This window comes from Equus caballus, chromosome 22 (genome assembly GCF_041296265.1).
Source record: "Equus caballus isolate H_3958 breed thoroughbred chromosome 22, TB-T2T, whole genome shotgun sequence".
In the NCBI taxonomy this organism is placed as follows: domain Eukaryota; kingdom Metazoa; phylum Chordata; class Mammalia; order Perissodactyla; family Equidae; genus Equus; species Equus caballus.
The window spans coordinates 42,240,391-42,528,748 of NC_091705.1; the positions used below are offsets into that span (position 1 = coordinate 42,240,391).

At 43.9% G+C, this 288,358-nt stretch overlaps 2 protein-coding genes and 3 long non-coding RNA genes across 12 annotated transcripts; 3 read left to right on the forward strand and 2 right to left on the reverse strand.

Annotated features, from left to right (window-relative positions):
- The first annotated feature begins 102,047 nt into the window (after nt 1-102,047).
- On the forward strand, nt 102,048-159,627 carry LOC138920096 (uncharacterized). Of its 2 annotated transcripts, XR_011430771.1 has the most exons (4): nt 102,048-102,329; nt 118,443-118,571; nt 147,039-147,201; nt 156,217-159,627. It is a non-coding gene; the product is annotated as an uncharacterized lncRNA (long non-coding RNA). The 2 variants fall into 2 exon arrangements; XR_011430770.1 differs by lacking the exons at nt 147,039-147,201; nt 156,217-159,627 and adding an exon at nt 142,116-142,308.
- On the reverse strand, nt 104,950-210,677 carry BCAS1 (brain enriched myelin associated protein 1). 6 transcript variants are annotated; one of them, XM_023626772.2, is made up of 14 exons: nt 210,541-210,677; nt 210,014-210,167; nt 200,009-200,085; nt 197,629-197,707; nt 175,237-175,808; nt 152,696-152,851; nt 151,707-151,751; nt 148,963-149,097; nt 142,275-142,451; nt 132,953-132,994; nt 125,184-125,357; nt 117,093-117,158; nt 111,333-111,593; nt 104,950-106,109 (listed from the first exon to the last, which is right to left on the reverse strand). In XM_023626772.2, the coding sequence occupies exons 3-14, from the start codon at nt 200,078-200,080 to the stop codon at nt 106,035-106,037; spliced, it is 1,854 nt and encodes a 617-aa protein (XP_023482540.2). In that variant the 5' UTR covers nt 200,081-200,085; nt 210,014-210,167; nt 210,541-210,677; the 3' UTR covers nt 104,950-106,034. The 6 variants fall into 6 exon arrangements, with proteins under 6 accessions (XP_023482540.2, XP_005604849.3, XP_070103301.1 ...); XM_005604792.4 differs by lacking the exon at nt 148,963-149,097; XM_070247200.1 differs by lacking the exon at nt 148,963-149,097 and having other exon boundaries at nt 210,271-210,577.
- LOC138920097 (uncharacterized) lies at nt 175,567-200,484 on the forward strand. 2 transcript variants are annotated; one of them, XR_011430772.1, is made up of 3 exons: nt 175,567-176,004; nt 184,460-184,660; nt 197,571-200,484. It is a non-coding gene; the product is annotated as an uncharacterized lncRNA (long non-coding RNA). The 2 variants fall into 2 exon arrangements; XR_011430773.1 differs by lacking the exon at nt 197,571-200,484 and having other exon boundaries at nt 175,806-176,004; nt 184,460-185,257.
- A 47,746-nt stretch (nt 210,678-258,423) lies between the features above and the next one.
- On the forward strand, nt 258,424-262,778 carry LOC111770039 (uncharacterized). Its single transcript, XR_002802952.2, has 3 exons — nt 258,424-258,579; nt 259,201-259,236; nt 262,536-262,778. It is a non-coding gene; the product is annotated as an uncharacterized lncRNA (long non-coding RNA).
- A 6,348-nt stretch (nt 262,779-269,126) lies between these two features.
- Nucleotides 269,127-287,071, reverse strand: CYP24A1 (cytochrome P450 family 24 subfamily A member 1). Its single transcript, XM_001488929.6, has 12 exons — nt 286,104-287,071; nt 285,713-285,903; nt 284,462-284,555; nt 282,527-282,623; nt 280,007-280,098; nt 278,964-279,075; nt 277,414-277,559; nt 274,124-274,290; nt 273,236-273,314; nt 272,556-272,753; nt 272,339-272,458; nt 269,127-270,570 (listed from the first exon to the last, which is right to left on the reverse strand). Exons 1-11 carry the CDS (start codon nt 286,359-286,361, stop codon nt 272,348-272,350), a joined length of 1,545 nt encoding a protein of 514 aa, XP_001488979.4. The 5' UTR covers nt 286,362-287,071; the 3' UTR covers nt 269,127-270,570; nt 272,339-272,347.
- Nucleotides 287,072-288,358: the final 1,287 nt, after the last annotated feature.

Sequence of the window (288,358 nt, forward strand, 5' to 3'; positions counted from 1 at the left end):
TGTTCTTCCATTCTAGGCTAGGGGTTCTCAACTGGGGGTGATTTTGACGCTGGGGGACATTTGGCAATGTCTGGAGACATTTTGGGTTGTCACAACTGAGGGAGAGGGGCTCCTGGAATCTGGTGGGTAAAGGCCAGGGATCTTTCAATGCACAGGACAGACCCCCATAGCAAAGAATTCTCTGGCCCCAAATGTCAGTAGTGCTGAGGTTGAGAAAACTTGTTGAATGCATATATTAGCAAATACAAGTGTGCATGCACACACAAACACATGCACACCCCTCCCCCCCTTTTTACATACAGATGGTAGATCCATCACACACTTTACTTCATCTGGTCCCCTTCTTTTTACCATGGAGATTGTTATGTATCTGCACAAATAGACCCTTTCAAGCTGCAGAATATCCTACTGTATACATGGATCATTTATTTACTCAGTCCCCTCCTGAGGGACATTTAGATTGTTCCAGCTTCTACAAACAATATTGCTATGATTATTCCTGTTCACGAATGCCCATAAGCTAGCATGTCTGTCTGAGAATTCCTCTAAGTGGAATAATCAGGTGAAGAGTATGTGGCTTTAAAATGTTCCTCCAAAGACAACTGATTTGCATTCTCACGAGTGACGCAGAGACTGCCTCCAGAGGACACCTTTACCAACAGAATATGACCCTCTGTTTTTCAATTGACTTAGCTTCAAATAATTACACACTTTAAACCAATTGTAATTTCCAACCATTCATTTTTCAACAAATATTTATTCTTTGCGTCAGATCTCGGGGTGGGGTGGGGAGGGGAAGAATAAATCTTAGTGTTTACCCTCAAAGATACTCACAATAGACTAGAGGGGCTGGGACGAGCCAACGCACAGCAGGTGCTACAGGGCAATACATTCTATGAATTAAGCCAAGACAGAAGAACACTTCACCCAGTTTTTGTTTTCTCGTGGGCCCAGGGAGTATCCAATCTTCTAATTTTTCAAGATATGCCTGGAAATTAGGTGTTTATGTGATGGCTCCTCATTTTGAAATACTGGCCAAAAATTCCCTTAATTTAAAAACATTCTGAGAGTCAAGGAAATCAGGTCTGAAGGGGAGATCTGGCCTGTGGACTGCCAGCTGTCAGTCTCTGATGTTCAATGCTGATTGCTTCTTAAGGAGACTAATGGATGCAAACCTCCCTCCACAGGGACCGGGGCTCTGGTCTATGTATTTGCGTGCAGCTGTATTTTTTAAGAATAAATTCTCAGAAGTGGTATTGCTCAATAAAATAAAGGGTTCCAAGCCATTTGATGTATATTGCCAAGCTGGCTCCCAGAAAATTATGCTAATTTCCGTTTCTACCATCAGTATATAAGAGTGCTTTCCTCTATACTCTTCTAACACTGGGTTATTAACAATGAAAACATTATTCTGCCACTTTTACATGTAAAAATATTCCCATTGTTATATTGCTTTCTTATTTATGATATTCTGGACTAAAATTAAAACACTAACCTTACCAAGGGTTGGCAAGAACTGGAACACTCATACACCACCGGTAGGAATGCAAAATGGTACAACCACTTTGGAAAATAATTTGTCAACTTCTTACAATCTTAAATATACACCTAATCTGTGATTCAGCCCTTCTATTTCCAGGTGTTCATCCAAGAGAAAGGGAAATATACGTCCATGTAAAGACTTGTGACGAATGTTTTAGTCACTTTAATTGCAGTAGCTCCAAACTGAAAATAACCCACATGTCCATCAACAGATGAATGGATAAAAAAATTATGGTCTATCCATACAATGGCATACTACTCGACAATAAAAAGGAGCGGACTGTTGATACATTCAATAATATGATAAATCTCAAAATCATTATACCGAGAAGCGCCAGACAAAAAAAAATATATGTTGTTTGGTTCCATTTATATAAGACTCTAGGGGCTGGCCAGGTGGTGTGGCAGTTAAGTGCTCACGTTCCGCTTCTGCAGCCTGGAGTTCGCCGGTTCGGATCCTGGGTGTGGACATGGCGCCACTTGGCAAGCCATGCTGTGGTAGGCGTCCCGCATATAAAGTAGAGGAACATGGGCACAGATGTTAGCTCAGGGCTAACCTTCCACAAAAACAACAACAACAACAGACAAAACTCTAGAAAGTGTCCACTAATCTGTAGTGATAAAAAGCAGGTTTGGTTGCCTGGTGATGGTGGGGGAGCAGAAGGGAGGGATTACGAAGAAATTTAGGAAGAAAGGAAATGCTCACTAAATTGATTGGCGGTGACAGTTTCACAGGTATATACACAGGACAGGACATAGCAAATTGTACTCTTTAAATACGTGCAGTTTATTGTATGCCAATTACAGGTCGACAAAGCTGTTTTTAAAAATCCCCGCAAATATTATAGCATTCTTGTTGCTGTGTCAATTACTATTATTGTCGTTGTTGTTTACTAAGCAGGTACACTGAGTATCATCAACTGCGCAATTCTGGGAGTGCAGTCCAAATAGCCTAGGATGTGAACAGCACCCCTGGAGGCGCAGTGAAGGCAGCAGCCTCGCTAATGAGCTGAGCATTATTGTATTCAGTCATTAGCCTTTTCTACGCCACGTCTTCTGGGTGTTGCTTTTTTAAAAATCATCTATATGCTTTCCTTACGTATTAAGGCTATGAAATGAGAGTCTATCATGTCGGTTACAAAGATGATTTCCAGCTTTGCATTTTGGAGCTGAGATTTTTTTTTTGGTCTTTTTTTTGAAGATTGGCCCCTGAGCTAACAACTATTGCCAATCTTCTTTTTTTTATTCTCCTCCCCAAAGCCCCCCAGTACATAGTCGTAGATTCTAGCTGTGAGTGCCTCTGGTTGTGCTATGTGGGATGCCACCTCAGCATGGCTTGATGAGTGGTGCCACGTCCTTGCCCAGGATCCGAACCAGCGAAACCCTGGGCCGCCGAAGTGGAGCACGTGAACTTAACCACTCGGCCATGGGGCCAGCCCCTGACATTTACTTCTGCTCTGGTAACTTACGTCTTGGCCAAGCACTTCCCAGTGAATTCCTTCCTTGGCACCTAGGAGCACTGCTTCAGCACTTGTTATTCCAGAAAACAGGTTTGTCCAGCAACTTGTGTTTGCAATCCTCCGTGGGATCTGTTTGAGTGAGACTATTGTGTCTTGGGCAGAGGTGCTCTTAGCTTACAGGTCAAATGCGTTAGGGTTTGATGGGCATCCTGAGGTGGTCACCAAAACACTCAACTCTTTATAAAATAACTGTCAAGAGTGAGTCTCCTTTTTTTGTCTCTTTCCCTTATTTTATTTCAATTATAGCAATTGCCATCATTTATCGAGGGCTCACTGTGTCTCACCATATGCCTGTCCCTGGGTTACGGGCTTTACATATATTTCACATCTAATTCTTATAACCCTGTGATCTAGGCACTGTTAGCTCCATTTTTTCATATAAGGGTACTAACTTTTGGAGAAGTAAACAGTCTTATCCAGGCTCAAGTTTTGTTTTTTTTTAATATGCTGAACTCAGTCTTTTTTTTTTTTTTTTTTTTTGGGAGGAAGATTTGCCCCAAGCTAACATCTGTTGCCAACCTTCCTCTTTTTTTTTTCTCCTCAAAGCCCTGCTACATAGTTGTATATCCTAGTTGTAAGTCCTTCTAGTTCTTCTGCGTGGGATGCTGCCTCAGCATAGCTTGATGAGCCGTGTGTAGGTCTGCGCCCAGGATCCGAACCGGCAAACCCAGGGCCACCCAAGCGGAGTGTGCGAACTTAACCACTACACCACCGGGCCTGCCTGGAAGATGAGTTTTGAATTCCTCTTGGTCAAACTCCAAAACTCATACTCCCATTTACCACCCCAGGTTTCGATGAATTGCTTATGAGTTTGTCTTTGTCTTAACAGATGAAGATAGAAACACACTTCATCTTCTAATCCTGATAACAAACCTAAGATTCTGTGCACAACAGGCCTTGAAATCTATTGCATTGAAGAGGAAAAATGGTCTGTGTGGGTGGGGTTAAGAGGTGGGCTGAGGAGGTGGTTCTAAGATGTTTTCACTCAGTCCCACATACAAACATATAATGGATCACAAAGTAGTAAGACAATGGGCTGACCCTGTCACCCACTCCTTCCCCAGTCAGATGGGACATGATGACACCACGAACAGAGCTTCTCAGCTTCAGCACTGTTGACATTTGGGGCCGATCATCCTTTGCGGTGGGGCTGTCCTGTACTCTGTAGGATGTTTAGCAGCATCCCTGGCCTCTACTCACTAGATGCTCTGTTGTGACAACCAAAAATGTCTCCAGACATTGCCAAATGTCCTCTGGGGGGAAGAATCGCCCCTGGTAAAGAACCGTGGATCTATGATGATAAAGGCTTAACAATGACTTTCAGAGCTCCAAAGAAATATCTTTAGATTACAAGGCCAGTAAAAACACAGCAGGATATTTTTTTTCTCTCCCTCTTTTTTTCCCACTAGCAGAACTTCCTAGTGGAAGCTAAATATTTGATTAGCATGCTTAGAAGCCTGAGAAATGTTTACTTAAATCGTTGATTAAAAGAAAACATTTTTATCATCTTCTTCTCATTACGGAGGATACTTACTGAACTCATACTATTTGCCAATCTCAATGCTAAGTACCTCAATGCATGTTATCTGAATACAGCTTTTTAAAATAGGCATAAACATTATCCTCATTTTCCTGAAGAGGAAACAGAGATTTAGAAAGATTAAATAATTTCTTCAAGGTCACTCAGAAAAATTGGAATCTTCACCCACATTTGTTTTATGCTGGGGTTCATTCACCATTCTGATTTCCAAAATTAATATTCATTCACAGGCCATTTAACAATCTAAAAACAGGGGCCGGCCAGATGGTGTAGTCGTTACGTTCATGTGCTCTGCTTTGGTGGCCCCAGATTCGCAGGTTCGGATCCCCGGCATGGACATTCACACCACTCATCAAGCCACACTGTGGTGGCTTCCCACATACAAAATAGAGGAAGACTGGCACAGATATTAGCTCAGGGCCAATCTTCCTTACACGCACGCACAAAACATCTAAAGACCAAAAGAGGAAAATAAAATCATGGCTAATTTCACCATCTAGCAATTACCAGTGTTGACATTTTGTTGTGAATGCATCTAGTCTTTTTTCTCCACATTTAAAAACATATATACTTTAGGAAAGATGGGACGGGTTTAGAGGTCTACTTTTTCTCTTGACATTTGGGATTTCTTTTCTATTATGATGTTCAATATTCTTCAGAAGCATCATTTAAAAGGACTATATCATATCCTAGTGGTGAACATTTAAACAATCTCCTATTGTCAAATGTTCTGCTTGTATTTTTCTCTCCTCCCTCCTTTTCTCCCTCGCTCCCTCGCTTCTTTCCTTCCTTCTTTCTATCCTTCTCTTCCATGTTATTTACTCAGGGTAAATAGTCGAATGCGGGAGTAGTGGTTATCATATTTTCAAGGCTCATGATGCTGCGTGCTGTCAAGTTGCATTCCCCTCAAAGGTTATGCTGATTTACATTTTATTTGCATTATATGGATGGATATATTTATTTCTTCCAAGAAATTCAGGGCTTTTAACTTAAAAAACATACACACACACTGGCAGATATCACAGTGGAAATCATATTTGGTTTTCATTTGCATTTCTTTGACTACTAGTAAGTTTGAAATTTCCTTATGAAACATATGAGAAATTTATGCACTTTAAAAAAAAAGTAGTGGCAGTAGTGGTGAAAGACAGATTCTCTGAAATAGGAGGAATATTCAGATTCATTTCAAAGGGAAAAAACCTCGTCGACTCAAAGTGTTAACATATACATTTAACTATACAACATAAATGCACCGCAACAGAAGGCTTAGTCTCTTTACACTTACAGCTCTTCAAGAACCCTAAGATCAAAGTAAGTTTACAAATGAGTGCAAACAAAACTAGGAAGACTGTTGAACCCAAATTATCAGCAATAATTTAATGTGGTGGATGAAACAATTGCACAGGAGCGAAATCGCCAAATCTCGCAGGCAGCTGGGACGCCTGCCATGGGCGCTTTTGGATGCTGCAGCGACTCAGCCCGCCCACCGCTTTTCTCCTCTGGAACCAGAGAGAAACAAAGTCTTCCTGGGGCACAAACGCATCCTTTACATGCTCCGCCTGCCTCTCTTGTCTTCCCATTCACCCCGCAAATAAAGTAATATGACTCGGGGCCAGTAATTGTAAACCCAAGAGCAGGAGCCAGCGAGATGCTCAGTTAGAAGATGGAAAGATTATTTTTAGATGTTTTGCAAAAGGGAACATAAAATATAAATTATTTTCTTAAAGGCAACTCAAAAACTTCACTTTGCTAAACTTTGAAAGCCTAGAGCAAGGAGGAGACAGACTGTGAGCGAGTCGGAGGCATAATTTTCTCATCTGTAAAATGGAGCAAATAGTAACCACCTCGTGGGATGCCTGGCATGGACCGGGTATGAAGAATGCTGCTCAAAGCATGAAAACTGTTATTAAAACATGTTCTCAGTTCCTCAATGGGTTTCTGAGGGATTTTTAAATGACTTAGACCTACAGGAGAAATGGTGCATTCCAAAACTGGACCAGGAGCTACATTTAAATAAAGGCCCCAAAGCAAAGATCCATGTTCCATGGTGTCCCCTTCCCCCCACTTAGCGCAGGGGTAGCTGGAGCGTCCTGCACCAGGATCTGTGTTCCTTTTCATGGGTACGGTTCAGTTTGAGCGCAGAACTCTTGTTAGTCTTCCTGAGCAAAATAGTTCGATGCATTCTGAGTGATTTTCTAAGCAAGGGAATCATTGGCTTCTGCGCAGCATAAACACCAGGAACCTGATTCACAACTTTCTGCCCGGGGTCTGAGTCCTGCAGAAGGCTCCCCGTGGATCTTTACTGTCCTTCCTGCCACCCGACTCCAGGAAGGGCCTGTAAGCCTCTGCCAGCAAAGTCCTGGGAAAATAAGGCTGGCCTCACTTTAAGGCAAATCCCCCGAACCCCAGCTAGCTGGGATGAATTTACGTGCACATTTTGTTGACATCTCCTGCGTGTCTCTTGAAAATGTCAATGAATTATCCTCCTTTCTGTAGAAGCAGGATCAGGTGAGGACACACTGAATGCTACAGGTTTCCCCACGGCCCTCAAGGCCCCTGTCTCTTGCTTCTCTAATGCTGTGACTCACGAAGCCTCATGCTCACAGAGAAACCCAGCCAGTTCCTCCAGACCTTTCTAAGAAAGCCTTCGGAGGCCTGACTTTATTATCACTATTATTATTAATTGGGGTCCAATTTGCCTGCAATAAATTGCAAAGATTTTAAGTACAGTTTTATGAGTTTTGACAAATGTTTACAACTTTGCAACCACTGCCTTAATTGATCTAGAATCTTCCATTGCCCCAGTTTACTCCCACCTGCCTCTTCCCAGTAATAACCCACCCACCCCCAGAGTTTTAATTTCTACCCCCATAGCTCAGGTATGCCAGTTCTGGAGCTTCATATAAACGGAACCAGACAAAATATACACTTCTGTGTCTGGCTTCTTTCAATATTATAACGTTTCTGAGATTCATTCATGTTGCTGTGTGTATCCTTAAGTTCATCTTAAAATTATCCCTGGGTCATAGTCCGTTGCGTGGGTATAGACTTCATTTATCCGTTCATCTGTTGATAGACATTTATTATTCCTTTTCCAGTTTTTGGCTACTAAGAACAAAGCTGCAATGGACATATCTGTATCACTCTTTTTGAGGACATGTATGTTTATTTCTCTTGGATAAATACTTAGGAATGGAATCGCTGGGTCAGAGGGTGGATGCGTGTTTAATGTATGTATACGAAACTGTCAACTATTCTCCAAAGTGGGGGACTTACTTGGTTTGGAGATTCTTGATTACAGTGTGTGCCTCATTACCTGCCTGTAGTAACAGTAGATTGTTTTCCTCTTTGTCTGCTTCGATTGAGTGCAGAAGAAAGGCTGTATCTCTTTATCCCTCCCTATGTCCATACCCTTTGCAATGCCATTTTTGTAGTGCCTTCCATTAAGAGGGGGCATCTATTTCCCACTCCTTGAATATCAGGTGGATTCATGTCTTTCTTTGACCAGCAAAATGCAGTGCAAATAACTAGCCCATGCCTCACGAGGCCTCAATCATTCCGTGCATACTTTGGAATGCAGCTGTGGCCACAGGCACAAGCGTGGCATAGCCTGCTGGAGGATGAGAGACCACGTGGAGCAGAGCTCTGTTATCTCAGCTGAAGCCGTCCCGGACCACCCTACAGCCAGGCGACCTCCTAAATGTGAGAGAGCCCACTCTACATTGGTAGAACCACCTACTGAACACAGCTGACTACAGAACCATGAGTGAGTTCAACCTTGAAGAGAAGAACCACTTGGCTGATCACAAACAATAAATGCTTATTGTTTTTTAAAAATTGAATCTTAATTTTCCCTTCTTTTTTTCTTCCTTCCTTCCTTCCTTCCTCCCTCCCTCCTTCCCTCCCTTCCTTCCTTCCTTCTTTTCCTCCCTCCCTCTCTCCTTTCCTTCTTTCTTTTTCTTTCTTTCTCTCTCTCTCTCCCTCGTTCCCCCCCTTTCTTTGTTTTTTTGCTAAGGAAGATTAGCTCTGAGCTAATATCTGTGCCAGTCTTCCTCCACTTTATATGCGGGTTGCTGTCACAGTACAGCTGACAAGTGATGTAATTCTGCATCCGGGATCTGACCCATGAACCTGGGCCACCGAAGCAGAGTGTGCTGAACTTAACCACTACACCATGGGGTGAGTTTCGGGGTTGTAGTTTACACAGTGACACCTAGCTGACACTTTTCTATTAGGACAGATCTTCACATTTTCCTCTACTATTTTTTACTGCTTGTATAAACGTGGTCAATTTAATTAACATCTCTGAACCTTAAGATATTTCATCTGTAACATGGGAATAATGCTTACTTTATGAAACTGTTTCGGAGATTAGATGAATAACTGAAATGAAAGAACATAACAGTTCCATAATGTAACAGCTGATAGTAAGTACTCAATAAATTCTTTCTATGGTAATAATAATTATAAGGAATCACCACGTGCTCTTTTTGCCTCAATAGATTTTCTTGTAGCAGAAATTTCTATGATTTTAGTAATAGAAGGGTCTGGACATTCTCAAGGTTTGTCCTTCCAGTTTGGACTATGAGCACGTTTTTTTTTTTTTCACCAGACACTTTGTAGTCACATGATATAGTGAAATTATTCATTTTCATTGATCGAGGAAAATATAATGGCAAATGCTTAATTATAAATTCCCAAGTGCTTTCGTAGTGGATTTGTGTTTTGGGAAATTACAACAGCATTGCCAATACGTTTAAAAGCCAGTGGTACACGAAATACAAGATGCATTTATTTAGTTGACAGACACTATTTTGTGTGTATACCAAATCACAAGATCTTTATGCTAATTTCCTGTCTTTGCAAATCCATCAACTTCTGTCACTGCTGGGGACTATGGCCCAAGGGCTGGGGTCAAGGTCATCAGTGGCCTGTAATACAAGACCCTGCGTGCACGAAGCTTTCCTGGGGCTTGCTTAATTCTGTCCCTTCTTATGCCTCTAAATTCATCTACTACCTCTCTCTCACTTACTCATTTTGCTCCGTCCGTGCTAGCCTTCTAGCTGTTTCCCAACCATGCACAACTAGCTCTTCCCTCTTTTGCTGTTCCCTTGCCTTGAAAACTTGTCTCCCAGCTCTTCACACAGCCAGCTCACCTTTCCAATCAGATCGATGCTCAACCAACACCTCTCTAAAGAGGCCTTCTCTGGCCCTCCGTGGAAATCAAACCTGCTTCCACCCATCCCTCTCTTATTTCCTCTCGTTTTGTTACTTGCACACATTTCTCGATATTGTTTCAATGGCTTATTTCTTTATCTTTGTCTTGACTGGTTCCCCTGCTGCACTGGAAGCCTCATAAAGAAGGGCCAGCTCTGTGCGATGCCCGACACACAGTGCTGCTTAGTAAATTTCAATTTAATGAATGAATCTTATTTTACACATGAGAACCCTGAGGGCCAGAGAGGAAGAGGACAGTCAAAGTCACACAGCCTGTCAGGGATTAAATTTAAGTTTCTAAGTCTCCTGGTAATGCTGCTGTTCATACCATCACCCAGCCTCACGCAACTTGAATTAGTAGAGATTTGGTTTGGGTGCAAGAAAGCCCACAATTTTAATGATTTAAATGTGGTAGAAAACTATTTTTCTTGTGCACAGAAGCTTGAAGGTAAGCAGTTGCTCTGGTTGTCTATGACTGAGTAACGAACTACATGAAAATGTAGTGGCTTAACACAATAATTTATTTCTTTCACGATTCTCAGGGTTGACTGGGTTGGACAGTTTTTCTGCCCCACGTCAGCTCGGCTGGGGTTTGTCATGTAGGGGCTGGACAGGGCTGGGATGTTGGGATATCTCGCACAGGACATGATTTACACACTATAGTTCAGTTGGTTGTTTTTTTTGTTTTGTTTTCATTTTCTTTTCCAAGAGTCTAGCAACTTTCTTCGTAGGAACACACAGGTTCATAGTGAAATTACTCAGTTTGTCACTGAGTTCACTGAGTAATTTCTGCATCTGATCATGAGATTAGAAGGCTTGCACAGCCAGGAAGATGGTAAATGACGGCGGACACCCCTCCCAGTGGCTGGAGCTCGGACTGGGCGCTTACACAGAGTAGATCTTCACATCTGTGGGGGATCTGGTCTGGGGGACTCCCAGCATGTTGCTGAGTCCCTCTGAGCCTCAGTTAGTCATCATCCCACGCCGGCCTGGGCCGGGGGCTGCTGGGCCGGCCACTCCCACCAGTTTTCCCAGCTGCTCAGGCTCCTGCTCCTCGCTGATCCTTAACACAACCTCACACCCCTGCCGTGGGGGCTTGGCCCTCACGGCGTCCTCTGCAGGGTCTTCTTTTCCCAGACACCCATGAAGTTCATTTTCTCACTTTATTCAGTCTTGGCCCAGATGGCATCTCTTCACACGGGAATTTCCTAACCACTCCTTCTGAAAAAGCACCCCCTCCAAAGTCACTCTATCCCCATTTTCCTGCAATATTTCTCCATAGTAATTTTCTCTGTGATGGTCCAGGATGTATTTGTTTTGTTTTGTTTTTAACAGCTTTACCAAGATACAATTCACATACCATATAATTCACCCACTTAAAGTGCACAATTCAATGGTTTCTGGCATATTCATAGAGTTGTGCAACCCTTACCACAGTCAATTTTGGAACATCTTCATCATCTCAAAAAGAAACCCAGTACCCTTTAGATATCACTCCTTATATCCACTTTCCCAGCCCTAAGCAACCACTAATGTACTTTTCGTCTTAGATTTGCCTATTTTGGACACTTCATATAAATAGAATCATATAATATGCGGTCGTTTGTGACTAGTTTCTTACGTCGCATGATATTTTCAAGCTTCATCCGTGTTGTAGCGTGGATCGATATCTCATTCCTTTGCAGGGCCTACCCCACTGCATGGATACACTACATTTTAAAAATTTATTCCTCAGTTGATGGACGTTTGGGTTGTAGCCTCCTTTTGACTGTCATGAGTAACGCTGCTGTGAACATTCATGTACAAGTTTTTGTGTGGACATATGTTTTCATTTTCCCCTGGGTATATATTTAGCAGTGAAATTTCTGGCTCATATGGTAACTCTATGTTTAATGATTTGAGAATCTGCCAGATTGTCTTCCAAAGCGGCTGCACCATTTTACATTCCCAGCAGCGGTGTATGGGGGTCCCGTTCTCCACATCCTCTCCAGCCAGGATACACATGTTTACCTGTCCATTGTCTCCACCTCTGGAACATATGTGGCCTGAGGGAAGGGCCTTTGTTGGAGCTGTTCACCCCTGCACCACCCCTTCCTCCTGGAATGTAGTGGGTAATCATATTGGATGAATGATTCCATTCCTCTTCTTTTCCCGGCACCTCGCACAGCCCTCGGCGTAGAGGATGGGCTTGGAGATTGTTGCGCCTTGAAAAGACTGGTGGCTGCAGAGTCAGTTTGAAATGCATCATATGTGCATTTAATTTTTAGGCTGAATTTCAAGTCCCCAGCCCCCTTCTCTCTCATGACCACATACACAAACACACGTAGTCCATAGGCACGAACAAACCCCACTCTCCCGCTTAGTTAATTCTCACAGCTGCAAACAAATCCACGAACTCGCGTCAAGGTCACAGAGACTTTCTATTACAGCACATGGCGAGAAACCTCACAATAAGCAGGGCCCTTTCTGGCACTCCACCATCCGTCACCTACCGCTGGGACGTGGCAGTTGTCTTCAAGACAGGGAGATGCGAATGCCACACCTAGAGGTACACTGGCACAGATAGGTTCCTTGTGCTCATTTCTGTAGTCCAGCTCAGAGGAGCTTCAGACTTGAACATGCATTCAAAGGATCCCAGAGCCGCCTGTGCCAGGCCACATGTACGCAACAGCATGGAGATTTAGGCTCGAGGAATTTTCAAGCGTAACTTGGCTAATGTGATTTTAGGCTAATCCTGACTTTCAAAATTATCTCCCACCCCACATCCTGCCTTAGAAAAGATGCCTCCCTACTGTCATTCCAGAAATGGACTCCAGCAATAGAACAGGGCTTGAGTGCTTAATTGGGGGTCATCGTTGAGTCTTTCATTTTTAAATGACACAACAGCTGCCAGTCACATTGATAAGCTGAGTTGAGCAGGCGAGCATCACACACGGGTACCAACAGACCTTTCCCAGCATTTTCCCAAAGGCAGCAGGCAAGTCGCCACAAGGATGGAAACAATATCCTGAACTTGGAAGGCCCTGTGGCTGTGTACGATGTATTCATTTCTTCCAAAAAGTACTAACTAGCCTGTGCACTGTGCTGGGCACTGCTCAGGGTACAGGAGACATGGGATTGGTGATTGAAATCAAATATCTGCTTCAGGGCGTTCATAGACTAATGGAGAAGTTGGGCAATAACTATCTTGATATATAAGGTCACGTAATGGCAAATGCTGTGACGGGAGAATGCGGCAGAGGAAAGCAACAGAGCACGAGAGGAGAAGTTCTTTTGGGTGGCAGGACCAGGGAAGGCCCCTCTGAGGAGATGATATGGGTGCACAGGCTGGGCATGATGAGGATGTCTGGGAAGAGCATTGCAGGCAGAGGGAACAGAAAGTGTGAAGGCCGAGAGGAGGAGTAAGCTTGATGTGCAAGGAACAGCGAGAAGGCCAGTGACTACCGCAAGGGAACAAAAGGAGGCGGGAGATACAGAGGAGTGAACTGAAGAGTGCTGGATTGTGTAGGACATCATGAGCCACGAGAAGGATCTTGGGTTTTATTTTAAGTGGGATGGAAGTCATTGGAGGGGTGACTATATATCACTTCCCTTAATCCTTATCCCAGAATATTATCTTACTTAACCCCTATAACAATACTGTGCGGGTAAACATTGTGACCTTAACTGGAACATCAGGAAAGTGAAGCTCAGAGAGAAAAATATAACCTGTCCAGAGTCGCACGAATGATAAAGAGCAGAGTCGGGATTTGATCCAGACAGCGTCACCAACTGCCCTGATTTGCCTGGGACGCGCTCAGTTTTAGCACCAAAAAATCTGCATATTAGGAAACCTCTCAGTCCCAGGCAAACCGGGACGGTTGGTCACTCTAATTCCAGGTTTCTTTGCCTCAAAGCCCGTATGCAATAATGATTCCAGAAGCCTGGAATAAAAGAACCAGAATTCTAGGGGCTGCAAGCTTCCTTTCTGAATTCTATCAAGGAGAACAAAAGCATTGTATTAACTGTGCCCTCAAAAGAATCTAACCAGGGCCTCAGCAGCTAAGGGAGAAGGGCGGTCCTCACCTACAGCGACCATCTACTGCATCATCCGGACTGGGATGCTTTATGAGTAAAAAGGATGCTGTTAATAATCACTCGGGACCACAGGCACTAACCAGGACAGTCCCGGGCAAGCAGGTTTGGAGGACTACGCAGTCTGTTTCTGACTGCAGAATCGGGATTGCATCAGCAAGGCCCTGGCACCTGTGTGCGTTTCCCTTTGGCTGTTAGGCCCTGGGAGCTCTGATCAAAGTGTTTCTCTGATAAGAAACTCGAAGTTCTCTTGGAAGAATTCAGTTGAGGTAAATGAGCCTCCGCTCTGCGTCCGTGCTCCAGTTTTCAAGCTTCCATAGTCTCAGGGACAAGATCTCCAATGACCCAGTCACCAGTGACCCCGTTTGATTCTGTTAAAAGCATTGGAGCTTCTCAGGTCAAAAAGAACTTCCGTTAGTAATGTAGAAACAGTAGTGATTATTTGTGAGCAGCAGTTACATGTCAGGCGTGGTTCTGAGTCATTTAAGCATCAGAACATTCCTTAGAGGCAACTGCTGTTAGGCCCATTTTATAGACGAGGACACTCAGGCTCAGAGTAGTTAAGACACTTGTCCAAGGTCACACAGCTTGTAAGAGGCAGACATAAGAATCTGAATCTGGGAATGTCTGACAGCAAATCCTGATTCTTCATCTGTATAGGCTAGGCTCTTTCTTGAGTGGAGGTCTTTGATCTGTATCCCCTTGAACCCTTGGGCTATTGATCTCTTCACAGGAATCCTTTAACTCAGGGCCTATGGACCCTCTAAGAGATCCTTGGATAGGATTCAGGATAAATAAATACACACCAACTTGAACTTGATCCTTTTTTCTCATTTTGAATGTAGACAAACTGCAGCAGTGTTAGCAGTACTCGAAACTTTGTTACCAATGGAAACCAGATATTTTCATATCACGTCAGAGTTACAGATAATTTGAAATATCATTTCTAGTTATTACTATTTCAAAATTACAGTTATTAGACTTCCCACTGGATCTTGTCACTTAGTATGTTAATAAAAAAGCACATATATTAACATACATTTGTTTAAAAAATTCTTTAATAACTGCGTTTTAATATAAATGTTTTCCTTTGCAAGCTTATGCATTTTTATACATTTACAAACAATTATGAGAGGACATCACAGGCTTCCCAGACCCCAGCAGGGCCCACGGCACAAAAAAGATTGAGCTCCACAAAGCGCTGGGAAGGAGGCCATCTATTTAATAAAGGATTCATTCTTTGAACACAAAATTTTACATAATTTCTCTAGAGTATCACCCAAATTTACACATATAAAAGGTAGAGAAAGCCTTAATGGAGATTTCTCATTCACTCACTCATTCATTCCTTAAACAAGAATAATTGGGCACCTACTGTGTACCAGGCCCTGTGAGTGGCACAGGAAAGAGGACGGACCAGAACTCGGCTTTCACAGAGGGGACATCCTAAAGGGTCAAGAACATTAAAACAACAATTATAGATATACTTGGCTGACACAGGTGTGATGGGGCGGTGGTGGGCCACACCGAGAGTTCCCTGAGCAAATACTGCTTGGCTGAGAGCTGAAGGATGGGTAGGCGCTAACGAGGCAGAGAGGGGGTGGGGAAGGCCAGGCTCAGGCCTGGGGAGCTGGAGCTGGCTCCCCTAGGCTTGCGAGAGCCGACGGTTCAATTCTCAGGAATTTTGTGAGCCAGTTCTTAAACACAGCCATTATTAAAAATTATTTTTAAAAAAGCACAGCCTTAATTAAAAATTAAGTTAAATATACTTACTATTAAATAAATTATATTTTAAAAAAGGAAATAAATACTTCTAGCATTGCTCTAGAAGTCCTAAGAGGTGGGCCTGCTCTGTCCTCACACCACGCAACGTCAGCCGTGCCCACACGATCTTTCTAGCCAACTGTGTCTTCAACGCTGCTCGTTTCACAGGTGAAAATCATTGGTAGCATCCCTTTCCAGCACACCCTCCGGTGTAGAATCCTATAACATCCCAAGGGCTTAATTACTTACTGCTGGTTGGTGGGTTCCCGATTAGGCTACTTCAAATACCAGCTCACCCCGGGATGAAGATTCAAGTTTATACACACTCCTTGCCCCTTCACACTATTTATCCTCAAGTACTTTTATAATAAACAACCAGAGATAAGCTGATAATGTCTAATGTGGCCGGATTATCCCAAATTTTGTAGAACTTCACTATTTCTTCTGTTCAGCGCCAGATGAAGAATGTGGGCTGTATTTGGGGCCATGTCGTCCACATCTTCTGTTCCTCTAACACTAGCATCACACTCAGTGACAGGAGGTATTCCCAGCAGGAGAGCAGGAAGGAATCAGGACTCTGCCGAGAAGACTCCGCCTCACTCCTGGGTTTACTTCACCCACTGACGAGATACCCTGAACCCCAAGCTGCCCGCCTTAGATACCCCTCCTCCTGTCTTTCCCCCGCTGAGCCTGGAGCTCGGGGTCATGTAGTCTGAGCACATTTTGTGCTGAAATTCTAATGCAAACAATTTTCCCATTTGCGTTTTATATGCAAACTGACAGCCACTGAGCCCAGCGCTCTTGGAAGGTGCTGCCTTGGAAAATCACGTCACCTGACTTTGGCATCCTTGAGGCACGGCAGGTGCGCCCTCTGCCCCAGCACAAGCAGCTCCCTCTGCCCCGAATGCCCCTCATCCCGCAGGTCCCAGCTTCGGTGCCCCACCCTCCATGAAGCCATCCAGGGTCATCGTTCCACTGTGGCACTTCTCCTGGAGGTCAAAACACAGATGCCCAAGACAGGCACTATCCACAGAAGGTTAAAAAAATGAACCAAGAGGGCTGGGTGTGAACAACAGGGAACGGTGGGACCCCAGGCAACTGGGGGTCCATGTGGGGTCCCAGGGTGGTGCTCAGGCCTGGCTGGGGACTGCCATGTGGGACTATGGCTCAGTGTAGCCAGAGCTCCTGATTTTTCAAGAGAACTGTAAATCTGGATTTTTGTGACATGTTTTTATCCTTAAATGCTGCAACTGTTCCAGATTGTAAAAACACCCCATGCAGCCCAGATGAGTGAGCACCACAGGCGACCAGATGAAGCCCAAGCTCTGGGTGAAACTCTTCTGAGTCTGAAGATCCAAATCTTCATCCTCAAATTCCCAGCACTCAGCACAGAACCTGGTACAAGGAGGCACTTAGAAAATGTCTGCTGAATGACTAAATGGGCGAATGGCTCAATCAAGATATTAAAATTTTTTCCAATCTATACAGGCCATCTTGACCTATCGGTTCTCTTTGGGGTCGATGAACAACGTCAGGCAATTGCCAAGGGACAAAGAAGTTGGGTATTTGTACCACAATAAGCCCAGCGACAAGGCATGGCCCCTCTCATACTTGTCACTGTATTGCTGGCTTAACTCCTACAACTGCTGGAAGAGGTGAGTCCTATTATCAGTTCCATTTTTCAGAGGAGGACACATCTGTAAAGCTTAGAGAGATCAAGTCACCTGCCCAAGGCCACACAGTTGGCAAGTTTCCCATCTCCCTTAGGGCAGAAGCCAAAGTCTGTAAGATGGCCCTATGAGGTCCCTCTCCCCTCTCCATTGCCCTTCCAACCTCACCTCCTCTCACTCTCCTGCTCACTCACCCTACAGCCACCTCACTGGCTTCCTCAGAGACCACAACTGTGCACTGGCCTCAGGGCCTTTGCACCGATCTCTGCAGGGGATGCTCTCCCCTAAAATCTTCACATGGCTCTCTAGCTGCCTCTCACCTCCTTCAAGTCTTTGTACAAATGTCACCTTTCCATTGAGGACTCTCCTGAACACCCCGCCCGTTTAATTGCAGCTCTCTGTGACGTCCTAGTTCCTTCTCCCGCTTGCTTTTTCTCCATAGTCTCTATCGCCTTCTAACATACTACATAATTTGATTATTCATTTTCTGCCTTCATGCTATAAGGTTAAACTCCATGAGGGCAAGAATTTTTTTCCTGTTTCCTTCCCTGGGAAGTCTCTAGTGCTAGAACTGAGCCTGGCACAGAGGAGGCCTCAGTGAGTGTTTGTTGAATGAATGAATGCTGGGATTCGAACCCAGTTAGGCGTGGACCGATGATCTTAAAGTCTGCTTCTGTCACTGCTCTCCCATGGTGGCTGAAGGAGACGCAGCCCGGCCCGCGCTCCGTGCTGCAGCCCGCGCTGGACTGACCCGCAGGCAGTGAGCGCTCCTCACAGAGCTCAGCTCCTGACGGCAGAGAGGCTCCTGGAGTTGAGACTCTAATCTCTGACTTGAATCTCAACCCTCCGTGGCCAAGAAACTAAAGATACAGATCCAAAACTGCTTTACAGGATTTTGAAGTGAAAAAGAGAAACAGCAGAAATGCAACAAAGTGGCTCCTAACGACCCAGGGTCAACTGCCGTCAGACACTAGGAGAAGGCCCCTCGATCAGAAGCATAGGAGACGGTGTGATCCTGGCGCAGCCTGTCTGGCTTCAAATTCTGCCTGTGCCGTTGGCTTTGCAAACCTCGGTGACCTCAGCCTGCTCGTCTGTCAAACGGGCATAATAACGTCGCATTTCAACCCATCCAAGAAGCCACCGCAGCACAACGTTAGTTTATGAGCCCCTAAGAAAGAAAAAATTGTTACTAATTATATATAGCCCATGGATTGTAAGACTGATATAGATTTTAGAAACGTTACAAGTAGAGTTGCCAGACAAAATACGGATGTCCATTCAAATTAGAATTTCAGATAAAAATGAATAATGTTTGGGGCTGGCCCCGTGGCCGAGTGGTTAAGTTCGCGTGCTCCGCTGCAGGCGGCCCAGTGTTTCGTTGGTTCGAATCCTGGGCACGGACATGGCACTGCTCATCAAACCACGCTGAGGCAGCGTCCCACATGCCACAACTAGAAGGAACCACAACGAAGAATATACAACTATGTACCGCGGGGCTTTGGGGAGAAAAAGGAAAAAATAAAATCTTTAAAAAAAAAAGAATAATGTTTTAGGATAATTTTACCACATTGGGGTCATACTACCTGGGACCTATTGATCCTAAAGAATTATTTATTCTTTACGTAAATTTCAAATTTAATTGGAGTCCCCTATTTTATTTGCTAACTCTGGTAACTCTAGTTGTGAGGCCAAAAATGTAGGTCCTAGACTCAGTGAAATACAGTAGCGTTATGTCTCATTGGGAGGTACGAGTTGAATGAATTAAGTAGGAAAAGCCTTCGATCAGCACCTGGTACATAGTAGGCGCTCAGTAAATGTTAGGTGTGGTTCTAAGACTCATTTCCACCAGCCTGTGGCTCCCAGGGGGCTCACTCTTCCATCCCCACCGCTTGGAGCACAGCTTCTCACACTGGAGGAACCCAATGCTATTTATTCAATGAACAGGGACCCCTCGTTTTACTCAATGACTAGAATACCCCTCTTTAAAAAGTTCAACGCATGGAGAGCCCCATCTGTGTTTCTACCTCTTTTCTGTACCTGGGGTTGCAATCCTTCGAATGCACCGGGGGACCAGTTTGTTCCAAGTCTTCCCTGAAGTCTGGAAAGAGGATACTTTCAGATAAGCCCTGCTGAGCGCCTCTCTCAGTCTGCCTCCACCCTCCGGCAGCCTTCTAGCGTCTACCTTGGAGAGCTCAGGTGTCTGCTGCCAGTTACATTTCCATCCCACTTGTGAAACTGCTGCTTAATTAGCCTAATTGCAGGATTGCTGGCAGCGGCAGCAGGCTGCCCTGGAAGGGGTATTAACCCTGTACTTCCCGCACCCATCACAGGCCCCAGGGGCCGCAGTGGCCATTCTTGCCAAGTTGTTCCCTCGCAGTGGCCAGAACACACTACAGTCAGTCCATTATAAAACAACAATAACAATCATGTAATAATAATAGCAATAGATACTCAAGGCCACAAATTGCAAACAGGACAGAGTGAAAATTGAGACTGAAAAGTTGTCTGAATGCTCATTTCTTGCATTCCAGCTCCCCTCCCCGCAAGCAACAACCACTGACAGTTTCTAACGTACACGGAAATGTTCTACACACAAACAACTGATACACATATTTATAAAGTCTGTAAGCACACGTGCATATTTATAGCCCCAAATTGGAAGATACAGTCTTTGTTCTGTTGATGTTGTTTTTCTAAATAATAATAAATGATGTAAGTTGAATACTAGGTACAGTCATTCTAAGTGCATTGCATGTTTATATAGATATAGTCACCCATAAACATCTGTTCAATTTATTTTGTACAAATGGAATTATGCAATATATACGCGTAGGTGACCTGCTTTCGTCACTGAACGCTACATCCTGACTGTCTGTAATGTCTACATAGTAGAGCCGACTCATTCAGTTTTATAAGGCTGCACGCTATTCGATAGGAAGGACGTATCATAACTTACTTAACGAGTCTCCTCTTGGAAAGTATTTAGGTTGCTTCCAGATTTGTGCCATAAAAAAATAAACAGCAAGGAAGAAGCAAATGAAACATGGAAACATCCTTGAGCTGGTGGGGGTGGGGGTGGGTGTTGTAGCGTCAAAGTAGTTGTTTCTGGCCCAGGCGCCAATCAATCAGAAGGAAACAGGCAGTGGTGGGGTGCGGGGTCCTGGGGAGGTCCCCCGCAGAGCCTCTGTTAACCTTTTAGTTGCTGGATCCCGGGAAGCCAGATGGTTCCAAGGAGACGCCAAGGCGGCCTGGGTGGCCCAGAAACATTGACCAGCTTGGGAAAGCAGCTGTTGACCGACTGGTATGCAAATCTTCCTATATTTTAACCACCAGTGTGGTCCTCCTGGCCATCCTTGTTGGATGTTGTCCCTGTTTGAGTATATCCACAGATTTCTAACCCTGGAACTCCTGGGTCAAGTGGCATGAATTCTTCTCATTTCAATTAGCCTATGATCAAACTTTTCCTTGGAGTCTGTTTTTGTGGGGAATGAAAAATAATAATAGATGACATTTTGAGAGCTGAGCTCCGGCTCAGTGCTTTATGCATCTCATAGCCTGCAGTCCCCCCAAGGACGCTGTGGGGCTGGCACTTTTATCACCCTCGATGCACAGATGGGGAAACCGAGACCCACAGGCTGCCTGCAAGTCAGAGGCAGTGCTGCGATTCAGACCCATTTCCACGGGGCCCTGCGGCTGCTACTGTGCGGACTTTTTAAGTCCTAATGAGACGTGAGGAGAATGGGAGGGACGCCCACCGTCCCCACACACAGGGTCGTGAGTGCACACACGTGCTCATCCAAAAGCACACGCAGACGCAGATGGAGACAAGAAGCTGTGAGGAAGCCTGAGATGATGAAAAGACAACAGAAGGAGCTAAACGTCGGGTCCCTTTCAACAGCAATGTGTGGTGTAACAAAGGGCACTTCTGACAACTGGCTACGTGGACTCGACCTTTCGGAAGCTCAGCTTCCTCATCAGTAAACGGGAGCAATAGTCCAATCTGGCAGAGCCGCTGAGCGGAACTGAGTGAACCCACATGGAGCGCCTGTGGCCTGGCAGGACGACTCGTGGTGCTGTTGGGTCTGTGTGTAATTCCAGGGGGCCCTTTAAACCTTCGAGAACATAACTCTATAAGACCATACCCAAGGGGGAAGATTGTCCTTTACCGGCTATCATTCCCCTCAGCAATGTCCTGTGTCTGCTCTCGATCACACTGAAAACAGTCCCCCAAATTTTCCCGATTCTAGAGATAATTCTTGTTTACCATAAAAAAAATCAGAAAGTATGATTACATTTTTAAAAGACAAAAACAAAAATCCACTGCAATGCAATCTACTGTTAAGATTTGGCATTGGTGTTGACATTTATATGCTTTATATGCTTTAAATTTGTATGTTTTATATGCTTTAAAACAACCCCAAATATTCCATCCTAATACATACACTGTTTGATCTGGTTCTGCCTCTCTTAGTCTGTTCTCCACACGGCAGCCCACGTGGCCTTTCTGGGAAACAATGGAGACCACTTCACGTCTTGGATGAAAGCCTCTCAGGGGTCCTCACTGCCCTCGCTGTCTACACTCCTTCACTGACCTACAAAGTGCACGTGTTCTGGATGGTCTCTTTTCCCACTGTCCTCTCTCTATCCGCTATCTCCCACACTTGATGTCTGCTCGTCAGGTCTTTGAATAGCCTAGCCCACTTCCCTTGTTGAACCTCTGTGATGCGGTGGGAATCCAGTTTCACTTCCTCTGAGAATCCTCCCCAGCTCCCTTCCTGGGGTTCCGTCTCTACTCTCCTACCCTCTATAGTCACTCTGATCACATTGCACTGTTCTGCCTGGTTATCTGTCCCCACCGCGGACTGTGAACCACACGAAGTCAACCAGCCATGTTTTGTGGACAATCCATATCCCCAGCGTCTAGTATGAATGCCTGGCACTGCTGTGTTCAATATGCACTTACTGAAGTCTTACAATATTCCTTACAATATGATTTACTGAAGTCATGAGCAAACCTGTGTGGCTTTCACTTGCTATAGCACCTAAGGGGAGCATACGTGTGTCTTCATACTCCACGAAAAGGGTTGGGGTGGAGGAGTAAAGGATTGAACTGGGAACGTGTTTGTTCATTGGATTCTCTTAGATCGGCGGCTTTATATACTCTCAAAGAGTCACGCAAATGCCCAAATTACCGTTACTTGCTCTCAGCATCATGAGCGCTGGCTCCACCGCTGGAGTTCATGCCAAAAAAGATCTAGGAAAACAGGAATAATTTTACTGATTAACAGTGTGCTTGGCTTCACCATATGGTCCCCAGATCCTACACATGTTCACCCTGTTTCTGGTGCACAGAAACCAAAGTTTCAATCACATTGCTCTGCAGATTTCTTCTGAATTTCTCATCACTACTTTTGTTTTAAAAGGTGTGCAAACAGCTGTCTTGTTTTATTTTTCAAATATTTGATGTGCTGTGTGATACTGAAATTGGTACCAAGGGACTCAGTAGGCAGAGGACAGCAAGAAAGCTTTGTGGAAGCGAAGGGCTCAGGCACGCGTGGGTGAGAGTGTGTGGGCGAGAAGAAGCAAAGACATCTGAAGTGGTTGAGCGGATGTGTGTTCATCCACAAAAGAAGGGACAAAGATCCAAGGACGATCCTGGCTTGGGAGGATCCTCAGCATCTTCCATGGGCGTCGATGGTGTTTCCATCTTTGAGTGTGTGAATGAGCAAATGAGTTTGGTAGTAAAACCTACTCCAGAGAGACTGAAGGGGGTAAAGCAGAAGCAGCCGTGAGAACTGAACTCTGGAAAAAAATTCCTACTGTTCTCACTACTCAGAGATGACTGCTGGTAATAGGGTGGTGCGTTTTCTTTAGAACTATTCTCTCTGTGTGTGAATGGCATTATGTTGTACACACCATTTCCCCCACCTTTTAGTCAAATGCATTTTGAACATATTTTCATGCCATTAAATATACTTCTACTACTTCTGTTCTTAGGGTTATCTATTATTCTATTTTATGATGGGACTATAATGTATTATTCCTCCAACGTGAAATATGTACGTTGTTTTCCATCTGTCACTATTTATTACAGTTCTTTTTGGCATTTAAAAACATCTATTTACCAAACAAAATAGGGTTTGGGAAAACCTTTGTGAAAATTGAAGTTTTTTATTTTTTGACATTTTCATTGTCGTTGTTGGCTCATTGGAGTGTGTCGCTCTCTTGGCCCTGACCCCATGGGAAGCACTTTGAGGACAAAGACAGTTCCTGCTTTCTGCCTTGAGGTCTCCCCCCACAAACAACACTGAGCATATGGTGGACACTCCATGGGAAAGATCAGAGGGGAAGCGGTCAGCGGCGGGTAGCGGCCGATTGCCACAGCTCCGTGAACACATTGATCACACTCTGTAGTCGTTTTAAGAAGTAGATATTGAGATGACTATCTGTTTAACTTTTTATTATGCATAAATACATTTGGAAATACATATATGTCATCAGTGTAGAGCTTAATGGATTTTCACAGACTCAACAAGCCTGGGTAACCAACGATCAGATATAGACGTAGACTATTCTAGCACCTTGGAAACTCCTCTGTATTCCGTTATAGTTCATGTATAAGTTTCTATTTGGTTTTGTTTTATTTTGTGGTCATTGTAGGGGCTGTTTCTTTCTTTCTTTCTTTTTCAGATTCAGCCTTAGCAAATGGAATCTCGCCCACAGCCTTGGGACAGTAAGCCCTGCTAGTTGTGGGTTACTGGTAAAAGGAGCTCTGGGCAGATAAGGAGGGCTGTTGAAGCAGATGCAAGAAGACAAAATTCTAACAACAACAAGAAATTAAAACATTTAGAATTGCTGATGCGATGCAGTTGGAGGCTAAGAACATTTACAAGAACGTCACCCTTCCGACTTCTCTTAGTACAGACCTCCGTGGGAGAAAATTTATACTTGGTATTATCTTGTTCTGTATTTAGTAATCAATCATGCATTCATTTCGTCTTCGTTCTTCGTTCATTCCAGTCAACAAACGTTTTGATCGATTACCTGCTGCAAGTCTTAGACTATAGAGGGTGCTGGTGGGGAGACAGCAGGAATCAAAACCAGTAAAGCCCCTGCTCTCGGGGACGGACAGACAAATGAATGAGAAAAGCATATTGCATGTCAAATGAGTGCGGTGCCACCTAAAGCAAGGAGGTGGGCTGAGGGGACAGGGAATGCCAGTGGGGGGTGTGGGGCAGGGGAGGTCCTATTTTCTACAGGCAGGGGGAGGAGGCTTCTGTACAAGGGAGATCTTCAGAAGACAGCCTGTAGCCACACACGGGAAGAGCAACCTGGGAAGAGGCCCCAGCAAGGGCAAGGGCCCTGGGGCTACAGCCTTCAGGGCGTGTTCAAGGAATGAGAATGAGACCCAAAGGGTTCGAGCCAGAGGACCACGAGGAGGAGCCTGGAGGTGAGGTTGCACAGGTGGCTGTGGGTGTGTGTGGCGGGGTGGGTGGAGAGGCAGCTCACGGAGGGCCTTGTAGCTTGTTGTAGGGATTTTGCATTTACTCTAAGGGAAATAGGGAGCCATGTGAGCGTTGAGAGCACAAGATTTAAGTGACCTGGCTTAGAGTACAAAGATTGCTCTGATTGCTATTGAGACATTTATGGGTGTAAGAACAGAATCAGAGAAACCAGTTTGGAGGCTGGTACAACAGTCCAGGCAAGGGGAGATGCCTTTGTTATTTATTGCTGTTTAACAGCCACCCTAAAACTTGTAGCTTAAAACATCAATGGTTTATCATTTCTCATGGTTCTGGGCGTTGCATGGGCAGTTCCTCTGCTTCACAGGTTTGGACCGGGTCATACTTTCCTCCGTCTTTGCATGCCGTGAGATTTTTTTTTTTTTTTTTTTTTTCCAGACATGCATTTTTCCTCTTTGGATGCAGGATGTTTTTACATTTCTACGAATATTCTCAAGCTTTGTTCTGGGATGCAGTTGAGCTACCCAGAAACAGTTGATCCTTTCAGGTCTTGCTTTTAAGATTTGTTGGGTGGGATCAGAGCAGTATTTAGCATCTAGGGCTAATTATTCCCCACTGCTGAGGAAAGACCTTTCTGTGTGCTCTGCCCAGTGCCCCAGGAATTGTGAGGTTGTCCACCTGGCTGAGTGAGCTCCAATGCTCTTCCCTCTAATCCAGCGACGATTCCTTCTGCAGCCCTGAGAAGTTTCTTCTGGCGTGTGTGCTGATCAGTACTCAGCTGAAGACCTCAAGCGGGCCTTTTGCAGATCTCTGGAGCTTTCTCTCTCTGCAATACTTTCTCTCTGGTACCTTGTTGGCTGAACTCCAGCTGCTTCAGTCTCCTGGCCTTTCAGCTCCATCTCTTCAACTTAAGAGAGTCCATCCTGCTCCTCCTGGGTTCTTCCTCCCCACACATATTGAGTTTGAGATGCCTCTTAACCCTCTCAGTGGAGATTCCTTGAAATGTTGTCTGGAAGGGGTCCCTTATAATACCTCAGACTTCTAATGTTCTAGATGAGTCAAAGACTCAGATGGGTCTCCTGTGAAACGTAATGTTGCCTCTCAAGTGACTGCCTTGACTTTGGGATCTGACATTGGGATCAAGTTGGCATCTGTGACTCCTTAACTTATTTCAAGTACCAGGTCTTTTATTTGCTCCACGAGCCTCAAAACCTTAGCTTTGTCTCTTCCCTGTTCAGCTACCGGAAAACAACAAATTGATGATTCTGGTAATCTTCTCTTTTAAAAATACATGGAAGAGATTTTACTCTGGATGAATGGGCTCCAGGGCTATTTGCTCCTAATAGGAGAGCTAGAGTACTGGCGTTGGTGAATGATATGCTTTTAAAAATAATAGTTAGAAAGAATCTAAGGTATTCTTGTAATAATATCACTCTCACTCTCTAGCTTCTGTATTAGCCAAGACTCTTGCTGGCAAATCATAGAAGTTCAACTCAAACTAGCTTAAGCAAAACTCCTAAAATAAACTCCCCCCACAAAAATGGAATACATAGACTCATTTAGCTCAAAAGCTTAAGCTGTAGGGAGGCAGGGCCTGCTTCAAACAAAGTCTGCAGATCTCTCTCTTCCCCTCTCTTTTTCTCTTTCCCTCTTAGTCTGCTTGCCTCTCCCTGTCTTCAATCTCAGCCTGGCAGGACCAAGTTTTTGTTGGCCTTAAGGTCTTCATCTCAGAGAGAAATAGAAAATATTTTCTCCACTATTTCTGGCAAAAGTCCTGTGGGCAGGATCCCACCTGGCCAGACTTGGGTCCCATGCCCATCCTTGGTGTGGGGTCAGGCCCACAAGGCCATGTGACTTGAGCAGGACTTCTATGGAGCAGGATTTCTCATCTTCCGCAGCACTGATATTCTGGGCTGTATAATTCTTTGTTGTGGGTGCTGTTCTGTGCATTGTAAGATGTCTAGCAGGATCCCTGGCCTCTACCCATTAGATGCTACCCATTGTGACAATCAAAAATATCTCCAGATGGTGCCAAATGTCCCCCGGCAGGCAAAATCACCCTCATTGAAAACCACTTTTATGGAGCAAGAGTAGTATTCTACGGGAGGAGATGCTGGGTGGGCAAATAGGCCTCCCACCCTTTCCAATGTGTTCTCTGAGCAGAACAGAAGGAGGTGGGCCTGCGGCTAGAATGCGTTACTGTACCATGAACCCCACAGTGGTTACAATTCAGGGCAGTGCTTTAATTCTCATAAAGTAATTTTGTGACTGGGTTCATAAAAATTGGGGGATACCTGTGAAAATGTGAGATATACAGGAATGTCATAGCAGAACCAGAAGAGATGAAAACCCTCTGGTGTCGTGATGAGAACTGTAAACCAAGACTGAAAGACCAAGGTCTATTTTGGCTCAACCTTGTACTTGTAGGAGTACAATCTTTCTTAAATTACTTAATCTCGTTAATCTTTGGCTTCCTCTAATACAAAAGGTGATTAATGATATCAGACCAACCAATTAATAATATACGCGAAAGTCCTGAGTCAGCTGTAAATGTCAGATTGGAGGTATCGCTTAAATGTACTCTTCAGTTAATTGAATACGGAAGCTGCTTGGGTGACTTCTGATTTTTAGAATAGTCCTCTCAGATGTTGTCTCTGGGTTATTTATTCTGTAACTGTTGAGCATCATATTATTTTAATTTTTATTCTCTCTCTTCATTCCTCCCTTCTTCCCTCCCTTCCTTTCTTCCTTCTTTCCTTCCCCCTTCCCTCTCTCCTCCCATTTCTCTCTCTTTTTTTTTTTTGATTTGTTGGTTAATGCAGAGATGTCAATGTTATGAGAAAGAAGATAGTTATTTTTAATTTTCTAGTATATTCCTAGAGGCAAAAGAATTACTCACCTGGTTAATTACCAATCTCTTCTGTTCCTGCAGTTAAAAAAAAAAGATCAGAAAGAAAAACATTTCCAGTTCATTGAGCTAACTGGTGGGTGAGAGGCCTAGAAATGACACTATCCTTACGAAGGCAGCTATTATGTCCCAACAACGCACGGTAGGTATGTTCTCAGCTTTCTGGCTCTGTTCCACCTTGGTAATAACCCAACCTGTTAATTCAGTGGGATTTAAGCTTCTGGCCTTTGTCTGAACAAATCAGAAATTGCCAGAAAACGTTTGGACACATTGTGGAGCCCAGTTGTAGTCATATCCCAGAGACAAACAAATGAGCTAATCCCATGTCAGATGCAGGGGCTAAATGATTCATCTCTTAAAAGAGACTTATAGTCAGTGTTTATTTCCCAAGCCAAAGAGAGAAAATTTGCTTCTTGATCTAAACCAGTTGTAGGAAAATTTCAGAGCGTCACCTTTTGGAGCGAACATTGTTTGACTTTTGGATTAGATTCATGATTCATTATGCAAGACCCTCTTTAGAGTTTTTGATTCATAATGCTGTGTTTGTTCCTTTTCTGTTTGTAGAAACAGGCTTTTCCTGGGTGACGTCTCTTGGTGTGATCACTATCAGTGGATCGTTTTTCATATTCGTGTTTCAAGACTAAGAATTACTGAAATGAACACATACATTTCTCAACCAGTAAAATAGCTCCTAAAAGATATTTTCTTCTCAGTGGGAAGCTTTGGACACTTCTGGAAAAATTCGGCATTCTTTAAGTCAGAGACCACACTAATACGCATCACAATTTACATGCGAATAGTACAAACTACAGGAAATCATGGAGAGAGAGGGGAAAATTTTATTATGTGCTTGGCAAGGAGGCTCTGAATGTTTATAGTCTGGGAAGGCATACTGCACTAGTCTTTCTGTTGTTGTTAGGGAGCGCCCACGCTCCCGTCCCACCCCCACACCCCCATCTGCAGCCTTGGCTGTGGAGTCAAAATAGCACTCTTTCTACACTTAACAGGACCAGGGGAAATGCTTTTTCCCTTGGCATATTTCTACAGCTGGAAATTAAGGAAGCAAGGAGCCTGATTAACCACTTTCTAGCTGAGTACATTAATACTCTCCTCTTTGCATCTTCCAGCAGTTTCTGTTTTGTTTTGTCATAAGGATCTATTTCCTTTCTAATGAAATTTTATATGACTTTCTTGTTTGATTGTTTGTTTCTGGGCCCTTGGGGGATTCCTTTGCCGATACTGTTATTTCCACTGGCTTGCTGACCTTCTATCTGCGGACTTGTGCAGACACATGAATCGTGGGTGAGTTAGAGCTGAGGTGGATGGGAGCGTGTTGTCCAGGGGAAGGAAGGAGTCACTTCTTTTCCAAATATGTCCTCAAACACAAATAGCTGTCCACACATGGTGTGTAGAATTGGTTATTCCAACTGCTTCTAAGTTTTGAAGTGCCAACAAACAGAAATAAGAACCCAAATCATTCTTCTTGTTCAAGCATATCTGAGAACTCTGGCCACAACCTCATTTTTAAAAGCATAACATATTAGTGACTAGAACAAAATTCTTTCCCAGGGCCCCCTTGGATAATGCCTCCCTGAATAATGTCTCATACGCATGAGTCAGTCTCAGGGCCTGACCATTAAGCCACTGGCCACACTTCTATTTTTAAGAATCACTAGGAAAAACTGGTAATAATTCTAGAAAATAAAGGAAATACTCTCTGTTCTTTCTTTTCTTCTTCTTCTTTTTTGTTTCTTCCTTTTCTTTTGGGGGTTGGGAAGAGACAGAGTCTTTGATTCATGTACAGCCAAGATCTAGGAATAAAACAAATACAGTAGAGCTCTTTCGTAAGTGGCAGGCACCGTCCTAATTCCCACAGTCTAGGGATCTGGTCTACATCAAGGTTTTAGTGTGTGGAGTTCGGTGTCACGACACAATATGATCTGTGGTATGCCTAGGGTTCCCTAAATGCGAAAGCAGAAACACTGAAGTGATTTATTTTATTGGATTTGAATCCACTAAATACAGCCCTTGGGTCATGTACAAAATCTCATTGTTCTAATATCAGACAAACGTTTCGTCCATTGTCAAGTTTAATTAAAATGCAATGAACCCAGGGCGACTGTCTATGATGGAATCCGTCAACTAATAAACAGCTCTCTGATTGTGCACACCTGACATTTCAAGGGCTTCCTCATGATCAAAGTTCAACCACATTTTAGAGTTTCAACAGTTCTACCACTCCGATTTTTGTTTACTTTCATTTCCCCTGGGCAGAGCTCTCTAATCTGGGCTTCAGTTTTTATACTATACTTTTGAGAAGTGCTCAAATTACCCTATTCCAATAATAGCAATACTCTTAATATGGGAGATTTTTAGAAGTGTCTCTTTAAGGCCACTTTAAACAGAATTTCCACTACTGTGCGTTTACTCTGTAGATACAGGAAACACGATTCTTGTTTGGAATTGACCTAGACCCTTGAGGGACCTGAAGCTCTGGTGGTTTGTTCCCGCCCCCGCCCCCCCCCCCCAACAGACATGGGTTTTGTTTTGTCAGAATTAAACAAAAATGGATGATGCGGTTGCAAATAGCCACAGGGAAGACAACATCTATTTGGAAGATCTTTGTTCCTTGTGCCTAAGTAAGATTGTTCTCTGCTCATTTGCTGACTGTTTATAAGAGAAAATCATTATTCCTGGCTCTGAAGTCTAGAAGTCTATCATAGAAGCAGGCACAAAATATTTCAAGTGATTTTATTCCCGTAGTTTCCCTATGAGAATTCACTCAATATCTTGGCTGCTAATGCAATGAAAGAGCAGGCTCTAAGCAGTTTTTCTGGAAATCAAGATTTATCTACTTCTTTGGATAATCAAATATTACTTCCTCAGAAAACAACTTACGTGAAACACCGCCTGAGCCCCCACTTCCTGTCTCTCTCCATTTTCTTGCCCTGCTTCGTTTTTCTTCAAAGCATTCACCAGTACGAGGTATTACATTGATACACGTACTTATTTACCAGCGTATAACCCTCTAGAACGGCACTACCCAATAGAAATACAAGGCAAGCCACACATGAAATTTAAAATTTTCTAGGAACCACATTAAAAAGGTAAAAAGAAACAGGTGAAATGAATTATAATAGTATGTTTTATTAACCTCAGTATGCCCAGTCGATGCTTGAGCTGCCAAATCAGCCATGGTTGATAGTTTAGAAAAGGTCACACATCCCTTGATATTCTGGCCCACCCTCTTTACTTTCTTTCTTCCCATAAGTCCAGTAAACAAACAATGCATTTGGCACCTTCTTTGTGCCAGATAGCGTTGAAGTAGCTACTCGGGGTACATGTCAGGGCAGCACAGACACTGGCCCTGCCTTTAGAGAACTTTCAGCCCAGTGGGAGAGAAAGACAAGCACATGGTAATTACAATGATGCCACAGGAAAACGTGGTGGCAAAGGCACAGGATCTGGAGACGGACAGAGGGTTCAAATCCCAGGGCTGCCACTTACTAGCTACATGCGCTTGAGCTGGTCACAATACATCTCTGTGCCTTAGTTTTCTCATCTGTAAAATGGGGATAATAACAGTATGTACCACATGGTGTTGTGAGGATTAAATTACATATCTTCACTGCACCTTGACACCCCATGTAAAGGGGTGGCCTTGGAGCATCGCCACCTGTGGTTAAGAGACATATGTATCCAATATATTAGACATATCGGAAGAACGTCTGGCATTGGCATATAGTAAGTTCCATTTAAGTGTTGGCTATTATTATCATTACTATTATTGTTGTGATTATAAGAAGATGGCCCTTTTGGAGAATTCAGGGGGCACACCAGCCCAGACATTGAAGGGTCAGGTGACATTTCCTAGGGGGAGCACCATCTCCAGGAAACCTGTTAATGAGTCTGAGTTGGCCAGATGAAGAATTTAAGAAGCAGGGAGAGGCATGTGTAAAGACCTAGAAGCGAGCGCTTTGAGGAGCTGAAGTAAGTTGAGGCTGGCTAAAGCCCAAGTCCAAAGTCCCCTGGGGACCAGGTAGAACATATTAGAGTGAATTACATGAAATTGTTGATATTTGACTATTTTCAAACTATAACAATGGCAATTACCTAAGTTTAGCCTAATATCATGGCTAAAGTGTGCTGCGTGTAAAAAACAAAAACATAAACCAAAACAGCAGCAAGCTCCTTGATAAGTGACATGGCACAGAAGACCGGGTCTCCCTTGGCCACCTGCTGCCACGGGGCTGGTAGGACTTGTGGAGAAGAGAGGACCCAGGCAAAGGGGTGGCCTGCAGGCATTGGTGGCTGCCATGGCCCCGTGGGATTCCACAGACTCGCTGACGCCCATTTTTAAAGAAAAGTCCCCAGAGTGAACCTTTACACGCAGTCTTTTGGTCTTAAAATGTTAGCTCAATCTTTTGGGAGGGGGCACAGTAAGGACCAAAGCATTTGTGGACCGAATGTGGCTCCTTAACCAGCAGCTGCTAATCTTCAGCGCAGAGTTTAGACGGGGTGGGCAGGAATGAGGCTGGACTTCTGAGTCCAAGATTTCTTTTTAGGAGTGCCTTATTGAATGTTCTTTTCAATTTCTCTTGCCCTGCCTGCTGCCATCATCATTCCAAGTCATTTCCTTCAAAAGCCCTCTGGGGGCTTCCCATCACACTTGGAATCACATTTAAACTCTACAGCACAGTTTCTAAGACTCCACCTGATCCGCCCCAGCCACCTCCCTCCCGCCCCCAGTCTGCCTCTGCCATTGGTTCTCCAACTATACTTCATTTTTGCCTCAGGGCCTTTGCACTGGTGATTCTTGAAATCCTTCTCTCTTAGATCATCACAAGGCTGGCTCCTTCTCATTCAGGTCTCAGCTCAAATGTCATCTCCTCAGAGAGGCTGTGTTGGAGGTCTCCAAAGCTGCTCCAAGATTCAAGGACTTGCTAGGAGCGCTCCCAGGACTCAGCATATGGTTGGGTTCATGGCTATGATTTATTATAGTGAAAGGATACAAGGATACAAGGACAAATCAGCAAAGGAAAAAGTTGCGTGGGGTGAAGTCTAGGAGAGACCAGGCACGAGCTTCCAAGAGTCTTCTCCCAGGGGAGGCACACAGATCATGCCTAATTCCACCAACACACATGTGACAACACGTGTGAAGTGTTATCTACCAAGGAAGCTTATTAGAGACCCAGTGCCCAGGGTTTCTGTGGGAGGCTGGTTAAGTAGGTACCCTCTGCCTACCATGTACCCAAATCCCAAACTCCCGGAAGGAAACCAGGTGGTCAGCACCAGCCCTGTGTAGGCATAGCAAGCCATTCTCATCAGGGAATGGTGGGAATCCTCCTGAAGTCCAAGTTCCCAGACAGCAGCCAAGGGCCAATTTGCACGCAGGCCTTTCTAAGGACAGCAGTCTTGGCTGCCACACGAGCTCTGTTCTGCCCAGAGGTCCGTCCTGTGCATGCCACCCACTTGTTCTCCCCTTGATCATTCCCTGGTTTATAATCATGCTGCATTTTCTCCCCAGTCCTTATGACAATCCGACCTTATCCCATTTCTTTCTTTACTCACTTGTGGACTGTCTCCATGTAAATAAAGACGTGAACTTCTCAAGAGAGGGAGCGATGGCTGACGATTTCTGCTGGAACCCCAGTGTCTACAGCAGTGCCCCAGGCAGTCAGCGGATATTTATTAAATGAATGAATGAACCATTTCACCTGTCCCCTTGCTCAAGGGCAGTGCTTGCTCCCCGATCCTGTTTGTCCTGTGTTCCTCTTTCAGGTTTTTCACTTTGGCCTGTAGGCACAGGCTTCAGGGTTTTGGTCAACACGGTGCCCAGCTGAGAGGCAGCTTTTGTGACTGAGAACAGCTCGATTTTATCCCCTCCCCGGTCAGGCTTCATCATCCCAGACTTAAGTGTTTTCGGTTTATTTCTTAGCAGCATCCTAGCATCCCCCTGCCCCTCAGCCTCCCTTTCCTCCCTCAGCCCTTTGATCAATGGCGTTATCCTGCTGTGGCTGGTCCCCAACTCCATGATGGGGTGTGGCGACCGGAGAGAACGTCCAGGGGCACACTGGTCTCAGCTGTCCAAGTGCAGTGTGATCCTTCCCTCTTCTTACCAACACGACACCCGGCAAGTCAACGACTTCCTGCTAGAGCCCAAAGATGGAGAGCAAGAAACGTTCTTTTCTCTTTTAAAGTCTCCGTCCCTCAGACCCACCCCTACCTATTCTCTGCCCCCCTCCCCCCGCCTCACCAAATCTGGAAGCTTACATCAGTTGACAATAATAATTAAGCAATAATTATATAATGATAGCAACATCACCTGGGAGCTTATTATGCGTGAGAGATTTGTACTAAGGGTTTCACACATGTGATCTTATGAGGTCCTTACATCATAGGTGCTATCTCACCGCCCCCCCCCCACCCCCCATTCTATTGATGGGGAAACTGAGGCTTCCTGAAGGACACAGAGCTGGTAAGCGGGGGACCTGGGATTTGAGTCGAGGTCTGCCTGACTTAAGAGGCTCTACCTTTGACTAGTATGCTGTACTATCTACACACACACACACACACACACACATTTTATAAGCACTGAAGCAGTAAAAAGCAGAACTTTGATCCTTACTCTAGCTTACATTTCATGGCAAACTTTTCCAGAGAGATTCCTCCTAACTTCTAAGCAACTCCTTCCTTCCTCCTTTCCTTTCCATTCTTCTCCTTTCCTCTCACATCTCTCCCTCCCCTCCTCTCCCTTCCCTTCCCCCCAAACCTCCTATTTTTTTCCCCCCCTCCATCCCTCCCTCCCTCCCTTCCTTCCTTTCTTTTTTCCTTTCCTTCATCCTTCATTCACCTTTTTTTTCACTCTTTTGTGAAACTCTCTGAGCCAGGCCTTGTGTCAGGCACAGGGAGACAGGTGTGAACAGACAAACACCTGTGGTTTTCCTCGTCGAAACCTCCCTTTAGGATGCTGCAGGCATAGAAGCCAACAGGTAAGTAAATGGCAAGCCGCAATCATTTTGCAAAAGGTCCCAGAAGGTGGGGGAGCTGCTGAGGTTAGGACTGCGGGGCGCCCCCACTGTGCAACCGAGGGTAAAGCCGGGAGCCAGGGGCAGCCACGCGGGAAGGAGAAATACCTCTTTCTAGCTAAAGGCCTCAGACAGCACAGCTGCCTCCTGGGTCCTGAGCCCAGTTTCTTTCTCATTCTGAGAGGGATGGTGGTTTCCCAGGCTGTGCACTAAGTGGGCTGTGAGGCTGTGTTTCCTACTTCTTTTAGTGGGTGTCCCAGAATTTGCAATATACATTTATATACATATACGTTTACATATGTATATACAGATTTATAATGGATCCAAGTCCACTTTAACATAACACTATACAGCTTCACAGGTAGTGTGAGCATCCTAAAAATAACAAAATAAAATAATCCTAATTCCTCCCTCATATCGCCTGTATCATTGCTGTCGTTCATTTCACTTATACGTAAGCATTTACATATACGTAAGTATACATAATTGAATACATCGTTGCTATTATTATTCTGAACAAACTGTTATCTGTTAGATCAGGTAAGAATAAGAAAAATAAAAATTTTTATTTTATCTTCACTTATTCCTTTTCTGATGTTTTTCCTTTCTTTATGTAGATCAGAGTTTCTGACATATTATTTTCCTTTTCTCTAAAGAATTTCTTTTAAAAACATTTCTTGCAAGGCAAGTCTACTGGCAAGAAATCCCCTCAATTATTGTTTGTCAGAAATTATTTGTCCTTCACTTTTGAAGGATAATTTCTCATGGTACAGAATTCTAGGTTGGTGTTTTTTATTCTCTCAGTACTTTATGTATTTTACTCCACTCTCTTCTTGCTTGCATGGCTTCTAAAAGTCAGATGTCATTCTTATCTTTGCTTCTCCAAAGGTAAGGTGATTTTTCCTCTGACTTCTTTTAGGATTTTTTCTTTATATTTGATTTTCTGCAATTTAAATGTGATACGCCTGATGGCGGGTTTCTTTTGTTTTTGTTTTTGTGTTTTCATTTATCCTGCTTGATGTCTCTGAGCTTCCTGGATCTGTGGTTTAGTGTCTGACATTAATTTGGGGGAAATTATCAGTCATGATTGCTTCAAATATTTCTTCTGTTGCTGTCTCTCTTTCTTCTCCTTCTGGTATTCCCGTAACACGTATGTTATACTTTTTGTAGTTGTCCCGCAGTCCTTGGATATTCTGTTCTGTTTTTTTTCAGTCTTCGTTCTCTCTGGTTTATGAGGATTCTGTTGATATATCCTCTAGCTCGGAGATTCTTTCCTCATCTATAGCCAGTCTACAAGCCAATCAAAGGCATTCTTCATTCCTGTTACAGTGTTTTGTCTCTAGAATTTCTTTGTGGTTCTTTCTTAGAATTTCCATTTCTCTGCTGACATTGCCCTTCTGTTCTTCCATGCTGTCTACTCTACCCATTAGAGCCCTTAGCATATTAATCATAGTTGTTTTAAATCCCAATCTGATAATTCCAACATCCCTGCCACGTCTGACTCTGGTTCTGATGCTTGCTCTGTCTCTTTGAACTGTGTTTTTTGCTTTTTAGTGCGCCTTGTAATTTTTTACCAATAGCCTGACATGATGTACTGGGTGAAAGGCACTGCTGTACACAGGGCTGTAGTAATGTGGTGAGGTGGGAGGGGCAGGGGTGGGCTCCACAGTCCTGTGATTAACTCTCAGGCTCTCAGTGAGCCTGTGCCTTTGGACTGTGACCTTCACAAGTGTTTTTCAGTTCATCTCCCTTGCCCCCTCTGGGGGGACAGGACGGCTAGAGCGGGCTGGAGGTGGGTATTTCCCTCCCTCCGCGTGGAAGGCTAGAGTGGCCCAGAGTTAGGTATTTTCCTTGCCCTGGTAAAACCCCAGCAGCTTAAGTCCTGGTTAAATAGTTTCTCCTGAAGGCAGACCTTGTTAAGAAGACAGACTGCTCTGGCCTATTTCAAAATAGTTCCTTTTCCCTCCCCTGCTGGAAGCACAGGGGATTTTTCTCTGCTATTCACTGTGAGAAGCTGGCCAAGCTCCTGGAGGTAAAACTCACAAAAGTGTGGGGACCCCCCAATGACTGGATATCACAGGACTTTTTGATTCTCACATCTGTCCACGCTCGTTGTTAGGATGAAGTGGCAACTTCCAAGTTCCTTATGGGACGAGAAACCGGAAGTCTCCCTGCCAATTTTAAGAATCAGAAAAGTGATTAACTGGAAATGTCAGGCAGAGGATTTTTTTTTTTTTTTGCATTTGTTGGGTTAGAAGTGGAAATTTTAGGCTTCTGCTGGAAGTTTCAAAAGTGCCTGAAAGAGAAAGTTTTGACTGATACGCTGGCCACAATCTGGGAAATGGTGTTATTGGAAAGCACGTGGGTTGGGGCCAGCAAAGGTGAGCTTGAAGTCCGCTTCCCTCAATACCCAGCTCTGCGTCCCCAGGTCAGTCACTTCATTTCCGTAGGACTGCTTTTCTTATCCAGAAACGGGGTATTGGGACATTTACTGGAAGCCGTGCTGGAGATTAGAGGTAATTTGCATAAAGTGCATAGCAGAAGGCATATTCCCAGTTTTTTTATACATAAGAGAAAAGAAACATTCTAGATAATTATAGAAGTAAAGTTTTTTTCTTTCCTTTACTATAAAATGAAACCGAAAGAATGCTCACTTAATTCTATAAGAACACAGGAAACTATTCAAGGTTAACCCAGTGCAAACCAAGCTGAGGAACATTATTTGGAAAGCCAATTTGGGCCATGTAGAAAAGATAACTCATGATTCAAATCTGTCCAAAGATTTTGGGCACATCTGGCAAAGTATAAGAGGGTGAGCTTTTCTCCTTGGAGCCTTGTCTTCCCTGGGAAGTTTTTCCCTTGAGGGAAGCATTTTATAATATAGTAATTGAGTAGTAAGAGAGAAGTCTCTTGCTAAAGGCAGTAAAGTAAATGGGTGGGTAGCAAATCTTAATCAGTTATCAGAAGCACCACTAAAAATACCTCTATGAACTATTCTGCACCAGGGCATCCTTTTGTGGCTGGAGAATAAACTTATATAAAGAACAAAGACACCCCCTCCCCCTTTGAAAATCTCCAACTTCTGTTTCCTCCCTGCTTTGAGGGAAGTGATACACTGAAATTAAGTGGTGGCTTTTCATCGTGGTTAGCAACATACGCTTGGAGCCAGTCTGTCCTGAATTTGCAGCCTGGGCTGGTCACCACTTATCCTCGTGTGACCTGGGGTGAATTAACTGACGTCTCTGAGCCTCCGTTTTCTCACCTGTAAAATGGCAGCTGTTGCAAAATGAAATATTGATAATCCCTGAAAAGAATCTAGCTCAGTGGTTGGTGACGGTTAGCTATCAATTTCTAGAAAAAGGCTGGTTTAGTATATTTTCAAAGTCCACAAGCTTCTCTGGAAACAGGGAGCGAGACAGACTGTGTCAAAATTAAAGAGACAATTCAGGACAAGTTTAAAAAGACGGGAAAATGTGGAATTTGGGATGATCAGGAATAATCTTGCCACTGGAAAGAGAAACCAACAGCCTCCTGTGGTTTTCCTTTCCTAGAATCACGTATGCATCTAGTTCATAAGTGGCCAAAGATGGAAGGAATTTAAGGAAGACCAAATGGAAGTGGGGAAGTGTCCCATTTTTGAGAAGGGGCCAGTGGAGCTGGGCAGCTTCTCAATTCTGGATAGAACTGGGAAACCAGCATACAAGGAGAGGGCTAGATGAATCAGTGCGTGAGATGCTCTTATGACAACATCAGGCACCGACTAAGCCCCATTCATATGGTGCTGATGCTGCCGTGTCTGCCACTGTCCCGACACCTACGTTCCCAAGGGGCACAGAACTGTCCTGGGGGGGTGGTCAGACTGGTTCATGGGGGAAGGGGGTGAAAACTCTGACTCTTTTTATAGATAAAGCACACATATATGTACAGTACATAAACAGATGTGCAGTGTATCTGTGGTATTAACATTTTATGGGGGACAATTAGAAAAAATATCTAAAAAGCTTCCTTATTGGGGTGCAAATAAAAAACATGTTGCGTTACACTGTCTAACACTGACATAATGGGGTGGGGGTGAGAGAGGGGCAGGTGCCCAACATAAGACCGTAAAAACGGAGGGCCCTCAGAGGGCAGGAACGTGTCGGTGGGTGGTGAGAATAGGGATTCTGTGCGCGCAGTAAATTAGATAAAGTGTGAATTCCCCTTGAGGTGGCAACATAATCTTCTTTGCTTCTTCCTCTTCCCAGTTTGGAAGGCTGTCTTGTGTAGGGAGAAGAGAACAAATACCTTGGGAATTCTGAGGCTGCCATTTATTCGCTGTGTGACCTTGGGGAACCTACTGACCCCTCTGAGCCGCATCTATAACCTGGGGCGATAAAAGGCACACTATTCTTTTGGTCCTATAAAAGGGCAGATGACCCAGTAGTGGTTGAAGTTTTCAGGAAGAGAAATCGGTTCCTTTTGAGGTGAACTCAGACATTGACACTTTATTCCAATTTTAGTCCCTCTCTCTTCTTTCTAGCCCTCTTTTTCAAAGCTCTGGCTCTTAATTTTCTCTTGTCATTCTCCATGATGCATGGTCCTGGGGACGCATTATGCGCCTGGTGTCACACTCACATTATTTTATTTAATTCTCTCCAACAACCTTAAGTAACTACGTAAGTATTGATATTATTGCTCTTTTACTGATGAGAAAACTAAAGCGCTGGAGGGTGAACTGATGGTCCAAGATCACACAGTGGGTAGTGAAGAAGTGAATTCTACCACGCTACTGGCCAAGCCCCATGTTTGTTACCACCATAGTATTCATGAAAACTTGAATGTAAGCCAGGAATTTCTGCCCAGAAAATGACGCATCTGTGCACAATTTTGCATACTGTTGCTGAAGATCAAGTCCATCACAAACCCCTTGTTCTAAGGTCCAAGTTTCAACAAGGATCAGTAACTTCCTTCTAAAAAACATTTTGGGGGCTGGCCCCGTGGCCGAGTGGTTAAGTTCGCGTGCTCCGCTGCAGGCGGCCCAGTGTTTCGTTGGTTCGAATCCTGGGCGCGGACATGGCACTGCTCATCAAACCACGCTGAGGCAGCGTCCCACATGCCACAACCGGAAGGACCCACAACAAAGAGTACACAACTTTGTACCGGGGGGCTTTGGGGAGAAAAAGGAAAAAATTAAAAAATCTTAAAAAAAAAAATACGTTTTGGGGATTTGTGGGGTTGCTTTTGTTTAGCACAACAATGAAAATAGTACTGACCTATTCTGACATCTCCAGCCGGGATAAAGTGTGGGGCATTTTAAAAAGAAGTATTTTTAAATTTACATACAGTAAAACTCACTCTTTTTGGGGTACAGGCAATGAGTTTTGACACATGCATAGAGATAGGTAACTGCCACCACGATTGAAATAAATATAGTTCCATCACCTCAGATCACCCCGAAATGTCCCTTGTGCTCCATATTATACTCAATTCCTACCCCTATCCTTAATCCTTGGAAACCACCGATCTGTACCCATCCCTATAGATCCTTCTTTTCTAGAATGTTACATACATGGAATCATATGGTAGGTGCTTTTCTTATCTGGCTTCTTTCACTTAGCAAATTGCCTTTGACCTTTATACATATTGTTACAGGAATCAGCAGTTCATTACTTTTTGTTCTCGCCACCCATTCTATAGATGGACCGCAGTTTGCTTATCCATTCACTGGTTGATGAGCTTTTGACTGGTTTGCAGATTTTGGCAGTTTTGAATAAGACTGCTGTAAACGTTCGTAGGCAGGTTTGGTGTCAACATAAGTTTTCATTATTCTTGGGTAAATACCTAGGAATGGGACTGTGCTGGCTCATATTGTAGGCATGTGTTCAACTTTATAATAAACTGCCAACTGTTTTCCAAAGTGCTTGAACATTTTGCATTCCCCCCAGCAGCGTGTCAATGTTCCAGTAGCTCCACATCCTTGCTAGCACTTGCTATATCTGTTCTTTAAAATTTTAGCCATTGTAATAGGTTTGTAGTGGCATCTCATGGTGGTGACTAAAGATATTGAACATCTTTTTATTTGCTTATTTGTCATCAGTATGTGTTCTTTATTTGTGTCTATTCAAATCTTTTGCCCATTTAAAAATATTGAGTGGTTTGTTTTCTTATTATTGAATTTTGAAAGTTTTAAAAAACATATTCTGGATACAAATCCTTCATCAGATGCGTGGTTTGCAAATATTTTCTTCTGGTCTGTGGCTTGTCTTCTCATCCTCCTAACGGTGTCTTTCACAGAGCACAAGTTTTAAATTTTGATGACGTCCGATTTGTCCAATTTTTCCTCTGTGGATCGTGGTTTTAGCGGAGCTAATGTTGTTAGACACCATAAGCCAATCGATATGCATCTGTGGGCCACGTTCATCCTGTGGACCCGACATTTGGGGGGGATTTTTAGCTAGAAGGAAATTCAGTGGATGTGGAGGCCATGAACATGTGCCTCTAAGGTCTCCCACAGCAGGGACTGAAATTGACCATGGGCCCCAGACACTGTGCTCTGAAATCCACATTTGTGCCTAGCCTGTGGTTCCTTCAGGTTGCTCCCGACTCATGACTGCATGCAACGGGGATACCACAGCAGGCTCATCCCTGGGAGACATGGGGCTTTGCCAAAGCTTCTGTAGAATGCCGCCACAGTCTCAGACTTTTCCTACCCACCTGTTCTTTCTTCCTTTTCTCCTCTGCAGGGGTTTCACTAGCATTATGGTCTAACTCCTCTCCTGGGTTCCTCCAGCTTCCTGCCCATAGTCCCCTCGTATGAATTTCCCCCAGTAAATGTCTTGTATGTCTTTTCCTAACTTGGCATCTGCTAGTCTTCTCCTCAAAGGAACCAAACCAATGCAAGGAACCGCTTACGTCAGGAATCACCGCCTTACCTGCTGTGCCTGCCAGGTCGTGTGAGAGAATAAAGTGGTTCAGGTGAGGACTGAGGTGAACTGCAACCCATGTCCCATTTCACGAGGACAGCTTCTATCAAGTTCTAACTGATGGTTGCCAAGTTGGAATGTGAGCCCAGGATTGAACATTATTAGATTTTTAAAGAGAAAAGCTACAAAAAATTACAATCCCTAATTCAACCCTCTCATTTGATGGAAGAAGAAATTGAGGCAGGGGAGGGAAGTGCCTTTCCTAAGATCACCTATGTAGCAGGTGGCAGAACGTGGCCAGAATCCAGAGATACCAGCTCCTGATCCAGCTCTTTCTTTTCTTCCTCTCTATTCATTATTTATTGACTATGTGGGTCTGTATTAGTTATCTATTGCTGTGTAATAAACTATTTTTTAAAAATTGGAGCATATAACAAGACATTTATTGTCTCACAGTTTCTGCAGGTCAGAATCTGGACCCTGCCCAGCTGGGTCTCTCACAAGCCTGCATTCAAGGTGTCAGCTTACACTAGAGTCTCATCCGAAGGCTCAGTTGGGGAAGAGTCTGGATCCAAGCTCATGTGGCTATTGGTAGGATTGAGTTCCCCAAGGGCTGTTGGATTGAAGACTTCAAGTCTTTTCTTGCTGTTGGCCAAAGGCCACACTTGGTTCCTTGCCACATGGGGCTTTCCAACACGGTAAGTGGCTTCTGAAAGTGTGTAAGCTGAGAAGGCAATAGAGAGAGGCTGCCAGCAAGATGGAAATCACAATCCGTTGGAACCTAATCACAGAAGTGATATTCTAACACCTTTGCTGTATTCTCTTTGTTAGAAAGTCACTAGGCCAGCCCACACTCAAGGGGACATGAATTCAGGAGGTAGGGATCACTGGAGGCCATTTTAGAATATTACCCACCACAAGGTCTTTCTCGGAAAATGGGAAATCCTCACTTATACTTGACCTTTCTCCTCTAAACCAGGAAACTGCTTTTGAGGGGAGAGGTGAGGGATCTATTTTAACACAAAAACAAGTGCTGGTGTAACTACAGGACAAGATTGAGAAGAGAGAACCAGATCAAGGAGGACAAGAAAGGAAAGAAGTGGCAGGGGACAGGATAAGGGTCGCAAAAGGAAGTTCCAGGCCAGGACAACAAAAACCTCTGTTCTTCCTCCCAGGTGTTCTCTTTATTGTGTACTCTGCTAGGGGCACAGAAAACTGACAGACCGCTTTCAGCAAAATTCAGGACCCTGCTTTTGCAGAGATGATTTGCTTTCTGGATTATCACATATTTCTTCTTCCGCTACTGAGAGTGTACATAATTGTTCAGGAGAAATACCCAGATCAAAACAAAGAAAACAGTCTCCTTTGCATATAGGGAGGGAGTGTGGAACAATAATTAAAATAATAACTGTTCGTATTTTCCAACGTCTGGCTGGACAGCCTGCCTCGAGCCCAGTAGCTTTGCCCCACTGAGTCCTCAGAACAACTCTTGAGTTTGGTATTAGTATTGGCTCCATTTTACAGAGGAAGAAACTGAGGCTCAGAGAGATTGTGAGACTAGCCTAACGTCACAGCTGGATGGGGCTGGAGCAGGAATGGACCCATGTTCATTTCACCCCATATCCATCACCAACTTCCCAAACTTTATTCATTCATATATAAACTGTCATAGTTGTTGTCATATCCAATGTCACTTCTTCTACCATCACATATTCCTACCACAGATGCAGCACATTTTACCACTTCCTCCCCCTAACAGTCAATGGTGCAGGCTCTGGACTAAGGTAGAGCTGAATTCAATCCTGACTCTACCATAAGCTGAGTCACCCTGCACAAGCTACTTAACCTCTCTGAGCTGCAGTTTCCTCATCTCTCAAATGGAGTGCCTGGCTCGACTCGCTGGGTGATGGAGAGACTAAGTGAGATAATGGAAGTAGATTATAAGGCACACTGTAGATGCTCCATAAATATTTTGTTGAAGCGACTCTCAAGGAATGGGATCTTTCTTTATTAACTCTTCTGAAAGATATCCATGCTTAGCATATTTCCAACAACATTATCAATAGTCACAGATCCTTAGTACTTCCCATGACCGCCCAGCAATTTCCAACTAAGTATTTGTTAAATTTGAATGTAGATTTAGTGTCCTATAGTTTGAGGCAATATTAAATAGCCTTGTTACTCCATTTGGATCAAATCAGGGAAACTAGATAAATACATTTGCTGTCATTTTTTTTGCTTACTTGTAGAAACCATAATGACAATATAACATCATGATTAAGAGCATAGATTTTGGGGTCAGTAACACCTGGTTTTAATTTCTGATGGCTCCATTCATCGGCTTTGTGACCTCAGTCATCTAATAGTTCTCTGCTTCAGTTTCATTAAATCTGTTGGGGACGCTTTCAGCTGTAAGTAGCAACTGTAAGAAAAAGCCAGCAGAGACTTAAATGGGCAAAAGATTGGAACAGACACAAATAAAGAATATAGACTGATGATAAATAAGCAAACGAGAAGATGGCCAACATCTTTAGTCACCACAGTGAGATATAAACCTATTAGAATGGCTAAAATTTTAAAAAATGGGTATTATCAAATGCTAGCAGGGATGTGGAACAACTGGCGTGTGTTACCACAGTACCTAAGAGCATTGACTCTGAAACCAGACAGGCTGGGTTTGAATCCCAGCTTGGTCACTTACAAGTTGTGGAAGCTTGGGGAAGTCACTTATCCCCTTGAGTCTTCAATTTTCTCATCTGTAAAATGGGGATAATCATAGGAACTAGAATGTTAAGTTTTGAGGTTAAATAAGTTGATGTAGATAAAGCGCTAACAACAGTGCCTGGCCTATGGTAAGCACTTGATAAGGGTTAGGAATTACTACTCAGTACTGTGTCTTCAAGGTCTAGCCCTAAATAGCTCATGAGTATCTCTTTAAGGAGTGAACAGATTTTTTGGAATGAAGCATTTGTGGAATGAAGGCTTTATCTAGTGCTGAATAAATAAATGAATGCTTCATACTTCTCTTATTCTTTAACCATATGTTGCTTCATTTAAACATTATGGGCCTCGAGTTTCATTTAGTACATGAAAGGCTATAATTGGCCTTGATTTACATAACAAAGTCAAATCAGTAAGGCAAGTGCTTGAAGCATTTTTTTAAATTAAATTTGGTTTTTTTGGTTTTTTTTTTCTCCCTAATTTAGTTTCTGTATTGGTATACTCATGGCCAAATTAAGACCTACAAATATTATGGGGCCTACATCCGTCAGCTATTGCTATAATAATAATGCCATGTAACAAAATCACCCCCAAACTCGGTGCCTTAAAACTAAATATTTAATCTCACAAAAGCATCCGCAGGTTGGCTGGTGTTGAGATGGTCTACGCTGTGCTGGGCTGGGCTTCAAGTTGTGGGTTGCATCCAGGTCTGCTCCAGATATCCTTCATCCTCCTTGGATGAGCAGGCATACGCTTCTCATGGCAATGTTGGATGTGCCAAAGAGCAAGATGCACTGTGCAAACACATGTCAAGTCTTTGCTTGCATCGTGCTTGCTAACAGCCTCTTAGCCAAGCAAGTCACACGGCCAAGTCCAACATCAATGGGGCAGGGAAATATATTCCACCCGGAGCAGGAGTGGAGAGGGGTGTTTTCTGAACAATAATCCACACTATCCCAGGACCTGGACCCAAATAAAAATTAAAATCAAACTAAAATGAAAAATAAAGTTATGTTTTTTCAAAGAGACAAAAATACATGTGTATGTCAAAATTAAAAATAACTTTTCTGAATTTTCCCATTGTCTCCTTCGGCAGGCAAGAAGAGGTTGTGATGGTGGCCCTGCTTTTCTGGTCCTTTAAGTGTGTGTCTAGTCTGCATATTGGACAAGCCAGAGCGATGACTATTCCTTTTTGTAACCTAGTGCCTGGCACACAGTAGGTATTTGATAAAGATTGTTGAGGGCAATTGTTGGATTTTATAAATGCATGGCAATTGCGTCAGTGCACGGTAGCTCTCTTTGCTTTACAGAAACTTAGGAGCATTGTAGGCATCACATGTTTCTGCATCAACGCTTCAAACACAGTTGTGTGGTGCGGAGGTACACACAACTTCTAACACTGACCTTGGAGGCCTCCAAGCAAGTCGCTGCCTCTGAGTTTTCTATTTTCTCTCTGTCTCCTCTGCAATGCAAATGAAATCCCTTTCTCATCTGATGTTGCTCACGGGAAATGCATGCCTGGAAAATAATCAACAGAGAGGAGAATGTAGACAAGTAAATAAACAGTTTAATGCATAGTAGATAAAACATGAATTAAAGTCAACCTTCAGAGCCTCACATTTTCCTTTCATCCACTGTTTATGCAATAATTACACAGTCAATTGCAACTTGCATAAATGATTTTATAAACCTGTTAGTCTATAAATATCTACAGTATATATGTATTTATAGATAAAGAGGGAGGAGACGCTCATGATTGAGCAAACATGTTCTGACGTAGAAGTAACTTTGCAAATACTATAAAGTTCAGATTCTACTAATGCTAGCTTTTCCTGACCCAGGAGAACTCACCTAATGTTATGAATTGTAATAACCATAACTACCTTAATTGAGAAGCTAACAGGTGTCACACCGTGGGGTAAATGAGTGGGGTAACATATCTCTGTTTCTCTATTGTTTCTAACCCATATAACAGTACTAGCATGCTAAAACATATCTCCATTTTCCGGAAGGGAACACTGAGGCTCAGTAAGTAATTAGAGCTTGCATTTGACCTCTAACATGCTTCCCTAGAAAATAGGGCTGTGTTGAAAGTTGACTGCCCACCCATTACAGCGAGGGCCATTGAGGACAACCAGTTAGGTACACTGATATTCACGTGGCTGTCGCATCTTTATTTCTTGCACCAAGATTAACCTAACAGAACATCCAACCTGGGAAGCCACCTTCGGGACACCCTGCAAATATTTGTGATGTATCTCCATTCTGTTTTCCTTCGGTTATTTAGCACAGAGCTTCTTTTATCAGATGATTAGAATAGGCATAGTAAGCATGTCACCTGGGTGATCAGGTGCCTGTAGTTTGAAAGTATTCCCTCTCAGGGCCATCAGTGAAGCTCAGAGATGAGATCTTACAAGCCGGTGATAAAGCTTCAAATAGCTTCCACTATGAGAGGGGATTAATTATGTGTGATTTTTCAAGCCGTACTTGCAGATTAAACAGTTAGATGTCTCCTTTCTGTCTGGTGCCTGCCTTGTACAGGCACCTTTAGTGAAACATGACTGTTAGCTTTCCTTGGCCATGAATTAGGGCACCAGAAGCCTCGATTGATTCAGGTTTAGCCACTGTCCACACAAAGCCCATCGCTGCTCTCCTGGTTGAAATCCAAAGGAAAGAACAGCAATTAGGTAACTGTGATGTCAAGGGAACCAGCTGGTTTGAAAAGTCTCAAAAAACAGCCTTAAAAAAAAAAAAACACTTCTAGGGCGTTTCTGATTTTTTGAAAAAATAAGTTTAGGAGTATCTTTGTCTTTAAAAAAAACCATGAGAGTTTCTGCCTTTCCAGTTAAGAGCAATCTTTAAAAGCCATCCAAAAAAAAAAAGAAATTGGCTCTGCTTTCTGAATTGCTAGTTGGGAGAACAAAAGAAGCAGGGAAAGTTTGACTTGACTTCCTCTGCAATTTGTTTATATCATCGGAGCAGAAAGAATCTCAGGCTCCACTCGCCACTTCCTGAATGAAGAGAGAGAGGAAAATGCCTGTGTCGAATTCATTGAGATGTGCAAAGCGATCAGCAGAGATCCCCACCGACTGGAGGAGCCAGGGGGCAAAAGAAGAAAGTTTCTCAATTCAGCTACAATCTGACAAGAGAACTGCAAAGTCCTGCTGGCCAGAGGCGCCAAATACGCCCCCACCCCCTCCCAGGGGCCACAGAAAGCGTAGCTCTGTGACGGTGCAGCCTCTCCTGGCTTGTTGCTATGGAGCCGGCTTCATCCAAGGCAGTGTGTCAGTCAACCCAATTCCAAGACAGCAGTGGCAGCAATCAAACAGCATTGAAATCACAAATATTTATTTGAAAATAATGTCCAAGGCAGATGTAACTGAAACGATAAAGTTCAGTTTACTTCTCTTGGTAGTAGCCAGCTGCAACAGCCAAACCAGTTAGGCGACTTTTTTTTTTTGGTTAGGTATGTACTGAATCACTGGCAACGAACTTCGGGATTTTAGGAGAGAGGTTTCTGTCTCTCTAGGTTCTCCTGGGCAGAATGCCTGTATCTCCCTCCTCCCCATCCCCCGAAACACACACACGCTTTCTTAAAAAACCAACTCAGGCCCGCTGAGCTCATTCGATTATCGCTGTTAGCTTCCTTCCACTTGTCTTTGTAGGCGGCAGTGAGGCCTGAAGATTTAGATGAAAGCATCAGACTGCTCCCCTCTTCCTCAAGTCTCCCCTGTGTGGTTTTCCAGCTTGTCTTTTCATAACTCGATTCAGTTGAGGTCTGCCATAGCTGGCCTATTAAAGAGAAATTTGAAATCAGTGGGTGAAAGGGCTAAGAAAGAGACAAATACGGTTAAGCAGTGAATATATTTGGCTGAGTACCATTCCTGGAGACTGATTTCATTGGCCTTGGAACCCTGGAGGGGATTGCAAAATGTGCAGATAGAACAGAGAGAGAGAATGGAGATAGACGGGAGAGACAGAAAGGAGATAAAGAGGTTTCCCTTTCCTCTGAAAGGGTGGGTTGTTCTTACTAAACGACATTTCTTGGTGAATTACTTGGTGAGTTACTGAATTAGCTCAGAAGCCAGAGAAAATGCCACATGATAAGGCTGGAGGCTGTTTGAATGATAAATAATATAACATGCAGTGATTTCAAATGTCCCAGTTTCTTACTGGAAGCTTTTCTTCCAGTTCGGAGGGCAGGTTTCAATCAATTCTCTTGTCTAATTCCTGCTTCCTGCCGAGCTGCCACTGTTGGTGTTTTCAGGGAAAATCCTGGCTCATCATTTGAGAACTTTGAAAACTCAGTGTTCAATTAGGCTTCTTTTGAATCCCTTCTGAGGGTCGGTTAAATATGGGTCCAAAGTGCTTTTTGTAAGTGAAACTGATCTTGAGGTGAGGAAACTTAATCCTCTTAGTGTTAAGAAACTGAAAAATAATGTTTTAACAGCACCATTACCAGGAGACTTGGAAATTTCATTCTTCTTGTCTGTTCTGTTCAATTGTATTTTATAGACACACGAACATTTCAAAGTACAAAGGGCTATTATATAAAAAGGACACTTGGATATTCTTTATAAAGGTTCCCTTGTACTTTTATAGAATGTTTACAAGGTTAATAAGTATGCTTTTTCATCACTGTATATTTTAAATGGCTCAACTATTGCTCCCACGTTTATTTGAGAATCATTGAAACTGCTTGAATGGAGCTGGATGTCCTTTGTTTCCCATTGATTTGGAAACAAAAGACTCGGGGGGAAAAAAAGTTTACTTTGCTGCTGAATGCCGTATGCAGATGAACGTATTGTTGATTAAATTAAACCAAGGATCTGAGGACTTTTTCAAGTCTTACAACAGAAAGAATCCTCTCATAGTTATGGCACATGTTTGAATTTGCCCTCCCGTTTTCATTGATCCCGTTATGCTCGGCTCTAACGGGGTTATTTAAGTCACACGCCCAAGTCTTCAGGAATCATAGAGTAATCAATAGAAGAGGAGAGCACCAACCAAGACAAAAGTTGCTGCGTTACTTCTTAGGTGGGAAATCCCACATGGACATCTTAAGCAGACAATGCCCTCCATCATTTTCTCCCTTCTTCATCTTTTCCGATTTCTCTAGACCCACGGTTCTCATCGTCGGCACTCCTGACATTTTGGACTGGATCCTTCGCCTTTGTGGGGGGCTGTCCTGCGCACTGTAGGGTGTTCACCCGCATCCTGGGCCCCCACCCACTAGAGGCCAGCAGCACTCCCTCCACAGTCACGACAAGCAAGTATGTCTCCCCATGCTGCCGAATGTCCCCTGGAAGTGGGGTGGGTGGGTTGGGATTGCCTCTGGTTGAGAACCACTGTTCTAGATCAACCTGCTCACAGCATCCTGTTTGAAGAAAGAAGAGACAATTAATTTAGTGTTCAGCTGGTTATGGGGAAAATGACTGGCTACAAAGCAGTTATTTTCATTAGAATTCGTAGAGTTAGAACGAAAAATATGAGAGAGAAACAGAAAAAGAATGAATCAGAGGACTTAGAGATAATTTACTAGCTGGCTCTTCACTCTACACGTGAGGACCACGGTGGGAACGGCATTCCAAGGTGCACAATTTGATGGGGAGTTCAGGCTTGTTATGATTATTTTTATTTATTTTTTTCTAGTGGCGCATGGTTTCACTTACCTATCATAGTGACCCTCCCACTGGCACACATCGTAGACTAGGCTGACCATAACCTGTCACAGTCCTTTTCCTTATGACCTTGAAGTAATATTTACTAATTTAATTTCCAGTGGACAAAAATGGGCATGTACTGCAATAATAAGGTACACATGTATTTCATGACATACTGTTAGGATAATAGAGAAAAAATATATTTTAAAAACTGTGAGTCAACATGGCTGTAAGAAGTTGAAAAAATGTTTTGGTATATAAAGATATATCTGTCTCTCCAGACACTAGTTTCTCTACTATCTGTTTCTATAGTTCACATTGACTATTTTTGTTACATATCTAAAAAAAAGAGAAGCAGCGTCCAGCACCACACAATCTGAGTCCTATATACACAAAGATCATAAAGCTACCAGTATTTAACTTTTATTTCTTAAAAAATAAGTTTTAAATTATGAAATGTTTTGAACACTATGACAAGGGGGGCAGAATAATATAACAGGCGTGTGCTCGCTGCTAAGCGGTACTGGTTTCCAGCTCTCCCATTCCGGGACCTATCCTGGGCCTTCTGGCTGGAAACATTCTCCCCTCATATATCTGCATGACTCATTCCTTCCTTCGCTCCATCCAGGTTGCTGCGGAAGGGCACCTCCTCCGACAGGCCTCCTGACCATTCTTTATAGTGAATGCCACTGCAAAATATATTCCATATAACAAACAAGGAACGCCGTCACCCTGCCCTGGTCACTCCCTGTCCAGCCCTGCTTTAATGTTTCTTCATAGCACATATCTTATTATATAGTTATATATAATATGTATTATATATTTGGTTTACTTATTTATTGTCTGTCTCCTCCAACAGAATCTAGGCTGTGACTCCCTGAGGGCCTGTGTTTTATCTACCAGTGCCCAGAACAATGCCTGGTCCACAGTAGGCACTCAATAAATGTCTGCTGAATGAAAGTGTTATTGTCTGGGCAAACTTGGTGGGCACGAGCAGGCTGGTAAGAATTTGGTGTGGATTGATGAATTCTTGCACTCTTGTCAATGACCTTTGTCTATTCAAGTGTAACAATATTATATTTAATATTGAATTGCTTTGGCATGACAAATTTAATATTTCAAGCTGTTAATGATTTATTCACTTTAGACAACAGGTTGGGTTTTTTAACAGAGAAAAGTCTAATGAAGAAAATAAAAATGGACTCTCAGCCGTGATATTTCAACAAGCAAATAAATAATAGAAATACTTGCTTATAGTTACAAACCTCAAATTTAAGAAAGTTATAGAATAAAAAGTAGATGACATCCCCCTATCTACTTTTCTGGTTCCTATCACAAGAAGAAAGACCTGTAGCCAATTTCTTGTGGATTGTTCCAGAAAATTCTAATATGTCCATAGGCCTAAATTTACTAGGAAAATATACATTCTCTTAATTTGTTTTAAACACACACACATACACCAGAAGAGTTTCTTCTGCAACTTTTGCACGGTTTGTACTTAGATATTTATTTGTTCAACTGTCTGTTCAACATGCACCTCTCCTTTTCCTGACTCCATCTGCCTGCCACCCAGGCCCAGAGGCTGACGCACGGCGAGCCTCCTCACCTGTTTGCCGAGCGGATGGTCAAACGGTTCATGCCTCTCTTACAGCAGGCGCTGTGCTTTTACAGAATTCTGATTCCGTTAATGAAGCTCCTTAAGGTTCCTATTCAATGAACATTTATAGATTGTTTTAAAAAAATTGATGGTGGTTTGGTGTTTTCACATGAATTATCTCATGCCATCCTCAGGGAAATCTCCTAAGGTGGTTATTTTAATTCCTGTTTTTCAAATGAGGAAACGAGGACTCAGAGAAGTCAAAGCCAGACTACAGATTAAGATTTTAATATTAGGAAAATGTTCTAGGCCGCCGTGCCCTTTGCATATTTCTAAGTATCTTCCTTTTTACCGATCTCAAACGCCAGAATGCTATGAACGTTTAAGCTTAGCTCTCAATACCAAATATTTCTGTCTAGTCTGTCACGCCGCAAAGATACATTTCAAGTCTCTCTAATTAGCCCAGCAGATAAAGCAAAGAGCCTAAGACTCTAAATAAACACTAACAAAACAAACAGAAAACCCCTCGAACACCAAAGAAACTTCTGGACAGTGCAAAAACTAACCAACGTGACTTCTGAGAAGCAGGCCTGAGCAGCTCAGAATCAAAACACAGGAAGTAAGTTGTAAATGGTATAATGAATAAAACAACTATTTTGGGAGGTGAAACAGAATCTGCATTCTGCTGTTTAGATGTCACCTTGCAACGTGAGGACGGAGTATGTGGGCTCAGAATGTTCACCCAGTGGCTCTGTTTTCAAACAGAAACAGCCAAACATAACTCAGGAAATAAACGAATACCATTGAATTACACACTTAAAATGGGTGAAATTTAATGGCATGTACACATATAGATTCTCAATGACTGTTAAAAAAAAAAAAAAGAAGCCAAATTAAAAGTTGTTTTATTTTCTAGCAGTCAGCCGGTGCAGATTCGGGCCGTGTGTGTGTGTGTGTGTGTGTGTGTGTATGTGTGTGTCTTTCAAAAAATGTGGTCTGTGAGTCCAGAGCATACCAGGATGTGGGAGACTGAAAGGTTACTGTTTAATATTATGTAGAAAACATGTGTGCAGAGCTAAAACAGTTCTCCGATAAAAAGGCCACGGGACTGGCGTCTCTTGAGAAGTAAAAATAGATGAAAAAGATGAAGCTTTTGTTCTGTAGGTGTTGCCACATCTTCCTCCTGGGGTGAAGCTGCCAGAGCGTAAAGCTTGCCTCCCACTTGTAGCTTGCCTGTTGATTCTGTTTGCTCGTAATAGCAGCCTTGTTCCATCTGCTGGGATTCAGAGATTCACGGAGGCAGAGTGTGAGGGGAATTATTTCCAAAAGAAATAATCACAGGAATAGGAAGAGGGAGGGAGGGACGGAGTGAGTGAGGGCGAGAGAGAGGAGAGAGTGAGAGAAACAGAAGCAGAGGGAGAGAAAGAGAAAGAGAGAGAGAGGGAGAGGAGAAATTGATTTTCAGAAGAGAGCGAAGTTGGCTGTATTTTCCTTAAAACATTAAAAAGAACACTGCGAGAGCTATAAAGTGACAGCGATGCCTTAAGAAGAGCCATCTGTTGGGGTTGGACGAGTGAAATGAACCTCAAAAGGCAAGGGGAGGGATGGGGAGGAGGATCGCTTACTGTGAGGAGCAGGGTTTTGTGGCTACAGCTCATGTTGCGGTTTGATGCCCCTCTGACTCACAGAGGCAAGAAAAAGGAGTGTGGACGGGAGGCAGCCTGCTAGCGGGGGGTCAGGTGAGGCTTCCCTCACACTCCGCATCAGCACCTCCCTGTGGGAAGAAGGAGACTAAGACAAACAAGCAAACCTCAAAATTACAAACAACAAAAAAAAACAAAACAAAAAAACCTTATTCAGTCTAAAAGAAAAAACAAATGAGGTATTGTTCTGAGAATTATATGAGCCAATGCCCACACGTACCTCTGATTATTCTCTCTTAATCATAGGTTTAAAAATGCCGATAAAACTTATCTATCATGGAAGCCTAGGACAGTGGTTACTTTGGGAAAGGAATAATGACAAGAAGGGGGCCCCGAGGGACTTTTGGGGTGCTGATGACCTGTGGGAAAATTCACCAAGCTGAATACTTTCCATTTTCCCACTACTCTGTGTATGTGTAATATTTTACTAACATTTAAAAAAATGCCAATTTGCATCTCCCTGTTCCTGCTTCTCCGTTCATTGCTAACTTAAGGTGACCAAAGAGAACTTGGACTCTCCTCTGGCCATCTTTCCCCTCCTTAAGTCACAGTAGCCTTACTGGATTCTGACAGCGTCATCCTGGATTCTTCTTTCTCTAATCCCCTCAACCAATCTGCCTCTCCTGGTGTCTCTAGCTCTAAAACAGGTCCCAGATCTCTCTGATCCACTCCATCTCCTCCGACCTTCCAAGTCAATGTCACTTTTGGCCGGACAACCGTAATTGACTCCCAATTGGGTTTTCCCGCTTCCAGGCAACTCTCTTTCACACTAATCCATTCTCCAAAGTTACCTTTTAAAAAATGGAAATCAGGTGACAACATTCTCCCTCCTGGAAACTTCCTGATGGCTTCCCATCACATTTAAAGTGAGACCCAGCTGTTGGGAAGCCTTCTCGAGTCATACAAGGAAAGCCTCACCACCTCTCCCTCGCTCCTGTTTTCCCTCTTGCTCACTCTGTCCCAGCCACTTTGGCCTCCTTTCTGTTCCTTAAACTCGCTAAGCTCATTCCTTCCTCAGGGACTTGGCTTTGTTGTCCCTGTCCTGGGTCTCAGCTCTCATGTCACTTTCTCACAGAGGCTGCCCTGATCACCTGCAACTTAGTTATCACTCCCCATCGCATTACCTTCATAACACCTGTCACGATTGGATGTATTATGTTATCTCTTGGTTTTATTGTTGATTGGATTTCTCCCTCATGAGGATATAGGTGCCCAGGGGAGCAAGGACTGTGTCTGTCTCATCAATATCTCCATTTGGATGCATAAAAATAGCTTCAAGCATCACATGCCCAAACCCCAATTCCTGAACTTCCCACTCCGCACCATCACCCCTCCTCCACAACCTGCTTTCCTCATTGTCTTCCAGTCTCTGCTGCAACTGTATTCATTCAGTAGCTCAGGTCAGAAATCTTGGAGTCGTCCCTGATGCCCTTTCCCCTCACATTCCACACTCAACCCATCAACACCTTCAGCTTTTCCGTCAAAGAGTCTGACAATGCACTGCCACATCCTGCTTCTGCCCTGGTCCAGCCAGCGAAAGGAGCTTCCATAGTGTCCCCGTCCATCCCTCGGGGCCCCCACTTCATCTAGTCTCCAGAGTGGGATCATTTGAAAATAATTTTAAAAGCCTCGTCTTCTAGAGCTCCCCAACGACTCCCCATCTCAGAGTAGACTCTAAAGTCCTTCTGCGACCCACACCCCTCCACTCCTCTCAGGCCGCCTCCTCCATCCCCCCCTGCTTTTCCTTGCTTACTCCACTCTGGCCACATGAGCCAAAGACATACCCCCTCGGACCCTTTGCACCTGCTGCTCTCTCTTTCTGGAATGATCCCCCCAAATGCCCCATGCTGTGTTCCCTCACTTGTTGAGGTCTCTGTCTAATGAAGCCTTCTCCAGCATTTCTATTCAAGTCCCCCCACCCCAGTCCCCCTATTTCTCTCCCTTACTTATTTTTCTGCAAAGCACTTGTGACTCCTTGGACGTATGTCATATTTGTGTATTTGTTGGTAGTCCCCTCCACTACAGTATGAGTTCCACGAGGGTGGGGGTTTTTGTCTCTTTTCGTCATGGCTGTGTCCTCATTGCCCATGTCAGTGCCTGGCAGATAGTAAGCACTCATAGGTTATTAATTAATTAATAATAATTAATTGAATACACTGATAAGATTCATCATTGACTAGCACATGCTAAGGATTTAAGTCCTCATTAAGGGAGTAAATGAATGACCATTAAAAGAAATTTACAAGTCCTTAAATCAACAAAGATATACAGAGTTTCTATCATGGGTCTGGAACTGATCTACAGTAATGAATAGAACAGACGAGATCTCTGGCCACCTGGAGCTCATAGTATACTTGGGAAAAGCCACAGATCCAACAATCACAGAAACATCTCACTACAAACTTGGTACTGCTGGGAAGGAAAAGTAGAGAACGCTCTTGAGCGTGTAGCTCCAACAGAGAGAACTGGGAAGGTGACAGAGGAGGTGACATTTGAGCTGAGATGAGACAGTTGAGCTGAGCAGGGAATAGGGGCAAGGATGGGGGAAGCAGGGAGTTGGGGAGAACGTTTCTGGCAGAAGAAACTTTCAGCTCAAGGGCCCTGAGGCCCTGGGTGTGGATTCATCATTTACATCTTACTGTTTCCAAGATCCTAATGAGCCTCAGTATTTGCTTTTTGATATTTACTATTAATTTCAGTTTTTAGCTGTCAGTGGAATACGGGTTCTCAATAGAATATGGATTTTGATTCTTTCCCCAGTGGACATGGGAAGCACCTTTAAACTCAGGATTCTGATGAAATCTTTGCAACCTCGGAGTTTATGTAGTATGTGGTTGGGTTTTGACGTCATCCTTGTTTGTTTTCTTCTTTTTTCAGTCCTTTGACACTGGCTAGTCATTAAAATTTAGAGCTCACCCTAGGTTAAGTGGTTGATTTCCTGGAAAACAGCTGGTTGAGCTTCCCCCTGTGCACCTCTGAAATAAACATCCCCTTTGGAGAAAGGCCTTCTTTAGTGCCTTCCTGCTCAGCATCTTTTTTGCAATTTACACTCCTGTTTTGCATGACTTGTCAGAAGAAATCTAGAAGAATGATAACTAAAAAAACAGCCAAGGGTTATTAAGCACTTCCCTGTATTACCAGCACTGGGAGTAGATACTATTATTACCCTATTTTCACAAATGAGGACCTGAGGCTTGGGAGGCGAAATAATGTGTCCCACCTCAGTCAGTGACTAACAAATGGCAGAGGTGGGTTTTAGATTCTGGACTGGGTGACTCAAGAGCTTGTGCTCTTAATCATCGAGCCACAGGCCTTCTGGACCCCAGATTTGAAAGTCTCCTCTTACCTGCAGTTTCCCCAGCTGTCAGATGACGGTGTTGAGCCCAAAGTTCTAATTCTCGCAGTCCATGTACAGACAGAGGTGTTCATATTTTATCTTGCAAAGGCAACCAACTCTGGCTAACTTGTGCTGAAATGGACTGATGTTGAGTAACTCACAAATGGGGAACTGAGAACTAAAAAAGAAAGAGAGAAATAGGGAGGGAGGAAGGGAAAGGGAGGAAGAGAGAAGAGAGGAAATGAGGGAGAGAGAGGAAGCGAGAACTGGAGCAGTCTCCTGTGTCTAGGTAGCAAGTAGACTTCACAAGGGTTTTTTCTCGATGGGTGGACTGCAGTGTGTTTTCCACTCTGCGTCAGCCTGGTGAAGATTCGCTGGCCCAGACTCTAGAGTTTGATGATTTATCTTGGCCATGGATTCATCCCTTGGCTAGGGAAGGGCAGGGTACCTTGATTGACAGTCCCACTGGGCTGGCTCACAATGGGGTGGGTCATTCCCTGAAGGACACTTATGGTGCTGTAATGCAAAGATTGGGAAATGGATGCGGGGCCCTCAAAAACAAGTGATAGCCACTCTACCTTCCTCTTGCTCACCCGCTGTATGAAGGTTGGAAGTACAAACTCCATTCAGTCTCAGTTCTGCCTTTTGCTCCCACTGTCAAGGGCTCATCTTTGTCTAAAGGGCACCTAGTGCAGTGCCAGGCACAGAGCAGGTGCTTGCCAAGTAAATGTGGGATAAATAAATGAATAGAAAAGAAGAAACACAGCTCTGATGCTGAACTAGCTCTCCTGCTTGTAGACAGACATCACATCTCACTAAAGCCAGCCTCCCCTGGGTTGGGCTGTTGAGGAATTCCAAAAAATAGCACCCTTCCCTGTCCAAATTCTTAACCAATGAGAAATAAGACAAAAGAATCAGCAGGTTGTCTTAGTCCTTTTGGGCTGCTATACCTAAAATACCATAGACTAGATGGCTTATAAACAACAGAGATTTACTTCTCACGGTTCTGGAGGCTGAAGTCCAGGATCAGGGGCCAGCACGGTTCCATCCTGGGAGAGCTCTCTTCTGGGTGCCAGATGGCTGACTTCCCACTGTGTTGTCACATGGCAGATGAGGTGAGGGAGCGCTCTGCGGCCTCTTCCGTAAGGGCGCTTATCCTATTCACAGGGGCTCCACCCTCCTGACCTGATCTCCTCCCAGAGGCCTCACCTCCTAACTTCATGACACTGGGATTAGGTTTCCACATGTGAATTTGGGGGGGACACAAACATTCAGTTTATAGCACAGATGGGAGCCCAAACATCACCTTTACTGCTGAGAAATCTAGGTATCTGTGGGTCACTGGGCTTCCCAAAGCTGACCCCAGAATGAAATGGTCCCTCCCGTTCCAACACAGGAGCAGAGAACATGAGCTTCAAGGTCAGCTCCCTCCTCCACAAGGACACCAGCAGTGGAGGACAGCTTTATTCTTCCCAAACACATCTACCAGACAGATCACTCCCCTCCCAGTAAGGGTCCGGGAGAGGCCAGGAGTTAGGAGCTGGACTGTCTCCCCACAGAGACCAACACCAGGAGCGGGGAGAAGCCCTCCCTCCTGGCTTCCTGGCCAGGCACCCTGGGGCCTGGGGAAGGAGCATAGGAGTAGTTGACTCCAAACTGATAACGATCTACTCTGCAGTCCTGTTCGTTCTCTTTGTGGCTCTCTGTCTACTCATTACATTTTCATAGATTGTGACTAGAAAAATTTCCATCACCCAAGACGTGACATCATAACACCTAGTTTGGAAAAGTGAAAAATCCTGTCAAAGGACTGTGAAAGTTCTCTTAAAATAGAAACTTGAAAAGCCCCAGAAAGGAGGGTGTAATAATTATCATCATCATCTACTCGAATGACAGCTAAAGGCCAGTCTGTCTGATGCCAGCACTGAATTGACTGACAGGCCAGGAGAACCCTGGCAAAGCTTTGGGGTCCAATACTTCAGAGTTTGACCTTCTGCCTGCTCCTTAGCTGTGTAAACTGAGGCTTATTAATGCTTCTGGACCTCGTTTCGAGCACTACAAAATCAGGATGATAATAGCTTTCATGCCATAGGTTTTTTTTGGGAAGATCTATTGAGATAACACATTTCAAAGGCACAGACCAGTGCTTGGCACATAGTAAACTCTTATAAATGTTAGTTAATGCTGTTATCCTTATGATTCTTATGATCGTTAGGGTCCTTGTGTTACTACGATATATAGATTTATTCACCCACATTATCCTCTGGTCATCTGTTTGCTAATGTGCAGTAGAAAGAGCACTGGGAGAGGAGTCTGGGGGCCCAAGTTCTGGTATTTTCTAGCCACATGATAACTGACCAAATCACTATACCTCTTCAAGCCTCAGTTTTCTCATCAGCTACAGGTGACAGAAAATAATGGGAAAGTTCAATTTGAGCTTGAACGTGGATTTTTCTTTCCTTGGAACATTCTTTCCTTAGCCACTGTGCCATCTATTAACACGTGTTCAGCCAGGGGGCCCGGTTCCAGCACTGCTTCTGCAGGGCAGCCCTCCCCCTCCCCCATCGGATGTGTTCATTTTCTCCACAAATTTTAATGAGCACCTATCCTGCCTGCCACACTGTTCTGAGTCAGGGTGATGAATAAGCTAAACACGGTCTTGGGCTTTCAGAATTGAGAGGAAAAAGGGGACTCTGCTGCCTTATGGTGTCCCTCGGGGTGACCCCCTCTCTCCGTCAGGCCTGCTCTGGGTGGCGGACATAATCCACGTCATCCAGACCTAGAAACTGGATCACATACACACGCACTCACCTTCTCCCTGGCCCAGCGGCCTTGTAAGTCTGCTTTTGGCTTCTAACTGATAATACATTGAATTTCTCCAATACAGTTCGCCTGGCCTTGGGCCTCTTAGCCCCAGAGTGAGGTTATTCAGAGGCATTAACCAGCTTCTTCCTCAGAGCTCCCTGGGGTCCCAGTGGTGTTACGGAAGTACCAATGTTCTGAGTCTACTAAGAGGCGGGGAAGACGGTGGGGCTTCGCATAGGCAGACATGTGCAGAAACCAAACCAAGCCAAACCAACCAGAAGTGCGTAGGTCATGTCCTGTCTCACTGGTCCCGTCTGGGACACCCTTGGTGAGCTCCACTGGGAAGGGGGCTGGAGAGCTGAGCTTGGAGATCATGTGCCTGGCACCCCCAGACTGCCACTTAGTACCAGTGTGGCCTTGGGCCGGCAGTTAACTCTCTGTAGGCCTCCGTTGGCTCCTCTGTAAAATGGGGATGACGGCGTTGACTTCCTAAGATCGGCATGAACGTCAATGGAGATAAAGCATGAGAAGCGTTCAGTCTCAGGCTTGGGCATAATTGCTCAATAAATATCAGCTACTATTCCAATGGGACAGGTGGCATTCTCACACAGGAAAAAGACCAACATGGTTTGATAAATATACCTGACTCGTACAATACACGGCCTGGAATGCTCCCTTTCCCTTCTCCCACTCCCCTCATAGCTGATGCCTGTTTCACCTCTGAGGTCGTGGCTGACATGTCATCTCCTGAGAGAAGCCTGTCCTCAGAAGTGGTTATTCTTAATCTTGGCTGCACATTGGAAGTGCCTGGGGAGCTTTTACGGCTGCTGCTGCCTGGTCCGACCCCTCGGAGGTTCTGATTTAACCAGGCACTGCCTGGACGTGGGGACTTTTGAGTGCTTCCCAGGAAACACTGGTGTTCAGCCAAGGTTGAGAGGCACCGCCTTTAGAGGCAGCGTGTGGTGGTAACCGGAAGTCTAGACCCCAGAGTCAGGCTGCTGGCTTTGAGCCCTGGTTCTGCAACTCATTAGCTGTGTGACTTTGGGCAAGTTATCAAAACCCTTAGTGCCTCAGTTTCCTCATCTATAAAATGGGGATAATAATAATAACAGAGCCCACCTCATAGAATTGTAAAGATTAAATGAACTAATGTGTGATACCCTTAGTACAGAGACTGACAGACACCTAGTAAGACCTCTAGTTATAATTTCTCAATTTTAATTGTTTAATATTTTTTATTGTAAAGTATACACAAAATTTACGATCTTAACCATTAAGTGTGCCATTCAATGGCATTTAGCGTATTTCCAATGTTGTGCAATCATTACCACTATCAATTTCCAAAACTTCTTCATCATCCCAAATAGAAACTCTGTATCCATTAAATACCTCTCCACTGCCCCTCCTCCCAGCCCCTGGAAGCCTCTATTCCACTTCCCTATGAATTTGCCTATCCTATGTACTACATATAAGTGAAATCATACACTATCCTTGTGTCTGACTTATTTCACTTAGCACAATGTTTTCAAGTTTCATCCATGTTGTAGCACATATCAGAATTCATCCTTTTTATGGCCGAATAATATTCCATTATATGTATATACCTGTTTATTCATTCATCTGTTGATGGGCATTTGGGTTGTTTCCACCTTTTGGCAATTGCAAATAGTCTGCCATGAGCATTGGTGTACATATATCTGTTCAGGTCCCTGCTTTCAATTTTTTGGGTATACATACCTAGAAGCCAAATTGCTGAATCATAGGGTAATCCTATGTTTAACTTTTTGCTGTTTTCCACAGTGGCTGCACCATTTTCCATTCTCAGCATCAATGCACAAAGGTTCCAATTTCTCTACATCTTCACCAACACTTGTTATTTTCTGTGTGTTTTTTTTTTCATAATAGCCATCCTAATGGGTGTGAAGTGGTATCTCACTGTGGTTTAGTTATAATTCCTTTTGATCTCATCCAAAGTAGATTATCCACTGCCTATTACTCTCTCACCCACAGAACACCGCTCTTTACTTTCATGCTGTTATCACAGCGTGTCCTTCTGTTTGTTGAATGTTTGCCTTGCTGAGTAGCCCAGGATTTGACAAACTATGGCCTGAGGCTGCAGGTCAAATCCGGCTACTGTTTGTTTTCGTATAGCCCACAAGCTAAAAATGATTTTTACATTTTAACTGGCTAAAAAAAAAAAAAAATCAAAAGAAGAATAATATTTTGTGAAATGCAAAGATTTTCTGAAATTCAAATTTCATTGTCCCAAAGTAGTTTGATTGGAACATGGCCATGCCCTCGTGTTTACACAGACCTGATGGCTCGGTTTGCGCTACAAAGGCCAAGCTGGGAAGTTGGGAAGTTGCAGCGGGGACCACATGGCCTGTAAAGCCAAAAATCTTCGCTAGCTGGCCCTTATAGAAAAGATTTGCCAAATCCTACACTAGATCCTGAACTTAGACACAATCATCCTGCTGTCTCCACTGTCCCGGCCTCGGAATTTGTTGGTGCATTCTCCCATGCTAACGTCAGACACACAAAAAATTCTGAGATGGATCAGAAATCTAAATGTAAAAGCTAGAACTAGAAAATTCTAGAAGAAGACATAGAAGAATACCTTTGTAAACTTGGGTTAGGCAAAGATTACTTGGGACACAAAAAGCACTAGTTGTAAAATAAATAAATTGGACAACATTAAAATTTTAAATTCCTTCTCATCCAAAGATATCAGTAAGAAAATGAATAGACAAGCCACAGATTGGGAGAAACTTTTTGCAATACGCATATGTGATAAAGAACTTGTATCCAGAATATACAAAGAACTCCCACAAATAATAATAAAAAGACAAACACACTCATTTTAAAAATGGGCAAAAGACTCAAGCATAGTCACGAAAGATGTAGGGATGGCCAATGAGCACAGGAAAAGGTGCTTTGCATGGGGGAAATGCAATTTAAAACCAGAACGAGATACAATTTCACACGTATTACAATAGACGGGGAAACAAAGACAGTCAAGGTTGGGAAAGGGAGGAGCAACCTAAACATCTACTGTGGTTCTGTTCTCTAACAGCTGAAGGATGTACAACTGCTTTGCAGAACTGTGTGGCAGTTTCTTAAAAATTCTACTCCTAGGTATTACCCAAGAGAAGTGAAAACACCGTCCATACAACGACTTGCACATGAATGTGCACAGCAGCTTTATTCAGAAGAGCCGCAAACTGGAAACAACTCAAATGGCATTAACAACAAAGAAGATTTTTAAAGACCAGTTACATTCATACAATAGAACACAACTCAGTAATAAAATAGAACGAACTACTGATATACGCGACAATATGGATGAACCCGGAAATTATGCAAAGTGAAAGGAAACAGACACAAAGAAGCACATGCTTGGATGATGCCATTTATATGAAATTCTAGAAAAGACAAACCTAATCTATGGATCGGGACAGAAAGCAGATGAGTAGTTGCCTCTGGGGGCGGGTGGTGGTGGTTGGTATTGCCCATAAAAGGGCACAGCGGAACTTTCTGGGGTAATGAACACATTGCATAATTTGTTTTGGGTGCACATTAATTACAGGGGTGAATATAATTGTCAAAACGCAGCACACTTCAGAACTGGGCATTGTATTGTATGTAAATTATACTGCCGTTTAAATAGTGAAAGTAGATCAGCTGACCTTGAAGGCGGGGACAACACTCTATAGATGGACCAGTCTCTAAGTGTCAGCCTCTCCTTCTGTCCTTGATGAACCCGATCAGATTTGCAAAGGAAAAGGAGAAACCGTGGTGCCTTGATGTCTGCCGGCTGCCAATGGCCCGACAACTCCTTTCCTGTTTTAACCAGCGCTCTCCTGTGAAGGAAATGCAAGCCATCGCTCCTCCTCTGAGCCCTGGAATTTGGAGTCCAGAAGGCCATTTCCTGGCCTTGCAAAACAGCACCCTCCGTTCAGCTGGTAACGGCTTCCACCTGCTCCCTCGTGGAACCTGCTGGTGGGTGGGGCCCACCTGAGGGCCAGCATTCGTCTGTCTCAGACTAGCCAGCAGCCTACTCCCCCGCGGGCTGCATAGACCCCATGAGTGAGCACACAGGCCCCAACGTGCAGGGGAGGTGGAGAAGTAGAAGCAGTGGCTGTCTTTCGTTTTATTTTTAGAGGCGACTGAAACAAAGCTGCCTCCGTGAGGCAAGTTGTCAAGACCTCTGACTTCCTTATACATCCGAAGCCAGAGTCTGAATCTTTCCTTGCTGTATGAGCTTCCTGTGGCTGCTGTAACAAATTACCTCAAACTAAGTGGCCTAAAACAATATAAACTTAGTATCTTACAGTTCTGGAGGTCAGACATCCCACACGAACCTCATTGGGTTAAAATCAGGGTGTTGTCGGGGCTGCCTTCCTTCTGCAGTCTCTGGGGGACAATCCGTTCCCTTGCCTTTTCCAGCTTCAGAGGCTGTCCACATTCCTTGGCTCGTGGCCTCTTCTCCCATCTTCAAAGCCAGCAACATGGAATCGCTCTGTGTTTTTCTTCTATAATCACATTTCCCCTGACTCCTCTCCTGCTTCCTTCTTCTACTTTTAAGGACCCTTGTGGTTACACTGGGTCCACCTGGGGTCAGGATACTGACCCTACTTTATCCAGGATACTCTCCCTCCTTTAAAGTCAGCTGATGGGCAAGCTTAGTTCATTCCACAACCTTCATTCCCCCTCACCCTGCAAGGTAACATATTCACAGGTTCTGGGTTAGGACGTGGGCATCTTCGGGGGACCATTATTCTGCCAACTACGCTCCCTGATGTTCAAGTCCAACTTCAACTCACACCCTCCTCACTCTCTTAAAATGGACCTGGATTGATGGTTTGGTTCTGAGATTTACAAGTTGTGTGGATAATGATAGCAACAATTATAATGACCACATGTTGAACATGTAATACAAAGCAGGTACAGGGGACACATGGTCTCATCTGATCCTTCTAGGACCCCTATCGAGTAGAAATCACCATCCTCATTACAGCTGGGGAAACTGAGGCCTATAAATAACCAGCCCAAGGTTGCTCAGCTTTTAAATGGCAGATCTAAAATTGGAACCCTAGTTTGTTTGACTTTAGAGTCATTGGTCTTAACAGCAAACGTCTTAATAGCAAACCTCTGCTACAACTCCAAATCACCCTTTCTCTGAGCAGAGATTTCATGAGGATAAAGAGAATGTCTGTCCAATGCTTAGCACATGGGAGGCTCCAAGACATGGGACTTTCCTAAGTAGCTCATAGATAGTTTGCTGTCTCTTTATGCCTCTCCTGTTCCTTCCTTCCATCCATCCATCCCTCAAAGGCATCTTTTAAAGTGGATGCAACATGATGTAATAGTTAAGATCTAGGCTCGAAGTGCAGGCTACCCGGGTTCAACTTCTAGTTTTAGCTGCTTCCACTTGGGTCGCCATCACCTCTGTATGCCTCCAATTCGTCTCCATTTGCAAAAGTTGGCAGGTAATTATATTTCCCTTACCAAGCTGTTGGGAGTGTTAAAAACAATCATGCATGCACACAACACATGGTAAACTATCATGATTAAGCCACTCCTGTGTGCCCATGACTGAAGCAGGTAGTGTGAGTAAGGAAAGGAAGTATGACCTCTGTTCACAAGGATCTCTTTCTTTCACACACACACACACACACGCACACATATACCAATTAGTGACGTAAAATGGGAAATTAGGAAGGACTGGAAACTGGAGACCAAGAGAGTTGATAACATGGTTCTAATTTGTGGTTAGGAAATCCATGAAGGACGAGGTCAGTGTGTACTCAGAGAAGGGAAGGATTCACCGATAAAGAATGTAGGGTGAATCACACAGCCCGTCCTCGCCTGCAGCCCTTGAAGAGGCCCCTCGACCATCCTGCTGGGCTATTTTAACCACCAGATGTGGTCTACCACAGACTCTCTCACACACAGCTGTTCACGTATGAACTTTACGATTTTCTCCATATCTGTCACTGCCTTTTCTAGTATTTACTTAATATTTTTCCTTAAATCAATCCACTACTTAACTACACTTACGTGAAGAAGGAAACTTTATGTCACTATAGCAAATGGGAGACTGATTTACTTGCTGCAGGCAGAAAGAAACTGTGAAAATAAATATGTGAGTATTAAAAGTAGTAAATAATTTTGTCCGTATGTAAAAAATTTGGTCCATACATCTCCTAGTGTCATTCTGTATCCCACCCGTGGTCGGCATAACATGCTTTGGGATGTACCATTCTTACGGAAAAAACTGAGGATTCGGCCCCTTTAGATGCTTGATGCCTAACCTTCCTGCTCTGTTTCTCATCACGAGGTTGGGATGTTCATAAAAGTGGCCACCGTTATTCAGAAACGGCTGAGCTGAGCAGTGTACACCCAATAGCTCATTCAGTTCTCACAAAGTCTCCGTAAGGATGTATTGTTATGGAGGTCATATCCATGAAGAAACCAAGGCACAGGGAGGGGAAGTGGCTTTGCCCCTTCACACAGCTCATGACTGGAAGAGCAGGAATGTGAACCTAAGCCCATCTGAATACAAACCCTTGACTATACAATACTGTTTCTCTGTGCTAGCCACTTCATGGTGGCTGAGAGCGACCAAATTAGCTAGTGCTTAAGACGTACTGGGGGAAAAGATGGGAGGATATTTAATGGTGCTTAGCATGGGCCAGACACACTTCTGAGCACTCGGTGTCAACTCATCTCGTCCTCATAGCAGACCTGTGATGGGGGCCTTGTTATGGTTCCCATTTTACGAAGGAGAATGTTCAGGCACAGAACCTTTAATTAACTTGTAACTAGTACGTGGTGAACCTGGCTTGCAACCCAAGGGGTCTGGCACCAGGGTCTACATCTCCACAACTGATAAAGGCACCTTGCAGATGGCATGACTGTTTAGGTCATTGCCCGTGACAGTTTCCTCTCCGCAACGGAACATTTGTCTGTCCGGTCCAGGTCTGATCTAACCCCTGCCAAGCCCCACCTTGCTTTATTTCCTATTTAAGAGAGAATGCAGATGACCTTGGTCTTCTAAGAAATTAACCTCATGCCAGCAAGGTGCTCATCCATTCATTCATCAAACTGACACCATGGCTGCCTACTCCATGCCAGGTGCTGTGCTGCATTACAGGAACAAGAAAGCAGGGGTGTGTGATGGCTCAGAGCCGGGACACTGCAGTCAAACAGACTAGGCCCCCGCCCAGCTCCAGCGTTCTCTGCTGTGGGGCTTTTGGTTTGAAACCCTCCTAGCATCTGTTTTCTTATCTGTAAAATAAGATTACTAAAACTGCCCATCGTTATTTTTTCCATAATTGACTTTTTGGAGAGAATTTTTCGTGTGAATGTTTACTTAATAATGTCTCCTGCATTCATTGTATCTCGTTGAGGAGAGGGTATCAATGATACTTTTCATATGTTTTTGTTTTGCTGTTTTGCTGTTTTGTTATAAAAGTAATACAGACCCACAATCCTCTGTCCCAAAACCTGAGGGCCAGATGCATTTTGTAAGCCAAATTTTTTTCAGATTTTAGATGCATTTTTTTTACACTAAATATCAAATAAGACGTTAATACTTCTTCTGAGAACTGTGTGAATATTCACACTTCCTGAGATCACTCAAGCCCACAGGTAAGCTCAGAGGAGTCCAGATTTGCTGTCAGATGAGACGAGCTTTGCAGATTTTGGAATCATTGGTGAGAGATTATGAATGGGATTTGCACAAGATTATGGCAAATAATTTGAAAAAATACAGAGAAGTATTAAAAAGAAAATAATCGGGACCGGCCCCATGGCCGAGTGGTTAAGATCACGAGCTCCGCTTTGGCTGCCCGGGGTTTCGCTGCTTGGGATCCTGGGCGTGGACATGGCACCGCTCATCAGGCCACGCTGAGGCGGCATCCCACATGCCACAACTAGAAGGATCCACAACTAGAATATACAACTATGTACTGGGGGGATTTGGGGAGAAAAAGCAGAAAAAAAAAAGTAGTGTCATTGGACACTACTGGCATCTAGTGAGGAGAGGCCAGGGATGCTGCTAAACATCCTACAACACACAGGACGGCCCCATGACAAAGAATTGTCCAGCCCCAAATGGCAATAATGCCACGATTGAGAAATCCTGGTCTAGGTTCTGGGCATACAGCAATGAACAAAGCAATAAAAAATTAATCTGTTTAATATGCATTTATAAAATATATGCAATATATATACACACAGACATGTGTTTTACAAATTTGGTTTAACTCAGTATATAGTTTTTCACTTAACATTGCTTCATGAACGTTTTATAATATCATACCTCTTCAAATATATGATTTTTATGCCTATAAAATTTTCCTTCAGAAAGATGTGAAATTAATTTTAGCTATTTTTATATGAAAATTGATTTTTTCCATTTTTCCTATTACTTAAAATAATACCGTGATGGATAACTTTATATCCACATTGTTGGTGACATCTCTGATTATTTCATTAGACTTTAAGTCTTGGGGTTCATGCTAGAAGTGAGGTTTTTGAGTCAAAGGGTAGAAACTTAAAAAAATCCCTGATGTACATGATGAAATTGCTTTGCAGAAAGGTTGTCCCAGGGCTGGCCCCGTGGTTGAGTAGTTAAGTTCACGTGCGGTGCTTTGGCAGCCCAGAGTTTTCATCAGTTGGGATCATGCGCACAGATCTAGCACCACTCATCAAGTCACGCTGAGGCCGCGTCCCACATGCCACAACTAGAAGGACCCACAACTAAAATATACAACTCTATACTGGGGGGCTTTGGGGAGGAGAAGAAAAAAAAGAAGATTGGCAACAGATGTTAGCTCAGGTGCCAATCTTTAAAAAAAAAAAAGGTTGTCCCAAGTTTTACTTAGTGGAGGAGTTTACATTTAAAAATCAGGAGTCTTATGGTATTAATTAAGAAACAGCTAGTTCAAGCTAATAATTACACATCTAGAAAATTCTAGTGACTAGAGAAGCCTTCAGAAAGAGGAGAATGGTATGTTGGGTTCAAACTGAACTTGCCATTTGAACTCGCATGGACTGGGTATGCTTCCTCTCTATCAGTCCCGTGGCACTCGCATTTTAATCATCCCAGAATGCGAACAGATAGGACACAGTTCAAACACTGGGCAACAAAACATAATTAAGAAGCGACTGACTTATGGGAAAAGATGAAAAGAGCTCAAAGTCTGAAAGCTGTGCGCCAGAAAACCCTGGAAGGAAGTGATCACCATTTCCAAGCATTGAAATTCAGTAAATAAAGGTTAGGAGAGGAACTCCTTGGGGGAGAGGGTTCAAAGGTAATGGGATGCACTTGAACAATGAGAATTCCAGGGTGAAATCTCAAGAGGAAACTTCCTCGTGGTTCTCTCTAAGGATAATCTGTTGAGGAAATGATAGAATTCCTTTTAGAGAGTTAGTAGGTGAAACAGCAAGGGGAATGCTGCCAATCAGACAATGTGATTTTGTTCTCCAGCGAGTGTTGCATGAGAACTTACTAGAATGGGTAAGATCCTCCCTTCCTCAGAGGGTGAGCAAGTGTGCCCGGTCTCAGCTATAGACCCAAGTTGGGTGGGGAACCTCGATTTCAAGGGAAGAGAATTTACATTTTCTCTTTATCTGAGGCTAAGACAACGCAAAGCTCATCATGTAGAGTAGGGGTTGGTAAACTCTTTCTAAAAGAGATGGATCATAGATATTTTAGCAGGCCTCCAGGCTCTGTGTCAGCTGCTCGACTCTGCCTTTGCAGGCTGAAAGTAGTCAGAGACAATATGGAAATAACCCCCATAGCTGTGCTTCAATAAAACTTTATTTACAAAAACAGACAGTGCCCAGGGGGCGTGGTTTGCTGGCCCCTGGTCTGGAGAAGTGGGAAAGCAGCTGTGTAAAAGGCTGAGGAGGTTCTGAGAGATCTGGGTTCAAATCTCCTCTTACTGGCCGTGTAACCCCAGGCAAGTTAATTAACCTATGTGAACATCACTTTTCCTGACTTTAAAAAGGGGTTACGCGTTTGTTCTCAGAATCAAATGGAACAATGCCTGAGGAATGTTTAGCAGGGGCCTGGGCATGTCCAAGAACCATAATAAGAGAAGGGTGAAAAAAATGCAGGAGTTGTTAGGTTCTTATCCCATTATGCTTGGGTTTGTGGAACTGTTGCCTCCACTAGCATGAGCTCCTCAAGTTCAAGGACCACACGCTTATTGAACCCGTGTCCCAGTGCCTATGTCTTTGCAGATAGTGGGTGATTGTCTCGCAGGGTCCCAGTGCCCACCACCTTGGCACATAGTGGGTGATTGTCTTGCAGGGTCCCAGTGCCCACCACCTTGGCACATAGTGGGTGATTGTCTTGCAGGATCTCTAAAAGCAAAAGTGGGACAGGGATTTGGATGCATGTGATTTAGGGAGGGCAGGTGGCCAGGAGAAGGTGAGTGAGGGAAGCAGGACGAGGCAGGGGAAGGATCCCAGCAGAGCTTGTTCCTCCCCGGAGGTTGGCTGCAGCCTGATCCCACGGGAGCTCTGGGGCACGTATTGTACCTCAGCGTTAGTCTTACCAGGAGGCAAAGGGGCTGGCCTTTCACATCCTGGGACAATCAGTCACTTGCTGTGGGCAGCCCAGTAAGGGTGAGGGACAATCTCCACAGTGAAGTGGCCCCTGTTGTGCTGAGGGCATCCCCGAGAATGAGCAGCTGGGAGCTGTTAGCCATCAGCAACACAGCAGCCCTGGAAGGTGCTCTGTCCGTAATGGGGAACACCAAAGTGTCTTTCTGCACAGTGCACAATTAATGTTGGTTATGTAAAAGCCTGTGTTCTGGGGTGGGGCTCTAAGCTACCCATGAAACACAACTGGCTTATGGGATGAGGGAGGAGGGCAGAGCCGGGGTGAATAACTCATCACCTGTCACTCCAGAGTTTAATTGTTTAGCTTGGAGGCTGAACCCAGGGATGGCGAGACCTTGATGGTGATCTGTCCTTCTGCAGGGACAGGAAGTGGCTTCTCTCCCAGTGGCCTATGGCATTTCCTTTGCCCGGAGGAGTGAGAGGCAACATCCAGATGATCCAACTGTGCTTGGCACAAGTGACAATGACGTCACAGTTAACGCCTGCCTGGGGTTCTGGCATCTAGTGGGAGTGGGGTTGAAGCCTAGCTTTGCCTCTTTACCCACATAACCCCGAGTCGGTTACCTGGCATTACTAAGCCTTGGTTGCCTCATCTGTGAAATGGGGAAAACAATATTTCCTAATTCACAGGGTTTGTGTGAGGATTAGGGTTAATGCTTATAAAAATACTTAGTACGGGGCCTGGCACCTAACAAAGGTTTAATGCATACTAATTTGTTTTTCTCTTTTACTTTCTTTGTTGTGGTGGTGTTTTTTGTTTTTTTTGAGAAATGGTATTGTCTAGTGCACTGTGTCTCAATTGTCCATTTCATGTTACTTTGGATTGTTGCCGTTGTCTGTTACCACTTGTAATCTTATTTGTTTAACATACGTTAGGGACTCTAAAAAAAACCTTAAACGCTATAAACTCGCAAATAAGACGAGTGCAATAATGGTTTGCATGAACTGGCGCTTGGTAAGTTGGCAACAGATGAGAGGTGTTATCACCATCCACGTTGATACTGAATGGCGGTCACTTTTGTGTTCTGCCTGAGAACTTGCATGGGCCCGTTTCATTCCTTCCTCCAAAATCCTGTCTCTTGCATTCCCACCACTGAAGGAGGTCACATCTTTGCTCCTGCATGAGCTCATTGACGTATTCTTATAGTGGCTTGCTTGGCTAAGGATTTTATGCCTAATAACAGGGGATTTTTTTTTTTTTTTCTGTTAAATAACTTGGGCTGTGACAGATTACAAGGAAGTGGTTACTCAGAGCGGAGTGCTCGCAACTGATGGCAGGGAGGAGTGGAAATTCCCTTTCCTTGTCTAAAATAACTGGAACTGGAACACGACAATATGAGCTTTGTCCAGGCTTGAAACAATATCCTTTCCAAGTGAATTTGGTACAGAAATCCTCACCGATATATGGGGTAGTTCTCCCTGGCAGGCTAGAAAAAGATTAGTCATTCTGTGTCCCATAGCTAAAAGGGCCATTGTTGGTAACGATGAGTCCCACAGGAGTGACATTCAAGTACGTGGACATGGTAATTTTGGATTCACCTCACCTCCCCCTGCTTCGTATCCCATTCGATTTCTTTACTAGCACAAAAATCTAATTCCAGAAATAGACATGCTCTCCATTTATTTGATTACTTTTATTGCAACTCTGTTCGTGACACCCTCCCCCGGACACTCCGGAGCAGATTGTGAGGAAATGAGAGAAGGAAATGCCCCGAGCCCGCTAGTAGAGCAGAGTTCAGAGCGGCTGAGTCAGGACCAATGTCTATGGATTCAAATTCCATCACAGTTTTGAATCCCATGCCTTGAGCTGGGTCAGAAGGTGCATAATTAGAACGAGGGCAGGTGTCCAGTCTGCGTCTGACTCAGGATGAAAATCTGGGATTTCGTTTTGACGAATATCCTAATACTGAAATGTTATTCTGACTACTGTAGACTGAAAAAAAATAAATAAACTGGGCAGGATCTTGAGAAGTACTTCACTCTCCATTTTTAAAAAATATTTATTATCATTTATAAAAATTTATTTAAGGCTAAGAGAAGGCGGATAGGAATACAAGCGGGAAGCCGCAAGAAATTTTTTTTAGGCTCCAGGAAGTTCTGTTACTGCTGGTCACGTTAGCCAGTGTGAAGATTTTCCCATCCAGGCACATGATTTATTAAGATGAAGCACCCATGTCAGGGAAAATTTCCTTCTAAAGGAAGAAGGAGGCAGAGTGTAAAGGTCATTTCCACTCACTTTTCTGGCTGAAGTCTCCATCTGTCAGCACTCTCAACACAACTCAGGGCGGATCTGCCCCCTCCACAGGTTCAGGAGGGAATTGCTTGGGCCCCATCCCCAGAATGAGGCCTGACGATTCTGGCGTTTCACGGAGAGACAGATGAGACCTCAGGGCTCACGCAAGCCTTTTCTCTTTTTCCTCTGACATCCTTCTCAGCAGTGCAGAGGAGTTGTATCATTATGCCCAACTCTGGGATCTCAAGCTTGGCCAGGGGTAGTAATAGGAGAGAGAAAGAAATATTAATGTTCATGATGCTGGCAATGGTGCCTGCCAATTCCTCTTTATGTTTTTTTCCTGAGGACAATTAGCCCTGAGCTAACATCTGTACCAGTTTCCTCCACTTTATATGTGTGTGACCGTCACAGCATGGCTGACGAGTGGTGTAGGTCCGTGCCCGGTATCCAAATCTGCATACCCGGGCTGCTGAAGCAGATCACGCTGAACTTAACCACTACACCACAGGGCCAGCCCTGGTGCCTGCCAATTCTTAAGGGAGATTGAACTGGGAGTTCACACCTGCTTTTCTTTTAGGAAGGGAGAGCCCTCTTGCTCCTTAGTGTGTAAACATAGTTTACAAATTCATTTTTTTCTTAGATCATGGTACCTAATGTAAGTCAACTATTGCATCTGGTTTTAAAAGAAATAGTCACTTCTGTACTTCAGAGTAACCTTATATGAATGTCTAAGGAGACCTGGAAAGGAATCGTCATGGCAGCCTGGTTTGTGACGGTAAATAATTGGATAGGCACAAAATGGCTGACAAAGAGAGAATGTATTCTGTATTGGGTATGTGCCCCAAGTCACATACCCAATAGTCAGTGAGATTCTTAACTGGGACTTTTGTTAGAGCTCTTGAGAAAAAGGTGTGGGTAGGTTTTCTTTGAGCTCTAAGACCTTGAGGATCATCTAGGCCTGAAGCTTCAGATGATTGCTTTGCAGTCACATGGAGAGAATCTCCCTGAAAATAAGGCCAACATAGAGGAAAAGAGAGCCAAGAAATGGGGAATGACATGCTCCTGCTAACTATATTTGACGCCTGGATCCAACTATGCCTGAAATCAGCATTCCGATGCTTTAGTTACATGAGATTTTAAGATGATAGATTCCTTTTTATTCTTCAACTAGATTGAGTTATGTTGCTGTTACTTGCAACTAAAGTCATCGTGGCTATTACGTCCTTCTCCTTCTGATCTGGACTCTAAATGGATAGGTAAATACTTATCTTGGTTAACAACCAAACTTTGCAAGAGAGAAAATCCACTAACGAAAGAACCAAGTGCTTAGGTTCATCTATGCTCAAGGTTGGACTTTCATTTTAAAGAAGTGGCCTGCTTTCATCACAGACAATTTGTCCAAGGGGAAATGGAAAGGTGTTCTAACTGCTACTGGGCAGTCATTTATGGCGTAACTTGGGATCAGTCAATGCTATCTGATGTTGAGATCTGTGATGAGTGTGAAGCATTTCTTTAACTACCAGTGTTTATCACAGAAGTGTGGACTCACCGCCTGAGTCACCGGTTGGCTAATAGTTCCTCTCCCCGCCCCCCTGCTTCGTGATGGCTATTCACCCACAGTTTGAGTTTATGACAAACATACACTCCCAAATATCTGTCCTTAATGAGCCTCTATGTAATGCTCTGGCAAGTGGGATGTCGCTCTGTAATCCTGTGGCTTGGGTATGACCAGGTACCCATTTCCCATGGCTGCCCACTGAGTGAGTGCTGATTTCGCCATCAGGGGCATAAGACTGTGACTTGTTTGTCTTGTAGAGATAACGCTTCATGCCAAGTCATCCACAGAGCAGCATGCAACTAGGGACAGGGCTGAGCTGCCTAGAGATGCAAAAGGAAAATTTTGTAAGCCAGTTGCATAACCATCACCTCCTGTTGGAGCTTGTGCCCGAGACTGCATTCCTCTCTCAGACTTCTAGAGAGCTGAGTGCCCCCAGGGAGCAAGTATGATGGGGATCGATCTTGAAGAATTTGGACACTAAACAGGTACAGGGCCCAGGACCACACCACGGCTGGGAGAGGCCCAGGCTGTGCCAACTTAGTGAGACTTCTGACATCCTAAGAAATAAAAATGAAGAATTGCCCAAACAGGCATTCCCAAAAATTATGAAATATTTTCAGTGTTTACACTGAACAAAATAAGAGCTTGAATACACACAGAAATGACTGTTCGCTGAAATGACACTGTGCTGTATCCAGGATTATATGATTTTTGAGACACAGTGTCATAGAATGAAGTACAGGCAGCATGATCTGTGGGTGGGCCACAAGTGTAAAGTTGTCCTATTACTGCATCCCTGTGAAGGCGGATGATCTTTTTGGAGAAGACGTCAGAAGGTCAATGCGAGCCATAGGCCAAATGTCCCCTAGACACCTCACTGCTAGCCCCACTACATGACATTAAAATTAATTTAAAAAATTAAGATTTAAAAAAATGATTAAGTTGTGTCTTGCCTCTGTCTTCTTAGCCCTGGAAGCTAAGGGCCACATGAAGTAGCAGAACCATCACTTGATGGGGACCCAAAGGAATTCAGTGCTTGCTCTGTGGCTTTGCCCCAACCAGCTGTGCGACCTTGGGGAAGTCACTTAAGCTCTCTGGATTTCCCCATCTATAAAAAGGCAAGTGTCGGATGATGGATTTGCAAGTTCCTTCTAAAACTTTATGATTACGTGAATTCCATGTGAACAGTCTAGGTGCTAGGCATATAGTGGTGGAAAAAAAACCCCACTGCACACAGATCCAGTGTCTGCCTACAGGGAGCTTATATTCTATGTGGGGGTGGGGTGGGGGATGGGGATAGGGAGATGGGAGTGGAGGGGTGTGTGTGTGTATGTTGACAATCAGCAAAAATGATAACTACATAATGTCAGAGAGGGTGAATGCCATGAAGAACAATAGAGCAATGACAGCGGACAGAGAGTGGTCAAGGAAGGCCTCTCCGAAGAGATGACCATTGGCGCTTCCCAACTGATGTGTTACTGTTTTAGCAAGACACTAACAAAGGATGCGCCATAGAGGTGGGTGGAGGACTCGGTGGGCAGAAGGGCTATTGAAGGAGCTAATGGATACAGGAAACGACTTCCTGGTGAGTCAGGAAGAGGAGAGGGGAAAAAAAGAGTAAGGAGAGAGCAGTGATAAACAGAATCAGATTCCTGTAGCGCTTCAGAGCATGCGGTCAGGCTGGTCTGGATTTGAATCCGCACTCTAACCACTAACCTGCTGTGTGACCTTACATCCCCTCACCAGTCTGATCCTTGGCCTCCTCATCTAAAGGAGAGGAATGAGAAGCCCTGCCTTGTGAGTGTGAAGAGGAATAACGTCTCCAAAGTTACGTTAGCACAGGACTGGGCACATTAGTAAATGCCCAGCCTATAATTAGCATAGTCCTTGCTAATGCTTCCTGTGCACCAACCAAATCCTACTTAATCTGTGTTACTTGCCCCCACCAGACAAGCCTATGAGGCAGGCACTGTTATGATCCCATTTTACGGATGAGGACGCCAAGATAGGTGATTGGGTCAAGGCATGAATGTTAGTCATCACTATATTTGTCCTCTGGCAACACCTGAGGAGGTTATGATGACCCGACAGCTTAACAAGACTGTCAGCAAGGACAGGGAACAACTGCTGAGGCTTCTCTGGAAAGTGGCGAAATACCATCATTGGCAGAAATGCATTTTTTCATCCAACGTGCATGTATTTTACTGAGGTGTAATTTACATACAACGCAATTCAACAGTGCTAAATCTTGTTTTGAATTCTGGCAAATATATGCAGCCATGCAACCAGCACTACAATCATGTCAATCTCTGGTTTGCTTTTTGTCTCTATAGTTTTGTCTTTCCTACAATTTCTTATAAATGGAATTGTACACTTCTTTCACTGAACATGTTTTTGAGATTCTTGAGCATATTAGTAATTCCGTCCCTTATATTGTTGCATAGTATTCCATCATGCGGATGTACCACAATTTGTTTATTCATTCACCAGTTGATGGACATTTGGGTTATTTCTAGTTTTTGCATATTATGAAGCAAGTTGCCATGAATGATTGAGGACAAGTTTTTGTGTAGACATACGCTTTTATTTTTCCTGGGGAACGCCTCAGAGTGGGACTGCTGAGTTGTATGCTAAGTGTCTGTCTCACTTTAGGAGAGATACCAAACTCTTTTTTCTTTTAGAGACTGGCACCTGCACTAACATCTGTTGCCAAGCTGTTTTTTTTTTTTTTTTCCAAAGCCCCCCAGTACATAGTTGTATATTCTAGCTGTGAGTGCCTCTGGTTGTGCTATATGGACGCTGCCTCAACATGACCTGAGGAGTGGTGCCATGTCTGCGCCCAGGATCTGAACAGGTGAAACTCTGGGCCGCCGAAGCAGAGTGTGCAAACTTGGCCCCGATACCAAACTCTTTGACAAAGTGGCTGCACCGTTTTGTATTCCCACCAGCATTGTCTGGAGGTTCCAATTGCTCAGCATCCTTGCCAACTGATAGTATCAATCTTTCAAATGTTAGCCATTCTACTGGGTGCATGGTAATATCTCATCGTGGGTTTTTTAAAAGATTTTATTTTATTTTATTTTTTATTTTTCCTTCTTCTCCCCAAAGCCCCCCAGTACATAGTTGTATATTTTAGTTGTGGGTCCTTCTAGTTGTGGCTTTTGGGATGCCACCTCAGCATTGTGCTAGGTCCGTGCCCAGGATCGGAACTGGTGAAACCCTGGGCCGCCAAAGTGGAGCGCACGAACTTAACCACTCGGCCACGGGGCCGGCCCCCTCGTCGTGGTTTTAATACGCATTTCGCAAAGGACTGATGATACTGAGCACGTGTACAAGCGCTTATTTGATATTCTCATCTTTTATGCGGTGTTTGTTTAAATATTTTCCCCATTAGAAAAAGTTGTCTTCTTAATTATTGAGTTGTAAGGAGTTCTTTATATATTCTGCACAGAGGTCTTATATTAAATATATGCTTTGCAAATATTTTCCCCATTTGTGGATTGCTTTTTTGTTTTCTTAATGATGTCTTTTGAAAATCAAAAGTTTTTAACTTTTGTGAGGATGAATTTATCCATTTTTTTAATATGGATGATCTTGTATCCTAAGAAATATTTGCCTAACCCAAGGTCACAAAGGTTTTTTTTAATGTTCTTCTAGGAGTCCTTTTTTTGCTGGGAAAGATTCACCCTGAGCTAACATCTGTTGCCTGTCTTCCTCTGTCTCTTTTTTCCCTCCCCAGAGCCCCAGGGCATGGTCGTATATCCTAGCTGTAAGTCCTTCTAGTTCTTCTGTGTGAGCGGCCGGATGTTAACTACTAGGCAATCAGGGCTGGTTCGCTCCTGAGAGTTTTATAAATTTCTCTCTCACATTTAGGTTTATTAGCTCTATGGTCCTCTTTGAATTAATATTTTGTGTATGCTTTGAGGAAAGGGTCAAGGCTCATTATTTTTGCATATGGGTAGCCAATTGTTCCAGTATCATTTGTGGAAAGACTACCATTTTCCCTTAAATTAACTTGGCACCTTTTTAGAAAATCCACTGATCATATTTGTGTGGGTATATTTCCAGATGTTCATTGATTTGTGGGTCTATCCTTCCAGCAAGAACACACTGCCTTAGTTACAGCAGCTTTATAGTGAGCCTAGAACTCAGCGGTTGAAGTCTTGCAATTTTGTTCTTCTTTTCAACATTCATTCTTGGAGTGCCAACTCTGTGTCCAGACCTGCTCCTTCCTTCACTGATTCATTCAAGAAATATTTCTAGAGCACCTACTATGTGCCAGGCTTGGCTTTAGGTGCTGGGATACAGTGGTGATAAAAATATGTAACTTCTCTGCCTCATGGAATTTATTGTGCGTTGGAGGTGGGGAGTTGGAATGATAATCAGAAATATATATATATATAACATTAGTCAGATATATACTCTGTGTGTGTGTGTGTGTGCGTGTGTGTGTGTCAGATACTAATGAGTGCTATGAAGGAAAGTAAAGCACAGGAAGAGGGATGGGGTGAGGGAGGGCTCGCTGAGGAGCGGAGAGTTGAGCATAACCCCAAAGCAGTGAGGGGTCGAGCCATGCAACTTCTTCCCTCCAGGGCGGATGGGAAAAGAAGTGCCAGAGCCCCAGCAGAGGGAGAATGTCCAGATGAGTTTTTTGCACTATATTGTATGGAGGAAACAATCCAAGTTTTAAAAGAATTCCACTCAGGGTCATTTCTATCAACAAAATAAATAGAGAGAGCTGGAAGACAGTTGAGTGGACGCTTAAATGAAGAAGCAAAGGCAGTTATGTGAAGCACTGGACAAGAGCTTTTCAGGAGAGGGAACAGCAAGTGCAAAGGCCCCAAGGTAAGAAAGGGCTTAGCATGTTCAAGAACCAGAAAGCAGGCTAATATGGGAGAATCTCTGAGATGAAATCTAACAGATAAACAGAGACCAAATGCCCACGGGACTTTGTGAGCCAGGGGAAAAGTTTGGATTTTATTCTAAGGGGCAATGGACACCACTGGGAAGTTTTAAGGAGGGGAGTGACAAGATCAACTTCTGCTTTTAAAAGATTGTGTGCTTCAGTGTAACTTAGTGGCCTGTAGTTCAGAAATTTCTGGAGTCCTGAGAAACCATTGGGGAGTGGCTGTGCCATCTGGAAGCTTCCTGTAAACCCCCTAATCTGGGAGAATTTATGAAAACGTTCAGGGTAGCTGTGTTCACATTTTGCTTGTTGAATTGTCTTGGGTGCAAACCGGAACTCTTCATTTTATTCAGATGAGGAATGAGTTTTGATATATGGGGCGTGTGTGTGTGCCTGTGTGTTTGTAATTCTTAATCTTGGTGAGTCATCAAGTGTATTTCCACATTTCAACTAAACGAACATTCTGTTTATTGTTTATAGTCTTTCTCTGTGCCTAGCTTTTAAAACACTTTTTATTCGAAAATAATTTCCAATTTACCAAAAAGTTGCAATAATGTAAAGAATACGTGTATATCCTTTATCAGATTTACCTGTTAATATTTTACTCATTTGTTTGATCATTTGGGTACTCTCTCTCTTCACACGCACACACAGATACACACGCGCACACACACACACACAGTCTTTCTTGGACCGATTTGTTGTTGTTGTATTCATCATGACCCTTTACTCCTAAATCCTCCAGGTCTGTATTTGTTAAGAATGGGGACAGTCTCTTGGTCAGTAGAGTTAACAACCTTATATTTTTATTCTGGCGCTACTGTTTGATCTAACTTATCACCCATATTCCAATTTCATCAGTTAACCTTAAATGATCCTTTATGACACTCCCCTCTAGGACGGGCTCCAGGCCAGGGGCAGAATTTGCATTTAATTGTCCTGTCTTTTCAGCTTCCTTTAACCTGGAACGCTGCCACAGCTTTTCTCTGTCTTTTGTGATGTTAGCATTTTTGAAGAATCCCTCCCCTGCCCCCGGCCCCATTAGAATAGAATGTTCCTCCTTTCGCGTTGCTCTGATGTTTCCTTGCGATTAGATATAGGTTAGGCTTTCTTGGCTGGAATGTGGGCAGGGAGGATGTTGTATCCTTCTCAGGACATCACCTCTGCAGGCACATGATGTCCACGGTCTGTCATTGGTGATGTTAAATCCCCTCAAACTTTTGTCGAATGTTTGTGGATGACTTGAGGTGGGGGAGGGAGGAAGAAAGTTGAAAAAACAAGGAGGCGCATGACTCAGTGTTTAGTTAAGTTCCTGAGTCATCTGTGTTGCGGAGTTAACCACCCAAAGCAAAGTTTTGTATAATCACAAAGGACAAGCATGCTTACACACACACATACACACGCACAGACCAAAGCTCGGTTCCATTTTACATTTTTTTGTCCACCCCCAAAGTCTTGTTTTCGCACATAGGGCATTAGCAGGAATAATTTGGAAAGATTTTCAAATTCTGCTTTAAGGCTCCACATATGAATATTACTACCTCAAATAATTCCTTAGGTCTTCAAGGCTTTGGTGCTGGAGGTGGGAGGTTGGAGGGCCGCAGCCATGTGTATGCGTGAGCTGAAAGCAGTGACATTCAGTACATGGAATTCTCCTGGGTGCATCTGATACCCGGGGCTGCCCTGGCCCCACCCCAGATCAACTGAATCAGAACCTCTGCAGGCGGGGATGGAAGAGTTTGAAAAGCTCTGCAGGAAATTCTAGTGTCCTGCCAAGGTCAAGAACCACCAGTTGAGAGGTGTGATTCTGGAGCTTCAGTGGTCCCCAAACACTCTTTAACTTTGGGGCGAATGCTCCCTTTAATGCTAAAGTTTACTGAGCACAGTTTGAGTATCACGGACATCTGCAGAATTTGTCTTCACAGCATTCACTTTTTCTTCTCTGGGTAAAAAGCTCCCTGGTTTCCCTTTGGCTAATTACCACCCTCCCTCGCAGCTCATGTGGTTTTCGGGGGCTGACCCTGAATCCTGACTTCAGGGATAGACGTTGATTCTTAGGCTTGGCAAATTGATTGGTTCATGAATGATCTAAGTTGGTCAGATGAGACTTGAGCCAAGCCCTTTGCTGGAATTATTGGCAAAGAGGTATTTTATTTCTGCTGGAGCTTAAAACTGAGAGAATGTAAATGTGAAGTTACCAGGGGCTACTACAGGAAGGGGATCTACCCAAGAGTGAAGCCAACATAGGATAAAACAGAAAAAGTGATGAACTTGGTGGATATGATTTGAACACCAATCCTGGATCCAGCCATGCCTGAAGCTATCAACTCCTAGATCTTTAAGTTATATGAGCAAATAAATTCCTATTTTGCTTAATTCAGTTTGGGTTGAGGTTTAAGAAGCAGTAAGACAAATATCAGCTATAAAGAGCTGATAACTTGACCTAACGTGGAAGGTTATCAGAGGTGGGAAAACCTTATTGAAAAAGGAGAGTCTGAACACTGGTTCTCTGGCCTGTGGCTGTGGGACATCACAGTCATTTAGTCACCCTGGGCTCTAGCTGCCCCTTCGGTGGAGGTAGGGAGTGGGATAGTGGAGATGACCCCACAGTGTTGCCTCAAGATTCAATTGCACAGCCTGGTATGGCCCTTCGCAGTGGGTGGTTGTTGATGCCATTTTTAGGAGCCTGCATAATTCAAGAAGGCATTTGGGAAGGTGGTGGAGCAGGAGATATGGATGTTTCTAAAATGAAAACTGTGCCTCCTTTGGCCACCACTTCCCCCTCTGCATTTGGGGCCTATGGGAATAGGACACAGGCAGGAGGTTTGGGCTGTTCTTTGCAAAGCCACTTTCTGTGCTCTCTTTCTCCTGTCCCCAAGCTTAGGCACGAGCCATGGCTCCATCATCTTTGCCCAGCAGCATGGTGTAAGTTCTCCACTCTAGCCCTCACCCTCCTGGTCTGCTGTGTAGTTGGCACTTTACGTGAAACGTAATCTAACAGCTGACGGCAGCTTGAGCCCTAGCAACTTACAAGGCCGTCTTCACGTACTGATGGGGTTCTCTCCCCAGCCCAAAATGGAGTTCAAAAGGAAAAAGTATTCAACCATAAAATAGAATTGTATTTTTTGAAACGACATACAATTATATGCTGCAATTAAGTTATTTTCTTTTGAGATGTTCTCATTCTTGGGGAGGTGGGCCTCTTCTTTGCTGGTGCCTCACCTGTGCCACTAGTCGCCTGTTGAGAACCCAGCACAGGCCAAAGCACCTGCCATTTAGTCAGCCCAATGGCCCTGGCAGTAGGTTCGATCTGGAGACCCCTGTTTTCCAGATGAAGTGGAGACGCAGACAGGCGAGGCCATTTTCCATGGCCACGTGGCTGCTCAGCGCTGGGGGCAGGTCTGATGTCAGGCCGAGCTCTCTTAATCTCCTGTCTTTCTATCTACTTATCTACCTATTTATCTAATCATCTATCTACCTATCTAGTAATCATTTATCAATTGTCTATCCATTATCTATCTATCCATCCATCATCTAATCTATCAATCATCTATCTATTTCTCTATCTATCCATTTATCTATCATCTATCTATCTATCATCCAGGGCCGGCTCGGGGGCATCGTGGTTAAGCTCTCACACTCTACTTTGGCAGCCCGGGGTTCGTGGGTTCGGATCCTGGGCGTGGACATACACATCAGGCCATGCTATGGCAGGTGTCCCACATACAAAATGAGGAAGATTGGCACAGACGTTACCTCAGGGCCAATCTTCCTCACTAAAAGACAAAAATAACATTATCGTCCATATACCTATCATCAATCTATCTATCATCTGTCTCTGTATCTTTGTCTCTTACCCCTGACTTTGAACTTACCCAGATCTGGTGTTATGTTTTCTGTGGAGTGACCTTATTTATCCTCCAATCAAGGACACTGGGGGATAAAAGTACACAGGTTCACACTGGCGCTGCCCCAGGCGCCCAGGGATGGGGTGGGGAGCGGTGGCCAGGCATTTATTTCTCCTCAGTCCTTAGCTCATCACAAGGCTCCATAAGGAAGGGTTGGTGAGGAAAGCGCGTTTGTGTTATTCAGAGAAAAACTGAATTGCAAAGTGACGATTTACAAAGTCACAGAGAGGAAGTCACAGGCGATGTGGGCCAAACCACTCCAGCAGGATTGCTGGGTTCAGGTATTGCAAAGCTCCCTCCGCCAAGCATCTGTGTGCAGAAGTGAAGCTCCAGGCCTCCTGGAGGGAGCTCGAGGCAAAGAAATCATAAAATAGTAATAGCTGGTGTATGCTGAAACCATCCGTGTCCCTTTGCTGAGCCCTTTACCCGCACTGTCTGATTTATTCCTTAAGGAAGGTGCGATTATTATAGAAAAGGAAAATGAGGGCACAGCAGATAGATCGCCCGCTGCCACACAGCTACCAGAGCCCAAGAGACCAGCCACGTGCTTGTCTTCTCCCCAAAAGACACACGGAGGAATACTGGGTGGTGGCCATTTAGAAGCCACTTCAAAAAGTTTTCTGGCAATCTTAAAAAGAGCAGTGAATATCCACATGGAAAGGAGCTTTTAGTCTCACAAATATGTTGAACGCGCGAAAACAGGCGAACCAAATAACCCGAACTCAGAACTTGCCTCAGCACCTCACCCCTTAGATACATGAAAACAAATAATCACAAACTATGCTCAGCAATGAACACGGAGGAGCCGAGGGCAGGAATCTAATCAGCTGGGACTTCAGCCCCCTCCGCGGGGGGAGGGGAAGACTGCTGCAGAGAATATGGCAATGAGAATGAGGGAGAGAGAGAGAGGGAGAGAGAGGGAGAGGCAGGGAGAGGCCAGGAGGAGAGAGAGAGAGGGAAAGGGAGGGAGAGGGAAGGAAGGGGAGAGAGAGGTAGAGAGAGAGGAGTGGGGAGAGAGAGTGAGAAACAGAGAGAAATGGGGAGAGGGGGAGGTGGGGAGAGAGAGAGACTGAGAGAGAAAGATTGAGGGGGGAGGGGGAAGAGAGAGACTGAGAGAGAGAGATTGGGTGGCGGGCGGAGAAAGAGGTTGAGAGAGAGGGCGAGATGGACGGATAGATGATAGACGGACAGATGTTGAGATGTTGACTGGTGGTGGGTGAGGGCAGCCTGACAAGCTGTGTCACGTCCACCTCGGGTCCCTGCAGCCTCCCTTGCCAGCCTCCACCATTTTGTTGCCTGGCAGGCGTGGCAGGGGCAAGGCTGCCTCCGGAGCACCCGAGGAGCACTGTCCCCATCCCGGGGGCTTCCCGGGAGCAGCCCTCTCTCCCCCCCCAGGCCTGACCGGCTGGGCGGGACGGCCTGTGTCTCTCACAGCTGGCCCCTCATGGCTCCAGAGTTCTGCAAAATGGAGCCCGCCGCTGCGTCCCCATCCCCGTCCCCGTCCCCGCCAGCAGGAGCAGCGGGCTGCCCTCGGAGCTGGCGGCCACCGGAATGGCGCTTGTCGCCCCCTTTGGACGACATGTCCTTAAGGTGACCTATAATTATCTGGCACCTCGGACTGCTGCTCACAGAAAAAGTATCTCTGGAAGAAAAAAAAAATCCCTAACGATTGTGTAAATACTCTTTCGTTAGACTATTGAACTCAGATGCCCTCTGCCGGGCGAGACTGGCAGGGGTCACGGCCAGCGAGGGCAGGCGGCGGGGGCTGGGGGCCAAGCCGAGGCGCCCCGGGAAGGGGAAGAGGGGCTGTGCCGGGGGCTCAGAGGAAAAGCCACAGGGGGACCTGCCGCCCCCGTGCTTGTCCCCCGGGCATCATTCAGGGCAAAGGAGGCAATCTGAGCTCTTTCAGGCAAAGGGAAATAGATAGAAAACTGAAACTGCTTATGAGTAAATCATTGACTTCTGCAGAACTGACAGTTTCTTTACCTGGATTTTTTTTCCTGTTACTAATATGGTTGGATTTGTCAGGTGGGCTAGAATGAGAAGAAAAAAGCAGAAGGATTGCTGACACTGCCAATCTTTTCACCCAGACCAAAGGTTTGGGGTCTCAGGGAAGTCCTGGCAAAGACTGTGGCTCAGGAGGCTGTGCAGAGACGGTGGCCAAGTTCATTGTCATTGTTAAATTGTATTTCCCAACCAGACGTTCTGAGAGTGAAAGAGGATGCTGCTGAGCTTACAACAGGTCAGTGGGTGTAACCCAAGAGTATCCTAGGCAAGTCAGACTGTGTAGTTCATTACTGTCCAAAAAGAACTTTCCACGGTGATAAAAATATTCTAGATCTGTGCCTTCAAAATGGTAACCACTGGCCACAGATGGCCACTGAGCATTTTGAGATGTGGCTAATGCAACCATGGAGCTGAATTGGTACTTCCTTTAATTTTGTTAATCTATATTTAAATTTAAAGAGCTGCATGTGGCGAGTGGCTAGCGTATTAGACTGTACAGCTCTGGTCGTGTTATTCATAGGAGAAGACCAGAATCCTGGATGATAGCAGCTAAGGCCCCAGGCGTAGGACTTGCTGGGAGAGACCCTCAATAAGAATTTGTTGAGCAAATAAAAATTCGATAATCGAAAGTCACTGTGCTCTGTCTCCACAGTGGCAGAAATTCAGACCACTTCTCAGAGACTTCCAGGAACTTGGAGAAACACAGCTTCCCCGAGGGAGAGCCAAGAGCCCAGTGACATTTCCTGTCAAATGTCCAAGGCGAACTCCAGGTCCAGAGTGTCAGCCCTGGCATGTGGCACTGCGATCAGCCGTTGGAAGGATTATCTGCCACTTGTTTCCAGTGCTTTCCCAGTAGCCTTCTGAAAGCCAGCGGGGGTTCCGCCTGGTCAGAAAAGACCTCTTTCATTTGGGGTTTCACCAGCAACTTTTAAAATTTCTCTAGTTGTCTCCTGATGTTATAGATTTGGAAAGAGGCGTTTTTGTTTCTAATTATAAGTTCCTGGGTGATGTCATTCAGTCCCCAAGCTCCCAGTGGGGCTCTACTGGCTAGGGAGGGACAATATTCTAATAAGTTATCTGGAGGTGTCAGAAAGAAATGATGGAAAACAGTACAGTTGGGGGAAATGTTTTCCAGCTTGCTTTCTGGTTTTAGCAACTGCCCTGGAAGAGATAAGATACACATGGCTTTTATAAGGAGGCGGTGGGATCTCCAGGGGACACCAGGCAGGAGAAAGGAATCGGACTGAAAACATCGAGTCATCACATAGTCACTGAGAAACAGATTACAATATAGCCAAGGCAGCTTTTCAAGGAAGGGCTCCTACAGGGACCTCTGGGGCAAAGATGCACTGGGCTCTGGGACAACTTGACTTCAACTCGCTGGTATTTGAATAATCTGCCAGCGAGAAAACAGATATAGCACACGCTGTCACATCTAGCGTTGAAACTCTCAGTCTGACTCTGAGTAATGTTCTGCCATGCCCAGAGGTCAGGCCTACACTCACTCAGAAACAAGTGGGGAATTGAAGCAATTATTCAGATAGCCTCAGACGGAGCTACTGGCCAGTGTTGCATCCCCGATTTAGCCCAGAAACAGTAACACTATTATAAAATGTTTGTGATTTGGGGAGCTATCTTGAATTTATGAAGGAAAAGAGATTACAGAAAAATCCAGAATATCAATGGGAGTGCATTCAGGTTGAGTCATACAGAAAGAGTAAAGTGGGAAATTGAGGGCCTCCCACCCCTGAAAGGAACGTCTTGCTTTCAGCCAAGATGAAAATAAGGATTAGGTTTAAGTTTTTCAGATGCGTCAGGAGTCCACATCACTGTTTATTATATGCACAGTTGATAAATTCCATGTTGGGTTGCATTTGGGCCAAAAGACAGAAAATGGTAAAACAGCACGTTAAGAATTTTGAGATACTATGAATAAAGTAATATTAGTTACAGCTGTCCCTTAATTACGCCCTTCTCTTGACTTTTGGGTGGGCTAGCCAATGTGGGAAATGTGTTTTTATTTCCTCCAGTTGTTCAAAGTAGCTTTGAATAGAATATAGTTTACCTATCTGTAAGAGAAAACCCAAATACCAACAGCTTAAATAAGATTTATTTTTCCCCTTCAGTCACGAAATCTAGAGGCAGGTGTCTGCTGGTGTTGGTGTGGTATAGATTTTAAGGCCAGATTTTTGGCTTTTTTGTCATAGTCATAGTCAGGTGGCAGAAAAGGAGCAGGGGAAAAGTGTCACCTGAGTCTTCACCTCCCACCTCCTCACCTTTAAGGAGCTTTTTGGAAAGTCCACCCAATGACTTCTAACCTCTCATTGACCAGAGCCCTGGTAAATGGCCACATCTAGTTGCAAAGGAGACTGGGAAATGTAGTTTTTAAAGCTGAAGTTTTTAAAAGTCCCTCCTCCCCCACCCTGCCCATTATATGTAGATATGGGGTAGCATCCAGTAGACTTTACCACTTCAAAGAATGTTAAAACAAAACAAATAAATTTAAAAAAATAAAATTTTTATCTGGCTTTGCAAAAATAGTCCTAACTCAGTCTTTGTGAACAACTTTTATTTGTAACTGATTACCGTATAGTAAAACAATGATCGTGCATATTATTAAATTCGTATATCAAGAAAGAAAATGAGCAAGTGAAGGGGTGTGTGCTTGTGCGTGTGTCTGTGTGTGTTCTCCAAGAAGGCGAGCGGCGTTCGTACCGGACCATCTTCGGCACATTTCTCCTGGGCTTGAAATGAATTAGGTATGACTTTGTCCATCAGCCGCTCAGTCTCCCTCTGTTAGAATCTGAGCTGAGTCGGCTACTCCTGAGAACTAAATAAAGAGCTTCAGTAGGAGTTTCTTAAACCTGAACCGCACTGTCTAGAGCAGGTTCAACTTCATTAGTGACTTGAAGAGAGATTTATTGAGCCAAAGGGAAGACATCTCTGAACAGAGTGTGTCTATCTTGATTTAAGTAACGAAAACAGCTGCGGCTTTCGAGTGGTGGTTAGGTTCAGGTCTGAAACAATTTCTTTGCGAGTCAGCCATTATTAGTGGTGGAAAAAAGGCAGAGGGTGAAGAGAAGGGCTGGGAGATGAGGCTGGGGGCGGGGGCAGAGGGGCCGGATCATGCAGGGTCTTATGTGCACATTAGCAGGTGGAATCAAACTCTTTCAGGGCCAGGCAGTAACATGGGTGCATGAGGCTGGCCAGGGGAGGGAAATAAGGAAAGCAGAGTGCCTGGCTCCCCAAGGTGACGGTCACTGCGGGGCTCCAGCCTACTGATTCTGTGTGAGACTGCAAACCCAGTGCTGCCAGCCAGTTAGATCTTTTGGGAAAAGCCCGATATCTGAATGGTTATATGAAATCTGATTTGATGACATTGGATCAAATTTCATGATACTGGGCCAAGTGCTGGTCAAATGTGGCCGCTGTTGGCAACCTTGCTTTCTCAGCAATATGGCGCTAGCAAGGCTGTCTCAGCAGGAGAGGGACATGGATACTTCCCCCTCCTTCTCCTCCTCCCTCTTGGTCAGCCATGGGGAGTATGTTCTAGAATGGAGTGGAGGATAGCTCAGGGGCGGAGGGGGGAGGTATCAACTGATGGCAGGAAAGCGTTTGGGATGCTCTAGGCACAGCCAGGATGCGATTTGGTGAGCATTGGAGTTAAGGCAGTGGCGGTAGGGACAGAAGGCTGGGCTGAATTCTGGAACAGTTTCTCCGGTGCAATCAGAGGATTAGTGGTTGATTGGGTAAGGGACAGGCCGAAGTTAGGAACAAGGGGGTTTGAGGAGGGGAGAGATTTTGTTTGAGGCAGAAGTTACCATCTGGCATCTTGGCAGTCGAATCTGCCTTATAGGTGTGTTTTGCAGAGCACCTGGGATTAAAATTTCTTTTAAATTAATTTTCAACTCTTAAAAGATGTGAGCGTTTACATACAAATCTAGATTTCCAGCTCCTTTTGAAAAAAAATAAAAGTCTGAGTGTGTTAGGCGTGGATTCCAAAAAAGCAACAACAGCGGGAGCTGGGATGGGTTTGGGGCTTGGGTGGTGGGGGACAGGGGCATTGCAAAGGGCATTTAGAAAAGGTCGACTGGGAGAACGAAAAACCAACAGGAAGGAGAAGTGGAATAAGATCTAGCCCACAGAGGAGCCTGATTCTGCTGCTGCATGATGCTGCTGAAGAGCTCATCGTAGGGGGATTGAAACAGGCTGTCCGTGAAAGTTCGTGCTGCCACCTGGGAGAGAGGGATTTGTCAATGCGGGTTAATGTTAAAAGGAAAAAGTGCACCCTCAATGGCTGGAGGTCCGATTCTCTGTATCTGCCCTAGAGAAGGGAAATTCCCACACAGATGCACAGAGAGACAAGGCAAAGACTGCTTTTGTTGCATCCTTATTTGTTATAGTGAAGAACTAGAAAGAACATAATGACCCTCAGGAGAGTTACAATTAAATAAACCGTGGTCCATGATCTGTGCTGTAGTGACCCAAGGGACAGTTAAAAAGATAAGATCTACTGAACAACTTCCAAATAAAACAAAGAAGACATAGTATCTATTCTTTGTCCCTCTCTGTCTTTCTCTTTCTCTGCCTTCTCTCTCTCTATGTGTAGAAATAGGACCTGAAGACTCCCCACCGCTCTTATAACACTAGATATCCTTGTTGAAGGGGAAAGTTTCCAAGATTGGGAGTAAGTGATTAAAAGGGAATCAACTTTTGCTATTTAAGTAGGAAAATGCATTTCTGTCTCACTTGTGTGATTAAAAATTACTTGAAAGCATAGGACGATGCGTCTGGCATTTTGCAAGGACTGCCTCGGCAGAGCAGTGGGAGTGAAAAATGGATTACAGCATCTCGAGGAGTAGATGGGAGGTAAAGAGGCGGAAATGGAAGCGAAGGGAAAGAGGAACAGGAGGCTACGGAATAGCTCCAGTTGGGGGGTTTTTACAAGGGTGACTGAAAAACTCAATCAAAGGCATTTCGGCTTCTTCTTCCAGGGCATTGCCTCTGCAGTAGAGCTTGGTGTTTACTTCTGAGCCGAGATGACACGTGGAATTTGCATTCTGACTTTTCTGATGTAGAAAAGTCTAGAAGGATTTTGATGGGAAATTAAAATGGATTGGTGGGATAGGACCGTAAACCCTGGATAAAGGCGAAACTGTCGTATGGGGGAAAATGTTGCTTGAAATAAGACACAAAGGAATGTCCGATGAAAAAATGATTAAATATGTTATAATAATCGGTGTGGTAGGCTATTAAGTGGTTATTAAAAATCATGTTTTCCAAGTTCTTTTATTTGAAAGCATGAGGGAATACTGGTAATACAATGTTTGATTAAAAAATTCCTGTTAAAAAACTTTTTACGCGGTTGAGTCCAACGGCACTTGCAAAAATGAGTATATAGCACAAGGGAAAAAAGAGAGGGAAAGCACTCTGTTGTTAACAGTGCTTCTCTCTGGGTGATGGGGAAATTGGTGATTTTATTCTTCCTGCATTTCTGTTGACACAACAATTTTCTATCAAAAACATTATTGCTTTTATAATTCCCCAAAGGGTCTGTTTTAAACACTGTAGTTTGAAAATCATTTATGGGGGAAGACAGCCAAGAAAGGATTCCTGCTTGGCAACAAATCAGGCAGGCAGGCCCCAAGCAGCCTTTTAGAGGCTTTTTTCCCCTTTTGCCCAAATGTCAAATGTCAGGCTTGTACACAAAGGACTTAGAACCAGCGACTTCTCCAACACTGGATGACAGATGTCAACTTCTCCCCTCTTCTCCCCCCTCCCAACCCAAGGCCTGTTGAGTGTACTTAAATTTAAAAGAGAAAACAGAACTCAAATAGGCTGGAGACACAAGCTGGCAACTGAGGTTTGGCCCCGTCTCTTTGGGCTGACCCTGAAAGAGTTATGTGATCTGTGGAGAGAAGACCGTTGCTCCTCGACGTGAGGAAGCAACGCGGCCTCATGATTAAGCCTGAAAATTCCAGAATCAAACAAACCCATATGGAATCCTTGCTCTTTACCTGACAGCTCTGTGGCTTCCAGCAAATTGTGTAACTTCTTTGCACTTCAGTTTTCTCATGTGTAAAAAGGGGATGAAGATCTCCACCTCACTGGGTTCTTTTGAAGGTTAAATGGAATAGAACACAACCATTCGATCAGTGGTTTTCCTCTCAGGTTGTCTAATTTTATTTTCTTCTCACTCATAATTCAGGGGATGGAATCAGAAAGGGCAGTTTGGGGAGAAAGACAGTCTTTTTCATCTGCAAATTTTCCTGTGAAAAGTCAAGCATCCCAGTTCCAGGTTGGGATCCGTCTGGAGCCAATGAACCAATCTGTTGAGCATTATTACCTTCCGGGCAGTGTGCTTAAGGCCCGTTTCAGGAACATGACAAGGTTTCACACAGAGTACATGATCCTGTCATGTTTTATTCAAATAAGTCTTGCAAACAGCCGCTTCTTGCCACTCTTCAGCAACCGCACTAATCTAAGCCAACATCTTCTCTCAAGAAGTGACGGCAATAGCTTCTTCTTGGCCTCCTCGCTTTCATGTTTCCCATTTCCAGTGAACTTTGGTTTCAACCAAAATAGGGGAAGAATCAGTTTGGAGAGAGTAGCGGTGTGTGTGGAAGGCCACAGACTTTGGAGGCCCAGAGACCTGGAACTGAGCCCTGCCTTGGTCAGTTACTAACCTCCCTACGGTCACAAGGGTAGCAAGTAGCAAAGCCACTTTTGACGCCCATGGCTGCTGGTTCCAGAGACCCCACTGTGGACCACCAGACTTGCAGTCCCCATCCTTGCTATGAGAAGTGAGCATCCATGTGCGGCTGGCTCTCTCTGCACCACTGGGTAAGTGCCTCTCACTTAGGTAGACTGTGTGACTCCCTCTCCTTCCCTGTTCTCCAAGCACCAGAGGGAGAAGTTAATCCGCTCAACACATCGTAAGATTTGGGGTTGCTGCTTCAGGAAACATAATATGTAGCCGAAAATCTTTCTCCGCAGCTTTTTAAAGCCAATCTTTGAATTAACCAGAGGTCTGCTGAGATCTTTCCTTGCGTGTATCTACTAAGGGTGAATTTGTCATTGTTGTTGTTCACGAATACATCAAAATACTCTTATCTTTTCTTGATCTGTGTTGGAGGTGTTGTGGTTTAATGCAATTTTTTTTTGAAAGAGTGAAAAAAGCAATGTTTCAAAATGAAAATAGCATCCCCACATGCTTTCATCGTGTTGTGCAGTTCATTTTCCTATGACCTGGTCTTATGGAAGGAATCTCATTTTGGTTTAATCTTTTTGGGGTCCCTTCTCAGCTAACTAAAGATTTAGCTTGGAATGTTTAATTTCATATACTACAATTGTCTTAAGAAATTTTACAAAAAAGACAAAACGCTATATGTAAACTGTTCACTGTGGTGGTGTCTAAGGTCACGTAGTCTGTAGTAATTCTACGCACAAGAGGACAGCAAAAGAGCCACGGTTCACACATAGGCACAATGAGATATCCCAAAGCCGTAAAAATTATAATCACGTAACTTATGAAAAAACATAAGGGAAATGAATGTATGTGATATAATTATAATATCACAATATAATATAATCAGAACTTAGTTACACAAATGTTGAAACAAAATAGTTTGCATTGAATTGGACAGTCAGGCAGTCAGTATGCATTTTATTGAGCACCTGCTATATACCAGGCACTTTCATAACTATGAAATGATCAATAGAACAAAATATTTGAAGGGACTATGTAAAAATGGGCTTGAATCGGGGACACGGGACTACAATGGACTGTTTTACCTTTATTCTCCCCTAAGATTTAAAAGAAAATCATGGTTTCATAATAAAAAAAAGGGAAGGAAATGTTTGAAACAGCAAATGATAAAAGTTGCAAATGCTGGTTTTGTGCTAACTTAACCCGGGCACTGCTCTGAGCAGTCTGTGTATGTTACCTGATTTACCTCTATAATGATGGTATTATCAACAACGACACTCCCATTTCACAGTGAAGAGACTGAGACACGACACGATGTTTCCTCTCAAGCCCAATGTCTTAGATCCAGTTCATAGGAGAACTGAGTTCCAGAATGTTCTTAACTACCACTCCAAACATATCACACCAAGGTACATAACACAATTATATGATACAGGTGGGATTTCCTACAGCACCGCGGTGATTTTTGGCCTTTGGAGTGGATGCCTCCAGCTCTACTGGAGTGTTCTCTGCTTTTCTTGTTTACTACTCCCCCAGACCCAGACTCACAGCTGACACTCCATCAGTCGATGAAGAAACCAATCCCACTTTGATAAAAGCGGCCAGGAATTGGGTGGTCCATTTCATTTTTTCATAGTGTCTTTCAACTTCATGAGACTTTCATAGAGTTTTTCTGTGTGCCCACCCTTCCAAATTGAGATAGATGATACCAACCCAGTTCACAAGACAAGCAAAAACTTAAACTGAGAAGATGGTGACAAAAACAGGAAATTATTTCACCCTGGGAGTATTCCAGAAACCAAGTTTGAATAATTGCTTTATGTTCAGTTGGACACAGGTTCACTCCCAGGTTGACTCACATATGTAAACACTCCTGACTACCTTATGACTGCCACACACACACACACACACACAAACACAAACACACACCCCTATCTTTCCAAAATGCTAACTATGCAGCATGAATCAGTCACTCTTGACTTCAGAGCACAGAATTCTTCATCGGCAACCTTGACTCCTCTCTTTCTTTCATACTCACATACCATCCAACAGCAAATCCTGCCCACCCCATCTTTTAAATTTGAGACCTACTTTATAGGCCGGCACATGTCAGTTTGGGTAAATGTTCCATGTACACTTGAAAAAGAATATATATTCTGCAGTTATTGGCTGCTTTGCTCTATAAATGTCAATTAGGTCAAATCTGTAAAATAGCATTGGTCAAAATTTTTCTGTTCTTATTATTTTTGTTGGTTTGTTTATTAGTTATTAATAGAAGAATGTTAAAGCCTACCACAGTGATTGTGGATTTCTTTATTTCTCCTTTTAGATACGGTGATTTCTGCTTTATATATATATATATAGAGAGAGAGAGAGAGAGAGAGAGAGAGAGAGAGAGAGGCTATATTAACAAGTGTTTGTAGATTTAGAATTAGAATTCTGCTATCTTTCTCACGGGACTGACCATTTTTGTTATAATAAAATATCTTTCTTTATCTATTATATTGCTTCTGACCTTAAAGATTTTCTTAAAATCTATTTTATCTGATATTAGAATAATAATCGTCTTTCTTTTGGTTACTATATGCATGCAGTATGTTTTTCCATTCTTTCATTTTCATCCTTTTTGTATACTTATGTTTAAGTTTTGTCTCTTGTAAGCAGAATATAGTTAGGTTTTTGTTTTTCATTTAGCATGACAATCTGTCTTTTAATTGGAGGATTTAGGCCATTTACATTTAATGTGATTACTAATACATTACTAACACAATACCAATATAGCTGTTTTCACTTAGTTCCATTTGTTATGTGTTCCCTTTTCTCTCCTTTGTGACTTTTTAATGAAGTCTTTTCTTTATACCATTATTTTCTCCTCTTTATTAGCTTATTATTTCCATATATTCTCTTTTTAAATTACCTGCAGATTACAAGTATGATCCTTGACTTATTAAAGTCTAATAAAATCAGTGCTTTTACTACTCCCCAGGCAATGCAAGGAACTTAAGACATGTTTGATTCCCTTTTCTTCTTACCTACCTTTTGTGCTATTGCTGCCATAAATTTTAATTCTACATATATTTTAAACCCCACAAAACATTATTATCTTTTAATGCAGTCAGTATTCATTTAAATTTACCAACACATTTCTTCTTATGCTGCTCTTCATTCTTTCCTAAATTTTTATTCTTCCACCTGAGGTTATTCTCTTTTTCCTAAAGGACTTTCTTTAGTCTTTCTTTTCTTTTTTTAAAGATTTTATTTTTCCTTTTTCTCCCCAAAGCCCCCAGGTACATAGTTGTGTATTTTTAGTTGTGTGTCCCTCCACTTTTGGCATGTGGGACACTGCCTCAGCATGGCTCGATGAACAGTGCCCTGTCTGCACCCAGGATTTGAACTGGCGAAACCCCGGGCCACCAAAGCAGAGTGTGCAAACCCAACCACTTGGCCACAGGCCCGGCCCCATAGTCTTTCTTTTTGTTAGAGTCTGCTGGTAATGTATTTGCTCAGTTTTTGTTTTTCTGAAAATATATTTATTTCATCTTAAATTTTGATGGATATTTTTCACTAGGTGTAGAATTACAGGTTGGCAGTTATTTTCTTCTAGCTTTTAATTTTTTTTAAAAGGGTTTTATCTTTTGGCTTCCATCAGTTCTGCTGAAAAGTCACCTGCCAGTCTCATTCTTGCTTTCCACAGAAGTGGAGTATTGTGTCTGTTCTAGGATGACTTGTGACCAATTTTGTGGTCTAACTTTTATAGTTGTTCTCAGTCGCTGAGTTGGTCTGCAACTAGCTATTTGGGCATTTTTCCAGAAAGAAGATTATCCCCAGATGATGTTGGAGGTAGCAACTGGAGGTTGAGAGAGTGGAGGACGATCAGAGAGAGAGAGGTTAAGATGGAAGGAGTAGTTTTACTTAAGAGGAGTAGATGCCAGAAGATTAGCAGCAGGCTGGGGTCAAAGGAAAGATATAGGGGACAGAATGGTACTTTCTTAAAAATAAGTGGCCCCAGAACCTCAGAGACTGCGATATCCAATATTGCATTTTATATTTCTCTTTACTGTGTTATACTTCCCTGAAGTAATGGAGATCCAGAGAAGTTAATCAACTTGCCCAATCTCACACAGCTACTACACTTACTGAGATTCTAACCTATGCCAGTAGACTCCAGAGCACGCACTTTCAATAAACTATACTAAAGACCAGACACTTTTAAGCTTTTCTGATTATAAACCATAGTAAGAAATACATCGTGAATCTATACATTCATACTCATAATCAAAGCTAACCTTTCACTAATCAATATTACCTATATTACCCAGAATACATCATGAGATATTCCATTCCATCCTGTTTTATTCTTCCTATTGCATCCCATCCCATCCCATGCCACTCTATGTGTTGGATCAACATTAATGGGTTGGTCACTAGTTTCAGATAAAAATCACTGCTAAAGACAATGACTTACTTTAAGATGTAATAAAGTGCATAGCCCTGATTTGCCAGGGAAAGCTCACAAATTGAGAAGGAAGGGCAAAAGAAGACATTATTGTCTTTCGGAGATTTAACAGAACAGCTCTGGATCACCTACTTCAGGTTCCCGTAAGTAGGCAGCCTCCAGTAGGTACTTGAACTTTGAGCTGGCATTGAGTGAGTGGGGATGTTACGTTGGCTCTTTGGGAGCGCATCTTAGCCCTGTGCATACAGCACGGGGCAGAGCAGGCACTCGATAGATGTTTGTGCCTGAGTCAAATAAAGGGTCAGAGGGGGCGTCTCAGAGAGTCTTCTCTGCTCTAATATCCTCTATTTAGTCCTTGAATGAAGAAGACTGCAACATTTCCCTCTGGGTCGGAGTTACCAGCAAAAGAATCTCCTAGAACGGTCATTTTTTCCACAGTTTCTATCTTAGGCTGCTGGGGCACTGAGGGATTAAAGAAAAATCACCACCACCCCCCAATCCAGAATTTCCTGTCCTGTCTTGTGGTTGACTTAAAACATTTCAACTCCCGCCTCCCTCTTTCTCACCATCTCTTCTTCATGGTTAAAGACGTTATAAATTTGCAAAGGAAATGATTAAGCAAATCCAGAGATTTTGGCTAGGGAACCTGATTTTTCAAGGCCCTAGTTTTTGAGAACTGAAGAAATCTGTATGATGAAAGGTTTGCACATGAGTTTTTAGCCTTAGTCAGGACTGGTGCATAATTTCCTGTTTTTGTATCCTCGACACTGCTAAGCTACTTGCGAACAACTGGCCGGCAAAGATAGGGAGGGGGTGGGGGCTGCGGGGAGAGGGTTGTGAGCCAAGATGGGAGGAGAAGGCTGTTCCTTCTTCAGTTCTGGCAGAACTTCTGTGAAAGTGGAAAGATTTTTTTTATAGGCAATGAAATAAAGACCAGAGGCAGATTCTAAACATTGAAACGGGGAGGTTGAGTGGTAGAGAGGAGAAGCAACAAGTTTGAGCAGGAATTTTAATGGGCTGCCAGATACTCGAAGAGCAGTTGAATCTCAAAATGTCCTGATAAGCAGGAACGTTATTAGACACTTATTATATGCCAGGCACAGTGCTGACTGCTTGGCGCGGAATATATCCTGAGGTAGATTCTACCTAGATGAGGTAGATTCTGCTGCTGTCTCCATTTTATGGACGTGAAAGTGAAGCCCGAAGAAGTTAAGTGACTTGGAATTCCAACCAAGGCCTTTGGCCCCAGAGCCTGTGTTCTTAACCACGACTCGGTTCTGAAGATAAAGAAGGTGACAGGGTTGTCACTGGGACCATAATATACGTATTCTTTTATTTAGATCTAGGGTGGGGGATGGGGCCCTAACCAAAGCTGCTCTCTGATTTCTTTTCCTCTCACTGCAGGGCCTCAGATTGTGCTTGGCATTTGCCTCTTTGCTTTTAGTTCCTCTTTCCATGTTTCTCTTCAAACTGCATTTCCCAGGTGCCATTGCCAACTGGCTTCTGGTTGGGTTTACCCAGGGGGAGGTGCTGGTGCTGAGGTATTTGTCCAAGGTCCTTCCTCAGCAGAAAGCCAGCTTCGGGATAGCCCCACTCTGGTCCCAGCTACCCTCAGGTGGCCTCCCACTCCCCCATGGCGCTCCATTTCCCACAGGATTCCGGGTTCCTTGCTCTGAATCTTCCTTTTGTCTGTCTGGCCTCTGCGTCTAATCTCTGGCTTCCTTCCATGCCTGTCTTTTTAGCTGTTCCAGCACCTTTAAAACTAGTGCCCATATAATTTCTCTTTTTTGAACTACTTGGCACAAGCGAGGTTTTCCTGACAGGACCCTGAGTGAGACCCAGACGTTTGTGCCTTAGACACAGACCCTGAGAGAAGAACTTAGATGCAAGTAGTTTATTTGGGAAGCGATCCCAGAAAGTATAAGCGAGGCAGAGTGTGTTCATAGGTGTGTTACTACTGTGGGCAACTCGGGTTCAGTCTTGCTGGGGACTGTTGTGGGAAGATTTAGAAGGCACCTCAAAATTCTCCGTCTGAGAGATGGGGAAGCTGAGACATGTATCTGCCATTGTCCATCCCTCAATGGATGAGGGTTGCCCTGGGGGCCATAAAATTTCAGGCATATCCAGAATGCCCTGCACGCAGGCTGAACAAGTCTTCACAGCCTCTGGAGAAAGCCACCAAGAAGAAAAGCAAGTCACGGAGGGATCTTTGAGGTGGGAAGCCACCAGTACTGCAGGTGACCTCAGAGCTAGGCTGAAGAGAAATCAGGCGGGGCATCCACAGTGTGTGCTACCATGGCAACCTGGCTAATTTTATAAGTAGATACAACCAAGGAAACCCAAAGGCACACCAGCATCCCCTTCCCAGAAATTCTGCTTTACTTTAGAATGGGATGGACACCAGGGAAAATCTTTTCTTTCTTTTTCCTCTCTCTTCCCTCCTTTCTATTTTCTTGGATCAGCCAGCCAGCTACCTGGTTACCAGGGTGGAGAGAGTCTGGGACACAGTTTAAGGGTGTCCCAAAGGTTGGATGGTAGAAGACATATTTCTAGCTTGAGCAGATGTCATCTGCATCCTCATCATGATGCTGACCGAGCACTTACTACTTGCTGGGCACTGTACTTGCAAGCTATAAATGCATTGTCTCACTTACTCTTCTCAGCAACTCCCTGAGAGAAGTACCATTATTAGTCCCATTCTACAGAGGAACAAATGAAGGCTCTGCGACGTGAAGCAATTTGCTCAAGGTCTCACAGCCTTGGGTCATAGGTATGGCTCATCTGAGTGGATCGTGAAGCCAAATTCCAAATCCACATACATGACACTTGGCAATAAGCATTTAAGCATCTTGTTAAGGACCTAAGCCATGTAAAGGTTTTATCTATGTGGATATTTCTTATAGTCTTTAAAGATACTTAAAAAGAAAATGATTACACTTTTTAAAAAAAATGTTTCTTTTTGCTTTTTCTCCCCAAATCCCCCCAGTACATAGTTGTATATTTTAGTTGTGGGTCCTTCTAGTTGTGGCATGTGGGATGCCGCCTCAGCGTGGCCTCGTGAGAGGTCCCATGTCCACACCCAGGATCTGAACCAGCGAAACCCTGGGCTGCCGAAGCAGAGCGAGCGAACTTAACCACTCGGCCACGGGGCCGGCCCCTGATTACACTTTTTAACACAGATGGTCCCCCACTTGCGATGGTTTGACTTACAATTTTTTGACTTTATGATTTTGCAAAACTGATACAGATTCAGTAGAAACTGTACTTTGAACTTTGAATTTTGATCTTTCTCTCCGCTGGCGATATACGTCGCTCCCAGCCAGCTATGCGATCACGAAGGGAAACAACCGATACACTTGCGACCATTCTGCACCCAGACAACCATTCTGTTTTTCGCTTCAGTACAGGATTTAATAAATTACATGAGATTTCAACACTTTGTTATAAAATCGGCGTTGTGTTAGATGATTTTGCCCAATGGAGGCTAATGTAGGTGTCCTGAGCACATGGAAGGTAGACTGGCCTAAGCTAGGATGTTCAGCAGCTTAGGCGTATTAAGTGCATTTTTGGCTTATGATATTTTGAACTTACAGCAGGTTTATCAGGATGTAACCCGATCCTAAGTCGAGGAAGATCTGTATCTACTAGATAGCTCAGGTCACTCAATGAATCCAATGAGTTGAATTGAGTTTGTATTAAATCCTACCTGCAATCAAAATACAAATCTGACTATGTCACCCTCCAGCTCACATCTCTTCCATGGCTCTCTATTGCCCTTGGGAAAAGTTTAAACTTCTTACTATGGGCTCCTTACTACATGTCCTTGAAGATCCACTCTGTGCCTCCTCTCCAGCCTCCACTGTCTTACCTATCTTCCTGCAACCTCACTCCAGCTACACTGAACTACTTGCCATTCTCTCTGTAGACTCTGGGCTTTTGCATTTCCTGTTCTGCTGGGAGCCCCTTTGGCCAACTCTTATTCATTCTTTGTGAGTTACTCAACTGTCACCTCCTCAAATGGCCGACTTCTGTCCCCTGTAGTCTTGTGGCAGTGCCTTCCTCTGAGTTCCACACACTGCATTTACTTATCTTATCTTATATCATTATTGTCTTTTTGCCTGTCTGTCTCTTCCACAGACATGAAAACATGCCTTTAAGAGCTTAGGTTGGGTTTCAACCTTGGCTCAGACATGTGTTTCATGGGCAAAGTTGCTTCTCCTATCTGAGCCTTAGTTTCCTCATCTGTAAAATGGGCAGTAACCAAGGTGATTCATGTGACACACAATACTCGGCATATAGTAAGGGCCAATATTAGCTCTTATTATCTTTGCATCTTCAGGGCTGGTCTTTTTACAGGTGGTGCTCAGTGAAGTGAATTTTCTCCGCACAGAACTACCTGGAGGGCTCTCTAAAACAGATTACTGGGCCCCACCCCCAGGGTTTTTGATCCAGTGGGACTGGAGTGGGGCTTGAGAATTTGCATCTCTCATTAGTTCTCAGGTGATGCTGATCGTTATGGGACCAACTTTGAGAACCGCTGGGGTAGGCATCTGGGGAGGGTGGATGTCTGGCTAGAGTGATCGAACACTTGGAGCTAAAATAAACTCAGACTAGAGCAGAAGGCAACTCACTCACCAATGGATATGGCCATAGAACCTTTATCTATCCATGTAGCCATTCAGCCCATATTTATTGAGTATCTACTATGTCCAGGCATAGTGCTCGATACTGATGTCAGAGCAGTGAATGAGACAGACAAGAAGGCCCCTGAGGTTGATGAGCTCACAGTCTAGTGGCCCAGCTTTCCAATTACACAGGTCTCATCAGTCTGAATTGAAGGGGCATGGCTGTTTGGAGAATGGCTAACCTTAAAAATATTAATAATTGCTTTACTGTTTATTGCATCACTATAATTTCCTTTTCAATATTGATTTCGCCAAAATGATAAGTCAAAACTGATTATGGTAAACACATAATCCCCTTGCCTGGAACTGCTGCCATCATTTGGCACCCGTCTTAGGATGAAATCAACTCATGGAACATGGCAGAGCAGAGTCCCAGCGGTTCAGAGCCAGGCTGTGACATAACACCTGTTATATGAAATGATAAATATCCTTATTGTTATTATTATTATTATTAGCCAATTTGAGTAGGAATTTTCCGTTACTTGGTGCTGAAAGTCTGCTGTGATATGATAGCTCTCCTTTGCTAAGTGCTCGTTATACGCCAGCCTCTGCACCAAGAGTCTGGCGTGCTGCATCTCGCTCCATGCTCATGGCAACTCCACGATGTAGGCGCCATTATTATCCCATTGTTTAGGGAGGAACCCGAGAGGTGAAGCCACTTGTCCTCTAGTTGGGTGTGGGGACTTGAGAGGTGAGGCTGCTCCGTGGAGCCTGATGGGCTGGTGAGCTTGACTGAAATGCTTTGCAATGACGCTGACTTAAATGATTTGCAAGCACACCGTCCTTCCTTAAGCTTCGTCCAAGACAGAGCTGATAAGAATGGAAAAACAAACCAACCCACTTTCTCTTTGACTTGGGGGAGGGGAGGCAGGGAATCACAGAAGGCACTTGACGAGCCCAGTTTGGCCCTCTTGTTCTAGTCCTCTTCATTAAACTTGACTGCCTTCTAGAAGTTAATCAACACATTCCTCAGAGCTTCTTTGGCCCAATCTCCTCGTTAGACAGTCAGGGAAAAGGGCCTGGCTAGAGATTGTAGGACCCTAGGTCCTGGAACGCCCCCATGTGGCCGGATTTAAAAGAAAACATCCTCCAGCGAGAGCAAACAGGAAAGTGGCGACTGCCAGAAATGCAGCTGGGGGCCATTTTGTCAAGAAGCGCTTCTTTGGGAAAAAAAAAATCCACACAGGTGCCTGCTAGTCCCCTCAGGATAAGATGTAACAAAGGGGGCAATTAAGTTCAGTTAGGGGCGTAGAGCTTTAGATTAGATAACGTATTCAGAAAGCATTCCATAAACTGTAAAGTGTGATAATGTAAGGCATTATTATTATTATATTTACTTCTGAGAAATTGCATGGGTTGCTAGTCTGCTATGCAAGTTAAAGGGCCAGGGGATAGAGAGGCTGGATGAGCAGCTTTCAGGGAAAGGGAAACAGAGCCGAAAGGGTTAAACTCCCCAGAAAACCAATTTATGCAAAGGGCTGGATCCTGACGGCATTCAGGCCAGCGCTAAAGATCTGAATTACAAATTTACACAATTTGCTGCTCAGTAAGTAATTTCTTTTCTTCCTAATGGAGCCTGTAATTTCCAGTGGGCCTGTGCCACTTTATTTTCCCTGATAGAGTGAGCGAGAGCTAGACCACAGAGGAGCCTGATTCTACTCACCGTGCGAGTTGCCTTTTTAAAAGGCTTAAAAAGGGACCTTGGGAGGATGGTTAAAACCAACCCTTATCATCTGACATTTCTGCAAAGCGCATTTCCTGCGTTTGCAACTTGGGTGAGTTAATCATTGAAATCATTTTCCTTTCCTTCTCTTTCAGGTAGATAGGCCAGCTGATTTTATTTTTCAAACTGTAAGATCAACACGGGAGTATTTGACATGAGAAATGGCATTTGTCAGGTCCAGTGTGTCGAAATCTGCTCCCTTCCAGGCACTCTGAGAAGGAGCCAGCAGGACACAGATTCTAGTCTCTTAGAATCTAATTTAAATCTGGACTGTTTGCAAACAAACAAGGACAATCCCGTGTGTGTGTGTGTGTGTGTGTTTAAATGCCTGATAATTTGTTTAGAGAGCAGGGGGTACAACAAAAACACAAGAACTTCTCTTCCTTTCTCTTTTTCTTCCCTTTTTGGCATTTCTTTGGGTATATATCCCCTGCCTCAAGATGATGAATTCATGAGGGACCTCACAGGCTCCTAAGAACAACTGTGCTTTTGAAGGAATACTTTGATGAATATCAATCAAAAAGTCACCGTCAGCTGGAACTGGAAAGCAGAGGTTTTTTTTTTTCCCCAATGGCGGCCATTTCAGCGCAATAGCTCAATTCTTGGAAAAGACCACTTCTTCTTGACATTGGAGAAGACATACTTCCCTGTGCACCTAAAAATAAATAAGTAAATAAGTAAATGAGTACGTAAATTTTTAAAAAGTCACCTTTGCCCTCCCCCAGGTCTTGATTTCTCTTTCGGTTTCAGGGCGTTTTAATGTTTTCTCTGTGCAAGTTTTGCTGAGTGGCATTTCTGGGCTCCGGATTTTGAGGAACTTCGGTCCCTCTGTGTCCCAGGAGCTTTCTTGAGTTCACTGGAGAGTTTCTGCTTGGTGTTCACACTAGTTTAGCATGAGGCATGGGAATTAGTATTTACTATAGATGCATCAGAAATGAGCTTTCAACTCAAAAAAAACCCCCAGAAAACTCAAAAATGTAGTTTTAAAACTTGCTTCTTAGGCTACAATTGGATTCAGAATCCCCGAAAGAACTCATTTTTTGAGTCCGCTCTGGCTTAAATTTTCTTGCCTTTAAAAAAACAAACAAGCAATTTCATTAAAAGATCACTCTCTTTTTTGGCCGGGCAGATGGGAAACCAGTTACAGAAACTGTTGGCATTCTTTGCAGTGAGATTCTCAGCAAAGAACCTCTTTTTAAAAATTTTTCATTTTTTTCCTGGGGAGGTGGGGGATGGGAGGGCTGCGTCTGAATTAGTGACTCAGTCCCGCCTGGGGGTGTTTCTCATCAGGGCAAAAAGCCCCGAGCCCAGTGAGGTGAAACTTGGAAGTGATACTGTCGCCCTTTCTCAATGGACTAGTGTGGCCTGAGCTCACCAAAGGTCGCACCAGGCAAGCCCCCTGGTGTTTGGAGACAAAGGAAGAACCAGCTGCCTGGTTTCCTCAGTCGTCCCACCTTCTCTGATGGCGTGCGAGGAGGGAAGGTCACCTCCCACCAAGGGCTTCCCCAAAGGGTTTTTTCCTGATCCATGCCAAGTTAAGCATTCGGACATGAAGTGACATGAGGTTGTTCTCAGCTGGGTGAGTCACAGACACTGAGTAATCTCCAGGTTTGGGCAGGAGGTCTGAAGAAGCTGAGCCAGCTGCGAGGAAAAGACCTCCTGTCTTTTTTTGAAACATAGCATTCAGCCAGTCCAAGCTGGGGGCGAGCAGGCCCCAGCGGCAAAGGGCCCCCCAAATCTTCATTCTTAGAGATGCTGGGTTTTTTTCCAAACACATTTTTCCAACACCTTGTTGCCAAAGCCATGGTTTTATTTACCTAAAGTGCAGACGTCAGGAGAGTATATTCAATGTTTATTTCCAACCAGTGTGTGATGGTTTGCATGTGGGATGGATTTGTAGGAGCCAGTGTGTCTGTGTGGCTCTGTGTTAGTTCCATGTATCTTTTGTATGTGTGTGAATATGAATGCGTATATGCATCTATCTATTCCGGTACGTAACATATAAGTATGAATGTGTCCATGCATTTATCTATTCCTGTATGCAGTGTACATTTATATGTAGGAATGCGTGTCTATGTGGTATAAATACATAGTTGAATATACGTGTGTGTATCTGTAGCGGACACTGCCGATGCATTCATGCTCCAGCTGCTGAGGGATCCCACCTTCTCAGCTCAGTGGGAGCAGCTTGCCTGTCCTGCCACCTCCCAGGGTGGCCTACGACTCACCAACAAGGATCCAAAGCCTGGCCCCTTTGCCTGAAGGCAGATCACCTGTGTGGTGCACTTCATGCTCTGGAGTCTCCCAGGGGATCAGGACGAGACTCTAGTCCAGCTGAAACCTATCCTTGCTCAGCTCCTTCCCTGTCCTGTTCTTCTCTTCCTCCCTTTCCCCTGGGAGCCCTCCCTCAGTGCATCACGTGCGTGCATCCAGATCCCTGTCTTGGCTCTGCTCTAGGGAGCCTGGCCTAAGCAGCGCTTCTCTATATGTGCGTGTGTGTATATGCAAATATACGTGCACACACTTTGCAGGTGTGTGCACCTAGGAAATCTAGGAGGATCTAGGGGAGAAGAGAAGCTGGAGGAAGAGCACTGATTTTATACTGTGGGAGATCAAGTCATCTCAGACAGAGTATGAGAGACCTGCTTTAAAAGTTGAAAATTAAAAGATGCTTTAGATGTAAATGTATTTTTTTATTAAATCAGAAAAACAAAGATACAGTATACATGATACCAGTCAATCATATGCTACTTTGAATTACATTTTAACAGACTCATGGACCTATTTACTTCTCTGTACAAGTATTAAAAAAAACTCAGGTATTTGAATAATCGTCTGTAAATTTTTATTAACTGGGGTTACGGGGAGGGTTTTATCAGAGCACATCCTGAGAACATTAGGAAATTACAGACAGACTTGAGATAAGTGTCAGACAGAACAGATGAAGCAAGCCCCTCAGCCATCTGAGAAACATTAATAATGTAAGATTGCAGAGACCAAATCTTTGTTAGGGATACAGGATGCGGGATTAACATGGAGCCCTCGGCGCCCCCTTGTGTTGCAAAGTAAACCTGCAACTTCATTTGTTTCGTTTTGTTTTGTTTTTTGGAAGTTGTAATCCTCACCCTTGTCACTGAGCCTCAGAAAGCAATTGTTTTCCCAAATCATCTCAAGCCCTCTCCAGTCAATCTTTTCCCTCTCATCAGTAACCTTCAAGGACCCTATTTGAAAGACGACTCTTATTCATTCCCTTTCTCATTCCCCACACATTCCATTCCAGGAAATTGGCAAGCTCCCAACACAGAGCCCGTGTTCTCCCGCCTCGAAATGTGAACTTAAACAAACAGATTTTCGTCTCTCCTCTAAAAGCTTAGAGGATGAGCACGTATTTACTACAAAGCTTAATTCCTTCCAACAGGCATTTTTCTTCTGCAACTTACTTGTCACTGCCATTTTTCATAACTTAACCAGAAAGCCTTCCTCCGCCTTCTCCCTCCCCTGCTTGACAACTGACTCTTCTGACCTTACTAGTTAACTTGCTAAACCATCTTTACAGCTATTTCCCAGGAAAGACTGGACCAGAGACGTAAATAATACACCTCAATATACAACAGCTCAGGCTTCATTTGTAGGCAGAATTTCATTTGATGGCCATCAGAAGAAAAACTATATACATGGAGTGGGTTTGGGGAGGAGATGGGGTAGGGAGAAGACATCCTGGTGGCAGGAGGACTTGGTGGGAACTGGAGTGATTTGTTTACTTGGATTTGCCAACGGGTCCGATGGCTACGGGGTCTGTCTGCACTTGAGCGTCCAACATCCGCTTTGGTCCCTGGAGAAAAATATAAAGAAATTGCATCCTAATGAAGATCTGTTATAGCAGCAGCAACAACTGCCATTTATTTAGCGCTTACTCTGTGCCAGGTGCTGTGCTGAATAAATAAACCTTATTCGTGGGTGGTGGATAAGAGAATGGTCTCCAATCAGATGCCCGAGTTCAATGCCCAGTTATATTACTTCCCAGCTTTGTGAAATCGTGGACAAATTATTTAACTCTTTATGTTGCAGTTTCTTCATCTTTAAAATTTATCTCAGGGGGATGTTTCAAGATCAAGTGAGTTCACACCTGTAATGCCCTCAGAACAGTGCTGGGGTGTCGAAGGCCTTTCACAATTACAGCTCACTTTAGTGACCCTCTCCAATCACTTTCTAACCACATTGCCCTGTCTAATTTTCTTATAAAACATATCACCATCTGAAATGATCTTATGATCTATGGTACTTGTCTAACCAGAATGCAATTTCCGTGGGTTCTCTCCGCTATATCCTTGGTGCCGAACAAGTGCCTGGCACAGAGTAGGTACTCCTTCATGTGGACTGAATGCGGTCGAACAAACCCTGACTCAAGTACTATTATGACTATTATTATTTTTTACCTTTTCTGTCAAGTATAATTTATATACAGTAATATTAACCCTTTTAATGTACGGTTCTATGAGCCACACAAATAGTCACGTAATCACCACTGCAGTCAAGATATTCAACCATCTTGAAAATACTGCTTGTGCATCTTTGTAGCCAACCCCGTCCCCCACCCCCAGACCCTGGCAACCACTGACTGGCTCTCCATCCCGGGAGTTTGACCTTTTCCAGGATGTCACATCAATGGAACCATAGAGTACCTAGCCTTTGAGTCCGGCTTCTTTTATGTAGCATGATTGGTCTGACATTCATCCATGTGGCTGCATGTGTCAGGGTACGATTATTGGTGGCCCTGTTTTACAGTATAGTATATAGTGTAGGGCAGCACAGTAGAATATAGGATAGTATATATGGTACAGTATACAGAGAGTATAGATGGTTTATATAGTACAGTACAATACTATATATATGGTATAGAGTAGTATAATATATAGTATAGTAAATTATAGATAGTATAGTATACATAGATAGTGTAATGTAGTATAAGTGTAATATAGAATAGTGTATATTGTATGGTATATATAGTATATATATAGTGAAGTCTAGTGTAGTAAATATAGCACAGTATATTACAGTATGGCATAATACATACAGCATAGTATACATTAGTATATATAGCACACATATACAGGGTGTATAGTACAGTAAATATAGTACAGTATATAGAGTACAATAGTATAGTATAGGGTAGGGTAGTATAATATACTATTGAAAAGTATTTATAGTATAGTACATATATGCATGGTGTCATGTAATATACTGTAGTACAGTAGAGCATACACAGGATAGGATAGGTTAGTATAGTGTATACAGTGTACTATGTATAGTAAGTAGAGTAGTGTAGTGTAGGATATACATTGTATATAAGGTATATACAGTGTATATACAGCACACATGTAGGGTAATATACTACTGCATATAGAGCATGGTAAGATATAGGGTAGTATAGTATGTAGGATATACTATATAGTGTAGTGTAACGTAGTGTAGTTTATCACTGGAATCAGATTGCTGGGGTCTGAATCCCAGATCTGCCACCTCCTGGCTGTGTGACTTTGGTCAAGGGGCTTAGCCCTCTGCACCTTAACGTTACCATTGGTAAAATGGAGATTCACAGGCTGGGTCTGAAGATTAAATGTTAGTATCTGTAAAGTGCTTAGAACAGTATTTGTCACCTACTAAGTGCTAGAAAAGAGTGATTGTTATCATTCTGAGTGGTGGTGGTTGGATTCATTTATTCAGCCATACCTGGGTTGGGAATTCAACCAGCCATAACATATATCGAGCACTACTGTATGTAAGTCATTGCAGTAGTCTTTGGGAACACAGCAATGACCAGGACACCACGGCACATTGAAAGCTTGGGCTCAGGAGTCAGCCATACCTGGGGCCGAGGACTGCTCTGTGCCTCTGATCAGCTCCCTGCCCTGTGAGCCTGTCTCATCCCGTGATCTCACCTGGTCCTCACAGCATCCTGTGGAGTTGACCCCACTATCCTCACCCTACAAAGGAGTAGCCCCGGTGACCGCGAGTCACTGACATCAAGTTCTTCACTAGCAGGTGGTGGATCCGAGTTCTGTCTCCGATTCGCCTGAATCCCGAGCTCGTCTCCTAAGCCCTAGGCGATCCCCAATGGCCCCTTTGCACCGCGTTGTAAACACTTGGTGCTGTGATGACACCACAAGCTCCTTAAGGCTGGCAGTGTCATTCTCATTTCTGCACCTCTACAACAGGGGTAGGGGCTGACCAAAAATCACTCACAAAATGCTTGTTCCTTCCTGACAAATTAAAACGGGCCAGGCGTTGTTCTGACGTCATGTGATCTCATTTCATCTTCCTGCAAACCCTGTCACGTCAGTACTATTAGCCCCATTGACAGGGTACCTGAAACTCAGAAAGGTGACATCCAAGGTCACATAGCCACTCAGTGGTAAAGCTGGGTTCAAATCCAGGAACAAGCTTCTTAGGTTTCTAGGCCTGGACTCGGGCTGGCCCTGGGGAAGTGAGCCTTTCTGAGCCCCCTTCGCCCAGGGTGCCTTCATGCTGTCCGTCCTGGTTTACACAGCCCCTCCCTCCCATTTATCACCTCCGTCAAAGCCGACCCTCCAAGGTCTCATTCCTCTAGGTCCCATAACGGGGGTTCTCGTGGGCTAAGCACATCAAACTTGGGTTGCCAAGCAGCTGCCTTGAGCTGAATTTGGCTTGTAGATGGGCTTTATTTTTTTTAATTTATAAATTAAATGCTGACACTTAAAAGTTAGATACTTTCACATAAACATCTGTACTTCTGTTCTTTTCTCTTGAAAAATGGGGAGATCCTGCCATACTGCATTCATAATTCTGCAAGGCAACAATGGCTGGTGCTGAGTGGGAAAACCTGAGGCTCTGAGGGCTTAAGTGATTAAGCCAAAGTCCCGTAACTAGGAGTGGTAGTTTCCAGACTCTGGAGAAGCTGCCCGACTTCACAGCACAGGCTCTTAGGCACCGCTCTGTTCTCCTTTCACTGTCCTACGTGCTGCCTGGTTGTATCAGGGTTCGCAGTCTCGGTGCCACAGACACTTTGCTCTGGATATCTCTTCATTGAAGGGGACCGTCCTCTGCACTATAAAGCATTGAGCAATATCCCTGGTCTCTACCCACAACGTTCCAATAGCACCTACTCCCAGTGGTGACAATCAAAATGGTCTCTGGACATTGCCAATGTCCCCTGCGTACAAAATCACCACTGGATTAGATCCGTCCCATTAGATCCAGGGATTTCATGGGTAAGGAGATATGCAGAGAATACCCCATGGGCCTCTGACAAAAAAATCCCAAGAACTACCAAGAAAGAGGGGAACTGGGTGTATAAGCTCAGAACTTTCCAGAACACCACCTTCCCCACGCTATATGCCACTCAGTGCACTGCAACTTGGCAGGTAATGGCTCGACCAGAACTTTGGGCAGAAAAAAATGCACAGTCGCTTTGGAAATGCCTGAGAAAAGTGTGGTTCGAGTTCACACTCCTCACTGAGGAGCTGGAGCTGAGCATGGAGACAACTCCTCCAGCAAAACTACTCAAAATGTGATTAGTCTTTACACACTCTCTTTCTGTGGTCAGTCTCCTTTCTTCATCACCTCTTTACAACTGGAGAAAAGCCTTCACCTGAGGCGCTGGGGAAAGTGGCGGGGGCGGGGCTCTGCATCAGGGCTTCACGTTTCCAAACAGCCTCAAGTCGTGACTTTAACACTATCTCAAATGGAAGTTCTACACTCATACTCAAAGACACGGAGACTGGATAGAAATATGATGACGTTTACCATTAAACATTAAGCTCGGGGGCTGAGATTCTGCATTAGGCTCCCCACTGATGCTGGAAACCAAAATTGGGCCAGGGAACCATCTCACTCACCTACTTCTCTCTCTTAGAGGTCACCAATATCCACAGATATTCACGGACTGGAACAATTATGAATGATCAGCTAAGTGTAGAGCAGTGGGCTTCCCATAACTAGCCCATCTTTACTGCAACACGCAGGGGAGCCCCCGGTCACTGCCCCCCGCTGGTGTCAGCATTCCTTGCTTGCCTTGGCCTCCTGGCTCAACCCACATTCCCATGGGTCCCAGACATGACTCCACTCGTTCTTCCTCCTGGTTTATGCTTGATCGCCTTGCTTATCATGTGAGTAATGACCCTTCAGACTCTCCTTGTTTGCCAGGATTTATAGCATCCCAAATGTAATGAAACATCTACTAGTGTCCTATTTCACTCCATCCATCCATTCATTCAACAAAGACTTATTGGGTGTCTACCACGTTCTAGCCACCATGTTGGCGGGACAGCACGTCTGCCCATGGCAGGAGTGCTCACGGCCCTCGCACAGCTAACAGTCTAGGGGAGGAGGCAGAGAACCACAGAGCCACAGAGAAAGACTGCAAGAGGTTAATGAATTATTTAATGTTTGGCCTCCACTCACCCCCGCCTGGGGTTCCCTGGAAGGAAAGGGCTAAGTTGTAGTCGCCTCTGTCTATCCAGCCCCCAGGGGCAGGCTTAGAGCAATTTCCCGGGTTGAAACTCTTCCACGCTCCCTTTGGCCACAGATGAGCAGCGATGCACCTGTTCCTGCCCGCCCTTCCTCCATCCTTGAATTCTTTCTTCCAGCCAGACTACACTTCAGCTGGGTGCTGTCTCTCCCGCACACCTCTGCACCTGGGGTCCCACTGCCGGGAACCACTCTGCCTGCAGACCTCCACAGGCTGACTCCAGATCCCACATTTCCTCTGACAAGCCGTCTGACACTCCTCTCAAACCCAAGGCCAGGCCACGTCCTCACTCTCAGGCTCCCTTCACATGCCCCGCTTCCGCCTCCTGGCTCTTCCCACACTCCACACCCGCCCCCATCAAGCCTGCACTTGCCTGTGGGCTCCAGGAGAGCACAGCCTCCGCTCTCTGTGCCCAGCACAACACCTGGCACACACCAGGTGCTCAACAAATATCTCTTCGACGAATGTCCAGCCAATCGGCGCCCATTGGAGGTGAGAACCACACCCCCGGCCTAAGAGCCCGGAGAGAAGAGGGGCAAATCCACCTACCAGGCCCTTAAAGAAGCCCCCCAGGGACTGCCGCCGCTTCTCAGGTCTCTTTTGGGACTTGTCGCCGTTCTGCAGGTTCCCCTCGCCGGCGGCCGGCTCCACACATGGACCCGGCTCTTTGGCTTCCTGCTTGTTGCTCTTCTGCTTGTTCATTTCGGCGGCCGCCTTCTTGTCCTTGGAGGCGCCTTCTTTGCCCTTCTGGCCTGCTCCTGCCGGTTCCGGCTCTGGTGGCAGGATGGCCTTCTCCGCGGAGTCTGACGTCTACAGCAAGTTAAAACAAAATGCATTTTTAGTGGTTGCAACTCTCAATAGGAAGTGAAAAAGTGTTACAGAGTTGTTCAAATGTTGGATGGTATCTACATTTTCATGAGTCCTGGGTGAAATGAAAAAGAAAGAAAGAAAGAAAGAAAGAAAAACGTGCAAATACTTATTATGGTGTAAGGTTGCAGCAGGGGACATTTATTTATTTATCTAATAATTCGTTAATTAATTTCATGCTTTCCCAGCAAGCATTCTTTCCTCCTTCGTCTGGTACTAGAACCTGGGTTCTCCTTGGGGAACCGCCTCTCTCTCGTCTATGTTTTGTGGTTTGGGCAAACTAATTCCACCCCTGGACAAGGGCATGTGACTCAGACCTGGCCAATCAGAGCATTGCATGTGATTCAGCTGCTGTGATTGGTTGGAGATGCCCAAACGCAGATAAAAGCTGAGCTAATCTCAGAGCTTTGCTAGAACAACTGAGACAGAATCCAGATCCTTTTCTGTTGTATTTGAAGATAAAAGCCTGGAGCTTCCAGAGCCATCACCATTTCCAGGAAAAAATCAAACTGAAAAGGAAGGCAACACAGAGGAAAGCAGAGCTGAGAGATGAGGAGAGAGAGGGAGAAAGAGCCCACATGCTGATGGCATTATGAGTGCCCCTAGATCTAGCTGTTCCTGAAGCTCGTTTGTCCTTATGCAAGCTTTGAGAAGGTTTCTCCCACTTGCAACCACATGTGACTCTTTTCTTGGGGATGCCTATTCTCCATGATTATGTCTATCTTAATTTCTGGTGTGAAACTGTCCTTTCACTTCATAAAATAGTGGCAAAAGAAGATGATTGTTTTATTTTTAATTGTGAACATACATCTTTCATGATAAAATGAAATGTTTGTAATCCTACTTGATTCCTACAATTTGGAAGGATGAAGCTGTAAAATCCAAAATTCCAGAAAATGGTAGGCAAATTACAGATAACAAAAAATCTGTTAGGAAGTTAAAGCTTCTCTTCCCATAATTTACTCAAACTGAAATGCCTATGGGAGGTGGATAGATAAAATAAAATGAAAGAGGCTAGAGCTAAGAATAATCCCAGGGTGACCTTATTTCTCCAGTTGTAAAAGCAACACAGGGCCAAAGAAATATTTCCCTTGTGTAAGAAAAACACCAGTTCAAGCAATGCTGGCTTTGATGTTGGGGAGACAATTTGGAGTAGGGGGGACTGTAGTGAATTGAATGTCACCTCACCTGTCTAAAGGGGCAACAGCTGCTCAGACCCAGTTGCGAGACCCTGTGCAGGATTATAGCCCCAGTGCTGTCGGATCTTTTATTTTTTTCAATAGAAACTTGAAATTGAATTTTTTAAATGCAAAATATGTCCATTTTGGAATGTCGACTTCAAAAGTTTTAAAGCTCTGTTCACAGCAAACAACTACAACACACGGACCCCTGTGGGTGGCCTTTGACCCACTGAATGTATGTTTACAATCTCTGATTCATAAAGTTATGTGTTGTCCCTGAGCCCAGAAATTCTGTGACTAAGTGGCAGTTTTGATCAAGGAAGCGGCAATCAGAACTGTCATTTTACAGCAGTGGATCAAGCACAGCCCTGAGAAATAAGCGAGCAGACGTAGAGGATTCCCCAGGCCGAAGGCCTCCCCAAGTTGCAGCCCTCAGAGGGCAGAAGCCCTTGGAGAAAGAAACATCAGCCATCCAGTGCTGTCCTGCAACCGCACGTCCTGAATGTTTCAGATCCCAGCTACCCAAGTTGTAGAAAATGCTAAGCCACAGATATCCAAGGACAGCAGACAGCCCAGAGCAGAAACTTCCCTTAGAATGAGACAGAAACTGCCACCACGATGCTCTTCAGGAAGGCCAGAACCCAGGGACCCTGGTTCCAACACCTCGTTAACTGGTTTCGTTGTGTAGAAGATTTTAAGATGCAGTGAGTGGCGAAGAGCTCAGTGTCTGGAGTCAGAGGAACGTGGTGTGGTTCCAGTTTCATCACATCCTCGTTGTGTGACCGGAATAAATTGTTTGATCTCTCAACTTCGTCTCTGTATGGGAGTAACAAAAAAACCCCACACCTCATGGTGTTTGAGGATTAAATTAGCTCGTAATGGAAAGCCTGTTTGACATGGTGCCTGGCCCATGTGAAATGCCAAATGTCAAGGGACCAATCGTCTTGGTTTGTCTGCGACTGAGGGGGTTCCAGGACATGGAACTCACAGTTTCCAACCAGGAAAGTCCAGGGCAAACTGGGACAAGTGGTTCATGCTGGCTTAACGTGGCTGGTGCTGAGTCTTTCTGAGAGCTGGGAACAGACGAGGCACTCAGGAAATTCTTGTTGAATGGAGTCCCCTGTGCCTCTCCAGCCACATCTCCTATGCCTTTCCCTTCTGCTCGTTCTGCTCCAGCCGCACGACCTCCTTTCACTCCAGAAACAAGCTTGTTCTCAAAGCAGAGCTTCACATTTGCTGGGACTCTGCTCGGTACATCTCCAGGGCTTCAAATGACTGCTGCTTCCTTCCTATCAGTCTCAGCTCGGATGGCACCTCCTTGGAGACGCTGTCCCAGGTTGGATGGGCGACAAAGCCTGACCCCTCTCCTGTGGAACACTGCTGCATTTTCTTTATATTTGCGGTCATCTTGGGGATTTCTCTGCTCACTTGAAATGTTCTGTCTGTCTCCTTCTGATGGAAGGGGAGCTCCAAAGAAAAAACTCTTCTCTCTTTCTTCCACTGCTTTATCCTCAGCACCTAGTCTGACACACACTAGGTCTCCATCAAAATGGATTGAGTGAATGACCAGCAACTCACCTTCCAAATGTTTCCAAGATATTTCCCTTGGCAAATCTTTGTGGAGTGGGAATTGGGAGGGACACATAGGCCAATAGGTCTCATTGGACGTTGATCTTTTCAAGAGGGGAGATTTCAGTGGATCATGCTCATTTACCACATGGTTATTCCATCTCCATTAGGCTTCAATTTTCTTTTAAATGTCTTAGAAACTAACTTCTGAAGGCAACAGTTGGCTCGTTCCTTATTTTCAGAGTAAGCTAAGAATCTAAACTTTGCGATGATTGCTTTGTCATTAAACGCAGACAATTCAAAACCTTTCTTGGGGTTTGACTCTGTTTCAAAATTTATAATAAAAATTATTCACAGCTGAATCATCTGAGTGCATCCCTTCCTAGAGGCCAGAGATGCTGGCAGGAAATTGGAGGACAAGATCATGGGAACATCCTATTTGGTTCAGACACTAGAAGCCTAGGCCTGGGGTGGCTTGGACTTTTCCTAGAAACGTCAACTAAGACTTTAATAACTTGGAGAGGGCAAATCTAAAAGGAGCAGAGAACGTCTACTCCCAGCTCCTAGTTTAAACTAAGCATTTGTCATCTCTCAATGAGTACACACCAATCTTCTCAAGTCTGGATCCAAGGCCCTGGAAAATAGAATTCTCAAAACACTCCTACATGACTGTAAATAGAATGAGGCTTCCAGCTCATTCAGATTTTCGCTGACTTCATTTAGATTCTAGAGTCACCAAAATTATTGGCATAATTGTTTCACTGTCAGATTCTAAAACGTACAATCATATTTAAGTTTTTCATGCTGAATAAAGTCAGTTTATTATGTTTCCAAGGTAGTAACCTTTGGGATTTTGGGTCCCAAATTGGTCTAGAATATGGGTTTCAGAGGCAGGCATAGTAGTAAGTTAAAAAAAAAAAAAAAAAGAAAAGCATTTGAATGCAGTAAAAAGCAATATATTTCATGTTGAAATATATAGGATAATCCAATTATTGTGGAAACAGAAATATCATAAATGATTTACAGTCATTGCTGCTGATTTTTGTGCATGTGAGGTGAACAGCATTATAGGGTAATAATTTCCAATCAGCAGCGCAATAGGAGTAGAAAGAGACAATAGCAACAGCTATGGCTTCATTGGTTGAAACCCTAAGCCCCAGTGTGAAAGTCTGTGGGTAAGGAGGTAATTGAGGTTAACTGAGGTCATAAGGATGGGGCCCTGATCCAGTAGGATCAGTGTCCTTATGAAGAGACACCAGAGAGCTTGCTTCCTCTCCTTTTTGCCATGTGAAGACACAGCAAAAAGGCAGCCATCTGAAAGCCAGGAAGGGAACCCTTCTCATCAGGAACCATATCCTGCTGCCATCTCGATCTTGGATTTTCCAGCCTCTATAACAGTGAGAACAAATTTCTGTTGTTTAAGCCAGTTGGTCTGTGATATTTTGTTACGGCAGCTGTGCTAACACAGCAACTAACATTTATTGAGCTCTCTGTACCAAGAGTGTTCTGAGTGCCTTACATGTATTGATTCATCTAAGTATGACAATCCTGTGAGGCAGTGTTTTCCACGTTCCATTACATAGATGAGGAAACTGAGGCACAGAGAGATTGGTATTTTGCCTTTAGTCACACAGCTAAAAAAATGGCTGAGCTAGGATTTGAACCCAGGCATTTTGAGTCTGCAACTCACTCTCTGAACCACATCTCTATATTGCCAAAATTAGCAGAAGAATATTTGATGACATTTTTGTGGAGGTAAACTTTTAGTTAAAAAAGTACACGTTCTAAAATAGGGGACTGAGCATGAGATAATCCCATTGGGAAAAAAAGAAGACATATGGTTATAAAAAAGTGTCACAGCTAGGGGCCGGCCTTGTGGCCGAGTGGTTAAGTTCGTGCACTCTGCTGCAGCGGCCCAGGGTTTTGCTGGTTCAGATCCTGGGCGCAGACATGGCACCGCTCATCAGGCTATGCTGAGGCAGCATCCCACATGCCACAACTAGAAGGACCCACAACTAAAAAAAAGAAAAATATATATATATACAACTATGTACTGGGAGGCTTTGGGGAGAAAAAGGAAAAATAAAATAAAATAGAAACCTTAAAAAAAAAAATGTCACAGCTATGTTTCTTTAGAATAGAGAAAATAATGGAAATGAACCTTGTGATTCCAGGTCTTTCACTCATCTGTTCAAGAAATAGCTCCTACTATGTGCCAGGCACCATGCAAGGTGATAGAAAATAGAAGAGGCTCCTTCCTTGCTCACAGATGCTCCAGACAGGGGCTGGAAGGAGTAGGGGAGTCAGATAACTAATAGACAAATGACTTAGTACAATGTGTAGATAAGTGTCGTGAAGAAAAAGGACACGATGCAGAGATGATGGGTGAAATGGAAGATTTCTCTGAGGAGGTGACATTTAGGCCAAGACTTGAAGGACAGGAAAGAATTTTCCATGTGGAGAAGAGGGAAGAGAGTGCGTGAAAGCCTTGCAATAAGAAATAGTAGAGGAACTCTAGCTTGTTTGTGCTTGTATCTGCAGAGCTCAGGATAGTGCCTGGTATACAGTAGGAGCTTAACTTAGAGATGTTAAATGAATTGGCTGTGTTGAGAATTGCATTGGAGATGAGGCTGGAAAGAACTGAGAACATGTCAGCTAACCCACCACCGAACCGAGTTCACCGGTCACTTACTTCGTAGATGGAGTCTTTCCCATTTACTTCTTCTGAGTGGGTGATCCCTCCATCCCCTTTCACTGACTAAAATAACAAACAGACAATGACCTTTCAGCCACCACGAGCACAACAAAATAGGGAACGCGAGGGAAGTTCTGAAATGGATGACCTTAGTCATTCATTATTGAGATTCGGAGTCAAGGCAAATGGACGACCCGCTGGAAACATAATTCTCATGAGATATATGATTTCCATGTGGTCTGTACCCAGAGCCTGATTAAATTCAAAATAACAACAACGACAGAAGTCCTAAACCCTAGGATTATGTAATTCTGAGATAAATAAATGATGATGAAAATACTCATGTTGGAACCTAGAGGTGGTTGAACATATTGAACAAGTAAACGAAGGGACAAGGAAAGCATTGGGAGCCTTCCGTTGCTAACATTTAGGCGGTGGGTATTTTGTTGTATTCTTTCTCCTAGTGGAGGGGTGATGTTGAGCATTCCATTTTCCATCCTTTAGCGCCCCCTGTGGCCACTGGAATCAGTGACAAGGCTAGATGGGGTTGAATTAGCAGCTTGGCCCCTTAAACCCATACTCGAAGCTACTGGTTCAAAGTGTGGTCCTGGGATCAGCCTCTTCGGCATCACTGGGGAACTTGTTAGAGATGTGAATTCTCGAGAGCTACTCCACATCTACTGAATCAGAAACTCAGGGGGTGCGGCCCAGCAATCTGTGTTTTAACAAACCCTCCAAGTGGTTCTGAGGCACACACGAGTTTGAGCATCACTGCTTTAAACTAACTGGCCAGAGACAAATGCAGACCAACACCAGGGTCTATAGTTTCAACTGTGCATTAGTAACGCTCTGTGCCTGATGCTTGATAAAATACCTAAGAAATCCCGTAATGAATTTTTCAGTTCTTATTGACAATTTTGACTCAGGTCTAATCCTCAAATCTTTGGTCATTGCTTATCGTCTCCTGTTCCCTGCTATGGAGGAAGGGAGCAGGAAGTGGAGGTCAAGCAATGTGGGGCAAAGAGGAAGACTTCCAATCTGACTGTTACTATCATGGCTGTTCTGTTAGCAGACAGCAAAATCTACAACACCTGCATGAAGAATAGTTAAAATCATTAAAGGCACTCAAATACTTTTTTGACTGATCAATATTATGTGCCTCTGTAATCTGACATATGGTATTCACATTAGCAGAGAGAAAATTACTATTTATGAGGGCTAACTCTTAGTGAATTGGTTACTAAGTGCCAAGCACTGTGCTAAATGAGATAATAACACATTAGTTCATTTATTTATCATATCAGAACCTCAAGATGGAGGAATAATTTTATTTTCCTCATTTTACAGGCAAGAAAATGGAAGGCCAGGGAAACTAGCACGAGTCATGGAACTAGCAGGTTATGGAGCCAGGATTTGACACAAGGTGATGACTCCGTGTTCCGTCTTTCAACCACCTCCCCATGCTGCCCCTAGAAGGTAGGAGTACCATTCAATGAATAAATATTTATTAAGCATCTACTATGAAGCTATCAAATTAGGGAAAATGATGAGGACTTGGATAAAATAGAGGTTGATAAATCTCAAATAGGGCTGTTTGTGGGACATGCCCATCTTCAGGGGTCAACCATGCTCACCTGTAAATATTGCTTGGTGCTGCTCTCTGATTCAGAAGACCCAACTAGGACTGTCAATGATTTAACACAGTATGGGAATTCCTATGTCCTTTCCTACTCCAAAAGCAACGTTTATAGAGCTTGGTCCAAGGGAGAACCTTGATACACACTTCTCGATTGGTTGGGAATGGAAGAAGTCTTCCTTCAGCCTGAACTCCTGGTGTCTGGAAGTGCCATGTATGTTTCTCAGGGATATCATTGTCGTGGGTTTCACCAAGGAGTTCAACCCAAAGACCAATAAAGATCTGTCTGTCCTCTGCATAAACTTTAGATCCATTTAGATGCAAAGTGATTTTTTCTTCCTCTGGGTCTTCTGGATTGTTCTACAAGGGCCAATCTTGCTTGAGAACATTTAGAAAAAGAAATGGACTCTCTTGGTTATTATTTCTTTCCCTACACCCAGCTCTGTCAGCCTCTCCATCTTACCCAAAGCTTTTGCCACTTTGGGATTCATTTGGCCTCCAAAATTCAGGCTGTGTCATAAGAGCCCTTCCTACTCAAACACGTTCTCCAGTGTGCTTTAGAATATCACATCATATCGTTGGCCTTTGGGGAATGTTAAAAGCAAAACCAAGCAACCAAAGAAACAAAATGGCTTTTTAAGCAAAATGTGAATGGACATTGGGAGTCATGCCGGCCCTTTTGCCCCCTTCGCCCCCTAAGACAGAGACCTTCAACTTCCCTTTAGTTCTTTCCATTTAGTATCCGATGGGCACTCTGCCAATTTAAGGTTCACATTTGCTTTCTTTCTCCTCCCTTTCTTTGCTGGGCCTTGGAGGAGAAGTGGATTACATCAGAAGGCTCTCTTGGCAGCAGTGGATGTCAGTTAGCATCCTGAAAACAGACCCTCAGGCTGTCGGGGAGCTCATTGCAAAGTTCAACCTCTTAAAAAAAAGGAGAAAAACAATCTCAAGCTTTTCTATAATTTTTCCCTGTTGTTCATTTTGAGGCATATACAGCTGTATTTACGCAAAGCTGACTGTATGCTGAGTTTAGATTAAGGGTCTTATTAAGTCCATCTGAAGTCTCTTCAGTAACGCAGTTATTAACATTAATAATTAATGCATTTATTATTAGTAATGCAGTTATTTCCTTCCTTCCTTTTTTCCTTCCTTCCTTTCTCCCTCCCTCCTGCCTTCCTTTGTTTTCTTTCTATCCCTCTTCATTCCTCTTTGCAGAGCCCTCTTTCAGAAAAAAATTAGAATAGTTCATGTTGGGCTTTGCATTCAAAGATCCATAACCACAGCAGCTTATTTTTTCCAGCTGTCAAAAATAGCAGTTACTGTTTAAAGAGGCGAAAATTCTTTTAGAGACTTTTTAATATTTTAAAGAACAATTTGAAGACCATTAAGTCACTTCAGAGATTTCCCAGTGTGATACTGAGCAACTTTCTTCAAGGAGTTTCTTTTTATTCGTGAGAACCAAAGGCGAGGCATCTCAGGGCAGCCAGACTGCAGTGTTGAGACGGGACCTGGTTGTGGCATCCAAGCCTTGCGTATTAATAAAGCCATTTTTTATTTCTTTCATTGTGTCATGCATTCCTATAGCTTGAGACTCTGGAGAACGTTTGAACCATCTCCACTATATATTACTTAGATATTCAAAATTCTAGAGGGAATGTTTGCTGGTCAGTTCACATTTCTTGGAAAGGAATGGAATTGTATTTTGATGATGATCTAAGCCAACTGAAGTTGAGATTTAAAAGAATTGGGACGCCATTTTAATTTAGAGCGTATCAGCAAGGTTGTTGACTACATCAGCCTAATTACAACAAATCCAAAGAACCGGACCTGCTAGAAATTTCCAGGATCAACAAAGGCAATGAGTCCAAGCTTCGTGTTTTACCCGACTTGAAATGGAATTGGACAATTCAGACAAAATTACACAGCTGAGGTAAATCTCATTTTAATGACAAATGTATTCAGAAAATTTATGCCCAAGTTTTGTGTAAGTCATGTCCTAATTCTCCTCTCTTTTGCCTTGTCGTAACTTCAGGTCAATGTAATTTCAGGTAAGCCCAATGCTTGAAAATGATGCTTCTTGGGGCCAGCCCAGTGGTGGAGCGGTTAAGTTTGTGCGCCCTGCTGCGGCGGCCCAGGGTTTTGCCGTTCGAATCCTGGGCGCGGACATGACACTGCTCATCAAGCTATGCTCAGGCAGCGTCCCACATGCCACAACTAGAAGGACCCAGAACTAAACATACACAACTATGTTCCGGGGGCCTTTGGGGAGAAAAAAGGAAAAATAAAATCTTAAAAAAAAAAGATATTTCTTTACACAGAAAACATTACCAAGAGAATCACAAAATGGGAGCCTGTGGTTGTTCTACCTCCATTTACTCTCAAAGAAAACCAGCTGCCAGAAGTGCAGGAAGCAGCAATAACATGGGTACAAGGGGGAGCTTTAGAATAAACAAAAATCTGAATTTGAATTCTGGCTTTGCCATTCACCAGCTCTGTGACCCTGGGCAGACGGCTTAAACGCTCTGAGTCTTTATGCCTCATCTGCTCAGTGGGGCCATAGCAGCGCTCGTTTATGGGGCTTTTATATTAATAAATGAGTTAAGACATACGATGGGTTTATTATTATTAGCACAGTGCGGGCCGTACCATTTACACACAATTAATAAATGGTGGTTCCTCTTCTTATTATTACTACTAATAACTGGGATGAACCAAATGACTACAGATTCCCTTTTAGGGCAGGAAGGTGTGCGAGTCGCTGGTGGAGACAAGAATGGCCCAAACAAATGCTACTTTCAGAAAGCTTTCCTGAAAGAGCAACTCAGTATTTATATTTTAATACTCAGGAAAGAATCTGGGATCAAAAACTCTGGCTGGAAGACTCCTGTTTTTTTGTTTTGTAATTACCATTACAAACCACCCTCTTTTTTCCCCCCAGATAGTAAATTTCAGCAGGTTCTTTTAGACTTATTAGATTGAATGTAGTCAACAAAAATCTCTGAATTCTTGGCTGTCTCTTTATTTGGGTCTTTAATTTGCCAAATACTAAAGCTCCCAGTATTTCTTATCTAAGACTAGGAACGTTACTCCAACAAAGATTTCTTACAAAACTAACGGTCTAAAGAAAGAGGCGGGAGGAGGATTAAATGAAACAATGTACGTGACAATAGTTTGGAGGAGGAAGGTACTTTTCAAGTACAAGGTGTTATTAATATTGACAGATTATACATTTACACATCTCTATTTCTGTCTACCACATTTGGGGTTTCAGCTGCCTACCTGGTTTGTGGGTACATGAATCCAGTTCTCTACGCACTCACTTTATAAAAATGTACTAGCACTTCAAATATCCTGTTTCTTGACATACAGTTGGATTAATACATATAAGAATCTTTTTCTATTTAGGGCATAACAGATGTCTTCTCGATCCCTTGCAATTATTTTGAAAATCGGTAGGAGCCCATAGGATTTTTGTGAAGTGGGATAACTATAAGTGTCAAATACAGTGTAAGGACTTGTGTGACTCTATTTTCTTTTCCCTGAAGAACAATTATTTGAAAATGATATTCGTTCTATTTTTATTTTTATGAGATATTAATTTCTGGAAAGAAAAAGATCTTTTTAGAAATGAACTGGACAATGCATTTATTTTTTTAAAAAACTCAACCAAGAGCTCCTTTGCCATGGGATAGTAAAATACGTTATCTGAAAGAAATTTAAGGGAAGCAAAGGCTAAAATGTAGAAAATCAATGACCTGATGAATGGCGACACTGATTGCGCAACAAGGGTGATGCATTTGCAATTGAGTTTTCTCCTCTATTTACTCAATTCTTTTAAAAAAACTGTATTTGGCTAACAATACCTAAAATCAGTTTGAAACATTCATTTATTCAGCTCAAAAAATAAAAATCCCATAGTGATGGGCCAGATCTCTAGTTTCAAGCCCTTAGAGCAGTTTGGTTTTTTCCTGTATAAATCCAAAGACTTTAAATCAGTTTGGAAGTCATGAAACGTTACCCAAAAGTGTTTCCTGAAAATAAGCGCTGAAGCTGACTTCCGGGAATCTACGCTATGGGGCTACGAACATGTGCATCTAGGTAGGTGGACAAGGATGTTCATGTAGGTTAGTGAAGCAGCTGAGCTCATGTGTGTGAGACACGTGGTGTGTGCTCACTGAATATGAGATAGAGTTAAAAATGAACATCTGTTTTCCCCTTTAGGTTTTATTCTCCATGAGAACAGGGACCATGTCTACTTATGCTCACTGTTGTATCCCTAGGGCCTAGGATCTAGTACTCAAAAATTCTCTGTTGAATAAGTGAATGAATGAAATGCAAAAAGTTGGAAACAAACCAATGTCCATCATTAGAGCAATGGTGAATCAAATTAAGATAAACCCAGACAATATGATGCAATGAAGTTACGGTAAAGAACGAAGAGGCTCTCTATCAGGGGTTGCAAACTCAAATACCTACAGGGAAAGGGCCAGGAATATAAATGAGAGGGAGCTGGGCTGGATGTGACAATGGGGAGTGGTGGGGATTGTGGTGAACTGGAAAACCCATGTCTTGTGTATTTGAATTAATGGCAATGGTAATATACTGTTTTAATGAAAACAAAACAGAATGCAAGACAAGAATAATTAGTTTGGAATTTTAGAGGAAATCCCAACAATGATGGAAACTTTGGAGTGTAAACATTAAAAGGAAGGAATAATGTTCAAGCTCCCAGGCATAGCACTTTTAATGGGCAACAGGAAATAAGAACAATGGACATTATAAGACCTGACACTGTGAACCCACTGAGGATTGCTTGGGTAAAAGGCATCCTCTTCTACCTCTATCCTTCTCCTCTGAAGAGTTAATTCCAAAGAACTCCTATGTTTCCAATTTATTCCCCTAACAGTTGAGACTTACCCACTTTGTATTGTTAGAAAATATTCCCGAACATTATCTAATGGCTAGCTCCAGAGGATGGGCTTAAGTAATACAGCACCTCGTGAGAATGTAAGAAGGTGTTTTGAATGGATGCAGTGGTGGTTTAGAGGTCTTTCATGCTGTATTTGGGGTCTCTTGTATTTCCTCTCTTTTAAGTGAAGTCTCATTTTGATTATTTGGAAGAGAAAATCATTCTGTTTGCTATCTTTTTGTGTCTCTCAACTCCATCCAGAAACGAGAAAGCTGGATCACCCTCAACGTTATGATGAGCTATCTGGGGATCCTATTTGTAATTTAGACGGGTTGCCAGAAACAGGCCAAATGTTCTTTTCTTTCCTCACATCATGTAAAAATTGGTTTAAACATCTCAAATCTTGATCCCCATTTTCAGCACCAAATTGCCGAGTAAATGGCCAGGAATACAGATGGGGTTCCAGCCATACGGGCAGTCCACTCTACACTCTAGGCTCACTCTACGCTTCTTACTCCATGAGAATCCAACAGTAAAAGAAAATGATTCCTGCCGACAATTTCTAACAGGGTCACGTCTAAAATGCCTCGACTCCCCCTGGCGAGGGTGTTGTTTTGTTTCGTGGACTAGAAAGAATTCCTTAACACGTTGAGCCTGTGAAATTAGAGAGTTGCTTTCTCAAAGGATTAAATTCCCAATTACTCCCGAAAATAAAGGCACACGATATTGAAATTCTTGTTTTCCATTAAAAGAGAATTAGACCGGTGACCTTTTACATGGGCTTTTGTTTTTTGTCTTCCAACTGATTTGGGTTTTGTTGCATATTATTGAAATTCCTGCATGTTTAGGTATTTAATGTCCATGACTCTTCACAGACACCAAAAGATGTCTGCTCGCATTCTCCCATTCTGTACTAACTAAAAGCATGGCAAATTCACCAGCTAAGCTATACATATTCATTATTAGAAAATTATGTTGTCATTTCCTTATTGGAATTATCTAGAAGTCAGCTCTGTCCACGTTTGTGGCACTCACATCTCACCTTTAGGATTTTTCCAACATCAATATACAACTTGACTATTTATTACTTAATCCTTTAAAAAATGGCTTATGTTCTTTATGAAAATATAAAAAATAAATATATTTTCAAAGGAAACTGCATATCATTGCCATAATGAGAAAAGCAGTATCGTTTGCCATAAGCAGAAGGAAAATTTAAAAACAAATAAAATTAAAAGTAAATAATAATATTAACTTCTAGGTAGATACCGTTGTTTGCCAAAACTCAGGACCCAAGGCCAGCTCTTTCTTTGTTAAAAGGGAGTTAGCAGGAGTTAAAGAAAGGTTAAGGAATATTAGCAATAAACTGAGACTTTCTCTGTGATTGAATCAGAAGGACGAAAGGGAATTTTCTCAATGCACAATTCATATTCCATCTACACCCTTTATCATGATGTCTCATGCGGCCTGTGACATGGGTCCTGTATTCTCGGAAGCTGGCCTGGGAAGGTCAGTTTTCCTGCACTGGAAGCAAGTGGCTTACCATTTGTCTGAGAAATGCCATCAGGGAGGTTCTCGGTGGCTTGTGTTCTTCTCTTTTGAGTTTTGCTTCTGCGGGTTCGGCGGCGGCCTCTCCCTCTTCGCTGAGATCCACTGTTTGTAAGGCTGAACCTACTTCCTCGGCCTTTATCACCTCTACTGGTGATGCACACACCGCCTGGATTATTTTGCCAGGTAATAAGACAGTGAAAAACAAACATTCTCCCCAAACATGTTGTATAAAGCAGGGTCCTGATTGCCCCCTGTCCACAGAGGGGCTACGGCTTTGAGTCTATGACCATTTCTACACAGGCACATCTTCAAGAAGTAACACTCATGTCACATAATGCGCTCTCAAACAGCCAATTTCTGAACAACTGCAAATAGACTGACTTGGAAGTGGCAAGATTCCTGCCCCATGAAGGTACAAGGCTCAGATCAGAAGTTCATTTTGGGGACTGCCCTTCAGCGCATGCTCAGTACCCCTTCCATGCTAGCAGGCCCACCTCTTTGGTCTGCCATCAAGGAGAATTACACCTGGCCTGTGTAGAAATCAGGAGTAATCATTCCCTCAAGAGTGCAACCTTAGAGACAGTGACCATGACATCTTCCGTTCCATATCCTACTCCCCCTGCAACTGTGGAGGAGCTGTCCGCTTTGCAGAAAGGATAGTGCGAAAGCCACCGGATTTAATAGACCCAACGTTCTCGGTAACTCGTTTCCCACCCCACCCCAGACCAGTCATTTGCCATTGTTATTTAACCAAAGTTCAGGCTTTTAGAAGAAAAATGAACTTGGCAAGAAAACTATGACTAAGTTCCTTACAGCCCCCAGCAAGGTAGCTGGCGAGCTCAGTGCCCCTTGAAAGTCTGAGGAGAGAAGAGGCGGCCAGCAATGAGAGGCCGAGGCAGAAGGTCTGATTCACCCGCACTCTGATTCCACTTTGTGTTCTAGGTACGCCTCCCTCCATTTGTGCTGTGCCCTAGTCACACTGGGGACAGTTTTTGCATTTGCCTTGGTCCCTGCAACATGACAGAGTTCAGTGGCCTGGAGAGGGTTTTATAATTTCCTTTTTCTTTCCTCAGCCAGGAGTTGGCAAACTACACCAAATGCATCCCAGAGCCTGTTTAACCACGGCCCTTGAACTAAGGGTGTATTTTACACTTTTAAAGGGCTTGAAAATTTTTTAAAAGATGCGAAATACGCATCAGAGACTGTATGTGGCCACCAAAGTCTAAAATATTTACTCTCTGGCTCTTTAGACAAGTTTGCTGTCCTTTGCCTCAGAAGAAAGAAGTCTGGAGCCAGAAGCATCTCTGCCTCTGTCTTTGCTGGTGCCAGACCCCTAGCTTCCTTGGAACCTTGCTCTTGCTGTAAGGGAGTAGGGGAGGCAAGTTAGTTATTTCCAAAAGCACAAGATGCTGGTGGAGAAACCACTTTCCTTTCCCTTGTACAGAACATACCATTGGCTTGCAAATGACCCAAATGATCTGAATTGAGAAGAAGCCTTCATCTCTGTGTTGTCAGCTGAAGCAGGAAGGTGTCCAGCGACAAATCAGCATTCAGAAACGCCCCAAATTAAGGCAATTAAATCACAGCTGTCTCTCCCCACAGTCTGTTTCTTAAAATATTGACACAACTTCTAGCATTTTCCCTTTGTAAACAAAGATCTAGTTTGGGGAATGACAGACTCAAAACTTCCCAGGAGGCAAGGCAGGTGACATCAGCATGGACTGACCAGATGTCAGACAAAAAGGAGAGGTGGGGACTACGGTGAGCAAGAGTCAAGTCGCCCCATCTAAAGACACTGAAAGAAGAAAAGCACTGGGCCAGCCAAGCGAAACATGTCTGCTGCTCAGCTGCTGGTCTGTGACCCAGGCCTGTCTTTAGGAAACCAGGCTGAGCCTGGAGCCAATAAGAGACTGAGATTGGCAGGCAAATGTGGACATGGATTTCCATATCTAGCCCTGACTTAATTCGGTTGCATTTCTGAAAAGTAAGCTTCAGCACCAGAGCCCTGGGGCAAGCTGGAAACGCAGGCCGTCTGACACGGGCATTCTGAGCAGCCCCTAGTGCCAGCCTGCCTGGGTCTAAACCTTGCCCCTCCCCCTTACAGAGCCTCTAACCTGAGGCTGGCACTCAACACTTCTGTGCCTTCCTTTTCTCATTTCTCAATGGGGACAGTATACACGTCAGAAAGCTGTTTTAAGAATTAAATCAGGCAATGTTTGTAAGGTTCTTAGAGCACTGCCTAACACATCATAAGCATCAATTAATACTAGTGCTTGTTACTTGTCCTATGTTGAGGGCTATTTCCTCCATGGGCATGAATTATCTGGAGTCATTCAGCATGCACATGTCCACTATTTAGAGATGATATCAATAACTATCTCTTACTATGTCAGACACTGTGCAAAGTGTTTTTAACATATTACCTTAGTAAATAGTTACTGAGTTACTAAAGAGTCGTCAGAGTAGATAACATTATTCCTACTCTACAGATGAAGAATCTGAATGACTGAATGACTTGGCCAAAGCCACAGTACAGGTAAGTAGCCATTTCAATGAAGATGGAGTCGTTTACGAGTAACTGAATATCTACTAGTGACTTCACCACTAACAATATGGAACAAGAAGTTTCAAAGCAGGAAGTTCTAGGGTTGATTCAGTGGCTTGCCAATGTTTCTAAGAACCTGGGCTCTTTCTATCCTTTGGCTTTGCCATCCTTGTCATGCTGGATTTTCAGCCTTCTATTTGCTACCTTATGGATATAAAGCAGCTGCCATAGTTCCAGGCATCACATCTTCAACCCAATGTCCTAAAAAGGAAGGAAGGTCACAGCGAAATATTTTCTCCAAATGAACGTATGTATTTTTCTCCCCTACCTCAGGGTACATTTAATTCTCCCAAAGCAGGCCATATCCTTACCCCTAGACTACTTGTTGGTGAAGAAAACGGGATTATTGATTTAGGCTAACCACAACCAAATACTTTGGGGGTGTGGTAGTTGCCAACCTTGCCTAAGATCAAGGGAAGAAGGGTGGAGGAACGGAAAGTGGCCCTTAAGTAGGTGATGAACAGAGTCTGACTCACTGACTCTGGGTTCAAAATTATTCTGTCTTTGAAGCAGCAAATTCTTTTTTTGTGTGCAGGGGCCTGGGGGGAGAATTGCTTGTATAATAAGAGGATCAGAGTGTATGGCAATAACTTGCTAAAGCAACTTTATTTGAGTGCCAGTGGTTTTCTTGCTGGGCCTTTCCGAATGTCAAGAGGTGTCGGCACACAGACCCTAGGCCAGAGCCCATTCTTCAACACACAAGTATTTCAGCTGGCGAAACAAAAGAAGAGACTTCTAGAGACTCCCATTAGCTTTGAAGTCAGTCCAAGAAGTTGGCTTTCAGCAGCCAAGGAAAATCCACTGACACCCGGTGTGGAAATCTAGCAGCATTTGAGCAAAATAAGGATCTGATTTGCATGTATAGACATAAGAATTGGATTTTTATTTGGATAGTTTTCAGATGTCCTTCCAGGCCAGGGCTTTGGAAAAAGTCGTTCCTTATTTAGAATATGTGACTGCATCTGCACATTTCAATTTTGGACATGATGGGCATAATGAAAGTCAGATTCATGCTATATATATATATATTTTTTAGGAAGATTAGCCCTGAGCTAACATCTGCTGCCAATTCTCCTCTTTTTGCTGAGGAAGACTGGCCCTGAGCTAACATCCGTGCCCATCTTCCTCTACTTTATATGTGGGACGCCTACCACAGCGTGGCTTGCCAAGCGGTGCCATGTCCACACCCGGGATCCAAACCGGTGAACCCAGGGCCACTGAAGCAGAACGTGTGAACTTAACCACTGTGCCACCAGGCCAGCCCCACATGCTGGATTACTGAATCAGATCCCCTTGATTTCAGCAGGGGATATTATATACTGCATGAAGGTGGCTAGTGTGTTTAACACAGATAATGTACAATTCAGTAAAAGGTTTCACATTTTGCCTCCAATATTATACCATATTTACTCTTGAAATTTGGTTTATACAGTTTTTACCAGAGCTGTGAGTTTTGGAAACCGGTTTATAGCAAAATAGATGTCCTCCACTTAAACTTCACCCATGACACAATGCTATCGATATTAAAAAGGTTTTATTTTAGAATCTTTTCTAGATTCTTTCTGCTTTGATTTGTAACATGATTATTTGATGACAAAGACCTTGTAGTGATTTTACGTTTCCACCCAGTAACTGTGCTCCCTCATTCTCTTCACAGCACCCAGTCTGGCTCTAGGGGCACAGTCCTCCCCAACTTTAAGACTAGGTGTTTGCATGAAGCTGGTTGAGCATGTCTAAGCCAATCAACACGGTTTAGCTCCTTGACCATACGGGTTCAGGGACGGCAGTACCTATTATTTTCCCAATTACTCATGCCACCTTCTCGTAAAAGAATTGTACATCCATGCCCATCACTGTGTGACTTGCTTTTGCAAATGGAGCGTGTGTAGACATGATGTAAGCATGACTGAGTAGAAGCTTTCGGCGTCATTGCGTGGTTTACCCATAGCACTATTTTCTCTCTGCCACTATAACTGCATGTCCCAGTCAAAGGGGCTGCTTCTTCAGTCTGGATTTCAGCAGGAAGAGGCCATGAAGATCACCCACAGCCAGCTTACAAGAGACATGCAGCATGAGTGAGAGAAAAAAAATCTTTGCTGTTGAAAGCCACTGGAATTTGGGGCTTGCTTGTCACTGCCACACAACCTGCTGAAAGCTGACAAATGGGGTATTTGAATGCATTTGAGCCAATGAAGAGGACAAATTCCAGGACGTGGAGGGTTGGTCCTGGAGCCACCTCTCCTTTACTCTGGACCAGGTGATGTGGGGTTGAGAAGGTAGCAGGCCAGGAAGGCTGAGCCAAAAAGAGCCCTGACTCGAGAGCTACTTAAAACAAATTCTACCTTCTTGGCAATGAGCACCAATAAATTCCACTCTCTTTTTAATCCGGATTGAGTTGGGTTTTCTTTCACTTGCAACTGAGAGTTTATTTACTAAGAGAGAGAAGCAACAGAAGTACCTGTTTTCTCGATCTTATAGGTCATTGGAAAGGAAAGCTTTTTTCCCATTAGTTAGAACTAATAATTAACTCCATTAACCAATGGTCAAAATATTTTCAGTTTACAACTGAAGGATTCAAGAACTTCTGTATCAAGATAGATAGATGTTATTTCTGATAGGACCAGGAGCTCATTCTAGGGAAGCACCAAATTTCCATGGGCTTCAAAAGCCTTCTTTTTCTTTTCATGAAAACTTTGAGAAATGTTGAAATCCTTCTCTCCTTTGCTTGCATTGGTTGATAGATTGGTTTTAGAAACTTATGGCAGAGACACTCAAAACACTAAACTCAACCACATTTTAGCCAGAAGTCGCTAAAGGACTCTTGTATTGTGATCAGTCAAACCTAATTTTCCTGTTCTGAAGGTTTAGAATACTATACGCTGTTTTGATTAAGGCCATCTCTCTTATTTAGGAGGAGGAAGTTAAACTAATTGTTTTGCATGTGCCTTCACTCCATGTGGGCACTGAGTCAGCTGTGGGATCTGTAATTTCACAAGGAAATATAGTCACTGAGTCCCGGGAGGCACTCACTCTTAACCCTGCAACTCCTATGCACTAACAGTTACTGCAGGGGGTGGCAAACTTTGCCTGCAGAGGGCCCTGTCATAACTACACTCGGCTGCCACTGAAGCAGGAAAGCAGCCATAGAAGATACGTGAAGGAATGAGCATGGCTGTGTTCTAATAAAACTTTATTCATAAACACTGAAATCTGAATTTTGTATAATCTTCACACATCATGAAATATTCTTCTTCTTTCAAGTTTTTTCAATCATTCAAAACTATAAAAACCATTCTTAGCTCCTGGGCCATACAAACACACGTGATGGGCTGGATTTGGCCCGTGGGCCACAGTTTGCTGACCCCTGATTGCTGAGTTCTTCCTACGCTTCGGGAACTGAAGTAGGCACGTTACACGCATTATTCATTTAATTCTCACAAGAATCCCAGGGGGTAGGTATGTTATCATGGCCATTTAAGAGATGAATAAACTAAAGTCCAAGGGGTGGCACACCCTGGGGATGATGGGGCCAAGATCACAACATTTTAGCCTCATTCTCTCCAATTAATAGGCTGTTAGAAGATGAAACATTGAAGCTTAAAAACAGAAATGTTATTTGTAGGGCTAAGCAATTTAAAGGAATTTTTATAATGCTTCTTTATTTTCTTGAGAAAATATTTTGCTTTCTTATGTTTCTCCATCAGCTTTTGTGTTATCTTTTGGCACCAATAATTTAACTTTAGTTCATGTTTAGATTTGTTTTAAATTTCACCTAGAAAATGAAACACTTCCTGTTTGCCTGTTAGAGATCAACTCTGCGTTTTAGTATGCAAGCTGCAAGAGACACGGGTTCCTCAGCTAGGCAACTGTGCATGAACCTCTGAAAAGAAGTTTCTCTTCAAAACACTCGGAACCTCAAAGCCACCTGACGCCCCAGATTTAACCTGCAGCTTTTCAATGTAACGTTCATGGGAAGAAGACGCGTGGAGGTCCTCCTCACAAGTTGCCGAAATAGAGACTTTGACTTTCTAGGAAATAGCCAGTAAATTCATGAGAATTTTCTGGAATTACGAGAGCCCTAAGCTTTGCTGAGCTTCTAAGTCTGGTTCAAAAATGAAAGAGAGAGGAAGAGAGAGGGAGGGAGGTAAAAAAAAGACAACAAAAAAAGCGGATTTCAGAGATCTTTCTCCCAGCAAGAATTATAACATAGCCATTCCAGTTTTCATTCTACACCACAGACAACATTTCTGGAGCATATTTGGATTTCCAACATCTGTTCAGTTCCAGAAACTAAATAAAAATGAAAACCCAAACTCTATCCATGGCAAGCAAACAAGAGACATCTAGAAAGAGCAAACATATTTTGCTTTGGCAAAACGATAATGAGTGTCTTTCTCTCAAGGAACTGTGAACTCACTTATCCCCATTATAAAATTTTCCAAAGACTGCACTTCTTTCAGAGCAGAAAGCTGCTGTTTGGGGTCTGAAATTCATGAGGCCAATCTATTTCACTGGAAGATGTTTTGGGAAGATATGTTCTTGTGGCGTCTCATAAGAGCCATCTCCTTCAGACGTGAATGCACTGTCTCGAAAGTTTTGACCATTGCTCTAGAAGATTAAAGGCCAAAACAACACTGAGGCTCAACCTATCTGTCTCAGGTGTAGACCCACGGAGGTGGCTCTCTGGCCCAAGACCAAGAATCCCGGCATCTATTGCAGCAAGATGTTCTCATGCCTAATGCCACTTCCGGTCCTGGGTACCACCCACAGTTAGTTGAGAATCTGGCTTGCCATGGAGATAAAGGTGAAAGCGCAATCAAAGTAGAATGAAGCAGAGGGTGCAGCATCATTATCCCTTAAGGAAGTGTAAAGATGTTCTTATGTTTGGTAGACTCTTTCAGCCCCTAAATGAGAACAAATTATAAAAATGTAGACTCTGATTTTGCATTTAGTTCTCACTGATTCAATGGGCATTAAAATATTCATCCAAAGTTCCTCCCCAGCAGTCCCTAATCAGGTAAAAGGGCGAAAGAGTCTACAGCAGGTGATAACACTTGGAGCATGCAAGAACACAGGACCACAGAGCTGAAATGCCCCGTGGTCCGACATGCAGAAGTTGAGAATGGAATGATTCTGTCATTTCATGCGTAACTTACATTCTCCTCTGCACCTGTGGGGACTGAATCCTCTTTAACTGACTAAAGGGAAGATAAAAACAAAAGTAAGAGTCAGGATGTTACCCAAAAATGATGGGTTAGTGGAGCTAACAACCCTCTGGTGCAATTCATGGACATCAAATTGCTTATGTATACCTGGTTCCAAGAAGAACTTGAAGGAGGCTTACGCAAATGTAAACAGTGCAGCAAGATAATATAAATTACCTTATGTGTTTTCAAATGTAACTAAGGGAAAATAAACAGATGCAGTCAGGACGCCAATGGAACGAGGAGAGGGGTTGCTACAGAATATACAACACGAACACATTTGTCTTGACATTTTCTGGTAGCTGATGAAGAGGGAGCTATGATCAATCACAAAATACACAGTCACTGTTAGGTAAAAACAAGTAGCTGCTCAGGAAAATTTTGGTAGTAAGTCTGGAGAAATTCATCCCTTATTACACAGAGCAAGCAGGCACTGTGTAATAAGCAGGTCCTCAGCGTTATCCTGACAGAGCACAGTGTCCAGCATCAGAAGCTGCTTCTTACATGAGCCCTCAGTATGGGCCAATTTCATCGTGCCAAAGTTTAGTTCGGTTAAAACACTTCTATGGAGGGCCAAAGGGCTGGGGTCCAACATATCCAACTTCAGATAGTATTTCTCCTTGCAGTAATTCTGGCATGCACAGTCTTGTCCCAAAGAGGGGAGCAGTTACTGGATTCTAGCACGGGTCAATGCCACAACCATTATATCAATTTGCTAAGCTCCCCTGTGGAGGTCTTCTTTCCATCTTTCTTGCAGTCTTTATTAAACATTTTTGGGATGGTGGTGATGTTTACAGACCACTTTGAGATTCACTTGCCAGATCTAGACTCTCTTGCCAGAAAAATAAACATGAACAACATATTTTGCAAATGATTTCAGGGTGTTCATAGACCCCTGCATCTCTTCTCTTGGATTCCAGGTTAAGAACTCGTCCCTCTATCTATTTTGTTCCAAGTCTTGCCTTTATTTTTACCTTGAAAACATCCAGTGGGAGGGGAGGAAGGGAACTGACACTTACAAATACATCTTCTGCACTTGGTGCTTTGTATACATTATCTCAGTTAAAGCAGCCCCAAGTGGTAAGTATGGTGACCTGATTTGCTCAGCCAGAAATGGAGTACACAGAGGGGAAGCCACTTGTTCAAGGTGGTGCTGCTAGAAGGTGGTGGAAATGGTTCTAAGAGCCAAGTTTTCCCCTAACCATGATAACTTCAAGGATCAGAAACACATTTTTTGGTCACTCTGTGAGCTTCTTTCTCCAATACCAAACTAGTTTTCTCTCTGGTTGAGTTCTTCAGCTTGGATCATTTCTTTCTATCTATCTGCTTCTCACACTGAAGCTTATCTGGGAGCAAACATGTCCCTAAAAAGGATTGTGGCTTTTCTGGAAGCTTCAGGAGACTATAGAGCATTTAGAAGGAATTGCAAGTAGTGTAGCTTTCTTGGAATTACATACCTTCCCCCGGAGACCAGTGGATGCTATTTAATACTATGAACAGGTAAAGAATTAAACAATAGTTTCAAAGCCAGACCTCTTCAAACCTGATGCACAAAAGTTTCAGGAGTCAATATACCGTCTACATTAGGCTGAGAAAACCCTCCCGCTATTTAAGAATAGCAGTTTTAGTTTTTCAAACCCTCTTTCCTGTCCCAGTTGGTTGTAATGAGATGAGTTTGTCTCTTTGGTTTCCTGTGTCTGGGAAGTTCTCAGCCATTGATTGCTCACTGCTTTCAGGGGAAACTGGGAACCTGATGCAGGTAATCGTGAGGAGCAGAAAGAGCTTCTTCTGGAAACCGATGTTTCCATCATCTTGATTACAGTTTCAGACTTCCAGATCTTTCTGAGGTTTCAAAACTTGGCATTATAAATATTGTCTGTTCCAAGAGAAACTGCTATTTCCTATTTTAAAGTTACACTACCCAGGACAAGATTTCTTATTTTGGGAATTCATCCAGTTGAGCATTTCTCCAACTTTAACAATTTGCCTACCATTTTCATGACTCTTGACCTGTCCATGTATCATCTGAATTTACTTGATATTTTTCTTTAAATTGACTTACCATTTTACTTATATATTTTAAAAGAAAAGATCTTATCATTATAGTGTGAATGTATTATCAACATCCTTGATGTAAACAGAAGTATGTATTAAAACGACTGCAAGGAATAAAACAAAACCACTCATTAAATTCTAATTATTTTTGTCTTTGTTAAAAAGGGAGATCAGCAAGTGTTAGCACAGTGAGAAATGCCTTTTAATATCAAGAAGAGACTTTCTTCGTAATGTCACCAGAGGAATTGGAGAAGAATGGAAAAGGAGATGACGTCATACTATGTGACCAATTACATTTTTAGGGCTGTGTCCAAGAACCATTCAAAATCGTTTTGCACATTTTTGTACATTTGCACACTGGTTTATGGGTGCAGCCCTGATGTCAGCAGTGGCTGAAATATCCTGTTAGTATAAGGAGCCCAAACTGGGTAATGAGAGGCCAGGTTCCTGTTTGCCTTTAGTATTTGGCACATGGAAGAGAAAACCTGCTCAGAACCCAGGTCTACAGCATCTTGAACTGGGGAGCCAGGTTCAGATTCACTGTTTTAGCTGTGCAACCTTCGGCAAGTCAATCACACCTCTCTGAGCCTCAGTTCACTTATTCAAATGTTGCCTGTTAGACTATCAATCATAGAGTTGTTTTAAGGAATAAATAAAATAAAGCATGTGAAGGGAAGGTCATGGCTGAAGCAGGCCGAGACTCACCTGTGTCGGGTGGCTGGAGTCAAGCTGCACAGCTCCTCCTGGTACATATATGAAGACCTTCATTTACATGGGAGCTGGAGACACTGGAGGATGTATTTATGGTGGGGAGGAACAACTTGAATCATGTCTATAATTAGGGTTCAGTCGTCTATAGTCTTTTCTAGAAGTCAGGATGTATAGGATGGAGCAGAAATAAAGATTTTGAGAAATGGACACCAGGAAGAGAATTCACCAGTAGAAATAAGGACTCCAGGCGCACCAGCTACCTGCAGGGTCAGGTTCTGGGTGGGAGGCGGGTGGCTGGTAGAGCCTTTCAGCTCAGCTCCCCTTGAGTTGAGTTGTGCACTGGGGAGAACAGGGCCGTGTGGACGCCAAGGATGGGTCTTGTTAAACAGTGTCGCTCTGTGGCCCAAGTAGCTGCAGTGAGATTCTCTTCCCCGGGCTGAGCACAACACAGGAAGAGAGAGCTTTCTCCCCACGGTTTTGCAAGTGGCACACGAACCACGGCAGCCTGGTGAGGACCAACAGCCATGATGGGTCAGGCGAACTGGCATGGATCTTCTTGGCGGCTCTGCTGGCAGTGATGTGGCTGGGGAGCGATCACCCAGTAGGGACACCTGGCAGCCCAGACTGATTCATGATGACCTTTCTTGGATTCCTAGAACTTTTTGGATGGGATGATCAGGGGTGTAGATTTATTTATACCCCTCAGTCTACGAGAATTGCTGATATTTATTTTGTATATGTAAATCACTTAGCATAGGCACTGAACATAGTGTAACAGTAGCAATTTTTATGAATGCTGGGGAGAACTGGCATAAGCAAGCCTACTCGACTTAAGTCTTTTCTCGCCTTCTTCCATGTTGCTTTTGAAATTTCCTTAAGTCTGCTCAAGCCAGATACATGTTTGCTCCGGAATCCCTGTGCACAGACAGCTTGAACACTGCTCTCAGGTGATATTAGTTCCAGAGTTGGAATGAGGTGGCGGGGGGACGCAGGTCTCAACTAAAATCTTGAGGCTCTGCTCCCTATAGCATAGTGGCACACTGACCTTTGTCAAACAAAAACGCTACCTCATACTAACTTCAGCCCACTGGGCCAGTATTTTGAGCTCTTTATTGTTTATATTCTGGACTGCATTAATGAGCTCTCCCAGCTTCTGAACTTGGTAAGTGTGCTTCACAGGTCATTGACCAAGTTACAGATAGAAACTTTGAATAAACAGGGCTGAGGGCAGATTCCAGAGGCCTTCCCAAAGAGGACTTCTGGCATGTGGTTTTGATCCTTTAATAAATATTCTTTGTTGGCTTGTGTCTATCCATCTTGTAATGCATTAGACACAACTCTAAAGAACTGAAAAAAAATGGTAATCCTAACAAAGATAATTATAATGACAGCAACCCACAGTATTGGCCTTTGTGTGAGGCAGTGGGTTAAATGTTTTACTTTGGCATTCCATATTGGTCTTCAAAATGGGAGCACATCTCCCTTAATTTCTAGGCCTCTGCTCCAGAATCTATTAAACTTTGCTGCCACCCCAAAACCATAGCTTCCTTTGAAAAGGTTTGAGGTGTGTCTCTGTTCTCCTCCAGAGCTGACTGATGTGTGACAGCATCCCCAGTGAACCAGTTCTCTGAGCCAAGCCTGCATCTCACCTTTAATATGTATTTATACCCAGCATGGTTTCCATGCCCGATACACAATGACAAATGAAGGCCTTGGGCAGCTTCTCCCTTTTCTCCTGATGTTTTCCCATAGGAGAAAGGCTGTGAGCTGAGGAACCAGCAGTACCAGATTCCAATTCATTATTTTCCACCGTCAACGAGTACATCGTGATGGATAACCTCCGAAGAGCAGGAAAGAGGACTCTTCCACACTGGGACTGTGTTCGAGAAGGGAATTTGAGAGACAAGAAGGAAGAGTGGATGGCGCTGCTGATGGAGTGACTCTGTTCAAAGTGAATGAGAGAGAACGATTTGCAAGTGCAAGCTCGGTTTCTGCAGACCAAAAGGCATTTATTAGGGTCTCAAGCTCTCTAGTCAGAGGAACACAATTAGCTCAGGGGCGAATCAGGAAACACACAGAGCGTGGGATTTTCGTTCGAATCTCAAAACCAGAAACAGTTCCAATCTTCTGCAAAGAACTGGACATCTGGCTATCATCTGGTGAGTCTAAAAATTATCCAGCCTCATTAACAACAACAACAACAAAAATCCAGCTTGAAATCCAAAGAATCCTGTTTGGAGATTAATGTTGCCAAGAATAAGGAACGAAATAGCACATAAACTTATCAGCATCAATGTGAATAACAAGGATGCCTCTCCTTTGAAGAACACAGTCAATTCTTAAAAGAATGCTTCTTTAAAAAACTGTCACATGGTAGCACTTAAGCCAACAGACATTCATCCTGTTCCTAGCAGGTCTTCTGGAAGCATCATTTGATCACGTGACAGCTGTTCTGAGTTCATTGATTTCACAGTAGCCCCAAGACCTCTTCTATCAAGTCGAGATATTTCAGTCCATCTTTCTTCAAGTGTTTCCATAATTGTTCAGCCATATGCCAGGCTTCCTTAACCAGGATCCCTGTGGATTCTGGGATCAAATACAGGATTTTGTATTTGAAACAAATAACCCAGACGATTCTTAAGTCCTCTTAGCCTATTTTGACCTACACTGACTGCTCCCTTTTCTAGACTCCCATAGCATCTGTAGCCTGTACTCCTCAGATTAACACTGGGTTCCACACTTCACTGTTTCGGAAGGGGCTATCACTCACTGAAAGCCAGTCCCTTTGCATTCATTTTCTGACTCAGTCCTCCCCATAATCATGAAAGGCAGGCTTCACTGCCTACTTTCAGAGCGGAGGACGGTGAGGCTTGGGGGTTGAAGTCATCTGCTCAAATCCAAACAGCCAGTAACCGTCAGGGCTGAGACTTGATTCTCTCTCTTTGGCTTCAGAGCTCACATTACTTTTCCACTCCATCATCTGTCTCCCCCAAAGGAAAGCAGGGAAAGAGCTGGTCTGAAGATATTCCAAATGTATCACTTCCTAATTGTGTGCATGCACACATGCAAACACAGGCACGCATGAATGCATTGTGTCTATATCTCATTCCTCCACAGGGATTTCAAGTCTTTCGATGGTAGCAAATGAGTCATATACTTGTTTCATACTTGGAGTGCTGTTGGCACCAGAAACCACACACAGCTATTCAGATCATGAGACCCTCGACTATTCGGACTTGAAGAAATAATGATAACATTGTTCACTGAGCACTTACTATATCTCAGGCACTCTCTATGTACAATTATTGGACTCTCATAACAACACTGTGTGATAAACATGGTCCTCATTTTACAGATAAGAAAATAGGGGCTCTGAGTGGTCGAGTAATTTGTCCAAGGTCACACAGCCCAATCTCTCTGATTCTGGCTCTGATGCAAGACTTGCTATATATAAGATTTTTCAAGATCATCTATTCCAAGTTTTTTGTTCAACAGATGAGGAAAAAGAAACCCAAATAGGGTAGGTAACTTTTGTAAAGTCCCAGAGTAAATGGTATTCCAATTAACTCATAACAATAAAGGGCATATTTAGTCCACATAACTCGATTTTAAACACTTTTTGGCAAGTAACATAATTTGAAATTAAGTTCTCAAAGTTTATTTTTGTTTTGTAATAAGAACCATGTCAACAATCAAGATTATAAGTCAAAATAACTTATAATTTTATATCCACAAGTCTGTTAGGGGAAAAATTTGTTTCTGATGTTCATAACTGCAGACTTCTAAACTTTGAAATTATTTTCTTTTTAAAGCTTCTCAATTAAAAGAGAAGGAGAACTTGGGGTTAGTTAGTGGAAATAGCATTTTCTAGCATTTCTCTTTGTTTTTCAAAACTTTTATAAGAATGCTTTTACATGCAAAGCTTATTCTAATTTAAAGAAAAGAAAAGAAAGCTCTTCGCTTTGGTTCCCACTAGAACGTAAGTCCCCCGTGAGACTGAAAGCTACAAGGGGACAGCCGTCTGTTCACTGCTTAACACAAAGTATTTAGCACAAAAAGACTCAGCACAAAGAAAGTGATTAAAAATGCTAATAAATGAGTGAATCCTCCCTACTTTACTTCCATTAAGAGCTATTCTTTCTGACTGGGTAAAAGAAGGAAAGACGAGATTTAGAAGTGATGTGGTTTTTAGTTTTTCTTAACTTTATTATTTTTAGAATCTACTAAAGGAATAAAGCCAGACAATGGTGAAAAAACACTGCGATTGAAATAAATGAAATTCTGTCATTAGGGAGAGAAATGTCAAGTAGTCCTGCCTTTTATTTTCAATGGGAATAGCTTGACTTTCAGGAGGCACCAACATACCCCTCACAGATCCCAAAGATAAGGAAAGATAAAGTTCTTGATGTTTAGTAGCTTAGAAGTGTCCCCAAACTGGACGGTACAGAAAGATAAAGGAGGGGACATGGTTAGTGCGTCAACCCTCCTGTGTGTGCAGGAAATAATGACATAGGTGACAGCGACCATTCATTGACCGCTTTCGTGCCAGGCGAGGTGTTCGGGTTTTACCAGCATTATTTTGATGAATCCTCACTTCATTGCCATGACATAGGTACTCTTGTTATTTGCATTTTACAAATCAGGTAACTGAGGCTCATGGAGGTAGATTGGGGCTCAAAGTCAGATCTGTCTGATGCCAAACGTCTGACCCTTACGGAAGTGTTCCTCAAACTACAGGCAATTGCCGACCTTCTACGTGGGTTCTGCCACATCATGTGCTCCATCTGTGGCAGCCGTGGAAGTGTGCCGCTCAGATTCCCTGCAAGAAGAACAGCCTCCGACTGTCACGCCTTCAGCATCCACTACAGTGTTAATGCTGAGGCCGTGCTCTCCCCGGCTGCTCCCAGGCAATGACTGAGCACAGCAGGGTGTTGGGCCATTCCTGCCCAACCAGGACTCCCTGAACGGGCCATCTCTGCTCTGGGATTCCTCGCTGGCTCAGCACCACCCTCCACCTGAGGCTCTTCTGACCGTCTCCTCCTTCCTTCCCTCTCTCCCATCACAAGTGTCAGATGCTCACTGTGGTCTGCAGTCTCTCTCTACCTTCTCCTGCCCCCTCCCCTTTGTCCTTCAGTCGTTTCTCTCCAATAAATCCCTTACACATCAATTCTATCTTGGTGTCTGCTTCTTGAAGGACCTAGATTTACCTTTATTTACTTAATATTTATGTAACCCTTTTCTTTAATTGGATTACTTTTTAAGCTAAATACATATAGTCTCACCTTGAGCAAAATATATGTTAAATTGAGCCTAATGTGCTAGTTCTATCTTCCTAATACACTGTAAATTTATATATATATGTGTATATATATATGATTATTTATATAAAAATGTTTGACTATGGGTCACTTGACTCATCCCTCTTGCCACCAGTATACACATGCAACCCACCTGAAACCTGTTCCCCACATTACATTGCTGATAAAAGATTTTAAAAAATGAGTAATTGATGGCTGGTGAGGAAAGAGGATTAGAACAGAATGCCAAATGACATCATCCAAAGTTTTCATCATGTATTGAAGTTTGTGTTCCGGGCAGAACCTAGAAGGAAGATTTCTGTACAACAAGAAACAGAGAGGAAAGAGTTTCAGAAATCCAGCTGGACTCTAGACAAGACAATAAAACTAACACCACAGTGGCGTCTGTATTTATCACCTGCTTGCTTTGTGTGCCAAGTGGCACGGATGTTTGGATGAAGTTACTAAATTAGATTTTTCCAGCTCTGTGAATTCACCCCACCCCCTCACCCCTGACTTCTTGCTCATCTTTTGGCCACATTTAAAACAGGCAAGAGTTCTGAACATGTGTGGCAGCTGGGGTCTGCTCAGCAATGATGATCAAGGGATAGCTCTCAGAATTACTCAGCCTCACCCACTCCATTTTCTTGCATGGCACCTTAAGTCCAGAAGGGAAAAAAATCAGACAGTGGTTTGAATTTTCCTATCACAGAGCACAGTGTGTGCCTGCCTGGTGGTACACTGGTGGGCACTTTGGTTTTCCAAAAGGAGAGTCAGACCTAATGGCTCATGAGGACTGATTATATCTGGCTGGGGAAAGAGAGATAGAGAGGCCAGCGGTGGTCCACCTCGCCAGGGTGAGAGCGCTCAGAGGAAAGCAGGAGGAAGCCAGAGTAATAAACCATTTTAGAAAGAAAATGAAATCATGAAATACCACAACCCTCTGTCACGAACAGGAGTAATGCCAAGAATGAAAAATTCTACTTGTTCATTTCCTTTTCTTTCCCACAAAACACATGTTTATAACATGATAGGCATTTCATTCTTCCCAGGAAGAAATTAGAAGTCTTCAACTCCATCGCTATTCGCGTCACTTTGGAGAAGGAAAAGAAACTCTGTACGTTGTCAAGTACGTCGATTAGCCTGATAGAAATAATTCCTCAAGTCGTCCTAGCCCCAAGCACTCTTCAGATCTTGAAAAGAAGACTTACCTTTTTCCAGAACAGTTTGCCCAGAGGCAGAGAGGTGGGTCCCCCCTTTTCCTTGGCACCTTCCTTGGCCGTTTCAGTGGATGTAGAATTCTTGGCTGCCCCTTGGGTCTCCTGGGGTGCAAAGTTGGCTTTGTCTGACTTGAGGTCGGCTGAACTGGTGGGTGACTTTTCAGCACCCTATTGAGTTAAAAAAATTCAAAATGAACTCAAGATTTCAAAAGACAAAGATCCAATTTTTATAAACATAGGCTGGGGTCATGTATGTTAATTTTCTTCATAATTTTCTGTAGTTTCCCAATATTCTATGTGAGTGTGAATTTGTGTTAAAATTTTGGAAAAAGTCAAGGGATTTTCCTTTTGGAAAAAATATATATAGAAACCAGTATTTATCATGTTCATGTAAGTAACTCATTAGGAGTCAAGGTGATTGTAAGAGGTGCTTTGCTGTTAGAATGTTAGTTCTTATCGAGGCCATTGGTCTTCAACTGGTTTTGACCGTCTTCCCATCGGTAAAAACATTTTGAACATGCACCTCCAAGACATGCATATTTGTATATATTAGAAACATGTATTAAGTTTCTAATCCAGATTAGAAATTAAAATAACAATACTTTAAAATAGAAGTTCTGAAATTTTCCTCCCACACCCCACTTTGGAGATGACTGATCTAGGCTATAAAGTGTGTGTAAGGCAGCTAGACTGGAATTCAGTGAAAGGGTCTTGAGTTGGAAGAGCACCCACAAACCCCATTTTTTCCCTTTTAGATGTAGCCTTTACATCTAAATTAGATGTAATTGAATAGATCGTAATTGACTTAAAACTTCAAATGTTATTCATCTGGTCTCTATTCTCTCTCTCTCTTTCCCTCCTTGTCTCTCTCTCCTCCCTCCCCCTTCTCCCTCTCGCTTTCACTCTCTCTTCTTCTCCCCTCCCTTTCCCTCTTCCCACCTTCTCTCTCTCTCCCCACTCTGACCGGCCATGCTGAGGTCCAATTCCAGGACTTCCTCAGTTACTAGGCCGTTACTTCCTGCGTTCTGCCACCTCCTGAGTCATGGGATAAAGGTGAGTTAGGAGAATTATAGTCTCAGTTTCTCTCGACACAAGTGAATATTACATTAAAAATTTTAACACCAGGTTCAGCTGACCTAACCTAGTCTTCTTAAGCATCTTCGTTTTATGACTTTCACACCAGGGACTTGTGACACAAATCCTTTAAATTCTAAGGATGTCAGATTTTTGACTACATTTTCTGACTAAAAGGAAAAAACTCTGGCAGTAAAAATGGGGTGCGGGAAAATTCAGGATGTTTGATAGTATTTTTGATGTTGGAAGGAGGCTTAGAGACCATCTAGTCTCTAAGAATTTTAGAGATGGGGAATACACGAATTTTCAAAGATGGGGAAACTGAGGCTGGTGATCTGCCCAATATGAAATGAGGGGCATAACCTGGCTTCAGAGCGGGCCTCCTGGCTGCTGCCTCGTGCTCTTTGCCCGCAGCACGTTGCCTCTCCAATGGGCATTTGCAAATAGCATGAATTTTACTCTGATGCAAGACACAAGATCTTCTGTGCGGACTTTTCTGATACTAAGAGGGAGTCACTTATTGAGTAGATTCTAAGTTTGAATCAGGAGATTAAGGACCAAAGTATAGACATTACTTTTGTGATAGTTGATCCTGAAATAACCCCAGTTCCATTTAAAAGCATACAAAACTGCAACATGCCAGGATTTTTAAAAAACTCTGCTTTTATAGACTGCGAAATCAAAATGGCCGAACTTATAATGTTCTGTATTTACGCATGTCCGAACGGTCTTAGGCACCTGGTGCTGTTTTAGCTCTAAATGGTAATTAAATTAAAGAGGACTGATTAAAGGGGAAGTGCCTTCTGTCAAGTGGCTTGTCTTTCTTTTTCAGAAAATATGACAAAGTATTATTTACTCACAAAAAAGGCATTGAGTGCCTTCTATGAGCTGTGGTGAGTACTAAGTGCTGGGGTTGCATGTCCTCATGGAGAGAAAGATGCTAAACAAATAATTCCACAAAAAATGTAAAATTCCAACTGTGATAAGTGCTATGGGGTGGCAGGGGTGGCGGTAGGATTTGGTGCTTTAAAAAAAAAAGGTAAAGCTAAACCAGAGAATTAGATGCAGTCACGACAACCAGGGAGGCTTTACTGAGACAGGGATGACTGTGACTGGAAATTAACTAGAGAAGGGAGGAAGAGTGTTTCACCCACAGGGAACAGCATGCTCTGAGAGCCCTTGACAAGCATTTGAAGAGTGGGATGGAAGCAGAAAGAGCAAGAGTGGCCAAGCCTGGTCATCTCCCAACATCACCTTGCCCTTCTGCTTCCCTGGGAGAATCATCATTTGCTCAGGGGTCCATTTTGGACCAAGAACCTGGGGGATTGGGGCTGATCTCATTTGCATTTCTAAGAAGGGGTTGGTTTAACGCAGTTATCTGTCCTGCTAAGGCCACAACAGTAGATGCTCCATTGCTTAATGAGCCCTCACTGTTTTGATCTAAAATCTGTTGCTTGGCTTTTTACACTCTAGATGCTGCAGTTTCTGTCTGGCTCACGGCTGCCCCTTCATATGTGCTCAGCCGGCTCAGCCACAGCCACATGGAGGTTACAAAAAAAAGGCCTCCCAGGTTCTGGAGTTCTAGAATTTCTCTGGGACAGGTCCAGTTTACTTAATCATCACGTGCTTGGCTGGTTTTACTACTTTGTTTTGTCCCCTCAGTCTCCTCTCTCTCGGACCACTGTCACCTCTTGAAGACACAGTGTCCAGCTTTTCACTTTGATTTAATAATAAAGATAAAAGGTACCCAGCGCCAGGCACTGTTCTAAACAATTGAACGTTCTAACAACAGTCCTATGAGGAAGGAACTAATTCTATGTCCGCTTTACAGTTAGGGAAATTTTGGTCCCGGGTGATTAAAAAACTTCCCAACCATCACACTAACAAGGGGACAAAGTTGACATCAAAATTCAGGGAGTCTGACACCCAAACCCAAACTCTTCCTAGCTGCTCTATACCACATTGCCTCCAATGAACCAAGGTCTCCCCACTCCCTGTGCTATTCTACATATCAAGGGATGGAACCGTCCACACCACACATTCTCAACAAGAGCAATATGTCTCCAAGGCGGGGAGAGTTGGAGGTGATTGCCCTTGTTCTTAGCGGGGTGTTATGAAAAAAAATTAGACATTATCATCATCTATGGCCCTCCAAAGGGCCACAGTACATAAACAGGTAGACAGCATATCTGTCGTATTAAAACGTCATGAGGGGAAGGGCAATTAGGGAGAAAATATCTAAAAACCTTCATGGTGGGGAGGTGATAATGAGAAAAAGGTTGAGAAACACATCTACACTCATCAGTTTCATTGGGAAATGGACAATTCTCTTCTCTTTGCACTGGGAAAACATCCAGAGACCCTTGAAAAGCATTATAAGGGCATAACTCTCTATTACATGTATAGTAATATAATATAACTCTAATATATTTGCCTAATTGTTTGTCAACTATGCCTCTCCCTGGCCAGACTCTGAGCAATTTGAGGGTAAGAGCTAGATGTCTTGGTCATCATTACAGCCCTAGCTCCCATCAGCCCCAGTATCTGGTACAAAATAGGCATTAAATAAATAACTAACTAATTGTATGAAAGGGACCAGAGAGAGACAGAGACCTACACAGGATCCTGCCGTGTCATGTTTCCATCCCCCCAGCCCCTCCTTACCAGTCCACGGAGCCATAAACCACCATTAATCTGCTCTCCCTGCCCACCCATCTCCTCACTTGGCAAAGTGCCCCAAATGGTGTTCTTGCAGCATCAACTGAATTAACACTCTTGTCTGTCTTACGGAGGAGACCACAAAAATTCTATCGGTGTTTTTTGGAGTCAATCTAATGGATAGGGTTGTCATATTTAGAAAATAACAATGAGAATACAGGATGCCCTGTTATATTTGAATTTCAGGTCAATAAAGAATAATTTTTTACCCTAAGTAGGTCCCAAAGATTGCCAGGGACATACTTATATTTATACTAAAAATTATTTGCTGTTTATCTGAAATTTGAATTTAACTAGGTGCCTGTATTTTATCTGGCCACCCTACCTATGAAATTCTAATGTATTAGATCTGGAAACGGCATACCAAGTGACTTTCCTTACCGTCTTCCACAATAAGTTTTCATCTCGTTTTCACAGTTGGGTGTGGGAGGGCGATGTGTTAGCAAGACGTAAATGTGACACCGAGAACCAAAAAACAATGAATATGCGGCAGAGCTTGTGAATCAGACAAGCCAGCGGCTAATATATTAGCTGCCTTACAGAGAGGGTAGCCAGTGGGAACATCTGAGCGGGGAGAGGAGCATTTCTGGGCATGGCGAAAGCATTCTAAAACAATGCCTTATCTTGTGTACAAGTTGTCATGTCCAGTGTTTGAAGGATGTGTGAAAAAGTTTGATGCTCAGGCATCGCACGTAATTAAGCCAAGAAAACAAGATTCAAATTCAGCAAAGGAAAGTCGACATCCTTATTATTTATAACAATACATTTGTGTCATCTATTAATTCCTGGCTTCTCTACTTTTTTAAACCAAGAAAATTCTTTTTATAGGAAGGAAAATTGAGATATAGAGAAATGAACCTAGGAGTTAACCAGAAATGGTAACCAATGTATTTTCTTTAGAGCAAAACTAGAAGATGCTGTTTTATCCTTGAATTTGCTTGAATTTCTTCTTTTCTGCCGTAGGTTATATGAAATCAAGGAGGATGAGTACCACACCTCCTATATTCCTGCAACAACGTTCATTGATCCAATCTGGCTGGTCAGTGTTAATGGCCCTATTTTCCTATCTTTTTGGACAACAGAAAAATCAAATGAGGAATAGAAAGAAATTGTCCTAGCCGTGGAGGTAAGCGCCAGTGAGATCTGCCAAAATGCTGTGTAAATGAGAATTAAGAACATTTGTGAATTGTGCACTTACTTTATTTTTGTATGAAAAATAGACTGAATGTAACTCAAGGCAAAACTCTCAAGTTCTGTGTCTGCACTACAGAACCCCAGAAAGGGCGCTTCCTCTCCATCGTCCCACTATTTCCAGAAAGCTATTCTACCCCAAAATGCAACTCAGTGGCAGGATATAAGGCCAATGATTTGGGGAAGCCTTAGGAATATTGACCTTGGGTGCTCCACTTATGCAGGGGAGGAGATTCTGGAGACATCAAACTTTGCAGTGCATGAAATGCATGTCGTAACGAAATGCAGATCTGGGGGTGGGGAATACACTTCTTAAACTTTCAAGGCCCCCTTGCCACAGCCAGTCCATTTAGGAGTTCCCCTAGATTCCTTTTCACGAGATCTCTGACATCTTTGGCTGTCAGTTACCAAATTGTCTCCCACATACAGTAGTACCACTTCTTAACTTCCCCTCCCCCATTGCAAATCCAACACTCTGACCCCTTCTCTCTTTACCGAACAAAATGAGCCTGTATGGAAATTGAAGGGTGGCTTCATAACATAGTTTGCTTATGCGAATATAGATTCGGCCATGAGAACTTTCTTTGGAGCTTTTATTTGCATGCACAATCCTGGGACTATAACATCCAGCTGGGGAAGTTTTTTAATAAGTTCATTCAACTTAGTGGAGAATGGTTGATATTTTAAACAAATTTCCAAGCATGCTGGCCCAATTCAGAGATCCTTTTAATTGATGGTTTCAGACCAACAGTGGCGTCTTTTTACACGTTGGAAGAGCGAAATCGTCAAAACTGACTTCTGTGTTGCCCTCACTGTCCCCATGGAGACAGAACTTGATCTGCCTTCATTCATTGTGTGGTTCTGCCTGGGCTTTTATTTGGGTTCAGTATAAGTTTAGTTAACGGTGGGGATGGATGGAATAGACCACAGAAGACAAAACTGTTATTTTGAGGTTAGAAAAGTATTTCCCAAAATATAGAAAGCATACCATTGGTGGCAGCAGAGGTAATTTTAGGTGGTACAGAGATAGGATATTAAATGACATTGAAGAGAGAAAGTGCTTTTCCTTTTTCAATTCTCATTTAATCTTTCTAAGAACATTCAGGGGAAAATCTCAGTCTGGTGCTGGTACGTCTGTAACATTTCTCTACTGCCGGCTAATTGCCTCTTAATAAAGCTAGAAAGGGCAGTAGATTCAGGGCTTAACAAAAATGAGGTTGCTAGAATAGAATACCTTTTTTTAGCAGCCGTACTAATGGTTACCTTCCTCTTATGAAAAATTCTTCTGGTTTTCCATGTATGATGTAATTATAAAGTTTCTTTTAAAGATATCTTTAAATAGGAAATGAGTCAATTTCAATATAAAAATATCAAGTAAATTATCATATATCTGACAAAAATGATGAAGGTTGGTATGCATACGTCTGACATTTGGGAAACACTGGATTAGAAGAATAATTTCAGAACCCTGGTCCACACCAGGAACAAACTAGTCTGAGATGTTTATAACTACGGAGACTTTTTAAAAAAATCACTGGAATTTGATTTACGTAATCTTTAATTCCAATTTAATGATCCCAACCACCCAAGATTCTGTCTTTACCCAAGTGGAGCGTGCTGGATATGGAATGGCACGTGAACCACGTGGTGAAGACCAGGGTTCTTTTTTTCCCTTCTTGTTTAACAAGATACAGACCTTATGCCTAAAGAATTTTCTAAAGGCGAGGCCCAGCCTGGGGCTATGCAGGTGCTTTTTCTTGCTGCCTTTGGCCTGGGTCTCAGATGTCTTCTGCCCAGCTTGTCCATCACAGACACTTTCTGTTTTGGATGCCTTTCGGGCAACAGCAGTCACAGCTTAAAACTTTGTTTTTAAACAAAATCCATTTTTTTCTGTTGTTTTTAGGTGCATTAAAACATTTTGACAATTAACTGCTGGTATATCACCCCCATCCCCCAACCACAAGACATCATATGAATGTTTATCTTTTTTAAACTTTCAAAGATGATTGGCTAAAGAGCAGATTCGCACTTCGTTTCAGGTACACATTAATTTTCAACAGGACGACCTATTTAAATGACCCAGATTAACATAACTCCATTTGCTAAGGCAAAGACAGGACATTTAAAATTCTATCTATATGGTATAAAATATCCAGATGAAATTTTTTTTTTTGGTGAGGAAGATTAGCCCTGAGCTAACATCTGCACCATGCTTCCTCTACTTTGTATATGGGACACCGCCACAGCATGGCCTGATGAGAAGTGTGCAGGTCTGTGCCTGGTATTCGAACCTGCAAACCCCAGGCTGCCGAAATGGAGTGGGCAAACTTAACCACTGCGCCACTGAGCCAGGCCCCAGATGAAAAGTTTTAAAAATTAAAAAGATATAATACCATCCCTACTTGCTAGTTTTAAATATCTAAATGCTATTGTCACATGGGAAAGAAAAAAATACCTAAAGACAAACGATTTATTTTTGGATCCTGGAGTCAAGGCAAATACTGCTGCTGAGTGGCTTTCAATCTCAAACTGATCTCCTTTTATTCAGTATTAGAAACTCTGGGGAAGCGGCATCACCCACAAAAATTTCAGCTGACTTCTAGATGGGCAGATCTCCCAGGCAAAAGAACTTTCTAGTATAAGTCAGTCCACTGAGCCAAACTGGGGGAGATTGGAACTGAAATAGCCCAGCCACAACCATTCAGAATTGTTGACTCAAGTTATAAGTGGCGGGGGATTTCGTGTGGAGCGTGGAGCGTGCTAAAAATCGCCCAGAGCCAAATGGGAAGATAGACAAATCGTGTAGACATTTCAAAAGAGTGAATCCAAGAACTTCAGTCGAAAGGGTGTCAAAAAGGCAAGCTGTCAGAACCAGGTTTGTAGGAAGAGGTCCATTTGTGGGTGTCATGGACAACCTACATTCACAAAACCCTCCTTGGAGAGCCGGCTCCGCTAGCAGTGACCCCACAGCTCCAAGGGCAGGGCGATGAGATTTTATCAGCCAGGATTATTGGTTGGGACATCATTCTGAGTGGGTGAAGAGTCCTGGCGCATGAGCAGCTGAAGAGAGTGAGTGCCTCAGGTCACCTGGGAAGCCACACGACACATCCACACACTCCACCGTTTATAGCCTTTTGTGCTGACTGTGTGATTTCAAACAATGCCAGACACAGAACCCAAAGAGAAACATTTGGACACAACCATTCATTGAGCTTGACCCTAGCTGTCTTGTAGCAAATGAATAATTTTATAGGAAAACACATGCGGATGCCTCAGATATATATTTTTTTCAACAGAAGAAGAAAATTCTAGAGGAACCAATCAATACAATACACATGTAATCATGGTGTTCAGTCTGCCTTGAGGTGATTATGAAAATCAGGATCACCTACATTTGAGTAGAGCTCCATGCTCCAGGCATTGTCACACCTTCATTCAACCCTGGGGTTGATGAGATGGAATTGCTATTGTCCCAGTTTTACAGATGTGAAGATCTGGGTTCGGACAGCTGAGGATCACACAGCTACCAAGTAGCGAGACTGGAGCTTAAACACAGGTCTTCTGAGACAAATTCTAGGATCCCTTTTCACAGCTTAGCCCCCTCAAATATGGGTAGCAGATGTCTCAGGCTGGCCAAGCTATTTATTTGGTCCCAGTGTCTTTTCAAAGCACTTTCAGTTATTACAAGAAGGACACAAGACACTTATCTGTCACCAAGTTAAACTTCCCTCACGATTCCTGTGAAATGTAAACCATATGTTCCACTAGGGAGAATCGGTTCAGTTGAGCATAAAGGAAAACCATCTCTAGAAAGCAGCCGTTCCATACAACATTTATTTTGAGGGGAATTGGCTGAATTTCTAGGATGACTGGAAAAATTCAAGCTCTCACTCCTCGACACGTTCCTTCATTTGGCAAATGTCCACTGGGGACTATTTCATGTCACCAAACAATTGCCTTTGCAGTGGAGATTTATTTTTTTCAAATTACGTGAAAAACAAAGAACACATTTTCTAAAAACCAAAAACATAGCAGCTAAGTTCTACTTCAAATTGAGTCTCACCTCTTCCTCCTTTCCAACGGCTAATTTTTACTTTATTCCCTGGGTCTCTCTACACACAACTAAAAGGACTAAGATGACATATAATTATTAGTATTCTGTTCTTATTCTATATAAGAAATTGGTTATTGCAACATTATTTAGCCAGAATTGGCATATACTTCAAGCTTCCCACAAAAATTTTCACTGAAATACCATTAACGTAAATGAAACATTTAAAGACAATGTAACAGCACTATTAAATTGCTAAATATGTATATTTGTGTACATGTATAAACACACACACACACACACAAAATTTAAGTGACAAAGAAGCAGACACGAGTCCAAATCCAGTTCTATACACAAACTCAAACGTAAAAACACTTCAAACTACCTACCGTGTCTTCCAGATCCTTCTTTGTTTCAGCTTTGTTAGGTGAAACCTGAAAAGTTTGAGAAAATGAAATGTTAAAACTCAGCTCTTTAGGGTGAGTTTATTTCCTAGATACATAGCTCTTTAGGGTGGTCCAGTTCACTATACAGGTAAAGAATGTCATGGGAAGTCCTCTTAGTACAATAGAAACCTACAGACTTCTGGGTAATACCTCAGTATACAAAAGTTAACAAAATTAATATTTTATAATGAAATGCATCAGATCTAATACATTCACCAAGAGTTTGACCACATTCAGAATTATCCCCTGGAAGGCCACAGACTTTCCATCAGTTCTGCCACCAATCCAAACAAATGCACACGCTTTGGTGTTTGTGGCTCATTCTATTGACGCTTTTGGTTTTACCTTTGGAAGTTAGTCTTGGCGTTTGGAAATAGCCCAGCCACACTTGGAGCAGACTGTTTCATTAAGCATCCATCCACTCAGCCCTCACTGGGTGTCCGGCATGTGCCGGGCCGTGGGCTCTGCCCTCAGGAGTCAGAGATGAGCAAGCAATTCCAGACACGGGTCCCTGCCCCCATGCAAATAAAGTCGTAGATTTAGATGCAACGAGATAGAAAGTGATGTCTACAGTTTTATTTGCTGTTGAGTGACAACACTGCTTTGATAGGTCAACAGCTTGAGGAGGTATTTTCCAATTATTTTTATGATCAATCACCATGCGATTGCAATCGAGTTCCATTACAACAGCTCGTGACACAGTTTGGGCACCTCATGTCCACATCAGGGTTCCCAAATCTGCAGCTCCCTCATTGAAAGCCTGGTGTAACACAATTTCTGACAGAACACATCTTGGCCCTGTTCTCCAGTCTTCCAGCCACATCATGATGACACCCCATTCAGTACAATAACGTTCACAAATGCATTATTCTTAGAACTAACAAGACTTTTGAGCAATAGAACTGAGGGAAAAAAGGAAAGAAACTACTTACCAGCGTTTTAAAGAAGCTCATGATGGAAGGGTTATTCTCTGTTATATCTGTTGTCTGCGGGTCCTCCTTTGCAATCTCCAGTTCTTGTGGGTCCCCCAGGACAGAGCAATTCACAGCTGTGCTTTCCTGTCCTTCTCCCTTGCCGTCAACTATGTCCTAGGAGCAAAACAGAGTTTTCACAGTGGCAACTTGTTGGATGTGGACTCTCCAAGTAAGATTTTGGCTTCGCACCCCTCTCTCCCTTACCCCCTAATTCCAGCCATACTTTTTCTGCCCACGGGTGTGTAGAACAATCAGGAGCTTATGAGAGTCACTCTCCCTTCCCCTCCCCCCATCTCTAACACATTCAGCATTTGCAGTTAGCTGGAGAGACATTGTTTGGAGCCAGAGGGTAACAAACACAGCAGTGCATGTTGCGTTCCAAACAAAAACCCTTTTCTCCCAATTCTGCAAAGAGGTTGTGGATAATGCCAATATTTTCTGTCTTTGTGGTCTCTTAGTCTAATGATTTGTACATGATCCCCAGAGATGTATGTATTAGATTTCTCACAATCTCCACAATGGTGAATCATCTCAACTAAAATAATGTACTTATATTTAAAAATAATAATTCCATTGTCAGGATCCAGGAGCTTATTGGTACAGAAAACGTGATGTAAGGACTTGTTTTCTCCTCTAACTCACAGGAGGGTAGGGTGCATTCTGAACCTGTCCTCCTCTCTCCTTCTCCACTCCCATGACCCTGAGCTAAGCCATGGTCATCTTGCTACCTTCCTGACTGCAATGGCCCCCTGCCCTGTCTGCTGGGGCTCTTGGCCCCTTCAATCCATTATTAATCAGCAGACCCCATCTTCCTACTCCGTACCACCTTCCTATGGCTTCCCATGGCTCTTCGAATGATGTCCAAACTCTGATACAGGGTCTCCAATGTCTTACATGGCCTGGCCCATGTCTACATTTCCAACCTCTGTGAGGCACTCTCTCCTTCGCTCCATTCTCTCTGGCCACCTTTCTTTGAGTTTCTCAAACATACCACAAGCTATTTCCAACCTCAAGGCTTTCTGTCTGGAACATTTTTCTCCTCTGTCTTCCTGTGGGTAACTTCTATTCATCCTTCAAGTCTTAAGAGTCATCTCTCCTCCCCTCATTATCATCTCTATCATTGTACTTGGCCCTTTTTCATCTGAGCTATTCCAACATTTTTTTTTTACTTGCTCAATATCTGCTCCCTTCCTCATACCCCCGCTAAACCGTAAGCGTGACAAAGACAAGGATTCCATCTACCTTGCTCACTGCTGTTTCTCTAATATCTAGAACAAGGAGGCTCACAGCAGGCATTCAAAAAATATGTATCATTTGATTCTCAATAGATGAATGGATGTAAATAAATTTTATATAAATGGGATGGCGCTATCTGCATCAACTCACTTTTTTCACAGAACGAAATAGTACAGACACCTTTCCATTGCAATACAGCTAGATCTGCATCATTCTTTATGTCTCATGGTAATCCATTGTCAGTTGTAACATTAGTTATTGTCTAATATCCTTACTGATGGGCATTTATGGTGTTCGTGATTTTACATCTAGCATGTTACAAGCAGTATCAAAATGGACATCCAACACTTATATTTTTAATCAAGCACATGTATCTATATTTCCTTTGGGTAAATTCTCAGAAGTGAAATTTTTGGGTCAAGAAATATGCAAATTTTATAACTTTATAAATATTCCTGCAAAAAAAATGGGAGATTTCACTAAGAAGGTCCTCTAGGTGTGTCTTTGGATCTGAAAAGCTGCTTGATTCATTGGGGGAGGTGGCAGGTGAGACAGAAAACACATCCAGAGCAGCAGTTCAGTACACGGGGCCGTGGATTTACGGCGGGGAGCTTGATCTGGAGGCTGGTAGACAGAGGGAGAGCTGCCTCACCGACTCTCACCTCCTGCTCCGAGCATCATCTTCCCTCTTCACTGACTCAGCCACTCCTATGTAGTCCTTTTGTTCATCCCAGAGCCTTGGGGTTCTGCCTTCTCCAAATCATCTCCCACCCCTTTACTTAGAGGAGAAGAGAGAGAAACCTTTCTGTTTCCTCGTAGGCAGGTCTAACAAGTAGATTTGTGAGCAACATTTGTTGAATGGATGAGTGAATAACGAGTAAGGTCTTTTCCTGCACGTTTGTGTACACTATGTCCTCTCCTTGGCTTCTGTCTTCTCTCTTCAGAAGCCAGGTCACTTCAAACCCATCCATTCTCAGGCCTGGGCTTGAATCTACATTCTCCCGCTGAAGTCTTTCTGGGTCATGCCACCCGTGGGAACCCATTCCCTTGGCTGAGTTTCTACACCACTGTTCCCTGCGCTCACTCGGCACTGAGCTTGCCCATGGAGACCAGCGTAAAGTCGAAGCCCAGGCAGGAAGAGTCTGTGTTAAAAATGGGGCTTTTGTGGAATGGCTAGAAAAATACATAAACACATTTTGGTGAATATTTTAAAAGGTAGTAATCACACCCGTATTCCACAGGAGTTTCATTCAGCCCCGGGACTCATTGTAAATGGAGAGGTGCTTCTTGTGAAATGCTCATAAAGAGCTGGAACTTCATAAAACTCAAAGCAGATAAAAGTCGTGGTCTTAACAGGCTTGTTGGGTTTCCTAGCTAATTCCAGGCAAAAAGTGTTTTGCTTTGGAAGAGATGCCCTTTTAAAAAGTGGTTTCTAATACGAATCATAATTCTAATGTGAGTTGAACTGTTGATAATTCCAAGGTATAATTCGGATCTAGATTGTTAAGCTGATTGACAAGAAGGATGGTTGGAAATTCTGTTTATAGCAGTTGAGTGCTGGCATACCTACAGGTGAGGGGATTTTATTTTTTATTTTAGGTGGTACACACACACACACACACACATATGAGGTTACCCTTTTAATGTGCATTAGAAAAATATTTCTAGCATCAAACCCTTGGCACCATGGATATTTTTGCTTAGGTGAAGCTGTGTAAAAATAAAATTTCAAATAAAAATAATTGAATAGGTGTTTTGAAGATGAGCCATTATGAAAGTGGGACAAGATGTAAATCTAACTGAGAAATGCCCCACTCGGCCTGATTAAGGTGTTGCCTAGGAAAAAGTTATTTATTTCCTCATCTTCCTTCAATAATGATGTGGGGGAATTCTGACCATGCACTGACTGTGCAGCGGCCACACAGCGTCAGCATGGGCTCTGGAGCCAGCCGGCCCCGACTCCGCTGCCCGCTCCACCGTTCCTACTAGTGCAACCCTAGGCATGTTCCCTACCATCTGTGCCTCAGTTTGCTCATTTGTAAAAGGAGGATAACAAATGGTACCTGCCTCTCAGAGGTTTTGGGGGAGTAAATGGGACCATCCATATAAAGAATTTAGAACAACGTATACATCAAGTAGTGAGCATTTGATAAATGTTAGCTGTTATTATTATTTAAAACACTGTGCACTATGTTGAGCCCTGTGAGATTTACCAAGATGAATCAGACATGTTCCTCTTCTAGGTGCTTCCAGCCTCGTGCTGAATGAAGGCTGGTAGAGAGAGACAAGAACTCTGATAAAAAGATAAGTGCCTTCCACCAGCCCACTGACTCTCAGCTGGGCTGCATATTAGAATCACTTGGGCCGTTCTTAAACCAATGCCCGTGCCCAGACCCCACCCAGAGGAGAGCGACATCATGTGGATGCCACGACAGAAAAAATACGGATAGTCAAGACAGGACAGTAGCCCCGGGAAGGGAAATAGACTGGAGCTCTTTTTCCCTCACTCCCTGCTCCCTCAGCTCGCACACCTGAGGGGAGGAGAAGTAAAAGAACAAATTCTACTCCTCCTAGAACCCAAGTGCCTCAGGCCATGGGTCACATCAGAGCTTGGTTCCAGAAGCAATTGGGATGAATGTTAAAACAAATACAAGATTGAAGTTTTCAAATTGGATGGAGACGGACTTTTGAACCATTGCAAGGTTTGGGATCTGCTTACCACACCACGAGGGATTAGGAAAGAAGCTATTTATCAAAGGTCTGCCAGGCGCCTCGTGCTGATCTAGGCACGAGGAAAAAAGCGGTGAATGAGACAGACACAGCCCGTGTCCTAAGACAGCTGAAATTCTAGCAGAGCGGAAGAACAAAACCCCTCCAAAATACAGATAAACCGAAAAATGTAACATATGACTCAGGCGGTGAAGACTGCAACGGGGAAAATGAAGATGAAGGCTGGAGGGCGACCAGGGCGCTGCTACTTTAGACAGAGGGCAAAGTCCTCTAAGAACTTGTGTCGCGGTGGGTGAGGACCCCCGGTCTCTCAGGCTGGGTCAGCTGTTCTGAGCCACTCTGGTCTCACAGCCCATGGCCTCCCAGTGCTCAGCACAGTGAATAGAAAGGTTGACATCTAGGTCACCTCGTGCTCCCAGACTGGGTGCTTCCTAAGGGGAGCAAGAGGCCATGATGCTTCTCTGTGACCCCAGGGCTAAACACACAGGGAGTGTTTACTGAACGTCCTGGAAATGAAATGGAATACAGTGACGTCAACTGAAGAGGAGATGAAGGGGGAGAACATAAGGTGGTCCCATGGGTCTAGATTGCCGTCAGGGTAAACCTGCGAAGACAGACATCCTCTGAGCAAGGGAGAGAACTAGTTGTACTTCCTCACCCAGGATAAAGAACTCGACTGGAGGAAACACCGGCGAGGGAGCTCCAGGAATAGAGGAGTGCTCCAGTGTTCTCCTACGCCCTGTGGCATCTTCTCCAGCCATCGGAAGATGCCATCCTCTGCTTCCCTGATTTCCTGGGGGCAGCACTGTCTCAAGACTTGTATGGCAGCCAAGGGATGACCAGACCTGCTGGCTCGGTGCATGGAGGTGTCTGTTTGCCTCAAATCTGTTTGTTCAAATTGAAATTCTCAGCCTGAACTGGAGCCCTTTTCTTGAAATATTTTTTTTCTTCTTAGACTGCCTTTAAAAAGGAACACAAGACTTCCTTTTCCAGGAAGATATAGAATGTGTACTTTTCCTTATCCTCCCACTAAGCATGATGGAAAATACCTGACATTATATAGAAAACAAGCACGAAGGGACACTGAGAGGTGGAGAGGAGAAAGCAGACCAGTGAGGGGCCTGAGGAACATCCCGGTGGTGAATTCCCTGGGTTTTCTTTCTGCCTCATCTATCCTAGAGTTGATGTTGAAGAAGCCGGCAACCTAGAAACACCAATGAGCACTGATGAAAACAAATCCTCTGAAAAAGCCTGCTCTCTCTAACCAAAGGGCCAGGAAGGGTGCAGGCAAGCAAGACAGAAAACTTTTAGACAAAAACATCTCTTCACCAGCCCAACACCACAGAAATGCAAGTCAAAATCACAATGAGATATCACCTCATACCTGTTGGAATGGCTATTATCAAAAAGACAAGAGATAACAAGTGCTGGTAAGGACGTGGAGAGAAGGGAACTGTTGTGCACTGTTGGTGGGAATGTAAATTGATACAGCCATTATGGAAAACAGTATGGAGGCTCCTTAAAAAATTAAACATAGAACTACCATATGATCCAGCAATCCTACTCCTAGGTATATATCCAAAGGCAATGAAATAAAGATTTCAAAGAGGTATCTGTCCTCCACGTTCATTGCAGCATTATTCACAATAGCCAAGATATGGAAACAACCTAAGTGTGTATCTACAGGTGAATGGGTAAAGAAGATGTGATATTTATCTATATCTTTATCTGTACATAGGTATATAATGAAATATTATTCAGTCATGAGAGACAAGGTAATTTTGCCATTTGTGGCAACATGGATGGACCTTGAGAGCATTATGCTAAGTGAACTAAGTCAGACAGAGAAAGACAAATTCTGTACAATATCGCTTATATACGGAATTTTTAAAAGCTGAACTCACAGAAATAGAGAGTAGAAAAGTGGTTGCTAGAGGCTGAGGGGTAGGGGAAATGAGGAGATGTTGGTCAAAGAGTACAGACTTTCAGTTAGTAGATGAATAAATTCTGGGGATCTAATGCACAGCATGGTGACTGTAGTTAACAATACTATATTGTATATTTGCAAGTTTCTATGAGAGTATATCTTAAATGTTCTACCACAAAAAAGAAATGATAATTATATGAGACAATGGAGGTGTTAACTAACCCTACTGTGGTAATCATTTCACAATATATACATGTACCAAATTATCACATTGTACACCTTAAACTTACACAATGTTATATGCCAATTATATCTCAATCAAGCTGGAAAAAAATACAATACTATTTATAATTGTACAAAAAATGAAATACAAAACATGTACACCACTTATATGCTGAAAACTATACAATGCTGATGAAAGGAATTTAAGAAGGTATAAATAAATGGAGAGACATACAATGTTCATGGATTGGAAGACTCAACATAACAAAGACGTCAATCCTCCCCAAGATGATATACAGATTCAATGCAGCTCCTATCAAAATTCCAGCAAGATGTTTTGTAGAGATAGACAAGATTATTCTAAAATTTATATGGAAAAGCAAAGGAATTAGAGTATCTAAAACAATTTTGAAAAGGATGACTAAAGCAGAAGGAATCAGTCTACCAGATTTCAAGCCTGTTATATAGCTATAGTCAGCAAGGCTATGTGGTATTGGCGGAGGCATTCACATAGGTGAATGGAACAGAATAGAGACCCCAGAAAGAGACCCACACAAATATGCCAACTGACTTTTGACAAAGATGCAAAAGCAATTCACTGGAGGAAAGAAGATCTTTTCAACAAGTGGTGCTGGAACAATTTGACATCCGTGGGAGAAAAGAAAAAGAACCTCAATGAAAATTTTATAACTTATGCAAAAATTAACTCAAAATAGATCAAGGACTTAAATTCAAAATATAAAATATAAGACTTTTAGAAAAAAATAAGAGAAAATTTCTGGGATCTATAGCTAAGAATTCTTAGACTTGATATCAAAAGCACAGTCCATAAAAGGAAAAAATGATAAATTGGTCTTCACCCAAATTGAAAGTTTGTGCTTTGTGAAAGATGCTGTTAAAAAGATGAAAAACAATCCGGAAAGTGGGAGAAAGTATTTGCAAACCACTTATCTGAGAAAAGACTAGTCAAACAATCCAATTAGAGAATGGGCAAAAGACACAAGGAGACTTTTCACTGAAGAGAATACATAGATGGCAAATAAACATGTGAACGATACTCAATTTCATTAGCCATTAGAGAAATGCAAATTAAAACCTCAATATCACCAAACACCTGTCAGAATGGCTAACACAAAAAATAGTGATAATTTCAACTGCTGACAAGGATGCAGAGAAATAGGTCACTCAGGTATTGCCGTGGGAATGTAAAATGGTGCAGCCACCCTGGAAAAATTTAGCAGTTTCTTAAAGAGCTAAATATACAACTTCAGTACAACCCAGCCATTCATTCCTGCACTTTTTTCCCAGAAAAAGGAAGACATATTCACACTATACATTAATGTTTACAGAAATTTTATTTGTAATAGCCAAAAACTGCAAACAAGCAAATGTTTTTCGATGGATGAATTGTTAAACAAAAGGCGATACATCCTTAGCATGGAATACCACTCAACAATAAAAAAGGAAGGAAAGGAATGACATCTATAAAGGAATGATAAGGCCAATGAGCCAGTAAGTCTCCAGAGGATTATCCTGAAGGAAAAAAGCTTATGCCAAAAGGGTACATAATGTACGACTCTATTTATATAACATTCTTGAAATGCCCTAACTCTAGAAATGGAGAACAGAGGAGTGGTTGTCAAAAGTTAAAAAAGGGGTGGCGGTGGGAGGGAAGTGCCTGTGCCTTTAAAAGGGCAACACGAGGGTCCCTGTCGTGATAGAAATTTTCTCTGTTGGATTGTATCAATGTCAATATTCTGGTTGTGATATTGTACTACAGTCTTGCAAGATGTTACCATTAGGGGACACTGGATAAAGGGATTTCTTTGTATAATTTCTTACAACTGCATGTGAATCTATAATAATTTCAAAATTAAAAAGTAAAAAAAGCATCATAGGGTAATATTGGAAGAGTAAGAATGAAGAACTATTAAAAAGTTTAACAATTCTGGAATAGGTAAGTAAAGCAGCATGTGGCATTAACATGTGAAATTTACCTATGACCATATGATGGAATACTTTGCAGCCATGAATTCTTTGAGGAATGTGTAATAGAAGGAAAAATGTCCATTATAATAATAAAAATGACCAACCTTTGTGTGCCAGGCCCAATGCTAGTTATAAAGATCTCATTTAATTCTTATAATGATCCCATGAAGTATGTACTATCTGTAATTGCTTTTTTACTGATGAATAAACTGATGGATGAAAATAATAAATAACTTGCCTATTGTCACTGAGTGGAGCTGGGATTTGACCCCAGGCTCAAATGATTTCAGAGGCAAAAAGCTTTTAAGCACCACACTGCATTGCCTCAATCATCTCTCTTCCTTTAGGTATTTCAAACATCATCTTCCCACCAAGAATTTTTCTATTTTAGTTTCCCTCGTCTCTATTCCTCTGCCCGGCTATATTTTTTTCTTTTTTTCATTTTTATCACCATTCACATACAACACATTTTCCCCCAAAGACATATGGGGATTTAGTGCACGATAATGATGACACCTCAAATCTATCAAAGAAGGACTTTTTAATAAAATAAAAGATGTAGGGAAAACAGGGCGGCCATCTAAAAAAAGAAATTAACTTGGTGCCATAACTCAAGCCTTTACCAGGAAAAAAATCCAAATGGATAAAAATGCTAGAAGAAAATGTGGAAAAGTCTTTTAAAATTTTGGATTGAGAAGGCTTTTGTAACTTTGACTCAAAATCCAGAATTCATGAAGGACCTGAAAGAAAGTCAATCTTTCCTTTCAAGTAAAAAATCCAAACGTTTGAAAGCATTCAGTGGGGAAGCTGGGGTGAGGAGCAGGCACCTGACACATTGCTGACTGGAGCGTAAATTAATTCCGTCCTGATGGGGAGCTGAAATTTTGGCATTATCTACCAAAATTTTTTAAAAAGAACATATTCCTTCACCCAGCAATTCCATTTCTAAGAGTTGATGCTAGACCTCAATTCACACATGTGTGAAATAACAAATCCACGAAGTTATTCACTGCAGTGAGATAATAGCAAATGTTTGGAAACCAGCCAAATGTCCTTAATAGGGTCCTGGTTAAATACACCATGGTCCATCCATTCAAGGGAAAATGATGCAAGTGTTACAAGTGAGGAAGCTGTACAGATATAGAAAGTAGTGTTAACTGAAAAAGAGCACGAAATAGAACAGAATGTATACTACCTTTGGGTGAAAAAGAAGGAATAAGAATTTATGCTTGTATTTGCTTGTGTATGTTCAAAGAAACCCTAGAAGGACACATTTCAAAATACAAACACTAATTATCCATTGGAGGTGGCATTGGTAGACTAGTATACCATTTTATAATTTCTTTTTTTGAGCCATATGCATGTATTATCTGTTAAAAATTAAAATTAAAGAAAAATGTGGGTGAATAATTTCAAATTTTAAAAAACACCTGGGGGGCCAGACTAAGCACAGTTTGGAAGATGATCCAGCCCAAGGCCACCAGTTTGAGGCCTATGCCTTAAGTATTGGGTTATTTGTAGGCTCTTTGTCTTTAACTATAAATATATCTTTGCTATTCTCATCAGGCCTCCAGATCATTCTCAGCAAACAGCAATTTTAGGCAGAAGCACAAATGTTCTCCAGGAAATATCTGGAAACTTCTTTTAAGCAAACAGGTGTTCACGGTATCAGCTTGTTTTCGTCTGTGCAGAAGCCTCTATTTTTTCCCTTTCTGTTGGCTTCAAAGGGCAAACAGACAGGAACACTAGTTAAGTGATCACAATTTGTCATGTTGAAAAATAATGCCGCCTCATCATAATTTGATTGTCTCTAACAAAACCCATATGGAACTTCTGGCACCGCCCTTCAACTGTCAATAGTCAACTGGATTTCAGCCTCCTTTAAGCAAGGTCTTCATTGTCAAGGTGAAAATATAATTTAGGGCAGAATGATCAAGACTAAAAAAGTCTCCTGTGGAACAATTTGTGAAGAATGTCTAGCTCATGTAGATTTCCCCATTGACAGTGCTGGTTTCATTTTGAATCTTTGTACCAAGAGCCAGTGCGTAACGTACAGTTTAACACAGGAAAATTTGTCTGAAAACCGTTGAACGGTCCAGAAACCCATTACTCCACTCCTTTCCATCTGTTAGAAATTTGAGCCACGTGCTGCCAGCGATAAAAGGAAGAGCTGCTTCCTCTCCCCCTGGATGGCCCAACAGCACGAAGGGCATCATGTGCTCGGCAACAATGGTCTCCAGACCATCCATTAGTCTTCCCTTTTCTTCCTCTGAGAGCACCATCACCTGCACAGAGCCATTGTCAGATTTAGGAAGAAAAATGGGATTTGGATAATTCTTGAAGATAGAATTTATCTTCCAATTTGCCCAGAAGGGAAAGAAAATTAATAAACGAGCAGAAAGGATCTCCAAACCAAAGCCTACTAAAACTGTTTTGCGGGACTTTAGAATTTCCTAAACAGATTGGGATTTTTTTCTTTCTACTTTGTTTCACCACAGAGCTCAAAGCCACCTAATGAGGATGTATCCCTGTAGCCAATTTGTATTTTTATTTTTCCTACTCTTCCTGCCCAGTTTACATCAACTGATAAAGACGCATTCTCATCTTTTAACCCTAGGGTGAAAACAGGGAATGAGCCCAACAGCACAACATAAGAATCTTATGCCTATTACGAAAGGGCTTCAAAACCTGCCCATCCACCACCAAATTTCCCTTTCCGATCTCCTTCTGGAGATTACTACACACTGGCTATAAGCGTACTTTAAAAGACAGTGCTGTTTCTGAACAAGATGTTGCCACGCTAGCTCTGGATTGCATGGTTGGGGAATTGTTGTAAATGAGAAATCAGCTCCTGTTGAAGCTGTTACCAGCAGCCGGTTGCAATTTCTCCTACAACTCAGGGGGCCTGGAGTCTCATAGCGCAGTCTAGTGGAGGAAGCAGGAAACTACCTAGATTGTAGTAGTTTCTTTCTTTTACTTAGCTAGGCGTTTGCTATAGTTGCTCCTTTTATAAAAAAAAAAGAGAAAATATAGATGAGCAAAGAGTAAAATTATAAAATGCACCCATTATCTCATTACCGAAAGAAACTACTACTAACAATTTGCAATTTTTCATTCCATACCTCTCTTTGGGTGAAAGAATGAATATGTGTGGACAGGCAGCCAGACATCATTTTTACCCAAAAGGGATCATTCTGTATATACTATTCTGAAACCTACTCTTCTGAATTAACATTATATTCTCACTGTCTTCACATGTCGATAATTCCGTTTCGATGTCATCCTGGTCTATAATGTCCAGCATGAGGGTATACCATAATCACTATAAGAGCCCTCCAATTGGATCTTTTACATCTTCCCAACTTTTCTTTCATAGACAATGCCGGAGTTTTTTTTAAAAAAGCTTTGTGGATAAAATTTTGCTCATTTTCTTAATAAATTCCTAGATGTCGAATTACTCATTCAAAAAGCATGAGCGTTTTAAGACTTTAAGATTGTGTACCGCCAAAGTGCCATGGTCGAAACAAGCTTCCTAGCGATCCAGGAGTTGATAGAGAAATTATCAGACTTCAGAGGCCAATAAAATAACATAAAAATATTGAAACATGAAATCTAGATTTCCGTTGTCTTTTGGCATGTTTTCTAAGAGGGGAATTTATTGCATGACACAGGTCTAAAAACACTCCACTTACCTATTTTCCTCCTCTTTTTGAAAGAAGAGAGGCAATATTGTTCATTTTAGTGGTTTATACCCACTGAATCGAGCTAAGCTGGACCAGTTATCCAGTATGATGCTCTTTATTATAAATCATTAGATCGCCACCTGTTTTAATACTCTGTGGACATAACCTCAGAATATTAAAAGCTCGTGTCATATCTTGGCAGCAGAAGTCTAAGAGAGTACCTTTACAGGGTAGGGCCTCATTAATCCACAGTATTGACTAAGGCAGAGAGGTTATATTTACAAGACTAAATAAACCAGTTGCTCATGGCAGTCATAGGGGGAGGGGGGAGAGAAATCTATCAAAGAAAGCAATTCACACTTGCTTTCTATAAATAAGGATTTTCCATTTTGTCTCTGGGCAAGTCCTCTACTTGAGGGGTAAGGGAATTTGTCAACTTGAATTCCAATGGCAAGTGAAATGTGGATAGAGAATTAAGCAATAAAATGTTCTTTTCTTGCTTCTTTTTTTTGGCAGCAGTCATTTCTTTGGGGATATTCCTAAGGACACATGAGATGGCATACTTTTAAATAAAGTCCACTATGTACGTTCACGCACTCTACTTCAGCAGCCGGGGGTTCACTGGTTTGGATCCCAGGCACGGACATACACACTGCACATCAAGCCATGCTGTGGTGGCATCCCATATACCAAACAGAGGAAGATTGGCACAGATGTTAGCTCAGGGCCAATCTTCCTCAGCAAAAAAAAAAAAAAAAAAAAAAACTACTTCAAAATACAAAAGCTAACAACTCATAGCCTAGACCATGTTTGTCAAATGCTTAACAAACACTTCCCAACAGTGAGAAAACTCTTTTGAATGCTGCCAAAATTAGGCTGCAGACTTTCTAAGAATGGTTTGGCCTTGTGCAGAAAAAGAAAAAAACAGAACAGTCGCATCATTTTTCCTGAATTTTTAGACTAGGCCAAATTCCTTCCTGACCCTACCCCCTACCCAATTCTAATCATCAGCCTCCTCTCCACACTAGTTTCTATCTCGAAACTGTTTCATTTGTAGTCCTTTTTAGACACTGGAAATGTTTGTTTGTTTATTTTCTTGTTTATTGTTGGTCTCTCCACTAGAATGGGAGCTGCCATGAGGGACATCATTCCATCCACCCTAAAATCATTCCTGGCACAAAGAAAGCACTCGGATGTTTGTTGAATGAATAAATGAAAGTATTCATGCCTCCTATTCATTGTTCAACACCTGCCAACAAATTGACTGTCAGGCTGGATTTACAGTTTATTAAGCAGATGGTCACCTAAGTAGCTACAAATTGTCATAAGTGCTATAAAGGATATACAGCATCCTTTCCATCATTTTGTGATGGAAACATTTTCATTTCCTCTCAACTCTAGCACAAGTAAATAACCATGCACATGTTGTAATGAAGGACGACTGACATGTTGCACTGCTTGGAACAATAGGGAGGAGTGGGGACTTGGGTGAACTGAAGAGAGCATGCCCGTGCGAGGGGCAGCAACAAATCACATCCCACCTGGGAATATAGTGCAAAACTTCCCATTTTTCAGAAATGTCTGAAATATGGAATTGTATGGAAATCTCATAATTTTAAAATATCGTCAACTTTATCAGTTTAGAAATATTGTCAATGAAAATCTTATTTAAAACCCTGCTATGTCAAAGAAAACCTCTCTGTGGGTTGCTGTTTCCTACAAGAGGCTATTTTTCAACCTTGGTCACCATGCCTGGCCCAGCGTTTGCTAGGAGAACCACTGGAGGATGTGGCCACTGCTTAGACAGCCTGGAGCTACGTGGGTAGCTCAATGTGAGAAACCCCCAGTTAAATGAAGAGCAGTGAGTGTGTTTGCTGCAGGATTTCTAGAAGCTTCGGTAGGCTGACGTTCACCGTGAATCTTCAGGAGAGGGTATAAAGCAAGGAGCATTTTCTAAAACTATATATGTGGAGCCCTATTTCTACGCCAATCTCCGTGGACTGACGTCCCACAGAATGCCAGTTCTGGAAGTACCAGCTTCAGACGTTTTTAAAAGATACAAAATGTTTCAAAAGGTTCAAAGTGCTCCCTCTTTTTGAACTTATAGGCACGGTGACTCAGCGTGTGGACACTGGTGACAAACTCCAGCTCTGCCACTGTCCAGCCCTGTGATGTTATGCAAGTTCCCCACCTCTCTGGGAGTTAGTCAACGCTCCATAAATGAGGGCCGTAATTATAACCTCAGAGGGAGTGAATCAGACTGGAGAATGCCGAGGGGAAAGTTAACTCAAATGGATTTTGCAAATTCATTGCAAAACACAATTCGATTGATATGTCAACCATGATTAACAGCATAACACGTGAAAGACTGAGTTAAAAATACCAAGTAAATGGTACAGATATAGGAGTCTACATAGTTCATCTAAAGGAAAGCATCTATACTGGACTCATATTCTGAAATCATTTTCTATTTAAAGTAGTGTTGGGGGGGTTGATAATGAGATTGCGATAATATATTCTAACATTCTTTGAAAAGTCGTAACACGATGTTTACCATCTTTATCCTTGTCAGGTTCCTCCAACACACATTACTGCATGTCACCATGTGCCAGGCATTGGGAATACCCCCTTGCATAAGAAACAGTCGCATCCCTCAAGATCATTGTTTCCAGATATGAAAAGGGTGATTATATAGAACAGAGCTATTCAGACTTCAGTGTTACTGGAGTGGAAAAGAATTTAGTGGGTCAAAATCAGCATTAAAAAACTTCAAACAAAATAGAATAGAAAATAGCAGCAGGTGTTCCATGCAGTAAGAATAGCGTTATTTTGTGAATTCTATGTTTCACGTATATGCATGTTTATCAGGTCAAGATGTACAATCTATTTCTTACTTTCGGTCTTAGTCAAGTTAGAAAGCTAGTGCAACGAGTACATTCAACTAAGTTACCGTAGGGGGATACGGTAGCTCCGTTCACTTAATGAGATCCTGATGTAAAGTTGGATAGAAAAAATGTACAGTCTGGCACTGCATAATGATGTTTCAACCAATGACACACCGCATATACGACGGAGGTCCCAGAGATCAGTACCGTGTAGCCTAGGTGTGTAGTAGGCTATACCGCCTAAGCTTGTGTAAGTTTACTCGATGTTCGCACAACAACGAAATTGCTTAAGGGCGCATTTCTCAGAGCACATCCCCGCCATTAAGCAACACACGACTGTATCTGGTTTCTATTTGTGGCATATCATCCTTGCTGGCAGAGACTGCTTTCTACTGAAGAAACTTTCCAAGGTGCCCTTGTACCTCAACACAGATATGTGACTCAATTTTGCCTGTGGGTAAATCTTAGGAAACTCCTCTTTCGTTCGGTAGGACATTATGACTACATACAATACTGGGAAGCTTGACAGTTATCTGAAAACCACAAAAGCCCAGGGGCTAGCCCAATGGCATAGTGATGAAGTTCACCCACTCCACTTCAGCAGCCGGGGGTTCTCAGGTTCGGATCCCGGGCACGGACCCAGCACTGCTCGTCAAGCCATGCTGTGGTGGTGTTCCACATAAAATAGAGGAAGATTGGCACAGATGTTAGCTCAGGGACAATCTTCCTCACAAAAAAAAAAACCCAAAAACAAAAACAAAAACCACAAAAGGCCAAGCCTGTGAACCAAACCAATACATGGAGGATGCTGGAGAAGAAAGACTGAGGCATCCTGGGGCTGTGAAAATGCTGAACCAAACCACACCTCCCGCCCTCTAGAATCCTTGTTATGTACAAGAAATAGTATCTTTCTCCTCATTAACTAAACTTCTTTTTTTACTTGCAACCAAAGGTACCTTAGGTGATATATCACTCAAACTCCATTATGCTGGAGGACCGTCTGATCTATTTCATAATTCTTTATTTCTAAGTTTCTGACAATTTAGGAAATATACTGTTTTATGACTACTACTGACTGCCTATAACATCTTCTGTCCTTACCCTTGCCCCTCGGGCAGGCAGCATCTCCCTTTCGTGGATAAAAACACAAGGTTTTGAAATGCCTGACAGTAACAGGCTTTGGTGACTGCCAGACCTTGATTCTGGTTCTGCCACTAATTTAGCTGCGTGGGCTTGGGCAAGTAACTTAACTTCTCTGGGCCCCAGTTTCCTCATCTGTTAAATGGCAATAAAAATATCTAGCTCGTGTTGTTGTAAGAGTCAAAGCAGACAAGGCATGCAAAATGCTTACTACACAGCCTAGGAATAATGAGTTATTAAAAAGCGAGGCAATTATTATTATTTGACTCTATCACACATCTAGTAAGTGGTAGAATCTGAACTCATACCCATGTTGCTCAGGCTCCTGACTCCTCACATCACCTCTGCTGCTGTAAACATTTCCTACAAATGTTTCTTTGTGCGAAATGTACACAATTCATAAATATTACAGTGTTATAGCTGAAAATCTTGCTTACTCCAAAGCTTGCATAATTTAAGACGGATTTCCCCTTTATACTGACAGCCTTTCTGGTGGATAAGTTCTCTTCATTAGTTGAAATGACATGGCCTTGTGGCCATAAGGTAAACAAAACAAAGTAAAAAACACACTTCGTCATTCACTTGGCCTTCTAAGGTTGGAATTAGGTGATTTTTATAATGTTTAATTTGAGATCAACTTGGTATTTCCAATTTTGTACTCTTATTAACATTTTTAAATAGCACTTCCTCAAATTAATATTCAATCTCAGATAGTTGCAACATCATTGCACATGTTTCAAATAATTGGTAAAAGCATAACGTTGAGCATAAACTGTACGGGCTTTTGTGATGGGAAATTCTTCTTTATCCGTGTAACTTGGAGTAAGTGGCTTGGTTTCTCCAAAGCTTTAAATTTTTCATCGGTAAATGGTAAAGATATGGGAATTCTCTTGTAAGTTTCGATGTTTCAATGAGATTCCTTCGAAGTGATTTTATCACAGAATTTGACTTCACATACAGCGTACAAAGAAGAAATACTAGAGCAATTCATGTCGTCAGAACCCCTTAGGAGCGGGGACATCTGCTCAGCTTCGTGGAGAACTCAGCACTTGGAGGTGAAGTAAATTTTTGATAAACAGAGAGAAAAAGAGATACAGGCGGAGAAAACACTGGGAAGCAGATGGCGTCTGCACAGGTCACCTGTCGACCATCTTAACCGGAGAAACTTAGGGGAATAGCAGAAAACGCAGTTGGAAAAAAGGCAGAGGAAAAGTGGCAGAGACCCTGAGCGTCAGACTGAGAAACTGGGGCTTGCGGGCGTGGGCATTTATTTTTTTTATTTTTTTATTTTTTCCTTTTTCTCCCCAAAGCCCCCCAGTACATAGTTGTATATTCTTCGTTGTGGGTCCTTCTAGTTGTGGCATGTGGGATGCTGCCTCAGCGTGGTTTCATGAGCAGTGCCATGTCCGCGCCCAGGATTCGAATCAACGAAACACTGGGCCGCCTGCAGCGGAGCGCGCGAACTTAACCACTCGGCCACGGGGCCAGCCCCCTCGGGCGTGGGCATTTAAATGCCATTGTTTCTAAAATAATTTTACAACTCCTCCACCTTTTTTTTTTTTTTTTTTACCACAAATTAGGACTTACGCCTTTGCTTATGCAGCTTTCAAATTAGATTCTATTGTGCTATCTCTGCAAGTGTTGGTTGAGGACTACAGACGAGAAGAGTACAAAGACTAAAATGTGGAGTAATACACAGGGAGAAAACCCATGAGACTCATAATAGCTAAATTTTCTTTTTCTCAAAATGCAATATCCCCATGCAAAATACTTTACATGGATTATCTCATTTAATTCTCACAAGTATGAATAATGTGAAAATGTGCTCGATACTATTAGTCTCCCCATTTTACAGATGAAGAAACAGAGGTTCAGAGAGGTTAAGTGACTTGTCCAAGGTCACACAGCCAGTAGGTGACAGAGGCAGAGTTGAAACTTAAGCTATTTGACTGCAATGCTTATGCTTTAATTCTCTACTTTATAACATGGAGAAAAGGATTCTGGAGGTCTCGGTTCTTTAATATCAGTTCTACCAGTAAATGGCAGTGGTAGGATGCAGTTGCCATTAAGTGAGTTGGGCAAGCCTGTGGATTAAACATTAGGCATTCTGTTGTTGTTATTGTTGTTAGGTGTGAATAAAGAGTTCCGTTTTGGACATCTTGAGGCTGAGATGCTCAGTGAACACTCCAACAGAGATGTCGAACATCAAGTAGACACGTAGAAGAGGCAGCTGGATATTTAAAAGTCTGGACTTCAGGGGTAGATCTAGGCTAGAGATACAAATTTGGGACTTGTCAGCAGATAGCTACATTTAAACCCTTGAGACTGGGGGAGATTTCCAAGGAAGTAAGTGTAGTTAGAAAAGATGTCTACAAACTGAACTCTGGGGAACTCCAGCGTTTAAAGGGTAAGCTCCAACAGAGGAGATTAAGGAACAGTGGCCAGGATGGTGGGTTGACCTAGAAACCCAGTGGGGATGATGTGTCAAGACGGAAGGGGCGGCCGGCTGTGTCAGATGTGCCTGGCGAGTCCAGCGGGATGAGGCCTGAGATGTATGCGATTTGGCAGCTGCAGTGAGGGGTGGGGGAGGCGCGACATCATGGCAACTTTGACAGGAACAGCTTTTGTGGAGGACAAAAGCCTGAATGGAGTGTGTTCAAGAGAGAAAAACCAGGGAAGAAGCAAAAACACCGAGTATTTTTCTTCACATCTGTAGCCTGAACGAATTTGAGGATCAATGCATTTATCACAACCTCCCATAAAAGAATTATGGCTCTTATAGATCGCGTGATCTGTGAAGAACTAGGTCCATGATACAGCTTTTAAATGCCTTGCACAAGGTTGGTGTTTAAATAACAATTGCAGAATTTAATTAAACTTTTATTTATTTTTTTTAAGACTGGCACCTGAGCTAACAACTGTTGCCAATCTTTTTTTTTTCCTGCTTTATCTCCCCAACCCCCCCCGTACATAGTTGTGTATCTTAGTTGTGGGTCCTCCTAGTTGTGCGATGTGGGACGCTGCCTCAACGTGACCTGATGAGCAGTGCCATGTCCGCGCCCAGGATCCGAACCCTGGGCCGCCGCAGCGGAGCACGCGAACTTAACCACTTGGCCACGGGGCCGGCCCCTAATTAAACTTTTAAAAGATAAGGAATATTCCTGTTTAAATCTTATGAATCTGCTTGGCAACACTTTAAGCACTTCCCTGTACAACGACACTTATGGAAGTACTGGTTGACAACAGAAATTGTGTTTTTTAAAACCAAAAAAGGTCAAATTTTCATTATATGACTTTTTTGGCAATGACTCTCTTAAATGCGTATGTTATAGCTCTGATTCAGTTGTTGGGGGAGAGAAAAATTTTCTAAAAATCTCCTCCCTGCCAGCACGTTGGTTTGTGTGAATCACGGCTCAGTGAGACCTTTCAGGCATCTAATTTCTCTTTTCTTTGGCCTGTGTAGTAAATGCTTCATTTGTTCATGAATTCTGGCCTTGTTTTAATTATGCTATGCTCTGAATGTAGTTTTATAAGGCACAAAAATAAGATTGTCGTTCTGAAAACACAGAAGATTTGTGTGTTTTCCCCAGAATGAAATGGTGGCATCTTTCTCCCAATTCACAGCTCTGTGGGTTTGTGGTTGGAATTCCAATCCAGTAAGAAGCATGAAATGAAACTGGGGGGAAAGGTTTGTGTGGGTGGGAGGGGAGGGCCAGCTGAGACGGCTGAGCTTGAGGCATAATTTACCCTAAGAATTCTGAATCAATACATTGACAGCCATTTATGCATGATGTGGTACTCCAACCGAGAAAGCCATTGATCAAGAAGTTTTATTCGTGTTACTTTCTGAGCGCTGAATTCTCTCCTTGCACTTAAAGAACAATTGATTTTACCCCCAATTACAGACTGTGAAGTCAGGGATCAGATGAGAAACCTTAACAATCAGAAGGCTGTTTTTTCTTAAAAATCTTTGCAGATATATGTATTTGAATATCCACAAGTTCACAGACTGACGGAGAAACGAATGGCTATTTCATAATTTCCCATGTTTTACATGCATATAGCGCAGAATGGGCAGTCAACATTTTAAATTCCAATGATAAAAGTAAAAACGGAAATTTGTAGTCTAACTAAAGGAGATGCAAATTTCATTGGTGAATCTCAGGGAGCTAACTTACTTATTCTGAAAGGAAGATAAGTCACAATTTTGGGGTCTTCTTAGAGGTTACTATAACTTCAAAATATTCCCCATGGGCTTGACTATGTTAGACACCTGCCCTGGTGCCAACAGGAGTCCCCAACTTCTGAATCAAATCTCATTTCGGAACACATTCCACTCCCATCGAGGTGCTGTCCCTAGAGTCTTCAATAAAGGCTAAGTGGACCAAGCACAGCTCTAAAGCTTTCCTGCACTTTCCTTAGACTAGGAATGGATTGACTGCCTGGGGGTTTTATGGTTAAATATGTTCAAGGGTCGGTTATCAGATGCTGAACTGGTTTCCTTAATTAAGATGCAGGTTTGGATGAGTCAGGGGACACCTGTCCAAAGACGGGTAAGCGCAGTCCACCGTTCTCTTCCCATAAATGACTCAGTCTTTTTCTAACTCAGGCAGTGGTCTGGCTTTGGAAGGCCATGTAAACAAAACATGTGACTATGCAAAAAAATCACCACCTCAGAATAGCCTTAGGAGCCCATGACCAATAAGGAGAACTCAACAAGGGTTTCCTTACTCAGAGTCAAGTAGTAAATAGTTTCTCAAATATTCATGAATATTGATGACCAGTTTATAGCCCCAAGACAAGTAACTTTCCGGCTCCAGATTTACATATCTGATGGAATGTTCCCTGGGCCAGCTAAGCCAATTCTCCTTCTGTCTGGACATCCTCTCCAACACTCGGCCTCCCGCAGCAGAGCACTTGGCACCTTGCATAATAACTGTGGGGTTTTTGTACCTCTTCTCTCCCTGGACCACAGGGACTCGGTCCCGTCCACCACCGCGGCCTTGCCTCGAGTGTGCCTGGCAGTGTCACACTCAGCAAAGATTTGGTGCCTGGATGCATGTGACGACGTCCTGTGAATTCTACAGAAAACTATTTCGTTGGCTCCTGAACTGGTGCACTGAGAGAAGTGGGCATTTGAAGGGCAATTTTTTAAACTTTTGAAAGAAAATTTGAAAATCAGTTCTTGGAGTGAAAATTTACATAAACAGCAAGAATGCTGATAGTAAGAGCCTAAACACATGAACCTTATTATCTTCTCCCAATTTTAACTGTCAAGAATTTTCAGCTGGTGTGTAATATTTACAACATAATTCTTGACATGACCCTGGATGCATTAAAGCCAGATTACTGTGATACTCATTTTCCTTAAGGAAAATAATATATGTACAGTGCTTAGCACAGAGCCTGGCATATCATAAGTGCTCAATAAATAACAGGAAGGGTTATTATAGCAACTTGGCAGTGCAGTTAGTTGTTATTAAGACAAATATATTGACAGCCACGATATACAACCATGTAATAAAAAACTGGGCCTACCTAATTTTTTCCTGGTTCTAACTTCAACAAGAGACGCTTTATTCCCAACTTTTGAAAAACACTGTTATTTAAAACCCCACTAACTAAGGCACGAGTGCTTCAAAATACAATGTATCAACTTTTATTTCCTTCCTCATTCAAAAAGTGCTTTTCTTGCTTCAAATATAAACAGACTCTCTCGAGGTTAAAAGCAAAATGTTCTTTTTAAGACCAAAAAGCATTGCCTTTCTTTGCTCAGGACAGAAAGTAACTGATTCGGGATACGTCCTTAAAAAAAAATCTAGGGGGCCCGCCCCGTGGCTGAGGGCTTAAGGGGTTAAGTTCGTGAGCTCCCCTTCAGGGGCCCAGGGTTTGCTGGTTTGGATCCTGGGCATGGACCTAGCACCGCTCATCAAGCCATGCTGAGGCGGCCTCCCACATAGAAGAACCAGAATGACTTGCAACTAGAATACACATGTGCTGGGGATTTGGGGAGAAAAAAAAAAGAGGAAGATTGGCGACAGGTGTTAGCTCAGGTCCAATCTTCCTCACCAAAACAATTTTTTAAAAAAATCTGGTTTTTACAAAGTTATTACTCCAGCTTGTTGGCAAATAATTAGTACATAAAAGAGTCTGTCCAAAGCTGTAAAAGCTCTTTATTTAAACCCACACTTTAGTGCAAAAGATAATTAAAGATCAAACCAGACTGTTAAAAGTAAGAAATGAAATGCATTCCAACAAAAGCCTATAAACGTACTGTGTGTGAAACAAGCTACCGAGATCAGGCAGGGTATGAAGTCTTTTAGGAACCATTTTCATTCTGTGAATTCCTTTCCCTCCAGACTCCACTGATCATAAATGCAACCTGTCTGCCTCCGCCTTTGATAAATGGAAGGACAAATTCATCTGTATGTAACTCCCCTCCTCTTTTCTTTTACATAAAACAGATGCCACAGTGTTATTGTTCTTCAAACAGATGTTTCTGCCCACAGACATACATGGGGAGGCACTACGCTACAATGTGCTATTTGTTCTAGAGGGGTCAATGGCTTGATACCTTGTCAGGGCCCCTCGGTGATTGTCGAGAACACATGTGCAATCACTTTAGCCCACCAGTGCCCCCCTGAGCTTGCATTAAGAACAAAATGCATTGTCCTTTTGGGGACTTACGCTCTCAGCAGGGACATCATTGGACTGCCTCGATAATCCAGGAATTCCGTCCTCCTGGTCCTGGTGGTCTGCACTCTTGGTTTCCTGTTGGCTGTCAACTGGTGCCTTTTCCCGTCCCTTGTCCAGTTTGAAGAGCTTGTCAAAAAAGCTGGCGTCCTTGGGCTTGGAGGGGGCTGGTCCCCCTGCCTCAGGTGGGAGAGGCGCTGGTCCCCAGGCAGCAGAGAAGCCTTGGTCTGCGGCAGGGGTCTGCCCTGGGGCTTTATCTGGGATGTGCCCTGTTGCAGCTGCTCCCGGAAGCGCCGTGCTCTCACTCAGTCCTTTGTTCCCTAGGGCTTTATTGGAGCTGACATCGAGCGCCACTGATGCATTGGATGAATCCGTGGCTTGGTCTCCGGTACGTCCTGGTACAGGCCGAGAGAGTGTCAAGAAAAAACGAGATTTAGCAGCTGGGGCCTCGGGTCTGGCCTCTTTCCCAAGATTCTTTCCATTAGCATCCGCAACAGTGCTTATCTCCATTGTCTCATGGGAAGAAGCGGCCACATTATCCTCCTCGACACTTATTCCCAAATCGACTGTAAACACAAACATAAACAGCAGTTATTCAACCCGGCGAGGAAATTCGAGGATTGATAATGGACTCTGAACGTTTTATACACAAAGGCCATAAGGCCAACTGGGGCTCCATTGTTCTGCGGCCACTCCGCAAAGCGGAGGTTAGTTATCCAGATGTCTCCTGACTCCGCTCGTCTTGGGAGAGAGGAGCAGAAGGTGAGTGAGGAGGAAAGCCAGTGAGTGGAAAGCGCACACAGGCGCTGTACGAGCCATACACACGTTGATTATCTTCTTTCATCTTCACAGGACTCCTCTGAGCAGCAAATTGTCATGATTTCACCTGGAAGGCAGTAGTGTGTTTAGGACCTTGGGGTCTGGCGCTAGAACAAAGGTTCTCAACCTGGGTTCTATTGATGTCCGGGGCCAGACCAGTCTTTGTTATGGAGGTCCATCTTGTGCATTGTAAGGTGTTTAGCAGCATCCCTGACCTCTACCCACTAGATGCCAGTCGTATCCCCAAGTTGTGGTAACCAAAAATGTCACCGGACATTGCCACATGTCCTCTGGGGGCAAAAATCACTCACGTTTGAGAACCACTGAGCTAGATTGTCTATTTGAATCTGAGTTACTTCATTTTCTGTTCCTCAATTTTACGGTCAAATGAGGCAAATGGTAGAACCTACCTCTTAATTTTGTTACGAAGATGACATAAGTTAATGTTCTTAAAGCACACAGATAGTGCTGGTATACAGTAAGCGCTCAATAAATGTCATGAATGTCAGCTATTATCACCATTCATAACTGAGAAAACTTGACAGCCAGAGAGGCTGATCCATCTTCCCATGGCTGCCCAGGAAGCTGGTAAGTTGCAGAGTCTGGTTATGGCAGAACTCTGACCCCTAAGTTTGTGTTCTGTCAATCTCATCATAAGACCTATATGAGCACAGGCTGTTGGGAATGCTGGGAGATTTTAAAGTGTAATACTCAGAGACTTTCCATATTGAAGGCCAGAAAAGCAGACGTCCACCCAAGAAGGCAAATTAGACCTCAGGCCTGCATGGAGTCAGTGTGGGGTCGGCTGACCAGGGCTGTGCGTGGGGATGCAGGCTCTGCGTCCTCCAGGGAGGGCACTGTTTCCAGCATCCACCTGTTTCTGTTTTGACCTCTGTGTTGACCTATTGAGCCGCCTTGTTTTCTAGGTCCCTGTGATAAAGCTGTGCCATGTGCACGGGAAAAGATATACTACACATTTTGGAATCACAGTTAAAGATCGAGATTCTCTGCTAACAAGCTATGTGACCTTGGGCAAGTCACTAAAAATCTTTGAATTCCTCATACATAAAATGGGAATAATAGTGGCTCCCTTGCAGGGATCTTGTGATGTTTCAAGGAGAAAACTCATGCCAAGGAGCTGGCATGCTGCCTTTTCCAGATACTGTGATTATTGTTAAGGTTTCTCCCATGCTTTTGCCAACATTGCATTTTGCTTTACACATTTGAAGTCAGCCACTTCTTAATATCTGTTTGCAGGAAGATAAAGAGAAAGGAGAGAAGCGAGGTTTCTTTTGGTCTGATCATATTGCTTGTATAGTGACAAATACACACACACACACACACACACACACACATATCCATTAGCCATCATTTTTGCCAAACCCTAGTATCTCCCAGTGTCTAGGGTCAGGAATAAACAAAAAGGAGAGCGAGTGATCTGGATTCCTGCGCAGAATGGTGGTCTCCTCATTAAGCATTGAGGAGCAGAGTAAGAGAGAGTACAGAGGGCCAGTGACAAGCAGTAGGGGCTCCTCATAAACTTGGACTCAAGAAAATCACCCTATATGAACATTGGCTATATCTTCTAGATCTTCTTAACCCTTTTTCTGTGGTCCAGGAATTCATAATTCTGGTAAATATTATACTTAGGGAGGAAAGTGGGTGGGAGAGAGTGGGAAGAAGAAAGTGCTACATGGATGTGTCAGGGCGCCAAGTCAGCAAGTAAGGCACTTGAAGCATCAGAGTGAATATAAATGAATCGTGGGGATGGTCCATGCCAGGAGAAGAGGAAACAGTTGACAAAAAGGGAGAGACTAAGATTCAAAACAAGGAAGGGCTTTTCAAAATGCCAAGAGCGTCAACTGATCTCTTTCAGCCTTTTTCCTCTCTTCCTTACTCTCTGGCTGGGAACCACTGGAGCTAGTGGTGAGTAAGAATGTTATAGCCAGAGAAAAAGTCTCTGAAAAACATCTTCCCATGGACAGACTTTTTAAAAAGTGCCAATATATTGCTTTGATAAAGGATAAATTCCTTATACCCAGGTATCTAGACTAGACTTCAATGCTTTTACAGATTACAGCAGATGCAAACCACAGCTCTTGATATCAGAGAATGGGTTAAGTGTTTTTGATAACTTGTAAGAACTAGGAACTTTTAGTGGGACATTCCATGAAAGTGAAGCTCTGTTCCTCAAACTTGGGTGAGTGCGTACCCAAATCCATCACCTGGGGCTTGCATTTCCCTTGCTAAAATACTCATCTCCTAAGTTGGCACATGACCTAAGCTAGGCTAATAAAAATAAATCCTGTGACTTTTGCTGAACTTATTAGAACAGAGTTGTACACTTTGTGCTGGTGGGGGGTGGCAAAACATTAAGGCCTATATCTGAAGCTGGTGGCCTTGTCCATCATATGCAGAGGTGCTTGCTTGAGAACCAACAAGATGAAAGCAGAGCCAAGAGATCCAGGGAGCAGATGCCCAATGATGGCATTTGGACACCTGGATCCAGCTGGGCCTGAACTGGACTTTACCATTAAATGGCCAACAATTTTTTTCACTTACACTAGTTTAAATTAAGTGCATGCTCAGTGACTTGAAGAGAATTTCAGAGGATTGGACAGCAACTATTTCACTTGTCAATTAGTAGCAATCAATCCTCTCCTTCGGAAATTGTCTTCAGACTCTTCAAATCTGTCTAGGAGGCATTGAGTATCGCAGGAAGGAGGGTAAAGAGAATGAAATGAGAGGAAGTGAATTCTAAGGAGCCGGATAGAAATAAAAAACATCCACCAACATTTTGTCTTCTCAGTAAAAGTGAAGGAAAAAAAATCCAGTCGGGGAAAAACATTATAGTCATTTGAGGCCATAGATAAACATTAAAAACAAAATATATTCTAAAACATTAAACACACACAAATCGAATCCCTCTGAGTGAACAGGAAGAAAACCCTTTGGAGTTATAGGTTTTATATTCTCGCAAAGATGGGGATTGCTTCTGTGCCTTTCCCACAGTATTATGGAAAGAATGAAAAGTTCCTTCTACATGACCGGAACTAAGCTTTCAGTTCCTGTGGAAAATCTTAGGAGCCCATCCTGAACCTGGTTCCAATAAAGTCTTCTCATAAAGCAGACAAACAGATGACATACCAAAGAGATTTTACTTTCTGTGAAAAAAAAACGTGCAAGAGTTTAAGGAAGATCAAAAGAAATCAAGTAAGAAGGCAAGTGGCAGCTCCCAAATATTTAGAAGAGTTGAAAATTTTGATCTCTTTAGTGCAGAAAAGACATTTTGTATTGTGTGTGTGGTTTTTTTTTAAGAAAGTCCTTTTATCTAGACACGTGATTGAGAACTTATTTCCAGTGGTATCTTAGTGCAACTGTTAAGAGCTTAGGTTGTGAATCCGAGGGATCTGGGTTTAACGCGAAAATATTAAATATGTGAACCGAGCAAGTTACTTTATATCTCTATGCCTCAATTTTCATCTAAAATGGGCAAGAAAATAACAAGCCTTCTTCAAACAGTGATTGTGAGGATTAAACGAAATACTTCCTGTAGGGTGCTTAACATAGGCTGGTGTGTGGTGGATATTCAATAAAGGCTAGTTGTTTTTGTTATATTTATATATTATTAACACAGTTACTATTTTATATTCCTAAATATAAGTCATAAGGAAAGGAATTATTCCAATGGTTTAACCTACAAACTTGAGTCCTCTGGAAAGACTTTTAAAAATTGTAATGATATGAATCAATTTATCTTCAGAAACCTACAAATTTGGGCCAGAGAAGTTTCAGGAATGCTTTTCATTTTCCAAGCACCAAATATTCTTCATCAAAACAAGCTGCTTTGTCAGAGTTCTATTATGTATTTAAAAAACATATGCACACACACATAAAGTTTGTATTACAATATTCGGAACTTCTGAGGAAGGATTATCTTTTGGTTTTTTTTCAAGTGTCAGAGCTAAAATTTTCACTTGGTGTAGCCATAAACACAACAGATCACATTCATTGAATGTTTCCCGCGTGCCGGGCATTACGATAAATGCTGTAGGTAACAAGAAGCATTTTATTTATATATTCCAAATCTGCAAGTCAGGTACTATCATCACTATTTCTCCATTTTACAGCTGGGGAAACTGAGGCTCTGAGAAGGAAGGTCACTTTTGTAACGCCATCCTGCTCGTAAGTGGTGGAGTCAGGATTTGAACCCACGTTTGCCAGATTCCAAAGCTCAAACTCTTGACAACATGTTGTAGAAGAAGCCAGAATAGAAAAGAGGGTGGGAGGGAAGATGAAAGAATCAGACAAAGTTTAGTTGATAGAATTAGTGGATTTTCAAGAAAAAACTATGCACAAGAGAAAAATCCTGTGTTTTCTCACATTTGGGAAACATCGGTATGCGATTTAAAAAAAAATAAATAAAAATTAGGTCATATCATTCATCTGCCTAAAACTGTCCAAAGAGGGCCTCACCACAATGCAAATCAAGTCCAAGCTCTACCCCGGGCCACACCCACTAGAACCTCTGCTCCTACCGTGTTCTTCCTCTCACCACACCAGCCTGTTCCCACCTGAAGCCCTTGGCGCCAGGTTTTCTTTCCACCTGGGAATGCTTCCGGTAAGCCCTCCCATGGCTACCTCGTTATCATTCAGGCCTCAGGTCCGGCCATCCTGGACCACTCTCTCTGAAGTAACCCCTCCCACTCGCCCCATTCACTCTTTGGGTTGTGCACAACCTTCCTTGTCTATGACACGATCTCATTCATTCATCATTTACTTGTTTCTTCCTTGCTAGAAGGGAAACCCCAAGCGGACAGAGACTCGGTCGTTTTGATTACAGCTGCATGCCCAGGGCCTCTAGCAGTGCTGGGCATGTAAAAGGATGAAGTCAGGGTGACTCAGTGAGCACCGAGCAAGGAGCAGAGCAAGCACTCAGCGAACAGGATGGCAACAGCAGCAAGAGTAGCTGCCCTTGTGATAACGGTGGTGGCGGAGACAGAGTTCTTTTCTTCTAAGAATTCATCATCCAGATCCTCCTAGTTCTTCAGGTTAGAGAGGGAAGCAGAAACTGTCATCATAATTTTATTCACAACGAAGTATCCACATATGAAAGTTATTCCCCACTCAAACATCCCTTCCTATGCAACACTGTCGTGTGTGTCAAGATCCTGAGCAGTCAGGATAAGGGATAAATCAGGAAATATAATGCACACTTACTGCGAAGGGAAATTGCAAATTATGCAAAAGATGCAGGCGTTTGCTGAGTCATGCAAAGGAACTGCTCCATCACACAGCTGTTGTTGGATGAGGATCGAGCAGAGTTAAAACAATTCACCAAAGAAGAAGATAAAATAGAAGAGAAAGTGGATGACGACAAACTAAGTTCTTCAAAAGAGAATTATATTTGAATATCAAAGGATTACGATGGGCCCTTGGGAAAACTGATGAAGACCTCAAAAACATGCAAAAATGACCCTTTTGTGGTCATGCTGCAGGAGTCAAATGACACTTCAAACAGCTGTGGTTGTCTGTGTTGTGCAAATGCATTTGTTGTTTTAAAGGTCTTGAAATAAGGATTCATGTGGCAGATACTTAGGGCTTGCAGGAAGATGTTAGATTTGAAAATTTCATGGAGTGATCAGATTTCATGCTTTCCATCTCAATAGTAAAATGTCAGGATGTCTCTGCCAAGAAACTAGCATAAATAAAAGAAAGGAATGGGTTTGGGGGCATGAGGGAAGAATTCTCGACCATCAGCTTGATACAGTGTGTCTGAACACTTAGTGATGGAAATGCTGGGTTTGAATATTATGTTCCAATGTAGGCAAAAGGTGACTGCTCACCCCACGCTCTCGAGAAAGCATCCTGTGACGTCAACAGTGATTGCCAGTCACTGGGGGCAAGACTGTGCTGGTGATATTCATGATTTCCACTCTCCTCTTTACTCACGCTCTCCCTACCATTCATATGCCTACAAAAGTCTGGAACATACAAAGATAATTCAAATGCAAAACCAGCCTTTGCTCCAACACGAACAAATATTGTCACTCAAAGCACATTAGATGTTTGATTTTGCGGGTTTTTTCCCTCAATTTGATAATAATACACATTTAACACGTTTACTACCCAAAACAGTTAAGCTCTAAACCCTTTTCTCCCCTGTCTCCATTATCCCCCCTCAATGCAATATGACTAATATGTGCAACCCAGCATGGCTTCTTAGACTGGGTCCACGTTCATACCTATACAGACAAGCATTCCAGATGCGGGTACAGAGGTTGTATTCGTCCTTGTTGGTTTTTATAAAAATTGGACCATATTAGATATAGTTTTTGATTGATTTTATATATCACTGTTATGGATTGAATGTTTGTGTCCCCCTAAATTCATCCATTGAAATCCTAACCCCCAGTGTAATGGTGTTAGGAGGTGGGGCCTTTGGGAGGTGATTAGGTCATGAGGGTGGAGCCCCCGTGAATGGGATTAGTGCCCTTATAAAAGGTGCCCAGAGAGCTCTCTTGCCCCTTCTACCACATGAGGACACAGTGAAAAGCTGGCCATCTATGAACCAGGACGAGGGACCTTATCAGACAACGAATCTGCCCGCACCTTGATCTTGGACGTCTCAGCCTCCAGAACTGTAAGAAGCAAATGGTTGTTGTTTAAGCCCCGAGTCTACGGTATTTTCGCTAGAGCAGCCTGAATGGACTCAAGCAACGACAGTTACCCCTCCCCGTCAATATATCCAAATCTCTTATCTTTCTTAATAGCTGCCTAGTATTCCCCAGTGTGGATATACCAAGAGATGTTTAAGCTATCGCCTGATCAGTGAACATTCTGATAGTTTCCAAATTGTCTTTTTCCATCTGCACTATAAACAATGCTAAATCCTAAACGAGGGCTTTATTTCTATAGAGTACAGGCACAGGTGTAGAACTGCTGCACCCAAATCAATGTGCATTTAATTTGGAAAAACAGACACTGCCAGATTACTTTCCCAAAAAAGGCTCTAGAAATTCACATCTCCCGCAGTGATGTGATAGTCTCTCTCCCACCCCCAAGGGTGCAGGGACGGGAAGCAGCAGGAGCATTGATCAGATATGCAATGTTAAGCACCTGTTAAATGGGAAGAAAACTTACCAGGGAAGGTCATATGTCATTCTACTAGGGCCCTCAGCTGTTAGGGCAGCAAGAGTAAGTTTTGGAGAGGGTGGGTGGGGGTGGGTCGAATTCATGCCACATAAAATTGCTAAAGAGTGACAATTATTAGCTTGGGACCCTGGTGCACTCATAGTAGTTAGTCAGAAAGCAGTATGAGACAGGGGCTCAGGGGACAGTTCATACTTTAAAAGGGTGAATTTTATGGTACGTGAGTTATATCTCAATTGTGAAAACAGAGACATTCTATTAAAAAACAAAACATCAACACAATGAGGGGTCGGGTGGGGAGAATGAACACCAAACATGTGCAAACGGTTCACAGAAAGAAGTACAGTGGTCCCCCCCTTATCTGTGGGGGTACGGTCCAAGACTCCCAGGGGATGCCTTGAACTGTGGACAGTGCCAAACCCGATATATGCTGGTTTTTTTCCTATATATACCTATGATAAGTTTAATTTATAAATTAGGCACGGTAAGAGATTAACGACAATAACTAATAATAAAATAGAACAATTATAACAATACACTGTAGTAAATGTTACCTTAGATCTTAGCAACCTCAGCATATGATTATTTTCTTTCCTTACCAAGTAAAGAACTTTCACCTCTTCACTTAAAGGAAGCACTTTACAGTTTCTTTTTGGCATATCCAAATTGCCAGCATCACTACTCTTGTGTTTTAAGGTCATTACAAAGTACAATAAGGGTGACTTGAACACAAGCTCTCGATCCCACAACAGCCCATCTGATGACCCAGATGGCTACTAAGTGACTAACGTATACAGTGTGGGTGCACTGGACAAATGGATGATTCACGGTCCAGGAGCGACTGAGCGGGACAGCTCGAGATTTCATCACACTACTCAGAGTGGTGGGCAATTTAAAACTTGTGAGGGGCCGGCCGGTGGCCAAGTGGTTAAGTTTGCACGTTTTGCTTCCACGGCCTGGGGTTCACAGGTTTGGATCCTGGGTGTGGACCTAGCACCGCTCATCAGGCCAAGCTAAGGCGGCGTCCCACATAGAAGAACTAGAATGACCTAAAACTAGGATATACAACTATGTGCTGGGCTTTGGGGAGAAAAAAAACGGGAAGATTGGCAACAGATGTTGGCTCAGGGCCGATCTTCCTTACCCAAAAAAAAAAAAAAAAGCATGAAATGGTTAAAAGGGTAGATTAAAAAAAAACGAACTTGTGAATTGTTTATTTCTGGAATTTTTCATTTAATATTTTCAGACCTCAGCTGACTGGTAACTGAAACCGCCAATAAGGGGTGACTACTGTACAGCGGGATGTTCAACATTATGAGTGGTAAAACGCAAGCAAAATAAAATTACAATGAGACAGCTTTCCACCTATCAAACTGGCAAAAGGGTCGACATTCAATAACCTGCTGGGGGGCAAGAGGATGAAACAGAAGAGCCACATATGTTGCTGGTGAGTGCAATTTGGCAGTTTCTTTGGAGGGTAATTCAGTAATATATGTCAAAATTTAAAAATTCGCAAACTCTGTAAGCTCTAAATTCTACTTCCAGAATGTTACCCTATGAATTTAATTATACGGAGGCAAAAAGATTCACGTAACAGATACACCCTGTTTGCTGTACTGTTATAAAACTAGAAACAGCCTAACCACTTACCCACAGGGGCCTGGTAAAGAAATTACCACACGTCCATACAGTGGAATACTCCCCAGGCATGCGCATTCCCCAAGACTCGTAGTAAGTGAGAAAAAGCCCAGTCCAACTGTATGTACAGCATGTTCCCGTTTGTTTTTAAAATATGGTGTTGAGAGGCTGAGCAGAGGACTTAGCTGTTTACCTCGTGGGATACCTCTGGCCACAAGAAGGTGTAGCGTTCTTGCCTCTAAGGAAGGAAATTTGGGGAAGGAGGCGAGAAGCAGTGAGAGTCAGGGAGGGACATTGTCCCCGCCCGACCTCACCATGTATACCATAGTGTTTAGTATGGATATGTACTAAGCCCCGCCCCAACCCATATCACCTAAAAATGCACAAATAATGAAAAAAAAATAAAGGGAAAGAAGAAGTCTAGAAATGAGAGGTGGAACATGAGGCTACTGAAGGAGCATTTGACCCATTTCCCGTGTTGCCTGGGGCTGGCCCAGCTGCGGTGGCAGGCTGTGTAACTAATGAGCTCGCAGCTCTGACTGGAGGGGTTTGTAATGCGGAGTGCGCCCTGCATCCTGCGGTGAGTGGCATGACCTTGGGGGTATCCGCATATTCCAAAGTCTGACCTCCTGCTCAGCAAACTCAGAAACTCCAACTTTTTAGGTCACCTGGAGTCGACGCACTGCTCACAGGTCATTTAAAAAAGTACTCATCAATTGACCACACAGGCAGCCTATTGGTTTAAGATGAGGCAATAGGGCTTCAAAGGGGACTAGCCACTGGCAGCCTCCCACCCACGAGGTCTCTGCCTGTGGGAAACATACATGGGGGCACATTATCAAGGGCAGGATGCCTGCTGAGCCCAGAAGCCAAGAAACACACTTAAGAGTTGCCTCTAGGATTTAAATGTTTCATTGTTTCAAGCTGTGATAACCTGATGGCAATGATGACGATTAAAAAAAGCTATCTTTGTTGAGGGATGTGAAGTAAGGAGCAAAATTTACAATATCAGAGGTTGGCAACTATGAGATCTGCTGATGCGGCCAGCAAGGCATGTGGCCAGCAAGGTGTTTGGATGTTTTCGAATTGGGAAATTTCGTTTGAAAGTCCTAACATTGGGCTTTCACTGAAATGTCTTATGATTGGCTGAGCGATTCCCACAGGGCAGCCACACCTGGAGATGAGCCGAGCCTTCTGGACAGGAGGGTTTCCAGTTCTCTGCTTGCTCTCCGACTCCCAGAGCCTCCTGCCGGTTCCGCAGTGGTCCTCACGCCTGAGGGAGTGTCAGAGTCTCCTGGAGGGCTTGTGAGAACAGACGGCAGGGCCCCTCGGCCAGCGTTTCTGATTCTGGCCCAAGCTGGGGCCCCAGAATCTGCATGTCTATCCAGTTCCCGTGATGGGATGCGGAGGGTCTGGGGACCACTCTGAGAATCACTGTCCACAGCTTTTGTACCTACAAATGGAGCCAGACTCTGCTTATATTTTCCAGCGCTCATTCCCAGAAATATTTGGCCTCCGAGGTATGCTTTGCGCATATCAGATCTCACCCACCAATATGTTGCTTTCATTATTAAACTTCCAGAAATTTGGTGGCACCTCACCATTTCGTGGGTCTCACTGATTTATTATTTTTATTTCTGTTAAATGAAAGGTGTTGGCAAATTCTTCCTGGTTTGGTAAAAGGATGTGAAAAGTAGGTGTTAAAAAACTGTCAACTCTAGGACAAGAACTGTGGGGGTCAGCGTTTACTCCATTTCAAGATCTGGTTAAAATACCCCCTGCTGGGGCCGGCCCTGTGGCCCAGTGGTTAAGTTCGAGCGCTCTGCTTCTGGCCGAGGGTTTCGCCGGTTCAGGTCCTGGGCGCAGACATGGCACCGCTCATCAAGCCATGTTGAGGCAGCGTCCCACATGCCACAACTAGAAGGACCCACAAGTAAGAATATACAACTGTGTACTGGGGGGATTTGGGGAGAAAAAGCAAAAAAAAAAAAATGCCCCCTGGGGAACAGAAACAAGACAACATGCAGTTGTCACCGGTCAATACTGTTTCTCTTTTCACTGTTTTTTACGTTTTCTCTTGATCTCTCCCTGGCTCTCTTGGTCTACCCTTCAAGAGAGGGACAGCTAATATCGCTCGTGCTCCTGAAACCAGGTCGCTGTTCCTATCTTTAGACTGCCTTCTTAGTCCAGAGAGGCAAAGGGCAGTTCGTGTGTTACTCAGCAGCAGCTGCATGGAAGTGAAGGAAACGAGACTGCAGGAACCCTGGAACAAAATGTCGTGCCCGGAGCATCAGCCGCAGTAGGGACAAAAAAGGCCTCAAAGAGTTTAAAACAGAAATGCCGATGTTTTACTTTTGAAAAATGTAAATAAGGAATTTCCTATTTGAGTGTATTCCAAATGGGTTTCAACCTTGGCTGAACATTAGGCGCTGTAAAAATACTTATGCCCCGGGAAACTTGAAAAAGACTTACACCCCGGGGCCCTGCCCTCCCGAGCTTCTGATTTCACTATTTCTGGGGGGGGGGGGGGGGGGGGAGGGGGGGTGGGTGGTATCCAGATTTTAAAAATTCCCCAGGTGATTCTAATGTGCGTTCAAATTGGGAACCACTATCTTGAGGAGTCGACATAATTATAAAGGCCATCATTTATTGTTTCGGGCACCAAGCAAAGGGATTTGCAAGCATTATCTTAGTTTCTCTTCGTAACACCACAAGGTCAAGAAATCAAGTCCAGGCAGCTGCTAAGAGGTGGAGCGAAGCCTCAAACTCAGTTTGTCCAAGGCTCTTGCTCTAGCCACTGCCTTATATACTTCCCTCCTCAAGGAAGGATCTAAACTGCAAAGGATAAAAAATACCTATAAGAATGTTTATTGGGGTGGGCCCAGTGGCGCAGCGGTTAAGTGTGCACATTCCGCTTTGGTGGCCTGGGGTTCGCCGTTTGGGGTCCCGGGTATGGACTTGGCACCGCTTGGAAGCCATGCTGTGGCAGGCGTCCCACATAGAAAGTAGAGGAAGATGGGCACGGATGTTAGCTCAGGGCCAGTCTTTCTCAGCAAACAGAGGAGGATTGGTGGCAGATGTTAGCTCAGGGCTAATCTTTCTCAAAAAAAAAAAATGTTTATTGCAACATTGTTTAGATTGGAGAAAAACAGAGGAAAAAAAAGAGAGTGCACGACATCAGGGTAGTGGCTGAATGAGTTATAGTACATCCACACCTTAAAATATTTTGTAGCTGTCACAAAACAATAAATTAAAGTTGTGCCAGGCGACCTGCAGGGATCTGTCCGTGTTGCTACGGCTCAGGGATTTGTCCTCAGCTGGGCTGGCTGGAACATCTGGGGACTAGCCGGCCATTTCTCTCTTGCCACGTGGCTTCTTCACATGAGCAGCTTGGGCTCCCTCCCAGCATGGCAGTCCTAGAGTGGCTGGATTCTGACATGGCGGCTAGCTTCCCCCAGAGCTGGTGCTGCCAGAGGCCAAGGCAGAGGCTGCAGGGCTTAAGGCTTAGCCTTGGAACGTATGTGTCATTCTTTCCCCTGCGTGTTATTGGTTATACAGGGCCAGCCCAGAATCCAAGGAGTGGACTCCGTAGCGGTGTGAGTGAATACCGGGACGCATGGATTATTGGGGTGGGGGCGGGGTGCATGTCTGGAGGCTGTCTACCAGAACAGGGTAGCAGAGAAGATAACTGTATCCAACAGAAATTCTCCACTAGATTTTTGGTGAGAAAAAGCACCAAGAGGTGGCGAAGGATTAGATTGCCCAGGAACTCTTGCATATTTCCAAGGAGGGCAGAGGAACAAGGCGCTGTGGGGCCGTCCCGGAGAGCCGGTTTTCAGAATTCTCTGTAACTCCTTTACTTAGAGAGGCGTGCCGCGCAATGTAGGGGAGGGAGGGGGGAGCGCCTGCGTGGATAGCGAGTCTCGCAGCATTTCAGGACGGAGAGTTGAGAATAAGGAGCTTACTGAGTGAGATATGTACAGTAAGATGATGAAAGGAGAGAGAAGAGTGTTTAGGAAATGAGCTGGATCCCGTTAATGTCTTTTGAAAGGTCTGAGTAAAGACATTGCTACTGTTGGTTTCTCAGTCATAATTCTTTGAAATCAACTCTGGCAGGCATGGCTGATTGCCTGTTCAACAGCCAATCCACTCCTACCCCATTTTCTTTGCTTGCTGCCCAGAGAGATGCTTGACTTCCTGTCATCCCAGGCAGCTAGTGGTGGCTGTGCGACTGAGTTCTGGCCAATGACATGTAAGAGGATCCCTACTTGGGGGCAGGGGCTTCTGGGAAGGATCTTCCTTTCTTTCCCAATAAAAGGAGAAAAAATGGTGGCAAATCTTGGCCTTTCCCTTCCTGCTTTTGGATCCCACCACTTGAGGATGTGATGTTTGGGTCTGTGGCAGCCATTTTGTGAGCAGCAGTAACATCACTGGCACAGTTATTTGGTGTCTTGATGATGCCCTTGAGCTGCTGCTCCAAACTTGGAACGGCCACCCCCAGATGTCTTGTCATACAGTCATGTGTTGCTTAACGACGGGGACACATTCTGAGAAATGTGTTGTTAGGCAATTTCGTTGTTATGGGAACATCACAGAGTGCACGTACACAAACCTAGATAGCCTACTACACACCTAGGCTAAATGGTATTAATCTTATAGGAGCACTGTCATATATGCTGTCTGTTGTTGACCTAAACGTCGTTATGCCATGCATGACTATAATTAAAAGTGATATTTACTTAGGGTTGTATTACTTTCAGCTGACACATCAGGATCTAGAACTTGCTCTTAAGCCTCATTTTCTTGCTCCTCTGCTGCCCCTGGTCTGATGTGCCACCACATTGATTCATCAACCATTTCCAAGCCCTTCTTGTATCTCAGAGCCTGTGCTAAACTCTGGCATTATTGCAACAACAAAGGAAGGCAAATGCTCTATTCTCAGGGTCTTGGAGCAGGGGAAACAGATCAAAAAAGCAGGCCAACTGGGGGGAAAGAATGGATGCTGTAAGGACACGTATATTTGCTCCCTTCCCGACCGGTGATGTTGGCCCCGCATTTTCAGCATGTCAGGTAGCTGTGATCTTTGGCGCTGGTTCTCCCGTTACGCTTTGCCCAAGCATCACTACTGGCAAATGCTTCTATTCATTGTGTTATAGCATCAGCAGGAGCACTTTGCTCAAGTTAAGAATTTTCAATCCAATAAAAGGATTCCACTTATTTCTTTTTTAAAAAAGCAAATTTAGGCAATTCTTCTTTTTTAGGAACAATTGACTAGGAACAAAAAGAGAAGATATTAATTCCTTAGAAAATTCTTATCCAGGTGAAACAGAGACAGTTTTCTGTTCCTGAAAAACGATGTGTTCTGGCAGATAAATCATGCCTTGGTCTCTGCCATCCATTAGCAGCGAGGACTGAACAATGTTTTTTAAACAGGGAACTAATGTGATAAATTTGATAGGAATTAAAGAAGGAGAAAAGTGAGGCATTTTTATTTCCCCAAAGATCTGTGAGGTTTTGGGCATAAATACACAGGGGGGACAATCTGATCAGGTGATAAGACAGGGAAAGCCAGTGATAAGTGACACACAGGCCAGTAGTCTCTGCTTGTGGTTTCCCCATCTCCTGCATTTTGTCACACTCAGCCTGTGCCAGCCACTGTTCTTAGAGCTCCTCTACAGAGTGGACATTATTATTGCTCCCGCTTTACAGATGAGTCTCCGAGAGTGTAAATTCCTCGCCAAGGTTACACAGCTAGTGAGGGGCGGAGCTGGGACCTCGCCCAGGTCCGTCAGCCTCTGGATCCTGAGTGTGCTCATGTGAGTTTCCTACTGCTGCTGTGCCAAATCGCCACAATTTTTGTGCCTTAAAACAACACAAATATATTATCTTACAGTTTCAAAAGTCAGAAGCCAAAATTGGTCAACTCCTGGAAGCTCTAGGCGAGAATCTGCCTCCTTGCTTTCTACAGCTTCTGGAGGCCACTGCATTCCTTGGCCCCTTCCTCCATCTTCAAGGCCAGCAGGGTGGCAGGTTTCAGTCCCTCGGTGACCTCTGCTCCCATTGTCACAGCTCCTTCTCTGCCTCGGACCCTCCTGCCTCCCTCTTATAAGGATCCTCTGATTACATTGGTTGCCTGGATAATCCCGGATAATCTCCCATGTCAAGGTCCCTAATTTGATCACATCTACAAAGCTGGCTTTTGCCATGTAAGGGACATATTCACAGGTTCTGGAGAGTAGGGTGTGGACATCTGCCATGGGGCATTATTCTGTGTCCCGCAGCCTCTTGGATATTCTACTCTGCAGCCTAACTAATAAGTAAACGACATTTCTTCGGGCATGCATTCTCAACAGGGGCAATACTGCACCCCAGGGGCGAAAGTTGGTTCTGGGAAGAGGATGAAAAAAAACATTCTTTTTATGTATAGAGCACAGATAAACATATAGCACATAAAAAGATATTCAGCATATCTGTGACATTACAATTTCATAGGGAGTGATTAGAAAAATTGTGGCTCTTGCAGGGAGCAAGGATTTAAAAAATAGGTTGAGAAACACTGTTCTAGGGCATTTGAAAGCTTTTTCAGAAATTTCCTTTCCAGAATCTGTAGAGTCAACTTTTACCCTCGCTTCGAACTTTTGGTTAAAATGGGGAGGAGAGCGCTCTCATGGCTCCACACACAGACGGGAAAGAAGAGGTTTGGAGAACATTGAGAACACGCAGAGGGAAAGCAACTGTTGCCCATTTCTACTGCAGAGAGCAAACCACAGGGGCCGGGGAAGGGAACCGTGTTGGCTTCCCAGCTCCCTGAGATACATTCTCTGAATGAGGGCATCAGGGCTCCTCTGGGTCCGCACCTCATCCTCCTTTTTAAAGAGACTTCTACACCACCTCCATGCGGAGCAGGAAGCAGCCGCTCGTGAAATAGATTTCCCGTCTAGAAACACAGCAGACACAGCTCCCGAGCACGTCCTGTACCTGGCACTGGGCTTAGCTCTGAATCTTAGCCTTTCCTTTTGGAAGCCACCTGGGAGGTGAGCCATCAACCCCACAGCTCACCTCCCTTTCTTTGCTCCGGGATTCCTCATCTGCGCCACCGCCCCCCACCCCCCACCCGGCCCCCTCATCTTAGCTCCTAGTGAGAAAGCGGCTCAGGGTCTCCCTCAAGAACAAATGAAACTTTTTAACTGTGTTTTTGTTGTCAAAGAAGAAAATGTTAATTAAATCATTGCAGCCTTATCTACGTTCTCACAGAGCTTGGTTATATGCTAATACTTGCCACATATCTCCTCAGGGCTCTTTTGTAAAAAAATAAACTAGAAGACAATCCTCTTCCCAGGTGGTTAAACGCCTCTTCAGGTATTTCCTTCCCAGAATCTCCAGGCTTAGCTCTGACCTTCTCCTTTACTTTTGGGTAAAAAAGGTGAGCAGCGGCCATCATAATCCTATCTTACAGGTTGGAAAAGTGAAGGTTGAATATTAATAGGGGTGTGACATCTCCTCCGCTAACATCCTACTAAATGGAAGAGCGCGGTCTCTTTCTAGGATGCTGGAGGTGGGCGTGTGGCACGAAATGTTCTGTGCCTTGTAACTGCCCGGTCTCTGAGCCGCTGGGGATTTAGTTTCTCCTTCAAGTTCGCCAGTCTGTGTGTGAGCAAAATGCATAGGAGATCCCGGCATTCACCAGGATGTGCTAAGCCGTCAAGATGTGGTTCACCTCAAAAATTGTCTGATTGAAGGAGAGGCAAGAAATTCACACATCCTGTGTATGGGTGGGATGTCGAGGTGTCAGGTGACTGTCTCCTGAGGTCTCCCGCTCCTGGGCTGTGTACAGTATGACAACGAGCTAAGAGATGCCCTCTCTTCACAAAATACCTTCCCATCGCCTCACTTTCCTGCCCTTTCCAGTTCAGACGAAAGACTGGAATTGGGTGAGCAAAGCACATCCTTCTAAAATACAAGTGATCTTTTTTTTTTAATAGAAAAGATCCTTTATTGAGTTTAATTGTTTTTTGTCTTCAGTTGATGTGAGTTGCTTTCACACTGCTGATTTTTTAAAGACTTCATTGCCCCTTGATAGTGTTTTAAAATCAGATTCATCTGATTGAGGTATGGTTTACGTACAATAAAATGCACCAACTACTATAGCACAATTTGATGGGTTTTGACAATCGTATACAGTCATGCAACCCATTCTGGAGTCAAGATATAAAGCCTCTCCGTCATCCCTCAAAATTCTCTCGTGTCCCTTTTCAGGGACCCCTGTCCACCAACCCCCAGCCCTGACAACCACTGATCTGCTTTCTGTCACTATATTTTTGCCTTTTCTAGAATTTCATATAAATAAAATCATACAGTCTGTTGAATTTTGTGTCTGGCTTCCTTTTCTTAGCCTAGTCGTTCTGAGATCCCTCCACGGCACTGCATTTGACAGTAGTCCATTCCTCCTTCTTGTGGAGGAGCGCCCATCGTGGGGGTATGCCCCAGCTGGGTTACTATTCTACTGATGGACGTTTTGCTTTATTAAGGATATTTCCCCAGCTATTTCGGAATTCAAATCAAACATCTATTGGAACAAGAAAGGGAGGAATTGAAGATATTAATGTAAACAATTTTGTTTTGGCAGAGCAAACACATGAGCTTCTAACCCAAAGTTGCAAGAAAATGTGTTGCCCTCAGTGGCATTCGGGGTAAATCACGTTGTATGTGGCTTCGACATCATTAGCGGCTGACTCCAAAATAAGACTTTCAAACGGCATCTGAGATGGGGAAATTAATCTAGAAATATAATATGGTAATAAAAATGAGATATTTTGATTTTCTAAGATATTGGTTTTGTTTTGTTTTGTTTTGTTTTTTCTCCTCCCCAAAGCCCCCGGTACATAGTTGAATATTCTAGTTGTGCCTCTGGTTGTGCTGTGTGGGACACCGCCTCAGCATGACCTGATGAGCGGTGCCATGTCTGCGCCCAGGATCCGAACCAGTGAAACCCTGGGCTGCCAAAGCAGAGCGCGCACGCAAACTTAACCACTTGGCCACGGGGCCGAACCCAAAGATATTGTTATTTAAGAAGAATTATAATGCCAAGCTTCTGAGAGAAGTCCCTGAGCCAAAATCCCCTTGTCTCTTGTTCTTACTAAGAAAAAACACTGTATGAGATATATTTCTTTCTTTTTTCTGCTTTATTTCCCCAAAACCCCCCCTGATCCATAGTTGTACATCTTAGTTGCAAGTCCTTCTAGCTGTGGCATGTGGGACACTGCCTCAACATGGCCTGACGATCGGTGCCAAGTCTGTGCCCAGGATGCGAACCAGCGAAACCGTGGGCTGCTGCAGCAGAGCGCGAGAACTTAACCAGCCGGCCACGGGGCCCGCCCCGAGATACATTTGTTTCTGAGATGAAACAGAATGTAATTTCATGGATCAGCTTAAAAGAAGTGTTTTGCCTGATCGATATCTCCCACATTGTGTCTGGAAGACTCATAAATCAAAGATTCAAAAAGTATAAGGGATGTAGAAAAGAAAAGTTTTAACAGCTGATTTTAAATTTGCAAAAGTTATGCTAGGCCGAGATAATACAGCCAACTTCAAACTGCAATGACAGCCTTTATGACAGTCCACATCAAACCCGACACAGAAAAAGGAACTTTCCTCATGTGTTCGCCACATGCCGGGCACTACTGTGCTTTAGGTGTGTCAGTTCATCTGAGCTTCACAATGATCTTAGAAGCTTGTTAAACTCAATAATTATTATTATTCCCGTCTTACAGATGAACAGGCTCACAAACCTGCCCAAGCTCGCACAGCAGAGCCGCGATGCACATTTAGCCTCCCAGCTTCCCAGGCGGTGCGCGCAGCCTCTGGGCCGTCACTGCTTCTCAGTGAGCCTTTATAGGAAACGTTCTCGAACGGCAACAAACCCCTTTAACTTTAATAGGGAAAAAAAGGGGGAGGAAGTACAGATAAAAAGAAGGAAAACAGTCACCCAGAATCCCATTTATCTCTTTTTCCGGTGACTTTTCTCTGTGCTCATGCATGTATGCATACACCAACAGAGATGGAGACAGAAGTGTAGCAAAAGACACGGTCAGAAAATTCTGTCCAAAGGACAAAGAAAAAAAGTCACCCAGAATCCCACTTTTATACCCCCTTAAAACTGCATTGAAAATTTTAACTTAGTGAACAAGCTGGGGAAAACAGCATGAGGATGGCAATAAGCTGCCTTCTGCATTAAATGGGATAATCACTCCGAAGTGAGTTGCATGGGGCTAAAGTCGTCAGTGAACGATAGGCAGGATTCTGACCTCAGAGGATTAACTTAACCTCTACAGATTCTCCAGCGGGCACGGAGTAAGTCGAAAGCAAGGCTGCAGGGTAGGAGAGCTCAGTGCAACCAACCTAGGACTCTGCAAAATGCCATTCTCTTTGCCCTTGTCACACGGAGGCAGCCACACAGCAATGCACTATTCCAGATTGTCGTCATGTAGTTCTGTGACCTGTTTTCCTCCTTCCAGGAAGACTGTGTATATATATATAAAAATGTTAGAGGCAGGGGGAAAGAAAGGCGGGAAAGAGGGCTGGTGGGGGGGAGGGAGGGAGGCTCTCTCAGTTCCCAGTGCTTTGTTCCTGTGTAATTCTTCCATATAAAAATACGGGGATAATAATAATAAGAATAATAAAATCATGATAAAGAAAACTATTTCTGTAGAACATATTATATTCTCAGTGCCTCACAATTTTTTGAGAACAAACGTCTACAGTTTGCAAATTATAAAAACGGTATGATTCTCATTTCAAAGTCTGTGTATCTCGATGGGCAGCTTTCACCCTGTCCTGATCGAAGGGCTGATGCTGTGAACACTGCCCACTTTGTGTACGTCATAGTGGAAGTTTGACTCACAGGGTTTAAGGCAGCAAGAGACTTGTGACAGGGTCTCGTCCTGTGGCTGCCAATCCTGGCCGTGCAGCAGAATCCTCAAGAAAGCATCTCACACTTCAGATGCCAGGCCCCCACCTTCGGGGATTCTGGATAGCGGCTATGGGATGGGACCTGGGCATCTAAGTTTTTAATAAGCAACCTAGGTATGATATTGTGATTTATAAGAAATATATATTTGGTCTTCATTGCTGTTCCTGCAAAGAGTTCCGAAAACTTTTAAATGATAAGAGCCATGAAGATGTCTTTTGTTATTCACAACAAGCCCCTTTCAACCACATCTGAATTTATGTTAATGAGGTGACTTTTGGAAAGCCTCTAAGGATGGGGGCTGGTTGTCAGGGGGACCAGCCTTGTGATTAGATGGTTGGACCTGTCAGCCCTACTCCCCGACCTCTGGGGAGATGAGAGGGCTGGAGATTGAGTTCAATCACCAATGGCCAATAATTTAATCAATTACGTGTAATGAAGCCTCCATAAAAATCCTTAACGTGTAGGCTCAGATTTATTCTGGGTTGGTGAACACATGGAGGTGCTGGGAGGGTGGCCCCAGAAGGGCACAGAAGCTCTACCTTTCCCAGGTCCCCACTCTGTCCCACACCTTGCCCTGTGCATCTCTTCCGTCGGCTGTTGCTGAGTTGTATGCTTTTATAATAAACCAGTAATCTAGTAAGTAGATTGTTTTCCTGAGTTCTGTGAGCCATACTAGCAAATGATTGAACCTGACTAGGGGGTTATGGGAACCTCCGATTTGCAGCCAATTAGGACAGATGTCATGGGTAACCTGGGACCCACCACTTGCAAATGGCATCTGAAGTTGGGGGCAGTCTTGTGGGCTTGAGCGCTGAAACTGTGGGATCTGATGTTAACTCAAGGAAGACAGTGTCAGAGTGGAATCGAATTGTAGGACACCCGCCTAGTATTGCAGAAGTGCTTAGTATGGCGAAAAAAACCACATATCTGGTGTCAGAAGTGGTGTGAGTAGTAGAGTGTCAAGAGGGAAAACAGAGCTTTTTCCTTACACTAGGAAATTCTAAAACCTCTGTGTTCAAGACGTGAAACCGAGGTCCAGAAACTTACATGAAAATGACAGCAACCATAACCATAATGCTATAACGATAGCTAACACTTCCTATGTGCCAGGTACTAAAATATGATTTATTATAGCAGATACCTATGTTGTAAGTACCATTATTATCCCACTTTACAGACAAGGAGGCCAAGATTCAGAGAGATTAAGTAACTTGCTCAAGGTCACACAGCTGGTAGGTGGCAAAGCCAGCAGTCTGATTCCACAGGGCTTACCCGCAACCACTGGGCTAGACTGCCTCTTCCTGTATAATTTATATGTATTCTTCACATAGTAGAAGCTGGCCACTTTTGATACATTGAATTTACTGTTTTGTATTCTGGGATAAATCAAATAGATAAGTATATTGTTCTGTTTTAAAACTGCCCTCACTTAGGGAAAATTCTGTTGTTTTGTATACTTTACCGGTTTCTGAAGAATTCCTAAGTGTTGAGTAACATGTAAAAAGCTTCATGAAGGATCCTTGAATCCTCTCAGCGATTCTATGAGGTAGGTATTTTTATACCCACTTTAGAGATGAGAAACCTGAGGCTTAGAAAGTCAAATGACTTGCCCCACGTCACACAGCCACTACCCTGCAGAGTTTGTGACCCAGTTTGTGACACTGTGTTTCGGTGGCCCCAGGAAACTAATGCAAGTGTTTTCCAAGTGAGCCCGTGGCTTCAACCCTTCCTTTGGTCTTCCCATCAACAGGATGGCAGTCCCTTCCCGACCCCGAGAGGAGCAGCCTGCCTGCCCGCGTGGCACTGACCTTCGTCGTAGAGTTGAACTGTGTGGGTTGACAGCATCACTGGCATCCCATTTTGACCACACTCACTCCCAGAAGCCACCTGGAACAGAACATGTGGCATTACGAGTCAAGTCTTTCGGGAAAAGCAGAAGAACTCGAGGCCACAAGGGTGCCTCACAAAGTTAAACTTAAAGGCTGCACTTCTAGAAACTACCCTGTTTCCGATCCTGCCTGAGAGAAGCTAAACCACCCACTCCAAGGACTGGATCTGTGCTTTGTCTCAATGAGCCCCATATGCACAGTCAGTCTGGACCCCGTCGCACAGATGGGACGCATGGCCTGATCTGGGGCGCTCGTGTAACAATGGGGAACAAGAATTTAACACACTGATTCCGAAACCCGTGAGGTTAACCTCGCTCCACTGTCCTGCGCACGCGAGCACAGTCCTCAGCCAGACCTTGTCAGCAGACGCTCACATACAGGAAGAGCGTGGTTGCTTTTGTTCTGCTCCACACCCACGCCCTCCACCTTCACTGTTGCAACCTCTTTCCAATTTTAGGCCACTGCTCTGATTTTTTTCCCTTTTTTAGTATTTATTACAGATATTAAAACAGATTATGTAGGTGTATACACGTAGACATATATACACGTGGAAATATGCACACATACACTCACATGGAAAGAAAAAAGTTGCAAAAGAGAATGTATGTTATATTATCATTTTAGTAATGAAATAATCTAAATTATACCACTAATAGTTGACACTGATCAGATATTGATCTTATGCTCAGTACGTTGCACGTCGTCTCACTCTGCTAATACGGTTAGCAGTACAATATATGTTAATAAGTGCCGAGAGAAAAACACTAAAAGACTAAATAGCAACCTCTTAAAGATGGGATCCTCCCACGGGATATGGAAGACTTGTCCTGTATAGTTTTGTTTAAAAGAAGCCTGTCTTCCTGAATTTATCATTAACCCTACTGAGAAATCACAAATCTAAACATCAAACCCATATGAGTGTTTGGCCCTGAGGTCACAGCTGGCAACACTCGGCCAACACTTGGTGTGCAAATTTGATTTATTTGGCTCACAGAGTTTAAGTATTTTAGAATCAGTTGGCAATATTTAAAAATCAGGAGATTTCATTAACACTGTTTTCCAACTTCTGGTAAAAAATAAGACTCTGGGAACATCTCGATGGTGTGCCTCTGGATGGGTACACCCTCCTGCTTCGCTCATTTTTGTGACTGCCCGGCCCCTGGAGGCCAGAGGCTCCCAGACTTGGAATCATTTGGGAGCTTGAGCAACTAGTGACGCCTGGGCCTATACCTAGACGTTGCATTTTAGTTGGTCTCAGGTGGGGCTAGGACTCAGGGGTTTTAAAAGCTTCCCAGGTAGTTCTCATATAGGGTCAGGTTTGACACTCCCTATGTTTTCAGCCCTTTTCTTCAAACCCAGCCTTCTTTTCTGGGCGGGAAGTCCCTCTATGATATGATCAATGTTAGTTCATAGGTATCATCTTCCTGCCACAGGGATTTCATGTTTAACTGAGCTCCAAGTCTTAAACTGAAGTGATTTCAGAAGCACTGATGGCAGATATGAGGCTTTCTGCTACCTGGTCCTAGAAGATCCGAGGAGAAGCATCTGGGTGTCCCTGGCCTGGCCTTCCAGCGCTGTCCTCTAACAGAGGGATTCCTGAACTAGGAGTCCTCCACCTTGGCTGCACTAGCTACAGCTGAGGAGCTTTGAAAATGCAGATGCCCGCCCTCACTCCCACACACGATTCTGATTTAATTGGTCCAGGGCGCAACTCCGGCATCACAATTTTCTAAAGTTTCCCAGATGATTCTAACGTGCAGCGAAGGCTGTGAGCTACCTGGGTCTCTCATCCTTGGCACTACCACCATTTTCGGCCAGATCATTCTTTATTGTGGGGGCTCTTCTGTGCACAGTAGTATGTTTAGCAGCATCCCTGGGCCTACCCGTTAGACCAGTAGCCCTACCTGAGTTATGACAACCAAAAATATCTCCAGACATCGCCAAGTGTCCCCTGGTGGAGGCGGGCAAAATCACCCACAGTTGAGAACCACCAGTCCAAACCCCCCTAGGAGCAGTGACCAAACTGGCCCATAGGAATGGATCCTCTTGGAGGTCCTTAAAGACAGAGCGTCCATAGGCTCCCAGCCCTGCAATTTCTGATTCTGGAAGTCTTAGGTGTGGCCTCAGAGCTGCATTTTTAACAATCTCCTTGATGGATCCTGGAGGTTTGAACACAACTGAACAACCCACGGAAACAGCAGCACATTGTCAGTCAGGTCTCCGCGGTGAGCACGGGGCAGGCTGTTTATTCTGCTCTTCCTGCTAGTAGCTAATGGCCCAGTGACCACCACTACACTACCTTGTAAGCGTCTGTTTCCAATTCGTTCTCTTGGTCTTCGGTTCTCTGTGGAACACTCATTTGGTTACCCATTGTCACTGCAATACAGAAAAAAAGAGAGAGAAAAATTAAAACCCCAATTAACAAAAGTCTTCCTCCTGCCTATGAAGCTCAGGTGCGGAGATCTGACAAGCCACTATGGGTGTCCCAAGGCCAAGTTAGACCAACTGCTTATATTTAATTTGGAGAATGAGAGGAGATTTTGGACTCATATATTCAACTGAATTAGTCAATGCAGCCCCAATTTGCAATTGCATTTCATTGCTGAGGGAATATTTGCCATCGTGATAAGTGTATTCAGTGTAGATAACGTTTTCTTCCCCCTTAGCCGGTCACAGCTGTTAGATCAAGAAGATTCTAGGATGAGGATAATTAAAACAATACTTATAATTTTTAGTATTCTCTGATCTTTAAATTAAATTAGGTCGCCTGTTAAAGCCTCTCATTGCACTGGCATTTTTTTTCATAGCACTTAGCACTATTTGTAATTATATATTTACTTGGCTATATTTTCATTCATTCATTGATTCAAAAATATATATTGAGCACCAACTCTGTGCCTTACACTGTGCCAAGCACTAGGGTTACAACTGTGAATTAAACAGAGGAGGGCCCCTGACGTCATGGAGCTGAAATGTCGGGGGGGGGGGGGGGAGGTACAGATAGTAAATGAATAGATAATAGATCCAGAAACCAGGCCATTTCTGATAGTTCCAGGCAGCATGGTATAGTGGTTATCTGCACAGAGCCTGGAGCAAGACAACCTGGGCTGGAACCCTCTGCCCCTCCTTACTGTGTGTTCTTGGATGAGTTAATTAGCCTCTCTGTGCCTCACAGGACTGCTACAAGGACTCAATGAGTTAATGCTTGTAAAGTGGTTAGAACAATGTCTGGCTCATAATAAGCAATATGTAAGTGTTTGTTAAGCAAAACACATAGCGTTCAATGCTAAGAATAAAAGTAGGTTGGTAACATAGCAAGAGGAGGTCGTGGAAGAGGGCAGGAGGTGGCAGGGCTAGGTAGGATGGTTCTGGAATGAAGGAACATTGACCCAGATTTAGAGGGCAAAACAGAATATTTAACTTCTGTCTCCCTTCCCCAATAAATTGTAAGCATCCGAGGGTGGGATTTGTCAGTCTTCACCGACTGTCGTGTCTCCTGTTCTCAGCACTGCATTTGCACGTACCAGGTGCGAAAACGATTACTTGCTGCTTGAATGGAGGGAAGGATCATGAACAACGACCCCCCACCTGGCAGGCACTGAGCTAGGCACATGCTACATGGTCACTAAACCTCTCAAGAGCCTTGTGCTAATCGTTCTGACAACGGTTAATAATGATTTCACGTGCGCTCAGTCCCGAGCACTGTTTTCCAAGTGCGTTTCCTGTATGGTCTCGTTTAGCCCGACAGCTCCCTTATGAAATGGGTGCTGTCATCATCTCCTTCTAGATATGAGGAAGCTGAGTCACGAGGAGGTTAACTTACTTTCCAGTGGGCGCTCAGTTAATGAGAGCAGAGGCAAGAGTCAAACACAGGCTGCCTGTGCTCCTAGCCACTGGAATGTTCCGCACTTTGTTCCCTCCCCTTGGAAAGGAGGGCACTGAGTCTCCCAAACTCACCCAGGACACACATCCATAAAATGGCCAAGTGAGGATCTGACCCCGAGTACATCTGGTTCCAGAAACGGCGCTCTTTCTGCCACAACTAAGACCTACTGCCTCGCTACCTACAAATTTCCTTTTCCACACAGATGATTCCAGTGTAGCCAGTCTCCACAGACCTGGCTGCTGGCAGCTTTCTGAATAAAAGCCAGGACTTTTGATTTCTGGCCAAAAGCAGCCACCACGTCTCCAAGATTCCCTGGGGCCTCTGACCCACGGTCTGAGTTTCGATGCCCTGGTAATAGACTCGATGAGTAAATTACGGAGGCCCCAAAAGGGTCACAGATCTCACCACCTGCTCTCTTGGGGGAATTTGGTAGATAATAAAATCTGGGGACTTTACATGTTTTCTAATCAAGCCGTGTAATAAAGCTGAGCAGTGCTAAAACATACAGGACACTTGTTATTTCGCAACCTTTTCTTTTTATGAAATGCATACTTACAATGGACCATCACTTCCATCTATAAATGGGACATTACGAATATAACGCTGAATCCCCAAGACCAGTATCTGCAAACAGCTGTGGGCCAAATCCAGCTTGGGGCCTGTTTTAACAAAGCCAGGGAGCTAAGAATGGGCTTTACGTTTATAAGTGGTTGGCAAAAAATCAGAAGAATCATAAATTGTGACACACGAAAATGACATGAAATTCAAATTTTGGTGTCCATAAATAAAATTTTATTTTATTGGAGGACAGCCACACCCATTCATTTGTGTATTTTCTTCGTATGGCTGCTTTCATGCTACAAAGGCAGTGTTGAATAACTGCCACAGAGGCTGTATGGCCCACAAAGCCTCAGATATATACTTTGTGGCTCTTTCGAGAAAGTTCACCAACCCTGTCCAAGATGACTGTAGGTAATTTTTACCCATTTTGCAAATAAAGAGATTGAGGCAGCTGAGAGATTAAGTGTTGCCAGTAATAAGACTGACCAGGATTTGACCCCACTGTGTATAAAAACAACAACTCTAACAACCATAGTAACGATAAAATAGTAACAATAATAACAAATTTGGTGAGTGCTTACCATATGCTGAGACTCTGTTCTAAGAGCTTGCAGTGAACTAATTTACTGCTTGCAGCAAAGCACCAAGACGGCAGGATCATCGTGCCAATTTTACAGATGGGAAAACAGGTTCATAGGTGAAATGCCTTGACCAAGGTCACAGGCAAGATTATACACACACTGGACAATGTCTCCATCTAAATCCAGCTTTTTACAAAATTAAAAATGATTTACCAACGGTTTACAAACGGAAAGCTCCTCTTTGCAATTTAAATTCAGTCCAATTCGGGGGCTTCTTTCAATAAAAATGTTTGAGGTTATGGAAATTCTTTGGGCTGAGAGAAGCGTGACATGTGCAGGCAGGAGAGAAACTTTTTCTGATCGTTGCACATTTTAAGGAGCCTTTTGGCAAATTCAGGGCCAGGTGGACTGAAAGAAGGAGATTCCACTCGCGCTCTTTTGGAGCGATGACCTGGATTCAGATTGCATTGCTTTCCACCAGCAGTTATAACGTGCGTGTCGTGAAATTGCTCCTGCCCTTCCTTCCAGTTTTGCGAAGAGCAGGATTTACATGGGACAAAAACAGAAGGTGACTGCCACCTATTGGCCAACATGAGTAGCAGCAGCAATGACTATATTCAGCCTGCGGAGCAACGTCAAAACGTCTGGAGAGGTCAAAGGCAACGCTTTTATGTTTAACAATGAAACCTTCTGTTAAAAGTTGGCAACAGAAGGGCAAGTCTTTTAGTGCCCAAAAGATAGTCCAACTAAGAAAACAATCATGCTAATCACGTCTGCCGCGTACGGAGCGCTCGCCACGTGCCAGCCCAGGGTGAGCATCCAGGTTGAGAGCGGTGCAGAACACAGCACAAGAGCGTGAGCTCGCAAGATACACGCCGGGTTTGCTCCCTGCTGGGCCACATACAGAATGAGTGACCCTGAGCCTCGGGCCTCAGTTTCCTCTTCTGGAAAATGGGAATGATAACAGCACCCACCTTAAGAGAGTGTTGTGAGCATTGGACAAATTAATATATGCAAGCTGCCCTACAGAGTGCCTGGCACACGATGAGTATGTGCGAGTGTCAGCCATGATTAGGATCATCATCATTACCATTGTTGATATTTTCATTCCGTTTCCACCAAAGTTGCCTGATAGTGAGAATCAACTGAGGAAACTGGCAGGACTTCCGATTCCCACAATCCTGTCACTCAAAAGTCCGGACTGTGGCCCTGGATCTGTATTTTTAGCAAATGCACAGGTGATTCTCCTCATCAGGCACATGTGGAAAATACCATGATGGTGACCATCTGTCCAGGCTGTCCCTGGAGTGAGGGGGTTCTGGAAGGAAGACTTTTATGTTAAAACCAGGAAAGTCCTGGGCAAACCAGGATGCGCTGATCACCCTATAAGCTGACTCAAGGACTCTGTGAGGCAAGGACTCTTTATCTCCATTTAACAGATGGCAAAACTGAGGCGCAAGGAGGTTCAGACGATAATTCTGTGGGTGATGTTTTCTCCAGTCTCTGACAAACGAGAGAAACAAATCAGATAAGGAATTTTTCATCCAGTAAAACACCTATTTGAGAGAGCTAGCTTTTATTTTGAGAAAACAAAATTTGAAGGTGATGTCAAAATGCCCTTTCTTTCACGAACTGATGGTGTTAGCTGTTCTGTTTTTATGCCCTTATCTGACATTAAACACAAGGTGCCAGATGGCAGGGGTTTTGTTTTTGAAATTGGACTCGTGTATGAGGTCCTAGCATTTTGAGAAGGTGGGATAAGTCTTTTCCTGGGGGTTGTTCAGACAAGACAGTCCCTTTGCTTCTCCTCTTGCCGGATGTGTCCTGGAAACCAGTTCTCAAACTAGACTGCACGTGAGAATCATCTGTGGAGACTTAAATCCCTAAGCCCAGGCCCCAGCCTGACCGATTCCATCAGACTGTCGGGTATATTTTCAAATCTCTAGGTGCTTTCCATGACAGCGAGGCTGAGAGCTGCTGTTTGCGATATTTCGGGGTTAGTAAGCATTCCCAGGGCCGGGGATCTTTCTGAGATGCTGCCTCCCCTGACTCAGAGACCCAGGTTCAGAATTCTCTGATGGAGGAAGGGCCTTGGCCTTCAGGGCCCACAAATCAAGCTCAGCCGGGCATCTGAAAACGTTCACAACCGTTCAGGGCCCTCCTTTGTGCACCCTCTGTTTTGTCAGCCTGCAAATCAAGAGAAACCTCCTGGGTCTCCAGCTTTCCTTCCCCGAGAATGGGTGCACAGGGCGTGCTTGCTCCTGGACACCTCGCCTTCCACTGGGCCGTCTGGCAGTCAGCAGGAATGCCCCACGCCAGGGGGGCGAAGGGCTGTTGGAGTGGCGAGCAATCACGCTCTCCTCCTTGTCTGGGTGCCCCTACTTTCCCCACAAGCAAAGCAGCTCTGGAGGGAACCAGGCCCCCACCAATTGCATGACTGTGAGGCCCTGGGCCCTCTGAACGCATTTTTCCTGTGGAAAATGACAGTATGCATGATGACGACAGTAATAACGTGTTTGGAGTGTTTTTTGTGTGCTGTGTGCTTCTGATTTGTGCATATTGACTTTGCTTGGTCCGTGAAACAACCCTTTGGGTTAGACACCATTATTTTCTCAATTTACTGATGAGAAACTGAGGCACAGAGAGGTTGTGGCACTTACCCAAGAGTCTTCATCCATCACGGTATTGTGGGGAAGGAAGTGGGGGAGGCACATGCCTGGCACGGAGTGAGCACCCATGAGTGGTAGTGAGAAATACGGGTACAGGTATATAATGTCTGAGGCTTGGTCCCAATTATTCAGGACTATAAATTTATATTTCATATTTTAGATCCTGTCATATTCCTTGATGAATCACATTATTATGTTGAAAATTTCTCTTTAGAAATATGTTCCTCTCTATTTCTGACTCATAATAACTTGAGAGCAGTGTTTCTCAAACTGGGGGCGATTTTGCCCCCCAAGGGACATTTGGAAATGTCTGGAGACATTTTTGATGTTCACGACTCAGGGTCGGGGGATGCTACTGGCATCCAGTGGGTGGAGGCCAGAGATGCTGCTAAACATCCTGCAGTGCACAGGGCGGCCCCACAACAGAGAACGATCTGGCCCCAATGTCACTAGTGTGGAGGTTGAGGGCCCCTGCTCTAGGGGCTGGACTTCATGGTTTTCTCCTCACGCTTACAGCCCAGTAACCCCTAGGGACCTACGTTTCTGAAGAGCTGGTTGGAGGATGAGTCCATGGGGGTGAAACAGCAAGCCCTCCCGCCTGGGTTCCTGTCCTGGCTCAGCACAGCTGTGTGCATAAGCCTCAGCTCCTGGTCTGCAGAGGTGAGGGATGCAGGAAGGGCCATCGCAGATCCAGCCTCATCAGTGAGGATGGAAAGGGTGTGGTCCATGCCACGTTTAGCCCAGTGGCTGGTGTGCAGCAGCTGAGGAATAAAGATTAGCTCTTGCTGTGATTGGTGAATAAAACGTGCTATGCTTTTGTAATAATTATACCTCGTATTTCTACAGAGCCTGCTCTGTGCCAGGCATTGCTCTAACTGCTTTCCTCTGTTAACTCATCACATCCTCATAAGAACCTCCTGAGGAAGGTACTTTTACTGTACCCATTTTACAGATGCGGAAACAGAGCCCAGGGAGCTTCAGATGGTGCTACGGACGGAAGTGGTTCCCCTCCGAATTCACATATTGAAGCCCTCCCCCAAGTGGGATTGTATTTGGGGATACGGCCTCAAAGGAAGCAACTAAGGTTAGAGGAGGCTGTAAGGGTGGGGCCCTGATCCGATAGGATTGGTGCCCTTATAAGAGGAGACACCGAGAGCTCTCTCTTTCTCTCTCTACCACGTGGGGACAGAGTGAGAGGGCAGCGACTGCCAGTCAGCGAGAGAGCTCTCCCCAGAAACACAATTGGCCAGGACCTAGATCTGGAACCTCCCGGCCTCCAGAATCCTGAGGAAATAAAGAGCTGTTGTTGAAGGCACCCAGTCTATGGTCTTTTTGTTATGGCAGCTCAAGCTGATTAATACACATCCTCTGCTAGTGAGTGGGAGGACTCAACCCTTGGTGGCCTCCTGCCATACTTCAAATCTTAACTGTCTCCTTTCTCACCTTCTACTGTCTCCTTGGCCATAGAAGTTATGCTATATTTTACTAAATTTTTATATGTCATGTAATACAACATAGAATAGAAAATATTTATTGTATATCTGCTTTTGCAGTAAGAAATTAAAACCATAACTAGTCAAGGAACGTGGTCTGCTCTAGGGTGAGGAATGCAAATTGAAGAGTCATTGCTAATCTTTGTAGGGATTTAGCACAAGGGCTTGCAGCAGTCAAATGAGAAAATGTTAGTTCTTACTAAACTATTTATTTCTCTTATTAATGTTCTGACCCCGTCAGCTCCGGGTTCCCGTGCCGGAGTGAATCGCCCACTCTGGAAGTTCCCCTCGAACCCTTCCTCCTTCATTCCAATCACTGGTGTTCCTATCGCCTCATTTTAGTTACAGGTTAACAGTAAGCCCTCCGCCTGGGAACAGATCGGCAGCAAACACAGTTCAAGCTGTCCTGGAGAAAGAGCTTTTCTGCGGCTACCTGGCCAGCCGGCAGCTCAACAACTGTCAAATGTAAGGGGGAGGTCCTCGAAGGGTGGAATGGTGACAGAATTAGTCACTGAGTAAACAGAAACACCTTTGATCAATGCAATGGAATGTAGGCAAACTTTGGGCCCTGCTCGCCACCCAGTTGAGGGCAATGCCAACATGGCCAGGCTGGCACACCCGGCAGAACCAGCCAGCTGCCCCCCAGCTGTGAAGGCAAGGTCAATAGGGATAAAGAGAACAGACCTGTTCTGCCAGGTCCTGCAGTCCTGCGTCTCCCGGAGTTCCCCAGCCCAGGGCTAGGAATACGGCAGATACCACAAGGGCTGCCCTGTGCAGTGGTGCAGGCTGCCTCCCGCACAAGGGGGCACATGAGGACCGAAAGCCAGCCTTCGCTGTGCTCTCCAAGCCCTGCACCCTGTGTGGACTGTGTGGGTCCAGGGAAAGCGGCACCTTCATCAAAATTGTGCTGGGTGTTATAAGAACGCTTGGTAATTGATACCTTGCTGTTGGAATACTCAGCTATGTTTGTATAAATGGTTGATGTTCCTAGAAGATTGAGAGCTCGCTGTCTTATTCTTAGTGTTGCACTGAACATCCTTAAGCTAATAATGATAGCAGGTAACATAACTCAAGACTTACTGTGAGCCAGGTAGGGCCAGGATGAGGGTAAGGCAAGAGAAGCGCCCAGATGCCACATGCAAGGAGGCATCCCTCTCAGGGTTGGGCAGGTGCAGACTAGGCCCCTGTGAGGGAGCGACTCCCTGCATTTTGCCCCCAGGCGCCTCGCTTGCTCCTCCCTTGTCCTGGCCCTGGGGCAGGCGCTTGACTTCCATTGCTTCCGTCTTTTTCCTTACAGCAGCCCTTTACACAGATAAAGAAACTGCAGCTTGGTGATGCAATCCCCACCCCCAGAATGTAACTCCCCGAGGGCAGGGGCCTTCTGTCCTGCTCGCACACAGTGAATTCTCAATTCACATCTGCTCATTAAACGGATAAAGAAGAGTGACCGGCCCCAGGTCAGAAGGCTGAGAAGAGGCGGAGCTGGGTTTGAACCCAGGTCCAGGTGACAGGGGTCCTCAAATCCTTCCCGGCTTCCCGGCCCAGCTCTGGGCAGCAGGAGAAGCTGCCGACACTGAGACAATCAACAAACGTTTAACACTGAGCCTGCGTGGAGTCGGGTGGTCGACCTTCCCTAGTTCTTTTCCATCCCTTTCCCTGTGCACTTCTTGTCACGGAAACCAGCTGGGATCTGCTCTTACGGACCCATCGCTCTCCTGAAGCACACGCCCTTTTCCTAAAAAGACAGCACTTCCCGAGTTCAGAACTCTTCAGAAAAAGAATCCTCTGTGATTTTGAACGTTGGCTTGTTCCCCTGCTCTCCCTTAAACTGAAAACTGCTTTGGGTGCCCTCCCTCTGGGCTTTTGTTTGGGGAGAAAGCACAATATATACACCCCAGGACTCGAACACGCAATCACAGCAGAGCCCGGCCCAGACGCCCAGACAAGGGTGCCGTGACTCCCGCGGGGCACAATTCAGGGAGGCGCCAGAAAACAGCCAGCAAGATGAATAATATATTTTAACACATTTTAAAAAACCAGAATTAATGCTGTTACTAATCCTATCTTTGCTTAACTTGTTATTTTGTTCATCATGGATATATTGGCATTGCCTTTAAAATTTTTAAATATTGCCTCAAAATATAATCTATCTTGATGACTGAGCTTTTGATGTCTCTTAAATTCTGTGCCCAAGTTGCGTACCTCATTCCTGTCATGAATCCAAGTCCCGGCCTGGATTGAATCCAGGACCACAACTTCCTACCTCCGCCCCCAGCCTCATCCTCCTGCTTGTAAAACGGCATTGATGACAAGGACAAAAATAACAGCTATTTATTAAGCGCACAGGTGTTCACGCACGTTAGTTCTCTCAGGCCTCACGGACATCGCTTTGGTCTCGGTGCTATTATGATGCCCATTTTACAGATGAGGAACCTGAAGCCCAGAGGGGTGAAGTCACCTGCCCCCGGGCACCCAGCCTGCCCCTGGTGGGGCCGAGACTGGCTCCAGGGCACCCACCGTCTAATCATTGTGACAATTCAAGGCAGGAACTGGAGTTTCAGAGGGCAATGCAAATTTCTGCAGCCAGGATTTGAATCCAGTACCCACCTCCAAGGATCGTTTTGAATGTTAAATAAGACAATAAAGAGCCAGATTCTCAAAAGGCACTTGAGGCGTCCTTCTCCCTGTCTCCTCCCCTTCCTCAGACCGTGCTCCCAGGTGCAGACACAAAATCGGCTTTCCTGTGGGGCATTCTTGTCCTGACAGTGGTCCCCAAATCGCAGAGCATACTCCTCCATCCGCTACCTTTTCCCCAAGTTTTACACTTGAAACGACCCCTCAACGGTTCGACGCAAATAGGAACTGTTTCTGTTGCTTTGTCCCTGACACTGCACACACTGTCATTAATCCTTGTACGGCCCTTTTAAATAAGGCTAGCTCTGGGTCCACTTCACAGATGGTGGAACTGAGGCTCACACATGCCCGGGCCATGCAGTGAATCCTAGCAGAGCTGGAGTCAGACTCAACCCTCTCTGACCCCTACTTGCTGTATTTCACTGCCTGCCACAAACAGCAAACCCTCACACCGTGCCTTAAGGATCGGGAAGCAGTTACCTGTTGAGCCCCTGGTGGGAGTGTCTTCAGTCCCCTGGTGTCACCTGCGGCTGCTCCTGCTGGAAGTGCCGTGTCTCCAGCTGTGCTGCCAGTCCCAGGCTGTCCACCGAGCTCAATCTCCCTGCCCTTTGCTTCCTCGTCTGGGGCCTGCTGACTGAATACACAGAGCAGGGCAAACAGAGCGTGGGTGGGGCCCTCCTCTCCCCTGACCGGCGGCAGAAACAGGTTCTCTTCCTGGATTCAGGGACTGTCCTCACCTCTCCAAGAAAAGCCCAGCACCCGATTCCTCTCGCGCTATCGCCTCCCTGGCACTCCAAACATCCCGCCGAGTGCCCCGCACCCACCGCGGCCGCCCCGGTGGACCTGGGCGCATAATTCCCTTCCCCAGTAACCATGGGTGATGGTCAGAGCAGGGAAAACACGTTCTGTAGGATTCTGCAGCTCTGTCTGCCTTTCACCTTCATTCCTGCCAGAACACCAGCTCCACCGCCATCTAACCACCTATTTGGAAAGGAATAGCATCTCACCCACTGCACGACCCCCAGTCACATAAACATCACTCCCAAGGGGCTCTGGCCACAGGATAGCAGGCAATCCAAGGGCCGCTTATTGCGCTGGAGACTGAGCATGACATTGGAAAGGGCATTCTTCTTCTATCCAGACTAGAAATTTGAGACAGGCGGCTTAGTTTATTTAATTTCAGCAAGGATATTTATTAAAGTGTCTCACAAGGACATATAAGAGCACGAATCAAAAATAGCAAAGGAAGATAGAAAAACAAGAGTGGGTACATCAATGGGACCAGGATCATCAATAAATGTGAATGTTGATCTACAGACTTGCTACGAAGGCTTCACACATGTGGCTTTGAGCTTCCTGATAGCCAATGCAAAAAGGGAAGCATGCTAAGTTATAGTAGTCAGTGTTCTTGAGAAAACGTTCAGGGAAATGCAAAGTCGTAATTATTGTGGCTTTATTCATTAATATGTTTATCCAAGTTCCCATCATGACTACTTATTGAGACCAGGCTATATACAGGCCTGAGTTAGTGAGGTGAGGAAAAGAGACTCTGTCCCCACCCTCCCTGGGGCTCATTGTAATTGAACACGGAGTCCCACAAATAAACACAGCATCACAGAGTGTGAGCCTCATTATGAAAGAACAGCCAAGGCAGCTAAGAGAGAGAAACAGCAAGAGCCAGAGAAGGCCCCTTTCAGGAAGCAACATTTAAGGGACAAAAATACTATTTAAATAAATACTGAATTCACAATCAGACGCATCATAATTAGGGCTGTAAACTCAGTTCCTGCTTAGTGCTGTACATTTAAATCAGAAATGTAATAAAACCCAGTTATTAAGCAGCTGTCATGCACGCACACCATGCCAACACAAGCTTAGAGGCAGCCTGGCCTGTAGGTTCAGGAGCTTGGGCCCTGGCCCTGGGTTCAGATTTCCACGCTTACAGACCAGCTGCGTGACTGGGAGCCGGCCGCTCTGCCTCCCCAAGTCTCTGCTCCCTCCCTGGCTCTGAGCACCCTTGTGTTTATTTCATGCCAACTTTTGTCTCCCTGACTCCCAGCACCCTGCAGTATGAGATGGCCATGTCCCTGCCACAGAGGAGGTTGACAAGCACTTTCTGTTTGGCCTGGCTCCCTCTTAATTATTTGTGACAATAACTGCCATGTGGATGGCATTTAGCTCTTTGCAAAGCATTTTGCATCCGTCCTTCCCAGTTATGGCCACACCGTAATTAGGATTTTTGCACGCATTTTACAGAGGCAGAATAGGAGGTTTAGGGAGAAGAGCGACTTGGGCCATCAAGGAGCATCATTCAGGCAGGGCATTTAGCTGCTATTCAGGCATATTGTAGCCTGCCATCCAGTGTTAACTGAGTCAGCAGCATCCGTGGAGGCAGGGCCGGCTACGTGATTGGCAGGACCCAGTGCAAAGGGAAAATGCGAAGCCCTGGTTCTAAAAGCAGGGACAGGTACTGGGAAAGACACTACAACATAAAGCTTTGTCTTTCTTCCATGGTCTCTCTCTCTCTACTTGCCATGTATTTTATTTGCTATTCAAAGCCATTCTAAGTAAGCAAAATTAAAATTTTAAATTATTAGCATCAATTTTTACCATTTATCCTCGTATTGTGCAACACCAGTTTTCAATGCGATTGACTCGTGCAGAAGCGCCCCTCACACAACTCTGTGTATTTCCTTCTTACTAAAATACAGTAAACGCTGTACAAAATGAACACCGGTTTTTATTTCCCTTCTAGATACTTGCACGTCTACCAGCACTCTCTACCTTCAGTTTATTGATGTATCAGGAGCGGGTGGAAGGGAAAGAACCATGGCTGCCCCAGGTTTCCCTTTCTCTGGCATCACTGTCAGCACATTGGCTATCCCAGGGAGGCAACAGGAGTGAGAGAGAACGTGATGAGCTTTTTGTATTGTTCATGTTTCTAGGATGCGTTGCCTTCTTTCTGCACTTGAGGCGATTGCCCATTTGAAGGGACAGCGTGGCCTCCCAGGGCCGTCAGGGCCCCTACAAACTCAGTTGTAGGTGGAATACATTACCTTGTACTCACTTTGTACTCACGTGAACATCCACCCATCGTGGGTCCCCTGGAAGTCTCTGCCCGTGGGGCGTCATGAATGCTATCTGTGAACGGGGCAGCAACGAGCAGTGGACACGTGTATTGCACGTGTCTCCTCTGCTCATGCACGTGCCTCATTGTCCCATCAGATTTTTCTTTAAAGATTTCTTTTTTAGAGCAGTCTTAAGTTCACAGCAAAACTGAGAAGAAGGCGTGGAAACTCTCCAAATACTGCTCCCACACACGCACGGCCTCCCCCACTGTCATCATCCCCCACCAGATGGTACCCTTCTTACATCAATGGACCTAGTGGACACATCACAATCCTTCAACGTCCCTAGTTGACATTAGGGCTCACTCTTGGGGTCATCCATTCTATGGGTTTGGACTACTGTGCACTGACTTACATCTGCCATTAGAGGATCACACAGAATAGTTTCACTGCCCTAAAGATCCTCTGTTCTCTGCCTGTTCGTCCCTCCCTCCCCCTAACAGCTAGCAATCACTGATCTTGCGACCGTCCCCACAGCTTAGCCTTTCGAAGGATGTCATAGAGTTGAGATCTTACAGCATGTAGGCTTTTCAGATTGGCTTCTTTCACTTAGCAATATGCATTTAAGGTTCCTCCAGGTCTTTTCATGGCTTGATAGCTCATTTCTTTTTAGCACTGAATAATATTCCATTGTCTGGATGTACCAGTTTATTTATCCATTCATCTACTGGAGGATATCTCGGATGCTTCCAAGTTTCGGCAATTATGAATACAGCTGCTATAAACATCCATTGTAGGTGTTTGTGGGATAAAAGTTTCAACTCCTTTGGGTAAATACCAAGAAGCGTGAACGCTGCATTGTATGGTAAGAGTATGTTTAGTTTTGTAAGAAGCTGCCAAACTGCCTTCCAAAGCAGCTGGACCCTTTTGCATCCCCGCCAGCACTGGACGAGAGCTGCTGTTGCTCCCACATCCTCGCCAGCATTTGGTGCTGTCAGCGTTCTGGATTTGGCTCTTCTAACAGGTTGTCCCAGCAGATTGTACTTTCACAACACGAGTTCAAAGGTCAAATTATTACAGATTTCAAGATGGTGAACAGAGAGCATGAAACGAAGCTCAGGGCCCGGGCTGGAGGCAGCACTGAGTTCTCCGGAGTGCGAACTTCTTGGTGGAAGGACTTACTTCCCAGAGTCCACACGGCAGGCGCTCACTAAGAGGAGAGTTTCTCTCGGCCGTACATGTTTTGGGTGGTGTTCATCGTCACATCTCCTGACTTGGTTCACCGCTTACTCTCCCTTCACGATCTCCACCCCTCTTCAAATATTGACGAACTCACCAAGTTGTCAGCTCCTGTTATCAGACTGCTTCCCTGGAACCTGAACTGGAGCTGGTCGCTGTGCCAAAAAGAATCATTGGAAATAGGAAATCTGAAATCTCTCTAGCAGCCTTTTCCAGGCCTCCCCCAGCCACCCTGCATGCCCTCCTTCTACCTCCATGCAGGTGACTCACTTGGAGCCAATGTCAGCTGTGTTTTGGATCACTGAGCCCAGGGCGGGGCAGGACCCAGACATTAGAGTGTGGTCATGCACGCCCACCTTGCTTTGGCTGAGACAGTAAATCTAATGTGCACCTTTGTCTTTTTGTGCCCATCCATCGCTTGGCGTCTTTCAGATCTCTTTCTTGTACACTCTCCGATGTACTCCTTATGACAATCCCATACACAAGAAGCGTCTGTTTGGGTTGGGAGGAAACAGAGGCTCAGAGAAGACAAATGTCCTGCCCCAAATCAAACCATCAGCTGATGCTGGAGTCAGTCTCTCCAAGCTAAACCCAGGGCCCAGCCTTGGGTAGGAACCCAGGCTCTGGAATCAAGCAATCTCAAAAAGATTCCTGGCTTCAGCAGCTGATTAGCTGTGTGACCTTGGGTTAAGTGTCTTGCCCTTTCTGTACTTTAGTTGTATCATCTGTAAAATGGGGATATCGGCAGCACCCAAGTCATAGAGTTGCTGTGGGAATTAAATGAGATAATTCACAGAAAATACTTAGCACAGTGCCTGGCACATAGTATGCTTAGTAAAATGTCACAGCCACTAAGTGGTTGGGTTGGGGTTTACACCCACACGATCTGACTTCAGGACCTGTACTCTCATCAGCTGAGTTTTCAGCATGCATACGTAAAAAGATGATATGTGCGTACAAGCACGAATAAACAAAAACCCAAATACATACAATTAAAGGGAAAGAAAGCACAGTAACAAACCCACGTGTGATCTAGAAACCACACGCAGACTATGCTGTGTTGACCACTTGACTGAGCTTATCTGTTTGACATCTCTGCCTCTTTGAGTCACATGTGTAACTCAAGCAATATTTTAGGAACTACACTGAGGCCTTTTCCTGCCCCAGGGAGACAGTCTAACCCTCTGACTCTCACTGGAATGTGAGAACACCTTGCAAAGAGCAGGCCGGGGAGGCCCGGCCTCAGTTCGGAGCATGGTTCTTATCCGCCCCAGGCCCTGCCCCGGAGCTGGAATGGGGTTTACACTGCCGTCACCTGCGGAGGCCACGTCTGCCATTTCCCCCTGATCCAGAGCCGTGCTGTCTATCATTTAATGCTGTTTGTTGACCTCTAGGAGGGGCTGACGATTAGCAGAGTGGTTCAGAGCAGGGCCTAGCATCAGACCCTAGTAAGGATTCTGGCTCATTCTTCTAGGCTGTGCGAAATCAGCCATACTGCGTGTCCTCACTTAAAATAGAGCAGTAATGTCTACTCGGAGGATTGTCTTGAGGATCCAATGAGGTGAAGAAAGAAACCAGGCCCAGTTGCCGGCCCCTGGCAAGGGTTCACTCAGAGCTGCCTGCCGTTACCGTCTACCACTGAGCCCAGGGGGATGAGTAAGACCTTGACACAGCCACATATTCAGAGAGTAATCTTATCTCCCCTGCTTCCATGCATCTTCTTTTATTACAAAAACAGTACCTTATTTACATTTGTAACCTAGGTGCTCAGCTGAATGCCAGCCGGAAGCTGGTGCTCGCCCCCTTGTTAAATGGCTCGTGGCGTGCTGAATACACAGAGTACAGGATCTGCTTGGGCTGGATCCCGGTTTGGCCTCAGACTTGCTATGTGAATGTCAGCAGGTTCCTTAGACACCCCCGGGACTAAGTTTCCTCACTGTCAAATGGGGGTGGAATGCCTCCTGTATATAAAATATTCACCCACTGCCTGGTACACGCGGGGGATGCGTCCCAGCAGGCGGCAGCTCCTGTTTATTATTATTATCAATATCAGTGAGGAACGAAGCAAGTAACATGGAAAGAGAGAAGCCACCTGTGTTGGTTGAGGGAGAGCGGGGTTTCTCCACCTTTGCACTACTGACATTTGGGACTGGATCATTCTTTGTTGTGAAGCAGCCTGTGCATGGTAGAATGTTTAGCAGCACCTCTGGCCTCCACTCACTAGATGCCAGTAGCACTTCCCCAGTTATGACAACCCAGAATGTCCCTGGACCTTGCCAAATGACCCCTAGGGGCTAAAATCATCCCAGATGAGAACTGCTGGGGTAGAAACATGGGTGAGAGTCTGGTGACAGCTTTGTAGGGCATGCACTGCCTCTTCAAACCTGAAAATTGAGAAGGACTGGAGGCTGGGAGGATGGAGGATGGAAATTCCAGAGGATCAAGAGGCAGGGAAGAACACAGAGGGCTCTGAGATTTTCAGGTCTCCCAGTGGCTGCACCTTAGAACATTATGACCATAGTGATTATTATCGCTATTTGCACCAGAGAATAAGGCTATGAATGTGGCCAGGACCAGATTGTGACCTTGCTTGTCGCATTAGCAGCCTGTAATTTATCCCGAAGGGCCACCAAAGGTGTTTATACTGGGGGGATTTGGGGTTGTGGTGCCAGATACAACAATGAAATTCTGACATGTGCTACAACACAGATGAACCCCAAAGACGTTATGTTAAGTGAAATAAATCAGGCACAAGGACACATATTCGACCATTCCCCTTATCCCCAGGGTAGTCAAATCCATAGAGACAGAAAGTGGAATGGTGGTTACCAGGGGCTGGGGGCGAGGGCGGGGCAGAGGGAATGTGGAGTTATTGTTCAATGGGGACAGAGTTAAGTTTGGAAAGATGGAGAAGTTCTGGAGATGATGGTGGTGATGTCTGCACAGCAACATGAAGGTACTTGATATCATTGAACTGTGCACTTGAAAATGTAAAGTTTATGTTCTGCATATTTTATCACAATAAGAAAATACAGGATGCTTGTTAAATATGAATTTCAATTAAAATAATGAACTTTTTTTAGTGTAAGTATATTCCAAATATTGCGTAGGCGTAGCAAAAGTATATCCTGTGCACTATTTCAGACACTTATACTAAAGCATTATTTGTTTATCTGAAGTTCAAATTTAACTGAGTGTCCTGACTTTTATTTGCTGAATCTGGCAACTGTAATTTGGGGTCATTCCTGGGGATGGACTGGAGGGGAAGGGAATAGTGACAGGCAAACCAGTGAGGACACATGTAGGTGCAAGGAGCAGGAAATCTGACTGAGAGTGGCTTCGATGTACGGAGGTTTCTTGTTTAATTAACAGGCAATCCACAAGAAGGTGCTTACTTCACTGGCACAGCTGCCCAACAACGTCTTTAAGACAGACTCTTCAGACTCTTAGAAGAGAACTTTGATAAATGTTATTTTTGTTAGGTGTGGCTCACTCCTATGTGATCCAACACTCTTGGGAGATAGAATTCCTGCGACTTTTGGTTCTGGGTTTGGAAAGAGAGGGACCGCGTTAGCTCCCAGATGACAGCGCTGATGGTAAAGGAGACCTCGACCTCATAGATCTGTGCCTAGACTTGGGGACACAGCAAATTCTCAGCGAGTGGACAGGGTAAGGGAGCTCCCCGAATCTAACCCATCTGATTTTGCAAGACCAGCCTCCGGCACCAGCTACAGGCTGGTCTCCTCACCTCCATGCTTACTCGGAAGCTACCAGGAGATGAAAGCCATAAGAGTGACAGCACAGCCAGGGGGAGGCATCAAGAAAGTGGACAAATCTACACGGACCAGCGCGAAAATCAAACACCAGGTTAGACCTCCACAATTTTAGTCAGCTTCCCTACAAAACTCTGTTCTTGGGGGTGACGAAAGGAGAGGAATCTATTTTCTGCCACTTTTCTAGCTTATCCCAGACTTCATTATGGTGAACATAGGGTAAAATGAAACCATAAATATTGCAATGTTGTCAATGGACTCCGCCACAGGGAGACTTCAGTCAGAAAGCTGTTTTAAATTAGAAGCCTCTGTAGATACTTCTGCAGGCAGAGTTGGAAATATGGTATTATGAGGTGCTAATAATTTTCCCTCATCATGTGAATTCTCACGGGGTTTTCCTTCTCACAGTGAATGAAATAAGAGGCAGAAAATACAGACTCGAGCAGGCAAGGGTTTGTTTTGTTTTCTTTTTCTGCTTTCAGGAAGGCGGATGGGGTTTCCTGGGCAGCGGTGTCAGAAGACAGCTCCAGTCCTGCTCTGTATTCGAGCAAATGTGAGCTACAAGACAGAAGGCAACTAGGGAATCCTTGATGTGGGAGCTTCCAGAACAGAGAAAAGGTTACTCAGAGAGACACAGGCAGTCGCTGTGTTCACTGTGGCTCTGGGGGTGTAAGAGGCATTTGGAGCCCCCGTAGCCGGGTACCCTCCCATCTCCAGTCTTATATACTGGGTGTGGATATTTCTATGTCAAATATTTCACTCTGTTGATATTAGACTTCAGATTCAAGGTGGCTTTTTCAAGGCATAGTGTCTGCAGTTTCCTTTCTCCTTCCTGGTCAATTAGCTTATTACCATTTCAATGAGGAAGGTGTGTGAATCTTCAAGAAAAGTCCTCCAATTTCCCAGAATACATCCAATCAGAGCCCAGAGTGAATTGCACATGAGGTTGATCATCATATTGGCAGATGACATGGGGATATGATTCTCAGAGCAAGAGGGGCAGACAGCAGAGTGCCAGCTGTCTGCCTGCAGGACTCCGTGGTGTACAGACTTCATCCTTTCTTCCTGTTGCCGTAAATTTAGGATTGACGGGTGTGATTGTCATCTGCAATGTGTGGATGAACAGAGCCTGCATCAGATGAAGGAAGGGTTCAGAGGGTTCCCTTACAGAGTCTCCAGAATCAAACAGAGGGACATGGTTTCTATTCCCAGCTCTGGCATTGACTAGCCACGTGGCTGCAGTGGATGCTCGGTGCCCGGCAGAGACCCCCCTCCAGGACTGACTCATTTCCCAGCTTCTGGAAGGGTTGACTGTGGATGGCTTTCTCTCTGCAACTTGCCCTTTCCTCAGATCATGCTCCTCCCCTTGGCAGTCAGCATCCAATGACTTGTTGATATAGAGATGCAAGGACCTGGTCACCTTGCTTCAGTGGGGACAGCTCTGACGGGTGGACTCAGCTCCAGAGCTCCCAGTCAGATTGAGGTCCTGGTGGGACTATACCGCAGCACCCACCTACTCCTTCCGCCCCATCCTGCTTCCTTCCCACCCTTACAGGGGCCCTTTACAAGATCACACCCCAAAAACTCGCCACAGGCAAATCTCCATCTGGAGGCTGCTTCCCATGGACCCAATCTATGACAATGGAAAGTCCATCTTTTAAATTGAAATGCACATGAGAAAAAGTGAAATCAACAATTTGAAAGATGATCCAAAGAAATGCAAACAAAAAATGTGGGGCTATCATTCCAGCTGTCCTAGGTCACTGCCCCAGAGCTACACACTTTCTTGTGTGTAGTTTAAGATAGTGATTCTCAAAGTGTGGCCCAGGAATCCATGGATGTCCCTGACCCTTTCAGGGAGTCCATGAGGTCATACGGTCTTCATAGTAATATTAAGATGCTTTTTGTCTTTTTCTCTCTCATCCTCTCACGGGTATAGAGAGAGGAAAAAGTTCATTATGTGGTTTCAGAATTCATACTACAACTAACTTTAAGAAACTATCAGTTGTCAAGCTTGGGTGTAGGGTCACAGCACACTACCACAGTTGTTTGAAAAGGCTGGTAACATACTTCTTCTTTTTTCAATTACATAACTGTGTAGGGCTGGGCCTTCCCCATCCACTTGAACCAAAACAACGTATGGAAACATTGAATGCTGAAGCGGATAGGAGAATCCAGCTGTCTTCCATCAATGGCAGAAATTAAAGAGATTTGCAAAAGTTTAAAATCATGCCATATTTTTGTCTTTCTTTCTATTTTGGAACAAACCAAATAGTTCTGTTGGAAATTATTGGAAAAGCAATTTTTCATAAAAACGTTATTTTTGTTAACATGGAACTGGTTTATTATTATTTTTTAAAAATAAATTTATAAATAAATATTTTAAAAATAAAGAAGAGCATTTTGGAGTCTTCAATAATTTTTAACAATGTAAAGGGTTCTAGAGAACAAAATTTGAAAAGTACTCCCTTTATTTTTATATTACAGAAGGAATAAATGCATTATAAAACATTCAGGAAGCAAACATATAAAAGAAATAATAAGCTATAATCCTATTTCTGAGAAATACTCTCAGTATTTCTCTCATTCCGTATCAATATCACACATATATTACTGATCCTGAAATACTGTTTTGAAGCCAAGATGTCTTTTTTTTTTTTTACCATTTTATACAATGCCAAATATGCCATTTAAAATAGGACTGGGAGTTCCTTTGAATGGTTGTGCCCCAGATGAATTAACAACCTGGCCATGTTGTACATTTAAGTGTTTGATATATTCTGTTATTATGAACACCACAGACATGAACATCCTTGCTGCAATATTATTGCAATCATTTCCTAGATTTTTCTTTTAGAAACATTTCCCAGATGTTAAAGTGTTGGATCAAAGGGTAGGGGAATCACGTTTTAAAGGCATTTGATACATATGGCTAAATTCCTCTCAACTCAATGGCCTTCCATGAGGCCAGGGGCTGGGTGTCCATCACTCAAGATTATCTTCTGTATTTCCACAGATGGATGCACTGATGAATGAACGAATCAAGTGTGAGAGGGACAGTTTCTTTGTACTCAGCATAAAATTTGAGCATTAGCAGTTATAAGATTATTTTGTATTTGCTTAGTAAAAAAACATGATCGCTCATCAGTGTTTCATCTTGTAATTTTTTTCCCTTGGTGACATGAAGTTGAAAACGTTGTCACATGTTTATTGGAGATTTGTCTTTATTCTTTGTCAACTGCCAAAACAATTGACGCGTCACAGCCGGTCCTTTTCGTCTTGCAGCTTGCAGGCTCCTTACCGATCAGTCCTCATGACTCAACCAAGGCACAGGTCACGATAAGCGGAGTGAGGGGCAACATTGCAGTGATTAATCTGCCAGGATGTGGTCAGATGAACAGGATTTCTTAAAAGCAGGAGTTAATTGCCAACATTGAATAATGAGGGAACCTCATATAAAAATTCACAGTTCTAACTTCTCATTAAAAAACAAAAGGGTCTGGAAGCTGCCCGGTGCTGTAGCGGTTAAGTTCACACGCTCTGTCTGCTTCAGCTGGGGTTCGCTGATTCATCTCCTGGACCTACAGCCGGCCTGTCAAGCCATGCTGTGGCCGCCATCCCACATATAAAATAGAGGAAGATGGGCATGGATGTGAGCTCCGGGCCAGTCTTCCTCAGCAAAAAGAGGAGGATTGGCGGCAGATGTTAGCTCAGGGCTAATCTTCCTCAAAATAAATAAATAAATAAATAAATAAGTAAATAAATGAAAGAGCTTGGCAGTATTCTCTCATGACGGCTGACTGGGCCTGGATAGTGGTGAGCCTTTTAAAGGGATGTGTTTCTCATTCATGTTCCAGTTCACCTTGGTCCCCAGCACTCCCTCCCGCTCCGGCCCTGACTCCCAGCATCATTTGCCACTCATCCTCACCCTTCTGCTGCCATTTTTCTTAGGGTAAACTTCAAAGAACCATAAACTGTTTCTTATACCCAAGTTTCTATCACAAGTACGAAAAAGAAGACTAGGAGACCCCATGTCCCCATGAAAATGTGACAGCATCTTTGTGAAGGTGAAATTACATATATTTCACATGTGACATATTTAATATAATTTAATGTGCTGCATATTTAATACAATGTGTTTAATGTAATATATCATGTATTATATATCATATGTATATAAATATTGTTGGATATACTTCGTGTGCAAAAGTGTGTTTGTGTTTAAAACAGCAAGTATGATTTTTTCATCCAATATATAACTACTATTTAAAAAAACAAACCCAACATTTGTCGTTTCCTGTCTTGTTGATTACAGCCATTCTGACCAGAGTGAGGCGATACCTCATTGTAGTTTTGATTTGCACTTCCCTGATAGCTAATGATGTTGAGCATCTTTTCATCTGCCTGTTGGCCATCCGTATATCTTCTTTGGAGAAATCTCTGTTCAGATCTTTTGCCCATTTTCTAATTGGATTGTTGGTTTTTTTGTTGTTGAGCTGTATGAGTTCTTTGTATATTTTGGATATTAACCCCTTATCTGATGTATGGTTTGCAAATATCTTCTCCCAATTGTTAGGTTGTCTTTTCGTTTTGTTGATGGTTTCCTTTGCTGTGCAGAAGCTTTTCAGTTTGACGTAGTCCCATTTGTTCATTTTTTCTTTTGTTTCCCTTGCCCGGTCAGACATGGGACTTGAAAATATGCTGCTCAGACCAATGTCATAGAGCGTACTGCCTATGTTTTCTTCCAGGAAACAACAAATGTTGGAGAGGGTGTGGAGAGAAGGGAACCCTTGTTCACTGCTGGTGGCAGTGCAAACTGGTGCAGCCACTATGGAAAGCAGTATGGAGTATCCTCAGAAAATTAAGGATAGATCTACCATATGATCCAGCTATTCCACTGCTGGGTATTTATCCAAAGAACTTGAAAACACAAAGGCATAAAGATACTTGCACCCCTATGTTCATTGCGGCATTATACACAATAGCCAAGACTTGGAAGCAACCTAGGTGCCCATCAAGGGAGGAATGGATAAAGAAGCTGTGATATTTATACACCATGGACTACTACTCAGCCATAAGAAATGACGAAATCCGGCCATTTGTGACAACATGGATGGACCTTGAGGGTATTATGCTGAGTGAAATAAGTCAGAGGGAGAAAGTCAAATACCATGTGATCTCACTCATAAGCAGAAGATAAAAACGACAAAAAAAAAAAAACAACATAGCATGGAGATTGGACGGTGGTTACCATTGGGGAAGGGGGAGGGGGGAGCAAAAGGGGTGATTAGGCTCACACGTGAGGGTGAACATGATGTAATGTATACAGAATTTGAAATATGATATAAAAAAATAAAAATTAAAAAAAATAAAAAAACAAACCCATAAACTCTGAAAAAATGCCTAGGTATCAAGCTCTTTTAGGATGGAGAGTTTACCCCAACGTGTGAATGGTGTGTTCTGGGTCTTTCTGACCGCTGTAGACACAGGAGTTTGTGAGTCTTGACAAGGCTGCCAAGTGGTGTCCGTCCATCTTCCTGGCGCACTGGGGTAGAAGTCTTAAGCTGGGCTCTGTAAGTATGGTTCCCCCCCTCGGGAGAAGGAGATGTCCCACTCAGCCCATGTAGTCTTCAGACGTCTGGGTTATCTCAGCCTCTCTAGGGACTGGAGCTGAGAAAATGAGAAGCCATCCGTGAAGAACAAAACGGTGCGCTGCTCTGCTGGGTTAAAACAGAAACTTGGGAAACAGGGTGGCAAGTTTTTCATAGGTGGATTTAAGCATTATCTGTATGGCCATATTTATATTTTCTCTCTCCCAGTGCAGGATTTTCCCAACTTTAGTTATGGGTTTTGCCCTTCCCCCCACTCCTATGCCACCTAAACTATTACAGATTTTCTTTAAATTGGCTCAAATTTTATTTAATGTATTTAAAAAGGAAATTGGATATGACTACGGTTAAAGGAGAACCAGTATTATTGTCACAATTAAAAAGTAACATTAAAAGATAAACCTGTAACAAACGTCAAGAGAGGTCTTACAGCCTAGCTAGATTCTGTTGCCACGCCTAAGTCCTGCTCACTCTGCTAAAAGATGTTAAAGAAATTCTGGTGTCAAACTCAGCCTTTCTCCTCCACACAGTTAGAAGCGTTAACTCATAATTGAAAGAAAGTTGCACATGGAAGAAGATTTTCACTTGCTCAGTTGGTGATTTAATGTTATTTAAAGCTGACTTTATTTACAATGTAAAATTTTCTTCTCTATCACCACTGGTAAGTATTCTGTAATTTGTGAGTGTACTATTACTCATTTATTAATGGAATTGAAAATATTTGGATTACGACTGGGGTCACTCCACCTACCAGCCACTATGCCAACCTGCTACTGATTGAGCAATTCCTACGCTGTGCTATTTTTTTAATCCTGACACAGCTCTTTGAACTAGTCTTTCACACTATTTTACATAATCACTCCTAATTCCCATTTTACAGATGAAGAAAGCAAGGCTTAGAGAAGTTAAGAAATTTAGCCAAGTTCTTAGAACTAGAAGTAATGAAGGTGGAAGTTTAAACCCAGACCTGACATTACGTGTAAAGGCTTGAGATTATTTACCCTTCAGACCAACTACCGACTTCGCTACAGTTTTGCTCCGTCAGTCTCCAATCTCCCACAACTTGAGAAACAAATGATGTTCCAGTAGCTTCCCAAGCCAGACAGCTAGGATGGAAAACACCCTAGAAGGGTTCTTTTTCCTTAGAAACAAGGGCAGGTGTGGTTTCAGACTTAGGATCAATCACGAATGTGATCCATACGGAATTATATTTTTATCCAGATGACATCTGGTTGAAATTAGCAACTAGACCATCTCGAAGGAAAACAAGAGTCCCAAAATAAGACAACTTACATCCTGAGAAAGAGGAAGTGTGGCTTGGGCCTTCTCCAGGAATGGATTTATAGAATATTATGGACCAATTAGAGTTGGAGAAGACCTGATTCTTCGAGTTCCAGAAGATGGAAGCTCCTGTCACTCCTTCACCAGGTGCTTCCTAGAGGCATCTATCCATCCTTCCATTCATCCATCTATTCAAACAACCATCCATTCACCCATCTACCCATCCATCCATCCATCCAAATATCCAACCACCATTCACTCAACCATCCACCCATCTAGCCAGTCATCACCCATCCCCCAACCCTTCTTTCCTTCCAACATTTAGTAACACTTATGATGTGCCAGGCCCTGTACTAGGTGCTAAGATTGCAAAAAGATACAGAGCTAAAAAGGCTGTAATTCTTGGCTGGGCCACAGACTAACAGAGAGGAGGACATGTGTATAAACTGAAAAACGGCATCCAAACAGCAGTGAGCAAAGGGGATATGAGGCTCAGGAGGAGATGCCCTGTCGCAGCCTAGGGTGGGGGGAAAGCCTTCCTGAAGGAAGCATCTTATAGTTGAGATTTGAATGAAAGAATGGCATTGGTTAGGTAAAGCCAAGGTCTGGCAGGGTGGAGAAAGTTGTTTCTAGCAAAGAGAGCCGCATGTGCAAAGGCCCAGCACACACAATACTTGTAGCATATGTGCTGGCATGTGAGGCCCCAAATTTTAGGTGCTGAAGACAGTGCCTCACTCTCAGTTGAGCTTCCTGGATATTCGGATTCTTGCTTGGACTCTCTGCCTGAGGACATGGATTTCCATTGGTGTTTGCATTCTGATGTTGGCCGAATCTCGGTCAATATTGTCTCAGTTCCTTTGGCACCAGGATTAAATGCCACAGTATTACTCAGAGCAATTAACCTTTAGTGTGCAGCCCAGGATGTCCACCATCTCCCGGTGGAGCAGGAGACTGGGTTTTTCTCCAGCTCATTTCTCCGGGCCCAGGGCTGCCTTTTGGTAGACATTTAATGTAGAGACAAATGGTGTGGAGGTTCTCTTGGGTGTTTGAGGTTAAACCAGCACACAGCTTGCTTTTTGCATCTTCTCAGCATCCCCACTGAGGCCATGATCCACCCCCAGCTGTTTTATGGTGAGGCTGAGGGTTGCAAACCACTATCTGTTTCCTTCATCTTTCTGCAAAGGATACAACTTTATAGCATGGCAGTGCGCATCAATAAGTCTGTGGGCAACTCAAACCTGTCACACCCCAAATACTATAGTGCCTGACACTAGTTTCATCTGTAAAATTAAGAAAAGTTGAGTTTCAAATTGAAAGGCTGTGTGATCTTGGGCAAGTTACCTAACTTCTCTGGGCTTCTGTTTTCTCCACCTGTAAAACTGAGATGATAATAATACCTACCTCATGAAGTTTTTATGAGGATTAAACAAGTTAATATTTGAAGTGTTCAGAACAGTCTCTGGCATAAAGTAAGCATAGAAATGTTTGTTAAATACAATAAAAAAATAGGTACACAGTATAGGGTAGTGGTTAAGAACACAGGTGCAGGAGCCAGGCAGATTTGCATTCTGATGTGAGCTCTGCCACCTCCTAGCTGAGTAGCCTTGGGCAAGTTACTTACCCTCTCTGGTACTCAGTTTATTCACTGATAAAATGGGGGTAATAATAGTTCCTACCTTTTAGGATTGTGTGTGGTTGAAATGAGATGGTGTGTGCAGTGTTCTTGGCGTAGTGCTGGCACAAGGTAAAGGGCGGTTATTTGTTCAGTGTTACTATTATTCATCATCTTAAGCCCTGAGTTGGCCAAAATAAAGAATTACAAAGTCAGATGTGCAAAAGCAAAGTGAACTCTGTGCCCTTGCGAGTCCAATCTCTTGCCCTTCTCCGGCATGTCTTCCGGGCTCCGCTATGTGACAGAGATCTCTTCAGGGGCCAGAGGAGACGCTGATTAATCTTGACAACAGTCCTGGGACACAAACAATATTAGCCTTCTTTTCTTTTCTTCTTCTTCTTCTCCCCAAAGCCCCCTGGTACGTAGCTGTAGATTCTAGTTGCGAGTGCCTCTGGTCATGCTTTTTTTTTTAAGCCTTCTTTTATAAATGTGGATTCTGAGTCTCAGTGACCTGCCCAAGGGGACATAAGCCCTAGGTGGCAAAGACAGCATTTGAGCCCATGTCCGCGCCCCGCCCTACCTTGGCATGCCCCGAGCAGCCCTGGAATCAGAGAGACCCGGGTTGGAATCCTGTCACTGCCCTTTACTGGCTGTGTGATTGAGTGCAAGTCATTTCACTCCCTGTGGCTCACATTCCTCGTCTAAAACACCAGGAATGACAGGATCTAACCGTGGGGCTCCGGGGAAGATCCAGCGGGAGGGGGAGGAAGCGTGCAGCAGCCTGCCTGGCGCACAGTGAGCGCCTAGTGGATGTTTGCAATGATTCATTTACTGCATTTTTCACTACTTTTATGATTCAGCACAGTCTCAACATTGCTCTAAGTTCTCAAAAGGGAAGAGATAAGAGGACCTTTGAAAACCAGGGCCTACAGCTCCCTCGCCCTATCATGCCATCCGTGATGACACACTCACTGCTGCCAATTTCCTGGGAATCGTATATTTTCTCATCTGGGTTATGGGATGTAAACGTTCGTAAAAGGACCCTGCCTTGTTTGAAAGCCCAGAACAGCTGTTCAGAGAGCGTGTGCTCTAAGGAGCTTCTCAAACAAGCCCACACCCTTGCCACCAAGTTTGTTTTCTGAAGAGCGGCTTGGGATTCTTGGCAATGTCTACTACTAAAAGGAAAGCATGTCAGTAACTGGATCTTCCCCCATCGGGTTGCTCCTCCTGTGACTGTGGAATCAGAAGCTGGTGGCTAGAATCCAAGAGAACCATCCACTGGCGTATCAAGAAGAAACAGATGGCGCACTCCAATGAGGACAACTCAAAGAAGGTTTGCCTCTTCGTTACCAACTCGTGGGCAGGGCTTAGCGGAAGGACAAGGACAGCATGGAAACCCAAGGAGTGGCAGCAACGCACCCAGAAAGGAAGAGAGCGGGATAAAATTGGCTGCTTTAGTGACCTTCTGTTGAAGGACACAGCCAGCCTGAGGTCACCTAACCCCCATCCTTTCCTCTAATTTCCTGCCTGGTATCCCCATTGGACAAACCCAACCGGAAGCCCAAGAAACCAGCACTACGTCAATGGCGTGTTGATACAGATTCAGGCTGGCCTTGGGAGGCAGAGCTCAGGTGGAGAGTGATGGAAAGTGGACCAGAGGGGCAACAGAAGAAATGCCCCAGGAGAGGCGAGGCTAACGAACTGCCTGGATTGGAAGGCATTGGAAAAGCTGGTCCTATGGGACCAATTTCATTACTGATTGACTGTTGAGCTAGCAACTCAAAGTTCCAATTATCATTGGGCAAATCTTCTAAAACAACAGGAGTATCATGCTGCATTCCAATCCAAGAACTAGCATGTCTTTCTCGGGGAAGCATGTTGCCAAGCTCAGATAAGAGAATGATCGCAGTAAAACAAACCTTATTATTCACCTCCGGATTAACTTTTACTCCAAACCCTCTGTAAACATATGATTCTTTTATTTGTGCACACGCAGCATGCAAAACACCCTAAGGATGCGCCCAGCAGATGACAGTGTGTGGGAGTTGGTTATTCTGTGGTCTGGGCACCCTTTGTTCCCACTGTTGAATTTTCTCCTGCCCAGGACTCAGTTGTGTTTGTTCTCATACCCACTTGCGCCTGTTAGTGATAACTGAAATAAATAATGAATAACCCAGTAAACTATAAGGATCAAAATAGACTTGTCCCTCTGGTGAAAATTCAGTTAAATTCCTCAGGGGGCAAATACTCAGCACAGGCCAACTTTTAAAAAACACTTGCTGTCAAATTAGTTGTGAACAAGCTAACAGCGAATGAAATGATAGGGGGAAAACATGAGAATCTAGAAGGATCTATTTATAATCTATGGCTGTTAGTCCCGTACTTTCCCCTTGTCCCCAGTTCAAGCTAGCAGGCAGGCTTTCAACGTTCTTGCCTTGGGGGATTTTTCAAGAAGGGCAGAAGCTTCTGCTCTGAGGTCACTTGCTAAAGTCTCAGTGATCTCATGGAATCTCCCATACCCCTTTCCTTTCATCCAAAGTCTTTCCTCATTCCCCTTTCCCTCTTGTGCCTCAGGGACACCTGGAAAAATGTTTCATTGGTCTTTTAACATTATCAAGGCTGGGACATGCCTTTTACTTCTGACCACTTCTACTTTTTTAAAAATTATTTTTAATTTTTATTTATTTATTTTTTTGTGGGTGGAAGAAGATTAGCCCTGAGCTAACATCTGCCACCAACCTCCTTTTTTGCTGAGGAAGACTGGCCCTGAACTAACATCCATGCCCATCTTCCTCTACTTTATATGTGGGACGCCTGCCACAGCATGGCTTGACAAGTGGTGCGTAGGTCTGCACCTGGGATCCAAACTGGCAAACCCCAGGCCGCTGAAGCAGAACCTGTGAACTTAACTGCTGTGCCACCCGGCCAGGCCCTGACCATTTCTGCTTTATACCAAAATTCCCTGAGGGGAACGAGAACATTTTGAGTAAGAGCACCTCTCCTGCTCACTTGGAATCTTCTTCACTTGCCGTGTTGTATTTGAGACTTTTTCTTTCCGTGCCTATCTCCCCGCTAGACAGTGAGCCCCATGAAGATTGGGAATATGTCTCAGGCATCTTGGTCCCTGTATGGCCCAGCATCTTCTGGAACACTCTAATTGGTCAATAAATACCTGCGAAATTATCTAAAAAGTCTTTGACGAGTATCGCTAGAGACACAGAGGGACCCAAAGACTTCACATTTATAAGTAATATCATATTACCCAAACTCTTTAAACTTGAAGGAGCGTTGGGGGCTAAGCTCGTTGAAGATCAGGTCCGAATAACTAAATAAGCAAAGACAGAAGAGATGGAGACACTGTTAGGTGAGGGAAGTTGATACCCTAAAGTTTGTCCAGAGTTTTCTTTCTAATGACTTATTTCCCATCTTTGAAATATTTATGTATCAGAAGGGAATATTCTTGGCCACAAGAGCAGATGCCCAAGAAATGGTGGTTTAAACCATAAATACACATTTATTACTTAAGAAGTCCACAGATTTGCAGCCCCAGGGACGACACCATGGCTTAATAATGTCATCAAGGAAGGTACGACTTTCCATCTTTCCACTGAACTACCCTCGGAACACTGGCTTTAGTCCTTGGGATTATGATCTGGTGGTTGAACTGATTTAAGTATCACCTCCTGGCATGGCAACATCTGAAGCAAGAAGGGACATCTTCTTGGTGTGGCTCTCTCTGATGGAGGACAGAAAATATTTCCAAGAATCCCTAACAGAGTGTCCCTTCCCTTATTGGTCGGAACTGAGCCAACTGGGTTAATTACTCACCTGCAGACAAATCACTGGCAAACTGTAATGGGTTGCCACACACTGCAATTGGCTTGAAGCAAGCGTGGCGCACCCCCTGGGGCTGGATGCAGGACTGCCTGGAAAAACAAACTGGATTCCGTTTGCAAAGAAGTGGGGGAACCGACGGGGTCTCCTGCTTCTGCAAGTTATTTGTTATCATAACGTGTCTCAAACATTGAGATATTTACTTTTAATTTAGGAGTTTTAAAATCATGAGAGGTCCCTCAAGAAATTAGCCACACTATATGAGTTCAGTGTTTGCGCTTCCCAGAGATGACGCTTTGGTGTCTCGAGATCAAAGAGAGGGGTTTCTAAACGTTCAAAGGACAACACTTAGGTTTTTCTTGGGAGATGGAGGTGCCTGGAGTCTCAGAGGAGGGAAGCTGGGGCTGGTGGTTGAGAAAAGGGAAGTGATTCTACCCTGGTGGACAGAGGGCAAGGCCCAATACTGAGAAAGGGACAACCCTTCTTTTGGCGGGTACCAGAGACCAGCACCACCCTCGCTCTCATGTTCCGGTTGCAGGGCAGCTGTGGGTGCCAGTGGAATCCCGCTTCTGACAGCAGAGGTTCTAAGAGTAGCAATGAGGTTCTAGACCCTGAGCCTGTGGTCAGGGGAAAGATCTGCCAGGAGGAGCATCTCTGAGCCCACTTGAAGCATCTGGGTTCTGCAGACGGAAGCAGAGCTGGACAGGAACAGAGGTAGGAGGCGGAAACAACAATGTAGCCTTAAGGTGAATGCTTAGGGATGCTGAAGGCCCAGCTTCCCATGTGGAAAATAGGGATTATAATAGTATCTACCTCACAAGTAGGATTAAACAGTGTAATATGTTCAAGTGCTTAACACCATGCCTGGCACATAGTAAGTTCATAAACAATAGTTGTTGTAATATTATTTTCTAATGTTGTACGATTATAAGAAGAGCGGAGTCCCCATAACCAGGACTGAGATGGAATTTCTCAGCAATCAAGTAGCTGAAGGTTTGCAGCTGGTCATTTAATAAAGAAGAAAAGAAGAGCGGTGACATTTCTTGAACCTGAATGTGGTGGAGCAAATTCCCATTCACTACCTTAGAGAGTCAATCGAGGGTTCAAGTCCCCTTGGAAACCACACTCTCTCAGAAGCTCAGACCTTCCAATTCTGCCTCTAATGGCAGCCCAGCTGATGTGGTCACACTTCCATCCGGCTGTTTCTGCCGTCTGTGCACTGAGTGAGACATACTGTGCTTCAGACTGCCTGTCTGTATCAGTTTATCAATCTGTCGATCTACCTAACCCATTTAGTACTTCACACGCGCCACGCGCCACAGCGTTCTCTCATTTAACCCTCACAAAAACCCTGTAGGCGAGAACCGAGGCTTTCACACTTTTCTGATGGTCGCTTACAATTAAGACGTTCAGTTTTCATCAGCACCCTGTTCACAGAAATGTGTGCGTGCACACACACGGATATACACACATCTGAAAAAAATGCCTATACTTACTCTTTGTGGTACGTTCTATTGCAATTATATTCTACTATACTCTATCCTGGTCCGTTTAAAAAATATTTCTTCTGAGCTACAATACTGATTTTGTGAATCGTTAATAGATCAAGTTCTTATCCTCAGTTCACAGAATAGAAGTTCAGAGATGTTCAGGTGGGTTACAGAAGATGCCTGAAGAAACCCAGCCAATCAGAGTCAGATTGGAACTGGACCACTCCTCTGATGCCTGAGCATTCACCACGATGCCCTGATGCCTCCCACAGTGCATCTCCTTGAGGACAGCAAGAGCCCAGCTTGCTTCGTGATGGAGAGCTGTCAGTCCCGCCCACCGGTCTCTTAGCTCAGTGGTTCTCAGCCCTGGCTGCACACTGGAGTCACCCGAGCTGCCCTCCCCAGGATTAAATTTCCTAGCTCCCAGCTGGGCCCAGGCAGAGGTCCTTTTTATTATTTTAAGGCTACTTAGGTAATTTCAGTTGCATCCAGAGTGAGAGTCCTTGCAGAGGGGAGCTGTGTCAGGCTCCCACTTCTTCCTATTTCCGTGGGGGCTGAGAATGCAGCTTTGCTAATTTGCTGGGGGCATTCACAACCAGCGAAGATCAAATAGTATGTACAGGCAGAAACACAAAGCACATTATTAAAGCAGGCATGTGTGCAAAACACAGTGTTCTTTCAATTGCAGTATTGTTTCCCTCCTGCCCCCACTGGCTTGCAAGTGTGTGATTCCTCTGCATAACTGGCTGTGGGGAGAAAGAAATGCAGTGTGCTCCCCTGATTTTGTCTGGAACCATCCACTTTCACTCAACCTTCCCTCGAGGAAAGAGGAACAATACCCTCATTGAATGGGCTTTGTAGCTCGAATCTGAATCTGCTTTAATAATTCCGGCTTTTCTGTTTGTGTATAATTATTTAAATGCCCTGGGTCATGAGGTCCTCCTCTAAATTGGAAGGCTGCCTTACTTTTATATCTCTGGCATAAAAAGCCTAAAGAATACAGCCAAATTGAATTTCCTTCTCCTGAATAGATTGAAGAATTTATGAATTCTAAGTGCTTTCTCCCTATGAACAATTTATTCTTGGAGCGAAAGAACAGTCCGTGAATCACGGAGGGGAGGATCCTCATCTAGGCAGAGCCCATTTCCTTCTTAGGAAGCAGCATTAAGAATTCATAGTTTGTTGTTTCCTGATATGGAAAAAGTACGCACCTTTGTAACAGCATAAACTCCCAACCCACATATCTAGAAAATAAATAAGAATGAAAACCTCTTACTGATTTCAAGACTTGAAGATGCCCATATTCCTCTTGAATTGTGCAAAGACTTTAGGGAATTCATTAAAATGACTTTTTCATAAGCCTCTGTGTGTCCAGCTGTTAAGTGGGTAACATAGTCACTTCTTCCAAAGAAAAGTCTACATTCTCGAAGAAAATGATGAAGTGTCAAATTCATGACTTGAGATTCAGTGAGGTTAATAACCTGCCCCACATCACACAGTATCATTGCCAAGAGAGGAATGCAGGTCTCAGGGCTCCTGAGGACTCAGTCACCTCTCCCCAAAACATGGTGGGATGTCTCTGGTGGAGAGCAAGAGGCTTTTAGGCATTACACACACTGATTCTGTCTGTTTTTATTATTTATTTATTTGCAGGAAAAGATTCACCCTGAGCTATCATCTTTTGCCAATCTTCCTCTTTTTTCTTTTGCTTTTTCCTCCCCGAAGCCCCAGTACATGGTTGCACGTCCTAGTTGTAAGTTCTTCTATGTGAGCCGCTGCCACACATGGCAACTGACAGTGGGAGGTGTGGTTCCAAGACAGGAAGCAAACCTGGCCCACTGAAGAAGCGAGCACAGACCTTTAACCACTAGGCCATCAGGGCTGGCTCGAATTCAGTGTATTTTGCACGAATAAATCAAACAATAAACTTATCCCGTGATTTGACAGATATTGCTACTTAGGACAAGGACAAATAAAAACAAAATGAATGGATTATAGGAAATGTATTGAGTAAATAATAATCCAGGTAGCACATGTCAGAAATTTTAATAGTTTACTTGAATGACTAGAAAATAATTTTTTAAGTGGTGGAATAAAAAATGTGATAGGCCCTTGATTACATATGTTTTTCCTTTTTTTAAAGATTGGCACCTGAGTTAACATCGGTTGCCAATCTTCGTTTTTTTCTTCTTCTTCTCCCCAGTACATAGTTGTAGATTCTAGTTGTGGGTGACTCTGGTTGTGCTATGTGGGACACCGCCTCAGCGTGGCCTGATGAGCAGTGCCATGTCTGCCCCTAGGATCTGAACTGGCAAAACCCTGGCTGCCTAAGCAGAGTGTGCAAACTTAACCACTCAGCCACGGGGCCAGCCGCTGATTACATATTTTTTAATGAGTTAAGTCATTATTTCTAGAATCATAGTCCCCAAATATAATCAGAGCCCTTAATGGTCCAGGAGTGGGGGCATATTCCAATTCTGCTTTTCCCATGGGGCACAACTCAGTGCTGGAGATCTGGCAATTCACCTTCAGTAAATGCTGCCGAAAGTGTGATGTGGCCGAAGGAGCCCAAGAGACCTTGCTGATCTGTCACCAAGTTGCTGTGTGACCTTATGCAAGTCACTTCACTTCTCTGTGCTCCAGGTTGTTTTCTTTTTTATAAAACAAAGGGGATGGAAAAGTTTGGATCTAAAGCATACGCTAATGCTAAATTTCTGAGAGGGGTGAGTTAATTTATCCAAAGTGTATTTCCTGGGCACTTCCTCCAGCTATTTTGTGGGTAGCATGGGGATTTAGAGCAGGGAGCTCTGGAGGCAGATTACCTGATTTGAATTCTGTCTCCACCACTTTTTGCTGTGTGACTTTAAGCAGGTTCCTTAAATTCCCTGCACCTCAGTTTCCCATAGGAAGCATGGGAGCAGAACAGTCCATATGCATAAATTGCCCAAGTGCAGATGCCCAGCACATGGCAAATATCGGCTTTCACTTTTATTTCTATGTGCCAGGCGCCGTTGAGGTGACAATCAGCGGACTGATTTCTTAACGACACAAATCTGGTCTATTCCCTACAGAAATAGAGGTGTGGAGAATGGTGGTTAGCGTCTAGTGTCACATTGTGTTTGCCAAGATTAATTCGCAGCCAGCCATTTGCAAACAGGACAGTCGGACAGCCCCTGCAGTTCCTGAGATGACCAGCAGGTGGTGAGGTTGGATTATATTTTAGATGGTCCAGGCTTGGCGCTCCTTCAGCCGGGGGTTTTGTGAAACAATAAATAGTTGTCTTTTTTTTTTTTCCCCTTATCAACACTTGGAATCGTTAGCATCTGGAACAAATAAAGGCTATCTTTGTTATTTAATGTTATGAAATATCAAAGAAAACGTTCTGCTCGTTAGCGCACCGGTTCTCAAAACGTCAGCATCTTTTGCGCCCTCTGGGGGACTCGTGGGAAATGCAAGTTCGCCAGCCCCACCTCCCAGGGCTGATGGAGGAACTCCGATTCTGCGGGGTGGGCCCAGCGGTCTGTGTTTTCATAAGCCCTCCGAGTGAGTCTGATGCTCTGGGGTTGGAGAATCATACGGCTGGAGCAGTGCCTCGCAGCAGCCAGGCTCAGTTTCACTCCAAATGTGAGCAGGGAAAGAGGGGCGCTCGCTGAATCCAAGGACCGGCAGTTTCGACAGCAAAGTGGGGGTTGCTAAAAACACAGCCTCAGAATTACCCAGACACGCTGGACCGGAATTTGCATTTTAACCAGATCCCGGAGAGTCTGCACAATCTCTTCCTCTTTCTTTCTCCTCTCTTTCCCCTTCTCTTCCCTTGGCCATTCCCACTTCTTTTTCAGCAACAATTCTGACCCTGAACCCCCGCAGGGCTGGCTGCTAAGGAGAAAAAGGACCAAAGAATAGAGGAAAAAGATCTATTTCCTGCCCTGAAAGAACTTGCTTGAGAACAATGTTTCTCACCTGAAACTTAAACACTGATTCTGCTAGCAAGGAGGGTGGGCACTGATGGCTTGAGCAGGCTATGAACAATTTCTGCCGCCATGTAACACTGTGGTTCCCTAGCTGTAACGCGCATCAGAATCTTCTGGGGGCCTTGTTAAAACAGTTTCTGATTCAGTAGATTTGGAGCAAATCAGAATTTATATTTCTGAGAAGGTTCCAGATGCTGGAGGCTGCTGGTCCAGGGACTACACTTTGAGAACCACTGATGCAGACTTTAGATTCTAAATCATCCTGGTGACACTGATTTGTGAGAATAAATGGTCCATAGGTGAAAACTGCTGACATAGAAAAAGAGCAGCAGGTCTATGTAGGATGTTGAAGAGCAGAATGTAGATCTGGGGGCAAATAGAAGACTTCCAGCTCACTGGTCTGGGGGTGGGCACGTGACCCACTCTGGCCTGTATGATATATGAGAAAGTCTGTTGGGTGCTTCTGGGAAAGATTTTCTTTCCTGACTATTATAGGAAGAAGGCTCTTCTCCTTCATTCCTTCCTGCTTGGGATGCTGTTGAGAGGATGTACTTCTTGGACTTCTGCAGCCACCTTGTGACCAAGAGGGGAATGCAAAGAGAACTACAAAGAATGCAACAGATGAGGTCAGCAAGGTGGAGAAGGGGTGGGGTAGATGAGGTGGGGTCTTGCTTGACTGTCTTCTGTTTTCATCCACATGGGATTAATCTCTCTATCCTCACTGTTCCACATTGTAGCATTTATGAGGCTGAATCAAATTTTACAACTGTCTTCCCCCTGGACTGTGAATTCCCTCATTGTTGTGGAGAAATCTATGTAAAACATCTTGAGTTATAATGAAATTATGTTTTGACGGCAGATTCTGTTTCTCTTTTTTTTTTTTTTTTTTTTAAAGATTTTATTTTTTTCCTTTTTCTTCCCAAAGCCCCCCGGTACATAGTTGTGTATTCTTTGTTGTGGGTTCCTCTAGTTGTGGCATGTGGGACGCTGCCTCAGCGTGGTCCGACGAGCAGTGCCATGTCCGCGCCCAGGATTCGAACCGATGAAACACTGGGCCGCCTGCAGCGGAGCGCGCGAACTTAACCACTCGGCCACGGGGCCAGCCCCCAGATTCTGTTTCTTGTACTGTGACTCCTTTCTGGAATTGAACCACGTGGGTCATGATTTGCTAGGGTCACATCATACTGTTTCAATCATCATCATCATCATCGATCGTAAGAATCCAGTCCACACTGACTCCCTGTGATACTGACTGTGCCGGCTGGTGAAACAGCTTGGGCTTCATGTTATATGGACCTCAGGCCAAATCTCTGGAACCTTGCTTACTAGCTGTGCTCTTAGGTACCTTAATTGACTTCTCTGAGCAAAATCAGGATAATAATACCTACCCCAAGAATAAATGTCAGGATTAACTGCTTGGAATACATCCTAGCACAAAGACCCATTGGTGCCCCTCGATAAATATTCCCCTTTTCCTCTACCCCCATTTTCCTTCTCATCAAAGTTACAACAAAGCCCCCAGACAAACCTTGGGGTTATACAAGTGAAATTAAAAGACCCAAGTTGAGTGGAACGTCACTCAAGGATGTAGAAGTGACAAATGTGATCAGATTTACACCAAACTTCAAGCTGAGTGAATTGAGAGCAAATGAGACCAGTCACACACTGTGGCATTAACCACTTGGATGAGCTTGTAAGATGAAAGTGAGCAGATTTTTTGAAAATTCCGGGCAGACGACTCCTAAAGAAACAGGATCAGCACCTGACAACTGCTGAGCTTTCTTTCGACCTTTGGATGGTGGTTGACGGTCTATTTTCCTTCTGTAGGTGCTGAGCTGCGAGTCCAGCTAGGATTTCCCAACAATGGATGTGCTGCAGCCGGGAGTGTCCACATCCCTGGGCAGGGTCACTGAGGGTTTTTGAGCAATCATTTTTTCCAGATCACTGTGGTCACCGAGGGCATGGGTGGTGGAGTGCCCCAGCCTGGAACTGTCTAGATTGCTCATGGTGGGAAAGCATTCCCTTTGTCAGTGCACACATGCTGAGGTGGAGATGCCAGCTGGCCGGGGCACTGCAGGCAGAGCTGAGTGGATAAGACAGTGAGGCAAGGACCCCGTGTGCATAAAAGGGGAATCAACTACCCTCGAGTGAAGGTCAATTATGAGCCAAGCATTGTGCTAGCTGCCTGTTTGGCAGATGGGGAAACTGAGTCTCAAAGAGGTTCCATAACTTCCCCAAGGGCACACAGCTAGGACATGGCGGGCACCACAATCGGGTGTAGACCTATCATTAAACTCAAGTTGCTTCCACTGTGTGATGCTAAGAACTGACTGAGAAGATGGCAGTAACACAGCTGATGTCCTGCCTGTCGTGCTGGAAGAGGAGAACTTGTGAGGAAGAGCCACACTGTGCCTTCTACTTGCGTGAAACCTTGGAATTGACTTCCTCTCTCTGAGCCTTTATCTCAGCGGTAAATTGAGAAGATATTCTCTTTTCTTAGTAGAATAACTGATAAACAATTGTACAGCTCTTTGTCTCATCTAGGGTACTCTTGTAAGCCTTCCTAACCATCCCTAATAAACAGGCTGAGTCAGTTTCCTGCCATACGTAGAGGGAGCAGGACTTTCCACGAGGCAGATGCCGGCTCTGCTGGTCTTTTCATTAGATCTCAGTTAGCTCATCTGTAAAATGGGGATAATAACCTCTAGGCTGTACCAATTAAATTCATGATTTAAGTCATTTAGTTCAGTGCTTAGTAAGTGTTCGACAGATGGTGACCATAATGTCATCATTAGTGTAGAAGAGGAGGGAAGAAGCAATTGTCTTGAACCACGGCTGCTGAGTTCTGTAAGAAATGTGACTTGTTTTTTCTGGGCAGTGGGATGGGGGAGGGTTCAGTCGGTAGCTCTTATCCTCTAGAAGGGGAATAAGTGGGATGACAGAGAAAGCACTAACTCTGCGTTGGTGAATCCTGCCTGCCGTGTGCCCACTTGCCTCTGGGTCTCAGTCTTCTCCTGTGTAAGATAAAGTTTCTGTAGATCAGTGACCCCCCAAGGTGAACGAGGTCTGTGCTGTATTGGTGCCATGCCACTGGGCTGGCCCCTAAACAGATTTTAAAATTATTATGATGAGACTTCTCAGAGCCTTTAGTGAGCCAAAGTACATGATCCATCTCCAGATGGGGTGTGGTAGACAGTGTTTCCCAAACTCATTTGAAAGTCACTTTGGAACCCTTGTGTTCTACCATCTCTGAAGCTCTTCTAGACCTGAAATTCCACGATTCTGATGTTTGGCTCACGTAGAATGGCTGGTTCTTTAGAGGGCAGCAACAACATCTCTCTAATTATGAGTTAAGGCTGTTGATAAGGCAAAGCCTCTTTACCTTTCGTCTCTGGAGGCATATGCGAGTGTTCAGTTCTTTCTCCCTCTTTTGGCCTGGGCATGCACATTCAGCTGCACCACTCGTTCCTGTGGATTTTAGTGGTAATGGTGTTCTGAATAACTCATGAAGATGGCTATCAACCAAACTCAAGTGAGCACAGTTTGCACTGATTAAGAAACATCGAGATGACGAACATTCAGAATTATTCGAAGCCCTTAGAACAGGACAGTGTGACGGCAAAGTAGTTTCAGTGTTTCATTTTAATATTGTCTTTATTAATAATATTCTTAAATGAATATTTAAGAACTACTAAAGAGGAAAAAAATGATCACTAATAATTATTAAAGTGCTTACCATGTGTTCATTGCTATTCTGTTTTACTTGCATTGCATTATCAGTTCCATCCTACAAGACAGGTCCCGTTATTTTCCTCCTTTTTACAGGTGAGGAAATGGAGGCAGAGAAATTAAGTAAATTTTCCAAAGTTACACAGTTTATAGGAAGACAATCCAAATCCTCAATATATGTTATATATATATCAATACTCAATATATGTTAGCTGTTATTTAAAAATATATTTTTTTAAGATTTTTTCCTTTTTCTCCCAAAGCCCCCCGGTACATAGTTGTGCATTTTTAGTTGTGGGTCCTTCTAGTTGCGGCATGTGGGACGCCACCTCAGCATGGCTTAATGAGCGATGCCATGTCTGTGCCCGGGATTCGAACTGGCGAAACCCTGGGCCGCCGAAGCAGAGCGTGCGAACTTAACCACTCGGCCATGGGGGTGGCCAAATTATTGTTATTATCACTATGTTGACATATGTGTTAGAAGTCTATTATTTTATCTCAGAGGTAGGTACCTTTTATATAAAATATAAATACAATTATGTGTATGTGGGATAAGGGATAAAAGTTATTCTAAGTCATGCATTTATACAGTTTTTCCCCAATGAATTAAGACTATCAAGAGTTTGAAGTGGACTAAAAATTTGGAATAAAATAAAATTGAAATGTACAGCAGTGGGAACTCTCTTAAGATACTAGTGGGAGCCATAAAGTGTTGGAGAGCAGTTGGACACGATCTGGCATAGATGAGGATGTGCGTCCCTGTGACCTGACAATTCCATGATGCCCTGGAGGAGCTCTTGCATGTGCACAAGGAGACGTGGGTGGGAACGTTGGCGGCAGGAGGATATGAAATAGTAAAACGTGGAAACAAAGTGAGTTTCCAGCAACAAGATGTTGGGTAAATAAATTGAGATAAAATCATTCCATGGGATATTATACTGAAGTTAAAATAAATATTTTGGAGCCCTCAGTATCAGCAAGGTAAGATCTCAAATGCATAATGTTGAGTAAAAAGCAAATTGCAGAAAGATACATGCCAAATGAAACCTGCAAACAATACCATATATTGATTATGAATAGGTTCCTGCACAGCAATCATATAAAACGTGCTTAGAGATAATGAATACCAAATTCAGGAATTCAAGATGGCCATTACTCTGGGAAAGGAGAAATGGGGCTAGATAGATATGCTGAAAGAAGTCAGGGCAATTCCACTGCATCTGTAATATTTTATTTCTTATAAAAGGATTGGGGCATGAAGGACCAAAGTTAGGATTTGACAAAGCTGGGCGGTGGATGCTTTTCTGTGTGCTTTAAGTGTTTTAAAAACCATGTTTTATTACTTGTGTTGGCTGCTCTCTCTCCTCTTTCTCTCTTTCTGTTTTATAGTTTCAACACACTGAGCACCTTATGCTTAGACATGCATTTTTCGGACAGCATTTTCTTCCTGCTGCCAACCTTCTGTGACAGGTTCTGGGTTTGTAGGTTTTAGTTCCGAGTGTAAGAACTTGGTTTTGCCCGGGTTCTGAGGAGAGGTCATAAAGTGCAAGCTGGGGTCCGGGTTGAGTTAATTATTTAATACGGCTCCTGCTTGGTCGGTGTAAACGCCCTGCAGCCGACTCCTTCACACGCCACCTGCAGAAAAAGAGGGCCGGGAGGTGAGCTGGTTGGCGAGAACGAAAGGCATGGTCTGCAGCATCCCTGCCTGTCACCTGTCACTCTTTCTGCTGCTGGCCTCAACTAGGCAACAGCGCAGATAAGACTGAGGGAATCGGGGGCTTGTGGAGTTACTCCTGACCTCCTGAGGGAAGGTTGACAGGGCCCAAGGACGTTTGTGACCTTTCGGTTAAAGTGTGACTTCACCAAGGAAAGGGAGGTGGACGAGGGCAGGTGAGGCACCGAGTTCATGAATGAGAGCAGTGTCAACGGGGGCAAAGCCAACGGGGCGACTCCGTGCGTGCGTGTGAGCGAATAAGGGAAGCAGGGCCTTAAAAGATAGGCAGTAAGTCTCAGGTCAATAACTTCATGTATAATATCTTGTAAGTTCCCAACTCAGTGTGTGAAGTGTGAACTGTCTAACCGTGAACTGAAATTTAAACAGTGAAATGACTCATCAAAGATCGGGAAGGCTTTCGTATCCCTTAAAGAGCTTATCTTCCAGGGGAGCCAGGTGGAAACACAAAACAGTTCTCTGTGGGTGAGTTTGTGGTGGATCGGGTTTAAAAAAATTCTTTTTAAAGTTTATTGTGGTAAGAACACTTAAGATGCGTCTACCCTCTTAACAGATTTTTAAGTAGATAATGCAGTGTTGTCATCTGTAGGCAGAATGGTGTTCAGCAGATCTTTAGAACTTATTCATCTTGCATAACTGAAATTTTATACCCGTGGATTAGCAACTCCCCATTTCCCGCTCCCCCAGCGCCTGGCCACCACCATTCTTGTCTTTGCTTCTGTGAGTTTGACTGTTTCAGACACCTCCTAGAAGTGGATCGTGCAGTATTTGCCCTTCTGTGTCTGGCTTCTTTCACTTGGCATAATGTTCCCAAGGTTCATCCATGTTGTCATGTATGGCAAGGTACCCTCTTTTTTAAAGCTCGATAATATTCCGTTGTAAGTACATAAATTGTATACACTGCATTTTCTTTATCCGTTCGTCCATCTTGGTGCTTTGAAAAAATTTTTCAACTTTTTGTTTTGAAAATCTCAGACTGCAGAAACATTGGGAGAACAGCGCCATAAATACCTTTTTTACCTTTCACTCAGATTCTTCAAATTGTTGGCATTTTGCCACACCTGCTTTCTCTCTCTTTGTAATGTGCACTGTGTATTACGTAATACGTACAATCCATGTTAATATAATATATACATACATTATTTTTCTGCTAAATCATTTGAGAGTAAATTGTAGACATCATGCTCTTCTACTCCTAAAAACCTCCACAAGTGTCACCTAAGAATAAGGACATTCATTCTGTTATATAAGCATATGCAATCGTCAAATTCTGAAAATTTAACATTGATACAATGCTATTATCAGTAAAGTCCATATTCAAATGTCCGCAATTGCTCCCATCACCAAATGCTACTTAAAGCAATAGTTTCCTTGAGCATAAAGATTGCTTCAGAGTAAGTCTGTCTTAGGGAGGGCTTGTCCCTAGTCCTACTGAAGAGAGCCGAGGGGCTGCCAGCCTCTGCTGTGGAACCCAGCAGGCCAGCTCCTGGCCTCCACAGAGCTTGCCTTCTGGTGGGGAGAAATGGGCAGCAAGCAAGTGAATCCTAGGAAGAAATATGCGGATTCAGATTGTGGTAAGTGCTCTGAAGGAAATAAAACAACGAATTGAGACAGAGGGTTAGACAAGGACAAAGTCACCCTGGATAAAACAGAGTTCCTGCCCTTCTGGAGTCTCCTTTGCAGTGGGGGAGACCAACGACAAGCAGTGGACAAATCTCTGGGGAGGCAGGTAGTGATGAATGTCGTGAAGAGACGTGAAGTTGGGAAGCAGAGAGAGTGTCCTGGAGGGTTCTACACAGGGGGACAGAGAGGACCTTGTTCAGGAGGTGCCATCTGAGTGGAGCTTGAAAGACGTGAGGATGAGTGCGGGAGGCTCATGGGGAGAGCAGTCCAGGCAGAGGGGACAGTGAGCACGCTGACCTGGAGGCAGGGACCTGCTTGGTGTGACTGAGGAAAAACATGAAGGCTGGCTGGCGTGGGTGCGAGCCGAGTGGAGGGCGCCAGCAGAACTAGGAGGAAATGAGAACTGAGAGGTGGCCGGGGCCTGACCATGGAGCGTTTCTAGGCCATGGCAATGACTTCAAATTTTAGCCTGAGTAGAATGGGAAGCCACCCGGAGATTGAAAGCAAGGAGTGACATGACCCATATTTTAAAAATATTACTTTTGCAACTTTGTAGAGAAATTGAAGAGGTGGGAGGAGTTATGCCCAAGGGAAGCAGAGGTACCAGTATCCAGATGAGAGAAGAAATGGACTCCATGAGAACTATGCCCTCATTTTGTTCAACTGTGTCTCCCCCGTGCCTAATAAGGGCTGCTCAATATTTGTTAAATGATCCAATGAATGGATGGATGGATGAAACAATACATTAGCTTTATTGTTATTAATTTTCAAGGATAGAAATTCATCTGGCAGATGGTGGATTTGCACTTCATCAATTTAGCTAAGGTAGGACATTTCCCCAAAATTGCTTTCCTGTAAATTTCCAGACTGGAGTTCCCTGTGGGAGCAGTTTGCACGTGATTTAGAGGAGGGAGGTGAAGGAGCAGCCACCTTTTAAGTACTCTGAAGGTTTCTATAGAGCCCACACTTCTGCAGCTCATGCAAGCTCTTGCTGACCTGCTGGCTCAACTCGTTGTTGTGGGGCAGCCTCTTCTCTAGTCCCCGCTGAACAATTCCTCTGGTCCTTGCAGCCTGGTCCGGGCAGGTGTATAACTCCATGGTGAGGATTATCAGTTGCTTCTGCAAGTCACACACATCATTGCGATCAGAGACAATGAGAAAAGACAAAGTTCTAGTATATCGTAGAGGTTTTAAGTTGTGTCCCCTATTTCATGCCCATCTTGCCAGCTGCCAGTTCTTCTGACTTCAGGCCTAGCACCAGAACCAGAAGGGACAGGACTTAAGACTCCTTACTCAGCTCCCACAATTACATAAGGTCTAATCCTATAGTAAATCCTGCTTCTGTATCACTCATCATGGTTCTGCTTGTTGAACAAACCCTAAATGAAACAGTCTGAATTTGAGTGTGTATTAACCCTGGAGTTTCTTGAACTTTTCTAAGTTTTAGGGGAAAACTATTAAATTTAAAAAAAAGTTACAAATATAACTGATCAATCTCTTAGCTATTCTGGCGCCAATAATGCTCATCTAAACATACAGAAGAGTTTCCAAATGAATGAACATGGTTCTTTTTGACTTTAATAGGTATTTGGTGAGAGGGCAGTTTTTAAATTGTTCGTATGCCTAAGAGGAATTTAAGAAAATGTCTGATTTGGTTTTGCAATATGTGAAGCGAATGACTTCACAGTGAGTCGTGGGGTGACAAAGTCCAGCTGGCAGTGAGTGGCAGACCCCCAGCTTCCCTGTCTGGGAACTGTGACCTTTCAATGAGTTCCTGAGATTAAAGTTTCATCCCTGTTTGAGGCCACATCTAAAGGATTCTAACTTTTTGGATTTATGGGAAAGAGAGACATGGAAAAGAGGGAGAGAAGTGACTGCTTGAGATCTGGGCCACTGGGACAGGGGGAGGAGGTCACTGGGTTTTGTGACAGTTGAGAGCCCAAGCTCTGAGGTCAGCCAGAGCCAGATTTGAATCTCAGTGACGCAGTGGAATTACTGTGTAGCCAGAAGCAATTTACGTGTGTCTTAGAGTCTCAGTGTCCTTATTGCTATCATAGGGTGATAATCCCTTGCTCCTAGTGTTTGCAAAGGTCAAATGGAACCGTATACAGAGGACTCTGTATAATGCCTGGCACCCGGGACAGCAGATAAGAGACTGCCTGACCTGGGTGGCCTGGGACAAGTTAACAAAACTTTCCATGCCTCAGTTTCCTCATCTGTAAAATGGGGCTATTAATAGCATCCATTTTGTAAAGTTTTCAGGAACATTAAATGAGTAAATAGCAGTATGATTAGGATAGCAAACACTAGATTCAAATTCTGGGTCTAACACATAATGACTGTGTGACCTTGGGAAAATTACTTAACATCTCTGGGTTGGTTTCTGGTTCTCATCAAATGAACAGGGTAATAACAGTACCTATTGCATAGGCCAGTTGGGCAGGTTAAACATCATCATGCATGTAAAGCTATTAACAGAGCCAAGCATGTAGTAAGTGCTCAGTAAATATTGGTTACTATTATTGCTACCCTTATGATGATGACTAGCCATAGTCAAAGGTCTGAGCTAAGTGCAAGGCATGCCTAATTGTTCTTAACTCTTAGGGCCATCCTGTGGGTAAGCGTTATTTTGTTCCAACTTGATGGAGAAGCCATTGGAAGGTTGAGGGCAAGAGTCAAGGCTATCTGCCTGTTTGTTCCAGCTAGGGGGCTGAGGCCTCAATCACTCTGCTGTACTGCCTGGGGTTACTTTGTTAAGGCTGCATGGGGAGGAATAAATGAGCTGAGCAGCCCACTCCCTGGGACTGTAGTTTCTCTCACTGAGGGTTTGAGCACCTGCAGTGCCGGCTCTGATCGGATGGTATCTCCTAGGACACGTTTAGATGGGGAGGGCTGTTTGTGTTGGGGGTGGGGGGCCAGTGGGGGACGATCATCCGGGTCCCCCAGGTTCTGTGACTCCACACCGACAATGGGACTGCTGAGGGGCTTCTCAAGGGCAAACATAGAACCAGACCCTTTGTCCTTATAAAGCAAGCCCTTGATGAAGGCTGCTTTTTAACAATGGCGAATCACACGATAAAGATGGGCAGGCTTGCTCATGGAGGTTTCAGTTAAAACATACATCAGTGAGGGTGCTTGTTGCTCACAGCTGGGAAAATCAAACAAAATCTAATGAGTGGGGTAATTTTTCTTCTCTTTGGATTCCAGGTAAGTGAAGAAGCAGCAGATTTGAGGGGCGTTGAGCTATGCGGATGGCGGAGGCCGACATTCCGGGACACACAATGTGTTAGATGAGTGGTTCTCAACAGTGGCAATTTTGCCCCCCAGGGAATGTGTGCCAATGTCTGGAGACACTTTCGGTCATCACGACTGGGGATGTGAGGGCATGCTTCTGGCATCTAGTTGGGAGAGGCCAGGGAGGCTGCTGAACATCCTACGTGGCACAGTACAGACCCCACATACGTCTGATCCAAACATCAGTAGAGTCAAGGCCAAGAAGCCCTGAGTTAAATAAGTGTCAGGGAGTTGCCACCAAATATCAACAGCTAAAGAGAACTCTTTCGTGTTTGGAAGTATGTTTTCATCTGCTTGGGCTCCCAGAACAGAAGACCATAGACTGGAGGCTTAAACAACACATATTCACCTCTCATAGTTCTGGAGGCTGGAAGTCTGGGGTCAGAGGCCAGCAGGGCCCGGATCTGGTGAGGGCCTTCTTCCTGGCTTGCAGACAGCTGCCTTCTCCCTGTGTCCTCACGTGGTAGGGACAGACGGTGAGAGAACACGCTCTCTAGTCTCTTCTTATAGGGGCACTTATCCCGTCATGAGGGCCCCACCCTCATGACCTCATCTAAACCTAATTTTCTCTCAAGGGCCCCACTTCTGAATACCATCACATTGCAGGATAGGGCTTTCACACAAGAATTTGAGGGGAACACAGACATTCAGTCCAGAACAACACGAAGAATAAGAGCAAGCCCTCACGTGGCATTCACTATTCTACGTGCTTTACATGTAGGAGCTCATTTTCTCCTCGAACAAGTCTAAAAGGAGGCGGTGATTTTATCCCTGCCTCGCCAATGAGGAGGCCAAGTAACTGGTTCAAGGTCACAGGGCTTGTAGGCTGCAGAGCCCGGCTTCAAATCCACATGATACTCTGGTTCTTAATCTCCATATGAAAATTAATCAATCTACTTCATCAGTAGAAGCTCTGAAAACAGCTGCAACTCTGCTAAACCAGGGGCTGCAAACTTACCTGCTTCTAGAAGTCATGATTTTGCCAGTCATAGGGACTTTTGCCTTCATGGGCCACTTCCTCCAATGAAAAAATATAAGAAATTATATTTATGCATTGGCATAAAGACACATGCAATCCAGTTTGGATTTATTATTAAATAGTCATTATTATTATATTTATTTCTCCTTCGGATTCTAAAATGAATTAAAGTTAAGACATTTTGTGGACCCCAGGCACTGTGCCTAATGGAGAAGTAAGCTCTGGAAACATGCGGGACTGGAGCAAGTCAGGTGTCAAAATGATGTGGCGGGAATTACAGCAGCCTGGAGAAGCCACGTCCCTTCTCCAGGGGACAACTATTGTTCAGCTCCAGACCGCTGTTGGGAAGCGGGGGGAGGACAGAGTATGAGGGCTCATTATTGACAAATTGGTGAATTCTCTAAGTTTAGAAAAGACACCAGGAATCCAAATGTTCTTTCGAATAAAGTCACTATTTCTGCAAACACTATTCTTAAAAAAAAAAAAAAAAAGGAAGGAAGGATAAAGAGAAAAAAGAAGAAAGAAAAAGGAAAAGAACAAAGTATTCTAATTTGGTTAAGTAAACAGACGTTGGAGTCAGATATGCCTTGGCTGGTCTACTTACTAGGCACGTCCCTTGGGCAATGGACTCCATTTCTCTAAACCTCATTTCACCATCTGTAAAATGGGAATGATGCTAGAATGCGCTTTCACTTAAGTGATGTGGCGTTCAACATGAACTGGATTTGCGTCCTGCTGTTGAAGCACGGCGGCATTTCACATCCAAACGGGAAGTTGCAGAGCAGATTCCATGGCTTTACAGAGCTAGAAAAGTGGTAGAAGTGGGAGAAAGAGCCAGGAGGGGCCCACATTAGACACACCTTCTGATTTAAACACTGGCCAGAAATCTGGATTTTATGTGAAATGTCTCATTTATTGTTTTATGTTAGCAACTGATTACAATTTTAAAAATACAAAATGGGCCAAATGAAACACCTGCAAGCTGGACAAGCCCCACGTGGTGATAAGTTTGGGATCTGCTCTAAATGGAAAATAAACATCTAGATCGTGTCTGCCTGTGTTGTCGGTGCCCTGGTGGCGTTAGTAGGAATATCCTTAATCAAGAGTCCCTATGCTTTCAGTGATGAGGCTGGAAGGTTAATTTGGGATACAGCTCATGTAAGCAAAAAAGGGTTTCTCAGTCAATTGAGTCTGACATTGTTGCTGGAAATGTCAGTCTGGGAACTTGAAAATGTCACCAGGAAGAAAGGGCAAAGGAATGTGAGGGATAAAGCAGGATCCAGGGAACAGATTTTTGATTTTTTAGGGGAAAGAATAAGAGAGTGAAATAAGAGAACAAACAACTCAGGCATGCGAATTTTAGCACTCTGGAGAAATTCCCAAACCCAGAAATTACGAAGGAGGTGATGTTGAGCTTTCCTCCTGCTGTTCCCGGTGAGATCTGTCATGATTGCAGGGAGGTGCTTCTCTTATAGAATTTTACAGCTGAAGGAAAGTAAAGGGACCTCTACTTTTTCAACTTTTGTTTTTTTTCATTTTGGAGATAAATAAAGTGCTGGTGGGAGTTAAATAAAGGACTTGCCCATGGCCCATAGCACGTTCATAGCGGGTAAGACAAGGGATTTAAATGAGCGCGCTACACCAGGTGGGCGGTAACAGGGCGTGGTAGAGACACGGGTTTCACAGAGGGCCTGGCCTGCTCTAAGGGGCTTCTGTCACAGCTGTAGCCCGCGTGCCAGGCAGGAAGCAGGCCCCCAGTAGACAGATCGAACTTTTAAAGAGCAGTGAAAATCCCAATTTTGAGGATGCAACCTCCCAATTTTTAAAAGTTGTCAACCGATTCAAAAGTTTAAAACACACCATGCAAGTCAAACAAAGCATTTCTGAGGTCCACATTTGGCTCAAAACCTGCCAGATTGTGACTTGGGTCAAAGAATCTTCCAGTACCCCACACATTTCCTGACAATGTAGTTCTCATCTCACTTCCTGTTAGGTGTTTTTTCTTCCAAGGCAGCACTGTTTACTCAAGTCAGGAACCGTTGGTGTGATGATTTCCCTACCTCTTCATTCTGAACAAGGACCTTACATAAAGACAATGTTTTACTTTTGTTTACTCCCTACCATTCACTGGTTTGTGCTTGTTCAGCCAGAAATTCAGGAACCACCAGGAAGTCTGTTAAGAACTAAGGAACTTTTGAAACTCTCATCCAGCTCTATTTTTTATTAAAGAATCTTCCTTTTATAGTAAACTAGAGAGAGGATGTTCAGAGTCCGGGTTCATAAAGTGCAGGACTTTTGCTCAACAGACCCCGGAAATAGAGTAGCAAAAATACAATCTGGTGAATCTTTAATGCCCAAACACCACTCCTTCCCCCAACCAAAGCAGCCACTGGAACTGTTTCCACCTCTGTGCTTGGAACAAGACGCTGACCGGGAAGCTAATTCCATTTTTTATGCTCTGTTGAATCTATTTCTCGATTCTGCTGGAGCATCTTCAAGGCAACAACAAGAAAAACAGCAGTGAAACACCCAGCTTGATTATAAGTTCTTTCTCTCTGATTCCCATGCAAACCCTGAAAATGAGTCAGAGATGAGTCGGAAACCCACACACTTCAGTTTCAAGCGAAGCCCTTCACTTAAGAGAAAGCAATTTCCCCAGATTCTGTTTTTTCCTATTTAGTAAACAAATGTGTTTACTTTAAAATACTAATCAATAAAGTCATTAAACGAATATCGTCCTTCCAAGGAATGCTAAAACAGTTTCTATGCTTCAAGCAATTTAGGGTAGGAAAATACATTGTCGTAAAATAATTGGGGATAGAAATATGAATTGTTTTTTTTTAAAAGGTGTACTTTTTGGTGAGGAAGATTGGCCCTGAGCTAACATCTGTTGCCAATCTTCCTCATTGTTTTTTCCCTCCCCAAAGCCCCAGTACACAGTTGTATATCTTAGTTGTGAGTCCTGTATTTCTTCTATGTGGGATGCCGCAACAGCATGGCTTGATGAGCGGTGTGTAGATCCATGCCCAGGATCCGAACCCGCAAACCCTGGGCTGTAAAAGTAGAGTATGCAAGCTTAATTGCTACGCCACCGGGCTGGCCCCTGCAATCTCAGTTTTCATCTACCAAAATTCGGGTTACAAATTATACACACATGTGTGCGTGCACACACACACACACTTCCAAGACACAAGAGAGTGAGGAAATATCTACTGTGAGCAGTCACATTGGTTCATTTCATGGCTCTGAGCTTTCCTGTCTGTGTAGCTCTGGTCACCTTACTCAACTTCTGTTTGCTACTGTTCCTTATCTGCAAAACATAGCTAATTGTAGTACCTCTCTCAGAAAGTTGTAAGATAAAAGGAAACAAAGCATGTGCTCATTGCAGAGAATCTGGCACGTGAATGGTCCGTAATGGTTAAGTATTCCTAGTGCTAACAATACCTCCACTACTAATGTTCTTACAGGTATCTCGCTTCCAACCACTAAATGATGCAGACAGAACTATCTAATTCCAGAACTCATACTCCTTCCATCAGAGCCGGTGACCAGGATAAACATGGCAAAGTTCATAACCTGAGCCTACTTACCACATCACATTGGGAGAGAGAAATGGTGAACCGTGAACAATGTTTATCTCATTAAACGTGAGTATGTTTGTGCCTATGAAGACCCGTATCACTAGGCGTGTGTCCCCATAAAGCATATGTTTTCTATGAAATGACTTGGTGGAGAGGTACAGTATCTCTTTTTGGGGACATGCAAGATCCAAGTAAAGAAACACAGTTCCTGGGCTGTCAGATGAATTGTTCAGGCGCTTCTTGCTCATGAGTTTTCACATAAGCCATGCCTATAAAGCATAGGAAAGGTTGCTAAATATCCTGGTAGTTTAGCCAACAAACAGCCCAGATAATTCAGCATTTCTTCTTTGTTGGCTCCACTTTTTCTTCATAGTCTCCCACTCAGACTGGGTAGAGCTAAGACGGGAATAAATAGTCGCTTTACCTCTATTTCATTTCTGCGAGGCAGTATGGTATGGTTAGGAACACGAATGACAGAACAGAGTGCCTGGTTGGACTCCTGGGGTGCCCCTTTTATTGGCTGGTTAATTTGGGGTTGGTAAGATGGGGATAATGAAAATAGTGGTGGCAACTCATTACTTGGTTGGGAGGATTAAATGAATACTTGGAACAATGCCTGGCCCCGAGTACAAATTTGAGAATGTGAGCTATACCAGCTCAGTCAGCTCAGGGAGCTGGCACATTCTGAACTTTTGAGCCCCCAGCTATGGACTCTCCCAAATTCTGATGTTCTTTCAGGGGTCCACGGATCTCCCCTGTGTATACTCCCTAGCCCCCAGGTTAAGAACCTCTGTTGTAGAAAAACACCTGGAAGAGACAAGGAAACGTGTGTTTACATATGAAAGCCACTTTCGTCATAGTCAGAAGACCTGAAGTCTTTTCTGGCCCATGGCAAGATACACAGGTAAACAGATATTGTTAGAAGGAACTTTTTTTAAAGATTTTATTTTTCCTTTTTCTCCAAAAGCCCACCTCCCCCATACATAGTTGTATATTTTAGTTGTGGGTCCTTCTAGTTGTGGCATGTGGGACGCCACCTCAGCATGGACTGATGAGCGGTGCCATGTCCGCACCCAGGATCCGAACCGGCGAAACCCTGGGCTGCCAAAGTGGAGCTCGAGAACCCAACCACTGGGCCATGGAGCTGGCCCCTAGAAGGAACTTTTTAATGAGGCTTGAAAGTTTTCTTTTTGTTTAGTAGGAAGGTAAGAACAGGCTCCTTCAAGCGGATGATTCATCATCTGGTTCCTTCAGGGGAAGAAAGGGAGTGAGTGACTGGAGAGCGGTCGTCCCCCTGGAGCCCGCTTTGTGCAGCACGAAGGCAGCCTTCTTCCTCTTGAGCTTTTCAGCTCTGCTTACAGGAGCTCCTGAGAGAGGCCTTCTGAATCATTCCTGTGTCTAGACACATCAGAAGGCAAACTGCCTGTTTATTGGGCGCCACAGCCCAGTTGGGAGACCTACTGGGCAGGTCTGCGTCTGAATCACTCAGGAGTGAGGTTAACAGGTTCACCCGGCAACATTCCTCCCCCTCACCGGGCTGGCGAGTCGTGTTCCCTCTTGCCAAAGAGTCAGGCAAGAAGACACTGTTGATTCTGTCTCCGTCTCTTGGTGCCAGAGCAGAACCCAAGAGGGTTTTGAAGCTGTCGATTAGGCTTAAGTCTTAAAGAGGAATGTGACCATCATTCAACATTGTAGGCGCGCGATAAATACCTGGAGCATGAATTCCAGTGACCCACTCCCATGAAAAATGGGCCGCTCCATTCAGACAAAGAAATATTTAAAAAATGTAATGGACAGCAAAGAGTAAATAATTGCTTTGGGTTGCTCTTCAGAAACCTAATCCACAATGCAGTTTAATCTTCAACCACCCCGACTATTTTTCACAAATTCCTTTTCCTCAAAGTCAGGTTCCTCTTACATCTGGAATGTTCTAACATATACCATGACAGGTTTAATTTCAACCAGATCCCACGCTAAATCGTACTTTTATCTATACATGCACTCACATGTATGTATACACATATACGCATACACACATGTATGTACGTATGCGTGCACTAATTTGAGTAACAGTTGATTGTTGACGTAGTTTCATGTTTTGTAGACATTTAATTAAACATCTATCACTTGTGATTTTGATGTTTCTTTTTCATACGTTAGAAACAATTTTTTCCAGGTCTCAATCATTTTCTTAGGCCCTGTGAAAACCTGATGCTAATTCTAACCTAGTCCTCAGCTAGTTGAGATAAATAACCTTTAGAGGGATATGTTTTATGGCCTCATCAATAAACGAACACACTCCCGAGGTTCTTCTAAGGCTAAATCATTCGCAAGGCTTCCAGAGTTTGCATTCCGAGGTTCTACACTTGGTTTGATACGGTTGATGAATTTAAGTGGTCCATTCTGTAACTGGCTGGTTGGATGCTGTGCTGTTTTTGACGTGGGAAAGGAGGGAGGTCTCCCCTGCTGTGCATCCCACAGGAGAAATGGAAAGGAGGTCCAGTGTGTGTTTGCACTGAGGTCTTGAACAGGAAATTTGGAACTGAGGAGAGTGTGTCTTTAAGTAATATATGAATTGGGGCAAATCAGATACTCTTAGAAATGTCCTCCTTAGAGGGCAACATATCCGAGAGTCTCTGTAAGAGCAGCTCTTAAGGACCAAAGACTCTCACTCCTAATTGGAACCACGCCACCGTTCAAGGCTCTTCCAGCTCCAGCACCGCTCCTGATCAGGTGACGTCTGATTAGCGTCTTTCTCTCCCACCAGACTGGGAGCTCCATGGGGGCAGGGACTGCATCTCCTTTTGCTTCCCATGTTACATCCCCTGCACCAGGCACAGGGCCAAGCACATAGAAATTTCTCCATAAATCCTCACACAAACCACTTTCCGGCATTAGAGTGGGGTCATCACGTGTGTGCCTGGGGTCTGTAGTCATTACCTTCGGGGTTTGAGCCCCAGCTCTGTCGCTTACATTCGGGTAGGTTTCTTCTGCCCGTGCCTTGACTTCCTCATCTGTAAAATGGGGAGAATAAAAGTACCTGCTTCACAAGGAGGCTGTGTTGCCTTTTTATGTCTGTTTTCTGGTAAATCACACTGTCTCCACTCATGTTGACTTGATGCTTTTAACTATTTTGTAATGTACTATGCTCTTTGTATTTTTAGCATTAAAATGTATTATTAGTGATTTTGGTTATTTTCTTCTTAATAAATAAGTCCAGAAGTTTGGATCAAGGAAGGGGAGAATATATATATATACACACACATATACATATGTGTGCGTTTGTGTGCGTAATTTTTTTTAAGTTGCTGGTACAGTGTGTCAAGCCAAACTTCAACTACTCATGACCTGCACATCTTTACCTTGAGAAAACAGGGTCACATTTCATTTTAACAATGTGAAAAATGTAACTTGGTAATAATGTCTTTCAGCAGCTTTGGATTTTGGAAAGATTATGACATTTGACAAAGGAAGGAGAAAGAGAAATGAGAGTTCAAACTAGCGCCTTCTAATTTCTGTGCTGCAGAAACATGGATGTGCGTGTTTTAATTATTGCTGATAGCTGTCTGAAAGTCAAAAAACACTCCAAGGAGAAAGGGATGGAAAATGTCTTCCCAGCGGTACCCACCTGAGAGCAGTGTGGCAGGAGGTCATGGAGGTAAGCGCTCTGGGGCGCATTTTAGAAAGGGCTGTGTTATCTGTGGTTGTTTACAAAGCTGGTAGCAAAGAAGAATGAGACAACTCAGGGATGTTCATCTCGCATATTTCATCTTGTGAACCGATCATGTTTAGGTCAAGAATGAATTCCTGTCGCCACACGAATATTACAGAGTTGGCTCAGGCATCCTGAAGGAGAGAGAGAAGGAAAGGCCAAGGAATCTTGACGTTCTGGAGACCTGACATGACGTACTTACCTGGATTTCCTTGGAGGAGCCGGTTTTATACGCAGTGCATTCCTTCCTTGGGGTGTTTCAGGACTCTCATGTAGGGTTCTGTGATTATCCCAGTCTGAGTTTGAGCTAGCACAGGACACCGTGACATGACCCCACAATCTCAGTTTACTGCGGATGATAACTGGCATTGGGAAGTAGGCCTCAAGGGTTCCTGTGTGCAGCAGTGTCTCATTAGCCTTTTCTTCAAGAGAAACAGTATCACTGTGAAATCAGAATCTTTTCAAGCCTTTAGATACTTATTCTGCTGACACATTAAAGTCTTCAACACAGAGAGGCGTAGTTGGTCTTACAAAATTGTTTCCCAAAGCAGTTAACTTATTTTCCTTCAAATTTCTCCTCCATTTTCTCTACCACTTGTGCCAATTGGACATTTTATTTAATTGATTAAAAATAGATTTATTTTTATTTGTCTTCCTCAAAATATTCCTGTGATGCTGTGAACTCCGGAGTTCAAATCCAGTGTTAGCTGAGTGTGTGCCTTATGGGAAAGCAGGTAATATATCTTGCAAGAAAGTACTCATAAGAAGGAATTTTGGCCCCATCCACAACAGGACATTATTTTCCTCATTTTGACTTTTTTTTTTTTTCTGTACACAAAGTTCCTGATGAATTCATCCAGTAATTTTATCACAATCCCTGTTAGGGATGGTGATACTGGGCCAAAATTGAACTTAGGGGGTTTGTAATGGGGGTATGGGCCAAAATGTGTGGGGGAAAACATCTCCCCAGTACACCTGAAGACCCTTGGTTTCTGCACTTTGGCGATAAGATGCTCAGCAGAGGAATTCAACAGTCTGCTGGTTTTGCTTTCCAGGTTGCCCCTCTTCTTGGCTTGGGCAATGAGTTAGTATAATGGTCTGTGTGCGTGATTCAGAGAAAGGGCCTATGGTTCCACTGAAGCTTTGTAGGGGAGTAGATCTAGTTGACACCTTTAGGTTTGGGGTTCTGGCTCATTCCTTTGCTTTATTTCTAAGAGTTTTTTTCCTTCTCATCAAAAATCATTTCTTTCTTCTTAGAGGTCGTTTCTAGAAATGGTATTCGGGCTTAAGTTTCTTTTGTCTGGTAGATTGCTTTGCCTTTAAAAAAAAAGAATTAGCTTGCTAGCTTGGTGCCAGTGTGTAATGATGATGTCATTTATCTGCTTCTCTAAGAAAACAGCATTAATTCTTTTTTTTTCAGGGGGAAATGAATTGATGTTGGGAGTACATGATAGTATGTACTCCCCCTGTTATCAGAAACAAACATTTGTTTCTTTCATCCGTTTGAGAGATCTTTTTGAAATACAACCTGCGCTAAGGACTAGGGTTATGGCCTGAAGGGACAGGAAGAGGACATATTTCTTGCAGATGCCCAGTGAGAGCTGAGGCGGTGGAGGAGGGGCTGCCTTGAAGGAACTGTAGTCTTGTGGGATGAAGTCAGTGGTGGACACGTGGCCAGAGAGGTGATAGAAACCATACTCTGGCCTCTCTCACTTCCCATCCTCTGATATCTTGCTGACACCTGCCTCCCATTGGCTGAACCCAAATGCAGCCACTGGCAAAGGATCTGGAGGATGAGGGATGTCAGCCTCTCAGAAATAGAGGAGGGCAGAGATGGATCTGGCTCGGGAGGCAGAGAGATGGATGAGGGTGTTGTGACCCCAGAGAAGCCCTCCACCTAGGGCATACTTTCTCAAGAGTCTTTACCGCAGCCATGGCTCCATGGCGTCTCACAGTTAATGGATCCGCCCTCATTCAGCACAGGAACTTTCTTGGTTTGTTTTGCTTCTGCCTGGTGAGTCTCCTCTCCTGCTCAGCAGCTCTCCTATTCTTCATTTTCTTCTCTCCTATTTTTCTATTCTTCCTCTTCTCCTGCTCAGCATCTTTCTTGTTCTTGGAGCCTTTCTCAGCCTAACAAAGGTCCTAATGTTCCAGTGAAAACCACAAGAAGCTCTTTTATGATTTTTTTTTCCAGTGAAAAGCTGGAGGATTCAGTAAGACAGTTCCATTTTTGAAGCTGGAAAAATTGGTCAAGACTCCATTTTCAAGATGTGAGCATAGGTCTTGATTATCAAAAGGAAACAAGAGTTTGAGTAGAGTTCTTTTAGATAAACGAGTACTACTTACATCATGTAATAAGAGGAAAAAAAGTAACCAAAATGAAAAAGAAAAAACACCATAAACATTGTAAATCTTTTCTTGGAAGATGATCATTGATATGTTTCCTCATTTCCTTTACCCACCGTTTTTGTGTTTGCTGTTTTCAGTTTCTAATGCTAAGTGTTGGTTAGACCACTCAAGTGATCCTTGGGACCCATCCCAGGAGTTGTGTTTCAGGTTTAATGAAATGAAGCCATTCCAATTGGCACACGCATTGCCTGTGCGCTGGTAAAGGTGCCACATACATCAGCCTTTTATAAGAATTACTGGTTATTAATCACCGCAGTTCCCGAATATGAAGACGAATTCATTGTCGCTCTGGCAACAGTTTACAAAACACAAACTTACACCTTTCATCAGAAAGAGGCTGTTACTGTTTCCCTTTCTAAACAGGAGTTTATTTTCCAGGTTAGGACATCACACACGTATTTAGCAGTCCCACAATGTGTGAGATCTCCTTTGAGGGGATAGTGATCCGAACAGACATGGAATTGGGTTTCACCCCCTTTAAAGTCGAAAGTTGCCCAGTTGCAGCCACTGAGCAACAAGCAGTTGGGCGTAAAATCCAAACTATTCCTGGGTTTGTCTTTAATGATTAAAAATGCTTGCGTGTCATGTATCAAAAGCTTGTAAATTCAGAATTGGGGAGAGGCTGCTGTGGCTTTAGTTGCCAATAATGTGTTAATATCAGATTCAGAGTGACCAATTAGGGTGGAACGTAAGACAGTGTGTGGCAGCAGATGATACAAGATCACTCATGTTTTGGTGGAATTTTCTTTGAAGTTGCAATATTCTATGAAAGTGAAGGAACAGCTCCTCAGATAACACTGACTTCACCATGTGGCCATGCGCAGAGGGCCAAAAAAGTCATGATGAACTAAAGGTAGGTGATTCTGAAGCTTCTGGAGACAGGATTGGGTACAGTGTAGGGATGGAGGGCTGGTCAAGTACAAGATTCCTTCCCACCTCTTTTCTGACACACCTGAACCCTTGTTAATGTGGCTGAAGTGCCATTTCCACTCAGAAGCCAGGATCTGGTTTCGCCGTGCTTGGCCTCCCTCCCAGAGTTGAGTCATGAATGGAGGTTTGGCATCCTCCAGGGCTGAAGGTGTCCTTGTTCAGTCTCTCAACTGCTGCTTTCTCAGTGTTCTCAGTTACTGAGTAACTGCCATTTCCTTGTTGTCAGTACTTCGTACTCCGCGTAAGTCAGGATTCAAGCTCTTCTCTCTATTCGCTTCTTTTTATTCATCCATTCATTCAGTAGCTATTTATTACGACCCCACTACGGCCAGGGCGCTGTTGAAGATGCTGGGGAATGCAGCAGTGAGCAAGGTAGATAGGGTCCCTCTTCTCTTATATTCTTGTTGAGGAGATAAATGAATAAACAAACAAGTAAATAAAATAATTGTCGATAGTGCTAAGGAATATGAAGGAAAGAGAATAGGGTCATGTTGTAGAGTAGCTTGGTGGGAGTAGGAGGATGGCAACACCAGATGAGGCAGTCCTCTCTGAATAAGTGATTTTTGTGCTGAGACCTAAAGAATGAGAAGGAGCCAGCAATATTACGATCCGGAGGAAGAGTGTCCTGGGTAAAGGAATTGCAATTACAAAAAGTCTTCAGGCAGGAATGACCTTGGGTTATTGAAGGAGCAATAGCAATAGCTCAAGGGAATCAGTGTGGGGCTGTGCTTAGTGAGCAGGAGGGTGAACGGTAGGAGGTTGCGTCCGAGAGTACCGGGGCCCTGATGATGCAGACCACGGGGAGGACTTGTGATTTTATTCCGTTATAGCCACCCAACCATTTTTGCACACCCTGCATTTCTTCACTTCCCTCCTTATCCATCTTAGTTGCCATGGTTCCTCATTATAATCACGCCCTTGAAAACTCCTTTTTCTTTTGTATTGGTTACCTATTGCTGGGCACCTGTACAAATTACCCCAAATTTTGTGGCTTGAAACAGGAAGCATTTTTTATTTTACACAGTATTTGCAGATCAAGGATCCAGAACAGCTTAGTTGGGCAGTTCTGGCTGAGGGCCTCTCATGAGACTGCAGTGAACATGTTCGCCAGCACTAGGTTGTCAGAAGGCTGGCCTGGGGTTGGAGGATTCACTTCCAAGTTGACTCACTCATATGCCTGGTAAGTTAGTCCTGGTTGTTGCAAAAGGCCTTAGTTCCTTGTCACATGGGCCTCTCCATAGGATTTCTTGAGGGTCCTCGTGACATGGTGGCTGGCTTCCCGCAGAAAGAGTGATCCAAGAGAGTGCAAGGTGAAAGCTTTAGAAATCATCCAGCCTTGTTTCATAGAATCTATTGGTCCCACAGGTCCTCCCTGCTCAGTGCAGAAGGGGAGGACACCACACGAGGGCAGCTCGCCTCCCCATTCCTTTTAGATGTCAACTCCAACTTATGTGGTGTCTACTATTTTGATGTTCTTTTTTTTTAGATACTCATTTGAGGACATAAATCATAGTGGTTATAGGCATGCTCTGGGGACAAAAAAAATATTTGGTTCAAAGACCACATCTATCGCTTATTAGCTCTATGACCTGTGACCCATTTCTCAACTTCTCTAAGCTTCGATCTCCTTATCTGAACAAGGGAGATAATCCTACATCACAGCTCACAATGGGTGTGAGGATTAGAGTCAGATAATGCTTATAACACATTTAGCCGTATGATGGGCACGCGAATTCTCAGTATACGTTGTCAACTACTGCCCTTGTTCTTGTTCTTTTTTTTTTTTTTTTTATTTCTACAGAATGCAGCTCGTCCTTGAACTGTTTCATCCAGTTTGGTGAGTTGCTAACACTTGTGCGAAGCCAAGCGTGCAATCAGTTCAGATTGGAGGGATAGTGAATTTGGTGTTTTTGATGAGCCCTGGAATGCATATTCAGGATACCAGAAGCTCAGACCTGTGATAAAAAATTCCTCTTCGATATGCTCAACTTTGGCAGGCTTGCCATTCACCCTCAGATGAGCTGTGAGTCAAAAGTTGGGACTGCTCGATAGAAGCATCTAAATTCAACCCCAGTGCAAAAGCTAATCAACTGTCAAAGTCAAAGAATGAGTTGATGATTCAGGCATTTATATCAAAAGGTGTTAAAAGATTATTTGGAACGTGGTGGAGGATAAGAAACAGGATTTCAAATCCATTCCAGAATTACATTTCTTGCGAGTCTTCTAGGAAATGAAGCTAATGAACTTTTAAAGATCATTCATTTATTCAACTAAGGTTTTTGAGCACTTACTATGTACCAGATATCAAGCCAGGTTCTGGCAAAGCAACTGAGAACAAGACCGCCTGCACCTCAGCTCTCACGATGTTCAAAATTTAAGTCAACAGCTAGACTGAGCCCATAGCCCTTATTATTCTGTTTGCTGCCTTAACTTTCCACCAGTTGCCAGAACTGATAGAAATTTGAGGGATTTATTCCAATGAATAGCGTTAGTGGTAGGCATAACATTTCTACCCAGTTAATCAACCACCTAATTTTTCAATAATGGAAAAAAATGCATTAACTTGTTGAGACAAACATGTTTCCCAAAGCCCTTGTCTAGAACTGAGTTACCAATAACATGGTTTCAGCAGTAACATCATGATCACAAGTCATTTTTCTCAGCTGACTTTCTGAGAGCTGATACAAGATCCATGGGAAATTTCTCTGCAAGGAAACTACGTTAGTAATGAATAGATTGCCAAAGCAATTTCAACACGGGCATGGAAATTTACACATTCCCTAACTTCGCTTCAAAGACAGGTGAAATGCCTTCTGATTTGAGTAAATGGAATGCATTCTGTAGACTGCACCTTTTGTTACAATTAACTCAATCGCTCCTGTCGTTCATCGTTTGGTCAGCCTAATTATTTGACAAGCCAATTCTTTGTTCCATTGCTAATCCATAGTGCAGATTTTAATCTCCAACAATTAATAACTCATTCCTACATATCTTGGAAAGCTCAGGACTGCCAGTGTAGGCATTTTTAAAGGTGTGTGTGCAGGTCTCTAGGGAGAAGATAAATGTTTGTGGAATGAATGCATGCTCCTTTTAAAATGATCGTTTCAATGAATAGAATTAGCATCTAACACTTGAAATTTTGCAATATACCTAAATGATATCTCAACAGAGAAAAATTCTAGTGAGAGAAAGATCTAGAGCAGTAGTACTCAACCAGGGTGATCCCCCTGCCCCAGGGGACATTTGGCAATGTCTGGTGACATCTTTGGTTGGCACAACAGAGAGAGGGTGCTATTGGCATCTGGTAGGTAGAGACCAGGGATGCTACGAAATATTCCACAGTGCACAGGACAGTACCCCCACAACAAAGAATTATGTATTGCCAAATATCACTAACGTGGAGGCTGAGAAACCCTGATCTTCCAGGTTGGTCTAGATAATTCTGTTAAAAAAATTAATAAGTCAAGTGATAAAATATAGTTTTTAAGACGTTGGCTTTTACAATCCAATCCTAGGTCCATGTCTAGGCTCTCGTTTACCTGGAAGATAACTTCAAATAAATTTCTTAATTTGTTAAAACCTGTTTATTCACTTGCACCCTGGGATTGGTAATAGTAATGACTTGTTGCTGTTGCTGTGCATTTAAAATGAAATAATGTGTGTAGAGTGCTGAGCACATTCTTGGCATAGTAAGCACTTAGTACATGATATTATTATTATTAGCTTCTCTGGGTAGAGTACAGTGGTAGCGGTCTCCAGGATGGCCCCCAATGATTCTCACCGTCTGGTATTTAAGCCCTCGTGTAGTCCCCTCCTATAAGAGCAGGGCAGACCTGTGTAATCAATAGGATATTGCAGAAATGACACGTGTGACTTCTAAGCTTACGTCCAAAAGATAAATGTGGCTTCTGCCTTGCTCTTTCTTGGATTTCCCCCCACCTGGGGAGTTCACCTGTGTTGTGAGCACCCTCAAGAAGGCCTGTGGGGACGTCCACGTGGTGAGGAACTAAGGTTCCCCACCAAAGGCCAGCTACCTGCCTGCCCCACGGCGGAGCCATTTTGGGAGGGGGTTCTCCATCCTTAGTCAAGCTCTCAGATGACTGCAGCTCCAGCCAACGCCTGGACCCCAACCTCATGGCAGATTCCAAGCCGGAGCTGCCCAGGTAAGCGGCACATGAATTCCCGCCCCATAGAAACTGGATAAGATAAAGTCTTCTAAACTATATGCCCCAATAGATAACTAAGTACCTTACGTGGTTTCTGTACCAACTGGTTCCATCTTGTCTTTCTGTACTCCAAGGAGGAAAAGAGGAAGGGTAAAAGATATTCTTGTTTCATTTTGTGAAGAAATGAAGACCTGGGCAATGACGTGTCTTGCCCGTTAATACAGTACAAGCCGTTCGATTAGGTGGGAGTTCGGAGCTTCAGCCCTCGGTAGACTTGGGTTTGAAGCTAGAGCTGTCACTTTCCAGCCAAGTAACCTTTCTAAGCACCAAGTTTTTAAGTCTAGCGTAACAATAGCACCTGTGTGATAAGGTGGCCGTGGGAATTACAAGAGATTAATATGTAAAATGCTTAGCACAGTGAGTGGCTGGTGGTACGTGCCCTATGAATGCTTATTGGGTAAATAAATGCTTTGTTATATAATGAGGTCTTTTTTCAGATCCAATAATTCTATTTTTCTAGTCCACAACCTTGCCATTCAAAGATTGGGAATGAAACCCAAAGGCCACAATGTCTGGTCTTCTGGCATTTTGCTGCGGTTGGCATTGGAATCACATTATTTACCGGGCGGGTGGGGCTGATCTCTGATCTCCCAGCCTACCCCTCCCGGAGCTTTCTGAGCAGCTTTTGCTGCCCACCAGAGCCAGGACCAGGGTGAGGCGAGTGAGGCTCTCAGCCTGGAGACAAAATTTAAGGAAGTTCCAAAAAACTCAGTAGTTAAGATAAATATTTTAAGGTAATATTTTAAAAAACCAAACTGGCAAACAACAGCCCACAGCCTGGACACCTTTTTTTTATAAATAAAGTTTTATTGGAAATTCGCCACTCATGGCTGTGAATTTAGTAACTCTCATTAAGCATCTTAAAAGGGTTATTTCTTAAAAATTTATTTTCTTTTGTTTTTATTTACAGGGAAAATGTTGCTCTATAGTGATATTCACAAGTGTGAGCAGTTGTGAAGCTAGTGGCATTTATCCCCTGGAAGAGGGCCACACCAGTGTGAAACCTGTGTCACCCTGTGTGAGGACAGTTTGACGTGAGGAGCTGTGACATCCCGGTTGCTAACATGTCTTCTCTCATTCACCACGCACTTGCTCCTTCCCAATTCACAAAACTTGTACCTAAAATTTGGGAAATAAAAATATATTTTTAAAACTGGTGACTTTTGAAGGGAAATATTGCAAGCTCTATTTTAATTTCTAAGGCTGTAGAAGTCAGAGGAAAAAGAAAAATAAAGAAAAAGAAGATAGGAAGAAAGAAATAATAGAAATGAAAGAATAAATTAACGAAATGGAGAAAAAAAACCAAAGCTTCGTTCTTTCAAAAGACAGGTTTTATTTGAGATACAGAGAGCATACAAGTAAATAATGATAAGAATCTTTTAAATCCTACAATTATAGTAGATATTTTAAAAAGTGTAAGAGAATACACTGAACAACTATGTGCCAGTAAATTTATAAATCTAAATGAGATTGACCATTTTTTAGGAAACAAATGTAAATTACATAAACTGACCCTAAGAAGAAAAAGAAAATCCGAATAAGCCTGTAACCATTTGAGGAATGGATGTGGTGGTCAAACACCTCTACACCCACGTCAGGGCTGGCTCCGTGGGTGTGGGTCTTCCTGGGGCGGTGGCACTGGGTCCCATGCTTAAAAGGGCCCTGCACTTGGTTTAATGTATTGCGCCAATATCTTGAAATTCTTAATTTTTTTAAATGAGGTTCTCCTCATTCTCGTTTTATACAAGACCCTGCAAATTATGTAGCCCATCCCATCCATACCTGTCTAGTTCTATAAGTGAGTTTTACAACCAACTTTAAGATACCAATAATCCAAAGCTTTTCTGAAAAGAGGAAAAGAAGGCAAGTTATCCATTTCATTTTAGAAGACTAACGTAACTTTGTGAGCCCCCAAGTTCTCTTGATCAAAGTCATTTAGAAATTTAGGGATAAAATGTGATTTCATTAGATCTGCCAGAACATCAGTAATTACCATAGTCATTCATTACCTAAGTTTGATCTTGACCTATACAACTGAATTGTCCTTTCCTCAGACTTTCTGACTTTTTTTCTGGTCCCAACAAGGAACATGCTAGACAAGCTTATCCTAAGTTCATTCTGGGCTGGTTGATGAGTTACCTATTGTAAGCTCTTCCGGCACCTGTAGACTTTTAAAGCCTTAATAGGAATTTTCTTTCCAGGTCACTTGCTAGTGAACCTCAGAAAGATCTGGCAGGTTGATTTAATGCTTGTCCAAAGTCAAACTCAGCATCTTTCTCCGGAAACTCTAAGAAGAAAAAAAAGATGGAATTAGTTTCAGGAATTTCATTAAGAACACAATGGCAATATATTTGTTTTATTCTGCTGTTTCTATCACTCTGATCTAGCCAACACTGTACTTCTAGAAGGCTGATGAGCTAATCTTTGTGGCTTTATGATTTCAGTTTCTCTTTTTAATTAATAGTCTGCTTCTGTTATTTAATAAAAAGCAGAGTCCACTTCATTGATGTCTCAAAAACATCCGTGCCTCTCTTCTTATTCACTTTCTGGTTTTCTTCCTTGCTTTCATTTATCCATTTTCAATGAGAGTGAGATAACTCATATGTGGGGTTTTCCTGCAATCAAAATGTATCTGGAGGGGCCAGCCTCTGGCCGAGTAGTTAAGGTCGCATGCTTCACTTTGGCGGCCCCGTGTTCACTGGTTTGGATCCTGGGCAAGTACCTTGCACCACTCATGAAGCCATGCTGAGGTGGTGTCCCACATAGAAGAACTAGAAGGACTTACAACTAGGATATACGACTATGTTCTGGGGCTTTGGGGAGGAAAACAAAAACAAGGAAGATTGGCAACAGATGTTAGCTCAGGGCCAATTAAAAAAATGTATCTGGAATTAAAAATCTTAAAAGTATTTGAGAACAATGATCTCAGATAATTTCCTACAATTTAGGTATTAAAAAAGAATTAATAAATCCAAGCTTGAAAGGTGGGATGAGCTTGTTCCCCTAGTGAATTACATTGTGGAGAACAGAGAATTTCTAGGTGGGAATAAGGAACAATTCTTGTAACATGAGAACAGAATTCCTTTATCCTTAACAAGTATGCAATTTAATAGATAAAGATTTAGTAGATATTGGATGAATCAGTGAATGATGCTGGTTCTGGTGGTTAGTTCAGGACTTGCTAGGTTCCTTTTTGGGCTTTCCTTTTAAACAGGAGGCTGTCCTCCGTTCGTTGCCATGTGGGCCTCCCAGCATAGCTGCTGACTCACCAAACCCAGCAAAGGAGAGAGCCCCCTGGGAGGTCAGATGTTACAGTCTTCTATAACATGATCAGGGGAGTGACATCCCACCACCTGTGACATATTCTATTGGTTAGAAGCAAGTCACAGGTCTTGACCATGCTCAAGGGGAGGGGCTGCACAAAGATGTGGCTACCAGGAGGTGGGAAACATGGGGGCCACCTGAGCGTCTGACTTCCTGGCTCAAATCCTGGCCCCATTGCTTACTAGTACCACAAAACTTAAACCTGTTATTAATCTCCAAGCCTCAGTTTCCTCATCTGTAAAATGACGAGTCTACTCACACCTTTATCATAGGGCTACTAAATTCCAGCAATTCCAAGTTTCTGGCTATTCTTGTGCCGTTTCATGGTTGTTGCCTAATTGGTACGTCTCATGAAATATCATTCACTTACTATCATCTCCCCTTTAAAATTTAAATCTACTTATTTAAAAAGCAGATTTAATAATATGACTAGAAATTTTAAAAGAACTGGTATTACCAGAAGATAATTATAAATGTACACATTAGCAGTACATAAGGAAGATTATTTGTCCACATATCTCCAAACTTCATCCTGCACATGTCTTGTGAGAGGGTGCATGTGCACATTTAATAAAAACACTGGAAAAAATCAATGTAATATACTTAATACAGTGCCAAGCACACAGTTAGTGCTTAATAAGTGTAAGCTATTCTCATTACATATCTATAAGTTTGGTATTCAGAATATATTGTGTAGAGGATGGGCAAATACACCACACAGGTTGTAAATCTCTCTTCAGGCACTGTTGGCAGACACTGCCTGTTGATCGTGATTCTCTTCCAGCTATGTCTGGATTCAACTTTCGAATCCTTCTCAATACTGTGTTTCAAGCCGCCATACCAATCAACTGGTGTTGGCACACACCAGAGGACATCTACTGGCCTCCAGTAGATGTCACCTGGTATAAAGAGATCTGGGCAAAATATAACCGAAGAAGCATTAACACTAAATGAACTGAAAGAGGAAATTGCCTTATTAAAAAGAAAAATGCAAAGTATTTATCCTTCAAGTATATGCAGTCAACTCTTGACTTAATATTAATTTTGACTTCTGGACCTCTTTTCTCCCCATCACCTCAGCTTTCTGCTCAATATGAGCAGAGAGTATCTCATATTTCTTTTCCCTAAAGCAAAACAAATTTGGGAGGAAAAAGCATCCACTGTGCAAATCTCGTAATCAGTTCTAAAGCTTAGGTACTTGGGACTTGATGCTCCCTGGAAGGCCCAGGTATGAGGCATCCTGATGATTCAGAGTTGTGCAAATATTTTTTTTGCTGGTAAAGGGAGGTTCTGCGGGACTGAACAACCATGGATGGCAACAAGTGATTATGTCATTTGGGTCAACGTCCAATCTAGGAGAGTAGAGAAACTCAACAAATAGGCTGAATCATAAATGCAGCCTTGGCTTTCAACCAAAGTTGTTCCATAGGCTTCTACTAAATTCTTGCTGATGGATTAATTGACTGACCCATTTCTAGGTTCCTTGAGTATCACAAAGTGTAGGGAAATGAGCAGGGCTGTGGGGTCGGAGAGATGGGGGCTCTGTGTACTGGGCTTCCCCAACGTCTCCAAGCCTATGAACCATGGGAGGACTCCCATCTCCCTGGCAGGGCTGTGTGAGGAATCGATGAGACAAGGTACAGGAAAGAGTTTACACCATGCTCTCTAAAGGTTAGTTACCCTAATCAGAGATTTGTGCATTTAGTTTGTCAGTGAAATCCCATGAGATTCCCTAAAGACTAAGGGGAAAATGGAGTCAGTTTCTAGGAGGTGCAAAATGGAGTTTGAAAATGAGGTGTGGCAGGTAATAGAAGCTAGTGAAGGCCGGGTCAGGAGTGGTGGGGCCTGAGGCACAAGCCCTGCCTCTCAGCAAGGACCCTGTTCCAGCCGAGTGCCTTGTGGGATTGTGGCCACAAACACCAGACCTCCTGGTTTTCCATGGAAGCTAGAAATCTGAATTTGTATGTCCAATCTCACTACTGTTCGATGTTGGTGCATTTTTAAGTACCTCGTATTTATTGAGGACTCAGAAAGTGCCAGATGTCTAGAAGATTTTCTCAACAGAGCATGTACTGTGATCATTATCCTGGTTTATAGATAAGAAAATTAAAGCACAGAGAGGTCAAATAATGCCCAGCGTCACACAGCCAGGAGGTGGAGGAGCTGGGACTGAAATCCAGATGGAGATAATCCGCTTCCAGTGCTCGGTTCTTAACCACTGCCCTAAATTGCACTCAGTGGTTTTCTTTTAACTTTTTAATTTTACATAATTTCAGAAAAGTTATAAGAGCAGGACAAAGAATTCCCATATCCCCTTCACCCAGATTCCCCAAGTGTTGGCGTTTTACTACTTTTGCTTTGTTCTTTTCTTTATCTCTCTTGTCTGTCTCTGTCTCTCTCCACACACACACGCACACACTCATATATATTTCCTAGCTTTGTCTGCTGAGAGGATCTAGAAGCAATAACATCCTGGTAGCAATGAGCACACCTAGAGCCAGAGTCTCAGTTTCTAACAGCCATTCTCCTCTGAAAGAAACAAGGGATCCTTGAAGAAATAGACGATTCCGGGGCTGGAACAGGTAAAAGTATAAGATGAAACCAGAATATCTAATTGTTCCAGAAAATAAGGAAGGGCTCAAAAATGATGATGAATTGTCAAAAAAACAAAACACACAGGAACCTGTCTGAAGATGCTCCCAGTAGCCAAATCTGAGACAATTTGAACATCAAAATAAATGATGTTAGTGAAGGATTATAACTAATTAAAAAAAACCACTCAAAAAAAGAATCCACAGGCTCACACTGATGTAAATAAACAAGTTAAGAAGAAAAAATTCTTCCTGAGAGAATGCCTACTAATAGAAGTAGAGGGCTTGATGGGATTAGAATAATCACCATCTGGAGGGCAATCATGTTTGGACCAAACAGAATGTATCAACTTTAATTGTATCAAGCGCTCAGTAGAACGCTGGGTGCAGAGCAGTTGATAAATGTTAGCTCTCCTCATCGTGATTACCACTCTGTCAGTCAATGTCCACTCTAGGCCACCTGCTCAGGGAAGCAAGGGGTAGCAGACACTGTCGTCGCTCCATCCAGATCCCCTCGCGCCCTTTTCCCATCGGGGTGCCCTTCCCCCACTTCTGCGTGCATCGCTCCTAGGGTGGCACCTGACGCCTCCCACAAAGACGGCCCTGGGACCCCTACCGTCATTTTGTCTGGACACACTAAGAGCTAGAGGGACCTGGGAGTTTACAGCTCCCCAGTGCAGCCGGAAGTGCCTTGCCCCAAGGAGAACAAACCTTGCTGGAAGCTACACTCCAGAGCCCCTTGGGGATCAGGCTGAAGCTGGAACTTCCCGGGAAGGGCACCTGGTGTGGCTCATTTCCCGTCCTTATCCTGCTGCCCTCACTCCCTCACAAGTCTCCCCTGGAGTCACTTCCTTAACGAATCCTGGTCCCAGGGTCAGCTTCTGGGGGATCTCCATCGTTGAAGAAGACTTCCTCTGGGAAGCTTGAGCTGGGCTCTGAATGGTGTGTAGGGGGAGAACAGGCAAAGAAAGAGAGGGCCAGGAGGCAAGAGAGCCGGGGGAAGGGCTGGAGGTGCAAAAACCCCAAGGGAGGATAGTGTTTAAGGAATAGAAGAAACTGGCAGAAGCCGGTGTGGCCGGAGCCCAGAGGCTTCAGGGGTGGAGGCTGTGGGCTAAGGCCTGTGGGTCAGGGGGCCAGACTTTACAGGACACCGAAGTCCAGCTTAAGGAATTGGCTCTTTCTGTAAGAGCAATGGGAAGCCACAGAAACAGGGATGAGACCTGAGCAGGTTCGGGTTTTGCAAAGACCAACATGGCAAGTGTACTAAGGCTGGACTGGAGGGCAGCAGGCTGCAGATCCGTTGGGAGTTTCTGCAGTGGTCCAGGCAAGAGATAGCAGTGGCCACAACCAGCGTGAAGGGGGTGGAGAAGTAAATGGACTGGAAAAATACTTAAGCACCAAAAAATGGAAAATTATTTTGCCATCCAAATGATCATCTTTCTGCAAAGCTATCGAACTCCAGATTTTTGTAAGGGTAGATTTCGAGAAATAGGGCCTGTAAAATGGCCACATGAGAAAATCTTCTAGTGAGACAAAGTCTGAATTTTTTAATTTTACTGTAGCAAATGCAATAAAGAGGAAACATCTCGAATTTTTTTAAACTTTTATTCTTACTTTCAGAGAATTCAAAGAAGACACACAGATGAAATCTGACAACACAGGTGGATTTATAATCCTACATGTAATTCCACAGCAGGGAGAAAGCATATACTTATTCTAGTTATATGTACATACTTATTAAAATATGAAGATATGAATGTATACTTCTGAAATAGTCTAAAAATATAAACTAAAAAGAAATCTTTATCAAATATACAGAGATCCACCGTCTGCTTTTAGGAAACGCGGTAGTGAAAATATGTGAAAATAAACCATATGCAAACACAATTTTTTAGAAAGTTTTATAAGTATTGCATAAATGTCTATACATTTTCCATTTATAAAATCATATTTTCCCCAAGAAGTTCAAATCACATAACAAGTGTTACATGGTGAATCTATAATGTATGCACATTTTACTACTGTCCCATTTTATACATGGGAAAATTGAGGCAGGGGAAGTCCCTTTCTTAAGATCACACTGAACATTTTTAAGCTGTGACTGAACTTTACCACAGATCCTGAATCAAACACCATATATGTTTTTAAGTCTGACTTAAGCAAACTGCCATCAGAACATACACACACACAATTTGAAACCTGTTGATCTGCTCCTTAATGCCACAGAGGAAATACATTAACTAAATAAAAGATTTCAGGGTCCTTTAACAAAATGATGTCACAGTCAATCATCAAGATATTCTTAGATAAGAGGTTTTGACTTCATTCAAGTACTTCTTAAAATAGAGATATTTTCTAATTTCCTGGTGTTTTCATTTCAACACAGGAAAAACACAGTTTCCTGGGGGCCTGCTAACTTTAACCAACATTTAACTTTGCTTACATTATTAGCAAGTATTTTCCCAAATACTACATTAAATGGAGTTAGAATAAATGGATTGTCCATAATACCCCGAGCTCCAGAAAACTGAGCTGTGGCAGCCCTTCCGTTGAGAAATGTACACTTAATCCTGAGAAGAGTCAAGCAGCGAATTTGGTAGGGCAGGAACAGAAACATTCAGTGGCTTTTACCAGACTAACTGACAAGCGCTCAGCGTCCCTTTCATGTCATGGAAGATGCAAGAGAAAAGAGGATCATGGACAATTCTATGTAAGTCCGGGTGGTGCTGACATCGGTTAAGCGTAAGCCAGCAGTATATACCCTGAGAGCGCCTCGGATTCTGCTTGGAATCCACTTCCCTGAGTCAGATACAACCTTAATAAATACCATCATCTATATGGACAGTACAGCTTCTGGAACAATTGCACAGAAGACAGAGTATAGACATCTGTGTCTAAATGTTCTTATGGGCTGCTTCGTGCTCTGGCTTTTGAGGTTTGCCTTCCAGGAATGTAGAAGTCATAAGCACCATTCTTCCAGGAGAATAAAAATTGCTGTTTTTGGTCTTCGTAAAAAAAAAAAAAAAAATTCTGGAAAATAAAGTATATCCCAATTATATATCAAAGAAATGTAACTAAATAAGAGGAATTATTAGCAAAAAATAAATGCTAAAACCAAAAGTGCCACAGGCTCTTGCCCAAGGTGTGGTCCACTGTGATAAACGTGGTGCTGTCCTCGCTAATGCCTGGGAGTTTCTAAATTAACCTAGATTTCCGTCGTTATGCTATTCGATTCAGCTCTGTTGGATGCTCAGAATCTGACAATTGCCTAGTGGTACCAGATGCTTACAGAGGAGTTCATTTGGGCCTTATTCAGAAATTTCATCTATAACTGCGTGTTTCCCAAAATAATCTATCCATCAGCAAATACCCCGTAACATGCAGTCAGCAAACAGCAACCAGTTCCAGGCAAAGTCTAGGAGCTGCTGTTCACAGGGCAGAGTGATTGAGACCGGGTGTGAATAGTGACAGGCAATTCTGTAAAGCCGTATGTCGGAAATGTTCTATTTCCACAGAAGATGATATTAGAGGTTTCCCGGGTTAACTTTTTATCACTTTAATAGTTAAAAATTCATTTCATTGTGTAGTTGGGGAAAATAATGACATTGACAAGCATAGCATTTCACCCAGGAAATTATTGCTTGGGAATAAGGCTAAAGTATACTATTAGACCTCTGTTCATTTGAAGAAAATAATGAAGTAGTAATTAAATAGTAGTCGGTATATGGATATGACAAAAGTTGTGAAGATGGTATGAGAACACCTATATTGTCAGAAAAGGTAGAAAATGGTATACTGCAGAAGACAGTATTACACTATATTTAATATAGGCTGGTAAATGTATACCCTTATATGCCAGGAGTATGTAAACCAAGGCCCTGTGGTCAAATAAGGCCTACCACCTGTTTTTATAAATACAGTTTTTTGGGAACATAGTGTTGGTAGACAAATAATGGCCCTCAAAAAATGCCTATGCTCCAATCCCCAGAACCTGTGTATATGTTACTTTGCACGGCAAAAGGAACTTTGCAGGTGTGATGAAGGTTATGGACCTCGAGGTGGGGAGATTATCCCAAATAGTGTCCTGTCAGAGAGATTCGACAGAAGGAGGAGGAGAGAGTCAAAGCATGGAGAGGGACTCAACTCCCTCCGGCTGACTTTGAAGGTGGAGGAAGAGGTCATGGGCCAAGGAAGGTGGGTGGCCTCTAGAAGCTGAGAATAGGCCTCAGCTGACGGCAAGAAAATGGGGACCTCAGTCCTACAACCACAGGAAACTAAATTCTGCAACAACACAAACTGGCCAAGGAATGGATTCTTCCCTAGACCTCTAGAAAGGAACGCAGCCCTGCTGACACCTGGTTTCAGCCTAGTAAGAGCTGCGTCAGATTTCTGACCTACATAAGGTAATAAATGTGTGCTATATAATGCAAGTTTTAGTAATTTGCTACGGCAGCACTGGAAGACTAATACAACCGTCACACGTATTCATCGACAAACTGTTTGAGGCTGCTTTCAAGCTGCAAGGCAGATTTAAGTGGATGTGAGAGACGCTTACTGCCAGCAAAGCCTGAAATATTTGCCAACTGGCCCTTTACAGAAAAAGCTTGTCCTCCCCCGATATTCACATGCAAAAACTCTAACAGCAGCTTGCATTACTGAGCAGCTGGTTGATGACAGACTCTGGGCTAAGTATTTAGTCACCCCTTGAATCAGTGGCGAGCAGGGATTCAAACCCGAGTCTGGCTGACTTCCGAGCTTGGCTCACCCCTTGGTCATCCACAGCTCCCTAGATGCTCACCTGAGCCTCTTATCGCTGGCAGAAAGCGATGGGGAGCTCCCGGCTGGGCACCAGGATGCCCAGGTGCAGCATCTCCACAGGCTCGTTGTCCGTGGCCACGATGTCATATTTGCGGATGATCTGGAACACACGTGCACAAAAAAGCAGGATTACCCCTCCTGTCCCGCCCTGTGGAATAACGCAGAACACAAGTGCAGAAATCCAGACAGGGTTTTACCCAGCAGACAGCCAAGTGGAGCTGGAGCTCAGCTAATCGGCGGCCAATGCACATTCTTTTCCCGACGCCAAATGGAAGATGTGCAAAAGCATTAATCTTTTTCTTCTCTTGAAGCCACCGTTCAGGCCTAAACTCACTTGAATTTTCAAAATTTTCTTCATTGGATCCCAACACCTGGGTATTTAGCATCAGCACTGTCTAAAGACACAGAAGAACACAGAGCATTTAAGTTAAACAGAAGAAAATGTTGGAATAGCAAAATTCACAAAAGTGATCACCTTCTAAACGTAAAAGTAACCCACAAATTTGTAATAATGACGGTTGCCAAATGTACTAAGTGCCTGAAATGTGCCAGGTAACAAATAGGTAAAGAACTTACAAATTTTGTATTGCTTTCTCATAACAACCCCACGTGGTAGATTCTATTATGACCCCATTTTACAGACGAGAAAGCTGAGGCTCACGGAGGTGATGTAAGTCACTCCAGGCTCTGCGTGAATCCAGGTCTCTCTGTCTCCAGCCACGACTCCCAATACTATGCTGTGCAACTATGCCCTAGAATCTACGTATTTCCAAAGTGAATGCTCTCCCAGTAAAAAATTTTAGGGAGATCTGATGAATATTTGGAAAGTATATCTTTCAAAGCTCTGCAAGGTACAGACTGTACAAATTCTACTTACTCCTTTGGGTAAAGCATATTCACCCAAGACTATCGCCTTGTCAAGGGTCCGAGTTGTAAATGGCACGCTCGGGGTAAGCCTGAAAAAAACAAGATCAAAGATGTCCACGTGGCCACAGACCAAGTCCTGGCTCCAAGGTGGATGGGAATGCAGATTCTGGTTAAACAAATAGTGCTGCCTAACTTCATCCTCAAAAAGAGAACAGGATCCCAACTCCTCATAAAGAAGTTCTGTTTCTTTCTGCTCAATATTTACACCTCCTGTTTGGATTCCTGTCGTCTTGTGTTGGTTAAACCCCCAGCACAAGCCTGCTGAGCCGCTGTTAACACTGGTTTTCCCTGTTTCAATCCAGACTTCAACTGTGTACGTTTTCATGCTGCACCTTAAGCTGGATGTTTGCTCTAGGTTTCTCCTATCCACCCTTCATGAAGTTAAAGCTGTTTCCTTCTCATCCTAAGGGGCTGTGAGTTTTTGTTTTCCAGAAAGGGTGTAAAAAGAATTTAAAAAGAACATTTTATCCCAGAGGCTCAAAAACAAAGATGTCTCTATGTCTTATCATATAATAATATGGTTCCCTAGCTGAGCTTTCATCTCAGAGCCTTCAATCATGCCTCCAATCTTAATTAGTGCCCACAGCACTCATTAGAGTTTTATTATTACTGATTTAAAGGGGAAGGCACTGACTTTCCAAGATTTAATAGAAGTTGCCCAAATGATTTAGGAAATGAGTAATAGAAAAGGAATATGGTCCTAAGGCTCTTTTTTTGCAGTTTGATAAATGTTTATGAATCCACTGTGGGAGCTGTCTATGGGAGAGGGGCCCCTTATTATGTACTTAAGAGAAGAGCTTTCCAACATATTTATATTGGCTTGGGCCTGAGTGCTCACCTCATAGATTCTTTCAGACAGGCTTTTAAATATGGCATATTCCTCAAATCCTCGGCCTGTGGTATCTGATTTTCAGGCAGCACACTCTGAATCTCCTTTAGAAGCTTTTGTTGCACGTGGGGATTGCGGGATAAATTGTAGAGAAGCCACATTAAGCTGTTTGCTGTCTGAAAGCCAAATGGACACAAACTTGAGTTTCTGCAATAAACTGCCTTACAACCAGTATGAGCTGAACAAAAGGTGACGCCAATATGTTAGTGATGCTTTTCCATGTGTCCTTATTTGCTGTGCCTTACACAAGTACAATATATGAAAAGTCAGATTTCTTTTACAAAACATCAATGAAGGATAGCTTACTTACTGAGGGAGTCAAAATAGAATCCTTTAAATAATCAGCTGTATTAGGGTTTTAATATAAACTCAAAATATAGTTTGATATAAAAATTGAGGACAAAGGAGTGCACATAAAACTAGTGAATGAAAACAAGACGGCTGGATTGTAGCCATGTCAATTTCCCAGTTATGATAATGAGTTACTGTTATACAAGATGTTATCATGGGGGAAACTGGGTGAAAGATACAAAGGACCCCTCTCGATTTTTTCTTAGAACTGCATGCAAATCTCTAATTATCTTAAAATAAAAAAAGTTTAATTAAAGAATTGTTTAAAGGAAAAAAACTGCTATAAAAATTAAGTGGAGACACAGGGATGGAGATCCTACGAGTATTGCTAATAAGAGTTTGCTTTTTTGTTAATTTTACAGTGCAAATGCACAAGAAACTGCATGTCTGGAATTTAAAAGAAAGCCTTTTTTTGCCACACCCTAAAACGTTACCGCAAAAATATAAAGGCATTGTCTATACTCAGGGTTTCAGCCACATGCAAAGAGCCCTCAAAGGAGGGTGCCAACCCGAAAATAAGAAATTCTAGCTTCAAGTTGAATATTTCAAGGAAGCAGCCACAGTTTCTGACAAAGGCTCATTGCCTTTTAAGTGGCATCTTTTATTTCCTTTCCAAAGGCAATGAGAAGAGAAAAAAATATTGGCAGAAACAGCCAGGGTAGCTTTTAGCTTCATAATCTTCACCACTGGTAGTCATACGTATTTGTTTTTTAGGCCTTTTTTTAGCTAATTTAAGCCAAATATTCCTGTAAAAATGGTCGTTGTGTCCTCCCTCTGCAGACATGAAGACGCTTTTGCTAAGTGCCATGTCCCACTCATGTAAACGAGCAGAGTGCAAGACGCTTTGGAGCCAATGGTATCTATTATTTTTGGAAGAAGATGCTCTGAGGCAGGCTTCCTCATGTCAGAGGCCGGCAGGCTCAGCTGCAAATACACTGAGCCGGCAGTATTACGAGTCCAATTTACAAAACAGGAAGAGGGCGCAGCCACCAAACTAGATACACTTTCAAATTTCTCTGATTTTCCAAATGCGACTTCCCAGGACTAAAAAAGAAACATTTAACCATATCAGTGGGTCCCTTACCGCAAATGCCAAATAGAGTTCCCGAAAGGCAGATAACTGCAGCTTTCACCAAAGCCCTGTAAGACAGCCCAGGCCTGTGAGTATAATGGCAACGGCTGAATCCAGGCAAGCGGCCTGAGAAAACTCACTGATGCAAACTATCCCAGCTCTACCTCCATGGAGGAGACTGCTGGCCTTCTTGCTTCCACTCTCCCTCTGCTAGGTGCATTCTCCACCCAGCAGCCAGAGCCCACTTTACAAAACATAAATTTGATCAGGCTACTCCTTTGCTTAAAACCCTCCCAGAGCTTTCCATCACTGGTGTAATGATATCCCAATGCCTCGCTAAGACTCCTGGCTAACATGGCGCCTTGACTTCTCCAATGTCAACTTGACCACATTTTCTAGGTCTCCAGCTCCATCCCTCTTCCTGCCCCAGGGCCTTTGCACCTGCTGTTTCCTCTCTATGGAGTGCTCTTCCACCAGATCATCCCTTCTCATTCCAGAGTCAGCTCCAGTATCACTTCTTCAGCAAGGGAACCCCACCCCGCCATCTCCATCTCTTTCTGTTACAAGACCCTGATGGTTTCCTCTATGTTCCGCACCACTATCTGGAATGATCATATTTACTTGTTTGTTTACATGTCTATTGTCTATCTTCTCCATTAGCATTTAAGTTCCATGAAGGTGAGGACCTTTGTCTCTGGCTCATGGTGGTCTCTCAAGCACCTGGAACAGTGCCTGGCACAGAGTAGGCACTCAAGAGTTCCTGAATTTTTTCATTTATTGAACAAGTGTTTACTAAGTAGCTACTATAGGCCAAGTGCTATTCCACATCCTGGAAATACAGCAGGGGAGAAACCAAGTCATCACCCTCCTGGAGCGCGCATTCCAGTGGGGGAAGAAAAGAATGGGTGAAGCTTTCCTTTGATCCTCCAAGGATCAGTGAGTCAACACTCAGGATAAGTGAGTCGATAGGAAGGTGAGCTGGAATTAATTTCCTCTGTCGACGGCCTTCTGGGGCATGAGGAGAAACTACAACCTTGCTATTCCCCATGATACAGAAAACCCTACTTTTTCTTCAGGCTACAGAAACACTACAGAAAGGAGAAAACAAGGAAAAGAAATGAACTAGGAACATTCTTCTCAGAGACTACAGGTGTATGAGATGTTGCGCCTGTCAGGGATATTAACATGCACCTGTCCCACGACAGCTCGAAGAAGGAATCAAAGACAACTAAACCACCTGGATGCTTGTCAGAACTGGTGTTTGGAGTCTGGCTGCACTGAGTATTTACTGGGAGTATCAGCCACATCAGGCACAGAATTTTGATATTTAAAATTAGCTGTTTCACTTAAATTGAAACCAACTTTTCCCAAACTCACTATATTTACAATTTTAAGCAGAAAAAAATATTACTGGACTGGCAGAGAGTATCCCAATATTTTTATGATAAATGATAGACGAAGTTTAGGGGTAACGTGCAACCATCTAAAATATACCCAAATTTTAGAAACCTCGACTATGTGGCTATGGGGTGGAATCTTGCTGCTTCTGACTTCCCATGGCGGTGCGCACATCTGTCATGGCACTGGGACCCTGCTCTGGATTTTCGTCACCAGAGGACATGAATCCTTCCACCATATGTCTAAGTACAAAGCCTGTGCATTGGGCCTCACTCAACATCCAGGAGGAGACTTTTTATTTTGCCAAGTCAGGGTTCAGTTAATCACCACGAGTGAGTTGAATGACAAGTTAAAATTCATCACGAAAAAGATTTTACAGACTGTTTATTTAGCAAACTAAAATCAGGCCCACTCTTACCGTCTCTACTGCAGCCAGCTGGAGCTCTGTGACAGCAGCGTACAACTCTTTCTTTGAAAGCTGATTGTGGTGATAAATATCACAAAGGAAATCCACGCTGGGCTGCTCCGAATATTTTTCTAATCGGTTGTTGACACAAAATTTGACTATTGGAGCAGAGAAAAGGGAGAGGAAGTTAGCTGAAAACTAGGATGAGGAAAAGAACGAAAAGGAACCTCAGATCAAATCCTCCTTGCAACATCTAAAGGGTCTTTTCAGGGACACTGACAATTTGTTAGACAAGCTCAGATGGCCTTGCTGTTAAGCTGGCAAGGGTTGATCAATGCCCACACGAGTAGGGCTTCTCAAACCTTAATGTGCACAAGAACCACCTGGGCATCTTCTTAAAATGCAGATTCTGAATCAGGGGTCTGGGGTGAGCCTGGAAACCTGCATTTCTAACCGGCTCCCAGGGGTGCTGATGCTGCTGGTCTGCCGGTCACATTTTGAGTAGTCAGAGCTGGGAGCTTAGAAGAGAGCATCGTGAGACAGAGGTTGGACTTGGGACTGCCCTCGGAATCAGAACTTGGTCCCAGATCCAGGGGTCTGGCTCATATGGTCACTAATACAGGCAAAGTGGGATTTGGCTCCCAAATCTTGGCAGTAGAGGAGGGGAGAATCCCCTCCCCTAAGTTATTAAACATACACACACACACAAGTGCAGTGCCCATGCGTGTTGACAATAATGGTAAAAATTTCTAATGTTTGTAGAGTACCTTCTGGGCATGTGTCTCCCTCACTTCAATCCTTTATATAAACCACCACCAGAAAAATAATAACGGTGATGATGGCAATAATAATAGCAATGACAATAAATGATACAGCGGTTGGAGTCTGTCTGAGCTTTGGGAGCCCTTCTGCCCAGCTTCAAGCCATGGCTTTGCCATCAGCGAGCATGTTATCTTGAGAAAGTTACTTCTTTGTGCCTCAGTTCTGTCACTCGGGGCAAATAGACGGATCTACCTTACAGGTTTTTTGCGAGAATTAAATGACTGTGTGTGCGTGTGTGTGTATACTGATAGAACAACACCTAGCACCAACTATTCCCTCCATAATGTAGCAGAAATAGCTCTGATCCATTGAGATATTGTGATATGCCAGGATTTTACGTTATCTATATTAGACCTAGAAATAGTTGCATCCAGGTAGGTATTATCATTATTATTATTAGCCCATTTTGGAGGCAAGACAACTGAGGATGAAAAGGAGATAGCACATTTGGCCAACCCACCGCACCAATGGCAGAGCTTGAACCCAGGTATCTCTGATTCCAAAGGCCTGGCTTTTAACCACTCCTCGTTCCCAAAGAAGACCACAGAAAGCTGCCTCCTGCCTTTCCCTTAGAATTCATCTACACCAGGCGATCCCCAGACCCAGGTCTTTGCAAAGCCTAAAGAATCGGTAGGCACAACTCCACTGAAGGATCAAGGTGGTCAGGCCAAGAAGATCATTCCAGACCTTCCAGCAGCAGCTCCAGAGACAGGGCTGCCGGGCGTGTGTGGCCAGATTACCTGACTTGAAAATGGTGTCCCAGGCCTGCGTGTGGGCCTGCCAGACCCTGGTGTTGAGGGTCCTGTGCAGCTCGACTGGGGTGACCATCATCCTCCCGAACGTGCTCATCATCTGTGAGGAAGCAAACACCTTTTCACGCCCGCTTCTCCTCTCAAAGACAACTTTTGCTCTAAGAGGAGCATTCTTTTTTTTTTTTTCCTTTTAGGAAGATTAGCCCTGAGCTAACATCTGCTGCCAATCCTCCTCTTTTTTCTGAGGAAGACTGGCCCTGAGCTAACATCCATGCCCATCTTCCTCTACTTTATATGTGGGACACCTGCCACAGCATGGCTTGCCAACCGGTGCCATGTCCGCACCCGGGATCCGAACCGGCGAACCTTGGGCCTCTGAAGGGGAATGTGCACTCTTAACCGCTGCGCCACCGGGCCGGCCCCCAAGAGGAGCATTCTAAACAACCACCCCCAAACAGGGCTCCCCCAAGGGCTGGATTCAAAGGAGGCCCCAGGCCTCTCTGCACCAATCCTGGAAGCTATACCACCCCACCCCAGGGACAGATTGAAATTCATCTTTGGGATGATTTTCCACTAGATGTGTTCAAGAAAAATTTTCATCTTACAACCTAAACATAAAAATAAAAAAGAAGGAAAACTATGATTTTCATATTTACTTCAATTTCCAATCATCTGCGAACTTCAGCCATTCCTAAACCGTTTTCACGGTGTCTACCATATCCGCGTAAGACCTAAATTAAAATTTAAAATCTGAACATTTGCAGACTCGTTTATAAATAGTACTTTTAATCAGCTGACCTTTAACTGAAATATCTACTTTAGCTTTGCCTAAACAATCGTTTAACATGCTTTATTATATGTTCAGCCACGAACGTACATACATGAAAATACAGAACACACGTTAAAATGGACCCTAACGGCTGTAAGAGAGCAGGTGTGTGTGCCACTCCTGGGGAAACACTGTGAGGCACGTTTGTTCAGTTCTGTGAAAGATCAATCAGGAAAAGCGCCCGCCCCGAGTGGCTGCTTACTGTTTTGATGGCCGCGATGAAGTTCAGAGCGTCAGCCCCTGCGTTCTGCTGGAGGAGCCCGAATCTCTTCTCATACAGCACCAGGCAGATGCCTGTTATTTAAAACAGTCAACACCGTTACACAATCACAGTCATGCTGGAGTGTGTGATTAGCTGGCTACGGAAGGCTCGATTCTGTCTCTTGTAGAAGTGAGGCCTTGTCTAAGAACGCAGAGGAAAGGCAAAGAGTCTGGGAGAAAGGGGCGTGATCACTTTCTTCTCTTTCTAGAAATTATCTGCGGGTGTAATGACCCGCCCCCTGCAGAACCTCCAGGTCAGAAGTGCACTGTGCCCATGTAGCTGGTTTTATACATGCATGAACCTCTCCTGGAATATCTTGCTTTTGCCATGGTTTATCCCTGATATCACGTGTGGCAGACATTGTTAACAGCCTACTCAATACTCCTTTCCCACTTCTTCCCTAAGAGAGCCCCGATTTTATTTAGGCTGTCAGTGTTTCAGTCCTCAGGCAATAAAGTAGGAATGATGGAAGACTCTGATGACAGTTCTGTTCCCTGAATTCCCAGGCTTCCTGTAGCAGCCAGAGCAGCCACATGATCCAGGGTTGGCCACTAAGACCTAGGGAAATACTCATTTGCTTTTTTTTTTTTTTGTGAGGAAGATTGTTGCTGAGCTGTGCCAATCTTCCTTTATTTTTATATGTGGGATGCTGCCTCAGCATGGCTTGATGAGTGGTGTGTAGGTCCGTGCCCAGGATCCGAACCCATGAACCCTGGGCTCCTGAAGCCTAGCACACAAACTTAACCACCAGGCCACCGAGCTGGCCCTCATTTTCTTTCTTAATAAAGGGGGACAGGTATGGTTGGCTTAGCTCTTCCCTCTTTCCTTCTTGTTTTTGCCTAGAATGCAGAGGTGAGGCCAGGAGGAGTGTAGCCATTTTGCACAAGCCAACAAGCTAAGTATGGATGAGTAAAAGAAAGCATGAGCTTGAGTCCCTGATGACAACATTGAGTGCCAGCTGGCGACTGCCTTCCTTCAGACTTCTCATAATGCTGGACAATAACTTTTAAACTACCCTAGTCAGGTTTTCTTCGATTTGCAACTCAATGCATTCAATACTCCTTAATTTGGGTATTACCAGCAGAAAATTCCAAATCATACACTTCTTTTCTCTTCTGTAATCACTCCCTCTCTTTACTCCTCTTTCCCTTAACACCTTCTGTGGATTTCCTATTTGCATGGAGCTTTCTAACATGCTAAGATGACTGCCCAAAACTTTAAAGTGAGGCTGATGTCATGAGGGAGACAGTCGCGACAAAGTCTCCATCTTGGGGTACCCTCTCCGATCCCTCACACCAGCAGCCAGAGCGATCCTTTCAGCAAATCAGACCACGACACTCTCCTGCTAAAAGCACTCTACTATCATTCCCAGCTACTCCCAGGCTCAAAGCCAAACATCGATTGCTGGTGTATGGATTTCCCCCATCCTCCGCCCTCGCCAGGCCCTTCCCTTGCAGGACGTGCTGCCATCATTCTGAGCTCCTCTACTGTGCCTGCAACAGAACACTCTCTGTTCCTTCTGCCTGGAACATTCCTCCTTCCCTCACTTTCACCTGGCCAACTCCTACCCATCCACCAGGCCTTAGCTCAGACGGCACCACCTCCATGAAGCATTCCCTGACCAAGCTCAGCTGAGGCAGCCCTCTCAGACTCTCCCACAACCTTCCACCTCAGTCAGGTGCTCACTCACTCGACCGAAACTGTCCGCTCCCTTGCCTGCACCCCAACTGGGCAGCAGGCCCATCCAGGTGGGGCTCTGCTTTTATTCCCAGAGGGATCCATGGAGACTGTGATCATGCCTCCTTCTGTTAGGACCCCTCCGTGGTGCCCCATCTGACTCAGACTAGAAGTTCTTGCCAGGACCTACATGCCCTGACTTGATCTTTCTCAGCTCCTCCTTCCCTCCCCTACGATCCATTCATACTAACATCCTCAGAGTTCCTCAAAGGCATGGGGAATGCTTCCACCTCAGGGCATTTGAACATCCCAGCTCCTCGGGAACAATCTACCCACAGATACCCTTGTGGCTTACTCCTTCTCTTCCTTTAGGTCTTGTCTCAAACGTCTCCTGACCAAAGCAGACTTGCCTCATCTAGGCACCTAGGTTCTTTCTTAACTCCCCTACCCCTTGGCAGAGTATATATTAAAATGCATTTACTTGTTGATTGTCACCCCTGCTAGAATCTAAGCTCCATGTGAGCAGGGATGTTGACTGTCTTGTTTGCTGCTTGTCCCTAGTACCAAGCATGGTGTCTGGCACATAGCAGGTGTTTAATGAATGTTTGTTGAATGACTAAATAAACAACCCATAGTGAGAAGCATAACTTAAGTGCCTGAAAGGCTGCCATGGCCTTTTCTGGACCGTTAGTATATGATCACAGAAAAGCTGTCCATAGAGCCACATTTTATCCGCAAAATCACTTGCAAAATCAAATGAACAAGACTGTGAAGACAACTTACTTTCAAATGACCATTTGTTCAGTTCGCTGTACAAGTCTTCAATGTGGCCTCTTTCATCACACAGCTCATCTATTCTACCCACAAAATCAGCTAAGACCTTAAAAGAAAGAAATCACAAGAGATGCATTTGAGTCATTGAAGAAAAACAAAAGTTTAGAGCTAGTACGCTAACTGCAGGCTTGCTACCCTGTGCATTCATTGCCCATGACGTTATTCACGCAGAGGCAACACTCATTATGCGCTCTCCCTGGTTGCTCACCTTTCATCCTAACAACCTTATCCTGGGTTATTTCCTGAGCTTTTCCTGCAGCTACCTCGAAGCTTAAGTTTCAGCTTTTGATCTAAATTTAAAGAAAAAGAAAACATTTCTTCTAAACAGAATGGGGACTAAACCACGAAGGAGGCATCAGGTAAGTGTCCCTGACAGCACAACATCTCAAGGATGCTGCTGCTGTAACCATCCCGAGGGCTGGTCCCTTCCACACGTGAGCAAACTCACATCTCCTCACTGGCTGGAATTGTGTTAAGCATGTTGAACTTGGAGCCAAGAAATCTGCAAATTCTGGATGCAGCTCATTCACTAAATGGCTCCGTGACCTTGGGCAAGTCATGGAAGGCTTCCAGATGCCAGCTTCCAAAATCAGGGTTTTAGATGACTAATGCTTCGCATTTAACAAGGCTTGTATTGAACCGAGCACTACATGGAGTGTGTTCTCTGAGCTGCTCCTCACAACTCCCTCATGAGCCGGGAAGTCCTGTTGTCCCTCCCAGCTCCTGGGTAACAGATGAGAAGACTGAGGCTCAGAGGGAGGCTGAGGCACGCCCCCTTGGACACACAGCTGTGAAGTGGCCCTATGGGGCTTGAAAGAAGGTAAATGAGACTACAAAGCCCACAGATGTAACCAAGGGGCATGGTTAGTTTGCCTACACAGGGCACTAAAAAGTTCCCTGAATTTGTTACCATAAAAAATCCAGAGATTTCACAGGAACATATGAATTTTCCACTACTCATCAAAAAATAATAATAATTACAAGATCTGGCGACACTGGGATCCCGTGAGCAGTCATTGCTGGAGGTGGGGCAGCTGTCCCCTCTACGGGCACGCACTGTTCTGTTTGCTAAGATCCCTACTGGGCCTGCCTTACACGTTTATATTAGCTCCCTGGCCCCCGGAAGCTTCTGAGTTTGTGATCTGTTACCTATACGATCCCATATGGGTCCAGTTCAAAATAAACACCCAGAGTGAACAGGACTGAAAAGAGGTTGCTATACGCTTGACTCTCTCCTCCTTTGGCCCCCCGTTGGCTAAAGAGAATGTCTGAATACCTTAGCACGGCACAAAAACATTGTCAAGATCTGCCTTCTGTCCAGCATCATTTCAGAGAAAGCCTCACTTCACCTGCACTGAATGGACCGTTCTCTGAACACACCATGCCATCTCATGCCCCCAGATTTTCAGCAGGCTATTCTCTCTGCCTGAATGCCTTTCTCCACCTTCTCCGGCCTATAGACTCCTACTTATCCTGCAAACCCCAGCTCATATGTCACTTCCTAGGAATTTTGTAAGTACTATCTCATTTAATCTTCACAGCAAACCTGTGGAGTGGGAATTGTTATAGATTGGGAATTTGAGTCTTAGGGAAGTTAAATGGTATAGTCAAGTTACATAGCTAAGGGCTGGAGAGCTGAGGTTCAGATCTGGACTGCGGAATGCCAAAGCCATGCCCATAACTGCTCCCTCGTTGTGATATTACTTAAAAAGAGAGTGGAGGAGGAGGAGTGAGGGTTTAGGGGGAGAAACATGAGGAGAGGAATGAGGAGAAAGGGAAGCCCCCTGAATCATCCAAATTGCCTGTTCTTCCCTCTGTACTTTGTCGCTGTGACTTGAGCCCCATAAACGTCCCTTCCTGCCTCCGGAGCCCCAGCCCACAAACCTCATTGATTTTGTTGTCCAGCTTCATTATTTCCACCGGTTTCATCAGTTTCTTTTGAAAGGCGCTCCGAACCCTCTGCCAATCTTCTCCCTCCCTGGGCGAAAAACAGAACTATATTCAGATAAAACTGAAAAGAAAGAAGGGGAAAGCAGATACACCTCCAGCTCTGTAACTGTGTGAACAGTATAAGCAAATGAACCCTGATAATCGTGCCCAGAAATATCCAGAGAATATGAGCATTGGAATATTTGGACTGGTTTGACAATAGGATGAAAAAGCGCATTTTCTCCCAGCCAAAGATTGCACCAGAAAGGGGAAGCCAGATGATTTGGGCTCAGGGCGTTTGAGGTGCCCTTGCTGGGGCTGGGCTGGGAGGTCAGCAGTCTCAAGTCCCTGCGGTGACCTTGGGCATGTGAACAAGCTCCCCTCACCAACCCAAATCTGTTTGAGGAAAAATCTTGTCACATTCACAAAACACCTCAAATACCGAATTCTGCCATTGCCTTTGAACAACACACAGTCAGAGGTTCAGTGGCGTCGTAAAAGCCTGTTCTCATCACGCACCCTTTTCACGTGCCCCGCAGCAGACCACACAGCCTGAGACGCGCCACTCCTTTACTACGGCTTTTAATTTCAGTAACTATATCCTGAAAAATACAACTATGAGGCATTACATTGTGGGAGTAAAAAAAGTGCTAACTTAAATGCTAACGATTAGAACGCAGAGGACTCGCATCACCGTATAGCAATTGTCTGTCTAAAATGCAGCTTTGACACCCCTCCTCATTCCCCCTTTCCAAGCAGACCTGGGTCATAAGCCCCCACTCCTCTCCGGAAAGGAAGGTCACTGTCAAAAGCAAAAGAAGGTCAGTTCTGGCGTTTGAGCTCCCAAGAGGGGTTACACAGAATTCTAAGGGGTAATTTTGTTTGTATAAGACGTTTGCCCAGCACGCCGACTTCAGAACCTCATCTCGCCCAAGAGTCTGAACGCCCCAGTTTGCATAATGCTGTTTGCCGTTTCTTTGAGGACAGGCACGGCCCTGCTCAGGCGCCAGAGAGAAGGCAGGTGCTGGGTGCGCAGCATAGCTCTCCCTCGACCCAATCTAGCCCATGCAGGAGCCCGCGACTGCGCCGGGGAGGGGCTTATCCTATTCGTCCTGCGTAGGAGCGGTCCAAGCCCAGGGAACCCCTTTCCAATTTCCAACCGCGTCAGGCACCGCCACCGGGCCCCATCCTGCCGCCTGGACTCACAGAATCAGCAGCCCGTAGCCCTCCTTGCGGTAGTCGCGATAGGCCTTCCAGGGTTTGATCTCCAGCCGCTGCGGGTGGGCGCTCTCGGTGCGGTACAGCGCTTCCAGCAGGCACGGCGAGCCCAGGTGCACCGAGTCGAAGGAGCCCAACTTCATGCGGAAAATCTTGCCGTACTTCTTGTGGTACTCCGCCTGCAGCGGGCCGGGCGTGTCACGAAGTCAGGGCGCATCCCCTGCAGTCTCAGGAGCGTCTCTCCCTCCTCCTTCCTCCCGGGGGACCGCCGCTGCCGGGATACCCGAGCGCCCCGTGCGCCCCGGCTGCTTGCCTCGGGGAGGGTTTGGAGCGCAGGGAAAGGAGGGGAGAAGGAATTGGGGCGCGACGAGGCATTTACCAGCGTGTCGTGCTGTTTCTTGAGTCCTCCTTTCCAGAGAATCTCCAGCAGGCTGCCCAGCAGCGGCCACTTGGTGGGGCCGGGGAGGTCGGCCGCGTTCTGCGCCTCGCCGCGCTCCATCAGCGGGCAGAGGGGCACCTCACGTGGCTGAGCGGGCGCGCACGCCCTGGATGTCACGGCTCTGGGGGGCTGCCCGAGGCTGCGCAGCTGCTGTAGGAAGGCGGCAAGGGAGCGGCTCTTGCTAATGGGGGAGGTCATGACAGTGCAGGAGACCGGGCACTTGGGAATGCACGGGGACCGGCAAGGGCGAGGTTGCTAAAGAGGCGCCGGCGGGATTTGGGGGCTTGACGATTCTGGGAAAGAGAGGCAAAGAGGACCAGCAGGTGTGATGGAGGGTGCGGAGGAGGGACAGACAGCAGAAAGGACCTTGGCGAGGATGCTCAACGCTGCACCGGGAGGCAGGCTCAAGGTGCGGTGTTCCCCGAGCGGTGGCCGCGGGGGCTGGAGGAGTGCAGCCGGGAGTTGAGTGGCTCTTGGAAGAGGAAAGAAAAGGATGTGAGTCTGCCTGCCGGTCTGCAAGTCTGACTTCCAGATCTGGAGCCACGAAGTGGAGGTGTCAAGGAGTAGAAGAGATGCTGCTGGCGCTGCGGTTTCCTCCTGTCCCTCTTCATGCTTCATGCTCCGGGGACCAAGTATTTATGGAGACAGGGCAGGCCTTGGGTGGCCAATGAGCGCGCCGAGTAGGGCGGAGTGGGCCCCAGCTGGCCTGGCCCGCAGGGACGCGGGGCCCGGGGGTTGGGGGCGGAGGTGGAAATAGGATGGAGTCAGCGAGGTGAGCGAGGGCGCCCGGGCCTCGGGTGACCGATGCGCTGTTCTCCGGGCGGGAGCGCTGCGGACTCCACCCCGGAGATAACCCCCCCGGCAGGCGCGCTGAGCAGGGAGTTCACCGGGTGCGCGCCCGGCGCGCCTCCCCGCCCTCCCCCGGCGGGCAGGAGCCGGTCCCGGCGGCCGCGGCTGCAGCCCTGCGCTTGCACAATCGCGCTGCTGGGCGGGCGAGGTCTCCGAGTGCGGCCCCGGGAAGGCAGCCGGCGCCTGGCGGGGGCCCCAGGAGCACGCGCGCCTCCCCGGAGCCAGGTTTTGCCAGCCTGGATGGAACTCTTTTTGGAGGAAAGTTCGCTTTCTGCACCTCCCAAGGTGGGGAAGTTTTGAGACTTCCTGAAATGCAAGCATTTCAGGTGATAGGGGATTTCACTTTCGGGTCTTAACTTGGGCAAGGAGGGCCCGGTGAGTTTGTAGAATTTCCTTCCTCGCTGCTCCATTTTTTGGTTGTTATGAAGATTTAACGAATTAATGCAGGTAAAGTGCCTACAACAGAGCCTTGTCCGCAGTCAGCAAGCACCATGAGCACGCGGAATGCGCTCTAAAGGCGTGGCTGGCAGTGGCGGGGCCGGGCTACTTCTCCAGGTCCATCAGCCCCCTCCCTCTTTTTGGACACCGACGACTCTGCGCAAAGGATACGCACGTGCTGTTTCAGACCACCTGGCCCCGCCATCCCCACCCCTCTCCACAAAGTCCATCCTAAGCAAGCTCGAGGCGCGCGCCCGCGCACACACACACACACACACACACAATTTCTAGAGTCTTCGTAGCTGGCAAGAGTAGAACTCGTTTTACTAATTCAGGAAGAGATGTTGGAGATTTTTGTTGATTGTTTTAAAGTGGTTTTAAATACAAGAACTGCCACCAGCTAGGGAAGAGCTGAGAGAAATCGTGTTTCCTCGCCCTGCCTTCCAGTCACGTGACTGGATCTGTTTTGACCCTAGTGTTCGCAAATCCTTCCCTGGTAAGCTTCTTGTACACTTTTAGTTTGTTTCTTGAAAACCTTCTGTAGGCCAGCTTGAACTTAAACACTGTCATTTCAGATTTTTTCATTGTCCAGAGAGGTTAATGACTGTTAATAAAAATAATAGCTATTGATACATAATACAATTTACATATAATGTATTATCTATCTATACACTATGTAGTACGTATTATATAGGATATACTATAGATTATATACCATATGTGATATACGCTATATCTTATATACAATACGTTTCATAGTGTACAAATGAAAGCTTTCTAGAGCTTATGATAAACCAGGCACTGAGCTGGACATTTTACATACATTTCTTATTTAGTTCGGCCCAATAACAATAAATAAATAAACAAATAAATAAAACTGAAGTTTAGAGAGTTAAATAATTTGCCCA

Coding starts and splice junctions, on each gene's coding strand:
- BCAS1 (XM_023626772.2), bottom strand. CDS start 200,080: ATGGGTAACCAAATGAGTGTTCCACAGAGAACCGAAGACCAAGAGAAC. Junction 197,708..200,008: donor TGGAAACAGACGCTTACAAG/GTAGTGTAGTGG, acceptor GTTCTGTTCCAG/GTGGCTTCTGGGAGTGAGTG. Junction 151,752..152,695: donor TGAGCTTCTTTAAAACGCTG/GTAAGTAGTTTC, acceptor CAAACTTTTCAG/GTTTCACCTAACAAAGCTGA.
- CYP24A1 (XM_001488929.6), bottom strand. CDS start 286,361: ATGACCTCCCCCATTAGCAAGAGCCGCTCCCTTGCCGCCTTCCTACAG. Junction 282,624..284,461: donor TGGACAACAAAATCAATGAG/GTTTGTGGGCTG, acceptor CTTTCTTTTAAG/GTCTTAGCTGATTTTGTGGG. Junction 279,076..280,006: donor TCATCGCGGCCATCAAAACA/GTAAGCAGCCAC, acceptor GCTTCCTCACAG/ATGATGAGCACGTTCGGGAG.